We start from the raw sequence: 234,190 nt of genomic DNA, 5'->3' as shown, positions 1-234,190 counted from the left end.
TAACAATAAAGAGGGATTTCAACCAATTAAAATGCTAACGCAAATAATTATGTCAAAGTCTTGTCAAAGTTGGAAATGTATCGGACAAATGAGGCCATTCTTCTGGAATGACCTTCCCAAGACCGGACCTCAAACTCACTGAAGATTTGTGATCTCTGTCTAGAATAAGCGTTGATGCAAGGAAATCAACCAGATTAAGTCAACTCTACCAATTCTGCCACAATGAAAATTATGACAGAAGCTTTGATGAGGTGTAACTCGGGACATTTAATACAAGTGTGGGTGCATGTACACATTACGACCAGTGGGTATAATCCTGATCCTGTGTGTAAAGTTGTTTTTTTATTATTATTTGAATTTGTGTCCTTGAGCACAAGTAAAACTAAAAATATTTGAATTTCACATCAGTAAAACTGCATTATGTGTAATCTTTTACAATTTATAAATAATCTGTGTATAAGGGTGGAAACTTACTTACTAGCAGTGCTGCAAAGTCATTTATTTTAATAAATCATACAGATTTTTGATTGCAATTAAAATTGTGTCAAGCTGCATAAGATTCAAACAACACAGCTACTTTGCTCAATGACCTACGCATTCACATGAAGTAGCACCAGAAAAAGAATGCAACCGACTCAAACTTGAGCAGGACGTCTGAGAAATTAGCTTCAGGTAGTAGTTTTAATGATAATGTGAGCACACAGACCTGCATGATTTAAATTCACACAAGGGGGCTTCAAATGCAATCAGTTGCACAAGTTCATGCGTGCACAAAGGCTGTGCTAATGAAAGCATCAAACATTACGCCGTGTCCTAGACAGATTCATAAATGCAGTCGTCCACACCCCCGTGAAAGTGCTTAAGCATAGAATTTGAAAAATGAGAATATTTCCCTTTACATGGCAATAGAAATATTGAGCCCACCCATTCCTGGCAGTGCACAATTAAAGTGGAAGTGATGGATAATATGTACGATCACATGCTGAGTTGCACATGCGCACAATGTAACAGCTACACCATCGCATGAATATATAATGAGGTCTACGGTGAAATTAGGAGGAAGGAGTTTTATATCATTCTACCCAGTCCTTCTTCATCATTCTCACTTTTACCCCTCCTCCACATCTTGTCATTTTCCTCCCCCCATATTGCTCAGAGGGCTCATGCTCCTAAATATTTAACATTTCACAATAAGCCACATTTGTCTCATTTTTCTTTACAGCAAAACAGACAGCTTTCATAAACCCGTGCCATCCATATGGAGCAATAAGTCATCTCGGCGGGTTATCTACATTCCATCTAGGATTCAGAGACGTGTCTTTCCAAGCATCTGTTGAGTGGGGATAACACATGACCACATGTGTGTCGGGATAGTAGGGTGAAACATTCTGTTTGTCTGTGTTTTCCTTAGTCAGACGCTGTCTGTTTGGATTGCTGCTGAATAAGTAAAAAGGTGATTGTGGCAGGAATGTGAGACGGGGCGGGGGGGGAGTGACCGAGCAGAAAATATCCTCTTCAGAATATGGATGATTCAAGTGAGACAGACATCAGCTGTTTAGTATGTGATGCACTAAGAAGTACAATCACAAGCAGAGAAATCTTGCTTTATCATCATGCCAGTACCAACATCACAAACTGAAATGTTTGGTTTAAAAAAGGCAACTGAAGCTTATCTGACCAAACATGTTTGATCAGATAAGAACAAGAATTAACTTCTTTATTAACTAGCACTTCAGGTGGGGGTTGGTGTGAAAAGAGGAATAAAAAAGTGCCTCACAACCACAGTTGAGTATGGTGGAGGATATGTGATGATGTGGACTGTATGCATCTACTACAAAGAACTCACGAACTATTAGAAATAAGAGGATGTTTGAAGAGTATTGTAGACAATCAAATGGATCATCTATGAGTGTTTCAACAGGGAGTAGATCTCAACCCAAATCAGCACAGAAATGGTTCACAAGACAGAGAAACAAGACTTTTCTGAAGCCCATTTCAAGACCTAGACCTGAAACACCAAAAAACTCTCTGGCCTGAGCTGAAGAGAAGAGCATAGAAGAGTGTCCAGGACAATCTAGAGCAGGCGGTCTGCAACCCGTGGCTCTTTCTACCTTCTACAAAGGCTCTAAATGGTTAAACGTAATAAAGAGCCAACTAATGTTTTTAAATATAGATATAACAACAAATGGTAGTTTTCAGCTGTTTCCTGCAATACTTGCATTGAATTTCTACAAAGAGTGGCACTAAAAGTACCTGTGATATGTCTTAAGATTTATTTTTCTTGTTTCTTGTGCCTTTTTTTGTTTTACATAATTAGTCATCCCACTTAAAATATGATCCGTCCTCTTTTTGTAAAATGTTATGTTCATTTTTATTTTAAATCATAAAAATATAAATAGAATTTTGGTTCTTTAAAAATGACACAGAATTCCCTAGAGTAGATATTTATTTAAAATACTAAGTTTTAATTTTTCAAAAGGCATGTGACAGTTGCGGCTCTAATCAAGTTTTGTTTGGCTCGGCTAAAAATAAAATGACTCTTTAGACTGTAAAGGTTGCAGATCTAGAAACATCCCTCAAAGAGGAAAGATCAACTCCAACCCTCTGACATGCTAACGGAAAACACTATTGTCCTATTGGTACAATCAGTGGCACAACTACACATTATTCAGGTGGACGCGAGGGGTAAAATTTGCCACATTTACCTCGTTATGTGCGTGAGGTGAAGGAGCGTAAGGCGCGCTGAAGTGTATGGGAGAACATAATCGGCGCGCCGCCCCCTCCAGACGGGGTTTTGACGCCCCCTCTGGTGCTGCGCCCCTATGCGTTACATGTGCTGCATACCCACTTTTTGCGCCACTGGGTACAATGTGTTATAATCAATCAATCAATCCATCAATCCATCAATCAATCAATCAATCAATCAATCCATCAATCCATCCATCCATCCATCCATCCATCCATCCATCCATCCATCCATCCATCCATCTTCTTCCGCTTATCTGGGGTCGGGTAGTGGGGGTACCAGCCTAAGTTTTGTAGACCGGTTGGGAACATTCCCACACACCCTCCAGGACCCTGCTGAAGGTGCAGAGCCACACACCCTCTGATCCCCATTTTTGAACAGGGGGACCACCACCCCAGTCTGCAAATCCGGGGGAAATTCCCCAGATGTTCATTCAATATTCCATAATGGCGTCAACCAACACAACCCTAACATCCAGAGACTTAAGGAACTCGGGGCGGATCTCATCTATCCTCTGAGGCCTCCACCACCTCGGTGACCTCATCCCATGAGATTGGGGAGCCTGACCCAGAGTCCTCAGCTCCACTTCTTCAATGCATTATAGTGAGGTGTGTCATTGAAAAAACAAGAATTTCCCAATGTGCCTCCCCACCAACTTGTGATTTCATACAAATTAATGTTTGGAGTTTTCTCTCAATTTTTTACTGCAGGATGACAACACTTTGATTTAAGACATTATTTAAGACATTATTTTAAGAATTTTTACACATCTTTATAGTGAGTTGAAAATAAATGTAAAGTTTACAGCAGGTGTTTTTCTTTTTTTTTTTACAGCACATGACCTAGAATAGATGGCAATTCATTAGATTAGATTAAAAATCCAGGTGTTCAGGGAACTGAACACCGTTTCATGGTGTGACAGATATAAATGTCACTTGATCAATCTTCCTTCCACAGAATACATCAAATCAAAGTTATATGAATCTTAAGATCTAAATTTGGAAACCTTGGGGATTTGAGAATCACGTTAAATTTGTAGAAAGACACCTACACTGACACCGACTCTGCAAAGAGTTTCTATATGCAATAAACTGAGTGGTAGACAATCTACGTTTCGATGGGGGGCTCAAACAGAAAGATTTTCTACTACCGTCAGTGGTTTCACTTGTCTTCATCAGCAGTAATGCACTTTCTTCAGTTATACATTGTCACCCTATAATAAATACAGGCCAGGAGCAGCACTGACTTGTCACAGTTAATCATCACATATTGCATGTGCAGAAAATCATAAACCAAGGCTCTACTGTTTAGATCTTCTAATTAACGTGAAATAATCAGATCTATCTCTGCCACGTCTATGTAATGATGCTAAGCCTTTCCTATATAATTTATTCAAAGGAACATTATATGCTGAACATTAATATGGTGATAAAAAAAAAGCATCCAGATGGAAATAATTGTGTGTGAGAGACAAACTAATAAACTGATGCGAAAGAAAGCTCAAGGTAAACACAGTTCAGGTTATTTTTCTACATCCTACTTACAACTGGTGTGACGATGATTAACACCAGTCGTAAATATCCTGACCTGGGGTCTTTCTGCATGAAGTTTGGATGTTGCTTCCATGCAGGAATTGATTATCTCTTGTTTTCTCCAAAAGTCCAAAAGCACAACTTTTCATTTCAATTCTCTCTCTGAACTGATCTTTGCATGGTTGTCCTTTCAGGGTGTTCCTTGCCCGCTGGCTGCCACTAGGCAGTATTTGGTGATTAAGTTCTCATTTTCAAACTATTTGTATTTTTGTGAGACTTCTGACTGGACGCAGTTTATGACAGGTATGAGGAGAGAGGGTTTGATAAGTAGCAGATTATAGTCTGGGGCTAGTTTACAGGAGTTGAACTCAACAACTTTACTTCCAGTGAAAGGATATCTTTATGCTTTTGCTTTTAAAATATTTTTGGACATTTTCATGCTCCCATCGTTGTGGGAACAGTAGGGTGGCCTACTCTTGGTTCAACGTGAAGCAGTAGATCATTAATGAGCGTGTTTGGTTTGGAACAACTGGCCTGGCCTGAGTATAGCACTAACGTCAACCCAATACATTTGGGATGAACTCCATTTAGCCAAGGTTGCTCATCCAAATCAGTGACTGATTTAGCAAATATCCTTCAGGATGAATCGCAGACAGACAAATGTTTTTCTTGCACTAAATGCTCAAAAATGAATAGACTTTGGGAAAATTTTGCTTATGGTTTGAATGTAAATCAAAACCAGGAATAAACATCTTGTTACCACCATGTTTGTTAAAATCAGTCAGTCTACTGGAAAGCTGCATGCTTCCACGCTGAAAGGCCAAAGGTGTCCAGTATTTCTCTTGGGTCCTGTATTTTCTCTCGCTAATGAAGATGGAAAAGACAACATTTGAAAGGCCATGAACACGCCTTGCGTTCAGAAAAAGAAAATAACGAATAAAAGCTCTCTTCCTTCCATCCTTCTGTGGCCACAGGGCTGCTGTATGTGATTGCGTGTTTAATCTGAGGTCTCTTGAGATGTTGAAGGACAGCCACACTTCTGTAATACTGTTGAGCCAGCATGTGTCGCCATGGTGTAAGCACATTTTCTGACGTGCTCAGACCACTGTTGAAAAACAACCATCTCCCATGAGGCCTCCCCCCCCACCCCCCCCACACACACACCACACCCCCCACTACAGCCGCGTGACATCAATTGTGTCTGTGTGTACGTGTTGCATGCGTTTTCTGTTGATGCAGGTGCTACCTTGGCCTTCACAAAGGCTAATGGAAAGGCCCATTAAGAGCACAACAATCCTAATTGTACTGTAAATACTTGGTCTGGTGGTGCAATGATAGCTTTGGTCAATAATTCAGCAGCTGCCGAGAAAACAACAATCCAGCTAGCAGAAAAGAGCAAACAGCATTGTGAACAATGTCATCAGATAGCCAGGGGACACAACATGTGTGGAGGACAAAACACATTAAAATTCCCTCACATAGCTCCACATGAATGTTAGGAGATGTTTAACAGAAAAGAAGAATAAAAAAAAAATCAAAACAATTGAAATAAAATGAAACGGCGTAGTCCGAGAATGTACATTATGTAATAAGTTTCTGTGGATCATTCAAACCCGATCTTTGCACGGGTTTGAATGAAGACATAAAGTTGTTTTTCATACAACCACTGCAGTCTTAAGCCAAGAGGAATAAAACACAAATCAAGAGTCTGTCATAATGTGCTGATATTCCCAACATGCAGTTTATTCAAATAATGTGGCACATCACATAAACCGATGCAAATTCTGTTTGTTTTTTTGGTAACACTTTATTTGAAGGGGGGTGAATAAGACTGACATGACACTTTCATAAACATGACATAACACCTGTCATGAACATGAATAAGCCTTCATGAATATTTATGACTGTTGTCATAAAGTGTCATTCGATAAATTATGACACTTTTAATACCAAGTTGACATTATTCAAAATGTCTTTATTATGACAACTTGACATTAACCAAGAAATCATTACTGATATAAATTTGTTATAAAAGTAGTAATACTTTTGATTGCACTTTAAAACTAGGTAACTTTATGTTATTAAAGCTAAAGTTTAATTAGTAATGATTTCTTGGTTAATGTCAAGTTGTCATAACAAAGACATTTTGAATAATGTCAACTTGGTATTAAAAGTGTCATAATTTATCGAATGACGCTTTATGACAACAGTCATAAATATTCATGAAGGCTTATTCATGTTCATGACAGGTGTTATGTCATGTTTATGAAAGTGTCATGACAGTCTTATTCACCCCCCTTCAAATAAAGTGTTACCGTTTTTTTATATGTTTGTCTTCTAAAACTGCTCTTACAAACTCATATTGTTTTAACATTTGTACGTTACCAAGAAAAGTTCTGCATATTTTTGAAACTTATGTCGAAACACAGGTCAGGTGTTTGCAACCTTTACAGTCCAAAGAGACATTTCTGCATCAAATATGACTTGACTTTAAAAAAAAAAATAGCTTTAGCTTTTGGTTTTAGGATAAAGAAAACCATGAAAGAGAATAGATACATTTTCTTCTGTTATACTGATATTTGTGGAAAATTAAAGACAGCATATAGTTTCCAACCTAATGATAAGAAGAATTATATAGTCATTTTGTTTTAAAAACAATGCTAAAACCTGAATTTGTAATTATATCTACACTTTACAAAATTTGCTGGTTTTTTAAATCATTTTTAGCCAAAGTTATTAAAGACCACAGTGGAAGGTCCAAAAAGTTACTTGAAGCTGCAGATTTCAGATCTTACCTCAATCAAATGAATGATTTATTACCAGCTCTCTGCAGAACTTGGCAAGATGCTGGGGAGGTAATTCAGTCATTTTAATCAGTTGCAGGAGTACATGACCATCAGTGACATGTGTTGGACTCTCCTAATTAGGATCAGAACACACTGGCCAAGTTAAGGACCACACCTAAACCCAATTGAGAACCTGTGGTAAAATTTGAAAGGTCTAAAAGCTTGAGCTATTTCACAGTATTTCACACAATTTAAATAATCATATGTAAAGCAGCTTTGAAAACATTTTATCCTTTACTTTCCAATTATGCACAAATTTATGTTGATCTATCACTTTAAAAAATCTCAGTAAAATATTGTTCTTTTTGATCAATCACAGGCAACAACGTGCTTGGAGAATCTGTGTGCTTGCTCGCATTAGTTTACTAAACCAATAACATCATTTTAATGCGTCTGTTCTCAGGATCGAAAGCAGATCATTTGTACGTCTAATTTGTGGCTTAATCCTCAGCTTCTTCGGTCCACATGGAGAAATAACTGATGTCACGAGCATCATCAAGGTCTGACCAGACTGTGTGCCGCCCAACTCTTGTGTGCATTGAGCGAATGTGGTTCGTACTATAAAGTCCTCCGAGTGGCCAATAAGACTCTGAGAAAAGAAGTGCTACATAAATACTGCCCATTTATCTTCACACTCCTAGCAGCCAGTCCTCACACTTCTCCCACAATCCTCTTCTCACACACATAAAGAACAGATCCTAATCACTATTCCTCCTTGGACTGAAGTCTCGTCTGTACAGAGTGTACCTTTGTTCTCCTTGTTTAGCACCAAAAACCTGAACCGCATATGTAACCAAAGCACAAAGGCGTGTGCGCAAACAGCAGCACTGCTCTTTCCGCTTCAAACGCCGCCTGTCGAAAAGGCCAAGACTCTGTGCTGATATGCTCACCCCTCATCTCATTAAACATTTGACATCCAAAATAGTTCCTCCTCTCCATATAAATTGTTTGACTTTGTATGTTCATCTATGACATCCATAGCATTTGGCTGCCCATCCACACTTTTAGTCCCCCCGATGTCTCTCTGTTTTTGGACGTCTCCGTAGTTTCCTTTGGTCTGACATCCACCTACACAACGTCCCATTCTGTGTTCTCAATACTAGACACGGGTCTACCAATGCCAACCATCTGATTCTGCAGACGGACCAGAAGGACCAGACCAGCCTGTGGAGACTGCCAGTCATTTTACAGAAATAGTTTTCTTAAATGTTACTCTTCCTTCTGTTCTTCAAATTATCAAATCCCTACGACACCAGGGTTTAACTTTTTAAGTTTTATGTTAAACAATTAATTGGAAGGTGTAATGCTGGATTGTTGCATGGCAGCGACAATCCAGCTACCATGCAGCCCAAACGGACATGCATGCACAAGCAACTTGAAGAGACCAGAGGCTAAAACATCTACATTTTGGACTGAAAGAACCTAGAGAGAAATTACGCATGCATGAAAAGACGCAAAGCCCATGCAGAAAATCACCAAATTTTGGATTTAAACCCAAAACCTTTTCATGCAAGACAACAGGGCTCAATAAACCATTCACCCTGTGAGCAAAAGTGAAAAGTTTCAACACTCTGGCATGACAGCAGACCGGATTTTGCCATTTTGTTGCTAAAGGACAGACATGGCATGTGTGCTAATCTTCTAAATCCAACTACAAGAAATGATTTATTTGTTTTGAATCATAGTTTAAAGAATCGGTGCTAATACTTTAGTTTGAGCTTCTCGTATTGTGTGTGTGTGTTTTTGGTTGGGTGTGTTTCAGCGTGGAAGAAGACTTATTAATGAAAGACTCATTGGTTTCGAGAAAGGCTACCATCACTGAGAGTAAAAGATAATTCAGGGTGATTAGTCACCAGGAAATCAGGAAGGTAGCACACAGAAGAGAGGAAAAAAAGAGCTGCTGAGGAGAAGAAATTTACCAGAGTACGAAAAAAGACAGATTGTGAGTTGTACTGGAATGCCTCCCACAACATCACTCCCACTCTTCCTCTCGTGCCCACGCACTCTCTGTTACAGTGACGTCCACTCTTCTTTTTAACTCCCACGCCCGGCTACGGAGGCGTTCTGTTCTCCTCTCATTCATGCAGCGGCACACTATCTCCATATTTCTGAGTGGACGCTGGTGCACCGAGTGAAAACAAGTGTGGAGGGAAGAGAAGGCAGAGGAAGAGGAAGGAGGAGGAAGAGCCATGTTTGGCTGCATCCAGACACATCAGATTTCCGTTCATGCTGAGATCGTGATCAGACCTTACACAAGTGCCAAGCTCTGCAGATGGAATCAAATTTCCGATGCTTGTGCTGTGTAATGCAATGTAGCTGATTTTACACTCACGGTTATGTCAGCACATGCCGGTGCTGATGAGCCGAACTAATAATATCCCTGAAGTCTCTGTCAAAACAAGTTAGTCATTTAATAAATACTTTGTGTAATTTGTGATAAATAATCTGCAACTAAGTTAGGAAACACAAACTGATTCTGCAGATCATTATCGCTATTCAAGACACGTCAAGTTAAAGTTGTTTCACTGAAATAACATAAAGCTGTAGATTTAAAGTCTAACGAATAACATTAAATCTTAGGGTTTCCTTTGTTTTGTTTTGTTGTTTTTTTAACTTAGACATCAGTGAAGAAATACCAAACAAAGCATGACCATAAAAGGATATTTATCATAAACTATCAGAATTTCTTTAAAGTAGCTAAAACCAGTTTGCCAAAGATTACCCCAAGATACATTACATCTGACTTTATACAAAGAAAAAAAATTAGTAGTAATACAATCCTTAGGTAGAGCCAGATATACAGGAATGACTCATTTCTTTCTGGATTTTATTATATGATATTGAAATGAATTTGTATTTGTATTTATTTTAAAGGTATAATTTTTTCTATTTATGATGGAACATTTTTAATATTCTGCCATCCTAAAACAATTCAATTCTCAAAACCTTCACAGCATTTTATTTTGAGGACAAATTTATTGTTTACATCATTGGAACATTATCTTTTTTATATTTAATTTATATTTTTATCCATACCACATTTTATTTTGTGTCATCCTTTTACCAAAAATTCATTTGAAGGCAAGCAATTGAGATTTGTACCTCACCCTACAAACTAATCACTAATACCAGAGTTTCAGCTTGAACCTAAAAGTTTAGAATATTGGACAAAAATGTTTGACTTTCCGTCCAATTGAGAGAAAATTGAGGTTGATTAGCTGTAAGGGGAGACAAAATGTTAAACAAAAATGATGTCCTGAGTAATATTTTCAGTTCATAGTGTCACTTTGCCAGTCAGTTTTATGTCTTCTTATCTTATTTTGTAAGTCGTAATTTGCATCCAAAATTACTTTATTAATTATTGCTTTACTTATCCTTGTGTTTGTATTCAAGTCATCATTTTCTGTCTAATCCCCTCAGTTACCTCTAGACTTCTGTTTTCCACACATCTCATATTTAGCAATAAACCTTATTATTTTTGAACTATTATTTAATTTTAAAATGGTAGAACCGGCATAAACACAAATCTAACTCCGCCTGAATGCGGTTTTCCAAGGAAAAAAATAATTCCACCCAACTTCAGTTACAACCCTTTGTTAACAGAGATATAGAAAAATCTGTTTTCAAATTTCTTTTTCTTTTTCCTTTTTTTTTCATAGCCAGTGAGTATGTATGCAGTCTGCTGACATCTGAGTGCTCTGTGTTGCGAGCCATCTAGTCAGGTATTCTGAGTTTGATCAGGTCAAGAGGGTCAGCAGGGTGTGGTGACCTCGGTACGTGAGCCACTCAGAACAAAACGCACAGAAAGGAGCACATCTTGACCCTTTTCCAGTAAGTATTGCAAACGGATCTTGGAAAACAAGGTACCTCCTGAGTTTGACATGCACTCCTGACGTTTCTGTAATATTTCAACAATAATTGAAATATTATTGTAACTTGTATCTACACAGATTGTCGCTGTATTGTAACGTCATGGACAGATTACTGGTAGCCTACAGTATGAGCACAAAGCTCTTTTAAAGGTGACTGTAATTCTTACCTTGGGTCTCAAATTAGCTGTGTTAGAAAACAACCTATAGGATTAAGTTACTTAAAGATGTTAAATCTTTGAAAGCCCCTGCAGGCCTTATACCTACAGGCCCTGATGTTGTCTGTGGATTTCGACCTAAATACCTCTGGTGCTTCATTGTAATGTACATAAAGACTCTTATCCCATGCCTGTAAGGAATATAGTTAATGAAATGTCTTATTTTGTGAACATTTTATCAAGTGCATTATTAAATCACTTGACAAAAACTAAAATTTAAAGAAACCATTTTTTGTGTCCACAGCTCATTACAAGGTAACTACCAGATCTGTTACATAATCTTGTTTTTATTCTATATATTCATTGCTCATAGCAAAACATCTTCTCTTTAACAAACACATTGAAAACTCAATTGACTAATAATGTAATATTATTAGAACTAGTTAATTAGTTAATTACTTAATTATTTGATCTAATTTATTGTGGAACTTAAGTTGAGGTTAAGTGGATTAAGATTCTCTTCTGCTTGATTAGATTAGGTTATTTAGAAACATTGTTCTGAGAAAGCTTTGGAAGGAAGCAAAACTAGGATGATAAACAGATAAGGCTATTGTGACACCAACAATATGCCAGAGCTTATTGTGCTGTCTGGCTGCATGACAGCAAGTAAACACATGAGACCGCTGGTGTCTTTCAAATAGTTTCAAATTCTTCCCCTCTCTGCTTTTATAAAGGAAACAGATAAAATACTGTATTGAACCGCATCGACCACTGCTGTACGGCTCAGTGGAAACGAGGCATTAGTCTGATGCCTCAGATCTTTTTGTATTTAGGCTAAAACGTTCATTCATAGTTTCATCTGACCAGATCACCATCTTCTACCCATTTGCTGAAACACAAACTGAGTCTGCAGATCATTATCACTATTCAAGACACATCAAGTTAAACTTCTTTAACTTTAAAGACATCAGTTTATTGTTATTATTATTAGTGTTAAAGTATTGTTTAACTTTAACAATGCAAGAAAACTTGCATGTGGTGACTTGCATTGTATGTGGCACACAAGTGACCGAACTTGTATGACTTGAATGCCACAAGCCATACAAGTCTGCATGGCTTGTGGCAAGCATTTGAAGTTGACGTCTTAATGGCGCTCTTTTGCAATGTCTTTGTTTCTGCTGCTCTTCCAAAAAAGTCAGATTCATGGAATTGCTAATAATTTGGTCAACAAGTTCCTCGACTTGAGCTGTGCAGCTCCTTTAGTGTTACTATGGTTTTCTTGGCTGCTTTTTGAATTAATGTTCTCCTTGCTCAGCCTGTCAAGTGATGATACATGCATGTCTTGATAGGCTATCAGTTGAGCCATCCCTTTGATTTTTAGATGGTGAATTAAGCAGTACTCTTTAAGACGTTCAGAGCTTGAGATGTTGTTTTCTGATCAAATCCTGCTGTGAACATCTCAACAGCTTTCTTGTCAACACAAATCAACACATCCATCTTCCCATTAAATCATGATGTTGATTCTTCACTAATGTTTTCTACCTAACCTCTGAGGTTTTCACAGAAAAACTGGGTTTGTACTAAGATTAAGTTGCACACAGGTGGAGTCTGTTAAACAGTTGTATGCAATTAGTTGCTCCAAGGTGCTAAATACGAATACAATCAGCACTAAATGTAAAAAGCAAAAATCTTAGAATCTAAAAAACTTATTTTACACTCATAATAATGTGTATTTTTCTTTCCATTTCACAATTATGATCTTTCTTGTGTGATAAAATACAATGTTTATTGTTTTCAAAATGATTTGAAGTAAGGAAAGGAAAGCATTGTAATTATTTTAATTATTTTATTTTTTTAGTTCGTTTTTAAAATAATAGTTTGTCTTTTTTAGAGTCATTAGAGTTTATTTTTCTCTGACGGTAACCTTTGCTCAGACTGCAGGTATTTGCTCTGTGACATGTCAGACATTTGTCCCTCTGACTTGTCGATGTCGTGCATCCAAACTCACTCCTTTCATGTGACCTTAAGCTCACCGGTCAGAGGTTAAGGCCTCATCAAATGTGTTTATGAAGACAGCCCGGGGGGGTCAAGGGCTCTGTTTGCCTCTGCGGTGGTGAAAGCGGAAACAAGGGATAGTATTCCGGCAATAAATGAAAGACGAGATCAGACTTGAAAGGCAGGGTTATCTGGTCCTCTGCGGAACAAATCGATCCATTTGTGCATTTGTTGGGGTGAAAGGGTTCATTGGCCACACTCCCGGCAGATGTGCTGAGGATGCGGCTGCATCACGTTTTAAGCAAGTGATGTTACAAGGTGGCACCTAAAGCAGAATTTTTCCTCAGACTTACACGCTGACGAAAGATAATGTTTGAATTAATATGTCGTATTTAAAGGAGAACACAAACGCACAGCTGAATCATCCAGCTGGAGAAACTGGAGCAACTTCCAAACAAAATGAGTTGGTGGCGCCCTCATGTGGCTTTAGCCTGTAGCGTTTCAGCTTTTGCACATTAAAACAGTTCAAAGAGGATACAAAAAAAACACACATATACTTAGAAACTGTTAATTATACTGTTCATATAATTTTACTACAGTAGTGACACAACGTAAGATGGGCTAAAAATGTTTACTGAATGCTTGCAAGTGCTGCAAGTCCTGTGTGTACTTTATTGGGGGTTTTTTTCTCATGCAGTAACTAATATTTTGACATTTAGCTTGTGTCAAAGTTTTCACCAAGCTGATATATAAAGAAAATAATCTGTTTCTATGCTTGAAATGTAACACGTGCCAAAGGTGTGCGTACTGAATAATACAGGGAATAGGCTCACCTCTATGTTTTGTTTATAGTTTTTATGTAAGGTTAAAAGTTTCTATGGAACAAACTTTGTTTTTTTAGCTGTAAACCAAAATAATTAAAATTAACATAAAAATTACCTTTAAATATATATGCAATGAAACAATGTAATAAACGTTTCCTTTTTTGCATTTAATAACCATATTATTTTTGATATACGTATTTGTTTATGACCAACAACAGGAAAAACGTGGCCACCTGCTGCCACACACAGTCTCCTTTAAAGCCCAAAAACTGAGGAAAACCCTCCTCTTTGTAGTTTGTTTTTTGTTCATTTATTTTAGATAAAGCAACAAGAAGGGTGTGCAACAATAGTATATGCAAAAAGAAAAAACCCATTAAAACACACACGTAATTTCTAATCCATTCAGATTCACTCACATAACGTATGTACACTCATGCATTCCCACACACGCAAACATTCAACCTTTCAATGCAACTTCAGTGCTGTTTTTTTCTATGTTAATATGGCTGTTAAACAAAGAAACATTAATCTTGAATACACTGAATTTCAGATAAACAACCAACATAACTTTATAAATCTTATAAATAAAAAAAAATGGGCTTAAATGACACACAAACTGGTAGAGAAATAACCTGAGGAGAGTATGTTCGACGGTGGTATACAGGAATGCATTGTATTTACAACAGAGAAATTGGTGTCTGCAACATTTGAGGTGGTTTGGAGAAGTGACAGTCGTGTAAGCAGTGGCAAGTCCCATAATTTTCAACATTAGTAGATTTAAACAATTTATAACGTGTGAAAAGATATATTATTGTGTGGTTACATGCTTGAATTGTGTGGCACTTTAAGAGAAGGAAAATTAAAAGAGGGGGGGGGAGTGAAAGGCAGACAATCACAACTCAATAGCACCTGTCTTACACAAACAGCCCTTTGAAAGATGAACACCAGTTAACCTTTATAAGGGGGTTTCAACTCAGTGCAGTGGTAAACCGGGCGCCATTCTTTAGAAACACGCTGTGTGTTGCTTCTAGGAGCAAAAAAAAAAAAAAAAAAGATTTCAAAAAGCCCCAAGGTCTCTGTTTGCTTTATAAAGTTCAGTCGCTGGATGTTTTGCGACTCGCGTCTCTTGTTCCTCTCCATTCACACACGATACACAGGGAAATAGCACCATCAGAACAGGAAGTAAAGCTAAGTTGAGGATGTCGATGCATCTTTTTATTTTATTTTATTTTTTTGCTGTCCATGTCTTAAGATGAAGGAAGGCCTCTGGTTTTAAGTGAATGTCCTCTTCATGCACACTTGACAGCGGCTTATGTGAGTTCGGAGGTTGCCTGCTTTGAGCGTCGTCGGGACGGGTTTCCTGGAAAGAGGTCAGGTGAAAAGATTACCACTGGTCATGACCATTTGTATCATAAATGAGCATAAAAAGGTGAACATTTCTGTAAAAATAAAGTTGACACTGACACCACGGGAAAAAAAATATTATTAAAAGCGCACGATCAATCTGACAAAGCTAATATTTAAAAGGTGCTAAGAATATCAACCACTAGAGGCCAACAAAAGCAAACTTTTAGGGGTGTTTTTATTATTCTGACAAGAAAAAAATATCGGCCTTACGTAAACATGTCCTCTGTCTCGATGGTGGCGAGCCAGAAGCTGTAGGAGTTGGCGTAGTAGTTGCAGGTTCCTCGACCGTGACATTCGATGAACGGGGCGCTGCGAAACTCCTCCAGACAGGAACCAGGAGAGGCCAAAGCCTGACCCGAACCCTCAGCACCTGCGCTGGTGTGCTACATAAAAACGCACAATGCAGTGCAGATGAGATTAAACTGCATTTCTTGTTGCTTTTTTTGTGAAATACTTCATGACACAATCAATGGATGCTGTGTAGCTAAAGAAAACAACAAAATAATAATTAAATGTTTTCCCTTTCTTGATGTGTAAATAAAATCTAATTGTATTTTTAGAATAATCCAAATCTATTCATTGAGATACCAGTCTAGAGCAAATCATTTATCTGTAACAGTTTGTAGTGCCTTTTCTTCATGTTTTAGATAAGTACACCACCACATTAATTTTCTTTAGATTTTTAAAATAAATTCCACAATGTTTGGATTGTGATAATCCAATCTAAACATGATGTCGTAAAACCCCCCAAAAAGGTCTGTATCGAAATCCTTGATGAAACTTCTGATACCTGCTGTTGTCTGTGATATGATGTCAGTTGTAGGTAGTGTTGCATTGTACATTTTTAGCAAAGCTTCTGAAGATGTATTATGGGCTGTAATACCCTCTGTGTCCTGTAGCAATTTAAATAATTTTCTATCTTAAAAATTAAATTCACAGTGACAGAGAGACTGCATTGCCAGCTCCAGCTTTCTTTCTATTCATAGCAAAATTGAATGTTTACGAAGCATAAGGTTTGTTCAATGTGTTGCTAATAAACATGTTATCTTTGTTTCTTTTACTCATTGGCTTTAGCTTATTTAATTCCCTTCTATATTACTATATATAACTATATTTCAAAATAAAGTGATAACTAAACTAAACTAAACGTGAGCAGAATTGTGAAATATGTTGAGACACAAACAGCATGAAATCATTGTGATGACAGGACTGAGTCAAAAAAGTCTGAAATTTTGAAAAACCTCCATTTTGTGCCGACTTCAAACCGCTTAGTTTGAAGTGTGTTTATTATTCTTCATCCTGATCCATTTTATTCGTTGTTGATTCTGCTGATTAATTTAATACCTCCCGATGGGGTTTTGTGGGGGATTTCTTTCTGCTTGCCTTCACTACGAGCATCACTGCTAGCTTTTGCTTTCTTACATTAAATAACAGAAACTTCCCTACATAGTGTTATGCTTATCACACAATTAAAGCCAAGCTTTTAAGCTCTTGAACAAGATTAATTTACCATGACAAAGGAGTAGCCGATCCACAGAGAGTTCCAGCCTTGAGGGCAAGGCGGGATCCTGATTGTCTGGCTGTGGACTGCGATCACCATGGCCGGAGCTTCACATACGACACACCTGCAGTCACGTGAGAACAGCGACACATGTTGTAGGTGGGTCACATGACAACATGAAAGCGGCTGGAGTCGTAAAACACACCTGCTGATGAAGGGTTTGATGCTGTCCCCGGTGATGGGGGCCATGCTCATGGGCATCGGCTCCGGTGAGGTGAGCCAGTAGGAGTAATCGTTACGAGACGCGAAGTTGCAAACGTTGTTGATGTTGCAGAACAAGAACGGCATGGGGCTGAACTTTCGGAGGCAACTGCCTGCCGTACCTATGAAAATAAAAGAGAGACAACCAAAAGTTTGGATAGACTCCTCTTGCATGTCTCCACGTGTCTCTTCCTTATTTCCTGCTGCCTACCTAAGTCTTGTCCGTGGGAGCGCTCGTTGCCTTGCACATAGAGCAACGAGTAGCCGTCATATATTTGAGTGGTTCCTCCCGGGCACAGTGGCACCTCCACACTTTGGCTGTGGCGTGTTACTAAGAAACCATGGTCCATGGACGACGGGCCAGGCGGACCCACTTGACCTTGAACGCCATCCGGTCCCGGTGGACCTGGATATCCTCTGGGTCCTGGATACACAGAACCATTGATAAATTGGAGAGTAACATCACAACAGTGAAGATCTCCATTTTCCTTCGCTGTGCCTTTCTCACCTTGTGGCCCCGGCACACCGGGTTCTCCTTTGGCGCCTGACTGACCATTGTATCCATGGATACCGGTTTCACCTTTCGGACCCTGAATACCTGTCACGCCTGAAGGTAAAAAAAAAAAAAAAAAAAACAATCGCAAAAGTTGAAAACGAGGGAAAACTATAACAAGCGGACCCCGGAACATGACGATGCTGCAGTAGGACAGAGAAGAGCTCACCTTGCTCTCCTTTCTGCCCAGGAAACCCCGGTGGCCCCTGAGGTCCAGGGAAACCCTGATCTCCTGGGAATCCAGTGTCTCCTTTGATGAAGATCTTGGGGCCGGGTGGACCAGGGGGGCCTTCATTACCTGAAAAAAAAAAGTTATGAATGAAAAGACATCCCAAATCTCATCAAGAACATTTTAACATCAAAACATTTAAGGTGCTTGTAGTTACCTTTATCTCCAGGGAATCCTCTGCCACCCGCTTCTCCTTTAAATCCAATGTCACCCAGAGTGCCTTTAGTGCCTAGATATAGTGAAAATTATTACAATATGACTGATTAAAATTGTTGTAATTATTATCATTATTATTTTTTGCATTTTTAGCCAAAGTTATTTTATTAGACATTGTGGAAGGACCAAAGAGGATTTACAAGCTAACTGTTAGCTAAGCTGTAGAGGATGAATTACAGCTCGGCTCTTTCAGGTATCGCTGTGGGAATTTATTTACCTGGGAAGCCTGCGACTCCCGGTAATCCTCGCTCGCCCTTCTGGCCGTTGATACCCGGGAGGCCGGGTGGCCCCTGGAACCAGCACATGCAAACACATCAAGCAGCTCTTATTGTCGTCTAGGCAGGTAAAGTGTTTGGCAAAAAGAAGAAGCAGGAAAAGAGTCTGATAACGTACAGGATATCCAGGAGATCCAGAGTCGCCCTTTTGTCCCGACTCTCCCTGATAACCAGATCGACCTGCATCACCTTTCTCGCCCTTTTGGCCCTCTGTGCCTGGCACTCCGGCAGGTCCTGGTGCACCTGGTGTTCCTGTTTTTTGGGGGTTTTTTTACACAACACAATATATTGTCTCTTATCTGAACACTGTGCAGTGTTTTAGGACGGCTAACACAAAGAACGCTTCAGTCAGTGTCATAAATCTCACGTTACCTGTTACTCCGACGGGTCCTGTGGCTCCCTGATCTCCTTTGGGGCCTTCCAGCGAGATGCCGGGAAGACCTCGCTCTCCTGGCTCCCCCTGTGATCCCTGAGATCCTGGAAGTCCCTTTTCTCCTTTAATACCAGGAACACCTGATTGACCAGGCATGCCGGGAAGACCCGGATCACCTTTTTCACCTGGAGACGGAGAGAACAGGCTGCACTTGTGGAACTGTTACGGTGGGATCACGGGAATCAGTCGGCGACAGATTGTTACCTCTTTCACCGAGAGCTCCAGGGGGTCCAGGCACACCAAGACCTGGTAAACCTGCAGTAAGGAAATTTTATAATTTGGTCAATGCAATGTTCTTTGGGTTGAAAAACGGCAATATTCAGTTAAAGAAAAGATAAACAAAGTAGTAATAGCTATATTTGCAGATGTTCAATTGCTTATCAGAAGAAAAACAAATTAAATGATTTTAAAATGCATTAAAATGAGAAAATGTCTTTATTGTGGCATTTTTGTAATGGGTAGGATGTCAAATATGTCTTAAAAAATATAAAATGTGCTTTGCTCAACAAGAGCAGGACGATGTTATAGAGAAGCAAAGCAAAAGCAGCCAAAAGCTTTGCAGTGCGGCCCCTAGTGGTCAGATCGTAGATTACAGCTTCATGTTGCTGTGCTCATCAAAACAAAACGCCACATTTTACTGCTTGTAAAGTATCTATGACTGTATGAACCATCTATTGTGCAAGTACCATCATGTGATGAGAGGTGTTTAAAAATACTTTAAAGTTGGAACTTGCTTTGATAGGCATAGCAGCCTAATTCATAAATGTGAAGTCAAAGGAAAATGACTCAAGATTTTCAACGTTTCTCACAGATAAGTTGTAAGAAATATTTCTGCGCTAGTGAAACCAGTCACTTTCACGTTGTCTGTAATGAAGGACTAACCTGGGTCTCCTCTCTCCCCAGAGGATCCAGGGATGCCATCCTGTCCAGGCTCGCCCTTGTCTCCGCGAGAACCCGGAAGTCCCTGCCGGCCACCTTCGCCTGAAGAAAAACAGAACATGTAAATTAACAGTACCTGTTTTACTGTTGTTCAGAATGACATTGTCTCTTTCTTCAGATCTGCTTTGACATTGTGCTTTCTTAAAACATCTAATTTACCCCTACAAATGCCTTTTTTTTATTTGAAAAGTATGAAAAAGTGGGAAATGCAGGCCAAATATTTTAATTATTTAGGCTAGCTTAGGAGATCCATGCCAACTATTTTCAACAAACAATGAAAGTAAATGCTTGGATTCGTATAACTTATTGTATTTTAAATAACCGCTGCTCTCTCTGGCTGAGAAAACAGGAAGCCTACATACCAGGGCGACCTTCACGACCGGGCTCTCCGGCAGATCCGGGAAGTCCAGGATTGCCCTTCTCGCCGGGCCTGCCTGACTGACCTGTAGAATGCAAAGACACAAACAAGGGAAAGAACAACTCTTTAAAAAATGTTTCAGAGGTCCCGGTGGATAAAAATGGTGAAAAGGTGAGTCTAAAATCTAACCTGGGTACCCAGCCCCTCCTTTGTCACCCTTTGGTCCCTCCAGGCCGGGTTTGCCAGGCATTCCCTCCTGACCCTTCTCACCCTTATCTCCACGGGATCCTGGGAATCCTGGCTCACCTGCCCTGCCCTGGGAGGGTGAAATCATTAGGAGAGTCGGTGAGAGACAGGCAGTAAAACCGAAAGCAAGCTGTAGTCAAAGGTGTGCAACAGCTACGACAATCATCTGATCGACCAAAGACGTCTTCCGTAATTATTTTAAATTTACTTTGTGACTAATTTATTACACATATCAGTGAGGTTATGTGACTAATATAGTTCACTAAATGTATTTTGATTATGCTTTTGAAACTGTTGGAGAATAAGCATGCTCTGAGCTTTGTTTACCGCCACGCAGCCTTTTGGAGCCTAAGCAGTTCAGTTTTTCTTTCACCTGACCAGATTACCTTCGTCCGCATTGTGGCAAAAATGCTAAAGCAAATTCTGGCGCTGTCTTCTCACTAAAGTTTTCAATTCTTATGCCATAATCCAAATTTAACCATATTCCAATCCTGGCATATTGCTTATATGACCTTGCCCTGCGCTACTTCTCCATAGCTTTATGCCTGATATCTCGGTTCTGTTTATTGATGTCCAAGAAGCTGCTTGTCCTCTACTGATCTTTAAAAACGGCCGCAGAGGCCTTCACAGAACAGCTGCACACAGTTGGAATCTAGTCAATATAACAGGCAACATTTTTTCGTCAAATAGTCACATTGGAATTTATTTTTGGGTGCGAAAGTAAGAGAGGGTATAAATTAAAAGGTGCTAGACTTTTCAGAAAATTTTCTGTGAGAAATGGTAAAAATCTTGCAACCTGTTTTTCTCCACTTAAGAATTACAATACCACTTTTTTGTCTAACACATAAAATCTCAATACAATAGATGGACATTTGCTTGTAGCCTGACATGGTGTGAAAGATTTCAGGTGATATTAGCAAGTTTTCCTAAAATCTCCACAATCTCTGGTGCTGATAAGTTTGGGCTTGTTCAGATCAACTCTTGTCACGTCAAAGAACTCGTTGTATGATGGGAAGCTTTGCCAGTTTCATCTGGTGGGTTACCTTCTCTCCTGGAAATCCAGGGACACCAATACCTGGCTCGCCAGGTAGTCCCGAGTCTCCTTTTTCACCATCTGTGCCTCTGAACCCAGGATGACCCGGTGTACCGAGATCTCCTTTGGAACCTTTAGGACCAAGTGGACCTGCACAACCACACATAAAAGTAAAACAAATGACTTATGAAGCATTAATTTGTGTAGCTCACTGTGCTGCAGCCGACTCTTGCTTGCAACGTGTTGTTATAATTTAATGATATCAGTTGATTTTAGACGTGTCAAACTTTTTATAAAATTTACATTTTTCACAAATGAGTGTTAATGTGGTTATCAATGTAAACATATGTTTAGCATCTTCTGGACAGTTGCCTCGGTGAACTCAAATTCCAAGGTCCTACAACATCATGGAGTCTCTTTAAAACATTTCTAGAAACTGCTGTACCTGTGCACAAGTAAACATGATGAATTTTAGGTGTTTCATCAATGCACTTACCTGGTATTCCCATCTCCCCCACGCCGCCTTTAGGCCCCGGAGGTCCCATGGTACCGGGATCTCCCGGAAAGCCGGGATCTCCTTTCTGACCTGAGAAACAGACGCGAAACACAAACAGCCACATGTAGACACCCGCATCTCAAAACTATTGCAATTAAAATGAACTGAAGTTGAGTGGTTTAAGTTACCTGGCTGGCCAGGCGATCCAGGTACACCGTCTTTGCCAGCCATTCCCTGTTCTCCTTGAACGCCAGCGTGGCCCTTCTCTCCGGAAAAACCACGTTCACCTTACCGGTGGAGAATTTACGTTAAAATAGGAAAAGGAAAAAAAAAAAAAACATCAAAAGATCAACGCCTCCATTGCTGAGTGTATACCGGGGTCTCCAATGTCTCCCTTTTCCCCTTTCATGTGCTCCATGTCAGTTTGAGTGAGGTTTCCTGGAGGACCTGGCGGACCCTCGTCTCCCCGTTCACCTTTCTCTCCTTCTTTTCCGGACTCTCCTCTCGGTCCAGTGACACCAGGATCCCCTAAGATGAAATGTCACACAGGATTACTGCTGAGGAAACCAAAGCAGGGACCGGTAACTCAGTTAGAGTCATTATTTCGTACACCTCACCTCTCAGACCAGGCGACCCAGGTTGCCCGGGCGGTCCTGGGAATCCCGGCGTTCCTGGAATTCCCATAACCCCCATTTCACCTTTGGGACCTACAGCAGTCACAGACAAACACACGCTTGAAAAACCACAACTATTTCTGAAATGAGTTGAAGATGCTTTTCACATACATAAAAGGATCATAGCTGGTGTTTTTAATCATAACAGTCATTTTATGTAACTAGTTGTTACTAGTTGAAAGAAAAACTAATATTTCGAAGAAGCTTAACGGCTACATTTAGGCTAAACCAGGAAATCCACAAGGCCAGTTGAAGGGGGCAGCAGAGGGAAGAGTTTAGGAGATGAAATATCAAAATCCAAACAGTCTTAGCATTTAATAACTGAAGCGTAAATAAATCTGCTAGAGTTCCTTCCTGCTGGTCACTGCTGGTACTGCAATTAAAGCCACATAAAAACCAGCCAAAAATCTGACGAGAGACGACTCAGTCTGCTCGTTGTACACTGAAACATGTTTCCAGATTTAAGTTTGAAGCTAATGTTTACATGAGACTAGACGTGGCTGTCCCAAATACACATTTGAGAACGAAGTCATAGCGAAGCCGTTAGAGTAAAGAAATTGGTAAAATAACATTTTCAAGATATGTATTTATTAGCTCTGAGTGCACCACGGTTGATTCTCTCACCATTGTACCCGATTGGCCCGTCTTGGCCGGGTAAGCCCGGCAGACCCGGCAGTCCTTTGGTACCGGGGTCTCCTGGGAAGCCAGCGGCTCCTTTGTCTCCCTGAGGTCCCGGCATGTCGAGGCCTTGAGGGCCAGGGTAGCCCTTTTCTCCTTTTACACCTTCACTCCCTGTAGAAAGCATATGCAATTTTTTTTTCTTTGCGTTTTTCAAGATCAGAAATATGCATCCAAAACTGAAGATACCTATTCCAAGCTAACATTTAGTATGTACTTACCAGCATCATAAAAGATTCTCACTCTGACAGAGTTAAAAATTCAAACAAAATGTTTGTTTTTTCAACTGTAAAATGACAAAATACCTTCCATGAACAAAAACTATGTGCTAAACTTGTGCTTACCACGAGGTCCTGATTCTCCACTTGGTCCTTGAGGTCCTTGTGGTCCAGGCAAGCCTTTCCCTGGAGCACCCGGTTGGCCGGCCAGACCGGGTGGACCCGGAGGTCCGACGTCACCTTTTTTTATCAGATGTAATAGTTTAATCATAGTTGGTTCACGACATTGACAAAATCTAATGAAATTTAACTGGAGAATTTCCACATCTTGTTACCTTTAACTCCCTGAGGTCCCGGAGGTCCTGTCTGTCCTTCTGAGCCGGGAATACCTGGGAATCCCATGCCACCCTTATCTCCAGGAAAACCTGTGACTCCTTGGAAGCCCTGTGCACCTTTCGGTCCTGGAAGACCCCGTCCAGGCTCACCCTGAAATGTTTGGAAAATTGTCAGATATCTAAAAGTAATTTTATATCACAACAAGAAAAAACCTCCAAGATTATTGTTTCATATAAAAAAAAAAATATGGGCAATGTAGTTGTGAATTGTTTCACAGCACAATTTTTGTAGGATGATTGATTTTATTTTTAGGTTTAGTGCACAATTCTTTCACCTTTTCACATGTTTTACCATATAACCTTAGTGTCTAATGTATCTCTTACAGCACCTTTCTATTTTTACTACTACTTTACTTTCATTTAATTAGATTAATTCAATTCCAAAATAATATTCAAATCTGACCAGAATGGTACATATTGCGTTTTATTTAGTTTTTTTTGAATAATCACTTCCATTATTATTCATAATCGTTGGCTTCCTAAAGGCTCCATTAAAATAAATGTAAATGAAGCATATTTGTAATTGATGCTTCACTTTTTTTAAAAAATTGATCAGTGTGTGGCAAGGAACTTGTAGTTTTCAATCCATCACTTTTACCCCTGCAGTAAAACACACGACATGAAGAAGAGGATCATTTCCATTCGTCACCCTTCAAAATGCGGAAAACAAGAAAACAAGCCGTTCAATTAAGGCAGATGTTACATCCTGACAGGCTGACTAAAAACTTCTAACTACTATTCTACAGCTAACTTTTTCTCCTAGGGTTTAACTATAACACTTCACCAAAACTTAGGTCTCATTGATATTCTTTAATAGAGGAAAGACAGGAGAACATGTAATTGTTGGAAGCAGGATGTGGGTTGAGTTTCAAAAATCTGATTATACCGGCAATAAAACTATGCCGGTATGGCATATGCAGCTGCTCACTTAAATGTCTTTTTAGCTACAGTCAAAAACAAACACAAACACATGTCGACAAATACACACTTTTTGTCCAGGCGGACCATCTTTTCCAGTTGAGCCATCCTGTCCTGATCTGCCTGGCTCTCCAGGTAGTCCTGGGGCTCCAGGGACTCCACTGATACCTATAAACATATACAACACATTTTCTCTGGGCTCCTTTTTAAAGTCTCAAAGTGGACATAATCAGTATAAATACTTTTAGTGTGCTGTTAGGTTTTTGTTTTTTTTTTTATTTCAGGTCATGAGACTCACCTTTGGCACCCGCTGGGCCAGGAAAGCCGATTCCAGGCGGTCCTCGTCCCCCCTTTTCTCCAGGAAAGCCTGGCAGACCTTGTAAACCTGGTTCACCTCTGTCACCTGCAAGAAAAACATTTTTCACGATAAATTTAACAGAGATCTGGGACTGGATTAGAATCCGAAGTTCAAATATGAAGAAAGCACATTGACATCGACACAGAATGACTTCAGATGAATGATGATGATGATGATAGTGATGATGATGGCGATGCTGTCACTGACCTTGAAGTCCCGGCATGCCACTAGCTCCCCTCGGTCCAGGCTGCCCCGGGGGTCCCGGAGTGCTAATACCTTTACCTGGCTCTCCTTTCAGACCTGTTATAAAGCAAGACATTCAGTACAACGCTGCAGAAATTGGACAGTTGGGGCTGCATTGGTTGTTTCTATGGTTACCAGGTCGTCCTGGAGCTCCTGGACGGCCCGGCTGTCCCTGACTGCCTTTCTCTCCTGGATCACCCGGCCGGCCAAACCCTGCAATACCAGGGGGACCCCTTTCTCCAGGAGGCCCCATGTGGCCGGGGTCACCGTCTGGGCCACGTTCACCTTTAATGCCTTCTTTGGCCTGGAAGACATAAAAGACAAGAAATAAAACGTTTTTTTAAGAAATACTTTGACATTAAAAAAATTATAATTCTTTGAAGTAATTCCAAATTAAACTTTATCAGATTCTATTTTCATGACGTGCGTGATCTATCTTTTTGCTTGTCTTGTAAATCTTCACAGATTTCTTCTCTTTGTGATGATTTCTCTAGTCATGTTCTATAATTTTACTTTAATAACATTGCTGTCAGTAACCTAAGGTATTGTGAAATTAATTGTTAATGTTTAAACTTTAAAAAAGTATGAGGATATTTTGTATTGTGCTCCTTGAATACCATGAATGGTGAAATAATCACCATTAATGCATAATGAATTCATGAAACTATTTAACGGCGCGTATTTGCTGTTTTAATGCACTCACAGGTTCTCCTTTGAGGCCCGGTTGACCCGGGAGTCCGTCTCGCCCTGGCAGTCCATCCCTGCCAGGTTGTCCCTGTAATCCAGGACGTCCAGGAAAACCTTTCTCCCCTTTGTAACCAGGTGCTATGAAAATGTCTCCGGGTTCCCCTACAGCACCAGGAGCCCCCATCAGTCCAGGAGATCCTGCAGAACCCTGCACAAAAAAAGTATACATGCTATCAGTTTAGATACATCACTTAAATATTCATTCTGAACCGTCTTCTCTCTTTGGTTTTGCTGTAACGTTGTCGACATGCAGACGCCATTTTATACTCACAGGTGTTCCAGGTTCTCCAGCTGGACCAGAGCGACCCTTTTCTCCTTTGCCTCCCACTGCACCTGGTGGTCCTGCCAAATAAAATGCGATGTTGAGTTCAAAACTCGCGCAGCATGTGCTTCATCACACGAAAAACTCAAAACAAAGTTTAGAGCTGAGTTAAAGTCAGACACTAGTTCGCAAACATCCTGTTAGACAGAAGCTAAGTGCAGTTATATATGAAAACAGTCTTTGTATTTATACTATTTTTATTTAGATGGGCCACATATTGCTGTAAGTAACCAAAATAACTGTATAACTGCTCCTTTTTTTTCTAAATCGACAACCGTTGTGTGTATACAGTATAAACATATTCATGAAATAAGAATAGGTGTTCTGAGGAGGACCATTTGTCAGATTAAAAGTACCTTTAAGCAGGAATAAAACATATTTCCCATTACGTCCATATTTATGTTTTTAGAAACAACTTTTTATTAGTCTACAAATCAGCTGTAAGCAAAAACATTTATAATTAACAGAAATAAAGACTTTAAATACAATCTGTGTAATTCAGATACTGAAATAATTTTTTTTTTTTTTTCAAGATCGTTCATATTTACTAAGTGTGATTAAATTTACATGCTCACCAACAGTTAACAAATTTTCAATGGTAAACAGAAGTTTTATACTGAAATATGGACATTTTTGTGGAATTACTTTCTTCCCGTAGATACGGCTCCAAACTACACCTACCTTGCTCTCCTTTGACGCCTGCAGGGCCAGGTAATCCACGTTGACCGGTGCCGTCACATCTAACACAAGCGTCTCCTTTATCGCCTGGAATTGGGCAAAGCAGCATAATGTAATAATATGTGGTATGATTAAATGAGGTCATGAAGTCAAGCAGCAGGAGTGCTGAATGTCACCAAGCACATAAATACTGTTGTTTTATAGAGATAAATGAATGTATTTCTTGACTTTAACAGATGTGGAGTAACTTTGCTGCTATTCTTACCTTTTTGTCCATCCTCCCCTGATAATCCAGGAGGTCCAGGTGGACCAGGGTCTCCTCTCTCCATATCACACTCTTCAGGGTTAGCTAGGAAAGCAACATACGCCGTTTGATGATCAAAACATTTTGTGGAGGCGCAATCAAGTAAATTGAAGCATTACTTAGACCTACGTGCTAATCCTGGTGGCCCCGGCGGTCCGACGGGCCCTGGTCTTCCCGGTGGTCCAGAAAGAGATTCTCCATCTCTGCCTCTGTCCCCTTTCTCGCCCCTTTCTCCTTGTATCCCAGGTTCTCCACGACGACCCTCAATGGGGCGGCCTGCGATGCACAAAAGTAAAATTAGAGAACAAAAGGCTTTTCACACATTTCACAAACTCCTAAGTTTGTTTTTACTCCCTTCAAGGTTTTGAGTAGATGCAAATTAAGCCTTATAGGTAAAGATTTCAGTTATTGTCTCCAAAACGCCCTCTCAATATGATCTAAAGGTGACCTGTTATGCTTCCTTGAACAGGTTAATGAGATTTTAGCTAAGAAGGCTCAGTTATGCCAATTTTGAGCTCCTATCAAAACAAGATGCTTAGAGCCTCTTATCACTTTAAATCCAAATAAACTGGCCACACCCCCATCTCAATTTTTACACTCACACATGAAAAGGGATGCAAATTATACAGTTGTACATGTTTGAGAAAGAGCCCCCTGTTAAAAAAAAACAAGAATGCAGCGAGTTATTTATTATGGATGGGAGTCAATAAAAAAACACTTTTTCTTTTCCAGCAGCTCTGTTTGTGCTGCTAGGTGACGAGTTGGGTTTTGCCAGGGTTGCTAGGTAACGGGCTGGGCTTCACTTCGCTCTTGTTGCTGGGTGACAGGTAGAGCCTGCTGATTTGTGACTTCAAATTCTGAAGATTATTACCAAAAAACGCCTAGGTGTTTTGGGCTGTTTTAACTTTACATAAAACGTCCACTATAACATAAACAGGGTGACATGTATGCTAATAACTCCAAAGCAACAACTTTCTAATCCCAGGATTTCCTTAAAGTGTCTGAAATCCTGCATTATCTAATAGGCTCCTTTTATGAACTGCCTCTGTTTGCTTAAAGCTAATTTCACAGAGTCAATCCAAGATACACAAAATATTACAGAAAATTCAGAAAAGTAAAATGAAGTGTTGCATCACTGCTCTCACAACAACTGTCTACCCATCATATTTTACCTGGTGGGCCGGCCTCTCCCCGAGGACCAGTAAAACCTGAAGATTAGAAATGAGAAATAAATGAGAACCGTAGACGATGTTAGGAGTGATCACATGTCTGAAAGCTTGTGGAACAAGATGCTAAAACTAAAAACACAAGTAGTTTTCAGAAAATAACAACATATCTTTACCTTTTTCTCCCGTTATCCCTGGGAGACCAGGTAGGCCAGGAGGGCCAGGTGGACCTTCAGCCTGCAGTGGAGAGATTAAATCAGACTTTCACAGTTTCATACTAAATTTCTACAAGAGCACTGATCACTCAGCAGCCATGTTGGCATCTGCTCCGGCCTTCATTGATCAGTGTCAGATGTCTAAAGCTCAAAGTAGTCCTGGTTACTGTGTGTAATTGACGTTGAATCTGTCTAAATGATTGAATTATTATTATTATTATTATTATTATTATTATTATTATTATTATTATTATTATTATTAAACTTAATGTAAAAAAAACAAATGAGAGGAATCACTTACATAACCCGGTGGTCCTCTTTCTCCTTTTTCGCCCTAAAACCAGATGAAAAAACTTAGCCTGTATTTTGTCAGTCTGTTTAACATACATGAAACATCATTTTAATTAGGAATAGAATATGAAAGCCTATAAGCTTCGAGTTGTTACCAAGGAGCCAGGGGATCCAGAAACTCCTGTGGAACCTTTTTCTCCCTGCAGGAGAATAGGTTGCACATTAATTCTAGATAAAAACTATTAAAGAAAGCTCCTGTTGGAGAGCTTTGCAGATAGATATGAAAAAAAAGGTCAGTGTTACCTTTATTCCAAACTCTCCATCTTTACCAGGTTTACCCTAAACAGAGACATAAATTTGTTGTTTAATTTGACTATAAAATAATAAATAAATCATCTGGGAGGACAAAACATAAATTAATGTCTTGTTTAGTTATTAGCTATTTTGTAGATAAGATTGACAGAAACTCACTCTTGGTCCAGGTGGGCCTTGTTCACCTTTGATTCCTTTCTGATGAGGGAGACAGAAGCCCTAAAAAAAGAAAGAAATCAAGAGTTTTATTAAAGATAATGAGAGAAAACACTTTATTACAAATCTTACACCATGTCACCTGATGATAAAATACTAACTTTCTCGCCTCTGTCACCCTTCAATCCTTTCTCCCCCTGTGGGAGCATAAAGCGAACAGAAGATAATTAATAACACAGATTGTAAACTGTTTTTTAAATTTCATATTTGAAGCAGTGAATGAGCACCTGTGGTCCTGGTACAAGAATTGTGGTCTGTCCTGTCGCTTCTTCAGATGGTCCAGGGGGCCCAGGTGGGCCTCTGAGTCCTCGTTCACCCTGCAAAAACATACTAAGTCACTAAAACTGGCAAGGGTAAAAGCAATTTTAAGCAAAAAAAAATTTTAAAAAAAAGCTACATTGATTCCATATAAAACACATAATACTTAATATGCTTTATTAGACATAGGGGAAAATGAATATGATTTAGATTAAGAAAGTCATTGCGGACAGTAAAGCGAGACGCACCTATAAATGGACCAGATTCAGATGTGGGGGTTTTTTTAATCTTATTTGTGGCCCAATCTGTGATCCTTTTCTGTTCAGTGAACCCACCATGCAACATTCCTGACAACAACAGTCTGTGGTGAGGATGAGACTGTGTGACTCAGACTGTGACAGATAATAAGTTGTACCATATAAAAAAAATACTGCAGATGTATAGTGACACTTTTATGGTGATAGTGGCCGTCATTCACAGTAATCGGACAGGAAACAAGCAAATGTCCAAAGATTGGGACTCGACTGAGCCCCAGTTAAAACTGGCCTCCACGTGTGTGATCTTTGCTCTGACATTGGGCCACACTCTGCCCTAAACCCTAGACCCTCAGTGGGGTCGGGAGGGTTGCTGGTGCCTATCTCCAGCTAGCGTACCGGGCGAGAGGCAGGGTTCACCCTGGACAGGTCGCCAGTCTGTCGCAGGGCAACACAGAAACACACAGGACAAACAATCATGCACACACACACACTCATACCTAGGGGCAATTTAGACAGACTAATTAACCTGACAGTCATGTTTTTGGACTGTGGGTGGAAACTGGAGTACCCGGAGAAAACCCACACATGCACAGGGAGAACATGCAAACTCCATGCAGAAAGACTGGGGCCGGGAATTGAACCCAGAACCTTCTTGCTGCAAGGCAACAGCTCTACCAACTGCGCCACTGTGCGGCCCACAAATAATGCATAATAATACAAATAAATAAATAAATAATACAAATAATGCATTGCACAACTGTCATGCGTCTCAATCGTCAAACATATTTTGCTGTTGAGGATAAACACTGTAACAATGGAATACAAAGAAGAAAAATGTGCTTTTAATGTTTATTCAGGTAGGTCTAAAGTGACTTGTTTGTACTCAAGATATTCTTACTATGTTTGCAGAATGGATGTAGGAAAACTTCACAAGAACATAAATACATCTTAAAATCGTGTCAGTAAACTCTTGCAAAGCTCTCACCTTATCTCCTTTTTCACTCACAAAGGCCAACCTGTCACCCTGGAAACAAATAAAAACAAAGTTATTGATAAAATGTAGTCAAACAACCAAGTTGAAGAAAGATAGAGACTGATCTTACTTTCTCTCCTGGAGGGCCTGGAGGTCCAGAATCACCCTGCGAATCGGTTAAAGGTTAAAAATGAGTCTGTCAGGAGGTCTTGAGTTTTTATTGATGCTTTGACTTGTTTTGGACTCACTTTAAATCCTGGGTATCCTCTGGGTCCTGGAGGTCCAATTGGTCCAAATATTCCAGGTGGTCCCTGGGAGAGAAAGAGACAAATGGAGGACGGACGTTATTACATTGCTTAATAATGTTATTACATTGCAAATCCGCAAGGAAACGCTGTGAAGTACTAACAGGTCGTCCAGATGAGCCAGGTGCCCCTTTGTCTCCTTTAAGGGGGATAATCCCAACCACACCACCAGGATCTCCCTGTAAAACACACCAGCATGTTATTACAGTGGAAGATGTAGGAAACTATCTACGGCAAAAATATGAAAGCTCTATGAACTTACTTTCATTCCTTCCATACCTGGGAGGCCCTGAAAGACAGAAGAAGAAATAAAGGAGACTTATTAGCATAGACAGCGATAAAACCTAAGTCTGTCTGATTAAAGCGATTGTTCTCTGGTGAGTAGAGCTCCGGCTGCTTACGGGCGGCCCTTGAAGTCCTGGAAAACCATTAAGGCCGTCCATTCCTCTTTCGCCCTGAAACACAGACGTCAGACCATCAGCAATTAAAAATAACAGTTATGAGAACAACATAAACATGCAAAGAGTGTAGGAGAAAAAAGATATAGCTTACTTTGGTCCCATTGCATCCTGGGATTCCAGGCGCGCCTGGCGGACCGTCGTTTCCATTGAGGCCCTGTGTAGTTAGTTGATAGTTAATAATCAAGTAAAAAAAGGTAGTCCACATGAATACCATCTAACATTCAAAGTGGACTACACCACATGTGTATAACATTTAGTTGATAAAATCCACTGATAGAAGCATTCTTCCATGAATTCCCTGAATTATTTCAGCATGTGGGTCAGGTTGGCAGACAAAATGAACTTACTGGTAGTCCTGGGTTCCCTGGAAACCCTGGCAGACCAGGGGGACCCTGTAAAATACCGAGCATGTCCGGTTAACACAAAACTAGAGCTGGAGTATTTTTGGAAAACATTATTTTTATAACGGACGGTTAATTACTCACTCGCACTCCTTTTAGTCCCGTAGCTCCAGGTGCTCCTAGATCTCCCTGTGGAATAAATTATAGAATGATTAGTATTAAAATATTTATTTATTTCAGAGCTAAAAATGCCCATAAAAAATAAAAAAATGTGTATGTAAAGAAAATGTGCCATATGAGCAATTAGTTTTATTACAGCAGCAACAAGGAAAATATATATAAAAGCAGCATAAATAATTTAGTGTAAAATGCTGCGTATATTCACATCTGTGCATCCCACTTACAAATAGGTATGAATGAGAACACACATATAGGCAAATAAATATATAATAATAATTTGAGCAGTTTGAACACAGATCTTTGATTTATAAAAACATTCGATGTTTATTTTAAAACAAGATTGGCAAAAGTTTGGCTTCTTTCATAAATTAATTTTTAGCACAGGTCTTGGAGGTTTGGTGAACTTTATCATTTTTTCTTTTCCAACAATTTAAGAAAAACACTCAAACAAGCAGTTTACTTTTAAATGGGTGTTACTGAACGTGTTCATCTACCTTGGGGCCCATTGGCCCAGGAGGGCCCTCATGCCCCTGCATTCCTGGGAATCCCATGTTACCCTGGAGGCCAGGAAATCCACGCTCACCCTGTGAGCATGGCAAGAGAGCAGAAAATGCATGTTGTCATCACTAAACACTGTTTACAATAAAAGGAGACAAAACACAGAACACATGATTGAATGAGATCAGACATTTCAGTCAGAGCAACAGCACAGTTTTTGTTGAAGTTGTGAGAACAAGTCAGTCTCTATTCAATGGTGGTCAGAACCTGAGTTTGCACATTTTCCTTATTCTAAAACAAGATGCAGAGGATGGCTCTGCACCAGTCTAAGTAGTCTTATTTCCCTTTTTAAATACAGTTAACAGAATGTAACAAACACATAGCGATAGTCAGTAGAGCTTAATTTTAGAGACTACTTGTAAAACCTTTAGAAACAAAAAAACATTTTATCACAATTAATGCTTCGTATCCCTAAATTAAGCATTTAAATGAATGGATTATGCAACTGTCTACAAAAATGTGCAACATCACTGATGAGAAAATGTCCAACCTAATTCTTCCAGACAGATATGTTTAAGGGTTTGAAAAAAAAGCTTAATCTGGTATATCAAAATGTAAATATTGAAGAAAATGAACGTTTTCCCTATTTAATGAACCTGATTGCAAATTGTTCCAATCAGCTGAAAGTAATGGACGTGATTTCATGCATTTAATGGAATCTGATTCATGAAATAAAGCGCATAGTGGAAACAAAGCAGCTGGAAATAATGGAGGCTATAGCTTTGCTTTATGAACTCCCTCCATCTTATAATGTAAGCACAATTCTTCTATTAAAAGAGTTTTCTTTTATGTATGTTTTTACTTATTTATTTAGCCCTGTGAAGTCATGTTCAAGATGTGCCTTGGATCTCGCTCATTGATCCATGTAAGGATAAATGGGTATTAAAAATTGATGGATGGATTTATCCAGATGGTGACCTCCTGAACTGACTTAGAGCTATTCCACTGTGAGACACTAGATGGCAGCATCAAGGCAAGACTATTTAAAAAAAAAGCAAGAGAAAACTTCTGTGAAAGCTATTATTTTAGGGCTGATTCCCAAAACACCAGGCTTGCATCAGTCAAGAGAAACATTGCATGTACACCTATGTGGATTACCTCTGTGTTACCACGGCAACTACAGTTGCACAACAAAAGGAAGTAATGACATCACTGTTAAAAAACAATCGCACGTCAACGCCTTTTGGTGGATTTAAAAACAGAGAGGAGCTTTGAGATTACAGCGACTGGCTGAGCTCCACAAAAAACAAAGCCATGTGAGGATTTTTTGTACAGGATTGTTTGGCTTTTGCTGTTGTTTGAATCTGAAAAGCCAAGAGACTAAAACACTACTGGGATCTGATAAAACAACAATAGTGTGCAGCTCCTCAAAAGCAGAAAGAGCTCAGTAAAGCAGCTGAACTTGTACAACGTTGAATCAGTAGACTTTTCTAACTTCTGGCAAATACCCTGACAGCATAAAAACATAAACATAACATAATAACACAATTAGGAACATATCAACAGATCATTAAGCACACCCTTACTGTGGTTATGGATCTGTTTCTATATTCATCGTTCACAAAAGGAACTAAATACTCTCATTAAAGGTAATTAAAGGAAAATCCGTAGCCGTCTTAACAGTGTCTAGAGGGAAAATGTATTTCAAACAAACTTCCTCTGACCTACTGAGCTGATATCCTTCTCTTATGTTCCTGTTTAATGATTATCACTAATCTCAGCGTGCTGACAGAAGAACGGCTCACTGGTGTGTTGTGGCCTCTTGTGTCTGTAACTGTAAGCTTCCCTCCATCTGATGGGATTAAGACCTGTAACCCAGCTGTGTGCGCCGACATGCTCTAATTGAAACTGATCTCTGTTCGCGTCTGGCTCTCTGTTCCGAGTCCAAACCAACTGCATGTTTACCTATATGTTCAACTTTGGTCTGAAACTCTCACAAAGTTTTTTTCTTTCTTCATCTGAACAGAGCAGCTTGTTTTGTGCGTCTCCTCCGCGGCTTGTGGGAAACTGCAAACAGGACTTAAGATGTTTCTTATTTCTCAAAATATTTAAGACCATATATAGTTGGGTTTTTTTTTTGCACTTGAAAGTTATACACTGCAGTAAAACGCATTGAAGTTTGTGGTTGTGACAAAATGTGAAAAAGCAGAAGGATAATAATAAATTTGCAAGAAGCATGCAGGTGAAATCCCACAATAATAAACAGGTAAACATGAAAGTCTCACCTTGGCTCCCTTCACTCCACTGCAGTCACATTTTCCACATGAAGCTCCACAACCCTGGAAATAAAAGGAAACAGAAATAAAAATTCTACGCTGGAGGAAAAAGCGCATTTTGGCCACACGAGGGCAGTAGAGGCATGTAATGAATCCCTTCTACCTTTTATTCTCTGCTGTTGATTGGAATATGTTTTTTCAGCCAGATATTTAATTAACCATATTAATTATGTTAAATACAGATTTTCTATCACAGAATACGGAGATCACTAGAGGAAAGGAAATGAACCAAACTTTTATTGTTGAGCTTTTCAGCTAAAAAGTGAGAAATGTATCATTAAATTTACAGGTTGATTCATTTAATCTCTTGTGGCTTTCATTTCTCACCTTGTCACCACTAAAGCCACATGCAAGGAATCACCTACGTGCAGCCAGAAAGGCTTGAATGCAGCTGGTTTGAACCCTCCACCGCCCGCCAACACCCACCCTGCTTCCTTCCCTCTGTGGTCTCCGGAGACCAGAGCCTGGGAACTGGCCTGTGCTGTCTTGGCTCGGTCTTTCCACATTGCTTTTTCTCTCCCTCTTCCAGCTGTTGCTAGACTCACGTGTAAGGCTTCCAGCCAAGATGCTGTCAGAGCGAGGGGAGACTCTGCACGATTGGGAAGAAAAGTACACAGCTCCTCTCACCACACGTATTTCTGCCTCTCTCCGGTTCTCACAGACACAGAACAGACAAATAAACAACTCTTCTAATAATAACGATTACTCATCGACTTTCCAACCTGGGGAAACATGCAGAATTTCACCCGATGGTTTGTCACACCTTAACCTCCAACTCAGTTACTTATAATTGATGCTGCAGTCCAGCATACCTGCTAATTGAATCAATATGCAGGCCTGGAAAGCATGCAGAACCGCAGCAATCCCAGTGCACTTGTTCTCCTTGTTTTACTGCACGCATGTGCCTTACAACATTTGTGTTCTCTCACATACAGCTCTTTAAAACACTTCTCACTCATTCGAATCTCACCTCCCCGCTTCCGGTTACCTAATTGCTTAGTTTTTTCCAGTCATCCAGCAGGACAACCTAGAAAACACCTGCTTCAGAGCAAACTAACGCCACAATGGAGAGACAGAGAGAGAGAGAGAGAGAGAGAGAGAGAGAGAGAGAGAGAGAGAGAGGAAACAAATACTGACTGTGTGAAAGCAGAACATGTGGGCTTTATTATGGAAAACTCTGTCACAGCAGTAAAAAAAAAGTCCTGCTGTTTGATCAGACTCAGTCAAACTAAGCAGACATGCCTGCATGTTGGACTGTGTGGCAAGGGGCTCTTCATCCTCACCCCTCTCTGTGATGTCTGCTGGATCTCTAAGCAGAGCTCGGTAATCTGCAGGTAGATAAGAACAATGGCTTTCTTTGATATCCCCCCCATCTTCGCCCTTTACACATCTTCACAAACCCAAACAGCAGCTGGATCTTGATGGCTCAAAGGCTCATAGGACATCTTCACAAAACGCATGTCATGTTCATCACTCTTGGAATTGTAGATTAGATCCGTGTGATTTGGGATCTGAGTCATATTTTTAAGGAGATTTAAAGTGGATCTTATCACACAATTCCTCAGGTAAATAAAGAGGCTGCAATGCTGAAAGGCAGGAATGGCTTAAATGTGAGAACTAGTTCATACGGAGATTAAAAGCTGGGGCACAGAAATGTTTTTAAATGCATGTTCAACTCTGTAGACTTTTCTGATATGTGTGCATCAGAAACTTTGTATTGTTCAACTTTCCTCCACGGGTTCTGGAGGACCCGTGTCTGTCAGATTAAGCCAATTGACTGTCAGGAAACTAATTTATTACATCTTTGTGTGTCCTATACAAGCAAAAATAATTAACAGTATAAATTACATAATGTATATTTAAATTTATTCTTGATAAACTTACACATACAGTGCTATGAAAAAGTGTTTACCAATTATTTCTTCTGTTTTTCAGTCTTTAATATTTGAACTCAAACAGATTTTAAAATTAGGTAAATATAGAAAATAAGTATAGTAAATAAAATAAGCTGTTTGTGGGTGTTTTCATTTATAAATGTGATTTTGTTTTAAATCACATTAAGAACAAAATGTCACAGATTATCTTTTTACAAACTGAACTTACTGTAGATTTATTTGGCTAAAATCTGAAGTTATGGTGTATTTTTAAAGGGCTTCTACGTTTAGATCTTCATGTTGGTCAAAGAGTTTTTAGCTGCAGTTCATGAAGAGAGTCACCAGAAACATGCGACTTCCACCTCATCTCTGACATCCAACCACTTAAGAATAATTTCCAGCTTACCTGACCTTTCTAAATGACTACAAATAAATCTGATTGAATTTCCTCTCCCTCCAGCATTTTTTGTCTAATTTCTATTCATTAATGATGTCAGCCATCTCAACATTTCAACCTCTAGGTCATACTGCTCTCTCATCAAGAATAATTAACTGATTAGGACATTAAGCTGCACACAGTTCCAATCCCAGCAACATTTAACTTTTGTAGAACAGAATAGCGAGAAACTATAAGTACATTTAATTTAAAAGTCCTGAAAGCTTTTTCTGAAATATATATATTTTTAATATGCCGTCGTTTGTGCAGGAACGTCGGAACTGGAGGTGGCGAGAAAGTAGGAAAATGAAGATGATGTGACTCTGCCCAGGCAGCTTGATCTTCCCCAGAGCAAACAGACCCAAAGCTCAGGCCCAGCGGTAATGAGTATTAATGTCCACAGTGAGTATTCAGTGGCTGGTGAGACAGTGAGCTCTGTATCAGATCCAGTAAACCTCTGCAGCAGACAGCCTCACGTGTTCCCAGACAAGTGTTTGTTCCATAGCCGAGTCAGGATGGCAGGTCGTCTGGATGTCTCCAAACTGTGAAAATCACCATGGCGAGTGCTGGCAGGTTGCTTACATTTGCTGGACGCTGCACAAAACAGTGCCTTATCATGACTGCGTGTATATGACAGTGTTTGTGATTGTTTACCGTGGCTCGAGCTGGCAGGGAAACACCGAGCTGAAGGTTTGTTTTAAAAGACAATGTTATAGATACAAAGAGGGCAGACGGCGAGGAGGTAGAGGAGTGGGTGTAGCTGCCGGGATCTGTGGCACGTTCACAGGCTAAAACGCCGCAGAAAGAAGTCTCTGGTTGCAGATGTGTGTCAGAGGCACTGCAGGTCACATGTGATGAAGAATCTTCCCAAAGGATGTTTGATCAACAGTCTGTTGATACGTCTGACATCATGGGACAGAAAGCAACAGCTCTGAGACAATCCCTGGAGAGGAAGTGATGAGTAATGTTTGCTCTGGAGATAAGAGGTGTCAGTCTGCAGGGAGTGCTGGTCGAAAGATGCTGACACGAAGTCAGGAAACGTGTCAGTCCAAATGAAAATCAGGACTGACTGACTGGGCTTTTTAAAATCAGACGCCGATTAGAAATGTGGTAAATGCAGTAAATTTAAGACAGAAGATGAGAAGGTCAAAGCACGTATTCAACTTTAATCAGGTTTTGCTACATACAGCATCTTCCTTTAAACTCCACTTTATGTCATGATGTGTGGTTGTGGCAGTGAGGAAAGACGCAGGTGAGCCCAGGTGATGAAATGATGTTTAATGATGAAAATCCAAAACAGGTGTAGAACATGGAAACACGAGGAGTCAAGACGTCTGTATTTAAGTCTGCAACAGGTGGACTTAAATACACAGGGAGGGTAATCAGGGAACGAGACACACCTGGGAAGCAATCAAGGGGAAGGAGACAGGACACCACATGGACTCACAGGGGTACAGAACTAAATAAACACAGAAAAACCTAGAAATAAATACACAGAAAACACAGACCCCAACACTTTAAGCTCAACAGATGGACTTCAGCTGCTAGTGTTCAAGTTTTAAAAGCTTGATAATCAAAAGAGCCGCTGACAACTTCAATTTTTTCGTCTAATCAAACAATCTTGCATTGCAGTTAAAGTAGAACTGACATTCTCTAAGAAAGGTTTACACCAGGAGAATTTTGGCAAGGAAATATCTTACTTCTGGTTTTTATCTGTATTAAATAGCTTGCTTTACACTGAAATAAAAGCTCATGATCCAGTGGATTAGTTCCACATGTTTTAATGTAAAAAAAAAAAAGCATATGTGCATTTTCATTGTGCTTTCATTTTCCACTTGCTTGAAATACTCTGTTTTAGGTTTTTACGGAGCCCCTAAGCGAACATGGAGAAATAGGGGCTCTGTAGGTTTTGTACATGCATGGGGTCAGGCTTTTTTGAAGTGGGGGTCTGTTAAAGGTTTATAACAGAATTTGGGGAGTTTTTTATGCTGTCATGATTTACAGGAGCGTGGAAAGATTGTGTATTTCATGGTAGAAGAGCCTTAAAGATAAACAAAATGACATCCGAATAAATCAATACACATCAAGCAGTTAATCTGACCCAAAATGCTTCACTTTTCCCAGTACGAGACATTAATTAATGTTAGTATTAAGACAATAGAAGGTCACTTTTCTCATGGGCTCTCTTGATCTATCTAGCTATCAAATTATCTGGATTTTTATAAAATAAAGACACATGCTGTCGATTACAGGTAAGATACTAACTACCTATATACTTTTGACAGGACCCCAGTTCAGCCATTATGATAATCCCTTTAAAGCATCATATCAGAAAGGATAAACTCTGTTTTAAAAGGTGTAAAAACACCCCAACATTCACAACTTAGCTCATACACAGTTATTATACCAGAATACTACCCTATAATGACAACATTGGAGCGTATTCTTTGGGGGGAAAAACACTCTCTGTGGTGTTTAGTTTGTATTTTAAAACTTTCCAGACCGCAAACGGTACTACGCAAAAAAGTGTTGCATAATTTAAACAGTAAACTGTTTAACCTAGAAAGCACGTGTGACAGTACTTTTAAAGCTACAAAACACTCCACAATAGAGGAGAAAGAAACAATATTCTCACACTAATTAACATAGTTTGCTGATTTAGTTACCCACAGGCCAGATTTCCTGTTCATAAGTTACTAACAATGACATTCAGGTGTAAAATATCTGGCTCTAATTCTTTCTCAGGAGAATAAGCCATTAAATTTGCTCTGTGGTGGGGTTTTTTCATTAGTTGTATGACTCAGATCTTCTGTTCTTTCCAGAGTGGCTAAAACTACTCATCAGGAGCAACAGCCAACCTCAAATAACGGTACAAATAAGTTCCCTTCATTTTCCCCGAGTGCAATTGTTAGTTTCCCTAACATGTTTCCACTCTTGTTTTTTTTTGTTTTTTTTCCCAGAGGAGGGCAGAACCATTCCCATCCAAGCAGCTGCTCCAAACGGACTGTACATGAGACGCAACAGCTGGAGCTGTTTGCCTGCATCTCTTGCACCATGTTAAAGGAAGCAGAAGATCACACAAACATCTGGCCAGTGTCTTCAGCAGGTTTTGCGTTAAATCAACACCACATTCCCGGCACATTCCTCATGCTGCAACCTCCTACCACTGTTGAAGTCTTTCACAAAGATCAGCAATGTGCATCTCCAAACCAAACATATGAAGGCAAAGATCTTAGGATCTGTCTGAAACAGTGAAAAAGAAAAAGCAAAAGAATTAAACTTGCTTAATTGTTACTTAAACAGAACCCTGGCATTCAGGAATGGAGGTTGTTGGGGTTTTTTTGCCATTTTCTCTGTTATCTCCACTGCTTGGAGCGCCGAGGAGCCTTCCTTCCACACTGATACGGATTTCACTGATAAATAAGGCAAATAAATCAGATGCACATTTTAACTGCTGCTGCTGAGCATGCCAGAGATTCCTCACGCAACTCCACTGTAGCATCCACACAATAGGTTTCCTTGTGTCACGCAGTCAAAGGGTAAGCCAGAAATTTCCAGATCAGTCCTAACAGAATAGCTGCATGCCTTTTTATTAGCAGTCCCTATGATTTTTATGGAGTAGGCTGTACTTACAGTGCAGTTTGATGCATTGTTACTGCAAACTTTAATGAATTTCATTGGATTATTTTAATCATTGGTGTAATCTGGATAATTGTATATGGTTTTCAAATTGTCTGTACTCAACTCCCATTTACAGAGATGCCTAAAGGAAACCGTGTGGAAAATACCAAAAGCCAATAAATTACATGGAATCGAGTGTGTGTAAAACACACTTAGCATAAATATAGACGTCCAGCGAAAGACGCAGAGGTTTGTTAGAGATCAATAGTAAATAATCACCTCCATGAAGGCCAAAAAGAACACCAGGCAGGTCAGCGATAGAGTTGTGGAAACATGTAAAGGAGAACTATCTTATAAAACAATATTTAATCATCAAATATGGTACTGATCAATCCATAATCTGAAACTGGAAAGCGTACAGGACAGCTCTAAATTTACCCAGACATGCTTTCTAGCTACGCTGACAAACTGGAGAAGGAGAAAGTCAACCAGTGAAGACGCAGAGAGGCCCAACTCTGGAGGAGCTGCAGAGATCCTTAGCTTAGGTGGAGGAATCTGTCAGTGGTAAAAGTGTTTGATGGAAGACCAGCAAGATGGAAACCACTATCAATCAAAAGAAAGGCATATGAAGTTTATCTCAAGTCAAAGAAACTGTGCAAAGGTGATAATACTCTATTGGTATAGGTCACAACATGTTCATGTGTTACAGTGGAACAATTAAAGTCTACATCTAAGTCCAATTGTGACTTTGGCAAAATGTTAAAAAATGATCTTCATGAGTGATGATCAGGGTGAAACTCATTTTCTTTACCTCCATTAACCAATCAAAATGAAGGAAGTCTCTGGGTGGTTCTATAAACATTGATAACAAATAATTGTCCTTCCACTTTATAGATATATGATTGAAATTAAAATAAAACACTGACATTCAGTGTTTGTAACTTGATGTAGTTTGAAAAGGTTCAGGTTCACGTTTAAATGAATCTAAAATGTTAGCTAAAATGAGTCTGTTTCTCTAAGCTTTACATGGAAGCTGCATTTGACAGGCGTGGATCCGTGCCATAGGAGGGGGGACAAAACTACAATTTCAAACATTCCTGCAATCTAGACTGTCACAATCCCTCTAAATACAGATTTGCCCTGCGAGGTTAGCCATATTATTGCTTCACACAGTTTTTGTGTTTATATTTTGCGCTGTGTTTTGGGCGTTTGGCTGTTTGGGTTCTCAAGTTGGCTCATCTAATTACATTTGATGACATCCGATGAGATTTTAGTTCTGTGTCCCAACAGTAAACATTGTGCAACCTTGCTAAGTTGTTAGCATATCTGAACTTTTACAGAAACATCTGGGCCTTCTTGCAGACTGACTGCAGTAACAAGTCCAGTTACACAGCACTTTTTCTTCTTCTTGCATGTGCCAAAGTGGAGCCAACAGGCTCCCGTCTTCGCTCAGGCGCAGATAAAATTCCTAAAAGACAATTACAAGGCGATCAACTGAATCACCGTTATGAGCCACAAAATGGGATCCTGCTCTGTCACAGCCAATTTACAGCACTGACATACATGTTTGGCTTGCTGAAGTCATCCATATAAATGTACTGACTGCATTAGGCCACAGATTATAGCTTCCATATGGAGACTATTAGGATAGCTTTACCATATAAATGTCTGCAGGTCCCAACATGGCAGCTGGACTCGTTAGGGAAAGACAAATGGGACATTTATAGGGGATTAAGCCGTATTATGACTGCAATCATCATGATGTGTAGATAAGAGGACCCAAATGTAGAGCGGCAGGGACATAGAGAAGATAATGAATGGAAAATGAAGAAGAAAACTTACAAAAATCACAGAAACACAGGGAAAAAAAACAGAGCAAAAACATGAATTCAGGACAAGACAACAGGGGAACCAGCAAGGAGGAACTGACAATGAGTTCTGTATATATATATATATATATATATATATATATATATATATATATATATATATATATATATATATATATATATATATATATATATATATACTGGGAAGGTCAATTATTGAACAGGAAAAGATGGCTGATTACAAACAAGCTGCAGGTGTGAGGGGAGAGAGAGAGGACGTAGGAAATTAATCTAACGTGAAAGAATAGCTAGACCTAAGAAACATAACCAGAGTAACAAAGAATAACTAGACAGAAGAAATAAACATAACCAGAATCACTAAGGAAGGGCTGAACTAAAGTAAAACAGAAACAAGACCGATCTAATCAAAGAAAGGGACTAATAAACAAACCCCAAAATCCTGACAGCAATACCAAAAGTACAACTATATAACATACAACCTGGTTTTTGCTCATGATAAGTAAAACTAATTGCGTATTTTCTTAACATATATAAACACTAAAATGGAGGAAAACAGAAACAGTAAAAGCATAGAAGAGGGTGATTGATCTTTTTATTTTTTGTTGGTCAGTGCTGGGTTGAACTGTGCCACCCTAACATTCCTGGCCTTCTCTGGGTCTGAGGCCAGGGGAGAGAGAATAGCAGCGGAGGAGGGGATTTTTCTGTCTGACTGCCATACTTGGAAGACAAGGGTTCTGGTCCAAGTGGCTCTGTAAACAAACATGCATATGTGTGTGTGTGTGTGTGTGTGTGTGTGTGTGTGTGTGTGTGTGTGTGTGTGTGTGTGTGTGTGTGTGTGTGTGTGTGTGTGTGTGTGTGTGGGGTGTGTGTGTGTGTGTGTGTGTGTGTGTGTGTGTGTGTGTGTGTGTGTGTGTGTGTGTGTGTGTGTGTGTGTGTGTGCGTGTGTGTGCGCGTGTGTGTGTGTGTCTATGTGTGGGTAGCTGCATCCAGCAAAGGAGATCAAACAACAAATCTGGCTTTGTTTTATGATACAAGAAATGAACCTGATTTTTTATAACCAAAGTATTTAAGAAGGTTTTTTTTTCATGGCGCTGACTTACAGATAGATCAGAAATCAGTAATATGTGATCTATTTAAACCAGCTGCTAATGTGTTCCTACTTATCTATAAAGCTTCTGTGGTTAAACCAAATCACATGCAAGCCAAACCAAACAGTGAATGAAATACGAAACTTATAGAGGAACTGGTGAGGACGGCTTTAACCTATAGCAACAATCATGCTTAACAAGAGATGAAGGTTTGTGTAATTCTGCAGCCACCTTAAAAGCTTCCTATTACACAGTCTGCACAATCTGTACAAGCAACCACGTGTAATGAGAAACACTCATAAGGTCATGCTAGGTCCCCAGTTAACCTAACCTGCATGTTTTTGACTAAATAACCAAAGTACTAAAGAAAACAAAACGTGCAGAAAACACTGAGCTACCGTAGTCCACAACAACAGCCACTCTGTTTACACAAGTGTTGACACAGTCTGAACAAATGTGGAGAAGTATTACATTTTCTAGCTCTGAAGTAGAAAACAAATACATGCAGAGTGTAATATTTGTACTTTCTGTCTTTTATAACTCCTATATACCAGTTGCTCCAACTAAAGTCCTTTTACACCGACGCTATAGAAAAGATTCACGCACAACAATTACCTTCATGTCAGTTTTTTATCATTTCCACCCGGACATGTTGCGTTTTGCTCATTTCTAAACTCCTCTAGAGGGTTAATGGATAGACGATTGGAGCCATGCAATCTTTTCCTCTAGAAATGTGTTAATAAGTAGTCATTTCTTCCCATCCATTGATCCATTTGTCCAAAATGTCTGTCTGTCCTCTCTCACAGCTGTAACCACTGCTGCTTGGTCCCTGCAGGGTCTTGGTGTGAATCTCCAGTGGTCAGTATTGTTCACTGTGGATGGATCAACAGCGTCCAAATAAAGGCAAAAAACAAGCTCTTAAATTAAAAAAATAGCCCTCCTTTAATCTCATTACAAATTATGTCCAAAAAGGCAATATTATGTTTTTATAGGCAACATAAATTAAAATGTTCTGTAGGCTACAATGTTTCTCCTAAGCTAACAAACTCTAGAGATGGTTTTCAAATATGTCTAATTCCATTTTTATTGTATTTTATATTAAATTAGTAGATACTTGTATGCATAATTTTAACTTCTCCATTGCTGCACAGAGTGCCCATGCCTCGGGCTGACCCTGCGTTAGATTCGGTAGTTATCCAGAGAGATTCCAGCGGGACCGAGATGACGGTATTGGACCTGAAAGCTGGACCTGAAAGCTAATATATTTTCATCCTGCAATAAAACAAATGTGTTGAACAGCACTTTAAAATCTCCGATTGGTTTAATGTAAAACATGTTCAGCTGTGCTGCTGGCAGCAGGTAATTATCCACAGCACAGTAATGCAGCCAAAGGCTCCTGCAACCAATAGCCGATTATTGTACACAGAGATGTTCTCACAAACATACCTGCTCTAATTAAAACCACATACATGCAATGGATGCAAACAAGATTAAATCCAGGCGCAGTGAAAGTTTGCAGATTCTTTTTGGTTTTGCGAGATTCGTGGTGTTTGTTTTATTGTGGAAAAACAAGAGTTGACAACTTATAGGCGCAGGGGAAGAAGTTAACAAAGAAATAGGTTAAAGATAATAATGAATAAATAATTGGATGTTATGTTAACAAACACAGCTATTCTTTTTAAGCAAGTGTTAATTATCTAACCATAGCTAAAGAAAAAAATAACAACTAAATAAACGCTATTAATGGTGTGGACAATGTTGCCTCCGGGCTACAAGAATGACTGAGTAAATAAACAAATGTGAAAACCAGTGGATAGATGGTGTCAGCAACACAGACTCAACCACAGCCAGCCCACCTAGTTTTTCTCTCATAAAATTCACAAATGATTTCCCCGTCTCTCATTATTGTTTTCCCCTCTTTCATTTTCTTGACAGCTAGTGTTTATTACTAGCCTGGTAAAGATCGGACCCTTCCCTTACGCTTTACTTCGTACAGAGGGTCTGGGCTAACAGCTATTGAGAAACGATTGTTTCCTCTGTTGAAGATTTAAACTTTATCCAATCAATAAAGGTTTGGCCATGAGGTTTGTAATGCACCATTTCGACCGTCCCCATTGTAAAGAGAGAAGCGCCGAGCTGAAGGAGATGCTCAGCTGTTAAATATTTCAATATTTGGAAATGTGGCCAACACAGACTGAATGGCTTCGTTCACTTCCTCTGCTGCCACTGCTAAAACTACAGGCGGACTACATTTCTAAAACAGTGCAGAAAATTAACGTCATCATTCACAACTTCTTCTTCTGTCCACTGATTGGCCCGGTTGAAATCCAACGTGAGAAATCAAAGACAATGGGAGAAAACCCAGGCCGAGCACTGAGAGATGAGAATCAAGTGGAATTGCATCTGAAGGCAAACTCTACAGGCAGACATGTTCATTTAGGTGTTTTAATGTGTAAAAGCAGAGATTCAAAAACCCAAACCTGCTCTAATATGTCTCACCTGGCACTAACATATAATCCTCTGCCACACCCATCTGATATCCGTCTGTCTATCTCCATCTGAACCGAATCCAGCAAACTATTTTGCATGGCGTGAGAAAATCCTTTTATAAATTTTCCCAGGTGTTGTTGCTTAGTACTGTGTTTGGGTGTATGTGTGTTTGTGAATGCAAAAAATCTGAAAGGAAGCTATAATTATCCCCCCCGGATAGATGGATGGATGCATGGATAGGGCAGATAGATTTATACTCCACCTGTGTATTAATATATATGCTTTTATTTGACTTTCACTGTCCTGCTGGGACACCTGAGCCCCCCACCCACCCCACCCACTGTGGGGCAATTAAAAGATATTTGTATTCTATTCAATTTCTGTTCTGAACAGAAATTTTGTTACAGAACACTAAACCCAAAGAGTCAGAATGTCTGCTATGGTTCAAACAAAATCAACAACACACATGTATAATTCATTACCATGCGATGCTTGAAAGGACCCCGTTCTGAGTGCAGATGGTTTTCTTTAAGCTCTGGCACATTGTGAAGTTCACCAACATGTTATTGTTTCAGACAACTTCTCTATAAACTCTCTTCATTGCATAACAAAGAGAAATGACCTTCCTTACATCAGATTGTCCGATGGCATCCCATCATGGCCAGTTAAATGACCCTCACCGGATCATCTTGTTGACCTGCGACCTCTGTCCAGACAATTAGACAGGGATTTCACTTAAAGGTCATTGATAACTTCCTTTTAGAGTCTAAGTGTGCATATTAAGATGTGTCTGTGGATGAAATGTTGCCCTGTTAGCAAATTAAAGCAGACTTCTGCAACTCATTTGGTCTCTGTGGGGATTTCCCAGCTCCATCCACTGCGCAAACAAACTCCACCCATGTCCCAAACCTAGCTTCCTGCCTAGGGAAGAAATTATATATTTTGTCAACTCATAAAATTTACAATTCAAATATATTTGAAATGTAGCAATCTAACTCTGAGGTACAACCAGTATTGGCTTTGTAAAGTTTGTTAAGAGGCCATTCTGTTCCTTTGCGGAGGTCTGTTTATGCATCCGCACACCGCAGATCTGGCTACTAATTATTCCGCATGAATACAAAGATAAAGTCCTCTGCAGTTCCACTGAAGCACAATTGCTAAGTTGCTCAAAACGTAGCTTTACTTCTGCACTTCTTTCTCTACAGTTACACATAAGATTAGCTGTATGAATGTATACGTTGGAGGCAATTTGTAAAACACAACAGTTAAAAGCTCAAGCTGGATATTGAGGGCAACGATTAATTCTTACTGTCCTGAAGAATTTGACTGTATGAGCCACAAGCTTCCCTGTGAATGTGCCGGACTCCGGCACCGGAAACGGGATTGAGGAAGTCGTTCTTTCTCCAAGGAGGAAGGCCTTTTCCACACCCTTTTATGCTAACAAAGACAAGAAGGGCCTGGACTCGAGTGAGTCTCAAGGGTGAAGCATTATCTGGAAGTAATGTCAGCACGTGAAGACAAGGAATGACCTATGTGACTTTCTGACTCAATGCTTCCACCCTGGACATTTCTCACATAAAATTAACACATTCAAGGAATGTAAAAAGTCTTGGAAAGTGTTGAGAGGTTCTGTGTAAAGTTTTCACAAGGGCTGCATTATGACCCTGAACAAACGTTTACTATAATGACATATGGGGATCATGCTGTGGGAATGCTTTTTCTTGCAAAAACCTCAAATGGAGGTTATCCTTCAGCAGAATAATAATCCTAAACTACAGAGCTACAATAGAATGACTTAGATCAAGAACATGTATTTGTTCAATTTGTCAGAAATGCAATTCTTTCCTATGCATGCCCCTCTTTTTAGATCTGTAATTGTACAGTCATTTTTAAAACTATGCACCTTTTACTTTCCTGTCCTTGGTGCATTAGAAAAAAAATCTGAGAAAAGGGCACCAGAAGAGAGGAAATAAAACTGGAAGGAGAGAATAAAGGTTTTCATGAGTGAATTTCACATTCTGTCAATGACAAAGGCTCCAAAGGTATACACTGCGTTTCATTGTAGAACATTTCATTGCAAAGCTGCCCCTTTTGGATCACCAGTTTCATACATTTGCTTTGTCTAACTTCCAGATTTGACTTCCACAAGTTCCTACAAGACTTCTGGCAAAAGCTCTACATCGCATCAGCTTAATTTTTCCTCATTTAACTCCTCAATCCAGATGAAGAGATTAGAAGGTATCTTCTTCCTCTGAGGTAAAAACCCACCATGTGACCAGCTTAACTTGTTTCCTCTATAGAGTTATCTGATTAAGCCTTTCAGAAAACAGCTATTAAACAGTGTTGTGCAGAGGCAGAAGAAAGACGAGGATGAATAAAGCGTCTGTTCTACCAGGAAGGCGCTTCAAGGCTGTTGCGACGGATACACAAGTCATCTCAGGTTATCTGAATTACAGATGGATTGGAATCACTTTCTGCTACTGCGATCAATTCTCATTTTATTTGTACCAGTTCCAGTAAAAATACAGTGTGAGTTTGGACAGTTATGATATGGAGACTCCAAAGGACGAATTTAACCTACGTTCAGGCGAAGGATCTGTGCTGACTTGTTGAGAGGTTTAAAAAAACACACACACAAAAAATCAGAAACCAAATTAACCATAAATAATTTAATTTATGGGACAAATAGCATGTGCCTCTCAAATCTGTACAGTTATGATCTATTAGTCATTTTAACCCATCACACAGCTGACCATTATTGTTCTTTCCAATTTATTCCCACTTCTTTGCCAACTTTGAATCTTGTTGAGTGTCTGTGGAGGAGGAAGGAAGCAAACTTCCTCCTCCACAGGAAGCGCGCTTCCTGTGGAGGAAGTTGGACAAGTGGTCCAACAAACTGGACCACTTGTGACATTTGTCAGACCATTTTACAGAACGTCCTGACACGACAACCTGCTTTCCACTTCAAGCTAGCCTATTTTAATCGGGCATTGGCAAGACGAAAGTCACATCTGCCACAGGCACCTGCTACAGGCAATAATGTGTGATTAATAACAGGAGAAAGCAACATCATTTTGCACGTCTGTGTCATGTTTAGCCAAAACTGTGGAATCCAATATTTAATATGCAAAATTTAATATTCAATATTATCTTTAATTTGTACTTTAAATTGACATTTAGCCAGCTTTGCAGCTGAAACTATATATTTACACAGTGTTTATAAAATACATCTTTGATAAATATTTTATGTTGTGAGTCAGCTAGATTACTAAAACTATTTGCTAAATGCCAGAAGACTAGGAGTGAGATTTAAAAAAGAAAAAACATAACCTTGAACAAGGCTTAACTGGAATGCTGCAGCAGGATTTTGTGGTTTGTCAGACTCTTGATGTTAAGTGATCGTCTCATCGGAAGTTAAGGAACGTTCAGTTCTCACTGAATAAACTAGTCAAGTCATGCAAGTTTGATTAAATCTTTGTTTGGCTAATTGTTCCTTTTTATTAGAACAAACGGCTTTGTAGCTGCAGTATAACCTTTTTGTCTTCAACTTTTTCATTTTAAACAAAGCTGTAGATCTACGCTTACACAAAAACTCACTTAATTTCCTTCTCCTTACAGAAGCTGCAGTTTTCTGTGTGCTTAGCTGCAATGGTGAGGTTCTGGAAACTGATCATTTAGAAGATTTAACACAATCTCTGACTCACACCAGAGTCAAAGCTTCAACCTCTCTGGGTAAAGTAAGAAGAAAACTAGATCATCAGTTCAACTGAGGCAGAACAAAGAAAGAGTTTAAGCTCTAACTCTTTCATTCAAGATTAAAAATCCAAAATGTCCCATGCACTATTTAAATACAGTTTTAAAAGTTCGCTTTTGGTTTAGAGAAACCTTCACAGAGCAGCAACGAGATAAACCCTGTTAGATTAAAATGAAACCTCTTATATGAACTGATGTGAAACACTTTATAGTCTTATCTTCCTGACACATAACATGCTTTTAACAACAGGTTGTTGATTTAATACTCTGAATTAATCTGTGGTGAAAGAGGCCTAAAAGGATGAGGGGAGAAATCAAACTTAAACACTGACAAAATAGATGCAAAACAAAAAGTCCACTGGGGATGAGCAGAAGGTGTAGCACCAACATTTGGTTAGAATATTTAATCACAGCCTTAAACAGCTGTGTAGGTCTGCTTATCGGGTTGGTCACCATTAAGTACTAATAATTTCAATCTCTCCAGTTAATTTGTGTGTTAAATTGTTTTAATTTGCAATGATTTTATGGTTGAAGAAACTTCCAAATGCAGGAGAATGAGCATTTATTCTGTGGTAAACATTAACACTGCAAGAAAGCTGAACCTTACACTGGGCACGGCTAACACGGTGCTTGGCTACAGATTTTTTGACACAGTTTACCTTCTTCTGACCAAAACTTATTCACCTTAAATCTCAAGTTTAAGAAAAGAAGGCAACATAACCTGAGACAAACATAGAACAAAAGCATAAAGATCATTTCACTCTTGTGGTTTTTAGCATAGAAAGTGATAGAGGGAATGTAAATGGGATTCTTTGCTGTAGTTTCTAATGATCTCTATACATAAACTAAGGTACACATGTATAAACAAAAAGCAGAGTCTTTAAAAGTCAGTTGCAAAACATCCATGTTAGTGTGCACAGGGCCTCAATTGTGATATTTTATGTGAATGACTCGAATTCAAACTTTCAGTAACAAACTGCATGGCTTTACGTTATGCATGCCTCACCTATTCTGATTAGGTTAAGCTGCAGCCTAAAGGACGAAGTGTGATGCTGGATGCTGATAGAAAAGAAAAACCAGAGTTCATCTAAGAGCAAGATTAAAGCCTGCATGTGTGGAATTATCCTTCAGTTCATCTTCAACATCATAGACGAGGTCAGCATCTGGAAATAATGAGCAGTAAAAACCTCATCAGCCAGCTGATAGCAGAGCACCTATACCACAAAGGAAAAACTCAAACTATTTCTGCTTGAAAAGACCAGAAAATTGTATCAAGCACTGATTCGAAACACTGAACGAAACCTCAAACAACTGCTATTTAAATTGTATAGACATCTGAGATTTCCATTAGATTTTACTTGGTAAAGGTTGCTATGACACTGAACGACTGAATATTGCTGTCAGGTTTATGTCTGTTCGCTCCAGTCCATGTAGACCAGGAGAGCTTACAACCGTCCCCCAAGGGCCTTTTAAGGGGGATGACTTTAAGGTTTATCTGGTTCTTTGATAAGCAAAGCAAGAGCTATGCCCACATTTTCAGCACAAAATTAAACTTGTTCCCATTGCAGGTTTGATGATGAAGGCTATTCATCATCATCATCATCATCATCCTGTCTGTTTGGCTAATGGACAGGGTCCTAAGTTTCAGTCATGGAGAGAAAGACTTCTGGTTCAGGAAACTCTGGGTTCCATCTTTGCTTTTGCACATGATGTAGTTCTCCTGGCATCTACATGCCATGGCTATCAGCAAGCACTGGAGCAGTTGTGAAGCTGTCAGGATAAGACTCAGTTCATCTACGTCTGAGGCAGTGATTCATAAACTAAATAGGGTAGACTACTTTGTTTGGGGTGACAGTCAGTCTTTCAATCAACTGGAGAAGAATCTTGGGGTCCTTTTTAAGACGGATGGCATGATGGAGCAGGAGATTGATACATTAATTGGGGACAAATTGGTCAAAATGCAGATGTCGCATTTGTTGTTGTGGCAAAGAAAAAGTTGACCAAAAGGTTCTTTAAATACCCCCATCTGTGAGACTCTAAAACAACAAAATGAAGGCTGCACCCAGCTGAAACGAGCTTCCTCTGCATCAGAAGGACTCGGTCGTCGTTCCTCAGGCAACTGATAAGGAAGCCTTTGTACCTCCCTTTAGAGGTTTTCCAGGCCCATCCCACAGGAGGGAGACCTACAACCTGCTGGAGGGGTATAGATGTCCCTCCAGGTCTGTGAATGCCTTGGATTCACCAGAATAAGCAGAAGATTGTCAGAGGAATGTATGGATATGTGAAAATGTTACCCCGGCGGTCTGATCTCTAATAGAAAAAAATCGATGGATAATTGGATGAATGAATACCAAATGTTTTTTTGACATGAGAAAGAAGACTGGTTCCAAATGCAGAATTTGTTCATCTCCTAAACTGCATCGATTTGACACAAATGACATAAACATTGACAAAAAGATAAGTCATTCCTGATATTCTGCCTGCATTCTTCTGGAAAAGCCATTAAAACACAATCAAGGCATTTCTGTTTACCAGAAACCTTGTCTAAACATCTTATCAACAGCAAATCAACGCAAAAATCACCCCTATTCAAAAATGAACAACTGGAAGACAAACCAAGCGAGATTTGAACAGCGTACAAAAGGAAAAGACCCTCATAAATCTAAAGATACTGTCGGCACTGTCTTATATTCCATCATTTGGACAATTTGGCATCAAAAGATGGAAGTCCAGGTCAAGGACCACAAAGTGAGACTAAAAGATTTGTCACGGCATATCATCACTGGCTCCGACACACATTCTTTCACTTTGGGGGCTCAAAAGCGTCTCTCCTTCTCCTCCTCCTCCTCATGTTCTTCCAGCAGCCTTCCTCCCCATCACTCTTCACTTCCCACCTCCATGTCAGATGGATGCATCCATTCCAAAATCTCTGTCCAAACCACAAAGGTCATTTATGACTCACTAATTACACACTGGAGTAGCTAAAATGAATTTTCAGCACTGTAACGCGCCTCGGGATATTAACCAATCCCAAGGATCAAGTCTGTCTTAAAAAGTGGAAATATTATTGTGCAGAACAGAACAGGTGTTTTGGAGAAAACAAGCAGCTAAGACAGATTCGAATGAAATGCATCCCCCATGTTGCATGAGATGGAACTGAGAGGGGATTTACTACTTTTAGGCTACTTGTTTAATCTTCTCTGTGACAGAACAGACTCTCAGGCTGCTCTGAAAATAGGACATACCTGCCACAGTCCCTTGAGTAACAAGGTCAGGGGAGAGTTATCTTCGCTCTCCAGAGGCGCCTGTTAAAATAAGGAGACTAAAAGATGGGCACAATTCTTCCAAATGTAGACATTTTTACAACAGGCAGGTTGTGGATTCCCAGGGTTGCATTGCTTGGTTGGTGGTCAGTCACAGGGACAGATTCAGCTGTTGCCCGTGTGGGGGGGCTGTCTACAGGATCAGGCCTGTCGACGCATACGGACAGCAAGAACAACAAATCAGCTCTTAGATTTCAACAAGCTGTTTGAGGAGCAGGATAGATGCTGCCTCTGTCAGTCACATTAGGGTTGTGTTGAACATCAGAGGCGAGTTTTGAACTAGCTAGCGGAAAGAAACTTGACTTTCCCAATAGCTGCACTGATCCATCCGTCTAACATCCCACACACAAACATTTATTCCTGGAATTTGTTGATTTGCCCTCTGCTTCCTTTAGGAAGCACTCATGCTTCTTTCTGACCAGATTAAATGCCTGACTCCATGTTTTGAGTAGCAAACAAATTCTTCAGAAATTTCCTTAGGATATGGCCTCTTATGTTAGCCTTTTCCGATGTCAGCCTGACCTGCTACGGGTCAAAGGTTATCATATATTTGGGTACATCTTTGCTTGACCCTGATCCATTTCATCAGAAAGTTCTGATCGTCCATCGGTGTCACGTGCCTCTACATCTTGATGTTGAAGTCAAACAAACTGAAGCCCTTTATGGAAATTACAAGAATCATATTAGATGTTCTGCTAAATTTAACATCAGCTTGTGAGCTTAGTTAGGTCTGAGACAACCGTCCCACTGTGCAGGAGAGCAGCTCGGGATTGATGAGAGGGCTGAGTGGATCACAAGCCTCCTGCTGTGGACCTCCCATGGGTGGACGGGAACACATTCAGCTCACAATAAATCCAGAATGTTAAAATACTCCAGTTTCACTACTGTCGTCTGATTAGCAACAAGTTGTTTGGCCGGATGCTAACGTCTGTCCAGATGTTCTGTCTGTTGCATGTTTGTGGATCTAAAAATAAGCTTGTAGTGGATAAAAACAAGAGAACTGCTCTTTGCCACTTGATGTTATTACTTTAGTCTGTCAGGAATTCGATTTGATTATCATAATTGATGTCAACAGTGACTGAAAGGTCAGTATTCAGTCTTTTTGAGTCTATAAATTATAGTGAAATGTGATTAACTTGAATTAAAAGTTCAGCTGTCCTAGTTGGATTTTCCTGACTTTTCATCCGTAAGCTAAAGCTGCAGTTTGCAGAGAGTTTACAAAGGATTACAACAATCAGTCCACTATTTCCAAGGGTTACAGACCACAACCAGCTGCAAGGAGCTGAAATCTGTGAATATTTGAGACCCTCTTAAGGAGTGATTGTCACTGCCTATTGTAGTTGGTCAAACACCAAATATATTTTAACATACAGTAATAGACAAAAGGAAATCCTTTTAGCATTAAAATAATGTACAAGTCTTCCTTCTCTCTGATCCTGGGGTGTACAGCCAATCAGCAGCAAGAAATACGAATGCCACTTGGGATTGGCTGGTTTGCAAACATCAGTCAATGGTTTGTCAAGACATTTTCGATATCCTCTACTTAGAAAATCTGCAAATAGGTCAATTTTCCATGGATAATTTTGAATTAAGTTCCACATAAAAATACTGAACTGTGAAAGCAGGGGGATCCACGCAACAAACTTTTACAACCAGGTATATTGACCTTTTTATTCTTTAGATTATGCCTTCTTGTAGGTTTATTTGTTTTTCAGATGAGCTGTGCAGAACAAATGTTGTATTATATGTGGCAATTGAAATGATTATTATGGTCTTATTTTTTTACATTATAGAATTCCTTCAAAATCTTCCAGTCAGTATTCACTCTTAATGAAACACTAATTAGATGACCATGTAAAAAAAAAACAAAAAAAACCAATTAATTCACTGCAAGTAATAAGGGAAAAAATGCATCATGTGGTAAGAACTAAATATGGCATCCAGTGTTATATTTGCTGTGTTAGTCATGTTTCAGGGGGAATGGGTTGAATTTTTCCCCTTCTCTTCCCATTCCTTCATTTACTCAGTACTCTATTTTCTTCCCAGAGCAGAGACCAATTCTTCTCCTTCCAGGAAAACGTTTGGATAAGGAAGACTTGTGAGATAGCTCTTGGCATCGTGACCAACTTATTCAGAGTTGTGTTCAAAGGTTGAAGTTTGAGAAACGGGCTTTCTACCTTCTCCTATGAGGCCAAAGAGGACGCCATGAAGAGAGATAAAATGCTACCTTTTGTGTTGCTTATTCACATGTCTACTAAATAGAAATGTGTGTATACTGGCTCAAAAATAAAGAAATATTTTAATATTTTCTTAATGAGTCTGGACATATTTTTAACATCTGTAGTTCAACGTGCCGCATACTTGGATTGGTTAGACAATTCAAGATTAAGACTAACTTTATTCTGGTTTTTTTCACATTACAGCTAAGACTGAAGCATTTTTTTCCGATACATTGTTACACACGGGCACAGGATGGGCATTGTTGAGGAGGAGGGTGACGTATTGTTATGTGCAGAAGGTGGGGCTCAGCAGGGCACCGGTCAAGGGCAGTTCCTGTATGAATGGGGCCTGGTTGAACCTCTGTATCCTACCATTAAAAAAAGATATTTGTTTTATCACAATTTTAAATGGATTTCATGATTCCCAAACTGTATTAAGTAAACTATTGGACATGCCGTAGGATTTCTTGTGTTAGCTTAAAAAGGCCCAATTGTGAATTAAACAAATGTCCCATTTATTTTACATGGGAAGTTGAATATCATCAATGCTAACCTGTCTTAAAAAAATCTGCTGTGTGTAGTATATAAGGACTAAAGCTTATATTTTTAACTAACGATGATCAAAATAAGTAAAAAACTGAGATTTGGGGTACAGCTGACTCAGAACCAAGCTACAAACGAGCGCTCCTGGCACCCTGAGTGGCGAGTCATGTCTCCCACAACAAGAAACACTGCTGGTACTGTTCGTGAAAGAACTACCACTCAATGTAAGCACTGGATCTAAATTGTGAACTATGAAAGCTACACAGAACATTGTTTCACAGAACATTCATATTGTTTCTATAGCACCGATTCACAACAAATCAACATGATGTAAAAAATACATTTACACAGACTTAATCATCCCTTGCCAGCTAATAAGAAAGAAGGATAACTTTCATTAAATAAGTTATTTGAACATTGTAGCACAGAGTAACAGGGTTTTTTTTTTTTACAGTGTATCCAAGATCAAAACATCAAAAAAAAAAGAATTGAACTATCCCTAAAACAACAACAGTCAGATCTGCACACAATTTTCTGCGTCTCTTATTGCTTTGCCAGACCTTTCTACAGAACAATCTAGTCCCACACAGAAACTTCAGCTACTGGAGGCTTTTGCCCCACCCTCTGCCCTCCTCCTCCTTTTTCTCTCTGGTTCCCTCCAACAGAGGTGGAGGAGCCAGAACTCAGTAGATCTCACAAAGTTTCACAACAGTAAAACGAAGCACGTTGCGAACAAAATAACTCTGTTGTATTTTGAATAAAATGGCCATGCACTTCTGCACACAAGTATGTTTTTAGTATCGAGGTGAAACAACTGAATGCCCCTTTAAAAAATGGAGCTGTGAAGTGATGGGAGGATATGGCTTGATCTAAAAGCTTTAATGTAAACTTAACTGATGCCAGTTAATATATATATATTTTAGCACAGGTTTCCATCTGAGTTCAACACAAACTTGCATGCACTCACCTCAGCCCGCGTCAGGTCTAAGCTGCAGTAGAGAGCCGCCAGCAGCAGCAGCAGCTGCAGCGGCGGCGGCAGCGCGCCGGACGGTGACAGCATCGTGTGAAACTGCGGCGCGCTCAGTCAGCCCCTGTAGCCCGCTCCTCTGCCTCTGTCCTCGGTTAACTCGCGGCTTATCTGCGGAGCACGAACGGTGCGTTCAGCTGCATCTTTGTCCGAGACGATGTGAACTTCTGATCAATGCTACTTGCTCCTTGTTCCCGCTGCACCACACCTCCCACCTTCCTCCAAAACGACCACCCTCTCGTCCGGACAGACAGAGTCTAAACCTTGTTGTTACAAACACTTTGACTTTTCTCTGTACCGAGAGGAACTGCTCCGGGACACTTTGGGGGCTTCTTTTGCGGGATTTTCTGGGGCAGTTTTTGTCACTTTGGTGACGGGGCCGGTGACTTCTCTGGCTCTGGAACCGGAGCATCTCTCCAGCCCGTGATACCTCTACTCCATTACGCGCGTATCAGAGGCAGCCGTAAGTTGTGCAAGTTTATAAAACTGTTTATTTATACCACTGGATTAAATAAAACATGCGTATCTTTTGCGTTACTGCAAACTAGAGTGCTTGTTTTTGCACCGGGGAGCATTTGAGAGATGATTGGACTAAGAGATAAATGTTTCTGACTGCTTAGATGTGTGGATATTATGCATTTTTAAACAATTTATAAACACTAGTTGCTTCTGCCTGCAACAGGTTGCGTAAACATGCTTTAAGTGAGCGTTCGAAAGTGAAGAAGCGGCGCGGGACTTGAGTTTGCGCACCGCATGAGTGCGACCATGCAAAGGCAGCAGGATAGAAAGCATATAAATCTGAGGTAAGCGCATCATTAACAACTCCCAGAGCTTGAAATAAGCGCAATATTTTCCATTGGGTTTCATAAGAGTGTGTTTTAATCAACAGGGTGCTGCTTCTCTGCCTCTTCCTCGCCGCCCTCGCCTCATCAGTGCAGGCTGTAAGTTTTATTTCCCACATATTCATGATTTTTTTTTCACTACTAAAATGCTGCCTGCTTGCAGTTACGACAGAAAATCAATACCATCCCTCTGGGTTGGGTTTGTCCTGGCTGGAACTGTTCAGATTTTTCAGCGTGTGTTGCCAGTGGGAGTGTCTGGTGTGGTCTGGGTTGGGGAGTTCCTTCTGTAGGAGGGCTCTTCTGTTTCTTCTTGGCATGACTGGTTCAGAAAACATCAACAAAAGATAAAAGTTGTTGCAAAAGTGAGTCACTTTGCCGTTGAGCGGCAGAATATTGTAATTTGGAGGTTCTTAACAAGGAAAAGAGAAAGAAAAAAAACCTAAAATGAGATCCTGCAGGGTGGTTATGTTGTGCCATTCCTGACCTTTTGACCTGGCACAGAGGGGGGCGAAGGGGAGGTCATGACCTCTGCCTCCTGCATGGTAACTTGCTGAGTTTTTTTATTGTATGCATTCTAGGAGGTAAATGAAGACTTTTAAATAAAATTTATTTCCGTTCTCTTTTCTTTTAGGTCCTTTCTAACACTTTTGGAATAACCTTGTAAAAGTTTGGCCTTAAATTTAGTCAAGAGGCTGATGTATGACTTTAAACTGCAAAATGTTGCTAAAATTAAACAATTGTGTTTAATTACCTCTTCAGCAATTAACCTCTACAAGGTTCTGCAAGACAATAGCCTTCAGAGACTGGAGTTTGAGATGCCTGATCTACATTATGGACATTACGTTGTGTCTTCAGTTGATACCATCACTAGCTTCATAAGAGTAAAATGACCATAACACAGGTCAGAAACACAACCAATAAAAACAAGAGCTAACATAAAATGGTACAACTTGGGGAAAATAAGCCTCAATCAAACCATGTATTGTATTGAGGGGAAATGTTTTGCACACGCCAGTAAAATGTGTTGGGAAAAATGGTAGACTTGTGAATTATTTCCAAACCTGGGAGTAAAATGCCAACTGCTGTCATTTTGAGTTTATATAAATCATCTGAGTCATTATCCATCATCTAACTTTATCTTGTTAGATAATGAATGTCTATCATCTGAGCAGACATCTTCCAATATGAAAGCTGTCGGTTTCATTTTAACCTCTTCCGGTCACATGCTGATATGTTTCTGGACAAGGCATGTCAGGTTCCCTACCAATCTGTGTATCAGTTTATCAATATGAATGTGTGTTTGTGAGTGTGATTGGGCAGATCTGGCTGGAGTGTGAAGCGTTTTGAGTGTTTGGTGTGACTAAAAAAGCTTTATATATTCAGGTAAATGACCTGAATATGCATTTTTAAATGCAAAACTTATTCAGGCATAAAAAAACAGAGCGCTTACATCCCATATTTTAGGTGAATACCTCAAAACTATGTGTGCAAACAAGATCTTGCAATATGAAAACGGCGTGTCATTTTTAGTCAAAACGAAGTCTGTCGTATAAAGTACTAATCATTCACCGTCAGGAGAGAAATAGTCCCTGAGTTGCTGTGTTAGGTTGACAAAGATTGACCGGATGACACTCAGTTATAACAGGATGAAAAAAATACGACTAAGCAAACAATCCTTTATTAATAATTTAGAAGTACTTTGAGAATAATGCAGCTGGATAGTTTTATACTAAGTCTGCTGAAACATGGACTCCATTCTGCTCAGATCCTGTAAAACACAATTTGTAAAAAATAAAAAAATATATTTCTACTGTTCCCAGGAATGTGGTTAAAGTAAACCTCATTCTAATAAACCTAATAAACTGGCTGTATTGTATCGCCCCTCACTATAAAAATAGATTGTAAAATGGAGACATACTCAAAAATTTACATTTTCCAGATTGCTTCTATTTGACTTCCTATTTCACTGTAATAAAATAAGAGTTGGTTTGACTCCCTTTTGTCCTGCAGCTTTTATTAACTTTCCTCATCATCAAGATCAACGTGACGCAGAAATCCACGTGTGCTTTGTGTACTGACTAGCACCATGTGAATGTATTTGCTGTTTATTTGTGTCGGGTGTCAGCTGTCTGGTTGCTCTCCAAGTTATTTAATATCATACCCAAGGCTCTCAGATGAAAACTTATTTTCTTGAGTCTGATGAAAAGACCTGTTGTCCCCGGCTCTTATCAAATTTGCCTAGCTCTTGATTAGAAGCGTGTGACACAGCGCAGCTCCTCTGTGCGTTGTGTAGCTTCTCTTTAGCACACCGGGGGTCAACTGGATAAATTTACTTTCGTACAACTCGTGCTCTTTCCTGTCAAATGGATGACTATGAAAAGAACACGGCTTCGTTTTCTTGGTGTGAACTGATTGTACGTTACAAGTTACGTGATGCAGTTAGACAAACGGTCAGGAGAAACGATGCGTCTTCTCTGATGATTCCTGTCTGGCTCCGAATGTCTCACTTTGAAAGCTCCCCTTTTGAAATATGTTCCCGTTTAATATCAGACTTTAAATCTGACTCATGGGACAGCTTCGCTTCTTTGAACCAAGCCAGTGTACAACCATTTCCCACCGTCCGTTTCTGTGTGACGATTTAGATCTGGAATTCCTGCCCTCACACTGAAGCTGCAGTTCTCCAGATATCTTTCTCATGGCTGTTCCAGTCGTGATTCTCACATTTTTCACGATCATTAGAATCCCTGAGTTAGCAGGTGAGCGTCTAGACGGATGTTTTAGTTGATTGATAAGATCAAAATATTAGGTCTGTTGGTCTTCATAGAGGCTTATAAACTTAACATTTAAGTAAGATGCCATAGAGACTGCTATTTATGCTGTCGCAGTTGGTTTTTGACACAAAAAAATGAAACAGTAGTTGTTAAAAGATCAAAAATCAGTTTTCAGTTTTTCTGTTGCAGATAAATTATCAGTGCAGGAGGATATTCAATATAATATCGACATCCACTGACAGACCAAAGAGAATGCTGATGAAATCTGAACTTCTTTGGCAAGCTTTAACAGAAATGTTGTTTAACTTAAATAATTATTACTGTAGTTGTATACTTTGATGCCTGGATACAAACCCCTGATAACTTTACTTTGAAAAAAAATCTCTACATCAAAGTTTTCCTTATCGTAGTTTTTTTTTAGGTCAGGCGTAATTTTGTTATCTGACAATCTTCATTTATCCCATAAGCAGTTTTTATTTTTGCAAGAAGAGAAATAAATACTGACCTATTTTTTATTTTCTTATTACAAGACAAACCAAAAGTTATTGCCTTTGGTTTTTACAGATCAGAATTGACATTTTTTGACAATTTTTGGAGCTGATTAAGTTTTTCTAATCCAACAGTGGGGATGTAAGGTCTGATCTAAACTAGACGTTGTCAGCCACCAGTTTCATTTCAGGGTTTGTGCGATAATAACTCCAACAAAAATGGCAAGCAGAAGTTTTCATCAGGTTTTATTTCCAGTTATTTTACCAGTTGCTTTTTTTTATGACAGCAGTCTTATAAACCGAAATTTGTATTTAACAATCAAAACTTTATAAGATATAACTTTGATACTTTCAGGTGAAAATATATGTTTACATTGTAAAAATAGGTATAGAAAAAGGGAAAAGGGGAAAAATCTGGTTTGTAAGAAAATCACTTTTATGGATATTTGTGTCATTCGCATCATCCGGGTTGATCAGGTGAAATCACAGATTATTTGAGGATTCAGTTGGAACTGCGTAGCCAAAAGAGTCTACGACTCTGCTGCCTTCGCCTGAAGGTCATGCAGAAGATGTGTGCTGAGGATTTCCACTATATTTGGCTGAACTCTTTTGTTATCTTTCTTATGCAAATGAACAAAATACATTTAAATACTGTTTTCTTTTACTCAGATAAGGTAGAAACCGGAGGATCAGCATCTAGAGAAACGTTTAGCAACCAGCCATCCAAAGCACACCAGGAGGGCTACCAATGAATGGCAGCCTTCCTGCTCAGAGCAGAGGGTTAGAGTTTGCACAAACACTTGATTGCAGTTGTTGCCAGGCGCAACCAGTTTTCAGGTTGCACCAACATGAGCCTTTTCACACAGGCTCAGGTTGGTTTAGAAAACTTTTCCTGTTGACAAATGAAACATGACAACTACTACTTTTTGTATTTCAATCTGGAAAGACTCAGAGAAATAGGAACAATTAAAAGATTTAATGACAGGAATGAATAACAGTTCTTTGGCGCTCGGGCCCCGGCAGCTGATTTGAGCTGAGATTTGATGTGAACTCGATGAACATCCCGATAACTGATTAGGGATGCTCTCCCCCGGGGCCCGACACTGGTGGTGGAGGTCAGGAAAGAGTGCTATCCTGGAGAGCCGAAGGATGTGGTGGGTTGAACGCAGCTGGGAACCGGCTGACGGCTTGGGTGTGGATCCTTTTATGCAGAGCTTGATTGATGATTGGACGCGCCGGGTGAGGTCCAGCGCTGAGGTCGGAGATGAGCATGACGCCGATGGGCGAACGGAGGGGGCGGAGTCTTCCAGCCTGAACTTTCGCTATTAGCTCCATTTGTTGCATTTACCAGTAAATAAAACTGATTTGACTAAATGAAACCCTTTAAAGAATGCCAAAAAAAATAGATGGTGGAAACACAGAAACAGATATCTGTAAAGAGGCAAACAGTTCTTCACTGCAGCAATGATTAACATGTTATTTTCTTACCTTTAATACTTTTAAACCTATGAAACCGCACATTAAATTGGAGCTGAAACAGAAAAAGATTTGCCATGTCACTCTAAAATGTATCCAAATACAGATGAACACGTTTCATTTTACACCTTAAACAACTTAATTTACACATTCTTGATTAAGGCCACAACGGGAGCGCATAAACAGCAGCCATGTTTTAAAAAAAATGTTAATAGTAAGTTGCAATTAAGAAAAACTAAAACAGCTTATATGAAAATATTTTGTGCAATGATTTCCTCAAACAGAAGAGGGAGACAAGACTTCCACGTCGACTGATTAATCGATGAATAAAAACTTTTAAGGTTTCCGAAAATGTATATTCAGCATTTCTCCAGCCGCCCAAATAAAATGAGAAATATAAAAATACTCAAATACAAGGTTCCATCTTTGCTGGTTTATTTAAAAAAAACTGTTGTGTGTTTTGTCCAGAAAGCATCAGACTCATTTCAGGATCTGATCTGAATTGGACAGAACAATCCGATTTCTGCAAGAGAATTGAATAATTCACTGGATCACCTCATTTCATTTTATAAGACTGCTGTCATAAAAAAATTTATAAAATATTGGTAAAATAAGTGGAAATAAAACCTGATGAAAACTTCTGCTTGCCATTCTTGGAGTTATTATCGCACAAACCCTGAAATGAAACTGGTGGCTGACATCTGGTTTAGATCAGACCTTACATCCCCACTGTTGGATTATAAAAAAGTTAATCAGCTCCAAAAATTGTCAAAAAAAATATCAATTCCGATCTGTAATAACCAAAGGCAATAACTTTTTGAACTCAAATTTGATGGACAAAATAAAAACACACTTTTGACTTTTAGTATTTTTGTATTTAGCTCCTAGGTTTGTCACATCCATCCAAGCAGATTACTTCAAATAAACGGATCAAGCTGAAGTGGCTCATTCAATCTTCATTTTCTCACTTCTAGGTAAACTAGTTCATGGAAGCCAACATTTGTTGTTAGCACAAACATTGTAAAAACTGCTGTGTTGTGTTTTTCAGTGATTTTTTTTATTTTGTTTGCCCTTGGCTGGGGAAGCTGAAAACCGATGCCTCAAGTTTATCTTTAGTTATTAAAGCATCCAGTTTTGTTCTAATTCAATGCAATTCATTCCAGTGGAATCCATTAATGTAGTTACAGATCAAATTACAGTCTAAATCACTGGACGATGATTCAGTCAAAGTCAGTCGATCATCAAATGCCAAAGTTTGAGTTGATTTCTTTGATTGTTTTTGCAGCAATCCCTCCCCTGAGGAAGTACAGGATCCTTTTTTTTTTTCACTAATGTTTTTCTCACACTTTTCTGAACCTGCTGTTTGAAGTATGCTGCCCCTTTGAGCCTGATTCAATTTGCACTGCTTTCTGTATCTACACTGTGGTGGGAAAACTGAATTATCAGACTCACAATCCTAAAAATTGATTGCATGTATGCATTTAACTCCCACCCGCAACTCACACACAAACAACATGCAGAAACATCGTTTATCAGCGTCTGTTGGCAGAGGAAGGAAGGCTCTCGAGGCAGAAATGCTAACAGGATGCTTCATAAAGTTTTGAGAGGCTTTGATGTGATTTCATGTGTTTGTGAATAGATTTCAAAATGTGCGTGAGAGTGTGTGTGGTGGAATTTGGGAGGCGATGCTGGCAGGGGACGTGTGACTGTGGAAATTCAGTCTGAGGAAGAGACATTTTTTGGCTGCAGTTTTCTACCTGGAAGCCTTGCAGCGACGTCTGCTTAAACAATTAACCTCCTCCCTCGTCTCTAAGTGGATGATTGTGATGGATGTTGTTCCTACATGTGCAGTTTTTTGCTGCCATATGGTGAAAATAAATGCAGATCCGAGGTGGGGGGGGGGTTTGAACGTTCATGCAATGTCAATTGCTCGCAGGCCTTTGATGGTGAAGGTTTAAATCTCTCTCGGTGTGTGAAAGAGAGATGTTCATGCGATAGTCTCACCCAGTGGAAAGCAGACACGTGACCGACCTGTTGAGTGTGACTGTTTTATCGGGGAGGAAGGGTCACCTCCGGGGCGAGGGGGCGATGTCTGCCTACGATAAGAAAATGGAAACATGGCTAGAGCAGTGGCTGTCACAATCAAGGGAAGAACCCATTGTGCTGCTATGCAGGAAGCTACAGCCTGGGATGAGAACAGTAGGGCTTCCCTGACATTGATGTGTGTGTGCGTGTGTGTGTGTGCTAAACGCATCAATCCGTGTGTTGCACTGCAAGAGGCTGAAGCCTGGCAATTTGTTTCCACTCATGTATTTGGCCACACGTCAGAGATTAACCCTGTGACCTCTCTGCATTTTTGCCTTTTTGATAAGCAGGCATGTGCTTGGATGTGTGTACGACTGCACACAATGTGTGTGTTTTGTTTGCATGTATCGTTAGATCAGAGGTAACCTTTATTGTTTGGTAAAACGTGACTTTCTGGTGCTGATTGTTTGATTAGTCTCTGCTGCAATACTGCATTGTCAATGAGAGGAAAGGCTTGTTGCACTTGGCCGCCGGCCCCACCGGTGTACAAATATCCTTCTTAAACAAGAATGCATGTGCAACGATGAACACCAAGTGCCACAGCGTAGATTGAGAAGGGCAAATAATGTGCGTTTGTATTGTTGGCTACTAAGAGAACAGATTTAGAAGTGGCTCTTCCTCATTAGCAGGATGCATGAACCTCATTTTCCGCCTTGCGCGTGCAGAAGCTGTGGTATGTGTGTTTAAGTGTTTGGGCTCAGTGATGTTCCGCTTTATGGGAAACATCTTGAGTGCATGCAGAAATGTGCTAAAAGAAAATTGATCATTCAGAGGGGGCTACTAAACAGGAAAAGGAAGAGGGGTGCTGTTACAGTCAGGCACGACCCCTGGTCAGTATTTACTACGCCGTACATATATAGTGTAAACTCTGTCCAACAAGTTCTTTAGAACATGTTTCAGATGTTACAGTGCAAAAGAAATCTCACTATTTTAACTTTTTCTCATCTCCTCACATTAGGAACATTAGTGAACAAACAGCATCACTGTGCCTCAAGACATAACCTTATCATTGTAGCGGCTAAAATCCTGTATTTTAGGCTATTGGTTGCCATTCCTGGTAGGTGCTGGTTTTTACATGCACTCAATCTTCACTTTGACTTATATTAAAGTAATTTATTTTCCGTACAATATCCATTGTCTTACTATTTCCATTTAGATCCACATTAATCCGACATAAATCCAAATCAAGCACAGTAGAAAACTGTTCCCATCACCAACACCTGAACAGAATCACGCTTGACCTTAAATAATCCAACCCCCCTTCAGACAAATACACCCCCTGGTGGCCATAAACACAAGAAAAGACAAATGGTTCCTACAACCATGGATGAAGTTATGTAGAAGTTTAAAGTAGGTTTAGGACTACAACAATTTAACATCTCATGCCCCAGTGTTCAATCAATCATCACGCAGCAGTCCATCTAAACCAGGAGTCTGCAACACATTTCTCAGTTCAAAAATATGATGGCCCATGAAAACCTGATCAAAATGTTGATTACAGGTACTCTTAGAGTCATTCTGTTTTGAAAATTGAGCACAAACTCGCATTTGTTGTTATATCTACAATTAAAACATCAATTAGTTCTTTATCAATTTAAGCGAATGTTATTAGGAGACTCAGAAGATTCACTTTCGTCACTGCAGACCTCTGACCTAAACTGACAGGCGACAAGAGGAGCATTAATCAGATCAATCACTAATCTGAAGCCAATGTGGGAAGAAAAACATAAGAAGTCCCATTTGTAGTTTTACATCAACCATGTTGGGCAAATATAATTTTTCCATTTGAGTCTCGAGGCCCATGAAAAATCTTGCTTGCTTGAAACTCCATAATGTCCTTTTTTTGTAGAGGCTAACGAGACAATGTCATCTAAAGAAGGAAACTCATAAGCCTGAAGTTGCTAAACGGACAGCACCAAACCACAAAATCAGCAACAAATTGGAGCCCTTGACTGAAATAGTTCATATTCTTAAAACATGTAATGTTGCAAAGGTTTATTAAGATCTCTAGATATTGTTGTACTGTCTTGTTAGGCAACAAATTGGCTTTTTATTATGCATGTCCACTTCTAGGTAAGCAACTTATGACACCCATGATAATCAACCTCTGCTATAAACCTTTTAGAGTGACAACAACAACAATTCTTTGAAGATATGTATGTTTGTTATTTCTATATCTCTCAGTGTTAAAGAAGCAACACAGTTATATTTTGGAGCTTTATGTTTGTTTGTTTTTTTTGTCCACATTTATTTCCAGTAATGCGTGAGAAGGACCAGCTCCAGAAGTCTTTATTTGACTTGGAGTGACGTTTGGATGTAAAGTTAGTGGTTCTCAGTGGAAAATCCCTCTATGCTCCCTACACTGTATATTTGCTGCTGTCTTTTCCTCTTCTTCGCTGCCGCAGTGATTCATGAAGGGACACAGGGGTCCCATCATCAGACGGCGTTGAAAGAATTCCAAAGTCTCCGTCCTCCCAAGCTTCAAGTCTTTCAGTGCCGCACTGTCCCTCACTTCCTTTTATAGCCTCGTTCCTCCGCTGGTTTGTATCCGTGTCGTATTGTGTCCCCTCGCGTTCTCCGTGTATCCCTGAAGAGGAGACTTGGCAGACACTCTGTCCTCCCTCTTCCTCTCCCAGCTTGTCCTCCTCACATTTCAGCGGCCTCCTGTTCCCCGTGCCCTCCTTGAACACGTGCGTTTCTGTCTGCCTTTCGGTCTGTCCTCAGTGGAGGTGAGACTCTTGGGTGAGCTCAGATGGAAAGATCGCTTAAGCTGTGTTTACAGAGAGCGAATCCATACTCTGTTCTCACAAAACGCCTGGATTTTCTCACCCGGCTTCAACAGGTGCTCACACATTGATTTCATTCCTGTAATTTGTTTGAGACTGACTCATGGTGATTCTGCACTAAAACTAAAACGGGGGCTTATACTTCGGCTTATGAGACATGAGAACTTTAATCAGGACAAAGCAATAATGTCTCGTCAGGACAGGGCACTCACTGCTCCCTTTGTGCTTTTCACAATGTTCTGTCCCCTGGAAGAATGACAAAAACCATTACTTTCCATCCCAGCTGTGGTCTAATTGATGGGAATGAATTATTTCTTGTCATGGGAGGAATGTTAACAAAATATAATGCACACTTTGTGATAACATTACCATGTCCGATTTCTCTCTCTCTCTCTTGTCTCTGTTACCACTTCAGCCCAGACAGTTATATCTCTGAAGCTATTTAATGATCTGTCATGATACTTGGGGCCAGACATTCACGTTGCCAAGAAAATAAACTCTTCTCCTTCATACAAATAGCTGAATCTTACACACAGAGACGGCTTTCAGTTTAGCTCATATGGGCAGTTGCCCAGGGTACCATTAGAAAGGGGCAGACAAACACCATTAAATATATAGTATTTTAAATCTTTTTTTTCTGCAACTTTCTTGGTGCAACCTTCGACTATTCTCAACCAGGATGATTTAGAAATTACATCCTCATGAACTGGGATCGATTCTACAGATGTTTTTATTGTGAACGTGACAACAAAAATTAAGAAAATAATAGGAAACCCCCAGTGGATACACAACTGCAGGCAACTTGATACATGATATACAAGAACAACAAAAGATATTTAAAGATTTTTGAGAAAGCTATATTTTGTTTTTACAGATTAAAAGTACCCATAATCACCATTTTTTTAATCTGTAATCAGTGTAGAGTCATGCAGATTATCTTTAACCAGACCACATGTTTCAGTTTCAATGCTTAACTCAATTAGAAAATATCCAAGTCCTGAAAATGCATTAAAAATGCTGTTTTTGCTTCAAATCAAGGTTTTATACATATTAAAGAAATTTTCTTCTGTCTTGGTGTAAAGGCTTGTCTAGTTAAGATATTGTACATTTTAAACTATGTGTTCAAGTGCAATTATTAGACTAATGTGAACTAGCCCTTTTGTATGGAGTAATTATATATATTTTTTTGTTTTACGACGCTACACAACGCACAGATTCTCTTTGATAAAAAAAATGTTGTGATGTTTAGTAATTTCTAAAATGCTCTTTCTTGCCAATCACAATCTCTAAGTCTATCCTAGTTCTGCCAGATCATCTTTTAGACTTTTATTGTTTTAGAACAACGAGCACATGCTCTCAGACCTCTCATGTTTTCACATAACACAAATAAATCCCATCTGTCGTGGATCATCTTATTAGCATTGTGAGCAGAGGGACTATCAAAATGAAAATGTCTCAAACTGGTCGAGTCCAGAGCACAAACGTGACTAATCCCAGGTTGAATTAGTTCAGTTTGTAGCAGGAAGTCCTGATTAAAAGAGTGGCCCGCAGGGATCTTGAGTGAAGTCTCTGTTCGACCTGAGGCCAGTTATGGAGGAGGAAGGTCGAGCCTTGTCGGCCCGGGGCAGAAACCAGAGCCGTGTTTATGCTGGAGCTCAGCCACTGGAGCACTTTGGGAGTTTCTGCTTTGCCCTGTCTTTTGCTCCGGTTCCTGTTCTACTTTAGAGTCCTGTACCCTGCAGAGTGACCTGACCCACTGACCCTGCTCTTCCCTTTCCCTTACTGCTCTGCTTAGATTTCAGAACATATACTATGTTTCTGTGGTTTACCTCGTTCTAGGGTCGCAAACAATATTGCCTAGAATTTCGTGAAAGTATTTCAACTTCTTGAACACAGGCGCAGCATCCTGAACCCACCATCTCCACAGCGAAATGATGTTGTTGCAACACCAGGCTGTGAATATGCTTTTGTTCAGTGGGAACAGCCAACCTGATCAGGGATTATGGGAAAATGCCTTAAGCTGAATGTAGGACAATCCTGGAATAAATCCAGTTGAAACTGGGGAAAAGACAATGACTCTAAACATAGAGCCAGAGCAACAATACACCAAAGCGTGGTGACATTAGGGTGGAATATTCACCAACCAGACCTTAATTGAGAATCAGTGGCTATTGATGGAAATTAACAACTATAGATATTTTCCCTTCCAATCTCAATAAGCTTGAGGTAGTATGCAAAAAAGACATGGCCAAGACATATGAAAACCTTGCAGTAACTATTTCATATTTGAAACACTTTCCACAAACTTTTCATTTCAAGCTTGTGCTTGTAACTTGACAAAATGTGAACAAGTGTGAGTATATATACTTTATTTATCGAACAGCTTTTCGATTACCTTCTTCCTCCTATGTCCTTCTTGGTCCAAGTCTCAGCAAGGGTAACTGCTCTTGTCTTCTGTAGGTAGATTGGGACACAAAGAGAAAGCAGCTCTTAAACTTTCCAAGAACAGAAGAGAGAGAGGCTTTAGTAGCCACCGGAAGGAGGCTACTAAAAAAACGTGAAAGCTTATTATGGGTTCCACAAGATTTCCACCTTAAGAAGAGACAGCTCCCATGTGTTTATCAAGATTTGCTCAAGTTTAAGTAGGCCAACACAAACATGCTGATGCTTGATGTTTCGGTTTGTGTGTATGCGTGTGTGCGTGTGTGCGCGCGCTAAAGTTAAAATCTGATTATTTGCTAAAGCCCACTGTAGATCAATTACCAGAAGGAAAACACGAGCAGAAAGAATAAACTCACCCTTCTGACTTGCTGCCCCATTTTTCAACCAGTTTTCAAATTTAGTTGTTTTTTTGTTCTATTTCCCCTTTTGTTTTTTTTTAGAACAATGATTCATAATAAAACAAAGCTGAAAGCATCTTCCAACCTCCCTGTGAAGAATATATTCACTGGAAAAACCCCCACATAATTTCAGTCGTTATTTTATATAGTTGAGACCAAGCATCTGCACAAGACTTGTACTGTGATGGAAACAATTACCCCCACCCACATACGAAGAACTTGCCCAGAAAACAACAGCAACCAGCATTATTTTCTCAGAATGCTTCTCATGTGGTTCTGAATTTACTCTGAACACAAGGAATCTATGAACCGCCTCAAGAACTTTGAGTACGATTGCTTATTTGGACATCATGAATTAAGCGCTTTTTACAGGTGAAGAAATGGCAAGAAGATACAAAATGCTCAAAGTGTTAAAAATAGATCTGTGGGTAAGAGATGTTGCATGAGTAAAAAATGTTCCATCTAATAATTTCCACTATTTATGTAACATAATTCTTGAGATAAACACTCTCTCCCATTTCTACCCTGCAAGAACAAACATGTTCAGATAAAGGATGGATGGACGGAGATAAAATAATTTTACAGAGATGGTTTTCAGCTGGTAAAGGGAGTATCAGCCAGCGGATGATATAGTGCAGAAGCCCGTCTGGTCAAATGTAACACCATGCCTCCATCACAGATGTGTTACAAACACTGTGACACCTCTCAGAGCTTTATGTAGCCCAGGTGTTTCCAATCCTGAGCTGTCCTGCTTGTTCTCTTTGACGTCTGTCTCATTAGTGTGACGGAGGGCAGCTGCGACCCTGGCACGTCAAAGCTCTGACAAACGGGTTGATACTTTTCTGTACAAAAGCGTAAGAACCTCTACAGACACATTGAGGTGGAAGTAACAAATGCTTAGTCTCAGCATCACATGCATTCTCCTCACAAACTAAAAAGGCACTCCATGCAGTTCTGTCTTTTTAAGCCGATGTCTTGTCATGTATGTTGAAGTATCAGAAAATGCAGGTTACATTGGTCTGAAAGTGGGACAATGAGGAACAGTTTTTGGGACTTGATGTCTTGTGTGTTTGAAGTATTTATATATTTGTTCGTACTTTTTGTTTTTTTATAGTGGGTGTTTGCAATACAGAGTTCAATGTTTGCTGTGCTTAACTGCATCAAGACAAGGTATATACACTGCTCAAAAAAATAAAGAGAACACTTTAACATTTAAGTGAACACTGAAGTGTTCCCTTTATTTTTTTGAGCAGTATATTACTTTTTCTCTGACATCACCGCCGTATTTTCCTCCCTCACATTTAAAAATCTACTTACCATCTGGGGATGAATGTGTCCAGTTGGCCGAGTGATCATTAGCTGATTTAGTCAGAAAGTAGGTGAAACTGCCTTGAGTTTGAGCATTTTTACATTTCTCTAAGCCTCAGTAAGCATTCAGCATGCTGAGGTGGGTGAGTCTTCCTCAGCACACGCAGAGTGTCTGTCTGCATAACAAGATTTAAGCTGTTCTCACACTGTTTCTAGTGGGATGAAATTCTGTGTTCATCTGATTGTACAACTGCCATGACATCATCATGTTTGATTAATTTTCGGGGAATTAGGGAAAAAAGCTGTATGAATGCCCCTTTGTGGTTAGTTGTTTATTAACCAAATTATTAAAATAGGTCACGTGGTTTCAGTTCCAAGGCGAGGTGAGTGAATTTTCATCCTCACAACAGAGCAAATGAGACAGAAATATTTTGTTTCAGCTAAGGTTTTGGACAAAAAGACAGACCGATTAAATGCACAAGAGCCATTGTCTTGTATAAATATGAAATATTTCTTTAAACTATGACCTTCACAGGCTGCTTGAGTACTTTGAGATAGTTGTTAGTAGTTTGTGTCTTGTTCAGAAGTGATTGCTGGATGGATTTAAAAACACATACTTGGATTGGGATCTCATCTGTTGTATTATAGACACAAAAAGCAAATCTCTTGATTTATTGCCTTCACCTATCGATGTCAAAATGTCTGCCTTTGATATTGGTGTCAAATTCGTCTTAATGTGAACTGGTGCTGTCTTCCCCTCATTTCAGCTCCTCTTGTAAATAAATTGCTCATGTCATTTTTTTTCAGTTTTATAATCACACATTCCTCAGAGTCAAAGTTGAAGTTTAAAGTTTAAAGGTTAAAAGTCGGAAGTGCGGTTAATGGCAGACAAATAAAGGGAGAAACAACTTATGGACCTTTTCATGTGATTTAGTGTCTTTTGTGGCCTTGACTCATCAGTGCAGATATATTTTACACTTTTCTCGTGTCTCATTCATCATCGTGTGTGTTGTGGAAGTTCAGAAAGTCATCCTCACAGAGAGCAGTCTGTGATCTCCGTCCATCTGATAACCTGCACTCAAACAGTGATTATGCTTCCCTCTCTCGTTTTCCATTTGTGAAAACTGAGGAACCAGCTCATCGTTCTCATCATTTCAGACTCGCATATGCTAACAAGGCTGATCTGTGACAGTTTAGACTGTGAAATGTGGCGTTATCTGTGTAACAAACAGGAATCCCGAACATTTCAGTCACTAGATCTGCTGGTGGAGATTGTACTTTGTGAAAAGTTAATCTGTCTTCATCGGGATCCTCACAGTCAGGAACCGCTTCGAGTGCGTTCATGTCTCTAGGATGTGTTTTCGAGTTCGACGGCTATATCTTCTGTAGGATGTTTTGACAATTTTCAAGGGTAGCTGAGAAATGTGCAACTTTGTGTCAGCTTGATGGATTCACATCTGTCTATCTTTGTCTGGTTTATGACATCTCTTGACTCCCATGGTTTTATGCACCACACTAATCAAACGCTGTTTATTTTTGCAAATTGTTTCAGCTATGCAGAGATTACAAATTTGTTATCTAATCATGTCAGGGATGCTTGTATTGCATTCTGGCTTCACTGATCTACAATAAATATTGTTGTTTTGGGGATCTTTGAGACAAATTTGAAGTCATGGGAGTCATAGGAAATTCTCTAAATTTAGGTCATAGACAGTAATGACCCTGCTTTTTACATCTTTCGAGTTTGTTTTGTCTGTAATTGTTCTGTTTGTGTGTTGCTTGTATTTGTCATCATCCTGTCCGTCCACCTGAGTTTCGTTGTCGTTTTTGGCTGCATTTTGACTCTTAAAGGAAGTGGTGGGAAGTGTTTTTGTCTGTGGTCAACCTAATCTACACAGTACGCAGTGATTCATGTACCCACAGTGACTGAAACTCACCACAGACAATCCACACAAACCAGCTGTCATTATGACTGTTTGTGTTGTTCAGCACCAAGAAAAAAGATAAAGGTACAACTAAAAACCAGCGATCAGCCCGAAACCTGGGAGTAGTGATGGACTCTGACCTGAACCTTCAGAGCCACATTAAGACAGTCACAAAGTCGGCCTTTTATCACCTGAAGAACATCTCCAGGATTAGAGGACTTATGTCTCAGCGCGATCTAGAGAAGCTCATCCATGCGTTTATCTTTAGCCGCATTGATTACTGCAACAGTGTCTTCACAGGTCTGACTAATAAATCAATCAAACAGCTGCAGCTGATCCAGAACGCTGCTGCTCGGGTTCTCACTAAAACCAGGAAGATAGAGCACATAACACCAGTTTTAAAGTCCCTACACTGGCTCCCTGTAGCTCAGAGAATAGACTTTAAAATACTGATGTTAGTTTATAAATCACTGAACGGTTTGGCACCACAATACATAAAGATCTGTTATTGTTGTACCAACCGTCTAGACCCCTCAGATCTTCTGGTTCTGCTCTGCTCTGCATCCCCAGAACCATAACCAGACGAGGAGAAGCAGCATTCAGTTTCTATGCACCACAGATTTGGAACAAACTTCCAGAAAACTGTAAAACAGCTGAAACACTGGGTGCTTTTAAATCTCAACTTAAAACCCACCTGTTTAGAGTTGCTTATGGCTAAATTAGGGTTAGAGTGCGGGTTTTGATGTCTTCCATGTTTTTATGTCTTTAATGTTTTTAATTTTTTTTTCTTTCTTTTCGACATTTTAATGATGTAAAGACCCCCGGAAAACGTCCCAGTTAAACAACGTTTAACTAAAGTTCTACGGGGTTTAGAGTCCCAGTTGATGGAGTTTCAACTAAAAACCTAGAGGTTGGAGTCCTTGTCAAACGGTGTTTTTGACTAAAGTCCCTGAGGGTTAGAATCCCAGTTAAACAGCGTTTAACTGAAGTCCTAAAGGGGTGCGGGTTTTAATGTTTTTTTTTTTATCTCTTTCTCACTGTTTATTTCTGTTTTTATTTTAATTATGTAAAGCACTTTGAAATGTCTTGCTGCTGAAATGTGCAATACAAATAAAATTTGATAGATTGATTGATTGAAGAATGATATGTTAAAGTGAAGATTAGTCATTTTCGTCTTTCTTCTCACAAGTGCAATATTAGCTGTGTTTTTTGGGGGGGGGGGTTGTCTTTTATGGTCCTGTTTATGCACTACAACCCAAAGAGAGTATATTTTGGAGAATTGGAAATATTGACATTGACTCAGCTGGTTTTATTCTTGTAGCTGTGCAGCAGTGCAGCCATAAAGAGCAATAAAAACAAAAATGAATCCAAACACCATGAGCACTTCCAAAAAGCACAAAAAATGTAGGCCATCTTCACAAAGCAAGTTGTTACAACTTAAGGAGCCAAAGCTTGGGAACTATGTGTGAAATGGCGGGCAGATTAATTTACACTTAAACACAAGTACAAGGCAGCAGTAATTTAATTTAATCATAGCCTACTTTTAAACCATAAATCCTAGTTGCTTAATTTTTTCAAATCATTATTTAAGACAGTATATTCTGTGTAGTTGTCGTAAGACTGTAATCAGCTATATCTACCAAATTCTGTTGTGTTTCTTCAGAGGAAATGGTTGATTTCCTCTGAATATGTGACTTTCTGTACTAACACTCACTTTCCTTTTAATGAGTCTGATGTTTTGTAGTTTTGTAGACGCATGTTAGCACTTGTTATCTGTTCTGATATCAGACTTAATGTATTTATGTCATTATTGTCCTGTAAAACATTGAACTTTGTCCCACTTTGGAATAATCAAATCCCCCCAGCATAACACTAGCACCACCATGCTTCACATTTGATGGTGTTCTTGTGTTTGAAAGCTCGTCATTCTTGTCATTGTGGTGAAAATCTCAGTCTTTGTTCTCGCTTGAGCATAAAACGTTTCATCGGAAAACATTTGAATCTCAACAGATATTTATTGAGCTTAATAGCACCAATTTGCACCGGGGCCTTATTTCTTCCTTGTCGAGATTGTCCAAGTTGAAGTTCAAGTTTGTGGAGAGTGACACTGGTGTCCAAATCTGCATGTCTGCTGATGGGAAGCAGAGTATGCTTCATGGGAAGAAGCATACTCTGTGATTATACAGCAGGATCCCATTGTAAACCAGATGATGTAGACCAGGGGTTCCCAAACTTTTTCCTAAGGGCCACATAACTTTTCCCTTCTCTGGTGGCGGGCTGGAGTCAGTTTGTAACAGAAAAAGTGTGACGATTGTAGGAGTGTCTAAATGTAAAAAATTTTTGTTTTCCAGAAAGCACAATCAAATAACCCTCTCTGGGTTCTTCACAGAAAAAAAGTCAGGAAATAAATAATAACACTATTAATAAAATAAATAATAACCAAATAACCCTCTATGGGTTGTTCACAGAAAAAAATCCAGGAAAGATTATAGTCCGTCTTCCCAACTATGAGCCGCACTGGACTATAAGCCACAAACCCAAACTTTTTGTTTTTTTAAACCGGTAAACATGAACATCTAAGCCGCAGATATCTCTGCCGCTCCAGGTTTTCCACAATGATGCAGCAGCAGAGGGGGACGGACACCCAACATTTGAGTTATAACAGGTCAATTGAATATCACATTTATTACGGTTAAAAATGAAAAAGTTGCCAAGATTAGATTTAACTGAACTGATTACGGTAGTTTCCGAACAGTAACTGTAACAGTAAAAGTGCTGATCCTTCGTGTTGCTACTAGCATGTGCTAAACCAGTGGTCCCAACCTGTTTATTACCGCGGACCGGTCAAGACTTGGAAATTTTGTTGCGGCCCGGGGGGATGAACAGTCAGATAAGGCTTCTGCATGTTGGTGTTCCCACTAAATACTGAATATGCCCAATTGGGTTGTTTTTTCTCGCAGCCTGTGGATGTTTCCCTGACTGGGAACAAGAACACAACCGGTTGAATGTGACAGGTAGCCAATCAAAAAGCGCGGCGACGTAAGAACAGAGGGGAATCCCAAACAGCTGACATATGAGCAACTGAGAGTCCGGTGGATATCGGAGATGATATGTGGAAATGTTTATTATTAAATCTAAAGGTCATTATTATGTTTATTCAGTTAAAATGTTAACTATGAAAAAATATATTTACCTCCAAATCATAGTGCAGCAAATAGAGCGGCTGCTCCCGTCGTCTTTCATCCACCGCCTTTTCTTTTTGTTAGGTCTTTTACCTTTTAAAATGAGTCCACAAACTATCACTATTGCTTCTACATCATCATCCGTGTTTGGTTATTCTAAATTCCCATATGCTATATTGGAGCATGTGGAGGCGGGCCGGATCTGGCCCACGGGCCGTAGTTTTGGGACCCCGGTTGTAGACGAAAAGTTAAACTAAATGTGATCACAACCGTTGCTTATGGTCATTGTTGCTTTCTGACCGCCAGGAACACATTTTCTCTTATCGTCTCAAAATCTGTCTGACGATAAAAAGAATGTTATTTATATTTAATAAAAGAATACAGTCTCATCTGGTAGATTTGTCGGGTTTCCTTTGTTTAGACTGTGATTTGGTCCTTTGTTATTACAGTTTGACATGCAGGACTGTTGGTGCCAGATTTATGACGTCGTTCTGAAACACCCGTGGCTTGGTGGCCTAAATCTACTGGTCCAGTTCCTCTGGAGCAGTAGTTTGTTAAACTTTGCAAATAAATAAAATAGAGATGAAATAAGATCAACTGCAAAAAAAAAGACAAATTATTGAGCTATTTGCAAAAGAGTTAAAAATCAGTCCATGTTTAAAAGTCACAGAACTGATCCTCTTAAAGAAGCACAAGAGCTTAAAAAGCCTCAGGCCAGAGTTTGAGAACTCTAAGTGCTGCAGAATAGCTCCCCAATGATTTAATAGTTTCCAGAAATCCTGCAGAGCATCAAGACACAAATGTTTGCACGCCTTGTTGTAATCTCACATTTTTTATGGGGGCAATTTGTTAAAGTTTTGGTATGTCGGTGCCATTGCGTCACACCTAAAACACTTTTGACATGACTTTGTCAAAAGTCAGGTTGTTGTGCCTCTGGATGGGGAAACAGGATGCTGTTGCCCAGTCCCATTGTCTTCTGGTGAGACTTTCATGAGCTATTCTGAGCTCGTAAACTGCAAAGCCGAATAGATGTTGCATTTTTTTTGATGAAGCATAATTGCTTCTATGGGAGCTGGTCCTTTGTGTGTCCGTCTGGGAGTGACTCAGTCTATTGTCTGTGTTTTGGATTTCCACCTCAGTATGGAGAAAGGTCATGACGTGACTGCCTTACATCCTTACTGTGATGAGGTGACCGTTATTCTTTTTTTTAATCTCCCTGAACAGATGATTGTTTTTTAGCTTTTTCACTAAATGCCCAATCAAAAATCCATTTTGAGAAGATAAAATGACTCCTTTTTGTTGACATCAGTGACGCAGGCTAAATTTGAACCATATAACTCTTAGTTTTATCTAACAGCATCATGAAAAGAAGTCTTCAGATGCAATCGGAGTGGAAAAAACTAAATGGCATCTTGTGCATTCCATAAGAAGAGGAAGAGGGTCTTTTGTTGGGGGATCTGGGATCATTAAGGACGATTTCTGTGCAGCAAAAAGAGGTTTTTGTGCTCTTCAATGTGGTCTTTGTACGTGGCAGACCGAGGAGGGAGAATTATTCTGATTCTTTATCTTCCACTTTGTTGCCGCTGTGGGCATAAAGTGACCATTTAGATTTTATAAACGAGGAAGAGGAGAAGGTATTTGCGCATTTTTTGCCTTAGGAGGCTCCGGTATGGGTGTGTAGGTGGAGGACATGGGAGGGACAGAACTTTTCTGTGACGTCTGCAGTAAACGCTTTACACTCACATCGCGTTCAAAACACAGAACGGTCTTGTCTTTTCTCCTTAAACAAAGATGTGAAGGAGTTATTTTCATGAATATTCTCTGTTTGGCATCACGAATGAAAAATGTAAGAGAACAATTTAAAAGTATGCAGAGCATTTTTTGCACCTGTGTCACAAATGGAAATAGTTCTGCACTCGCAAAGTAATACAGGTTTAATTTGGTGGATTGATTTAAACATCTTACTGAGACAACATTGATAGATCCAATTTACTAAGTTAGTGTGAAAACTGGTTAAATCAAACATTTTAATGTAGCTCTACATAAAGGCATTTAAACTGTCCGTAATGTCTGGAACTAAATATCTTTAAAGAAAATTTCAAAGAGTTCCCTAGTAACTAAAAAAAATCTGATTGAAAATCTTTAGCCTAATTTGACTTTAATCAATATGCCGATTATGTTTGTGTTCTCTGATTGGTTCGGCTTGTTGATTATTGATTATTGGTTATGTTGCTCGTTTTGTCCTGGAAACTTTTGAAATAAAGATTTTTAATCTCATTCGGCATGTTCCTGGTTAAATAAAGTTTTCATAACAAAGCCTAAAGCAGCACAGGCTGTTCATCACTTGTGCATTATTACCTCATTATCAAACACACAACTGGGTGTAATCAGATTTCTGAGTCAGTATTCAGAATGGAAGTAAAGGAGCACTAGACTCATTTCCATCTGGGTTTTCGTGATCTCAGCTGCATTAGGGTCTCGACTCCCTTGACCTTTAGGATCCTGTGACTGATTTCTTTGATCATGTCATGTCTACACAGACCCCAGGCTCTGTTTGCATGTGTGCGTGCGTGTGTGTGTGTGTGTGTGTGTGTGTGTGTGTGTGTGTGTGAGACGTCTCACACAGATCAGCCTGTGATGGTGGGCGGTTTGGTTGGAATGCAGACATCTGAGGAGGAATTGTCCGCGTCTGTCACCATGCTAGTCGTGTCTCTTAGCGCTACAACAAACCAAAATTTCTACGACATCGTCATGACTCATTTGAGCCACACCAAAACATCCCACTTCAAACTAACGAGTGTGCAGACGGCGGTGTGGCAATCAGCCGTTCTGATGCAACAGAGCGACATTTGTGAACCGCAGCGCTCGCAAACACAGCTGTGCACACCAACAGCTCACCCCCCTCACTGCGTCCCGTTGCACATAGAGACGAATCGCTGCAGATGTGATAAACAGGAACATGCGGCGGTGATGGGAATATGTGAAATTTCTGCTCTGAACTGTAAAAAGCCCTAATGTTGTCTGCTTTGTGTCTGACAGGGTGGGAAGAAGCACAGTGGCCCATGTGGGGGAAGAGACTGCAGCGGTGGTTGTAAATGCTTTCCAGAGAAGGGTGCCAGGGTAAGTCCTGTTCTGTACAGCTCTGCAAACGTCCCTCTGCTTCTCTTTCTTCCCTTTGCTTACTTCAGAGGAGAGTTAACCGTCACCAGCTTTTGGTTTTCAGTCTGGAGAACCAAATAAGGTTCACACACACACCACACACACGCGCACACACACACACACACAACTCTTGGTTGATTTGAAAATAATGCTTTCTTCTTCAAATACAAGCCAGGTTTCTACAAAGCCCTGGAAACAGATTAATAGTCCATGAAGTGTTTCTCACTTTGTCACTATACAAATTAAACCTTCGACAGACCGACACAAATTGGTGTATGTTTGGGAAATTGAAAAAAAAAGGTTTAACGGTTTACAAAAATGGAAAGAAGGTGATACAATTCTGAATGGTTTGCATTTTTAAGCCCCTCTGAAACAATACTGTCTGGAACCAATTTTATACCTGACATTTTATGTGATGTTTCTATTTCGGCTCTTCACATCTGAAATTTTAGCACATTCATTCACAAAATTGCTCAGGCTCGGCCACAGGTTCAAGTCCGTAGTTGGATTCAAGTCTGGTCTTTGACTGGGCCATTTTAACACAACCAATATAAACTCATCCAAACCATTCCACTGTAGCTCTGATGGATGTCCTTTTGGACCTCTGCCTCATTATCAACTATTTTTCAGCCTCTAATAGATTATTATTATAGATAATCCATTGGACTTGGTATGATTTTTTTTAATTGCCTTCTTTTTGAACTTTTTCCATAAAAAACAAGATTTGTGGAAGTCCTGACTGACAGCTTTTCAAAGTTTTATTTTATCAGAGTGTAGGGGGCTTAATACAACTGTGCACCACAATCTTCAGGTTTCAAGTTCTACATTTTTTTTTTTTTTTAAGTTTAATTTTCCACTCACTTTGCAATTATGCACTACTTTTACACCGGTCCAAAACATAAAATCTAAAAAATTATAATAAAATTGCTGATTGTGGTTTTAATGTGACAAACTGTAAAAGATCATGAGTTCATGACAACACATTTCACTTTAATCTCCTTTAAATGCGCATGACAGTTTCAATAACTATATTTAATCAATGAAACCATCACAATAACCTATTGTAAACGTGTTGAGCAGCGAGAATCTATCCAGCTGCTTTCGATGTCCTGGGAGATTGAAAGGTTTTTGAGTAAAGTTGATAATGCAACACTGTGAAAAGTGTTTAAATTCACATCATTAAACCCTATGAAATAAAATAAGGATCCCAGCAGAGACCATCTGGAGTTTGGGAGACTGATTATGGGGGGAAAATGTAAGAGCAAAAAAAGAAAGTAGGTTTTAAATCAGACAGACAGACGTAGACTAAACATATTCAGATAACAAGCTTAGAGTGAGTAATGGAGGTTCTGCATGACTAAAGGCTGTGTTTTGATTCAGACACGTGCTTCATCAGATTATTGGACTGAGTTTCCCGTCCTTAAAGACTTTTCAACACCATGATCTACTTTCTGCACCAATTCACCTCATGTATAACGAGTTTGAAAAAAGAAATGCTTCTATATCCAATGCAGACGTTTTCCTTTAAAGAATAAAAGATTGAAATTATTGACCTTTACAATGGATAGCATTTCTCAGAAGTGCTTCTTCCTGTTATTCTCAGAGTGATTCAATGTATCTGGCTCATGCATATATGAGTAGATGGCTTCCTGATTTAGAAATCCCATCCCAAATCAGGATTTTTTTTTTTATTGATGCATCGACATGAGTTGTGGTGTAGCTTTGTACTCTTTTGAACTTGATGAGAGAAAACAAGTTTTTTCTTATTTTACATGTTGCTTTTGGCAGATCCAATTTGATTTGATCCAAAAAGGTTTCCAAACTTGACTGTATATGTGCTTTTATATCACTAAAAAGCACAGATACACCTCACAGAACAATTCTTTCTCATTGTTTTGTGAATGAGGAGCTTTGAAAAGAGGGAAGAGATTGATGCACAAGAAAGGACATTTTGTAGATACTGTGTTTATACTGCGCTGATTCAGGAGTATAAATCATGTCGAGTCGTTGTCTTGCACTCCTTCTGGACGAAAACAGGAGACAGTCGCTTGCGTTGTGCCCTTGACGTCACAGTAAGTCCTAAACCTGCATGCACGCAGCGACAGTGGAGAGGAAAGACTCCCCTTTAACAGGAAGAAACCTCAAACAGAACCTGAATCAGCGTCTTTGCCCATCTGCAGAGAAAACAGAGGAGAATGCTGAAAAAGGAAACGGGTGAACTGATGTAGGAGTACTTTCTATAATAATAAAAAGTGAAAAGATAACAGCAGAAGAGGGACATTAATAGTTGGCAGCAGACCAACAGGGCATAAAGCAAACTTAATGTGATTTTTAAACATATTTCCATCTATCGGCTGATGAGATTTGTTTGATAAATAAATCACAACAATGTCTATGCATTTATATGTACACCATGCCTTGTGGAAATTGTGAGGTTGTTGTATAAATTCTCACGTAAAGGTGTCAAACAGTAAAGAGGTAACAGTGACAAGCCAGGGTAATAGGCCTACCGAAGCACAACTGAGCCATAAGTTTAAGAGAAGTAAAGCTTTAATAAACATAAACATGTAGAAAAAATCTTTGTTTTCTGTCCTCTCTCCTCCAAAACAAAGCACTTAAACATGTTGTTTTATTCACCTTTAATTTAAGCTTCAACGCTTTAACTGGAATCTAGAACTGAGTTAAATGTTTACCCATCCTACGTTTAAAACAGGCAAAAGACAAGCTGTCCCGGTGACAAATTTGTCCCATTTCCTTTGTTTCTCCTATCCCGTGAACAATGCTCCTGGAAACTGTAAATGTCTCAGTTCAGACGTAAGATGCTGTAAAACTGGAGTCTGAAATCACCATGCCTTAGAACAGCTCCTGTGAGAGATTCCCTCTGGAACGACAGCAGTGACGGCAGGAATGCCTTTCAGATACACCTTGTCATCCACTGAGAGTTTACTGGACGAGCTTGACAGCGAGTCTGACCTTTGAAGTGGGCTCTGGCCATGTGTACAGGAAGCTCCTGCTCAGAGAGAGACACAGAGACAGGAGTGAGGAAGTTTTACATTCCACATCTGAAAGGCACAAAAGTCTTGTAATGAGGTCATCAGTCCACCTATCTCTTCCTTCCTCCGTATTCCTGACAATTGCCCAGAATTGGCCAGAAACAAAGGGAAATATTTTCTCAGTCACTCAGTAACAATGGGCGAGAGTGAGGTTTTATTGTTAGCAAGAATTTGTGTTTCATGTATGAAAACAAAAATCGGTTCCTGCATCCTGCTACATTCAAGATTAGCCAGAGGTTTTCATTTTTCTTCAACTTTACGCAACTTGTGTCCTCTTTATAAGTTTTTATTTTGCTCTACATGATCTCTTTGTTCAGATTGGCAAACGAAATAGGTTCTACATTTTTCTCACTGTTTTTTCTCAACCGTGTCTTGTTGAAAATATCTCCATCGGGGGAGAGATATGGAGATGTGCGCTTCACTGGACGTTTAATACTGATCAGCTGCAGATGTCTGGATTGGCTGAGATTTTCTACAGCTGTTGCAAAAAGTGGTTGCTTGTTAATAGGCCCACTATGTGGTTTTGATCACTACATGGAAACATTTAGATTCAAATGTTGCCCGTCTTACCAGATAACCTAAAAAGAGAGTAAATTCAGATTTAAATAAATATATACAGAGAATCAAGTATCATATTATTTTACTGTTATTAATAAACTCCCATCTTGGGATTTCGGAGACATGTTGTCAGCAGTTCATAGAATAAAAGAACAACGTTCGTTTTGCTCAAACATAAACCTTCTCATATAATTTTCCAGTGGTCTCTTAACTATTTCCAAAGCTGTACATAAAACTCACATGGTTATACTCCAAACTTTAAATATTTGTTTACATTTCCTTTGTTTAGATTTTATTTATGCAGTAAAAATATGAAATTTTTATTTAAAACATAACAAACAAGTAACATAAAAATAGAAAAAAAACATAAAATGAATGTTGTTAATTAATAATTAATCATTTAAATCTTATTGCATTGAAAAATGAAAAATTTGACAGATTAATTTTGAAAAACAATTATTTCAAATGTGGCAGCAACATTTTGGCTGGAAATATAAAACTCATTATAACGTTCTCAAATATCCACCATTTTTGTGAAAAAACATCAAAAGCCTAAACAGTGGCAGAAAAACAAAAATAGAGCATCAGGGAGACTTAAACAATGAAGCCGATTCATTGCAGAGGAACAAATGTGTTATTTTGACAAAGTTTTCTGCTTTAGGCCTGAAAACAGAGAATTTGTCCGCCTGACTCTTCTCTCTCTTTCTGCCAGCCTGCAGAAAAACATCAGCTTCCCTCTGTCCTCTCCCAAAGCCGCCATTGTTTCCCTTCGTCATTAGTGGGTTGAATTCATGATCGACGGTAAAAAAGAAGAAGGAACCGCGCACTGAGATGGACACAATGATTAAAGCAGTTTAGAGGTTTGTTTTATAGCTGAGAAACACGGGTTTAACAGAGCCTGGCATCCTTACAGACAAAGTAAAGTGAAAGATTCACGAGCTCTGCATGGTGGGCGGCTCAGTGAAACTGAGCTTTTTGTGGTTTCTGAAGCCTCGAAAATGGAAAGGAAAGAACATGAACAGCAGATCAGCATGAATCGTCAATAATAACCTGAACTGCAGCTTGTTCCTTTTCAGGCCTTTATGGGAGAGCACTGTTACCGGCGTTATGCTGAAAACAATAAGCTTCACTCGCGTCCTGTGGATGAGCTCAGTGAACTCTAAAAAAGAAACAGAGGAAAAAACATGGCACCTATTATAGACGCTGTCCAGAAAGGGGGGATGCTGCCTCTTTTCCACCATGGGAAATGCTTCCTCGGGTGATGCAGGACAGGGAAAGACAGGAAGTCATGCACAATGACGGTCTACTGATCTGCTTTTCATATAGTCTCCCTCTGTTTTGTGGGAACAGGAATGTCTGTAAGCTTGACCTTTGCTATAAACGGCCCATTTCCTTGTTCCATTAAAAGCAAATCTGTACAATCTGAGTGGCACACTGAAGGCTGATAATAGCCGTATATACATACATAGATCTTGGAAACCATAAGGACAGCGAATACACAAAATAGTGAAATAATATCACAGCAGCTGCAGCTTTGAACGCACTGATTTTGCAGTGATGATTGCGGTTCAATAGTTGTGCAGCTTTAATGCGAGATCCCGTTCATTCCTGCAGATGTCCCATCAGGCTAAATATGCCAGGGAAGACCAACCTGATTAAGAAAAATAAAAAAAAGAAAGATTCATGCATGTGAGGCTGTGGGAGGGCAGCAGAGCAACAACCTGCTGCTATCATTAAAACATTTGGAAAGGAGGATTTTCTCTTCCCGAGACGTTGGAAAGAGGAATTCAGTGGGGATCTCGGGGCTGGCAGAGTCCTGTGTGAAAATAAGTCTGTGGATTTGGAGGGAATGTGACAGAGGATGCTCAAACTGATGGACAGAAAGCAGCTGTTGGCTGCGAGATGGAAAGATTTGTGAAAGGACAAAGCGGTAAAACATATAAAAACCTCACAATAATGATTCAATTACGTGAGGTGTAGCAGAAATGGTCCTAATTACACCCACAGTGTGTGAGTCAAAGGTTGACATTTTGTTCAGAAGTCTGAACATTAAGTCATGTAACTCAGCTAATTAACACAAACTGTTTGGTCTTTTTAAGTGGAAGTTTCATATTGTGTTTGGGAAAAAGGAAATACAAAAAAAAGATGAATTAAGATTTGTTTCTATTCAAAGTTTTGTCCCTTACACCGGGTCACATTCATGAATCAGAATTGGAAAAGAAAAAAAAGCAGTTCTGACCTCTCATGTACATCAGCAGATCTAATTTTTTAAACTTTTAGCATTTTAGTATCTTATTCAGAAGGAGCCACTTTGTTATTGTACTTCTCTAAATTGCATCAACATGAACGTGGGGATAGCTGAAACACGATTCTTTTTCCATCTCTATGACTTCTTTCCCATTTAGACAGGAAACACCCACTAATGTATGTTGCAGATCCCTCCTTGTTTTGTGGTATTCAGTGGGAGTGAGGAGAACATTTTTATGTATTATTTTTTTTAAAGTAACAGGAGCAGCCATTTCATTTCAAGTTCTCAATACACTGTGTTTTAGTGGGAATAAAACCCCAACAGTTTTTAAACAGTTGAAACGTGTGTGTGTGTCCCTTTGGGGCCTTTATTGCACAGCAACAACAGCACCTTATGCTTCTCATATTTGATATAACAAACATCAAAAGAGGACATTATCCTGCTCCAGATCGAGCTCAGGCCAACCCAGAAATCAGTGGTTCTGCTTCACGTTTCTCTTGTTGCAGTCTGGTTCGACCAGCCAAAGTCCATCTGTAGGGGCCTTTAAAACTGTCGGACCTTCATAGTTTAGAAGATGGATGTTGCCTAGGAACAAGATGACTATTGTTTGCATAGAAAAAGGAGGACCTGTTTTCACTGCACTGACTCAATAAACAAAACGAGACTAAGAGCAGCAGATGACAGGCTGAGGGAGTGGAGTACTGATGATCTACAGATTACACAATCGGCCAGATGCAGGATCTAAAAGTCTCAACAAGTTTCATTATTTTCCAGAAAAAGTGGAAGAAGATCACATGTATAATTTAAAATTGAAGCATTTGCTCAGAGAAGACACTGCGTTTAGTTTGAATGTTATATGGTGAATAACAATATAGATTTTACCCTTTGGCCACACTTTTTTCTTCCACACAACTTTCTTGTGGCTGTTTGTGAATGCCCAGCTTCTTTAAGAATGACCTTGTCTGCTGGAAAGTAATTGTGTTAAGTCTCAAGTCTGTACTGCAATGTAGTGTCATTACTAATTGTATAAATTTTATAATTTTCTGAGAAATTATATTGAGTGTTTTTTACCCATTAGTCATAATCACCAACATTAGTAGAAAATCAATCATTTTTGAAGATGTAACTTTAATTTATATAAATTTATTGAGCTGTACCTTCGAGGATAAGATAGTTATCTACTGCAGGTAAGACAACATTTTTAAACCTTCTTAAAAGCATTTTAACAGAACCTCCCTTCAAAGGCCTTGAACTATCCCTTTAATGTCTTCACATGCCGATGCAAAGCCTTTCGGCAGGCATGTAGCTGATAAGAAACATTTCTGCAATCCGCTGAACGGCCTTGCCGTTCTGAAAGAGGCTGAAACAAACATTAAGGAGCTGATAAATTTTGGTTGCAACATTTATTCTGCGCAAAGTTCAGAAATCCTGTTTGTGTCTTCCTCAGTCTAAACACAACAATGGAGAGCGGTAAATCTAAAGCTGTTGTTTTCCAACTGTGTCTGTGTCATTTCAGAGCAGAAGGCATGACAGGCGTACAGTAACAATATTTTCCAAAGGAAGGAAGGTGAATTGTTTGAACAGATGTGTGTTCGTTCGTGTGTGTGCGTGTGGGGGTGTTCGTGTGTGTGTGTGTGTGTGTGTGTGTGTGTGTGTGTGTGTGTGTGTGTGTGTGTGTGTGTGAGTAACAGGAGTAGAGCGCACATGAAAAGTGGCGATTTTGTGTTTCTGTATCCTGAAGTCGTTCAATGACCCTGGCTGTGACCTTGTCTCCATTACAGTAGGGAAAAGGTTTAGCGGTTCAGTATTTAGAGACCCTGACCTTCTTACCACCTGTAGTCTGCTTGTGTTATCGTCGTCTCAGAGCACAGGGCGTAAGTAGTGTGCAAGCAAGGACAGGTGAAATGATGATGACCAGAGTAGGAGCTTAAATATTTCATTTGATGTTGTGGCTGCAGCTCTGACCGTCAGCATTCCTTTATGATAATCACCTCAAAAATAACAAATTAAGGTCAGTTTTATTTTATTCCTCATAACCTGCATTGCAGTTTTCTGAAGGTTTCTTTACTGTTTTCTGGAGGACACCTCCTGGTACCATCTGTCTTCCCCCATGTTTCATTTAAAAACACGGAGACACACACGCATACACACACACACACACACACCGCGTGCTTTATCACCGTCTAATCTGTCTGGTCTGTAAAACATGGGAGCTTTGGTGAAAACGGCGTTATCTCTGCTTATCTCCATTCACATCATCGGTGCTTTTTATTTGCAGTCAGAAAGAAGTTTAACGTTTGAAGGCAAACTGCGAGCTCTATTTTCACCATCAGGGATTATGATGGAGGCCCACATCAGGGCGAAGAAAACAATCAGACTCTCATGTTGGACAAGCTCCTCGCATGATGTGAGATTTGAGTTTATCCCACATGCCGACACGCTATAGGAGCTCAGGTTTTACGCGAATGTTTCATAGGGCTGTTTAGCTGTGGAATAATTAGTATTTTAATAGTTATTTAAAATGATTACTTGTTGGCTTTGGGGGGAAAAAAAACACTAAAGTGACAAAGTCTTCATATTCAGGTTCCTACAGTGTGTACAAATTTAAAATAAAAATAAAAAAATCAGCAATATTCTGTGTTTCAATTGTCTTTGGAAAATAAAATACGTAATAAATCAATTACAAAGCGTATATAAAAGCAGCAAATCAAAACAGGAATAAAATTAATGAAATATAAATAAAATTATAAATGATAAACAAAATAAGAAAAATAATATGTTAATAAGGGTAATGTTAAATAACAAAGCTTTTTTTGCCAAACAAATGAGCTCACTTTTTCATGAACAAACAAAACTGCTGAAAAATCCTCTATTCATATTTTCATAATAGTTAGTTACTAACAGGTCATTCACCGTTTAAATTTCAGGCGGTTTCACAGATTTGCCGTGTTGTTGGTCGTAAACGTAAATTACTTTTTTTCATTTTAACATGTTGTGTTGATCCACATCTCTGTCTTTAAATCCATGGTGTTCCCTCAGAAATGAGCTGACATTTCCTTATTTGGTTACTAAAAACGCGCAGCTCTTCCTCTCCTCTTTTTGGCAGCTTTGCTTGTGCTGACTTTTCATAATTCAACTCAACATAATTCAATAATTCAAAAGCGCCATCAATCTGCCCACCAAACGTAACGAAAACATACTGGGTGTATTTGGATATGCCAAAACCATTGCATATTTTTGATGATTAGGATCTTTTATGTGGTTGATTGGAAGAAAAAACTAAATTTAAGGAGTAATTTAATGAATCGGGCACTGAGTTGGTATGCAGCATGTCAGAGGCTTTAGTCTCCAACATTGTTGTCCTGAGTTTGATTCTCCTGGGTCATTTGCTGGATGATTGTTCAGCGAAGACCATCATATACTGAATTGTACATCTCTAGACTAATATGAGGAAGAACTGTTTATTTTTTTTAAACTTTATAAGTGACCTGATTGTAAATGTTCTAGAACTGTTCCCTCGTGAGAAAACTTTTCCTCGTCCAGTCCAGCCAGCGGGTCAGCTGGATGGTTTCAGACGAAGATCCTGAGGATTACAAGGACAATCCCTGTTGCTCAAGTTATTGGATTTTATCAATGTAAATTGGGTCCAACGTAACAGCTGGACGTTCACAAACTTCTCAAGCCGCGCCCCACTTCTGAGGAACAAAAAACGTCAAATTTCCTATCCAAGAAAAACTGTGGGTTCGGTTTTCATTTACGTTAAGGAAAAAAAGAAAGTTTAAAAATGTTTCCCTCAAATTGCTGACATTTCAATACCCTGTTGATAATAAATGAGAGAAGCAGCACAGACCATTTCTACATGCAGTGAGCAACAATTACAACCTTGATGTCCTTCATTCCTCAAAAAACTAGGTTTTCCTCTCCACTCTTCTTCCCTTCTCACCCTGAAATACCTGTAAGGAAACTACTGTATTTACGCTATGTTTCCCTCAACCTTGCACGATTACTCAACAAAATCCAAAAACAAAGTCAGTGGTGACATAAAGCATTTTAATTTGAGTGATAAATGTCACAGAGGGACTACAGAGGCAACCCACCTATGATGGACCTCATTATCCACTCAGACATGCAGACACACCTTTCAGACATGCAGGTGGTTGATCTCCAAGGAGAACCCAGCACCTCATTTCTTGCTTTATTTCTTTCTCTCTCACACACACAGACTGCAGCTGCAACCTCATAACGTAGGCTCAAGGAGTCTCATTCCTCTGATGTGAGGCAATACTGCAGGTGTCGGGCCCCAGAGAGCCCTGGGATAGTTGGACAACCAGGCCGTTCTGTTCTCGGGCCGGGATCTCCCCCTCGAGTTTTGATCACTACAACAGAGACAGACACACGCTTCATTCAAACGGGTCATTAGCAGCTCTCCGTTCGGTCTGAACTATGTCACATTTCTGGCTCGCCTGTGTTCACGTGCAGAAATCAGAGCTTAAACACATGAGTTCGAATGTAAACTAATGTCTTTGTGCTGAATGATTAAACAAAGATCTGCATGGGAAGCAACACTAGCGGCAACAAACGACTGATGCTGCTCTGCACGTCGTCGGCTCTCGCCCCCTGACTCCATCCCTGTGTTACGGAACAAGAAATGTTTCCGAAACATGACTCACAAGTACCGGTTGCAGTGTGTGAAAGTGTCAAGTTTAGGTTTTGCTTGTTGCCATGGCAAAAATAAAGGAGAAAAAAAAGATCAACTTTCTCACGAAAAAGATACTATTTTTCCGTCTTTATCTCATGTGACCAACTTGACTCCTCTTCACTTCCAGAGTATCATTTTTTTTATTATTATTATTATCTGATTCATGACGGCCATCCGGGATTTCCAGAACATTCTCAGAGCTCTCAGAAAGCTGACCTTCCTGGCTGCAGACGGGGGATCTAAACACACACTAATAGATATCTAAACATCATCTGCAGATGTTTATTTACCCTCCTTAGAGGATCCAGTTGACTGCCCCGTTTGCCCTCCGAGCAGAACCCTTCTGGCCTGCCTCTAAACCCAATCTCCCTCCGACCAGTCATCCGGGAAAGGGGGAGCAGAGCCCTGTTTTCTTCTCCGAGCATCAAGCATGCGGGACGCGGCTCTTCAGGAAATGAGTCCGGCAAAAATGCGTCCAAGAAAAACAGATGAGATAGGTCGCAAAGCGGCAGTACTAAGTGGACCAAAGTGTCTGGGTCCAACTGGGGGAGTCAAGGAAGAGGCAGACGTTCAGTGTTTGCGTTCCCCTTCGTGGTGGTCACTTCTTATCGTTCCTTTTGGGTCTTTTTCTCCACTTTCAACCCAGAGAAAATTGTCACAGTTTTTCAGTGGAGGAAGCAGACACTTCTAAGGATAAGATGAGAGCATTAAACTTTGCTTGAACTTCCAAAAAATATTTCTCACTTTAGATGTAATGCAAGCGTCAGAGATATAGCATCAAAATGCTTCTTTTTTTTTATTTCTCAAAAAAAAAGAAAAAGTTGATTATTGAAAGCATCTGAAAATGGGTTAATTAGGTTTTATAAAGCTGCTGTAGTATTTAAATCTCACATGGATTTCATTACATGTTAATCTCACTCTGAGGGCCTTTGTGAAGGGAGATGCTAACTGATGTGCTAGGCTAAAACTAGCTCCTGACCTCTCAGTTTTGATAAGACTTGTTGATTTTTAGATGCAGTTCCAATTAATCTTGTGAGGAGAGACAAAGTGCTTTTGCTTGTGTTAAAACAGTGCTTTACTTTATCCCCACTGTGATGGAGAGTATAAAGGGTGGTGCTGAGATTTAAAGAAATGTGAGACCAAATTAGCAAATTTCTAAATTCATTGATTTTCTTTTTTTTTTTGTTCCTCTATTTTCCATGTCATGGACATTTTATTGTGCCTGGATTTCATTGTGCATTCTTTTCGTGGTTGTGTCCTTTCATTCTGACTCCGTTCATCTTGATTGATCGTGTTTTAATAAATCACCCTGCGCTTTTCTAAATAGTTACAACATGTCTTATGCAGTCCACAGCATCTGCAGTCACAGACTCATGAAATAACAGAGCGGGTTTCCGGTCAGTTGTTTATTAATTTATATTATTCCTCTCGCAGGTCAGAGGTTTGCCCTTTGGGCTTTGAGTTCCCATCTTGCTCTTTGTGGACTTTCCCAAACTGGCCACCCCACGGGACAGTCTGGACATGGGTTAAATTTATGATGTCAAGCAGTGGGAACTTTAAATAGTTTTGTGTTTTCTGGATGACTAAAAAACCCACATGCTCACGATGAGAGCACCCAGATTACATTTTGTAGTTCATGTTGTACAGAAGGAGGGGAGAAAGGATGGGGAATGACAAAAATTAATAAGGGACTGACAATTAAATTATAGCAATTGATCAGGATACTTAATTCTGTTTATGTATTAAAATATCATTATTTCTAAAATCTTTGTCTCTACTGAATCATTCAGTAAAGTTTAATACTTTAGATAGAGGAAGAAGATAAACAAAAAGAGTATGAATGACATTTCAGGTGGATATGGTGGAACCATTCACCTTCAGCATCAGGGATTGGTAATCATAGTAATATCACTTAATGATTAAATAATTGAAGAAACAAAAACATAACACATGAAATTTGACAAAAAGAGAAATCATAGAAATATTGAATGTTCTTGGATGTGTCAAAGTTTGAAAGAGGGAAGGAAAATGAATAAACTTAAAGTGAGTTACAGCGGATCCATTGGCTCTGATCACTTCCAAAACAAATTAGACTAGGCATCACAAGGAACAGCAACATGTGGACCAAATTTACTGTGATATAATCTGACAGGTCACAGATTAAGTTTAACCCACTCTGTCAAAATATACGATGGGCTCCAGCATACGGTGGAAAATTATTCTGAAGAAGCTTGCTAGGCTCGTTTGAGTGAGATTTGTCTCACAGGAATTCTGCAGAAAAGGTTTAAGTTGGTTTGTTTGGGTAAGAAAACTGAGCTGCAACCAGCTACACTGGTGACATAAGAGAAGACTTAAAGAGGTCACATAGTTACAGCCGACACAAACTACAGCTTGGTTGCAGCAATTGCCTCCAGGGCATAATCTGCCAAAATTATGACCAGCCTTGAAAGACAGAGGAATTCAGAGCAAACAGGAAAGCCTGTGTTCATTGACCTGTGGGGAATCCAAGATATCTGTTTAACGAGGACCCAGCTCCTCTGATCTCAGGTTCCCTCGTCAGAACTCTCATATAATAGATTGCTATTAGCGTTGATTTTTTACTCCCATAGCTTCACTTTGCTAGCCAATGCTAACGTAGCAACTGCCTGGCTAGTTTGACTTCACTGTTCACCTAGTGGAGGCTTTAGAAACGAAGACAAAAAGATTTGAGAGCCCTTGAGAACTTGGTGAGGAGAGGAGGAAGTGCTTGATGGAAGTAGAGAGTAGGTAACAACCGGAGAAGCAGCGCTGTGAAGCAGGGAAGAACTGCAGGGGGATTTCTGCTCAGGAACAATGAGTTTTACTGAAACAGATCCCTTCAGTTTCCATCTACCAGTTACGATTAAGGGGATCTAGACAAAATTCAGTTTTTGTCAACTCAGTGTACAGTGATAATACAAAAGCATTTATACGTTTTGTTAAATTAGAGCTTCAAACTTGAAGACTCATTGTTGGGATTTTATAACTGTGAAGTGGAAGGACAGTTATGAATGGTTATCTAAATCTAAAAGGTCTGCCATTCAATCTATGCAGCCTCTTGACTCAATACTTTGCTTATTATGTGTTGCTGAAGTTGTAGCTGCAAGTCATTTGGAACAAGCTTTATATAACTAGAAACTACATTTATTTTTGCTAAATTAAAAAAAACAATCCTTCTCCCATCGTATTTTGCCAGAGGAATTAATTTGACCAGAACAAGACAAGAAACTTGTCTATTTGTTTGTAAAGTTACAAACAAATGAACTCTGTCCGCTAAGTGATTAATTAGTTATGTGGTCTGGATTTTATTTAGGGGTATTAAAGTAAATGGGACTGAATAAAAATCTACTCCACATTTCATGTTTTCTCCCTGCAAAATAATTACAAATCATGTAGCATTTTTCTTCCATTACACAGTTAAACGCATGACTTGTGTTGGTCTGTCACATGAAATCCCGATGGACCAGTTTTTTAGTGGAGAAAAATATCAGTTATGCATCTTATCACTACAAGGATGTAGCGGCCGTTTATCAGTTTTAGACATCCATGTTTAGTCTGGCTTGTTTTGACATAACCTCTGTCTGTTGTTCATTATTGATACTGAGCACAAATAAACAGCTCCAGGTTCATATGCTGCGTGAGCAAGTTAACTTCCACTTAGCAGTCACCTACCTAACTTTAACCATCTCACTGTGTGTTTGGAGAATGATTAGATTGTAGTTCAACATGGCTCTCAAATCCTTGGCTTTAGTATCTACAATATAGTCCAAAGCATTTCTGGCAGGAAACTAACAAAACAGTGGTTGTTGTTGGTTCTCACAGGAACCAACTCATCTAGAGTCATCACTGCCTGACCTTAAACGTCCTCCAGCTACATGAATTTATCCTCATTCCTCTGTGTTTCCTGACTCTATAAAATTATTCTCATGTGATTTTGGTTTTCCTCTCATCCTCAGGATTTGTCTTGGCTGTTTTAGTTACAGTGTTTACAAAGTGCTGTGCTTTTTTATTTTTGTTTGTTTAGCTGTAAAGAATGTTTGTTTCATTTTAAAATAAAATCCACCTACAGGAGGTCCTTTATGACCTGGAGTAGGTCAGTCTGCATTTCCACACTTCTTTAAAGAAGATGGGACGTGGCATTTAATCACCTAATCTTGCGTCTTGTCTTCTTTCATTTCTTTCATCAATTTTGTCATAATCATATTGTTATATTTAATTTACAGATTCAATCTAAACTCCATTGCCTTATTTACAACTAAACAACATTAATTTCAATTCATTTTATTTATTGATTCTCTCTTTTAATTTATTATTGGAAAAAGGTAAAGATATTTTTATTTCACATTTAAAAGCATTTTAACCATTTTATTAGTATTATTTATGTGTTGAAATTAACAAATTGATCAAAAATTAGAAAAGTGCAATATACTGTTTGACCACTAGATGGGAATAGAGAACGAGGAGAGCTGAGTACCATATAAAAAGAAAGTTTCTTGTCTCCCTCTGGCGGATTAAACAAGAAGTGCAGGCAAAATGTAATCCTTCCATGCATTTGTTTCAGAACCTCACTCAGGATTTTAATTCTTGTTGAAATAATAATAATAATAATAATAATAATAATAATAATAATAATAATAATAATAATAATAATAATAATAATAAAAAAATTAAGGTGCATTTAATGAAAGGTTTTTCACATGTTGACGTTCCAAATTTGACATATGTAACTAAAACAATAAAAAAACGCAACACACATTTGTTGATAAACACTTGACAAAAAAGTGAGTCATCAACTATCTCATTGATACAGAAGCCTAATAACCACAATCTGTCAGTGCAGTTAAACATCACAAAATCAAACCTACCACACTAAAGCTGGTTCCTTTTCAGCTTTCAGTACCTGATGTGTCATTTTTATTTACAATTAAATTCTAATATCTTTACCTTTCTCATCATCTTCAACTATTTCTGATAGAAGATTGTCATTTGCATCTTTTCTGACTTAGACATTGCTTTGACTACCCAACCAGTGGGTTCTTAATGCCATGTATATTCTGCCTTTTATATTTAAAATACACCAACCTTACCTCACACTCCTTAGCAAGTCTGCAGAAATGTGTAAAAACAATTTATGAGCCTAAATTTCAGCCTAATATTTTTAACTACCGCTATCGAAGTATTCTCAAGTACTATTTCATATAGTTTGCACTAACAATGATCGTCCACTAGATGTCAGTGTATTTGAGTCACACACTCGAATGCACCAACATCTACAAATATACAAGAAAGCTGCTTTAAAATAGCTGTCACAAAAAGTGTCACTTATTTTGCTATCCCAGACGTGACTACTTATGTCATTATTGAACAATTTGATTATAAAATTGCATAAATAGCAATGCAGCACTTTGAATTTATTTGTTTATTTGTTATTTATATTGTTTTCTTCTTTTTCATAACCTTCCCACTCACAGGGTCTTCCAGGGCCTCTTGGTCCTCAGGGCCCACAGGGGCCCCCAGGGCGACCAGGGGATCCTGGTATTCAAGGACACAAGGGACAGAAAGGTGACCAAGGAACTGGTGGCTTCATAGGGCCAAAAGGCAGCACGGTAAAAAAAAAAACAACTTTTTTAAAAAAAAACAAGAGAGTAGCAGATTAACCTGCTTTGTTAAATACATGAAACCGTTTCACCCTGAAGGGAATGACTGGTGTACCTGGGTACTCTGGAAACGACGGCATCCCTGTGAGTAAACGGCACATCGTTTGTAAATCTACAGCTCAGCCTCTGTGTGTGCTGACAGGATGTTTGATCCTGGCGTGTTATTCCCTCTGCAGGGCCACCCAGGACAAGCTGGGTCCAGAGGGAAGCCAGGGGCAGACGGCTGTAACGGGACCAAAGGAGAACCTGGATTCCCAGGATTACCTGGTTTTCTCGGGGGCCCTGGAAATCCCGTGTGTAACTCTTAATCTACCCAGAGGTCTCTGATTACCTCTACGTTCATGCAAATTGTAATTTTTTTACTGCTGCTGTTTCAATTCCAGGGTCTAAAAGGCAGGAAGGGAGCGAAAGGGGACACTCTGGACGTCAGAATTTACATGGAGCGCTTTAGGGTGAGAATCAAACATGCATCACGATTACAAATGCAAATATCTCTTTATTCACTACATAGAGTAGATTTTACAGAATTGCTTTGAACATCTTTCCTTAGGGAGATCCAGGAAGACAAGAAGAGGACGGATTTTCGGTAAGACACATTTAATTAAACTGAATCCGTTTAAATATGTAAGGGTGTACACTCACACCTGGCTGACACATTTGGTCTGCTTTAAACAGAGCAGAGTTCATTTCCCCCTTTGGTCCGGACCAAATCTGTTAGGTGTGAATACACTCAAACGAATCCTCATGTGAGCCAAATAACCGGACCAAGACCCACTTTTCGAGGTGGGCTCAGTCTGCTTCCAAACAAACTCTGGTTGGCTTCTGTTGTAAAGCACCGATCCGAAGCAACTATAGGAATTATGTCTTTATGACTTAATGGTAAAGTTAAGCTAACACTGTATGTGCTGAGATCATGCTTGATCCGCCGTTTTCTGCTTAGCGATGCTGCTGGCAGTGTGTTGTGCATGGGGGGGCCCAGAGCATTTCTACTCATTCAGTCAATATCACATCACAAAACCTGTGTTGTATTTCTGTAAAGTAGAAATACAGTAAACAGGTCTTTTAAAGTTTGTTTTTGGGTCTGTGGTCAGTCCCGTCCCCCCATCATTTCTGTCGAATGAGAGCGATGATCGTGGCTTTGGTTATATTTTTGGTTATATTCTGCTGGCCAAAGATGTATACAATTTGAGTACAAACTGCACCAAACGAGTAAAAAAAAAAACTGCTTTCAGATTAAAATACTTTCCTTTTACAGTTCCTTACATGTCAACTTTAATTTGCTTTTTCTTCAGGGGCCTCCAGGACCACAAGGACAAGAAGGTAGCAGAGGCCCTATAGGACCCAAGGTAAGGGTCTCTGAGTCTGACCCTGAGTCTCTTATCAAGCTGACTGTTTCTTGAGGAATATGCTGTACTTGTCTTCTGACAGGGTCCTCCAGGTCCTCCAGGGCCGCGTGGACCAAAGGTAAAGCATCACCAAAAAATGTTATGCATTTCATTATACCTGTGTGTTAATTCCTCTCTGTGCGTCCAGAGATAACAGCCGTACTCTGACTGCAGAGCTAACAGCAGGAAGATGTGTGAAAGCTGCTTGAAGTGTTTCCTTCTTTGCAGGGCACCATGACCAAAGTGTTGAAGGGAGTCAAAGGAGAAATGGTGAGTACCCACGCTGGTGTTGTTTGTCTAAAGCTTTGCAAAACAAATCATCAAGCTGACTTTTATTCACATAGAGAAGGTGTATTTTAGATTCTTTTTAATCCTCCCACGGACTGGAGACAGGGTCATTCAGGCCCCATCAGTTTTTTAATCTGTGCGCAGTCCGGCGGGGTCGCACTGACTCTGTGTGCACTTTTACAAAGTTTTTTTTTTTTCTTTTTTTGTATGTGTGTGTGGTTTCGGAAATTAGTGGTCTGACGGGACAATCCCCCGCTTCCCGCACTAAGATTGCGTGGGGGTCAATACAGCAATATGAAGATTACAGTGAAATAAATCAGCATTTGATCTCCAAAGGAAAAATAGCAATGTCTAGTATTTATGTTAGATACAATTTAGGGCCGAAAGACAGTTCTAACCAATAATCTTGAAACTTAATTTGCCCCTTGAAGATTTAACTCAGGGCTTTCCAAGTCAAATCCTTGATCGCTACCGTCCTGCAGCTTTTCGATGCATCCACTCTCCAACCCACCAGAATCTAATCATCTGAATTCCCTCAGCGGCATTTCATTCAGCTCTGTAGAGGTCTGGTAACGAGCTGCTCAATTGATTCAGGTGTGTTGGAAAATGAAATGCATCTAAAAGTTGCAGACTAATGGAAACCCCTGAGTTAAATGAATGACGGATCCACGACGATGCACAAGAGTGGCTGTGTTGACTTGTTGCAAACAGATCAACCAGTCAGTCGCTTACAGATACTTCTGATCTCAGTTTGTGAATCTCAATACATTATAATATTGATTATATAGATCCATCACATGAAGAGTAATAAATAACTAGCATTTATTGTTGTTAACTTTCACTCTTATGCTTTAAAACTAATAAAACTCAAAATTCAGTATCTCACAAAAATATAAGAATGACATGAGACCAATAAATAGGAATTATAATCCCTGATCATATAGAAAATACTGAGTGGATCGTTGTCACTGAGCTGTAAAAGGCAATTACTGAAAAAGTTTGCTGTTCATAGATTGCTGTATCAAAGCATATGGGCTGGAAAGTTAAGAGGAAGGAAAATGTTTTGCAGGAAAAGGCCTGCAAGCATGGATAACTAAAGCCCAGGGATGTAGAGCAAAGCCCATTCAAGAGTTTGTGTAAGATTCACAAAGTAAGGGTTGCAGCTGGAGTCAGCACTTCCACCGCACACAGATGTTTCCAGGACATGAGCTGCACATGCTCTGTTCCTTTTGTTAAGCTGAACTAGACACAATGTCATGCTCTCACAAAGGAGAAACAGGACTGGACTGTTCCTCAGTGTTTTCTAGTGAGGAACAGAATCTCAACCGCTTGAGGTCCGGCGGGAAGTTTCCACAGTCATTAATGAAGTGGGTCTGCATGGATTCTGCTGGTCTGCTGTGGTTTAGTCCAGAGCAAGTCCAGTCATTAGAGCGTTTCATAGTTGCTAAATGTGTCCTTAATAATGATGCTGTCGAGTCTAAGTTGCACTCTCTGCTTTGACCACAGGGGGACATCGGACCACAGGGCCCACCAGGAAACTACACCACTCAGCAGCGTCAGCCTATCACTGTAATCAATAATAATGCTTTTTTTTGTTTGTTTGTTTCTTTTTATCCACATACCTGCTCTGATAACATTTTAAACAAAACTTTACCAGATAATATGTTTAATCATTTTAGGGACCTCCTGGATTACAAGGTGACAAAGGAGAAAGAGGAGATCTGGTATGTGATTAGCCTTCATCACATAATAATTATTTCTGTTTTCATATTTGAAAGACGGGGCTCCTATGCTAATCGGGTGATCGGTTTATTTCAGGCAGACAACTTAGACGGCAAAGGAGAAACTGGTATAATGGGAATGCCTGGCCCTCGGGTAAGCATGGTCGCATTTTCACCAATCACCTTTTAATGCTCCTATTTTTACATGTCTTACATATATTCTGTTTGGATTCTTGTTTCAGGGCGAAAGTGGTGCAGATGGACCTCCGGGTCGAAAGGTTCGATGATGTTACTCTGTTTAACCTCGCATTAAAATTAAAACAGAATTTTCTGACTTGTCACTGTCACTTGTCGCACTGTTTCAGGGCGAGCCCGGTTATCCGGGGCTGAACGGCAGAGACGGACCTAAGGTGAGACAGCAGCATCGATGAAGGCATGGATGCTGTTTTTAAGTGAACAGCCAATGACTAATCAAGCTAGCGACTGATATTATCAAGGGCTAACTTCCTCTTTCTCTCATTTATAGCAGAGTTTGAGAACACAGTGGCTGTACAGTTTATATTCACACTGAGATTTTGTTGTCTGGACACTAAATTTGCCTACTCAAATAATGTAAACATTTAAAAAGAAATATGTAAGAAGCTGTTTTAGAACTACTTGAATTTAATTTATTGCGTCCAGTGAAATATACAGTCCAACCATTTAGAATCACTGTGAACCACATCTGGATTTTTGTTCGATTAAAATGAGTAAAAAATATCATTTTCTCTGTTTCAGGGAGGCAGAGGTGATCCAGGGGAGCTGATTTCATCAGGATTTCCCTGGTCTGTGGGTAAGGTGATTAATGACTGAACAAGCAGTTCAATTTGAGCGCCACAGGTCTAACATGTACTGAAGATGTTCCGGGTCGTCTTGTTAAAAGGCACTAAAATATCCTGAAGATAAGATAGTAAATGTGAATAAGCAGCAATTCTTCCAGAGGTCATGCTGTTTCATTATCTTCTGTGCTGAGCTGTGCGTTTCCCTTTTTATTCATCCATTGAGAATGATGTAATATCAAGACAAAAACAGCAATCAGATGCAGCAACATCCTTATTTCTTGACGTGTTTTGAAGAGTCATTTCTATACTAGAGAAAAAAAATCACATGACACGACATAGTGGATAATATTTTCCTTTTTGTCACATCTTTGGCAAAATATAATTAAAGCATGTGATCATCATGAGGTAGAAGATGACCTCAAATTTCTGCTCTTTCACACATAACACTTTTCTGTTCCACATTTGAAAACAGCTGAATGATGATGGTGAAAGGTTACAAGAATCACAACTGACTTATTGTGAAACTGTGTGTGGAAATTAGGGACATTACTCAAAGTGAATAATGAACGTTAGTGAAACAAATGAACTTCCTTCTGAAATTCCAAAGTGAGACGTTTAACAACTAATTAAGATCCTGATTAGCGGGAAAATTTACTTACCGTGGTCATTTTTTCTCTCCTTTCTCTCTTTTCTCTCCTGTTGCTTGTTTCAGAATCATCTTTCTTATATAATTTGCTATTCATATAATGGGACAGAAGGGGGACCTGTGCTTGTGAAGAAACACCACTAAAGCACCAGTTCGTCACTGGAGATTTTATGCATTGAACTCGAGTTAATTTGGGGGAAGGATTAAAAGAAACTGAATATACTCCAAGTATAGCTAGAAGAGAAGAATAAAAGAGACAGATCCAGTTGTCTGAAACATAAAATCTGTGCATGAATTCAGAATAAACAATAATTTGTTGAGTTTTCCCAACTTAAATTATGTCAGGGTTCCTGTATTTATATGAGAATACAGTGCTCCAGTTTAATTTATACCTTAATAATGGTCTGATATTAATATAAATTATGTGAATCGCTTTACATGCTGGTGGTGCATCGACACCAATCAATCAATCAATCAAATTTTATTTGTATAGCACATTTCAGCAGCAAGGCATTTCAAAGTGCTTTACATAATTAAAATAAAAACAGCAGGTGACATTGAATAAACAGTGAGAAAGAGATTTAAAAAAAAGATATAAACATTAAAACCCGCACCCCTTTTAGGACTTCAGTTAAACGTCGTTTAACTGGGACTCTTCTGGGACTTTAGCCAAAAACACAGTTTGACAAGGACTCCAACCTCTAGGTTTTTAGTTGAACGCCGTCAACTGGGACTTTACTAGACAAACACTCACATTATTTGTCAAAGGTGCCACGTTGAATAATCTGTAAAGTTGTCAGGAACAGAAGAAAAGCTGCTTCTTGTGTCTCTTTTTGGACTCTGAATGGAAAAAGACAAATGAGCTCAAGCAAGTGTCACACCGTTCCTTCAACCCAACTCAAACTGTTGCACATCTACCTTGGTCTGTGTGTGCCTTTATTGATCATAACAATTTATCAATTTACACATCTGATCCTAAAGCATTTGCATTGTAGTCTCTTCACATTAAGATCAAGATTACATTAGACCAATAAAAATAAAACAAAACATTTTAATACAGAAATGGTGGCTTAATGAAAAGCATGCACAACTATTGTTTTGCTGGAATGTTGACAGTTCGTTTGTTATTGGTTGAGAGACTGTGATGCGTCAACTAAAAAGCACCTCGCTAAAGTTTTCTCTACCTGTCTGAACTTTTTTAAGGTGGTCTTCCTGGGCCCCGTGGTGAGACGGGTCCAAATGGAGAGAGGGGTCCGATCGGAGACCAAGGCTTGCCCGGACCACCTGGACGTCCTGCCTCTGACACACAGCAACAAAGTTTGTAAACTGAATACATAAATCGAGAGTAATTTGCAAATTGAGAGAATTGTCATCAGTTATTTGAGGTCTGATGTGTTACTGCACAGTCCTTTTGGCTCTCTGGCAATGAATTGACTTTTACAATATTCGGATACAGGTTTAGTTTCAACACTTTTTTATATCACTGAACCCTCAAAGATAAAACAAAGTGGTTACATATTTATAAGGTTTTACTATAAATAACTATATAACTTCGAACTTTATATGCTTTACCTCAACATTGAAAAGGCTTGTGTCTTCCATAAGGTTTTGTGTTCAATTAATTGACTGATAGATTCCAACAAACTTGTTTCTCGTCTGTTCTTGTATTTCATAAGATCCGGATGTGACGTGTGAATTTTTAGACCTTTTTGTCTCCTTCATGTTGTCAGAGAAATGTTATTAAAATGATTTCTTGCTTCAGCTGGTTGGACAATAATCAGGTCTGGGCCAATTGTGGTTAATCCTGATAATTTGTGATTTTACAATGGAGGGATAATAATATTGTCACATAGTAACAAGTTGGTTTGGATAGCTTTTTATCCTCAATGAAAAAAATTATGACTTGATTTTTTTTTCTTTATCTATTCAAGTTATCTTTTTCTGGTATTAAAATTTTAATTTGACAAAATATGTAAAAGGGTAAACACTTTTTCATAGTATGATTCCTTTCCTCTACTCCACAATACAATCTCCAAACACATTTCTACAACATCATTCAGCTTCGAACTGAATATATGTCTGAAATTTTCAGCTGGAGTATGAGCGCAACAAGGAGGCTTTAGATAAAGAAAGGAAATAATCACAAAGAAAAGCTTTCAGAATGGACAGTAACTTGTTTTACTACTGTATTTCTTTGTGTTAGTTTGGGATTTCCTCGGCCCTTTTGGTGTAAAGGGGGAACAAGGAGACAAAGGTCTACCAGGAGACCAAGGAAGACCTGCCGTCTTTCCGGGACCCAAAGGATCTGATGGAAGTCCGGGGAGCAGAGGCCCACCGGGACCCAGAGGATCGTGTGAGTGTTTGTGTGTGTGAAGAGAGAGATTCCAGTTTCATCTCCGCCTTTCTTTTCTTTAACTTGTGTTTGCCTGTAGGGAAAGAGTTCTTTAAAGGAGAGGAAGGGCCAAGGGGAAGACCTGGCAATGCAGGGGCTAAAGGATTTAAAGGTGCTCTTCTCACTTGCAGAGAATCTTATTCTTAGCCTGATTCTGCGAAATCCCGCCTGACTGTGTTTTGTGAAAACAGGGCATCATGGAGAATGTCAGTGCAGTAGTGAAAATTTCCCCCGCGGCTTACCTGGTCCTGCCGGTGAGCTCGGAGATCCTGGGATGACCGGAGAGTTCGGATACGAAGGGGACATGGGAGACGAGGGTCCCCGAGGCGCCGACGGGTTTCCTGTAAGGAAATAATGACTTTAGTCTTTTTTATTTAAAATCCTCGATAATGTCTGTTCCCTCACACTTGACCATATTGCTTTGCTCTGAAGGGATCTGCTGGCCTCAATGGTTTTCCAGGGCCCAAAGGACGAAAAGGAGAAACAACTGTTGCGAGAGAAAAAGGTGCTTAGTTTGTTATTCCATTATTATTTCTAATCATTGACAGAATTACAAGTCGGTTTGTTTTCAGGGTTGTGTGTTTTAGAAGTTTACCCATGTACTTTCCTCGATACTCTCAGGATCCCCTGGAGAGCCTGGAGACCCGGGAATTGGTGGAGTGGTAGGATTACACGGTTCTCCAGGCCCAAATGGTCTCCATGGTCTCCCTGGTAACCCCGGTCCTCTAGTGAGTCCATCATTGCAGTCTTTACTGTTTCTTTTTTAAATTTGGTTAGCTTGCTAATTTGGATTATATTTCTTTGGAATATAATTAGATTTTCATGGTACTTCATAAATACAAGCCAAGTATTTATAGTTTTGTGATTCATGAATAAACACTAGCAGAACTCAAAGGTTTGGGGCCTTTATCATATTGCTTAACTTTCTGTATTTGGAATGCTAATATTGACATTTATAAAACACATTATTTTACTTCATGATATCTTTTAAATGCACAGGGATTGTCAGGCAGCAGACACTCTGAGATACTCTTATTAAAGCACGTTTTGATTCAGTTTGAGCATTCAATCTGCTTGAGTTTCTATCTGCTGTCAATTACAATGGATCTTATAAATCTGGAAAAGCTACAATTGTACCAGCACGAGTTTGCTGTTCTTATCCACCAATATTTAAGCACAATGGGTCAGTGAAGGAGCTCACTAATAATTGGAGAAACATGGGAAAACAAAGAAATTACAAAAAGTGGGGATATTGTCCAAACTGCAGAAAGACAAGACAGACACTGGTCAGAGAGGCTGCCAAAAGGCAGATATTTCGGACTAAAGAAAGACTGTTTTCTCCTACAGAAACTTACATTTACCCAAAACCTTGTGAGAAGACTTTTTATGGCTTGATGAAATAGAATGTGAATTTTTAGATCAACGTTTCTATAGGTGTTTCGCACAAAAACAACTGTCCCAACGTGGAAGAAGTTATAAAACCTAAAACCAAGAAGATGAAGAAGAATATTATTTTTCAGCATCACAGTAAGCTCAAGTCCAAATATTTTTTTTTTTTTAAAGTCTTCATGAAAGAAAAACTAAAAGATCTTTAGAATAATCTCAACAGAGTCCAGAATCAAATTTGACAGAAAATCTGTGGGCTTGTGTGAACTGGGATGTGGACAAGAGACGTTCCCTTAAATTGATAGATTTGGAGAACGATTTGCTAAGTCAAGATGCTGACCGAGTCCTTCTTGATAAGAGATTTGCAGATTTTCCACTTGAATAGCACAGAATCTGTCACATTATATGTGGAAAAGATGTCGAAGGGATTTATCATGGTCTCGTTTTTAAAAAATCACATAAATGGCATTTTTCCCTGGCAGGGCGAAGGACCCTGGGGAAAGCATGGAGACAAAGGGTTCCCCGGATGGCCCGGTACACCCGGTTCTCGTGGGGCGGCAGGAACGCCAGGTGAAAGCTTTGTAGGTATCAGAGGACAGCATGGCCCACCCGGTGATGACGGCCTCGCAGGCTATGACGGAGTTCAGGGAACGCCTGGAAGTCCGGGTAAGGAGCAGTTGACTGCCTGGTTTCCTTGATTATATTCATTCCTATTTTTGAGTTGCTTATTTTTTATTTGAACTTTTTTTTTTTCTGTTTTTGCTCTATATAATTTTTACCTCTCTTTCAAAGGGCTCTCTTTCGTAATCCATTACAAAAGCAGTGAATTTGGAATGAACGATAATGGCTTTTTGTTAAAAAAAAAGAAGGAAGCATGACCAGCTGTTTGCTTCTCTTCCTTCTGCTGTCTACTTAAAGCAAACGCTGCATCCCTCAAACCAGCTGAGCTTGTTTGGGACCAAGCTTATGCTTTTCAATAACTCTTGTTCCGAATGCATTTCTCTTTCATTCTCCTTCCTTTTCAACTGAAAGGCGGCTGTATTCCACATGGAGCTGGAGGACAGGTGGATGTGACAGGTAGCTGGTATAATAACCTTTTTTATTTGTTGCTCTTCTTTGCAACTCCTCTGTTGTGCTTTGCCTCTGACTTATTTAACTTGTCTGCATGAGAACTGAAGTGTTTACACTTTAAGATGTACTTTATTGAAACAGCAGCTAATGTAATGTCTGATTGTAGAAAACCTTCACGCTGGGCAGAAGTCAAACATCACTTGCACCCAAACAGTTATTCATAAACAGCCACGTTATCAAAAAGCTTTGACATTGTCCTGAAGGTTGCGTGTCCTATCATTTTCTCTCAGGTGATTGTGAACCTATCCCAGGTCCTCCTGGTCAGCCTGGACCTCAAGGAATCAGTGGAATATCAGGTTCTCCAGGTAAACTTACCGGCTGACTTGCGTTAAATCCTGTATGTCGGATGGTTTCCTAACGCTTTGCTCTGCTTTTGATCCAACAGGAGTTCCTGGCCCAAAAGGTTTCTCCGGTGCGCAAGGAGTCAATGGAGAGAAAGGAGAAGAAGGAGAGCGCGGCAGAGGCGGCATTCCTGGACCACGAGGTCAGAAGTGATGATAAGACATTATGCAAAGCTCTAATACACAGAAAAGGGGTGGCTTGGGCAAGAACCAGAGTCGGAGACAATGTCCGGACTCAGATGAACAAAGAGTCGTAAAACTTGACTGTGTGCTCTGGCCTAACCTTATGTCAGACAAGTGATCATGGCTTTGGGGGCTCGGTACAACAACGGAGTGAATGCGAGAAACGAGAAGAGTGAAAATCAATGGCAAGGAGTGAGAGAGAGAAAAAGCCAATGAGTGCTAGCAGCATCGGATTCAAATTCGTCTGGATCCAGACAGTCTCTGACATGTGGCAACTTTAAACCAGAACAGCAGTAAAATATGGTAGCATCATAGCATACAATCATCAGTGGCGGCTGTGGCTCAGGAAGTACGAGTTCGTCCTGTAGCCAATTGGAATCCCTTCTCAATTTTTTGGCCTGTGGGCCCAAATTCAACTGGGACTTACCTTTTATTGGTCATTTATGCGAGAAAACCATCCACTGTGGTTGAGTTAAAACAATTCTGCAAGGAAGAGTGGGTCAACACTCCTCCACAGAGATTTAAAAGACTCATTGGCTTTTATTGAATATACTTAGATATGTTGCCACCACAAAGAGTGCCACAACCAGTATTTAGGACAAAGAGGCATTATTTGTCACCTTGGGTCAGGTAGGTTTGAAAAGTTTTGGATTTAGTTTGAATTCAAACACATCACAGGTTTTAGGCCTGAACACTGAAGGTCTATAGTGTTTCAAGGAGTTGCCACAGTTATTCTTTTGAGTTGCTACTATAATAAAATTGTCTTTAACGTCCTTTTTTCTCATTGCAGGTTTTCCTGGTCCCCGTGGAGACTTGGGGACTCCTGGCACTAAAGGCTCTTCAGGGAATCCTGGTGTTCCGGGCATGCCTGGCCGATACGGATCTCAAGGGGGAAAAGGTGCTCACGGAGAAGTAATGGGAGCATCGTCTGGCCCTCCAGGCGACCCAGGACTACCTGGCCTGCGAGGGCAAAAGGGCCTACTTGGAGATCAAGGGCAGCCAGGGTTTTCAGGTCAGCTGATCTTTTCAACCTGGTCAAAGTGTGGAGTAAAGAGCGTTTGATATTTGCTGGAATGTTCTTGTTCAACCGATGTTTTCAGGAATCCCAGGGATGCCTGGCATGATCGGCTTCAGGGGACTGAAAGGCGCCCCAGGCCTGCCAGGGGAAGAGGGAAGATCCGGGCCAGCTGGGACGTACGGCTTCCCCGGGGATCCTGGCAGGTCGGGCCCACCTGGTCCGGCAGGGACAACTGGAGAGCCAGGTTAGAGAAGCAGACACACAGGCATATTCTTTAAAAGACAAAATAGATTTTTCACTGTTCCTACTGGCAAACTTGCTTTACCTCATCAGGAAGAACTGGAGAGAGAGGAACAGGAGGTGACCCAGGTCCTCCAGGTCCAACAGGATTAAAAGGAATGCCAGGTGTTTATGGAGATGATGGTGGGATCGGAGAGCGCGGCCCGCCAGGTGACCCTGGAGAACCAGGTGCAACTGGACGACCAGGCCTTCAAGGACTCAAAGGTCAGTTCCTTAAAAGGTCAACTGTTTGGGGGTGACATGAAAAACTTGACTATTTGTCAAACTGTCTAAGCTAAAATCTTGTTTTTCTGTCATTTTTTCTTCTCAGGAACAAAAGGTAGTCATGGAACGTATGGTTTTGAGGGAGTCACAGGAAATCCTGGTCTGAAGGGCTTTGAGGGACTAAAAGGGGGGTCTGGAACGCCTGGAGAAGTTGGCCTGAAAGGACTGTCAGGCGCAAAGGGAGAGAGAGGTAGGATCCAAGTCACTGACTGGTGTCACTGCTGTGATGGAACTGGTACCTATTATAGCCCTGGTCATTAACCTCTCCCCCTGCTTGCAGGCGAACAAGGTCTGCAAGGTAAACCGGGGGTTATGTCACCTAAAATGCTTATCCACATAAAGGGAACCAAAGGAGAGCACGGACACCAGGGCAATCCGGGTTTTACCGGACCAAGAGGTCTGCATCTTTAATCTCATATCAGAGTGTTAATTTGTTCTAAGGTCTCTGTTCCCTCCTCTCTCATTTCATATAAATCCAATTTCTTTCCCCCGTCAGGTACCAAAGGTCACCAAGGTGTGCCGGGCTATGATGGAGCTCATGGTCTTCCAGGGGACCCCAGCGATGAAAAAGGAGTTCATGGGGATCCAGGTGCACAGGGCCTGCCAGGCATTAAGGGAATGCCAGGGACACCTGGAAGCAGAGGCATTCAAGGCTTTGACGGAATGCATGGCAACAAGGTGAGCAAAGTTACCATGGCAACGTGCCTGCTTAGGAAGTGCAGCAGCATAGGAAGTGATGCTTTGCATCCAAATAATTCAACTTGACTGTCCAATGGGATTCATTATTTCCTTAGAGAATCAGGGTGTTTTTCCACTGATGTGTGAATATTTGAGAGCCACCGTATTATAATAGGTATATTACACAGAGGTAAAATATAAACCTCAGATTAATTCAAAATATTTTTAAAGTAACCACATTTGCCACCTTACTTAAATAAGTCGTTCCCTGTGAATGTAATGTGTTGACCCAATTTTGCATGATTTTCTTTTCTTTTTTTCTTTTTTTTTGTTGCAGTAGCCTGTCAAATCCCTAAATAAATGTTAAATTATTTGACCAAACGTTTAAAATGAGTTATGTTTCAGGGGGGCAAAGGAAGCCCGGGTGCCTACGGTCATACAGGAGTACAAGGAAAGAAAGGAGGAAAAGGTGAAAAAATCTAATTGAACCAATGAACTGCCACTTAGCCCCGGCTTGATGTAAATATGTGGAAGTTGCACTCTGTTATTAAGTACAGTAAAATATGACAGGTGACAAGGGCATTCAAGTGGACCTTCCAGGATCTCCAGGATTGAGAGGAGAGGATGGATTTACAGGAGAACCAGGTACAAACTGACCTCATACTGGTGTGGCTTCTTCTTCACTGGAGCCAATCGACACTGGTAAACTGGGAGTGGCTGACTTGAAAGGTTTGGTATTTCTCCCATAGGTCTGAAAGGTCTACTTGGACCAATCGGGGACCTTGGCATAACCGGATTTGATGGTATTGAAGGGGTAAAGGGAGAAGCCGGGAATCTGGGAATAGAAGGATTCCCAGGTAAAAATAATACCTTTACCCAGTTCATTACACATTCTCACGGATTTATACTCAATTGACGGGATTCTGATTATTTTTCCAGGGTTGGATGGGCAGAGAGGAACTCCGGGGAACCAAGGTCAAAAGGGTTTTCCTGGAATTCCCGGGGAAGATGGAATACCAGGCGTTCCTGGCTTCTCCGGAAGTAAAGGTAAAGCAAAAGGGCCAATACACTTTTGTCATTTATCTGAAATACGGTCTGCATTTAAAACTTTTTTTTTGACCAAATGTATTTTAAATGTGTGCAGGTTATTCCGGCCTACAGGGTCTTTATGGATTAGATGGACTGAAAGGACAGAAGGGTGTCTCAGGAACACCAGGTAACAAACCTAACAATCGCAAAGAAATAGTTAAACACAGATGGACGGAAATTACTTTTAAAGGGGCTGGATGTAAATGTAAAGCACATATTTTAGATTTTCACCTGCAAACGTTCTAAAAGCTTGTATTATTTTTCTTTCATGTCACAGTTGTGCACCACTTTGTGTTGGTCTATTGTGTAGAAGCCCAATAAAATACATTGAAGTTTGTGATTGTAAGGTGACAAAATGTGACAAAGTACAGATGTCTATTTTGCAGATGCAGAGTTCATGGAAATTGTGTAACAACTCGGTGACTTGAGCTTTGTAAACATTTTAAGTTTTTGTAACCCCCCCCCCCAAGTAATCTCTTTGTCTTTTAAAGAGTGCTCTTTTTGGTCACATCAGGTCTGGACATTGTTGGACCTGCTGGAGAAACTGGAGTTAAAGGAAGGAAAGGAGAAAGCGGTATTCCCAACAGCCAGCCAGGTTCTCCAGGTCCATCAGGACTGAAAGGCTTCCAGGGAAATCTGGGTGAGCCAAAGACCTTTACCTGCTGCACATGCTACGTGGGCACGTTTCTGTGGGACTTCACTTGCATAAAGCTTGACACCATGTTTCATTTATTCAGGTGACTATGGCCAACCTGGACTGCCAGGATTACGTGGCCTTCAGGGACCAAGCGGGATCCCAGACATAGCGGGAAAGAGGGGGAATCCTGGCTTCCCAGGACCTCGAGGATCCCAAGGTTTGTCAGAAAGCAACATTTCTGAATTTCTTTTCTTTCTTAAGCACTTTATTAATTGGGCTTTGTTGATAGTTGTTAACAAAATCCCCAATGTAACTGGCAGTGGAATAATTTTGCGTGTACCCTCATGATTAGTTGTAGTATTGTATTTTCCATTTTTTTATTACTATTTTATTGAAGTATTTTTCAGTTTTTTATTTCCATATTGAGGTAAAGGCCTGCTACAGGTTTTACTGAACAGAATCAGTAGCTCCAATTATTTGGGTTAAATATCTCACTCTCTTCACTTGAAAACAACAGTTTTTGATGTTTGGAGAATTAAGTGGTTAACTAGAAATAACCTTTATATTAGAAAACTGTGTTTTTTTTCTGTATGCTAAAACATAATACTCCTCCCATCCTTCTGCTTTTTTCTATTCTAACATTAGAAGTCACCAAGAGTTATTTGTTTATACTTTCATTCATTTGAATTGCTGTTTCTCAGGTTATCCTGGAGCAAGCGGACCACCTGGACTGGATGCTTTCCCAGGAGAGAAAGGTGTACCAGGCGAAAATGGGTTCCCCGGCCCCACTGGCACGAGAGGATCTCGAGGAGATTCAGGTCCAGCAGGCTACAGGGGCCCTGATGGAATCTCTGGGAAGAAAGGTAAGTGAGATGTCAAGAAAACATCTTTGACCAGACCTTGTGATTCCAGTAGGTCTCTATGTTGTTTCTTCTTATTTACATATGTACATGTGTGTATTTTTTTAACAGGACCAAAGGGAGACCAAGGTCACATGGGAATTCCTGGACAGACTGGCTTACAGGGAGAGAGAGGACCAGTGGGCCCGAAAGGAGACACTGGATTGCCAGGTCAGATATGGGCTCCTAATAAACTGGCAACCATTGGACTAGTAAAGATGGATGTTTGTCACAAGGCTCTTTACAGTTTGCTTGTGTTTTTGTATATTCAATCAAACGCTCTACAATTATTTGTCTTATGTATACCTAAAAAAACGATTTCTCGTACCACTGCTTTAGTCTATGACAGGTTTTGATATGGATGATAAGGCTAACCACCCAGGACACTATTCTGTCTTGATGCTCAAAAAGATATTCAAAACAGATTCTTATTGCTGATTTGCATGTCTCGCTAATGGTAGGGCAGACTCTGTGATGTTTTGTGCACAATCTAGGCAAGATAAAGGCAGTACAGCTAACTACTAAATCTGAAGTTAATATCTGATTAGCAGTTTTCTGTTTAGTGCTAGGCTTTTTCCCTTTTCTGAGGGATACAGAACTGCTTTTTACCTTCTGTAGTTTAAAAATTAAAATGCTTAGTTTAACACAATAATGAAAGTCACAAAATGTCAAACTGGTCGAACTGGACTTCGTTAAAATCACAAGAATATGTGAAGTGCAGCGACTTCACCCTGAGACACTGAACAAGCAATCGACCCCACAGGTTTTCCTGGAGCGCCTGGGAGCCAGGGCGGTCTTCCACCTTCCATTACAGTCCCAGGAGAAAGAGGCCTTCCAGGACCGCGAGGTATCCAAGGCCCGAAAGGGATTTCAGGGGGGCCAGGACCTCGAGGCCCACCTGGAGATCCAGGTTAGTTTACAATTTTTCATACTAACCCATTTTTACCAAATGAGTATAAAACGATTTCATTGATAATGTATCCAAAGTACAAGAAAAGCACTGCGACGGACTTATTCTGTTTCTGAACAGGGTTCATGGGACCTGTTGGAGTTAAAGGCATGCCTGGGATTGGTGGTACTCCAGGAGTGCCAGGTTACCGTGGCGAGGTGGGCAATGTGGGGCACCCTGGTCTCCAAGGCATGGAAGGTACATCTCACACTGCAGGGCAGCCTGGGATTAGGGATATAATCCTGGATTAAAAGATTTAAAGTAAATGGGGGTTAAGACAAAAAAAAAAACATTTTTAAAAAATGTTGAAGGTTCAAATATTGTTTTTGTTGAAAAAGCGTCTTAGTAATATAGATATAAATCAAACCCAATGACAACAACAGATGGCTAACTGAATCCATGATTCCCCAAAAGGTCAAAGAGGCAGGTCCGGCGGCCCAGGATTACCTGGCATGGCGGGCCGCAGTATCAGCGTGGGCTACCTGCTGGTGAAACACAGTCAGTCAGACCAGACGCCAATGTGTCCGGTGGGAATGTCTAAACTGTGGGACGGTTACAGTCTACTGTACCTGGAGGGCCAAGAGAAGGCCCACAACCAGGACCTCGGTGAGTCAGTGTGAATAAGTTGACTCTTTTCTTAGCGTTAGATGATGTTGCTGGTTTTACTAACATTAATCGTACTATCTTGTCATAAAAGGTCTTGTAAAAGCAGAAAATGAAACCCACAAAGTCTCAGAAACCTCCTGCTTTGTCTGTTATTTGTGTCCTTTGCCGGGACTGAATCCTTCCCAGCACTTGTCCTCTGATCTTCCCAGTCGGATTCAGTTGCTTTGAGGATTTTTAATAAAGTTATCTAATCTTGTTCCTGGGAGAAATCGGGTTTTCAAAGAAGCAGAATTAATTTTGCATTTCATGTTTTGCCAAAAAAAACCCCGATAAAAATCAGAGAACCTCTGAGAAAATTCTCGTAAATTCTATTCTACTTAATTTTCCACCAGATCTTGCTTCTTTGAAAACTCAAAATACTTGAGAGGTGAAGCAGGAGACATGGCAGGGGGGAAAAAAAACAAACAACTTTAAGCCATTTAATCTTTAAACTCACTTTTTCGATGTTTGTTCCCAACAGGTTTGGCTGGTTCCTGCCTCCCACGGTTCAGCACCATGCCCTTTCTGTACTGCAACCCTGGGGACATTTGCTACTACGCCAGCAGAAATGATAAGTCCTACTGGCTGTCAACCACTGCTCCCCTCCCCATGATGCCTGTGGAAGAAAAAGAAATCCAGCCGTACATCAGCCGTTGCTCGGTTTGCGAGGCTCCATCAGTCGCTATTGCAGTTCACAGTCAGGACATCACCATCCCACAGTGTCCCGTGGGCTGGAGGAGCCTGTGGATTGGCTACTCATTCCTCATGGTGAGTTCCTGTTTTGGGCGGAAAAATAAAAGCTCCTGACTTCAGTTGATTTACATTGTGTTGCAAAATCATCTTCACATCTTCTTTGGTGTGTTTTGCAACAGTTTTATGTGAGATAGCATCATGACGTAGCACATAATTGTTAGGTGAAAGACAAATAGTTTTCATGTAGACGCTGATATTTTTGCAAAATAACACAACCTCTGAGTGAACTAACGGAGAAAGTCATCAACATCAGTTTACAAGACTCTGCTTTGGATCTACACCAGAGCGTTGACTCAGGCTTATGTTTAGCATTTCTAAGCCTCTGAAGGGTGAACCTCTGCAGCAGTCTCAAGTCTTTCGCAACCTCTAATAGATTTTCTGGTATTTAGCTCCATCCATTGTCTAAAACCGTAAATAAGCGCCGTTGTAATTGCTGAAGAAAAGTATTCCAGTAGGAATAACATGTTCAGGATTATGTGCAGTGGTAGTTTTTGTGGATTACAAAATGACACCCCATGTAGCAACACTAGATTACCCTTTCATTTCCACCTCTGTCTCACTGGAAGGCACTCTCACCTTTCTTTCCCACAGCATACGGCAGCAGGAAACGAAGGCGGCGGTCAGTCCCTGTCATCGCCCGGCTCCTGCCTGGAGGACTTCCGCACAACGCCTTTCATTGAGTGTAACGGAGCCAAGGGCACATGCCACTACTTTGCTAACAAGCACAGCTTCTGGCTGACATCCATAGACCAGTCGTTCCATACTCAGCCATCATCGGAGACGCTAAAGGCGGGCCAGCTCCTCTCACGCATCAGCCGCTGTCAGGTCTGCATGAAGAACCTGTGAGGAACTCTGCCGCAGCGCCGACAGACGGACCTGAAGTTCTTACCTGAGTCGACGCCAACGAGTAACTTTCTCACAAGCCACAGAGCTCAGATGTGCAATGACTGTGCAATTCTTTGAGCTTTAATGTGCACTGTAGATACAGCAAGGAAAGCCATAAAATAAGAACTGCATCATGGAACAACTGTATGTTTGTTATCTGTAATTTTGTGTGTTAAACTTGACTTGGTGCTTTACTTTTTAACTTATTACCTCAGTTATTATGACACATTGTTAACCATCAAAGACCACAAAGTACAGCTGAACCAAAGATGCTTCTGTTTAACTGCGTATTCCTGTGGCTGAGCTGCAGCAGCCCCACCTTGAAGCCACTAACACTGCCTCCCAGCCAGCTGAGGGTCCTTTTTTTTTTACATATCCTGCATCATTTTATTTGCTTGTACAAAGCCTATTTTTCTATATTTACAGCAAACTGTGCTCTTTTTTTTAAATGCATGTATCAACTACTGTTAGCTCAACTGTTTTTCATATGTTCACAAAATGCACTGACTGTGTTTAGACATTTAAATAAAATAAATTTGACCCTCTCTCTAGGCGTTTCAATGCATAGTATTGTTAGAAAATATTTTACAGCACTCATATTTTGCTTCTAATAAACCAGACCTAACTAAAACATGTCAGGACAGGACAAACTCCGTCATTCAAGACGTAGCAATTATAGCTAACTGATTTTGCTAGTATTTGTATCTGAGTAGTGAACATTTGTATTTTTTTTCTGTAAGCTACTGATATTTCTCCTAGATTTAAATTGAGATATTATCGTTTTGAGTAACTAATTGCAGAAAATGAGTGTCACAATAGAATACCTACTTCCATTTCCTACTTGCAAAACCACCTTGTAATTATTTTTTCTTAAATTATGGGGGATTTGCTTTTAATTTGTTGCTGTGTTTTGTAAGAACAAATTATGTTTCGGCTTTTTTTGTTAAACAAGACAAAGATTATCTTTGTCCTGTTTTCATCTGAAAACATGAAAACAGTTTTCAAAAGATGATTTGATGCATTGGGGAAAAACTGCTATTCAAATCAACCTGAACTTATGTAAAAAAGCCTCAGCCCTGTAAACCTTTGTGCTACAATTTTAACTGCAGTGGCAAAATGTTCTGCATGATAGTTTTAATTTCGCCATGCTGAAGGACTTTTGCATAGGAGTGGCCTGTCACGAAATGGTCACACTCCATCACTTCAGTCGAATTGAAGTCCAGATTTTCTGTAAATCGTCTCCAACTTGTTTTCTTTTGCTTTCTACCCATTCAAAGGCGGGTTCACTGGCGTGCATTGGATCAGTGTCCAACTGCATAACACAACTGTGCTGAATCTAAGGTTATGAATTGACAGCTGGACATTACACTTCCAGATTGTCTGACAGAAAGCAGGATTTATGGTTGCATAAAATGCTTCTTCACAGCATTTTATTTTCTTATGAATTTGCTAAGTGCTCAACTCTCAACTAATTTAATTCAGTTGCATATTATTTAAGAACATTTTATTCCATTTCATTTCATTTTGGTTCCGATCCCCGTTTGGGTCAGATTATAATCCATCCACCTAAAATGATGGGAGTGAATTCCTGCTGGCAGATACTATTTACTGGAGTCAAACTACTACTGACGGTATGAGGAGAGCATAGAAAGCCGTTTTAAATGGAATCAGATATGAACCAACACATGGTCTGAGGGGAACATTACACTTTAGATGGTATTTCCACATAACAGCTGAGCCAGTATCTTAGGTCAAGACTTAAGTTTGTTAACCGCTCCAGGAGGAGTGTCTTAACGCTGTCAATCACACTCATGTATGAGCTGCTTATTGTGCTAGTGGCAGATAAACGAAGTACAATTACAGGAAAACTGTTCATCCACTGTCATTTAAAAAAAAGGAAGCATGTCTGGCTAGTTGGACAAAGAGAATAGAGAAATGAGAGACAGTTTGAGACTCCTGGGCACCACTGAAGATCAAATCTGATGGTTTCCATGATGCGGTCATTCACCTCTTCACGTCTAATATAACTGCGCCAAGTAAAACAAACATGACAGACTATAAAAAAGGGTCAAAGGTCAGAGAGCTAAAGCAGAGTCTCTAAAGTGGGTCAAATGGTCTACTTCAGCTCTAAAACTAAAATAAAAAGGTAAAATTCACATCAATACAATGTCATTTGATTCAATATTTTCATTTGTCTAATAAAGTTGCATATCCAAGAATGCAGGCAAACCTGAAAATAAATTCTTTTATTACATTTTATATAAAATTATATTTTAAAAATTAAACACTGATATTTTCATCATTCAAATATAAAGACAAACATCAATATTTGTAAAAACAAAATTAAAAATGGTTTAATTAAAGTGAAATGTGATCAAGATTGTACAATAAAAAGCGAAATGAATGATTAGTGCAGTTCATTTAGTGGCAGTACGTAGTAAAACATTTACAGCAGTAATTTGCTTTCTTTTCTTGATGTGTTTTTTTGGGCCACAGGCACATCTTTGGAATATTTAAGCATAGTTTGAGTTATTAAAGTAGGAGATCTATTGCATAAAGTGATATTTCCCTTCCTATTAAAATGTCTCTACACAACCTGGATCTATACTCATATACATCTTCACATCATTGGGAAATGTGTTTGCTATCGAGTCACAAGTCAAGGCAAACGCAAAACGGTACCGTCACAGTGTGGATTTAATGCTCAGTCAAACACGGCGACTGATTAAAAACGTGTCTGCAGCTGGGAGCCTCGTTGATGCTTCAGATCTCTAACAGCAGCTGGATTTGCCCCGCTTCCCGCTGACCTGCCTCCAGTCCTCCAGATCTACGGTTGGAGACGCCTGGTTCTCTCGTCTCTTCCTCAGGATGGCGGGCACCGCCAGGTCGAACAGCGTCTCAAACAGGACGTCCACGTTGTACCCGGTCTTGGCGCTCGTCTCGAAGCACATCTTGTCTGCCGGGAGGCTGCTCTTCTCGTCCAGGCCTTTGTATCGCAGTATTCTCCCGTAAAGGGCCACCGCGTCCTCCCGCGCCACCTGCTTGTGAAGCAGCATATCGGAGAGGGACACGGGGGACACGGGAGGAGTGGGAGAGGCGGACAACACGTGCGGTTCTGTCCTCTCCTCCTCGCACTCGGTTCGGTCCTCGGGGAGTCCGTCCGAGTCCTGGCAAAGGTGGGCTTTGGAGTCAGTCAGGTCGGCCTTGTTTCCCACCAAGGCGTAGATGCAGTCGTGGTTGGCGGTATCAGTGAGAGACAGGAAGCGCTCCTCCAGCTCAGCGAGGCTCTGCCAGTTAGAGACGTCGTAGGTCAGGATGATGGCGGCTGCTCCTCGGCAGTACATGGAGCCCAGACCGTGGAACTGCTCCCGACCTGGAAAGACGGGAAAAGTTACCGCTTTACCAACGTTACCTCAGTCAGACTGGATCAAGAGCATCTGAACAGAGAATAGCAAATTCAGTTACCGATTCTCAATCACATTTAGGTTTGGACTTTGGCTGGACCACTTTAATATGAATATCCTGTCATAGAAAACACCCCATTCAATCGTAGCGAGTCCTTTGAGGTTTCTATCAGGTTTTCTTCTAGTATTGTCCTGTATTTAGCTCCATTCATCAACCCAACTAGCACTGAAAACCAATCCTACTACAAAGTGTTCATAGACTTTCTTTAGCAGTCAAAATTTAAATATCCAAGAATATTAAGGCATTTTGAACAACTGTTGGATTAGTTTGGATATAATACTGCAAACAGATTTCTCTTTAAGTAACGTATTTTGCTAGACAATCGAGTCCTTGTTCCTCATTGCGGATCAATTTGTTTGGTGTAAACAGTCTGGGAAAAAACCATCTGTAACACTTTATTTGAAGAAAAAGCTGTGAAGTCTTTGTCAGGCCACGCAGACCTGGCAATTTGTCTTTTTTCCTGAGGGAAACTGAAGAATCTTAGCAATAAAAGGAAAAGGGATTGACCAAAAGCCTTTCAAACAGAAGAAGCTTGAGCTGCTTCCGCAGAAATCTAGCTTTCTTTCAATGTTAAACCCTCAAACCTGTAAGGGATAAAAAAACTTGAGTCAGGTAAGGAGTCTTTACAACCATTTTTCGTTGTTTTTTTTTTTACAAGCAGTGTAGTAGAAAGAAAAACCAGAGTGTTTTATGCAAGACAGTCAGCAGCTTAAAAAAAAAAAAGCTTTGAAGTCGGGACGTGATGGGGAACATTGTGTGTAGGAACACATTTCACTGGGAACGTTTCATTTAGTGGTTTAGTAATTCAATATGCCCAGCTACAACAAATGGGGTTTAAACAATAGAGTAGTGATCAGTCACATATTTTTGGACAAAAATAACTCTGTACAGTGAACCCCAGGTATTTGCAGGAGTTAGAGAACCTCAGCTGCCTGCGAATAGCTAAAATCATCAAATACTTATAACTGTCAATTTTAATAGTTCAAACACCAAATATACCTCATTATGAATTAATGCACACAGTGGAAACAGTCTTAGCACAGTAGCAAAAGCTAACAACTGCAGTTTTCCTTATTTTCGCTCTTGGCATTACAGCCATTCAGCAGAAAGGAAAATAAATGGTGCTCATGAATAAAGACCAGCCAACAAGAAGTGCAGCATCTAGGTATTTCAGCTTGCCAAGCAGGATTTCCTTTCCAGTATCATAGATATGGCTTACAAAAACTATCCAAAGAGAAGGGAGTTTCCAGAAACAATTTGGAGTTCTGTTTCATCAATAAAGAGTACGAATACTGAACTCCAAATAGACGAGTGTCCACTGCAGTTGAATAAACACGGATTGTTTCTTAGTTTGGCTTCATTTGAACTGAAATCCAAGCAAATAAAAGTTAAAAACTATGCATCATACTTGACCCCCGAAAAACAAGAAAAAAAAAAAAAAAGCATGTTGCTCTGGCATCATGGAAAGTTTATGATGGTAAATGTTAGTGGCCTTGGTTTATCTTCATACTGCTAACCAGTCAATATTTCATCTGGACTGATGTGAAGTTGTGCCAGAGACACCGCATTCACTAAAATCTGAAATGAAGCCAATTTTCTACCTACAAATTCAACATAACACTTTTGTTTATTTTATTTTTTTTAAACTGTCAGCTTTATGACCAAGAGAAGTGTGTCGCATTTGTGGAAATGCTGCTGTTTGTGTGAAACTTTGGAAAAGACAGGATGAAGCAGGGAGAGCCGCGACTCATCATGTGACTAAAGAGGAACTGGGTCGAGTTTCTTTTTAAAAACCAGGCCTGAACATCACACTTGAACTGAAAAAAAAAAATGGGGTAAATGTCGCCGGGCGCAACGTGACTGACGGCCATCCAAAAACTACCATGACCCCTCTGACTGCTGCTTCTGCTTCCACAGCTCTGCGGTCGGTGCTGATAGATATGCAACAATAGCTTTACTAAACTGTGATTCAATAGCGCTGATCTGGCATTTCCCGGCCATGTTGCGTGAACAGATGCACCGTGAGACCACAGAGGTCACGGACTGAAGGGACACAGGCAGGAAATGGCTCACTGGTGACAAGGCCAGTTTTTCCCTTATCTCTGTGGCTCACTAGCTCAACTGAAGCTTAGTTTGTGTTTGGTTAAAATGGTTCTCTATTAATCATATTTACACAACACTGGAATGCCATTCTGAGATTATCACGAAGTAGCAATATCCAGGTCAACGTGAATAAAAGCAGTTAAAACCTTAAAAAAAGAAAGAAAAAGCTGGCATGGTCTCTTCATAAATCACAAATGTTTTAGGTCCTATATAAATATGAACAGTAGTTGAAGACCTGGTCGTAGTCTTCATCAACCCTCTCACTTTCTTACTGTAAAGGAAAGTCATGCGGGTGTTTAATAGCATAGCAGTTTGGTTGATTTTCACACCATTGCGATAGATAAAAACAGTTTCACATGCAAGTATCAGCCGATCTAATATCACAAAAAAAAAAAAAAAAAAAAAAAGGAAATCAAGGCTGATTTATCGGTGCAGCCCTACTTTTCTTCACCAAAATATGATGCTCAGCTGACTGTGACGGTGAAATAGCAAACATAAGATCAGTGGTCCTTTGCTAACAATGTGAACTCTGTATTTCTGAATGTTTTTGTCCGACTTTCCACAAAATGTTAACTGAAAATACACCAACTATCAAAGACCACATATGGTTGCACTCTACCACCAGAGCTGTAGAGTCAAAACACAACACACCATAACCAGATTTCAATGAAATCCGTCAGTCTGGAAGCAGACGGACAGACTGGTTTGGTTTTCAATCAAACCACTGATGTAATCAACCTTCGCTTTGATCATACCCAAACTGATAAAAAACATCTTAGACCAACTGAAAAGTGTTCAGATTTTTCATGCATTAAAAGCAGCTAGAGTTCATCAATTTCTGAAGGCTCTCCTTCAAAAGGCACCAAACAACTGTTGAAATAAAAGCAGATGGGGGAGTATGTGAACAGATGCGAACCCACACAGTGATGGAAAATGCTTTGATTGGATCACATTACTACAACACTGAGCATCACAGCACATGACGGGCAAAACAGTGATTCTAGTACAAATCAAGCAGGAAGAACTGAAATTACTTCACGAGTAGTATGACTAATTAGCATTCTGACCAATAAAAGCAACAAAAAAAAAAAAGAGAAACAATTGTGCTACATCATGATAACATATTTGACTTTGGATGAAGCAGGATGTAAAGAGTTCAAAAAAATAAAACATTTATCAGTAACTTTTGACTCCAAGTATCATACCAAAAGGCGAAGTTGTGACAAAGCAGAAACTAAAAAAAAAAAAAAAAAAAAAAAAACTATTTATATCAGCATATCTAAGGGAGTACAAATGACTGTAAACTCTTTTTTCTAACGCAACAGACAACCTAAACTTGCATTTGTGTTAAGTGATGATCTGGAAAACACCTTTACTACAAACTCAAACTGAATTAGTTCAGACACTTACCAGCACATCAAACTCTGTGGTGTGACAAACCGATAAAACGTTTTGTCACACCACATCTATGTTTTAAAGTCTTTACCAGAGAAAGTGCATTTAGATAAAAAGTTTCCCCACTCCCACCTGTTGCGCACAATACCCGTCATATGGGTAAAATACAGATATTACACTTTCCCTGTAAAATGTGGCTATTTGGAAAGGTTTTCGGTTGAAAAACATGGACAGAAATGGTGTGGAAACTAATAAAACTCTTTACATGGCAGTGCTGTTTGGGTTAGAAATAGTTGGGGATGTTTAAAAAAAAACAGATAAAGTGTTAAAAGTAAATATAGTGATGGTTTAAAATTAAATTTTCTTTACTCAAAGTTACAGCTTGAGAATCTATCACGGTGCAACTTTGATAGATACAAATGCCCATCTATCTACTCAAACATGCAATAACACCTCATCTTTATTCTTGTGTGTGAGAGAAAGCTGGTATCTGGCTGGCTGGACCTCATTGTGTTGGATTATCGGATTGTTTTCCTCCTGTCTGACCTGAAAAGATTGGATTGTGCAAGGCTTTGCATGAGCAGCTCTGGTTGTTCCTAACAGGCCAGGGGGGAAAGCTTCCAGGCCACGGTTCCCATGAAGCAGGCCGCCTGGCTGTGATCACTGAGCGGTCACATGCCGCTGATTGCCTCGGGTGGCGACACAGCATGTCTCCTCAGGTAAACACTGATAATGAAGCACACACAAACTAGCCACGTCAAAAAAAAAAAAACAAGCGGATGTATTACCAGCTGTGTCCCAGATTGATATGTTGTACGGTCCCCACTGTTTGAGGAAAAAAGCCCCTCCGACGGTGCTAATGGTGTCTTTGAACTTCCTCTCCATGTATCTGTGGAGCAGCGACGTCTTCCCCACGTTCATGTCGCCCAGGAAAACAAGCTTCACGTCGGGTTTCTTCATCTTCGACAGGTCGGGCATGGTGATGGTCTTCAGTCTACTAGTGTTATTTATCTATTTATTTTCAAACTCAGTCGAGGAGACGCGACCTAACACAGGAAAATGACCCCACGAAAGTACCGAATTTCTGCAACGAAAAGCATTTTATGAACAAAAATAAAAGAAGATATTTCTTCTTCACTGTGTGACAGTTACACTTCAGCACATTCCTGCTTAGTGAGTCTGAACTTCAAAAAAGTAACTGAGGTGAAACAGGAAGGAGGTGGGGAACCAAAGAGCGAGGAGGAGTTTTTTCTCCCGCGGTACTGTCTTACAGGCTCATTTAACGGAATCTAACGTCTTTTAAAGACGGAATCCGGCTTTTAAAAACTTTTAAAAACTAAAAGTGGTGATTTTCTTTTTGTTTTTAATGCCCTTGTACACTAATATATATATATATATATATATATATATATATATATATATATATATATATATATATATATATATATATATATATATATATATCGCTGCTCCACAGATACATGGAGAGGAAGTTCAAAGACACCATTAGCACCGTCGGAGGGGCTTTAGTTATATATATATATATATATATATATATATATATTTAACTAAAATTCACTAAAAAAATTTAAGTAACTAAAAATCTTTCTTTAAAGATTCTAAATATTATTTTCTCAACATAATAACTTTTGATTAATTATCTTTCATCAACACCATAGATCAGTATGTTTTTCCACTTTGGGTATTTTTGACAATAATAATAACAATAACTGCAATAACATTTAAAAAAATTTAAACGCTACAACGATCATTCTGATTGTATTAGCTTTTGGCAGTTCTGAGTGCGATGTATTTTTACCTACAAGACAAAACTCAGGGCAAAAATGACACCTCACCCGGCCATTAACACGTCCTCTTTACAGGCAGTTGCACTTTTTAATCTAAACTGATCTGACTCACCAAAATTTCCACAATGAAGAAGTATTACAAATATGAAATTCAAAGTATGTCGTAATGCTCGCACTTTGTATTTGCATAATAAATAAATGTTAAAAATAACTGTTTACCAAGATTTATGAATACATATATAAATGATAAAAATAGTAGTAGTAAGATAAATTAATTCTGTACTTAGCCTACTATGTAACTCCAGTCATAATTGTCTTCCATATTTATCATAAGTCACACGTCTACGAAAATCTATACTTTGGACGTAACACAAAAAAATACAGATAATCATGCTAATTTATTCTCCCTCACCCTGGTCTTAAAACAGCACTATTTTGTGAATTCAGAGAATATTTTGTTACGAAAATGTATTTTTGCCCAAAAGTTTACACATGAAAGACAGTGTCTGTGACTTTTAATAATTGTTGGAACCATAAATTCTGCATTCTGATTGAGAATAGTCTGCTTCAGAATTCTGCGAAAGCAAACTTTAGTTCTTCGGGACCAAAATCATTAGAAGCATGTAAACAAAAACATACTTAAGTTGCTTAGAGAAAAACTAAAGATTTGTGTGAGTTCTAGTCAAAGTTTTGATGTTTTACAGGCTGCTCCTCTGTGAAACATCTCTAAACAATTCTCTAACGGGACACATTTTCTCCACAACAATGAAAAAGACCCATTTTCAGACTCCTCAAACACATTTCTAAAAATGGCTTGTCATTAAAATGACAAAATATTTGTCATTTTAATGATAATAAAATAAAAAAAAAAACAGGAAAAAAATGTTTTGTGTTTGGTTGCTCCCTGATGACACATCACAGCCTTATCTATTAACAGAAATCATTAACAGGCACACCACTAATAAATATGTTTATTTGCCAAATGATAAAGGGAAAGCTTTCTGAAATTTGTACTAGCTTAAATTTCTGATTATATTTTTGTGAACTACTACCTAACTACTACCCCACATTACCCCGTTACCTCCAGCACAGCCACCAATGACAGCGATGGAACGTCAAGGGTACTCCATATACTTGTGGCGCTTTGATACTGGAGTGTCCGAGCAGTCTTTAAATGCATCACTGCAGTTTCTTTCCTGTGCTGTTCTCCTGGGTCAGACCGCCTCATGATTCGGAGGTCTTGTGCGCACTTCCCAGCGTCCACGCGCATTTTCCGTTTAGGTAAGAAGGACTGCAAACAACTCGAGGGGTCTTCCACGCGTGGGGAAGCTCCGTGGTTCAATGGCTGACATTTTGCAAAACAATGGTTCCTCAACAGATTCAGACACAGCTCTGCTTGTGGTTGGTCACAGTTGCTCTGTCGGTTGTCGCCACGTTCGTCTGTTTTAACCAAAAAGGTAACGTGAAGGGGATTTTCTTCCGAGGTGCTATTGTATTTTAACACAGACTGTAGCATGTCCGTAGCTGCATTTGACTGCAGCCTTTGTAACCACGGTGTTTAGGACCCCGCGGACACCTAGCAGGGCGGAGGACCAAGCGGAGATAGGTAACATTAACCTCAGAGGACTGATCAGAGGTCGGTTTGGAAAGCTGCCCGCTAACGCTAATGGTTCCGCAAAGTCCTGCGGAAGCTGACCCGTATTCAGTTGACCCAAAAACAATTCGCTACGCACTTTTACGGCGACGAGAGCGGATAAACAGAGGCGGCTAGCAAACAACTAGTTGACCCTATCCGTCGTTTTGTTATGAAGCTAAAGTTTTGGACTTTATCCTTAAGCCCTTCCGAGCTATCAAAATGGCCACTGATCAGTGTTTGGGCTAGCTGCGCCGCGCCGCTTCGATGCGGCCAGACCCGACATTCCTCGCAGTCTGCGGCGTAAACGTCTCCATTCAACTCCGATTGGTAGGGGTCACGCTATAAACCGGAGCAGCTATGCAGTCCAACACGACGCGGGGCTTCTTGTGGTCGGACATAGAGACCAGGACCCTGCTGAACATCTGGGGGGAGCAGGACATCCAGACGGCGCTGGACGGAAACTTCCGAAACAGCTTCGTCTACCGAGACGTTTCCCGCAGGCTGGGGGCCATGGGCTTCGAGCGGACCCCGGAGCAATGCAGGGTCCGCATCAAGAGCCTCAAGAGGCAGTACCTGCTAGCAAAGGAGGGCAACCTGCGAAACAACGGGCAGTACCACAAGATCTGCAAGTTTTATGACATCATGGAGGGTATTTTGAGCAACCGGACGGTTCTGGACCCGCAGGAGCTGATGGACAGCGGGGTCGGAGGGGAGGAGGCCGGAGATGGGCTGGAGGAGGATGGAGAGGATGCTCAGGATAGATACTCTGAGAGCACAGGAGAGTGTCCCTATCCTGCTGAGACTGAAGTCAAGCTGGAATACCCTGCTGTCCCCATCCCCATCCCAGTTAAAGTCACAGTTGGCAATAACAGTAAGTAAATCTCTTCATCTACCCCTCTGGGTCACGTTTTCAGCACCCATCCTTCTGATCAACCCAGACATTTAATTTCATTGCACTAATGAATATAGTTTGTATCGCAATCCCCCCTCCCCCACAGTATCTCAATTCAAAAACTGTAACGCTCACTGCAAAAACACAAAATATTAAGTCATTTTGGTCTAGTTTTGAGCACAAATATATTTAGCACTCTTAAAATAAGATGGAATTCAAAAATACTTTATTGACCCCAAAGGGAAATTAAATAAAATCTAAGCTAAGTTGTAAGTAACTTCTCGGCATGATACAGGAGCTTGTTTTAAGTCAACAATTTCTTAATGATGGAAAAAATACTAGTTGCAAATGAAATAATGTGCTAGTGGAACAAGACAATTACAACTTCTAAATAAGAGAAAACAATCTTGTTCTACTGTCAGATCATTTCACTCATAACCATTACTTTATTATCAATATCAAGACTTAAAACGAGCTAATATATCATGCTGAAAAGTTACTTGTAAGTTGGTTTTGTCTTATATCAAGTGCACTAAGTGTACTAGAAAGTAGGCCAGCAATACTTCGGTAAGATTTTGATTTTGCAGTGGATATGTTGCAAAAATACTAACATTTTCCTGCTGTTTACTATTGATTTGAGTTTTTGATGCTATATTAATTTACTGAAATTCACCTGGCGCAACAAAAGAAAGGGGATCAAATGTGCAGCAGCTTCTTTGATCAAGCTAATGAGAGGAAAGTAGTAGCTTTGAATCAAATCAGACGGAAATTGCAAGATTATCCCTGTTTATGCATTTACAAATACAGTGGGAGTGCAAACTTTTGTTGCATGTAATAAATAACAAATGGAGAAAACGGATTTGTCAGTATTTGCCAATCAAGGGACAATTTGCCAATTCTAAGCCCTGGTAGACTGGCTGATGTGTCTGTTTAAAAAGAAAAATGTTACAGTCTTAAGATATATTTATGCTTGCTCACTTAAGTTTTTGAATTTCTCTTTCTAGGCACCTCTGCAAATCCGCCGAACAGTTGCAAAGTAGCTGGCAATTTGCCGGCCAGACCGCCTAAGCGGCCCAGAAAGCGGCGTTCCAACTTCCCCATGGAGAAGCTAATGGAGCAGTTCCTGGAGCAGAGCGCTCAGGCCGAGGAGAACTTCTACCGCGTGGAAGAGCAGCGCCTGCAGGCGGAGGACCGGCGCCGAGAAGCGGAGCACGCCCGAGAGCTGCACATGCTGCAGATGTTGGCGCAGGTGTTCTCCTCAGGCAGACCCTCGTCGTCCTCGTCCGCTCCCCCCAAGCCGTCCCCTCCGGCCCGACCTCCGGTCATCTCCAGCACTCCCCCGTCGCAGCACACCCGCGGCCCGCCGGGGCTCCTGAAGCGCCCCGCGTCCCAGACGGACTCTTTCAGCCAGCCTCCGGGCTCAGATCCTCAGGCTTTAGGTGTCAGGTGTGGCGGCGTGTGTGAAGAGAAACTAAAAGGCGGCGCAGGTGTGATGCAAACACTCGGCAGTGTTCGCCCTTGTTAATCCATTTTATAATAAATTTTCTCAGTGTGTTTCCTGGTTATTCACTAAACCTCAGTGCTGGTCCGAAGTTTTCATTCACTCTTTAGTCAGTAATTTGGGGCTTTTAATGGAGTTTTTCATGATGGACTCGTAATTCAAGAAACAAATTTAATGATTTTTAAACCCCATGTTTGGATGGATTATGGATTTTCTATAAGTCAGACACATTGGTATTTTCCAGCAGTGATATTTTCTACATTATTATTATTATTTCCAAGGACTCTGAAAATAGTCATTTCAGGAATACGGGCACTTTTGAGGGGAATTTGTTACAAAAACTATCAATCAAAAGTCTTATGATACATTTATCATGACAAATGCTCACCCCTAATGTCCACAAAGGGTGTATATTTTTAGTTGCTAAGATGCTAGCACTCGCAAAATAGTTTTGGGGACATCGCATCGCAGAAACCTGAATAACACTATTGCATTATTCAGCAGTGCTGTTACAATTACATGTTTTCCTGATGCCATGCAGCACTAGTGTAAATTACACATATCGCTTCAAATTTGCACATACAAATTCCAACTGTTTGTGTTGATTTGAAGTGGATTTGGAAGCCTTCTCCTTAATCCATATATTCAGATGGAACAGTCTGTGGTTTCTGGGTTGTTCCCGAACGTCTTAATCATTTTGTTTTCATCTGTGTCCAGCCGGATTCAGCTACTGCCTAAGAAAGCCCTGGCCAAATGTCGGAGTAGGCTGTATTTGAGCCTGTGTGGATTATAGAAAATCCTAAATAAATCCAAACTTGTTCACCCAATTCTTTATTTTTTTTAAAATTTATACATAATTTTTGTACATTCAATCACAAGTCTACTGTTGAAAAATAAAGAGTAAAAATGCTCCAATTAAAGACATAAAATAATTTTAATGCAAATGATGAATGAAATATTACACATACAACTGTTATAAATCCACTCTTAAAATGTCTTGGCTCCCCCCCCCCCTCCCCTCAGTGCTTGAGCGATACTACAGCTTGGGCTCCTCATCACTCGGAGGCATGGATGACGACATCGTCTCGCTAGTAAAGAGTATTGTTCCTCCACTCACCTCCAAGAAGCACAAAGGACAAGACGGCCGTATTGGGATCATCGGGGGATGCAAAGAGTAACGAAGACCACCTCCTCACTTTAACATTTTACAATAATCTACACAAAAACGTCCTAAATCTTCCCATCTTTTACTCTGTAGTTATACTGGAGCTCCATACTTTGCTGCTATCTCTGCACTGAAAGTGGTAAGCTGTAAATCTGATAACCAATGTTGCACATTCATAGTAAATTTGAGGTAGCTACTTAGTTTTGTTTTTTCTTCTTAAGGGGGGTGACCTGTCGCATGTGTTCTGCACCAAAGATGCTGCTACGGTGATAAAATCCTACAGCCCTGAGCTCATAGTGCACCCTGTTCTGTAAGTACATCAGCTGATCACTGCATTCACAAAGAACAGCTAACACGTGATTAAAGCTGCCATGCATTACCAGAGCAACACTGTAATAATGTGACAGGAATCAAATATTAGGATTGGAGCAGAAATAAGTAATCAGATTTATCGCGATGAAAGGATTATTGAAATAGTCAACTAATTTAGTAATTGATTAATCGTTAACTATGAAAACAGTAGTATTTAATCCAACACCGTTCAAAAAATGCATACAACGAGGGAAAATCAACAAAATTGTTGTAATTTAGTTTGGTTTTTTTAATGAATGTTATTTTCACATGGTCTTAATTTTATCTTTGGCTTGCTTGTCTTTGGGATTCTATATGTCCGTGTTAAATAACATTTCTCTCTTGTTTTGTGTGTGTTAAGGGACAGTCCCAATGCTGTGGAGGAAATAGAAAAGTGGCTCCCGAGACTCCATGGCCTTGTTGTGGGACCAGGTCTGGGCAGGGAAGACTTCTTACTGAAAACGGCCAAGGCATGTGGAATATATTCACTCACAAAAACATTCAACCGCGGCATTGAAATCTACCCTGAGTGGTCGAATCACTGCCTTACTAATAAACACACGGCCGTGATGTCATACAGTGGGCTAACAACACTAAGACGATATTTCTGTAAACAACATTCATACATTCAATTTATTCGTCTAGCATTTTCAGGGATTGATATCTGCTTGACAAGGTGAACTATGCTGTCTAATAAACCCAATATCAGAGCAACAAAGAACTCAAAATGTGATTATGGAGGTCAGCTCAGCACACAGATGCTAACGATTTTAATCCCGCTGCAATAAACACCTCAACCATCAGCTGGTCTGCATTGTCTTATAATTAAGGAAACAAGCGGCATATTGCTGTAGAATTTCCATTTTTATATCTGATTAAAATGGGAAATTTAACAAAACAGCTACAATCAGATTAAACTACAGAGAAACACTGAACACAATCCACCTCCTATAATCTAAGTTGTGTCTGAATGTCAATTTTTTTCCCCACTGAAGACAGCTCCAATAAATCCATAATAAAAAATCAATTCTCCAAAGTTTTCCCTCAGAATGCTGTTTGTCTCTGGTTTCTCTGTGTTTTCATTTTTCACTCTTTATTTTTCAAACAATATAAATTTACTTTAATTTTACTGTCTTACAGTAAAAATTATTAAATCTTTACAAAGACCTGCTGTACCTTGTTCTTTCTTTCAGGAAGTGATTGAGAGGTCTAAAGCCAGGGATATTCCAATAGTCATTGATGCAGTAAGTCTGGATAAAAAAAATCAAGTTCCAGCAGTTGTGGACTTTAAAAACTCATTCGGGCTTTGCTTTCCAACAGGACGGACTGTGGCTCGTCACACACCAGCCATCGGTCATTCAAGGCTACCAGAAGGGCATCCTAACTCCTAACTTCATGGAGTTCACCAGACTGTTTGAGGCACTTGTGAGTTTTGTTGGAATAAAATGCTCACCGTCGGGTTGCTCGCAAATTCTTCGCCGGTTGATTTTCGCCCGTGTTTCCGTCATGCTGTTGCAGCACCACGAGCCCATGAACAGCAGCGACCACCAGCGCAGCGTCATGCAGCTCAGCGCAGCTATGGGCAACCTCACCTTGGTGCTAAAGGGGGAGCAGGATCTCATCTCAGACGGCAGTAAAGGTTCGTATCCAGACGTCCGCCGTCATCCCAGACTCTGCATTTCTTTATTGTGGAAGTTTGTAACCTCTTGTTATGGGGTCGTTGTTTTCAGTCTACTCATGCAGTGTTGAGGGCAGCGGGAGAAGATGTGGAGGACAAGGAGATCTCCTGTCTGGATCGATGGGAGTCATGGCGCACTGGGCTCATGCTGCTTCAACAGCAGGACTGATCAGAGGGTGAAGAACTGCTACATTACTGCTGGTTATTTATTGGAAAGAATCACAGAGATAATGCCAAAAAAAATGCTGAGTTGATCCTCAGTAACCTTCTGCTGCTTCTTCTTCTTCTCTCAGTATTAACCCATCGGTGGTCGCAGCGTTCGGCGCCTGCTCGCTGACCAGACAGTGCAACAATCAGGCGTTTCAGCGGCACGGCAGGTCCACCACCACCTCAGACATGATCCAGGAGATTAGTCCGGCCTTCAGGAAGCTGTTTGAAAACTGAAACAATCAAACAACCAGGAAATATCACAAATACTTAGTCTTAAAATTAGCTTTCTTCAGCGATGCTTTAAGGGAGTGGGTGGGAGTTTGGTGGAGGAATATACTGTACATGATCACATTGTTTTAAATGTTTTGAATAAACCAGAAGTAAAATTCGACAAGCGCCTGATTTTGTTCTTGAAGCTGTGTAATTTATTTTTTTTCACACCAAATATGAAACCAAATTATTTGGTTTACACAGAAGCCTGAGTTGGCTACATCAAATCAGTAAAATGTATATATTTTTGTGTGTGTTTTCATTTATATATTTTAATAATAGCAAATTTTACTTTATATTTGGTAAAAGTTATGCTTTCAGTGTCAGAGTAAGTTTTTGAAATAGATATAAAGTGTTTAATTACAATTTGTTAATTTTGTTAAGCAAAAAAGATCAAGTTTAGGGTTGTTAAAGTACAATTACAAAAATAAGACCAATTGAACTTCATAGGGACTCTCAGCTTGTGGCACTGCTTATACTACAAAAATCCATAAATTCATCTTTACTTGTTGCAACTTGGTCACACATTGATGTCACTGAAAGACATTTTCTAATAAAATGGAAAAATCTAATCTTGAAATGGTATCAACCTGGTCCATAAAGGAGGGTCTTTACACTGCAACACAAAGCCTAATGTGATTCTGTAAAGGAGTGGGATCCACTTATACAAGTCAAAAGATTCTGAAATAGTGTACTACCCAATGCAAATTGTATTGCATTGAGGGGAAGGCGTTGCTGTCGTAATTTTAGGGTCTTTATTAATCTACAGACTGCAGCGGTCACATTCTCCTTCTCCCGTTCTGGCTACAGGAAGGGTTGCGCATGCGCACATCTGAAACTATTTGGGTTCGTTGTTGGTTTTTGAGGAGGGACGCTCCTCTGTTCTCCTCAGCTCTGTAGTTACACATAACCTGGTGTTAGTTAGTAACACGGTACCATCAAGGAGACGAGGCTACCAGCGGGAAACCAAGCATATCCAGAGGTAAGGTTTTCTGAGACGTGTTTATAAGGGAGATACGACTGAGCTGCGTGGTTTTTGTCCGTGTTTGTGCCACGCTTCGTTTAGTAACGGTTTAAGCTAGCAGGCTAACTTAGCTAACAGTTACACACAAAAAAAGAGTGGATACACAAATATTCATTTAACGGGGTTGTTTATGTAACAGGGGATAAAACATCATATAAATCTATCCATATTTAAGTTGCTATGCAGTTTAATACCGTGTAGGTTTTGCTGAACGTTGCGGTCTGTGATCATAATTACATGAGCTATAGCGCTTTAAGCTAGCCTTTTAAAGCTTTCTCTCGATTTAAATCGAATTTTTTTTTATGCCATGCTGAGTTAAATCCAGGTTTCATCTTACTAAGAGGGTGAAGACACTTTAACGTTACTTTACATTGAATAGGCGATGGGAGATCATATCATCGATTACCATTTAGTACCTTCGACCAAATATCAGATTAAAATACATTCATTTCATGTCTGTTTCTGGTTCGAAGTGAGACAACGTAAGAGTACAATTTTAGGTATATTTTACTTAATTCACGCAAATGTATTATTCCTAAATACATCTGAAGGCGGGGTTTTTGTTCGTAATACTGAATGATCGAATATTCCATTGATTAATTGTTAGATTATTGGCAGATTAGGGATAATTTCAGTCATGAGTGCAACTCTAAAGAAAAATTATTTTTCTATTATGCCATTCAAAACTATTATGACATCTCAATGTAATATTTTGTCTTGCTTAAATGTTATTCATTAAGATATTAATACATGAACAGTTTGATTTGTTTAAAAAGGGGGAAAGTAAAACTGATATGGTTGGTTTTATAAGGTCTGTACATTAACAGATCAAGGAAGTGTGGACCCAGATTCTTGAAGCATTTATTCAGGGGCAAATTAAAATGGAGTCCAAGCTTCTCTTTGCCATATTGACGTTGCACACAGTGATGTTGTGGCAACGCTAAACATTTGCAGTGAAGACGAGCATACTAATAATGATTTTGTGTTTTCAGGTGTAGGAGCGTCTTTGGGGTGAGAAGGAGTCGCGATGTTGAACCCGAGCAACGGCGACCCAGGCCACGTCGTGGTGAATTATGTCGAGGAGTACTTGGACCTGGTGGAGTCTCTGCCTTTCGACTTGCAGAGGAGCGTGTCCCTCATGAGGGAAATAGATGCAAAGTATCAAGGTGAAGAACCTCAACGAAATGAATTATTCAGGCTTGTTTTTGCACGTATATTTGTGAGCTGTACAAAAGACATCGTGACAAACATTCTAAGATATACTTTACTAAAAGTGTAAAGTCTATTAAGTAATTTATCAAACTATAAACAAAAAGATTTGTTTAAACTTTATGTCACAGTAACATTTTAGCATGAACTGAGTAAATCTACATGACAGTACTAAAATGTTGCCCCTTCATCAATGCCCCTCTATGATAATTAACATGCAGGAAGCATGTTGGTTTTGCGTGATTTCATTTTCTTACCTGTTCTTTTTTTTCTTCCCCCAGATGCGCTCAAGGAGCTTGATGATGCGTATGAACGCTACCGCCGAGAATTGGACTCACTTCAGAGGCGCAAGCTGCAGTTATCCATCCAGAGGGCGCTGATCCGCAGTCAGGAGCTTGGAGACGAAAAAATCCAGATTGCTGGTCAAATGGTATGTTTAAAGAAGAGCTTCAGTTGTTGGGAGGTGGCCGCTCAGTGGAAAATTCCCAAACCTGACCGTGTTCAGCTGATAAAGACAGAGCAGCGCCTGCATGTCAGTGTGGTGCTAATCTGCTTCAAGTGCATGTTGATGTCGTTTTTATAATCTAGAAACTATGAAAAAAGAGGAGAGCTCTGGAACTCCATTCTTCATCCTGACTCAGAAGAGAATTTCTAATAGCTTGTCAAAAACAACCAGTTTTTACAAATTGTCAATAAAAATGAGGCTACATTAATGTCACCTTTTACAGAATTTCTGCAGATACATGTGAAGTTATAAATATAAACATTGTAAGTGTTAAGTTTTTCTTTAAACATGCTTGCAAAATTTTGAGTACTGAGATTTTATGTTCCTTAAAGCACATAAATAATGCACACACACGCAGTAGGGAGAAAAAATTAGGTGGCTTATTTTAAGCATGTACATTTAATTATTAATTAGATATAAGAAATTAAATTCCTTTTACTGAAAAGTTTGAAATATTGAAATTGGAGTTAATTTGAAGTTTGTACAATTATCTAAGTTGCTTTTATCATTTTCCATGAGTGGATAAGTATCAAAAGATACGGTACTATGGGAAAATGTTTGGGTTTTCAGTACTTTATTCCTTATACTATTGTGTAAAATATTTAAACTTGTATAGATTTAAGAGCTTTGTACATCCATATGTATATATAGATATGTTTTGTTAGCCTTATATTTAGATTTTCGTCCTTAATTCTATGCTTTTGGATATTATCACATTTAATTTGCCGAGGGCGAAACCTCAGGAGCATTTCACTGCTTTTTTTGGCATCCAGACTTTCATAGATCAGAGATTTAGTCTGAACCTGTGGTTCTACAAACTGGGTCTGTTTAGAAACCAATAAAGCACTAGGCGACCTAATTTTTGAAAATCTACAAACAAAATAAATATCTTTAAAAACATGTACATCCGTATGTGGTGTGGGATGATTCAATCCACATTCGGTCAATTTAATTATTTCATACATGCTTATTTCATACAACTTAAAGATTTGCATTCTTCATTTAGTTAAACATTTTTAACATGCTCATCGTTTCAGGTGGAGTTGGTGGAGAACCGAACCCGACAAATGGAGTGGCATTCTGAGCTTCTCCTCTCCTCCCAAGAAGTGCAAGAGAGTCACATTACCACGACGACGCCTATGACGACCGCTTCTGTGTCCCTGATGTCGGCCTCTTCGGCGACGGTCACTCCGGGCAAATCCAGCCACCATGACAAGAAACGAGACGAAGTCACCCCGGGTTCGGTGGGTGGAGACAAACCGGGAGGGAAGCGGTCGAGGCGTCAGAAGAACGGAGAAAACCGCGAGTGCTACGGGGGTCTGGACCAGTCAGAAGAAGTGGGCGCGTCTCGGGAAAAGAGGCCCAAAACGTCTTCCAAGAAGAAGAAACGATCTAAAGGGAAGTCGGAGAGAGAAGTGTCGCCTCCTGACCTGCCCATAGACCCAGACGAGCCGACGTACTGCTTGTGTGAGCAGGTTTCCTACGGAGAGATGATTGGCTGCGACAACGACGAATGTCCAATAGAGTGGTTTCATTTCTCCTGCGTCGGGCTCCATCACAAGCCCAAGGGCAAGTGGTACTGCCCCAAGTGTCGGGGAGAGAACGAAAAAACCATGGACAAAGCCCTGGAGAGGGCCAAAAAGGAGAGAGCTTATAACAGGTAGCTCGCTTCGCTTGGCCCAGTGAACTCTGAATAAAAGCTACAGGTTTATGTCTTTGTTTTCATTTAACACTTATGAAGTATTGTACCGATGAAAAGGGTCATTTAAAAAGTTATTTTTGTAGCCGCTGCAGAGCTGAGGAACAAGCTGCACCTCCGACTCGCTTCTAGCATTTGTAAAAACATTAATAGTAAGAAAAGAACAGGTCCATGTGCATGTTTTAAGATCTGCTCTACACTTGCATCGCTTTTTGTTCCCATCATACATGAAACCCAAGTTCGAGCATATCTTCTCATTTAAGAAATAAAACATTTCTAAACTAATAACTTATGGTGTCTGGTATAACGGCTTACTAAAAGAGCTTGGTTTGTAGCTCAGCTAGGCGTGAGTTGTAGTTTATTAAAGTTAACGTGTTTGTGTATGTATGTGTCTATGTATCCTTTGTTTAACCAGGTATGTTTCATTGAGATTAAAAATCTCTTTCAAGAGAGACCAGTAAATGACTGGGAGCAACACAATGATGATTACGAATCCAAGCTACAAAACTACAGATATCAAAATCCAATATGAATAATAAAAGGAAGAAAAATAAAGAGGAAACACAGCCATAAAGTAAGGGATATGACTAGAATACAGTGTTATATTAGTCAAAGCAGTTATCATTCCGTCATGGCTGATGGCTAAATTAATACCAAGGCCCTTCCAGTCTTTCACAGCTTGTAAAATAGGAACTTAAATGTTCGGGATGTTATTTTGAAAGAACTATTATAATGGTTGAGTGAGGGTAGTTTTTTGCCAGAAAAATAAATTGATAAGTGCAGCATGCTTTTAGAATCATTCTATACTTGGTATGGCCCATTTAGGTGTAATCACAGCTGGTCTTTTGTGTTGTATCTGCACCACTTTTGCACAAGAGACTGAATTTTTTCATTTTTTTCTAAAGTAGCTCAAGCTCAGCGTTTTGTATGGATGGCATATGTGATCAGTTTAGAATAGTGGATTTAAGTCTGGACTTTGACTGGGCCATTCAGACATGAATGTGCTTTAATCTGAACCACTGGAGCTCTGGTTAAGAATTACCTTTATTCTGCCCTAGTCAGAGTTCACCTGTTTTTAGTTGAATCCATCAACCTTTAACACCATCCTCCACCATCAGGATAGTGTATACAGTGATGTGCAGTATTTGTGTTTTGCATGTAGGTCAATAAATCATTTTTGTGTTATGACTGATTTGCCTTTACCCGTTTGTTGCACCTCCCTCATTAGCTTGTGAAAAATATTAAATGGTACTTTATACAGCTTAATGTAATGATCATATTTAATGTAAAACTATACATTTCACTGGGTAGTGTGCAGTTTGGACAGCTTATGATGAATTTAAACAACTATAATTGTGAAAAGGCTTTGCGAAAGTTGGGCAAAACAATATTTCACATGTAAAGAAAGGTTAGCATGAATTTTAAATACATGGCCTTGTTATCAAAGGCATAACAGGCATCTGAAATTTTCAATACTTAATTCTGTTCTACCTCTACTTAAAATTAATTACAAAAACCATAATGCCTCCATCTCTTAGAATAATAGCATTGAGTAAAGAAAAAAACAGTCAAACATTCCCTGTTAAGGATGACTTTGTTTATTTACAAGAACTGGAAAAAGTGACATGAGGGACAACCAGTGCAAAATCTGTACATAATTTCAGTTGCAGGTTTCTTTATATACACGAGAACGCAACAGGATTGTGAATACACTATGTCATGCATTTAACAGTTCACAACACAGCAAAGAACATGGTGTAGAGATGTTTGGTTTAGCTGTAGCAGGTGATGCTCATTATTCCACTGCATTGTGAAAACTGACTAAATCAATCAGGTGCACAACAGAAGAACCCATGACCTAAATGATGCACCCTTGTAGACTTTTACCACAACAAGTCATGGGAAGTTATTAAAGCAAGTAAGAACACACCAGATTTTTTTGTCTTGTTTAGCTTCATGGCCCGTTTCCCCTGGTTGACGAGAAAAGGAGGGAACCAAATAAAAAGAAACTCTTGCTGGGCCGAAAGAAAAAGAAAACACTTGTTGGGGAAGTTGAGGGTAAAGTGCATAAAAGCGTAAAAGTAAAAGATGGGAGCAAAACGGTTTAAAAATTCAGTTACTCCACTACAACTTGCAGCACACACAGCTTAACGATGGAGCGAGCAGCTGTCGGGATTGTCAGGTCAACTGTCCCTCCAGCTTTGTTCAACAATAGCCGACACGCGCTTCTCGTACTCCCGCTTGTTCTCCTGGTACAGCTGGGCTGCTTGGCTGTTGGCAGGACTGTTGGGGTTTGGTTCGTCAAGCAGAGACTGGAGGGCAAAAACAATAACATGCTACAAATTTCTTTTTTATGCAGCTGTTCATTTAAGAACTCACATTTTTATGTTTCCAGTAATATTTAATCGAGCAAGCATAAAGAAAGTGACTTTTGGGCAAAAAATAATAATTAAACAGAAACTGAATGTCACATTCACAGCTTTCAAGTTTGCGAGTATCTGCAAGTTTCAGTCTGGTTGCAGTAACTGTTGGCCAATACATTCAAAGTGTCATGAGTTCACACCATTTTAAGGCTATAAATGGCCTCAAAATGGTGTGAACTTTTTTTTTTTAATCAATTTTTTCAATATACAGTAAGCTTCCAATCAGCTATTGAGAACAAGATTAGAGGTTTAGTCTTTCCTATGATGAAAGACTAAACCTCATCATAGGAAGCTTATTTTTCTTTTTTTAATTGCTTTAACATACAATAAGCCAGTTCAGAAACCGAGTTAGTTTGAAGGTTTCCAGAGATGGCCAATCATCCTCAAAACAAGGCAAAATGTTGATGGTGGAACCAAGCATCCAACATCACATCGATTCAAGATTCAACTAAAAACAGAATAAAGAAAATCTGGTTTTACTCCAGAACTTTCAGAAATGTTGCCTCAAGAGCAACCAGATTATTGTTGTTGATTTTGACATTTTAAAACAGTTTACACACTCGGGTTGTAGTCCGGTTGTTTGTTCTTTCTTTGAACAGTCAGGGTAAGAAGACTAAATCTACATCTGCGCTTTGTTATGTTGACATTTCTTACCTGGATGGAAGTAAGTATAGAGGACACATCGTAAGTAGGACTCCATCGGTTCTGTAGAATGTCTAAACATATACTTCCATCTGCGTAGACTGTGGACAAAAACACGTTGAGAAACGGCCCACAACAATCACTAATGAAGTAATGTGACCACCGGTTACAATCCTCCTACCGTTTGGATGAAACATCTTTGAGACAAATCGTACTGTGGGTGGTTTGTTGGGATATTCTTCTGTGAATTCTACAATTAGTTTAAATGTACCTGAGGGGGGGAAACGGAAAGTATAAAGGTGGAAGGATGAAGGAAACAGAACAAGCTGTGACCCGACATATTAATTATAAAGAATAAAAGTTACAAATGACAATAACCTACTAGAGGTAGAAAAGAACAAATACAACTAAGAATAACATGGTTTTACTGAAATGCCTTTTAAGTTAAAAATAATATTTAACTATCACTTTTCAAGCGATCAATCTACATCTGTGAAAAATGAAAGATAAAATTTGTATCAGGAACTGCATTTCAAGTTTGCACCCATTAAACCTTGAAATTCATTCTAGACAGAAAACAAAACCAGATACTTACCATCCTCAAAGGGAGTTCCCTCAGGGCTGTACAAATAAAACAAATACACGTTTTTTCCTTCTTTTTTTTTTTTACATTTTATACTGAAATGTTCTAGCTAAGTACATTTTACATTCTTACCCAAAGATGACTGCATTCCACACCATAATGTTGTTTTCAGAAGGGGCACCACTGACACCAGCTGGAGGATCTTCTTGTAGCCTTTCAATCAATAAAAGAAATATATGGTTGGACCAAAGTGTTTTAAGGCAAACATCAAGAATCAAGATTTGTCCAGTCATGCAGTAAAACTGTATTTTAAACATGCCTTACTTGCTGTTTAAATCATATTTAATCCAGATCTATATATTATCTCTGCAAAATAGGAATGCGCCTTTTCATTTCAACAAATTCAAACATAAATTCATGGTAACTATGGCTGAATCAGTTCCCCAATTATAGCTCAAGTAATTTACCTACTTGACAAATGTGGAAAATTACAAAAGATCGTCACCTTTACTGAACTGCTATTAGCATTCCAAGTAGCAAGACTCCTTCCATCAGATAAAGGCTGCTGACCGGTTTTAGCCGTTTTAGCTTTGGACGCATGAGGATCGCATTGGTTTCCCTCATCATCAAAAAATTGGCCTGCTACCGTTTCGGTTTAGAATTACTCTTGGTAGTTATTGCTTAAAATTATTTTGGGGGTTTTGTTTTTGTTAAGAGAAGGGGGACTCTTATGGTTCAGCCCTCTTTCTGTCTTCTAGAAAAAAAAATTCCTCCAAAGTCACAAGATTTAGAGCAACCATGCAATTCTTGCAAAATTGAAACAAAAAAAAACATGTGTTCAGGATTATCTTTGTCAGCCGGCATCTATATCTCATCTCCTCTTTAGCTTCACCTTCCAGGTGATCATACACAAAATACGCTTGATCTTTTAGAGATGGATGTCTAGCTCGTACACAGGGTCGGACCTCCTCTATCCAATCCATAACCACGATATCAATATTACCTCTGAAAACAGAACATTTGTGTTCCCTTGGGATGTAAAAGAGCCGCTCCATGACTGGCTCCTCTGCTGAGGAGACTGGTTGGGGATTCTTTCCTGTCACACTAACTTTTACTGTTTTAAATACCAAATATGTCATTTTACTGTAACAAACTTGACTTTTTGCATGAGTAAACAAAACATTGAAAGTAAACTACCTACCAAAACAATAAATAGGTAGACGTTATGTCAAAACCTAATTAATACACTCTTGAAATTTAGCTTTTTTGTGTGTGTGTGATTTTGGGTTGAAACTTTATACAGGTTGCAATACAATGTTGAGGCTATTTCAAACAAAACCCTCAACTCCTCAAATGATTCTCCAATATTAACGTTCTGCCAAAGAACCCTTAAATGAACAGACTATCTAGATATGTGTTCTTGGACGCAGTGAAGCTTGCTGTAAATACAGAAACAACTCTTTTCGTGGACAAAATGTTCCTGTACAGCCAGGACAAAAACTCTCTTAGCTACTCCTTTCACAGAACGCAGTCACAGCTTGTTCGTGACTTCCTTCGTCACTAAAGTCAATCTTCAGAGAATTGTGGGATTGTATGGTCACCTCACATTGCAAAACGTATTCAGTTCGGCGTAAAAACGGCAATGAAAATATTACTTAAATGAACTTTAATAAACTGTCATTACACGGCTATTAAACAAACGAATTTATCAACAACTACGCTATTTGAGTTTATTGTTATGAAGAGGGAAGATTTAATCGAACGTTAGTTTTCAAAAAGTCCAAAAGTGTCCATCTGGTTATTTCTGTCGGACATTTAAATGGTGGCTAGTTAAGGGTTAGCCAGCAGTTACAAACTGTAACAGTAAACCAAGTCGGCTAACCTGCTAGCACTGTTCGCTTTTCCGGCGTTTCTCGCTTTTTATTATTTAACAATACTTACCTGCATCACCCAGGCTTTTAAATACAAAATGTAACCAAAAGCTATCTGTGTTAAAGACGTAATAACAAAAGAAGCTCAAATTGGGCGTTTATTGTAAAATATCATCGCTAACGCTAACAAGCTGACGTAAGCTAGGCTAACGTTAGCTATTTTGACCAAACGGCTAACCCAGCGGTATTTCAGACCGTGAACTCACCGTTTAAAATCTCTCATAAGTCTTCGTCTGGCCGGAGTAGACATGTTTTAGCCTATGAAATTCTTACTGGTTGCTGAACTATACTAACGGGTACCTCTTCCCTTTTAAACTAAATTAATATATTATACTTATGGTTATTTTGACAAGAACGGCCCGTAGACTTGACACTGCGGCCGACGTTTTACGTCGTTCTCCAGAAACCCCTGACTCCCGGCTTAGCCCAGATAGATTTAAAGGGCCATACCACCCTTGTAGGAGGGCAAGTGAACAATGTAAACTAGTTGCAAGCAGTATGTAGCCTTTGAATGTAAATTTATATTAAATAAAACAAATAAAACATATATCTAAGCACTGTTAATACGGATTTCACACAGAATATTTGAATCTTATGGGATGATATTTTAAATAACTTCCATCCACACCCCCGCCATTATGGTTGATACCATCTGCTGTCAGGAGGCGTCACCACAGAAACGTGACGTTAGTGCAGCGCAGTGATGATGACGTTCGCTCCCACTGGCAGGTATGGTGTGTCCTTACACGTGAACCTATTGATTATCTGCTCTTTCACATGTGAATCAGAATTTCAGTCCATGAGCTGGCCAGGACCAGAACATTAATTCATTTATTTAACCATTTAAATATGCATTATTGTGCTCTGGGTAAAAACTGTAAAGATTATAACGAAAAATCAATCAATGAAATACTCTGTTGGTATTTGAATGGTATTTACCATTGGTATTTGAATGGTAAATACCATTCAAATATCAACATGAAACTTTTTTTTGGTATATTATGACCTCAGTATATTGTAACATAGTCTGGGCTAGTATTTTGCCCAAAAACCTTTATAAAGGACCAAAATTCTGTAAAATGTTATGTATTTATATTATTTTCCAGAAGTGGAAAATAAAACAAAACACAAATATACAAAGTATTCCCAGTTTTTTCAAACAATAATCCATACCAATCTTACTTGAACAACCATTTACTAAAAACATTTTTAGGACAAGAAAACTTAACTGGTACCACTAGGTGAAATAAACCTGTACCAACAGAAAAACATGCTGAAAAAATTCAAATAGTCGAGCAAATTTTATATAAAAGGTTAACGATTGCAAGTCATGCTTGTGCTGTAAATTTACATTTGGGGTATTTCTTAGGCTTCACCCATTTCAGTTTGTCATTTCCTCTACTCTAAACATTGGCACTTTACTGCACCAAACTAAACCTAATTAATCTTAAAAATCGTTCATCTTTAAACAATCTAAAAAATAAATCGGGGAAGAAAACATGAACGTTTGCAAAACTCTTTAATTCTGTATCGATATACAATTAATGTATTTAAACTGGTTTAGGTAACATCAACTTGAAACAAATCTATCTGTAGTGTTGGCAGTGCTTCGTCACGGATCCTTTAATTTTTTTGAACACCATAGGCAACATAACCAAACACACAGGCTTAGGTGTTTGACAAAAAAATTATGATTCATTCATGTGTCCATATACGTTCTGCTTACAATAATACATTTTTTTTTTAAAAAAAAGCACAAAAAGCAAAAACATGACCACTCAGTGGCTTCAAGGCAGATGAATGCTTAAAATTGATCTACATTCTTGTCACTTTAGCATCCGTGGTAAAGAAGCATGGTGCTGTAGAGGGTATGGTCATACATCTGCTCTGCTTTGACAGACTTCTGGTGCTCCACCTGGCTGCCAACACTGCTACTGAGCTCACTGCAGATGTGCTGACCAAGGATCATTCCTGCTGTTGGGCTACTTGAGGAAATATCCCCGCAGTGTCTCTCACCCGCCACTGTAAACAAAAACAGTAATCAAAAAAAAAAAAAAAAAAAAGCAAAAAAAAGCAAATACACATTGATTAAACCTGCTTATTATATATGATGCAGGTAAAATCTGGACTGATTTTGTTTTGCACAACTTTAAAATATAGTAGTATTCAGGTACCAGCAGTCAGTTATAAAATTAGACTAGTAAGCGACCCAGTTTCGAAGCACTAAAAAAAAAAACTGTTCTGTAACTTTCTGGATTCCACACAAAATATGATCAATAAGTTGCGAAATACACCCAAGATCCTGACGCCACTCGACAAGCTTTGACCAGACACTTTGGTAAAAGTGGGTCATGTTCACATGAAAAGCCAGTCCTTGCTTTACATGACTGGATTTATTGATATTTCCCAAAAAAGTTTATTTAAAATCCTGGCAATTCACAAAGTATCGGAAGCAAAGCTGATTAGCATTAGAGAAAATGCATAATATCTCATTTGTTCTTATATTTAAAAGCCATTAAAAAAAAAAAAGATTAAAAAAATACAATGAATGATTTGAAGCATGAAAAAACAAAGGCAAACACCATCATGTTTATAAAAACCATCCACATTTAATGCTTTCACACAGTCAAGTACAAAGCTAAACCTGCTAAGTACAAAGAGCTGCATTTTCAAAATACACTCACCTCTTTCATATAAAAGTATAAACAGAAAACACCACCGACATGGAGAACAGCAACCAATAGTGAAAAAAAAAGCTTTTCATCTATAAAAAGGAGAGAAATAATGGATAGGGTTTTTTTAAAACTGTTGAACAAAAGCTCAGGATGTAAGGCTTTCTGAAAACCAAGCAATCTTCCTGGAGCTGCTTTAACACAACTGTAAAACAGATGACTAAATTTGATAATTACATAAGATATTCTGTGACATAATGACACAAATAAGCCCTGCTTACTGAATAAAAACACTCAACATACAGAATATACAGTATGTAGTATTTAAGCCAGATCAGAAACAACTAGAGGGATCAAGCCCAAATAGCATTTTAAAAGCTACCAACTACAAAAGGCAGGAGGATTATTTATCTTTTAAAGCTACATTCATGTTGGGATATGCTTTGGCTGAAATTATAAAATAGTTTAGGTTACTGTATAATGTCATGAGGGATTGCTTTACCAATAATACATATGTCTAGCAGTGGCCGAGCAATACATTTATTTAAAACTTGTACTTACAGATTTTGTAAATGGAAATAAATAAAATGTAAATCTGCATTTCCCCCCCAAGCTGTTATGTGAGTAAACACAAGATTTATCCATCTCTTTAAAAGTTAAATTTAAAAGTCAAATTTGTAAATCCAGGAAATTCCCAAAAGTTGACTTGAGAGAAATAAACAAACTCTGAAGGTATCATTTATCTCTTCTTGAGGGGCACAAGTACTTCCATAAAATTGTGCAAAACAAAATCAGACTTTAAATATAAATCTAATGGATTACATGTGGGTAAACTGGAAAGAAATATAAATTTATAAGATGTACAACTAGAAAAAAAAAAGTTATATTCATCCAAATATCAGTTACATAGGTAATTATGAAACATACCACACACACACTTCTACACATCTTTCAAATTTAAGTCATTCCCTTGTGTGCGAATCACAGAACAGGTAGATCTGATAATACAAACAATTTATATTAGTGGACCAGTACACACACACACACGCACGCACAGCTCCCTCTACAGGTAGGCATAAGAGTTAGTGCAACGACATGGAGTCTGCATTGACGCCACAGTGATGACCTCCAGCTCTTTAGCAGCAGGGCTCGACTCATCCTGCGGCCCCTGGTTCACACACTGATCCACCGGCCACGGCCCCTGAGGTGGGGCAAACCCATTCAGCCCAAATGCAAAGCTTCCAGGCCCACCTGAGGTTACAGCTGGCGCCATCTCCATGTTCATGCTCTCCATCTGGGGTTCGCCGGGGCCACCTAGTGGCCCACTCCCGTTCTGCGGTCCAGCTGCCATAGACAGTCCTGAGAACAGACGGAATAGCTTTTTAGAAATTAAATCTTAACTTGTATTTTTCTGATACCAATTTTAAGAGCTGTTCTTAAGAACTTATGCTTATTGACTTTCTCCCTCTTTTTAGGGACGATTCATTTTTGTGCAGTGCAAAAATTCTGAGCTAATAAAATTCATAAAATAAAATATCACTGCATAATAAAAAAAGTCTCAGCTGGTTTTGATTAAAAACATCAGTTATCTGGTTTTGCAATGTTGTTCACACCATATTTTTGTGATTGTTTATCCAACTGATTTTGGATCTGTGGCACTACATTGAGTTTATAATGCAGCAGTGTCCAAACTTTATCATAATCATTAAATAAAAGCGCTTTTTTGTTCTGATTAAAAAGACAGCTAAATTTAGGGGGGGGTTTCCTGCTAAACTAAAAAAAAATGCTTTTGAGTACAAGTCAAAATGAAAATCATCTTCCATTTTAATGTTTCAGTTTCTGGAAAAAAGAATTCTTCAGTCATCAAAAAATATCATCTACCTGTACTGCAAGACAGATTTGTACCGTTCTTGAATTGTTATCTGGAGCCACACAAAGTTAATTGGGTCCTGTCGGGCACCGGGCCATACTCTGAACACCATGGTTAATAGAAAACACTTACGCAACGCTTACAAGCCTTTTCATCATATTTATCAAAGAAGAAAACTTAAGAATCTGTCAAATGTTTTTGCAGTAGTGAAAACTTGCTTCCCAAATTATTAGAAATAATTTTTGGGAGAACTGAATTGTAAATTGTTTGGGAATTTCTGCAGATTACATTTTTACCACATCTGCATATAGCCCATAATGCACAGTGGCCTTGGTAATAATACACATTTATATTTATACATTTCTCAAAAGGTAGCCCAAAGCAACAGAAACATTAGTTGAGTGATCTCACCATTGGGTCTGGACTTTTTCAGTGGGTTTGCCTCGATTCCTTCGAAGGACCTCTTCCTGTTGGGCACACCATTCAAGAAGCTGCGTCCCTGGATGGTGGCGTGAGCGTGGCCCCCGTTTTGGGTCACGCCGTTCAAAAAAGCCCCGTTAAGGAACTGCGCCATGTTTTGCTGTAGGTTCTGGGCATTGGCGAGCATTTGAGCGCACTCCTGGAATCCCTGTGCGTGGGCCAGGTCAGCAGCCGTCAGCCCATTGGCATTCCTCATGCTGCACAACGGGAAGAAGGAGTGTCAGAAGCACTCACTGCACGTTTGAGTTACACAAATAAAAACAAAAACACATAAGACAACATGAGACAAGCCCAAGCGCACGCATACATCCCCCGCACGCACACACCGACAGACAGCATTTCAGCAAATACCCACACAGACATTCATAGATGTGGAAAATTAGCCTGTTCTGCTCTTCCCTGTCTCATACTGTTCGTCATCTTCGTGAGAGATGACGACTGATCCTCTTCGGATCAACTGCACTTTACATAGAAGTTCGTTCATTTCCCAGTTTCCACAGAACTAGGGAAACGCATCTGCTGCCAAAGGACATGATTAGGACAACTGGAGACATTTTTTATGCTCAGTTTGTGTCTCCAAAGCGAACGAGGGAACTGAAGACGATGAATACACATCGCGTTCAAAAGGAGAACATTTCTGGAGAAAGGCTTCTTTGCAAGAGATTAAAAAAGTTATCAAGGAACTGAATGAAACTCCATTTTCTTGTTTCCGACGATGATTACGATGATGCTCAAGAGGCTTGGCATCCAAATTCCTTTGAAGCGTTCCCAACAAGAAAAGCTGTGAAAGCGAAGGATTCTTCAAAGACGATCAAGACTGGGAAATGTCTACACGTCATTCATAAGGATCATTTCCTTCGACAAATCTCTCCACCGGAGGGAGGAAGGGAATAAAACAAGATAAAAGTTCAATCGTCAAGCATGAAGGATTCTGACATCTTCTCTCCGGCTGAGGAAGTCTAATTTAAAACCTCTCTTAAGACAAGAGAACAAGGGAACAGCAAGAGTCATACCTGTACATTCATAATTTAAATTACAGTCTGTAAGCAGTTGTGTTAATCATGTCCAGCTGCAGCAGAAATAAAGGAATTTTCTGAGTGCAATAATGAATGGACAAACAGTGCTGTGCCAGAAATTTCCTCCAATTTTTAGACGAAAGGTTTGTGCCTCTGAAGTATGGAAGCAATGTAAAAACTAAAACTAAAATCTAAGGCATAATTTGTGTCCTTTTGTAGGGAGCACTTTAGAAAAACAATTATTTTATTCACCTGTTAGGATGGACAGCTATAAAAATTGTAAACAACTCATGTGCATCTATTCTAAATAAAGTTACTGTTAGTTTACTTTCAGCTTAATAATTGGGATTTCTTTGCTCTGTTTGAGAAAATAAAACTATAGCGCACCTGTTCTGTGCCTACACATCATAAAGCCGGTTCTCTGAGCAAATAAATGGCTCAGAGTTAAAAAAATCTGAACTATATCTACCTCTATTCCATTATTATTATTTAAAATGTAAATGCACTACAGGAAAACATTACAAACAACGCTAGTGACGTGTAACCTGTGTAAGTTAACAATATTTACATTGGCTTCCACACGTAGCAGAATTTAAAGCACAGTTACTGTTTCGTCATTCATTTCTGATTAGAAATAACTCATTCTCTGCATTCTTATCTAAACAGTAGTGCAAAATGAAACAGTTCAAAAGCTAGTGCACATGATAAAACATTTTGTAATGAATTCAAGATTTAACAAAAGAAAAAGAAGAAAGAAAAAAAAAATCACAAAAACTTGCTGCACATTACCCGTCCCCATTTAAAATTAACGCTTCCGAGACAAGATGGGATTTATCCAAGAAATACTCGTGTAGATGGACCGGTCTCACACCAGGAATACAAACGCTCCACTGACATCCACTACTGCTTGAAGCCATGTGCAGTTAAATTTAACTATAAACATAAGTGGCATTGTCTTTTAAAATGGCCACTCCTTTCTTTGAAAAATGTATTTGTCAGTACAAGTGAAACATCTCAGTAGGGATTTCTGTTCTGGTAAATTAGGGAACCAGCTTTTAAGCTTGTAGCGCTCATTATAAATTCAGTCTAAAATCAGGTTGTCATCAGCATATGAAGAATTCCTATTTAATACACTGTAATAAATACAAAATAATTGCTACAATGTTTTAAAATATGCAACCCAAAGAGTATCTGAAAAGCTTTAAGTATTTACATTTTACAGAAATGAGAAAAATGTACGTCAGGAATTTCTAGTATAAGGAATTTCATATTCTTTTCCATATTAGCCGCTGCAGTTTTATGCCCAACATTACTTTGTTGTTAAGTTTTATGTCAAGCATTAACTTGATCTTGTACATCTTTAAAACTAAATTTAAGTTCAACCTTTTGGTTTAAATTGGTATTCCTTTAGTGAGACCTCACATCTACAGAAAACACTGATAGAACAAGGTGGATATCAATAATCATCCAGATTTGAGTTAGATTATATAAAAAAAAAGAAAAAAGGAAGCGTTAATTCTTTGTAAATGCCTGGTATGCTTTGCTTTTCAGTCCTAAGCACACAGTATGCATCTTCGCTAACTATTGTCTAACCTCCCAGAGGTAGCCTACGGTCATGCTACATCTTGACATGGGACTCACGTGATTTAAACCTGTCCATATAAAGGACTCTTATGGTTAGTTCAAAAACAAATTATAAAAATCAAAAACAAAAACAAAAACTGTCTAAGTACAGGAACAATCATGGATAAATAAGCAAAGCATGCAGGTCTAAAAAAACAAAAACAAAAAAAACAACTTTAGTTTTGATTCATTAAAAAAACCTAGCATTAAAACCAATCACCGCAAGAAATACCTCAACAGTTTGCCAGTGTGTAGATAGGAAGCGATAGTGAGAACACTCAATGCCACAACAGTGCGGCTATCCCAGGGAACGGGGCAGACTCAGCAGTGTCTATTCTCCCCCTTTCAAGGATTACTTGAAAAAACCAAGTCATTTCCAATTCAATGGCTGCAAAACATTAAGATGTATGGTTCCGTTTTTGTTAACATTATAGCAAACGTTTTTCTTCTGTAACTTATTGTCACTTTCATAAAGGAAAAGGTGACAAAGATTAGATGTCAAAACAGACTATGATATTATATAGGGTTAATACTGTGACAGACAAAAGAAAACATTTCTGTGTATAAAGGAAGACATCTGGTACAGTGAAATGACAGTGAATAACCATAGCAACAGGATGATGTTAGCATTAAACAGGTCAGTACATGATGCTCATCTCGCTCAGCTGCTCTAAACTCGGCACTGGCAGCCTCTCAGCACTGTCCTGCCTGCAGCTAGCTCACTACTGAACCAACCCTAATACTCTGAGGCTCATGACAAATGCAAACTATGACTGATCACTTTCTAAACCGTTTTTAATCCAATCCGAGTCACGAGTTCTGGCAGTGACACAAATGTGGTTTTGCAATCTAAATTTTTCTGACGAGATTGCACGTTGTTTCCAACATAACAAGTGGAGTGATCCAACAAATATAGTCATTTTCAAGAGCTTTATTGAATTTTAGCAAAATCTTTAGCTGGAAAGCTGAGAAAGAGTCCAGCTGAAATCACTTCAAGTTTTATAACAAAAAACAGCAACAAGTTTTGCATCGTCTTGCTTAAGTTGTGGTTCCCTCCAACGAAAACGATGCCGCTGTCATGCCACCATTTTCTAAAACTTGAAAAACTTTGAGGTAAGAGGTTCAGCTTGAACACCACCAGATGGGAATGAATGGATCCACACACAAAGGGAAGGGCTTCAGGTGGAAGTTTTTTTTTGACAAAGAGAACAAAGACATCCATGACAATCAGGAGGTACAAGGGTGGACATAAGAAGATTGGTGAAAAGCCATTTCTTATGATGAATTGTTAATGTAGCCTTAATTTATAGAGGCAAAATCTGCCTGATGTGCCTGGAAACTAACATGGTATCCTTCTTGTGGTTTGGAAGAGCTTGAAACTATTTGACCCAAGAAGAAAAGGTGAAGGGCTGCCAGGAGTTCTGTCTCTGTCATGACAACACTGAAGTATCTTGGTACGATCTAAATCTGGGGCTGGCTCAGTCACGTTTCTGCCCAGCAACACAGCAGAATAAAGTGTGGGATCAAGTGTAACTTCTTTCATCGGTTCGGGAACAAAGTTAGTCATGGTCGTTTCGTTTGTCAGCATGATGGTAATGATTAAAGTGGTTCAAAGATCATGAGGCTGAATTGTTGGACCTAAGGCTAGAAAACCTCAAAGCGTCTCAACTATGTTGAGAACCTCTGGGTAACTCAAGGTGAGCAGAGAAGCAAGAGTGAAAAACTCTGATGTTCTTCAAGCTCTTAGGAGTAGATCTGTCCAAGGGAAGTCCAGGAATTATGAAAACAACTCTGATTTACCAACATATGGCATGATTATTGGTATTCTAATAGTCAAGATGCAAAACAACATTTGTTTCACTGCCAAAATTGTGCAAGACTGTAGGGATTTTACTGATATTACAATAGTTAACAAAGTTGTTCTTGTCTTATGGATTCCTATTTTTAATTATTTATTGTGCTATAATACAAGTTATGTGATATAAATTTACAAAATAAGTCTACAGATTTTTTAAGCATCACAAAGCTTCTAAAGTACTTAAAATAAAAGCAGATTATGTAGTAAGAACATACTTCCCGTTTAATTTCTTTGTAAAGGCTTTATCTTCGCAGCAGTGCCTCCTACAGTTCAATGTTGAGATGAATGACTTATCTGCTTTTCAGTGTGCAAACTACTTAAATTATAGCATAATTAAGTATCTTTTTTATTATTATTACATTTCAAAAACAAAAGGATTTGGTGAAGTTAAAGATGCTTGCGTAGAACTTTGTCCAATAAATGCAGAATGTGTGAAGATAAAATCTTAATTATATACAACTCTTACTTCTTCTAAGAAGCTTATTATAAAGCTTGCTAAGTCCAAAGTCAAATCTCTGTCAAGAAAATATTGCAGGAAACTAAATTTGTAGATATTTTAACAATAAAGATATGTTAGGTTTATTAAAGGATTCTTTAGAAATCATACTGATCATATTTTTGTTGTGGGTCTTTCAGTTTTACTATAGGAAAGGTTTTATTAAAATATATTACATTTATATTCTTAACCATAAAATCAGAGCCCTTAGAGCAGCTCCGCATCACCCATTAGGTGCCATTTGAAAAAAAATCCTCACTACTCAATTTATATTGGAGGAATCTTACAAATTTTAACAATAAAAATAAAATAAAAATCTAATCAATTTAATTCTTTTTTTATTTTATTTTCTTTTTCCTCCAACATCAAAAGGCTGAGTTTGTGAACACTCTTTACCAAGTATTCAAGGCATACACTGAATCTTTTATTGATAAAAAGGTGAATTATTTCTTTTTGTGAATTCACAAGTCAGATGGTTGGTTGCAGGCTTTGAAGATTAATAAGTGCATGAAGAAAAAAATCTTGAGACCAAAGGTTGTTTACTCAGGAATCCAGAACAATATCAAGTGCTGCAATAAAACTGAGTCAAGAAGTCCTGCACAAGGACAACGATGAAAACAACAGCCTGCGTTTCAGTGGTTTTGAACTCCTCTGACGGGAGCCTCAGAATGGTGCATGTAAGATATGTATTTGTGTGATGCAATAAATTGATTATTTTAATAAATTGCTGTTGTGGGTCCAACTAATTGACGGTTTTCTGGTGTTAAACCAAAACAAAAGCTATGGACGAGTTCCTTGAATAAAGTGGAAAGTATTTGCTGACTGATAAATATTTAAATACGTTTTATCATAGAAGTTTATGCAGAGAATCAATAAAAGACTTGAAATAAAGAATTTCTCAAAATGTTCATCTTGGCATAAAAATGTATTGGTTTACAAAAAACTGTTCTAACTAAATAATGTTTAATAATATTCTGAGATCTTTCTAGCTCTCAAACAGAAATTGTTTTTTGAGGATATTACCTAAACAGACCCATCTTAGACATTTAATGTCTGATTTTTGACAGAATTACATTAAATAAAGTTACTGAGTGTCTCCAATATTTAAATCTACTTAAATCTCATTTAAGAAAAATTATTTGTCATGAGCCTCAATCCCACCTTGTGTGCTGTAATGTTCCTCCCAGTTTTCCCTCCACTATAATCTTCAATCATAAATAAAAATAAAAATAAAAACAGAAGACAGACTTCATAAAAGACTGAACTAAATATCTGTGATCTGCAGGGGAAAAAAGAATAACATTTTAATCATAAATAAAACTCATCAACTGATGACCAAATGCACACAACACTAGACTGAAAACATTTGAACGAATGCACATTTACCGACTAAAATAATCTAAGCAACCAGGCGGGTTTAGAGTAAATTAAGCATTGGAGAAAAAGGTAAATGTCAATTAATTTGGACATATTTTAATGTAAATACATGTATTATATTGTAGGTTTCAAAAGCTTTAAAATAAAAATAAAAAAATCTGTATGTCTACAACCTTTTAACAAGAAATGTTGTCATAACTTATGTCTTATCTGTACTCGAGAAAAGAAGGAACAAAAGACTCAACATGATCAAATTATATTGATGTTAAATATTATTTTTGGCCTCTTTGCAGTACATCTCCAACAACAGCCAATTCTCTTCTCTACAGTGTTTTCCTATATTTGACACATTATTAAAAGAAGCTCAGCAATATTAGACCTCTAAAGGTGCATAAGCAGAAACGTTCCCTCTGTAAACCCCCTGGTAGCTTCAAGTTTTTATACTGTAATGTCTCTTCAAAGCAAAAAAGCAGAACATTTGTTGCAGAAGATGAAAGTGCAGGTAAAAAAAACACACTTCAGATTAGATGAGGAAATAAATAGGATGCATCCACCAAAAGAACAGAGCATAGATGAAAATATTATTTAATGTTACCCATTATGTTCTTAAAGGAATGCAGACAGACTTGCTACTAAAGCTAAAACGTTTATTAAAACCTGGCTGAGTGACAAGAAACATTTTCTTTGCAGCATTTCAAGAAATTAAAATACTGTAAACCTGTTTTTTTTTAAACCACCTTTACGTAAAGAGAAAAAAACTTTTATTGTAAAATTATTTAATTGCTTGCCTGCAGGTAGAAATAAATAAAAAAACTAGGTGTACCTTTTTCTTCATTCTTCGGCTACATCAATCACTAAATGTTTCCAGTGAATGGAACCGTCTTGGCACGAGGTGTGGTTTTGATGACGACAATCAGCGTTATCTATATTTTCTTTTTCCTTTCAACACATAACAATGACAGTCTTTGTGTTTCTAAGCACTTGAAGGAATTTAACCGGCGGCTCAATTAGTTTCATCTCTCTGCAATTTCATCTTGTGCAACAAAAAGCCTGCAACGTTTTTAGAAATTAGGAGTAAAGCTGCTTAAAAGAAAAGAATGTGCATTTGGTCATCCAGTCAAAGTTGTGTATGTAAGACACTAGAAAAACAATGTTAAATAAAACCACACTCTAATTTAACAAATGTCATGCAACATAATCTAAGAGATAATCAACAGTTTATCAACCTTTACATTAAGTTGTCCTTTTCTTTGTGCAATGGCTGCGCTGAAATTATAAATCCTTCGTTAAGATCAAAGGTGCAGGTGAAACTTAATATTCTACTTTTACTTGGATTTATTTCTCAGAATTCAGAAGATGCTTTTTTCTTCCTTTAAGCATACTAAAAATGCAACTTTTAAACTTTACTGATTATCTTAATCTATGTTAGTTAGTATTAATATTACACAAAGGACAACTTAATGCTAATTGTTATAAACAACAATTTTAAGGAATAACAAAATACATCACATTTCCAAGGGAGCAACATCAGCTCTGTGTTAATGAGCAACAAATCTCGTGATCAATCTAGAGATGATAAAGATTAAATATCTCAGACTGAAGCAACATTTCAACTCTTCATCAAATGTAAAGATGTGCCGTTTACTACTGTGTAATAAATCTTCAGCACACTTTAGGAAGACCTTCTCTTCAGTCCAATTTCAGTATCTGCTACTGAACTGAACTCACTGTAGCAGATCAAAGTGGTATTTTAGATCTTACAAAATGTATTTCTTTTTACAAAAAAAAAAAAAAGATATTACTCAGTGTGTTACACATTCAATGTCAAATAGATTTAACATCAAAAGTTTAAATGGAGATTCTCACTTTCAGCCAAGTGCTGCATTTCACTAACAAATGCAATTTGTTGGCAAAACCTTTATTCAAATCTGTAGATTCTTTCATTTATCCAGCTGCGCTCATATCTTAAGAACTAATGCAAAAATGTAAGCTTCCAAATGTTGCCGTCTTGAATTTAAATGTAATGGTGGTCCCTTGTAAAGGTGCAACTGAAATGTTGGATATTAAAAGAGGAAAAGAAATGTGGACGAGACTGATGTCAGGACTTACTCAGCTTTCGCTCCCTGAATCAAGAGAGCATTGATGCAATCCAGACTGCCCGCTCGAGCAGCCTTGTGGATGGGCGTCTCGCCCACATAGTCCTAAAAAATGACAAGAGAAGCTCCATTAGAAGAGATCAGATCCTGGACAATTCAGAAGGTTTAAAAAGTGACTTTAAATGTATTTTTAAAGGCTAAAAAAGTGGATTTTGGACTCAATATTAGATGATTACTCGTTTTGAAAGCTACAGAGGCTAGAATGATAAGTATATTGAGCAACAAACTGAAGCTTCACTACCTGAGCATAAGGTAGTGAAAATTACCCAGATAACGCCAGCAGGTTATGGTTCCAGTATTACAGATTATTTGGGTCTGATGTGGCAGTTCCAATCTATTTGTTTACTCCTAAATACTGCGACACATTTAAAGTCACTTTTATTATATCAATTTAATCATTAAAATCTGACCATGAAAGAAAAATTTGTGGAAGGTTTCTTGACAGAGGTAGTAGTTTGATTTCAAAATTGAACAACCTAAAAGATTAAGCCCTTCTTCAGCACATGTCCCTTCCTTTAATTTTTTTATTTAATTAAAAAAAGTAGATCAACAACATTAGTGGTGGGAATCTCTAGGCACATTGATTATGATTCAGAAGGCTAGCACGTGACTATGAATTGATTATGTAGCAATCAAAAGATTTTCTTTCAGTGTTACACATCGTGAACATGGCATGGATCTTGTCCCGACGGTTTACTTTTTTCTTTGCATGTAATATTCACCACAACGTGTCTGGTAGCCATAATGACACACTTCGGCGGGATTTTCCCGCCTTCTGCATTTCTCAAATTAGGACATCAAAAAAAAAAAAAAAAAACATGATAGTGATTTTTAGAACATGTATTTCTTACCGACTCCAACGACGTACTGAGGAAAGTTTGACTAATTGGTAGGTGGATCTCTACCTGTACATGCTTTCTGGAATCCTCTTTCTACACATCTGAGACCATGCTCCAAAAATTATAACGGTGCGTGACTCGACAGAGCTGCGTCTGAACTTTTCACCCAGACATCAACACCGCCCACACACATTTACAGTTACATTTGTCAGCCTGCGAATGGAGGAAGGGAAACAGACTCTTTCAGAGGGTTTGCCACTAACCACAAAGCAATGTAGGCCACACTCTTGATACTTTTCCATTCTGCTTCCCAGCAGCAGTCAGCTGAAACAAACACCTTAAATCCAAACCTCAAACTCTCAGAAGGTCGATTCGACAAAAATGCAGAGGACTTTCAAGGGCTAAAGAGATCAGCGGGCTTCACGATGACGACAATATGTTATGTCATTGTGACCTACTAATCCAATCTCTTCTCGGCAGAGCGGCAGAGCATAAAATGTAGCCTGAGTGCATAAAAATCCCACAGAGAGCAGAGGAACAAAGCAAAACGCAAAAGTGCCTGACGGGAATTTGTGTTGCAGAAAATGTGACAAACACTCATTCATGTCAATATAGGTCAAGTCTGGAGTAAGTAGAAATACGTCCAAGGCAATGATCCCCGAGATGGGATTATCCTCTCTGATGGGATCATCTAAGATCTGCTCTGCTCTTTTCATTCACTCCATTTCTCCTATTGGCCATTCTCTGCAGTTACTTTGCAGCACAAATGTTCAGGAAATGAGAGCTGGAAATTTGCACTGAACAAACCGCAAATGTATTTATTCATGTTGTGTGATGTGTGCGCATCTGGCGTCATACCTGTCTGTTAATATCTGCACCAGCTTGAAGTAGCCATAGCAAACACTCAGGGTGGCCCCCGAAGGCAGCGATGTGAGTGGGCGTCTGTGCAAACCTGGAGGTGACGGAGTTCACGCCGCAGCCCACTTGAACCAGACGCATCACGCACTCCAGCTGTGCATTGAAAAGAAGGTTAGATTGCAAGGAGAAACCTATGCACTGCTTTGTAAGACACTGGGCAGGTGTGGACAAGTGTGATACAGTCTGTAGAGCCTAGATGGATTTGGGCATGCAGCCTGGCCCCGGTATTTCTTTAGTACGACTCTTGTAAATGCAAATCTGAGCACAGATTCATGACTAAATGTACAGGAATTAGCGACATGTAGCCTTAAAAGATGCTTTCATGTGTTGTGTATGTTCAAATTAATCCTTTCTTCTACATAAATAAGATGGAAAGTGCTTCAAAATGCGGATAATGTTAAGTAAAAGTTAGTCATTGTCGGTCATGTTAGCTAACTGTAACGTTTTCCCACAATTTTACAATACGTCGTTTAACGAGCAGCTGTTTAGTTTTTCCCGCTCAGTCTCCGTTTATTTACCATTACTAAGCACAAAACGGAGACAAAATGTAAAACATTTCAGAAAAAAAATCAGCTGGAAAAACATTAGCTAATGAGCACTATTGGTTTTTCTTGCTCCGATTAACGATGGCTTCGTTCAATTCAACCAGGAAATGGCCGAGAAATGTGAGCTTCAAGTCACGGAGCTCAAACAACCAGTCAGATTTTCCATTTATAGACAACTACTCAATTAAATCGGGGTTTTTTGTCTTTTTTTTTTGCTAGTTCTACCTTTCCGAAGTGAGCGGCCCAGTGTATGGGCGTCCAGCCATAGAAAGTGTCCTCAACCGTAAGGTCAGCTGGGTTTGAGGTGCACTGAAGGAGCGAGCACAAGGCACCGACGTCTCCATCTCTGCAAGCCCGGTGGAGAGGGAAGCGGCTGTTCAGCACCTCCTCGCTCGAGAATCCAGACTCCACTCCCAGAGACATGGTAACAAAACGGGGATAAAAAAAAATAGTGACTGACAGTAGCCAGCTACTTCAGAGAAAACGGGGAAATTTCTAGTTATTGTCTAATTGTGTGAGCTGCCGGGGTGCCTGTCTGAGCACACGCGCCACCCTGACTACTGAGTGTTTCTGCCTGACAACACAAAGAGCGCAGCACCCGCCGGAGTGAAACTTGAGAAGCCCTGAGAGAGCTGCGAACTCTGGACTGGATTTCTGGACTGGATTTCTCCTCACAGGCTTCCTCTTCCACTGGAACGGCTTAGATCTTGTGTGCTTGGCGCTCTGGGCTTCCTTCCTTGAGTATAAATGTAAATTTTAATATTTCCACCACTCCAGGGCGCGGCATTAAAGCAACTGGGAAAATAAAATCCACTTATCGTAAGTGGATGTCTTTTTATTGTGTGTAATTGTTGTTCGTGTTTTCCATCTTGAGATTGTCTTTTTATATGGAATATTTATATCTTCTGGAATACATTTCAGGAAGTTGTTTACAAATTCATTACACAGAGTGAAAGATTAATTTCATGTCTTGGCGATGTTGACTATTATGGCCTAAATATAATAAAAAGCCATAATTGAATATTTCAGAAAATAGTTAAACATTAGAATCTTATGTCCTTATCAGCTGATTAAATCAAAGCATGTGCAAAGGTTTCCAGAGCCTCTAAGATGTTCTCAGTGTATCAGAAGTCACAGTCACTTAAAAGAATTTTTGGCTCAGTTTCTAGTGTAAATATCTTAATACATTTGAAATAAGACAAAATTTAACTTAAAAGTACTTTTCAGCCAGACATGTGAACTTTTTTTTATGGAAGTAACTCATAAAACTCATGATTTAATTTGTAAGTGCTAGTTTCACTAGCAGATTATTTTACTTATATTTTTCTCAATTTACAAGTGAAATAATCTACCAGTGGAACTAATATTTTTTTCATCAGTATTAATGCATTATTGACTTAAAACAAGTTCCAATATATTTATAAAAAATCCCTTGCAAGTTAGTTTGATCTTATTTCAAGTGTACTAAGATATTTGCACAAGCAACTAGATGCAATGCTTGGTAAGATTTTGTGTTGTTGCAGTACAATCACGGGAAGAACTGTTGATTTGATAGTTGTCCAGCAGGCCCTTTCCACAAGGCCACAGAAGATAATTGCTAAAGGACCTGGTTGCTCAGAGTGATGTTTTTTTTAAATCAACGATTCAAATAAATTTTGTTATTAGTAGGTATTTCTTTGCAAGTCTTATGCATTCAGGCTGATCTATGATGATTTTGAAAAAAAAGTTTGTATAATCTATACTTTCAATCCTTTCTTAGCTGTTTTTAGGTTAGCAGCTTGAAAGGATCAACTCAAGATTCCCTTTCTGTCCTGTATTAACTACATTAAGTATGTTTTGTTTCTCTCTTCATCCTTAACTTTTATGATGATGGTTTTCTTTTGAACCTGTTAGTTTATGTCTTGCTGCCATCTTCACCTTGACTTTTTCAATGAAGAGATGCTGTATCTCAATGTTTCCATTGTCTGTAAATTAGTAGTCCCGAAGGATTTTCTTCTCATTTCTATTTCCGCAGTTGCTTCATCCTGATTGGTCCTCTTTGCTCCCCTGACCAAATGGGTGTCTGCGCATGTGTGTTTAACTGACCACATAGCTATGACAGCGCATGTCTGTTTCCCTGGCAACACTCGCTGCCTGTCCATTTGTTTTCTCACCCCTAGAGGGCAGGCAGATCCTCTCAGTCCTAACCAACAATGCCAAACTCATTGCATTGCGTATAATGGAAACTTTACTTCCATTATACAGTTTGACTGTACGCCTGTTATTTCCAAACATGAAGAAAAAAAACAACTCTAAATCTAAATTTATACCATTTAATTGTTAAATAATTATTTTTGATACTTTGACACTACAAATATCATCAAATCCTTGGACTGACGTGGAGAGTAATCAAGACAGGAAGGAAAACAAAATAACAAAAAAATTGAGATATAAGATTTTTGCCCAACAACATGTGTAATTTAGAATGGCTAAATTACACATGTTGTTGTTGTTGGTGTAAAATCAGCCTCTCTCTCTCTCTCTCTCTCTCTCTCTCTCTCTCTTTTTTTTAAAGTTTGCTCGAAAACATTCTTTGTCAACTCAACTCGTCAGCTCAGATCTTGTAACACCCCATTGCTTAAATTCACTTAAGTTTCTTCTAGAAGTCAGATTTTTTGATGGGTTGTCTCTCTTCCTATGATCCCCATCATGTTTATCAAGTTGATTTAGAGATTTTTATTATTTCTCTGAATCTAGATAGAAATGTTTTGATAAGTATAGCTCTAGTCATTTCTTTACTGAGAATGATATAAACACATCTAGTTTAGTCTTCAATTACTATTTAAAACTTCCAAAATACATTGATTAACTTAAACAAATTAAGGATAAATAAAAAATAATTTCAGGCACATTTTACTTTTTGGAAACAAATTAGAGGTGGCAATCAGTGTGGCACTGATAGTACTGTAAAGAAAGGAAGGCAAATAATTCCTTAGTTTTTTCTCCACCGAATAATTATACTTAAATGATTAACAATTAATTGTATTTTGTGAATTTATTTAAAATCTTTTTACACATCTTTACCAGGGGGAGCAAAAATGATTTTAAAAATATAACAGCGATAAAATTGTGTTAAACCAAGATGGGTCTCAATAAGCATTTTATTTAAAAGTTGCCATAGATAAATAGAAGGATAATGCATATGACGGACAAAAAATGAGTGAAAAAGCGGCTAAATCTACCTCCCAACTCCCTGTATGTATCTGGAACGCTGTCTTGACTCTCCCTGCTGGCAGTAATGAATATTCCCCAATATGGCGGAATGAAAGGGGAAATGTGTTATGTTTTCTTTCTACCACCAGATGGCAGCATACACCAAGAACTGGAATCAGATAATCAACCAGCAACAACCGAGGAAATCAAACCAAAGTAACTGCTCTTTAAAAAGCTTTTCAATAATTACAAGATTTAAAATGTAATTGTCATATTGCCTTATTGACAATGAACTTAAAGTCGAGCGTTTGTATTTGAGCGATTTGCTTGCGTCAGTTTACTTTTGTACACTAGATGGAGTTACAGACCGCAGCAGATCACCATTGAACATGACGTAATGTGAAGGACCCACCTGAGATGACGGTCAAGGATTGTTATCAGGTTTGTTCATATCAGATTCAGCAAATTCTGGAGCATCCTTCTAGAGCCAACCTTTTCATTAAGTTGAGTTTAATGAGCTGAACCTTTTTCTACAAACAATTATTTTGATGGTATCATGTTGGAGAAAATAATTTAGACGTGGACATTGGGCAAATTAAATCTTCCTGCAATTCACTTTTCAAATAGTCTATAAATCATTGTCAGAATATGTTCCTACACAAGTCATGTGGGGTTATTTGGATTTTTTTTAGTGAACAACAACACTATTCTAATTTAAGGCTATTCAAACTGTGCTCCTCACCAATTTTGTATAATCAAATGCAATGCGTAAAAATTTGTTGATTTATTTTTTATTTTTCATTGCTTTTCAATTTTTGCATGTTATGAGCGCAGAGCAGCATCCTCCTGATGCTCTGATCAGAGATATAAAGTTAAAGCTACAAGACGAATAGGAATGCTCCAGAAAAAAAAAAGACTAAGTGAAGCTAGTGTGAACAGTTTGTTTTCTTACTCTCGACATGAACAGTTATATTCTCAGAGGGTAGCTTGTAAATCTGCTTCTGAATGTAAACTAAATTTGAGCTCTAAGCTGTCTCTTGGCATGCAGCACAAAGATCTGGAGCTGTTTTCTCTCATGAGCAGAGCTGTGAATGCAGAGAATGTTAATGAACCTTGATGAGGTGCGTCATCCTCAAACCGCTCCGATGATGTCATGCTCCACTCCAGCCATCCAGCATCCTCTGAGCAGGGTCCTCGTAACCCAGTTTCCCAAAGTCACCCCCGGAGGCTGTGGCATTAGGATTTATGTATGTGGACATTATTCATCATGGGACAAAGTGACTATATGGGGAGACTTTTAAAGCTGATCGAGGTTGATTTAGAGGCAAAAACAACACACGCCTGCCATTTTTTCCAGTGTCCCCGGTCCTTTTCATGTGAAAAAAGGTGTCTAGCACACACACACAGAGACAAACACACACACACACACTATATTGAATATGAATGAAGAAGACAATCCACTGATGTTCCAAATATAGGACACAGCTAGTCCTTCATCAAACGTACAAGAATTGGATTTTAATTGTAATCAACACTGTCATAAAACATATTTCAGATATTCCTTATAAACATTTAAGAACATTGATTTTTAATGTATCATAAAATCTCAGAAAGCAAATGTTTACACTTACACAAAAAAACTATTAGATGACGCCTTGTATGTATTCACTTTTGTCTTATTACAACCACAAACATATATGTATTTTATTAGGATTTTGTGTGACAGATGAATATATTCTGTATAATTTTTATAAGTAAAATTTTTTAAAAGTTTTCTGTGCAATTTCATTCAGCACCTCAAGTCACCATTTTTATAAATCCACCTTTTATTGCAATACAGAAGCAGATTTTCTGTGGGATAACTCTGCCAGTTCTTTAGACATGTAGGGGCTGATTCTTTTGCCCCTTCTTGTTTGATACATGTCAAACTCAGACATATTGGATGGAGAGTGTGTGTGAAAATCAGTTTTCTAGTTTTGTCACGAATTATCAAGGATTTAGGTCTGAACTTTGACTGGACCATAGGAATGGGCCATTGTAGCTCTGACTCTGGTTCAGGGTTGTCCTGCTGAAAGGGAGACGACCCAACAGTCACAAATCTGTTGTGCTTCTTAGGTCTTTTTGACAGAGTTTGTTCGTTGATATTCTCTACATCCCCACAACTGGATTTGTACTGAGATTTTAAAAAGTGATCTCTGCTAATGAGGCAAACTTCAGAAAAACATTTGTTGCACTTAAAATAAATTTTGCATTTAGGGTTTTTTGGAGTAAAAGAGGGTTGGAACAAACTTCCAGAAAACTGTAAAATAGCTGAAACACTGAGTGCCTTTAAATCTCGACTAAAAACCCACCTGTTTAGAGTTGTATTTGAAACGTAATCAATTACAAATTTAACGATGGCACTTGACACTTAATGTAATGTTTTGATTGTTGATTCAATGTAGCATGACTCTGTTTTTGTGTTTGTTATAATGTAAAGCACTTTGAAATGCCTTGCTGCTGAAATGTGTGATACAAATGAAATATGATTGATTGAAAAAAAAAAAAGCTAAATGTCAGTCCTCCCATAACAAATTTGAAATAATTTCAAACGCTGGGTTTGAATTCTGGACTGGGGATGTAACATGGGTTCTCTTTGAGTTCTCTTGCTTCTGCTCACAGTTCAAAAAATATGACTACTAAGTTAATTAGTTCATCTAAATTGCAATTATGTATCAATGAACGTGTGTTTGTCCTGCATGTTCCTGTGTTGCCTTGGGATGAACTGACGACCTGTCCAGGTTATGCCCTGCCTCTTGCCCGTTGATTGGTGGAGATCGGCACCAGCCTCACCACATCCCTGCATGTTTGAGCAGGGATAAGGTTTGGTATCAATTAGCTTCTACTTCAGTTATATGCGCTGCTTTGTGTTGGTCAGTCACATAAAATTTAACACAGAAGAGACTTCACAAATCTCATAAGGATTCTAAAAACCTTAAATTGGACGCTCCAGGCTAGTTTTCACCTTTAGTCAACAAAGTATTTATCATCATTCATTTTGGTTTTAAAGGACATAGAATCAATTAGTTCACTTTGTTGTTCGGTCGTCTCACGCAAAGGTTCAAAAAGCTGCGCTGCTCTTCACCGTGAATCTGTAAGTAGGGGAAATACTGGTTGGATGGATAACAACCTCACTATTCAGTCGGTGATTTAAAACATCCCATGTCCTGAGATGGCTTTGCGGTTTTCTTCAGATCAAAGAGCCTTTTGAACGTCACTTGCATTCCTATCGCTCAATGTGATTATGTGAGAATACCAGAGGAGTAAAAAAAAAAAAAAAAGGTTGCCTACATTTAAACCTAATTTAAAAAATGTACAAATTATTTGTCGTCTGATGAAATGCTACTCAACAGGAAAGCAACAATTAGACTAACTTTTCCAGATCATACACTATGTGTTTGTGTGAGCAAGTACTGTAGTGGATGTTAGTGTAATATTTATTTTTTTATTTTTGCTTTATGTGTGTGACGCTGATCAACACACAATTAGCATGTTTTTTTAGCATCGATTTTTAGAAGCTTAACAGAAAGGCATACAAAAGACTAGACAAAGTAAAAGTGTTCATTTTTTCACTTTAACCTCTATAAGTAAGGATAAACTGCACCTTAAGCTCGACCAGTCCGTTAGTTTAACACTGTATGCTGTGTTATTTACAGATTAAAGGTGAATCACTGACTTGCGTCCTCCATTTGTTGGTGAATCACATCCAGAAGTGTTGAATGTCAGTCTCTAATGAGTAATCTGTCTCTTCATGCGTCACTCCAATGTGAATTTATGGACCTGTTGTCAGTTCCTGTGTCTTGATCCCTCCTGACCTTCCCTACACACATACAGGAATGTCTGCTGATAACGTATCAGTCCGGGTCAATAGCCCACCTAACTGCTGGGAGAAGGCCAGCTCCATCTTTAAGCTCTCTTTTGTCTTCCATTAGATCTGCTCGGCGCCTCGCAGGACTAGAACATGGTTAGACTGTGTGAGCGTTTCGCTGTGTTAAGTGTTTTCTTTTTGCATTTCATAAGGTTTGGCGAATCTTTTTATGCGTACATGTAGTTTAGATCTATACAGTCCTGACACTACATATTCCTTCATGTTCTTTCAGGTCCGGGTTGCAGAAGCACAAAAGATTATTTGCTGATGTCTGATAACTAACCTCTGAGCCAGTTCCACACTGACAAAAGAGGAATGACGCAAAGGTGTTGGGTATCACTTAGATAAACAGCAAGCAGGGTGGAAGGAGGGAGCGGGAGGCATGGAAGTGGAACTAACTTGGAGATGAATAAGTCTTGCAGGCAAACACTGACTTCCTCTTCTTCATGTTCCTGGGAATGTCCTGTTCTTCCTTCGGTAAACACACTCTTAAGACTCACGATCCAAGTATGCTGTTTTCACAACCACTGTCAGTCAGTCCGTCCATTGTTGCTGAATTAAATTAGTCTTTGACATTTAATTAGATACACCGAGTCCTTGGTTTTAAACAAAAGAATCTGTTTTCTGATTTACAAGCTAGGAGTTACATTCCAACATTGAGATTACGAGGTAAGATGGAAGATGTTTTAAATAACTTTTTAAAAGTTACATTTTAGAAGCACTGAACAGTTATGTCAGTTTTAATTTTAGACGTAATCATCAGAAACGTACTAAATTCTGAGTTCCAGATCGAGACCCCCCTAGTGGTGGGCCATCACAATAGCGACCGTACAATTCACTGTGGTCACAGGGCAGCGGTGCTGAACTACGTTCAAGGGCAAATGTTCTGCAACTCCTGGTTCAACACACCTGAATCAAATGGCTGAATTGCCTCCTCAGTATGCTGCCAAGTTCTCCATAGTCCTGCTATGGACCTGATTATTTGACTGGTGTGTCGAAGCATGAAACATTTAAAAGTTGCAAGAGATTGGCCCCTCGAGGACTGGGGCTGCAATCACTCATGTCCACAGGTGTGTAAAATCCAGCACCAAGTTACCCCAATGCTACAAGAGTTTTCCAAGATAAAAGTACATTCCAGTGCAATGCTGTTAAGATGCCACTACTGCAGTGAGTCCAGTCATGAAATACTCCACATACTAACCATTAGCGGAGTTATAAAAAGTGGAAGTGGAAATTCAAAATGAGTGTAATTCAGCCGTCAAGAGTAGAGCAACACAAATTCACAGAGCAGAGCAGAACAGTGTTTCTAACTTTCTGCTGAGTCAATAACTACAGACCTCCAGACTGGTTTTAGCCTTCAGGTTAGCTCAAGAATAGAGCCCAGACAGCTTCATAGATCGGGTTTCCATGGCTGAGCAGCTGCATCCCAGCATGTCATAAACAACTGCAGAGAAAAGCATGCCACCAGTTGGCTATGCTGCAGAAGAGACACTCTATCTTGGGTGATTCCTCTCTTCCTGGCAACCCAATTGATGCATCCATGTCAGTTGTCGGTATGTACCTGACTGCACTGTGTCTAGAGTAAAATTTTATGCAGAGGGGCTGTCTTTCAGGAGTTGGTCTCTTCCAGTAATATTTCATCACAAGATATTTTCGACAATGTGGTACCCAAGACGTTGTTGTAACAGTTTGCGAATGGCCCCGTCCTGCTCTAACTTGACTTTTCACCACTTAGCAGCATCTAAACACACGGTGTGGAAAAACTTGACTGACCTGCCTTGTGGTCCAGCATCAGCATCCAATAACCTCCCTAAAGTGCATTGAGAAAATTGGTCAAAAATTCCCATAAACACACCCCTGAACATTGCCTTCCCAGAAAAGATGAAACTGCAAAGAGTGCAGAGACCTCATCTTGTGTTAAACCCAGTGGAAAAAGAACGAGCCGTCACTCAGGCTCAGATGAGTATGAAAGTAAACAAATTGATACTGTTAAGATAATGTTTGTAACAAAGGGAAAAGTAGCTGTGTTATGTGCTTCATACCATCCTACGGACATATTTCGAGATTTGTTGTAAGGTACAATAACGTAAGTCGAGCTTTTCCTAGTTTGTTCAGTCAGTACAATTTATCCTGTTTGTGTGACAATGTTTATAGAAAATTATATTTCATTATTTCCACATTGATAAAATAATTCATGGAAATGTAGTTCTTTTTTATGCATACGTAGTGACGACACTGTTCAAGTTGATTTCAAGTAAACATTTGTGGTGCAGTCAGACATTTTGCTTGCAATCACGCATGTTGACGTGTATTGCAAGCGCTAATAAGCACTCAAACACGGATCAAACGTTCTGTAATAATCCGGGACATGAGTTGCAACATGTCCTCCTAGTATTTCCTGCAGTATTTCAGTCTTCCTGCCTTTCTTTATATAGGCCAAAGGTAAAAATACGTCCGCGAAGGCCCCAGCATTATCCAGCTATAAATCCACTCCTAGCTTCAGAGTGTACTGGGCTGTAAGCGCCAGCGTCACACATAGTTAAACTCCAGACTCCTGAACAGACTGACAGATTAAAGTCCTCATGCGTCAGGTTACGGCTAAGAGGGAAGATCTGGCTCCACGCCCCTCAGCTTGTAAACATAAACATGTTATTAATACATATATGGAATTATAGATTTACATTTCTACATCACATCCACAGCAGACTTTGTTTTTACGCACACAAATTAAAATAAGGCAAAAAAACATTTTCACTTTCCTCACTTTGATGCCATCAGAGTGAGATTCCAGCACGTCAGCTGCCTCTGTTTGGGTCACTTGTGCTGACCTCTACCCTCAAGATTTGCAAGGGGAATTTTCTGCTTAAGGTTTATCTTCACTCAGAGTATTTGCACAGTTCATGCTGAAGTTAAAAACAGATTAACATTAGCCGAATTCTGCAGCAGGGCCTTAATAAAGAACATTTCAGGGATAAGGCTGGAATCATGACACGAGTTTGAGACTGGAGAAAAATTCATGATGAAAGGTTTGATCATAAAAGCTGCAGCATAAAACAAAGAAATAGGGGGCAGCAGTTTCAAAATGCAGATTATTTGTGTTCTGACAAAGAGATGAACCATATCTGTCAGGATGAAGATTTAACACCTTGTATTTGCAATTCAAAGAAGCATCTCTCCCTAATGATTCATTCATCTTGGTGCTGTATGTGCTTTGACCCTTTACGCAATATCTGCATGTGAACTCCGAAACAAGCCGGCTCCTAACGTGATAATCAAGATCTAAATTACACTGAAATGACAACAGTGAGAGCATTAATCAATTGAAATACCTGATATTTGAGCAAATAAAAAACTTCAAGTACAGATGTATTGTACTGTTGTTGAATTTAAAGAAAAACGGACCTCCACATCATGTCATGTTTAAGCCTCAGCAAAGAGGAAATCACAGATTATTCACTAAAAGACTAACAATCTGATAAATTATTACAAAAGCATAATTTACAAAAAAATGGTTCTGTTGCAATTGTTTTACAGAAATTGTTACGAGTGTAGAAATTATTTGCTCCCCCTGCCTCGCTGTACCGAACATTCATGGAAAATGTTGAAATTTTATAGTGGGATTATGCAACTGCAGTAACAGTTTTACATGTCTGAAAAGAACAATATCTTTATGCACAATTGAAATGTCTTTATTAACCACGTCCATTTTAGCAGCAGTAGCTCTGCTGAAGATTGAAATGCTCATATCTGCCAGGCAAAGGCAAACAAAGAAAGATGACGTCCCTTATTTGCATAATGAGGCACAAATGTATTCAGTGATGGGAAAAGGAGCAGGAGGACTGAAAGCACCGAAATAATAGAGCTTCAGTTTATATGGAATATATTTATGAGAAGGTGCACAAATATGGCAAATTTTACAATTTAGATTTGAGTTTCTTTCTTTCTCTGGGTGACAAAATTTTGATTTAATGTGTTGAATCTCCATTTATTTTTAATTTTGTTTTATCATAAATTGAATGTACTTTAATGCCTTAGGCTGCAATTAGGCATTATAAACTGTATTCAGTCCTCTGCTCTTCAAAGAAGAGGGAGATCTGGTTTCTTAGGTTTTAACAAATCTTCTCTGCTCTTACATGTTTTTCTCCCCCCATGCAAAGAGCTCATACAAAAAAAAAAAAAAAAAAAAAGCACCATTTCTGTGCGCAAGTAAAAGATCCCAGTCTGATAATGTAAATATCACTGAATTATTTTGGTGCAAAACAAATTCAATTTGAGTTTGACTGAATGAGTAATGTGACGTTAACATCGTTAGCTCACGATAACCCCAAACAAGCTAATAAGATTGGGAAAACGCTGCGACCGATTCAGTTGTCGTACAATTTGCAAGCAATAATTCAGGACACAAACATTCTGAAACCAAGTTACGTAATATGTGATATTCTGTTGCCGTTTAAAATGTCTAAATTGTACATTACATTTAACATGGTGGTGTCCACACTGTGTGTGATGTAGGACAGAAATCGACAAGATGAAAAGTATTTGAGGAGCATTTGATTTGTTTTCTTTTCCCCCTGAAAATCTCAGACTGAAGGGTAAAGACTGAAACAAATCACAGATGTAGGGAGGGGCCTGCCCATGCTGCACTTTGAATATCAAAACCAGGATTTTGTCATTTTTACCATATGCTACGGGGAGTGAGTTAAAGAGATCTCATGACGGGGGAAATGTGAGCTTTTCTGTTAGTGTGCGTCAGGATCCTCCCAGCAGAGTTTTATATCAGTTGTAGACAGACCGGGTCCTTCTGGTTTAGACAAGTGAACAAGCTATTGCAGTAGTGTAAACGTGACGAAACAAAGGCATAAATCAAGCCAAGTCCATCTGTCACACACAGGCATTGAAAGGATGTATATATATATGGTAATGTGCTGGTTCACTATTGGTAATAAAAAGCCTTTGTTGGATGTTGGCAATTTGTAGATTCTGATTTTTTTTTTTTATGTCTTCTTGCATTAGAGATAGTCCCTCCTGCATAAAACTTCCTGGATTTGGTTCCAGAACAGATTAGTTTGATGTTACTAGGCAGAATGTCATGCTGGAGGAGGACGTAATAAATTTTTTTATTGTCATTTCTATTGCCATATGGGTTCTTTTGTGATTCATTGGATCATACGCGTTTTTTTGTGATTCATTGCGCCACTGCAGAGAGGAAGGATGCTACGCTGCTACACACAGTCGAACCATCTGTTGTTTGGCCATGAATTGTTCGTGGCTTCTTTACCTCATTGTCAATTTGTCTGCATGAAGCAATCCTTGTCAACAATAGACTGCAGCGCATTCGGGAGCGCAGCGTGTGTTCACTGGATTACCGCAGATATGATTCTGCATCTGCCTTTGATTATCTCTAACGTACAGGACAGCCGAGATAAAGCAGAAGGAGGAGGCCATTAGTCACTCGTGTAGTCAGTGTGGTGCCCTTCAGGGAGAAGCAGGGCAGTCATTAAGACCCTGCAGCGACGCAGCCTTTCTAGAAACGAGCGAAGATGGGGTGGGGACGGCTTCGCAGGTGACATCAGCTGCTTGTGACGGCAGCACTGAAACAGCTCTTCCCTCTGTTTGCCAAAAGTTTATTTTCCGGTTGTGGTTTTTCTCTAGTATAGAATGTCACAAACTCAAAAACATTTTCCCTTTTTTTTTTTTCCCCTAAAAGGATGAAAAGGAAAATCTTTTGGAAACAAAACTTATGAACAACACCAGTTTGGTAAAAGCAAATGACGGTGCTGTTTGGTAAAGAAGCAGCTTAGCACCGAATGAGGAAGGGGTTATTTAAAATACTTACTCAGTGCACATGATTAGTGATGGTTGAAGTTGGACCCAGATGCGGACACTGTTTGAGACGTGATCAGTGCCTTTTTAATGAAGATAAACGCATAAGGCAAGGAGTCTGTTTACTATTGGCGCTTGATTACTGGATGAGAAACAGGTGGCTGATTGGGAACAAGGAGCAGCTGAGCGGGGAGACCAAGCAGGAGGTAAATGAACACAGAGCTGAGGAAGAAACACTCAATAATCAAGGGAAAACACTGGGCCAAAGGAAAAGCAAGGGCTACAAAGAAATGCACAAGAAATAAATAAACAAGAAAAAACTAAGCAGGTACAAAAGAGTGAAGCAATGAGCATAAATGAAAACATCCAAAGCAACAAAAACGCACCCAGGATAAGGCAAATGCAATTTAACTGTATTACATTTTTAAAGTTATGAGGTCAACTTTAGTGTTGACTAATTCATATAAAGCCTTGAAATTGGCCAATCAGAAACTCCTGCTGTTTCTGACACCCCACCCTCAGGAAGTCATTACAACAGCGCTCCGTTATTAAAACCCTTTAACAACGTTTTTACCAGAGTTGGTCTGAGAAGTCTGTTCTTTGTCTATGTGTGGAAATAATGGTATTTGAAGAGGTATTTAGACTTTTTCATTCATTTATTATGTTGTTTTTCTTCCTTTCCTCCAGAAACCTAACATGGCCATTTTTACTTTCAAAATTTATGGGAATAATTTTGATAATGAACCAGGATTATTACAGATTTGGGTTTTTCATTATAGTTTAGTTTTATTTCATTGAAACTTTATGTTTGTCTAAACACATTTAAATTAGTTTTTAGTGCGAGTTTGCTAAAACACACACTAGTCTTTTTGTTTAGTTATTAGTTTGTTGTTTAGTTTTTATTAGTTCTAGCAGCATTTTGAGTTTTTTCATACATTTTTAGGTTCAGAATTCAAAAGATCAAAGTATTACAGACTGGATAACAAAAACTCAAAAGAAGACAGAATTTTCAAAATATGCATTCTATTATCATTGAACGACTAGCCGACGTTTCCTCCAAAACGTTGCCGTCGCCATTTTGCAGTCTAGCCTTAGTGTCGCTAAGGAGGTATATGGAGTGCCGTACTTTGCAAATAGATGACGGGGGAATCAGTTTCACATCAGTTCAAAAAACTACTAATTAGAGTCTTAAATACAAAAACAAAGGATATTTCAGAATGTTTAGTTTTGTAAACAAAAAATACAGTTCAGTTAGTTAAAGCTTTTCCCTATTAATTACTGGTTTTATTTATTTCAGTTGACAAAAATGTTTTCTCAATTTCAGTTTTTGTTATTTCGTTAGTTTTAGTCAACTATAATAACCTCATAAAGAATGATATTAACACATCAGTGGGTGCATAAGCATCAAGCCTACAGTTGTGCAGAACCCTACGCGGAATTGGACTTGAGCCAGTAGGAAAACTGCTTTTCCATTGCCTTTAATGGACACACATGTACGCTTGCACACATCAGTGATTCTGACAGCAGAGACAATAGACCCCAGGCTCTGAGCTCCCACACGATTCTGGTTTTGCATCAGAGAGGAACGTAAACCAACACTAAGGAGAGAAACGTTAGAACTGATGATGCAGATAACTTTCTCTGAAACGGAAAATGTTCCTGGTAATTCCTGTCCTATAAAAACTCCTGACCTTTAGCAGCACGTTTTGTTTTACTGTCAAACTTTTCCACAAATTAAAAGTAGGAAAGGAAAAAAAACAAGTAGAAAGTCTGAAAACGTCACTTTGCGCTCTGCCCAATTAAAGCAATAAACATCATTTATGACTCTGCAGCCGAATAATTTCCCGCCCTCATGCATTCTTGCATTAGCTACCAGACGCACGCGGGCTAAAGTCGGTCCAACTCAGTTTTAAACATGGCATGACACCTGTTATAATCACTCTGCTGTGTGCGCTAAATGCCAAGCAGGATTATAGCAGATGTCATGGATTATAGACGGTTTACGTATACGTGTGCTTGTGTGGATTTTTTTTTTTTATGGGCACCTCCACGGAAATGCCACGAGCAACCACTTAAGGCACTGTGTGTTGAGTGCATGCATTGTGGCGCCTATCAGCAGGTCTGCAAATGCAAACATTTCCTTGTTTTTCTGTCCCTGTCTTAAGGCTGAGCTGGCCGGCTCCCATGCTATTGTAAAAGGGTTGGGGGAAGGAGAGGAGGATGAACCGCAGCTGCTGTCTGACGTAAATGCAGCACAAACGCTCTGTGTGTGCGGTCACAGCCGCTTTGACAGCTCTAACTAGCTAATGTGTTACCTCACAGTCCCTCCCCTCCCGGCCCCCCGACTCGCTGCTGCTGCTGCTGGGCTGCAGGCTTACAGTCGAGCCTCAGCAGACGCTGGGAGCCCAGTGACGATCGGCGTGGAAAATGGCGACTGTCATCTGTCTGGAAGTTTGCCGTTTAAGGTCACGGAGTGCATCACAGTTTTGAGAATGTGCGTTCAAGATTCCAACGCAGAAGTTCATGCAGCAGAAGCAGCTTTTACAAAGAAGGTTTAGCCTCATTTTAAGGAGGATTGTTAAGCCTATTAAAATAGCAGCTCTGATGTCATCAGATCTTAAGTTGCAGGATGAGTAAGATGATCATTACTCTATATCTCAAGCAGATCTTTTGCATATCGAACTACATTAAGTGAGGAAAAAGCATCGAAACTAAAACAACCTGGATCATTCTGCACAAGTTAAAGATTTTCTAAGATATAGATTGTAAATAGTGAAACATTTACCCTATTTGTGGAAAAAAAAAGGATGATGGTGACTTTTCCCCAAAATAGCACTAAAATCTTGACTCATTTTCATAAACCTTGTATTATATTTCAAGAGATGGATGTATTATTTCTTTAAAACTCTTAAGCAGAAAGACCTACTTACCTTGTGGACTGTGCAACCAAACTTTGAATCATGTTAACTAAAAACAAAGGAAAGTCACACACAAATTCTGTTTTGAGAAATGAGTCAATTTTTGACTGAACTAGTTTATTTTGACAAGATAAGCAAAAAGAAATCCTGCTGACCAGACAATGTGGTTGCAGAATAATAAAGAATCTGGAGGTAAAAGGCCAAACTAAAGTTAAAACTAAGTAAATATTTCTGTTTGCTGCTTGGGGAGCAAAGAATTCCAAAACAAAGGATTTGGGATTTAGATCAATACAGACATATATTTGTAAACTGGAGCAGGTTCCTTGGATTAAGAATAAAAAGTTGATCTCACAGTTTATGCTGTTGCTACTATTAGGCAATAGCAGCAACAGCATAACATTACAGGCATTGAAGAACGTCTGAACTTTTAGTTTTGACTCAATTGATCGGTCAGTTTTGTAATAATTGCGTTTCAGTTGTTCTGGGAATGAACCCGCAGCATCTAAAACGAAATTGAACACCATCAGCTCGTTCAAACGGCTTCCATGCTTTGAACAAACAAATCTAATTACTGGCCTCATTGACGTCTTTCTCCCCGCCCTAACAGCTTCGAAACAAAACTTGTGTTGTTACACTGAGGTCAGTGTTTATGCCACGCTGTGATGCAGGCAAATATAAATGCAAACCGCACACCAGTTGAGTCATTTCACTGAAACACCCAACAACCAGAGACACGCTAAACCGTTTCTGTCTTGCACCAGAGTGCATATTCAAAGAGGAAATGTGCACCGTGAGGCATAAAATCGCTTCTGCCCGACTCTTTTCCTCCTCTCCTAGAAGCCATGACCTGTGGGAGGGCGGCGGGGGGGGGGACAAGTAGTGGATTTGTGCAATCTGACGAAAGCAAAAGAGGATTCAGTCACCTCAACAGGCAAAACCAACAGCTAACCCCAGTAATGATCAATTTTAAGGATGCAAACTGTTTTTCCTGACAGCTGCGTGTTTGTTTGTTTGTGTGTGTGAGGCCACGCATTGTTTGCACAAACACACACGTCTGCATATGTTTAACTCATGGTCCATACATCAATGTTCTCTCAAAATCAAGCAGGAGAGAGAGATTGACGTGCACGCACAGAAATGTACCGCCGGCAGTGCAGATTTGATTACTGTGCAACGATGTCGATCGCAGGCTCCGTTTGGTTAAGGGGATTGTAAACGCTCCCCCGAGGTTCTGACGCAGGCTGCTGACATCATTGCCTATACCTCCCTTTGACCAAGCAGCCTGCTTGCCGGTCACTTTCAGAGAGATAAAGAGAGGGAGCGAGAGAATAATTATAGAGGCACGTCTAATGCAGGTGTGTGGAGCTCAATTTGCACCTTTGAAAAATAAAACACAAAAATGTCAGAAAAGTAGGCACCTCCACTCCTGCTACCAGGATATTTAAATGTTCCACTTGTGCAAAAATATACCCCCCACACCCACTTTCTTCTTCAAACCTGCTCCAGCATCATTAACCATCCAGGAATGCCATCGTATGCTTGACACTAATTACACACAAGGAATATCAAGCTGGGATAATGATACTGGTCTCGCACTGTGGGAGGTAGGCATCATGAACAATAGGAGTGCTCTGCTGCAGAGACCTGCATAGGTACGACGTCGTTAATCTGACGTCACATCACTCCAGGTGGTAAGGACTGGAAGACCACAAAGAACACAAAGCTAATGTTGACCAGCACTGTGGTATTTAATGGTAATTGTGTGGTGAAGTGCTCTCTAAATGCGCTCGCCGCCGGACAAAGCATAGGTTTGACTGCGGCTCCTCGAGCTAAATGAACAGGTTATAAATTTTGCTGCTGTGACATTTACTGACTGAAAAGAAGACAGAGGAAACCTGGGAAGAGGGGGAAAAAAAGGGCTCGTGGGAGGGCAGGGAAAACAACAGGGGGTCTTTGTGCTGCAGTTTATCTTGGGTTAATCATTAAAGTGGGTGGTCGGGTGTCGGGTGAAGAGAGCAGGTCAAGTTGGACGAGGAACAGAGAGGGAGTGGTGTCAAATTATCTTTTGGTTGCTTTTATCTCACGAGAGCCATGGCAACATAACGAAACACGGAGCAAAACATCCATACAACAGCGCCCACTGTGTTCTCTCAGACTTCGTGTCATTCAGCAGTCAGGCAACAAGTCGAAGCAAAGAGTTGGCTCAAAAATTTTTTTGATTAATGGCAAATAGGGATGTCCAAATCCAGATTCAAACAACTTGAATCACTTATGAATCTCTTTCCCGTTCGTTACTGAAATCAAAATTTGTTTTAAAAATCAGTGGCTTCCGGGGAGAAGTGTTGCTCATTTTCTATAAGATCTCGGTGATAGTGATAAGTTTCTACTACAAGTAAGACCCTCAGTTCCAGTCATTTGAACAAACTGTAACATTCATGATTCAACCATGAAGAAAGGAACTGGACAAAAAATAGCTACCTTGGGGGAAAACCACTACTTAACACTTCCCAGGAAGAACATTTTCATCATGATCCCTTTGGACATTTGGGAAAATATTATGAGAACTGATGAGACAAAAGAAAAATATTTCCAAAAGTGCGTGTTATTAGAAAAAAGTTAAAGTCAAACGTGGTGGTGGTTGTGTGATTTTGCTGCTTTCGAACCTGCACAACTTACCGCAAGTCTGGCAGAAAATCTTAAATGAGAAGGTCCAGCCATGTGTTTATTACCTGGGATTCAAAGTTAACTTTGGTTATGCAGCAGGACGATAAGCCAAAGTATATTTTATTTTTGTGTCGCTTTTATGAGTCGTTTTGGGCCTGAAAGGTTTTATTACTCCAAAAGCAATAACAAAAAAATAATAATTTGTCCTCAATGTTTTTCCAAGTCAAGCACTAAGACAGTATTTGTTTTGTCATTGTATTTCAGTTTAATTGATTTTCAATTAATGTCTAGGTAGTTATCCAGATATTGGGACCACAAATCTGCTACAATTTCATTCTGTGGGTCTGACTGGGTTAACCTAATCATTTGGAGATAAATTAAGCTTGAAACCTCCTGTCTCAAGATGAGCTTCCAGGATTTCAGACGTCAACAACCATTTATTTTTTTTTCTTTTAAATCCCACAATCTACCACCAAATGTTGCAGAGTAATACCCACAATCAAACAGAAAGAACTTCACATGCATGCCGGCCAAAACTTGGGCCGCATACGTTCAGTGTGATCCCCTAAATCGTAGCAATCCCACTGAGCTCTTGCAACAAAATTGAATTTGACAAAAAACCAACGCATGCAGGACTAAGTGGTCCCACATTCTTGCGGCTCCACAGGAAATTTCTGGATTTATTGTTCTGGCACATACGAAACACTGGCGTGCAAGGAAAAAGCAGCAAACAATGTGCACAACCAGTCACTGTGGTTGTGTGTGTGTGTGCGCGTGTGCGTGTGTGCATGTTTGCAATGATTACAAAGTGGCAGAAGTGGACGACGAATGATTTGTGTTAAGGCCAAGACAATGAGTTTCTGTTTAGCTGCTCCAGTTATCTGAAACAATGTCTGTAATTAACCGAACGATTATGCTGGCTTTAAACAACGAACAATAGACAATGCAGCTGATTTAGGGGAAAATAAGTTTGTAATTTAATTGGCCTGGCAGTATGCTGTTAGGAAACGATCCCAAGGCAAAAATAATGAATTCAACAGTACTTCTAGCTGCTTTTTGATTGTCAAGAGAGTAATTATAGCAGCTGTGAAACACAAACTTCTTCATCCAACAGAGAAATCCACTTCAATTATTTCTCTGACTGTTTGACAAGTTCTTTACCTAAACAAACTTTCACTTTATCCCAACTAGGACCGTGCTTCTGATGCTAGCCGTTGTGTGGAAACAGAGAACTCGGAACAATTTATCATCCTGGAAAACAGACCACAGCACTTCTTATCCTACGAACTGTTACGGTTGACCTTTTGACATCCACTCTGGCTTTCCTTTTTTGGCTTCGTTGCAGAAGATCAACAGCCACTGCCCTCCCCTCCCTGTCTGGAAGCTCCTGAACTCACATGGCTGGATCAGGCTACGCGCACAGATGTCCTCAGCGCTGTTTTATGACGCCTTCTTTCACCCAGCTTAGTTCCTTTAATCCGTGTTTAGCTGTTCTTTTCTCCGACAGACTTCGCTCAAAACTGCCCTGCGCTGAATCACAAACGCGTCATGTTTCTGTTCAACCTGTTGCCCCGTCTGCGCTGAGCAAATGGTGCAAGGAATGTCTAAAAAAAAAAAAAGGGGGTGGAAAGATATAGTTAACGTAGAGTAAGTATAATGGAGCATCTAATAATAGGCAGAGGGTTCAAAACAGTCCGTGGAAGATGGATTATTTGGAGATGCATTCATGGCTACCGTCTTCTTTTTTCACCCAATTTCTAAACATGTGCTTGTATTTTTTCTTGTTTCTTGGCTTCCACTGGAGAGTTGAGGACTGTTATCCGGCTTTAGGGTTCAGCTGCGAGGCCATATGGACATTTAGTGAAAAGATTAGGAGCACAAGATGCACAGCCACCTGCAGGGATAAAACTCGCAACTTTCTTTCCATCTGGACTCTTGCGGTGACACTTCAGCGCCTGCTACATAAATGAAGCATGTGTGGAGCAATACGCTTTATATGACAACTGTTGTCTGAGGAAAGACTTTCCAAGATGATTGTTGTTGTCAGAAGGACAAATCCTTTTCTGATTAAGTCAGCGTCTTAGAAAAAAAGTCTTCACACCCCTTGAACTTTTTCACATTTTGTCGGATTACAACCACGGACTTCAAAGTGTTTTTAGATGATGCAGCAATCTGAAGTAGTGTAATTATAAGGCAGAAGAAAACTGATACATGCGCATGTATTCAGCCCCTGGAGTCTGACACCCCTAGATAAAATTTGGTGCAACCAATCAGTGGCGCAACTACATATTATTCAGGTGGATGCGAAAACATAAATCGCCCCCCTTTGCCCCCAACACTTTTTGCGCCACTGCAACCAATTGTCTTTAGAAGTCACACAATTATCAAACTGGTGTGAGTGTAAATTAACCTCAGCATGAATCCAGCTGTTGGCAGAAGGCCTTAGAGATTTGTTAGAGAACACCAGAGATCAAATGACATAATGAAAACCAAGAGATGCAAGTATAAATAACCCAAGCTTTGAACATTTCAGATCTGAAAATGGAAATGGTATAGCAAAAATACAAACCTGCAAAATAAAAATAAGATATTTTATATTTCATTGGACCAATAAAACAACATATAAAATACAGAAATGTGGGCTTGATCAAAAGTAAAGATTGCTTCCAGAAGGTACTTTTGATCTGACAAACGAGTGCATATTCAGATTTAATGAATACAACTGTGTGCGTACAGAATTTTTTGTAGACAAAAAAAGTAACCATGACTCTTCCAATTCCCATTTATGCAACACTTTGTGTTGATCTATTTCATTAAAACACAATGAAATACTGCATGAAGATTATGGCGGTAAGTAGCTGTGTGAAACCTCGAGGAGTGTAAATAGTTTGGTGAGGCGCTGTTACTGCCCTGACGTATTTAGTGATGAAAATATTAAATGGACTGACATTTTTGGGTGGAGATTTGATGACTTCATTTGCTTTAAACATGATTTTAATCAGGTCTTTCTGCTGACTCCTCTCTGCCTTTTAATCCATTTAATCACGAGCGATTCAGTATATCCGATATTACTGTTGTGACTGTGCTGAACCAGACATGTTTTATCTATTTGTTGTGTTTTTGAGTCATCAACTAAAACACTATCTGACCCACTCAGTCCTTTCCTTTCCATTTCTTTTCCGTTCTCCGTCCAATGCTCCATTTCCCTGACAGCTTTTTATTCCCCCCAGCTTCATCTAATCATTGACTGCAGCTGCTGTCATCGTGCTGCATCTGCTCTCCCTGTTAAGCGCTGTATCGCCTTTCTGGGTACCCCAGCGCTCCCTTCTCCTGCCGCCCTCAGCTCTGGATAATAGGCTGATCTGTGGAATGACGCACATGGCTCCGTCTCCTGAGGGGCTTTTGCGCACACAAGCATTCATAAAGGCTCTGCGAGTGGTCTGGTGTTCAGACACAAGCCCCAGCCAGGTATTTACATCTCCAGATAGCCGACACTGCAGGATTACTGTATCAGCCGCCCTGTTGTTTGCACAATAGGTGGCATTCTTAAGAATTTGAGGCTTTTGTTGCGAATGGAGATCACAAAAACTGATTAACGTGTGGCTGCCAGATTCTGGGAGGAAAGAATGTTGTTGAAGATCAGCTTACTTTTATCTTAAGTCTCAGATTTGAACTATTGCTCTGGAACCTGTGGGCACAAAAAAGGACAAAGAAAATATAATCCTCAGCTTTCATATCACATTATTCAGGTCACAGGAGGTTCAACTGTGAATGAAAGACCACATGAAAGCTTGACTCAACATGATATTCCCAATCCTGTGTTCGAATGAAATGAAATCCAAGCTGACTTTTATGCAATCGTTTCTCCTGAAAGTGGTAAAGTGAGTTATGTTCCAATGACAAAAAAGGAGACTTAGTGGAAATGGCCACTCACTCATGCCTTTCTGCACTACTCACTGGCCACTTTACCAGACGCACCTCGCTGGAAATGGATTGGATCTCTTTTGGCTGTATAGTTGAGATCTGGAGACTGCAGAGGCTATTAGAGTACAGTAAACTCGTTGTTGTGCTTGAGAAACCAGTTTGAGATGATTTAAGCTTTGTAATATTTTCCTGACTGAAGCGGCCATCAGAAGACGGGTGGCGTCTTTTATGAATCTGTCTCTTCAGCTGAAAAATGTTACATTTTGAACCAAGTAGAGTTAGGAAGTTGAGTTTTCCTTGTACAATGACATTAAATCAAATTGTGGGTCCTAAGCTTAGTGTGATAAACTCGTTCTCAACTTAGCTTCACAAAGCAGAGTCTTGGTTGGGACCCTCCAGCTCACCCTAATAAAAGTCAGGTTAAAGGCTTGATCAACCAATCACGTTTTGATTTGTAGTCAGTGGGCGTTTCCTGGACCATATCATGGTATTCTAGCTGGCCTAATGACTAACAAGGTAAGAGATGCAGCTGTCGCTTATCATAGATGTTCATTAACACTGAAAAGGCCTTCAGGGGCTTCTTTGTGTTATGTTGGGTTAGGGATTGGAAAAGATGAACTCAGCTCAAATACATACTTTATAGTTTGGTTCAGAAGAATCTGGTTCTGGAAATAAAATCTGTGGACTAAATAGACCTGGAAAGACTGAGAAACATAGATTTTTAATTAAATTTGCTGTGTCCTAAGATAATTATCTTAATACAGTGACATATTTGGTTTCAGTTAAGCAGCTCTGGAACTAAAAAAGAAACATTATTTAGTTTTATCAGCTGTTTCTACTAATTTTACTAAGATGTCTAGCCTATCTTGTTAAACCTGTTTAGCTTGTCTTCAAATTGTTTTCCTGCTGATTTGATAGTCCACATCTATAGATGAGACATTTGTCAAAATTAGATAAACTCCAGGTGCTCTGTATGGATGTAACTCTATTGTGATTATTCATATAGAAACATCAGTAGGCTGGCTGTGTGGTTGTGCTGTCAGTTTACCACAGATCTGCTGCAGATCTGCTTTTTTTCTGTGTTATGTGCATGTGTGGTTTAGGTCAAGGATAACTGGGTTTCAGGTACTGGGTTGGTAGAGAAAGCCCAACTGTTGGAGGCACAACTTGCCACTGGTCGAAACTAACCTCAGTGTAAGCTAATCTAGTATGCTAATGCTAAAGTCGCCATGCTAATTATAACATCCACGGTCGTTTAATGTGATTTCCAGGCTTGCTGAAAATGTAAAAAGCCAGACAGACGTTGTACCAGGAATCTCCGTATTTGCCTAAGACAGGGAATTTGATGAAATATTTAGACAATGTGGAAAAGAAACTACCCTTGAAACTTTGTGGCGATATCTAAGCAATAAAGATGCAAGCGACGTAAAAAAAGTAAACTGCTTTTATTGCAATTGCTCCCAAATGAATTATTTGTAAAACAAGCTAAGAAATACCCAGAGCCTCTCATGGATAATGAAGGAAATCTTTAAATTGTGAAGGTAACAACTTAAGTCTATGGTTGTGACTCGATGCAGTAGCTGGTAAAAGTTTCTCATGATCATGTAGATTGTATTTAAACCGATGCACTTTAAGCCAAAACTAAAACAATCTTGTTATCTATCTGTATATCTATCTGTATGTTGTTATCTATACACAGAAGTGCAGTCCAATGCATTCTTCTGATCTTTCAAGAGTGGAAAGAGCTACTGAGCATTGGCTGTGAAAATAAGAAAGAAAGAAAAAATATGACTATGTCATTCAACTACGTAGCTTTCTGTATGGCGACCATGACGTACTGAGTGCCTGAAAGGGATTTTGAACAGAGTTGCAGTTTGCTTTTGTGCCAGGAGTAACACTGTTATGAATCATTATGTGTCGACTGCTGCTGTAATCCTGCCAATTAGCTCCTCATTTTAATGTCAGAGTCATTCTGTTTTCAAAGTCCTGTCTCTCTCTGCTCTGTCGTCAATAAAATTGAAGTTTTTATTTTCATCACACGTTAACCTAAAGCATTTTGAACATGACTCTTTTACTGATTTATGGTTAAAATCTGCAAAGAATGCATTCGTCCCTCCCAATCTCAGACGTTGTGTTAGATATTTGTTTTCACTGCAGTCACAGAGTTATTCTAAATATGTTCAGTGATAAATTTATTGCCACTCAAGTCAGGAAGCAGGCCTGCGTGGTTCCAACAAATTGCCTGACATCTGAACAAAACCTGATTACACTTGCGTCATCCCGACCCCACGCTGGACTTTATCACACTCTCAGGCAGGTTTTCTCGCACCAATAGATGCAGCTTTTGCACTGCTGCTACATTCTGGGCTCGCATGTAAAGCCTGTTGGTGTGTAGAGGATTTAAAAATCAAGCAACAGTTACGCAAAAGTAGTTGTGGCAGCGCGACCAGGGCAGAATGCTCCTCTGTTCTGCTGCAGAGATCAGGTTGTGTGAGTCTTACGGACTGTATGGGGAGAAAAAGGGGAAATGTTACAGAATAGAGACACCTTGAAAAAGAAACCTTGATTCTAACAGTGACCTTGGTTTTAGTCTTAATAAAATAAAAGGTCTGAAAAAATTGAATTTCTTTACACGAAGCAATGAAAATCACTTACCCAGGTAACTTTAAAATGCCCTTGCTGGACCTTAATACAAGTTATCATGAAACAAGGAATAAAAGCTTAATATTCTGCAATGTTTATACTGCCTCTATCTGTAAAAGATTTTTTAAAAATCACTCAATGTCTAGAATATTTTTCTTCAGATGGTTTTAAGGTGATTTAAATCATTTAAATTTCCAAATGCAAACATCAGAAATGACAAAATGTCAATATGAGTCAGACAATATGGTTTAAATATTGACAAACAACCACATAAACTAGGTCGTTGGGTAAGTAGAGGGGAAAGAAGAGCAGCCTCAAATGAGTCTGCTCCTCGCATCTGTAAACCATAAACCATATCATAACAGAAACTACCACAGGCAAACATTGCCAGGTCAAGCCGTCACTGCAGTAAAATGAAAAACCCAACTGTTTCCCCTCAGTAAGCATGTGGTGACATGGGAAGGAAAAACTACTTAATCGGCAGAGAGTGCCAGCAGATTTCTGCTTGGCTCGAAGCCTGAAGCGAGACGAAGCTGCTTCAAAAACATATCATGATGAGATAAATGTGAAAAACAGAGGAACTTAAGGAACGGTCCGTCTCAGAACTACATTTCTTTTTAAGCTTTTAAACTCTAAAACAGCAGCTTAATCTTATCCGTTTGAGTTATTGTGGCACACAGGCCCTGTTGAGGGAACAGTCGAGGTAAAGTAATGCTGTTTTGTGTGTGTTATTTACCGGTTGTGTCGCAGTTTGACGTGGCTGCGGAGGGGGGGGTCGGTATCACTCCGCCGTTGCTAGGAGACGACGATTGCGGAACGGATGTTTTCTTTTTCTAACGGCTGTGTAGCGATATTGTTAACGGAGTTACTTTGTAACAATTATTAAATTAAAATGTTGCGGACTCAATCACAACATTATACCTCTTTTTTTAAGTTAACAAAACCATCTATCCTCATATTTATTTTCTAATAGCTTAAAAACCTCTCCCTTTTTCTGCATTAAAAATGCGAAGAAAACGGGAAATGGAAAACTCATAACAAAGGGTTTCAATCTGTGTTGCAGTCATTATATTTTATGATATAGCCTACTTTTCTTGTCTCCAGCTGCAGAACAAAGCACAGATTAATCTCACATACAGGAAACAAGAAAGGTAGACTCAGAGAAACCAAGAATGATGAGGTCCATATTGAGCTAATGTACCAGCAGCTGAACCTAAGCAGCTCCTCCTTGAGTTATTGCAGCAACTGGTCAATGGTGACATACATTCAATAGAGCAATATTGATCTTGGTAAGTTACTGTATATAGTTTTTTTTTCCCATTCCAAATGTGTAATTCTTTGCGTATGGAGCTCTGACTGTGAAGATTATAAATATTCACCCTTTGGGAATCAGGATGGCAGGATATTTAATATTTCCAACCTAGAAGCCATTTCACTCTCAAAGCTACCTTTCTGTATCTTTACTGTAGCTTGATCATCATTACAGTTTTGTATTATTCAGCTTTTCCTGTCTTACTTTTCTTATTTTTCATGTCGATTCCAAACTGGAGCATCTCCATCCTGTCAGAAAGTGTTTAACAAGTAAAATTAAACCGCCTTGTTTGATGACATCTAGAGGTAAAATGCACAGACGGCAAAGTACTTAGCTACTCTTGATCAAATCCTCCAAGGGCCAAAAGCCTGGGAGATGTTCCCAATATAGCAAAAATATGCAGGATGTTTGATCTTTCTCCATCTCATTTCTGTCCGTATCCATTTATTTTCACTTTCAGCACAATAACTACAGAGATTTATGTCTACCACCATTGTTTCATGACAGTCTCATGCATGCCGCACTGATTTCAGGTATCTGAGCAAAATACAAATGCTCTAGTAGCAGTAACAACCTAGCATCATGCATAACCCATTACCTGATGTGAAAATTGTTGGTGTTGAAGTCTCCTTGAGGCTGTAACACTAACTGCAGCAGCAGATAACCACCCAGCTGATCTTTCAATGTGTTTCCTGTCGAGAGAAATAATATACTGCCATGAAATTACCTCCACCATTCTCTAACAGGATTCCCTTCTGAAACTGAAGTGTGTAACTTCTGGCTTTAATAAATCTTCTCTGATGATTCACACGGTTGTAATACCTGTGGGAATTGTTTGTTGTGGTGCGGAGAGGGCCTGCGAGGCCAGCGGTCTCTCAGACAGTTTGAGGAGAGTTTTCCCGCCGAGCATCTTGGATGATAGGTTGACGCACAAGCTCACGAGGACAGTCCCTGCCTGCCAAAGTCAACAAGCATAGACAGATCACCCTTAATTACCAAAGAAGAATGGTACCAGTGTCCTGTGCAGGACACAATGACACCAAATGATCACACAAAGGAGCTTTTCATTGACTGCTGGGGTTTGCAAAAGCACGAAGCAAAACAAGAGGACAAGCAGGTTGAGGTCAGTGACTAGAACACGGACTGTGTGTTCTGTTCGTTATCTGGGTCTCTACATACAGTTATGCTTTAAAATGAGTGTGTCACGATGCCAAATGATCCAGAGGTAAAGTACAAACAAGGACAAAGTTGCGATATTGCCAGAATACGCTTTCTATAAAAGGTTGGGACTTTTTTTTTTTTTACAAACAAGAAATTTTACTTTGGTTCCTCTTTCCTCTCTCTTTGGTTCCCTTTTTTAAAATTTATATATCTACTTATATGGAAAACATTAAGAGGCCACTTAAAATGATGAGTTTCTCTGATTTTACTTTTTATACGTATGTTTGAGTAAAATGAACATTGTTCTTTTATTCTATGAACTACATGTCTCCGAACTTCCAAGCAAAAATTTAGTATTCACTTGCAGAAAATGAGAAACGGTCAAAAATAATGAAAAAGATGCAATGCTTTCAGATGTGAACTAATACAAAGAAAACAAGTTGATATTCTTTTAGAAATAACAATGAATTAACTCAGAAATAGTTCAGAAATCAATATTTGGTGGAATAACCATGAGGAAATAAAAAATGCAACCACATTCACATAACATATCAATTACCTGTCTTATCTATTGAATTTATTTTCTAATTGTCATATTTTTCCATTTGGTTGGTTTCAGCATTTGGAGTCCCCAGAATATTGTGGTTTGTGAAATAATCAGATATATGTTCTTTAACTAGTCTTAAACTTTAATTTTCTTTTTTGTTGTTCAATCCTCAGTCTAGTTATGCAGGAAGGTTGTTGCACAAAGCCTGGAGCATTTCCTACAGAAAAGAAAAAAGGCAAGATGACCTTTAGTTTCTTACTTAATGCTTGCCAGAAAGAGCATTTTTTTAAGGTCAGTTAATTTTACTATTCAGTTTAATGTTTTATTTTGCTTTGCAAAAGTTTTCTGTTTAAAAACATATTACTTAAGTCAAAAATGCAACATGCGAGATTAAGATCGTAGCGTTGTGGTTAACCAGGTTACGACATTATTGTTCGAGGATTTGAGTTGGTAGTTGGTGGTTCAACACGGTTGATGTGTAGGCAGTCAGAGTTTAAATGATTCATCGTAATATAAGCTGCATAGAGATTGACCCAAAGTTTCATTGTTGTCCTTCCTCTACGATCCACGGAGTTGAGGAGAGTCTCCAGCAAGGCCGTGTGCCAGACTTTAATAAAGATAATCTGATGCTGCTTGGAGCAGTGATTTCTGGAAAGATTACTGTATTCAACACTAATTAACTTTCCATCAATGTTTTTATTCTCATTTGCTTTGGAAAACCTGAAGGAGATAACGATTAACAAAGCCACTGCGTAAATAAGTCAATTGAATTGTACAGTTTTGCCTAAGGATGTTTTATATATATATATATATATATATATATATATATATATATATATATATATATATATATATATTGTGGTGGATGTAGCAATACCAAGTGATTACAACATCAGGAAAAAGGAGCATGAGAAATTGGAGAAGTACCAGGGCCTCAGGGAGGAACTGGAAAAGACCTGGAAGGTGAAGACCACAGTGGTGCCTGTGGTAATCGGGGCCCTCGGGGCAGTCACCCCCAAACTGGAGCAGTGGCTACAACAGATCCCAGGAACAACATCAGACATCTCAGTCCAGAAATGTGCAGTTCTAGGCACAGCCAAGATACTGCGCAGAACCCTCAAGCTCCCAGGCCTCTGGTAGAGGACCCGAGCTCAGAGGATGAAACAGACCACCCGAGGAGGGTGAGAAGGGAATTTTTATTTTTTATATATATATATAGTTGTTAGTATATATTGTTAGTTTTTTTTTTTTTACATATATATGTAAACAAACGCCAAGAAAACAAAAGTGAAACTTCAGTAAAATCACCAAATTTGTGATGCAACGTCTTGGTCGAAGAAAATCATGTGGCATCATAAATTAAACCATGTTCAGTTCCCACGATCAAAACTGAAATATTTTAATTTAATATTCATTCATCAGTGTTTTAGGAGACAAAAATAATCATCTAAGGCTGAGAATTTATAGCAAATTTTGGCATCATAATACAATATAGTCAGTTTACTGTTATCCTGTTGCAAACTCATTTATTTCTCTTCCTTCCTTTCCTCGTGCTGTAGTTTAGTTTGGGAAAAGTCCCACATAAAGTGTTTTACTGACATAGTTTTTTTTTCCATTCCCACTTGATAGAAAGCAATAAAAGGCCTAAAATTAAATCACACAAAAACATTTTTACACAAAAAAGCTCCCGGAGATGAAACCTCAACAAGTCCTGATTTTATTTAAGCTAAATAAAATAAACACTTAAAAACTGAAGACAGCCTATGTGACATAATGAGATGTGCAGTGTTTAATAAGTATTTGTTAAATAAATTAGTGCATTTACTACACTAATAAACAGTGGAAGTAGTAATTTGTACCACTGTGTTAGTAAGGTAATCAACACATCGCTGTCAAATATGCAGTCTTCAGATTTGACGTGCATGTGTTGGGGAGGCTTCTGCTCGGTCCACCTCTATTATAAGCCCAGAAAGTTTAAATTATTATTTCAATAATCCAAAAATGTTTTTTTGCAAATATTTTTTTATGAGTTTTAAACCTTCAAGTAGAGACGAAAGCTAAAGTGTCATAAAGGAAGATAAAATAGCACATATATGTAACAGACTGTGTGGGTAAAAAAAACACACTAAACAAACATTTTTACTGAAAGTACAAATATTAATATTGCCACTATAATTTAAAAGTGTTCATGCACAAATATCTGCTGGAGAGGTCCAATCCTCTCTGTAGTAAAGACAGCAAAACTGGATTAATTATTTGCTTTTGTCTCAAACAATCTTTACACAATACAAAAAAAAGGCAAGCTCAAACATTTTCCACAACATCCCTTTTATACATGTCACAGCACATTGCAAATGCCACTGCTGTTCTTTCACCTACTTCTTTCAAATCAAGTTTTAATGATCTGACATTTTTGCAGTTCTATTTTGTTCACACCCTGTTCCTGAAATTGGCTTTAAACAATTAAGTGTCATGACATTAACAATGACTAATCAGAAGAAACTTTGGAGAACTTGCCCCTTAATTTCTTTCCAGTTTTACAAGTTTTTCTTTTTTTTTTCCTGGTACGGAAACAATAGTCTGAAGCTGAAAGCAGAAACTGAAAAAGAAGCAGTCCAACATTTTACAGGAAGCTGTTGTGTTTTACTTCCCCCTGTGATTGGGGCATGCTCTAAACTCTACAATACCGCACTGAGCTGCACCTTGTAAAGTATTCACACTCCTCCTTATTGCATTTTGCCACCTTGCAAGTGCAAACTTTAGTGCAGCTTCCTCATGGGGATTTTATACAGACCAACACAAAGTAGCACATAATTGTAAGGAGAGGGAGGAAAAAGTGTCTTTTTTTTTCCTTTTTGACAAAAATCTGAGAAGTGTGGCATGGCTGTATTCAGCCCCCAAATTTAAGTAACCTACACGCAAGACAAGTTGTGTGGTGGAAAACTAGCACTGCACACACAATCCTGGGCATGCATTTATGAAGCAGCTACAGCGATGCTAATCAGCGCTGATGGGAAGACGGACGACACAAATACAGTTCGGGAAGTGAAAATGTTACCGGCAGCAAAAGACTTGAAACTGGTTCTTTTGCCGGTCTCAAGATCTAGAAATAGATTCTCAAATCCAGTTGAGGCAAGACTTACGGATCTTGAACAATTCCCATCTAGTCCAACAAAACTTGAGCAGATTTGGGAAGAAAAATGTTCAGAAATTTCTGTCTCGCACAAGAATACCCCAAGATCTTAAAACTGTAATGCCAGTGAAAGATGGTTCTACAAAATTTACTGAAAATGAATACATGACACATTCTTCAGATTTTATATATAGAAAGAAAAGCAAAACATTTAGTATTTTTGTTTCAGCACCACAATTCTGTTCAGCTTTGTTGTTGCTCTATGACATGTTGAAGTTTGCTGCTGTATAATGAGACATAATGGGAAAAAGCTTAAGGAGCACAACTCTTTTTCCACTATAAGATGGATGTAAATGATAAATCCCAGCTGATAAATATTGAGCTCTGCTGGCACCCACAGCCAGAGTTAATCCACATATTGCACCAAGAACTCGGGGGTTAAATTTCTGTTTCAAGACGAGGCCTGGTTTTTGGAGCATACATCACACCTCGTGCTGTGAGGTGCGAGACTGAAGTCAGTTCAGTCTTTGGAGAGAGGTCTTTGAAAGGACAGTTTGTTTGATCCCAGTGGGAAAACTCAAACTTTTTATAACACAGAACAAGACAAACAGAAATAGATGTTTGAGCTCCACGTTCAAGCTTCGGTTTCTGCTCGCGCTCACGTTGTCACACATCTGGGCAGCACATACAGTAGAGAAAAAAAAAAACAACCTGTAACCTGAATTGAGCAAACCGAAACTTCTCAGGTCACATTTGTGACTCATCACGTCCTATCAGACGCCCTCTGCTAACTGTCAGGCTGCACAATTTAAGGAAGGGGTTGAAATACCCTTCTGGGGTGACCTTTTTTCACCCATGCTAGTCTAAAGGTCATAAGGAGTGGGAGTGGGGGGGTAGAAACACGTGTCGCTCTTTGTATTCACTCACCACACAGTGCAACATGGAGCTATAGTCACTTCTTCTTCTAGCTGCTGTTCAAGACGAACTCTGAGACGTTCAGCAGTTTGTGACAATTTTCTGAAGATATCCTGCTGCGTTCAGAGCAGGAAATCCAACTTGATTGTTTTTTGATATTCAGAGGAAGAAGAACAAACATTTCAACATCGATTTCAACTTAGAGCTGAATATTAGCAGCTGCTTTTACGTATATGTGCAATCAGACAGAGCAGTGGGCCGGGAGGCGGTGACTGAACAGCGAGTGTTATAAGAGGTCATGGAGGCCTCCATGTTTGTCTGACAGTGTGAGAAAGAGAGGAAGGGTGAGAATGAGAGAGAGAGAGGGAATGAGAGAACTTCTTCTCGTAAGGCTGACTTGGGTTGAATTATTCAGCACATTTATTCACTCTGGTATTAATAGTAGTTCATCCGTTTCGGTATTACTGATCACTTTCGGAAATGTAGCTTCCTACAGACTTGGCATCATTTCCACAATACATCATATTACATAACATTTGTATAACATGTTTTAGTTTGTTTCCAGGTTCAACACACCTGTTCATTAGCAGGCCTCTGCAGGAGTTGGACCAGCTGTGTTGCAGCAGAGACACTTTTAAAAAATGGTATAAATGGTGGATAGATTTTCTTTAATTCACACTCATTCAAAATGAATCAAACTCAGACAAACATTGCATTCACAAACTTGCATCTCAACCATGTCATTATCTCACAGAAGACTGTCTATAGCTGTCGATGCTGCAGACAGCGTCACAAATTGTAGATTTGTGGATAGCGTGCATTGGATAATCATGACATGAACAAGTTACAGGCTGAAATATTTTAACTGTGGAAGGTACTGGGATAAAAATCCACAATATATATGTTATAAAAGTTAAACAGCAGGAGCCAAAACGCAGAGAGGCGGCCGTCACAGTAACACCACACAAGCCACACAAGGGAAACATAGGAATAGAGGCTGGTAATGTAACAAGAGTGAGAGACTGAGAAAGACTGATGCAGGAGAGTTGACAACTGAACCAGGAGGAGGTGGTTGATTAGAAACTAGGTGCAGGAAAGGTAGAAGACGTTCATCAGAGAAAACTGTAGAAATGTATGTTAGAAGAAAGGAGATCATCATCTAAATACACACAGAGCTGCATCCCAAAGCTCAAAACACCCTAGAATCACACCGGCATCCTGAATGACTCAAATAAGGATCGGATTTAGTAGAATTCATTTTTATTACTTTTTTTCTCCTGACGTTTCAGTGCAAATATGATCGAAATAGAGATTTTATTCATTCATTCAGGTGTGATAATCTGGCTGGATGTTGACCGTTTTCTGTTTTCAAAAATTTTAACTTGAATAAAAACAGCCTTTGTCCAGTTGAGGAGTTTTGTAGGTTTGATCTGTCAACACCAAATGTCGAGAGCTTATTGCATCACCAGGAACATAAATGGCGCATGTGCTGGCGTAAACAGGAAATATAGGATTTGCTGCTTTGTTGTGTAAACATTTGATAGGGGCGTAAAGGGAAAAGGGTTGGAAGTGGCTGATAAGAGCTGACCGAGCAGCAAACCCAGGAGTTTGCGTCAATGTTTCTAAACTCTTGTGTTCCTTGTTTGCAAGTTTCTGTATGTCTCAAATGTGGAAGGAGACTTCTTACAAAAAATATGCTAAACAACACAATTTGAAAAAAGTTAAAGAATGCAGTTTTCCCAGCAAATGTTTTTGTTTTTTTGTTTTTTTTGTTTTTTTGTTTTTAGAAATGTGATAAATTACATTTAGACTCAAACCCAAATGAGTGAATTCCCAAAATATATCACTGGATTTTTTTTTTTTTTTTTTGTGCTAGAGACGTAGCTGCTTTCAGAAGAAGCTGACTAAGGCAACTTTGTGTTCTTTGCCCACACAGGAAATACAACAACTGCAGCATGCAAGCAAGGGATGCTCACATTCAAATGGCAGCAGACATTTGATTATGAAAAAAAGCGTGACAAGGTACTCTGTGGGCTGCGCGGTTTTGTTGCAAGTGTGCATCAAAACACTGCGTGACCTTTGAGTTGTGACATTTTGCATGTGATTTGCATTCCTTTAACATTTCAGACTGTGGCAGGACACAATTAGGAGTTTGCTGTTTGCTATTTACAGTGACTTTTCTCTCCTGCGGACGTCACGCAGTGTTACAGCAACACGCTGTCCCCTTGTCCGTGATTTGTGCCACTCGGCAGCTCTGACATATTTTGCTGACTTTTGTCTTTGGACATTTTGTATTTGTTTCCAAACTGATAACCAGAGACAGAACTGAACATAACCAGGCCTTTTGAGGTGAATTTAACATGTTGTGGCTGTGTGGCATTTAAAAAAGTCAAGTGAAAGCAAATGGAGTCGTTCTGCCAATACAGATAAGATCGAGCATTTGTAAAATGCCAATGTCCTTGTTGATGTGTAATCTGCAACAATCTAAAGGAAAAGTTGCAAACAATACAAACAAAACAAGAAGTACAGAAAAGTCTTCTTCCACTATCCTGAGAACAAATAACCAATATAACTGTATTTACTGAATTATCAAATTCGATTTATGTGATTATTAAATTGTCTTAATACAACTCAAGATGAACATTCACTTCCACAAACCCGAAACCAGACATGCAGAAGCAGTGAGTAAAACAGCAACTGTTTCACTTTCTCTGCGTGTGATTAACTCAAAACTGGAAAATAAGCAAAAAAAGAGAGCTGTCTCCAGTTTTACTGTTTTGCAAAGTTGTTTTGCAACTTTAGTACGTGTTCAGAGTCTATGCCAAGAACTGTTATGTTTACCACTGTGTAAAGCGATCAAATGGCTGGCCAGCTTGGTTTAAAATGGGTCAGCAACAGGATATTGATTCTAAACACAGCAGCAAATCTATATCCTAATGGCTGAGAATTAAAAATATTGAGGTGCTGCAATGAGCCAGTGGAATGATCAGTTCGATTTGTCCTTGGGAGTTGAAATTCCCCATTTCCAAATCGAGAAAATGAATAAAATGGCTTCTAGAATAAGAATCCTGCTCTGGAAAGCCAGGAATAAATTCAACATGGCTGAAAATGATCAACATGTAGGTTATAAACGTTTGTTTGTGCTTTTGATAGACTGTCAATCAAATCCAAGAAGCAAATTGCTTTGTTTGTGCTTTTATGCATAAAGTTGAGATTTTTTGCAGCTCTTTTTGATAAAAGTAGTGATTGAATACAAAAACTGAAAATGACTCTGCTTGATTTGGGTGTGAGATCATCACTAAGCTTTGACATCCAGAAACACGAAGCGGACTTCAAACCAAATGAAAAGCTGTCACAGGAAGACATAAAGTGAAATATGCAAAGCAAAGACCTTAAACATTAAGCAACAAAAGAACAATAACAAGAAATATGCAAAGAAGAGCAACCTCTCACCACAACCTTGCAGGAGAGATAAGATCTTACAAAAGATAATTGCTACATGTCTTAGTTGCTAGTTGTGCTCATAAAAGTGTCGCATAAAGAAACACACAAACTTTGAAGACACTAATTAATTCACAGACGTAAACATTTCACCATTCTGACCAAGATTATTTTTTAAAAAGTTACTTTTAGCTGAAAAGAATCTCTTGACATTGTCAAGACAAAATGCTAATTATAAAGTGCATTACATTATAATAAAGTGCTATTTGGATGCACTTTATAATAGTCTTTGAAGTTAATACTAAACTACAAAGCTGTGTGTTTTCAAAGTGTTTGTCGTTCCCACCACACAGCAAATCAAGTAGCGAGGCTGAGTAGAAACAGGTTTGATCCACTTTGTTAAAATTTGATTGTGTCATTTTTATTTTCATTCTTTGATCTTTCAGGAAGATAATTTTTTTCTTAACTGATAGGAATCAGGTTTGGTTTGGTTTTGCTTAAGGCCGTCCGACGGCCTTCCAGCCTCAGAGTAAACTCCTCAGTCTGACGAAAACTTGCTGTCAATCGTTTTGAAGCCAAAGAAAGTTCAGAGGAAGTAAAAAAAAAAGAGCATCTGTGATCAGTTTGAGCTGATTCAAGGTTGAGCTGAAATAGGTTTTTAGATCTATGAAATCCTTGAAATTGAGAGAGAATTCATTTAGCTTCATAACAGGATTGTAGTAGTTTCCCAGCATTTACAAAGTCACTACGTACACGTCTTGGTGTGGCAAAGCTTGTTTCTTTGGATGTTCCACCACATCAGTCATGTCATGGTCCCTGAACTATTTCATGCTGTTCCTTCATGGGAGGTGTGTGACCCCTGCGGATTGAACCTCTTTTTTTTTAAACTGAGCAACACGTAAGCTGCTTAAAAAGCATGCCAAGGAAGTTTGACATGCAGCAGATAGGGTTTAATGCAACTAATGTGATGCATATGACTGAAAATGAACCAGGATATTGATTAATTATTCAGTTCATCACCAGAAAATTTGCTTAACATGAATTCATCTACTATTTGCTGTAGTGTTTTTCTTTAACAGTGAACATTTTATGTTTTTCATTCAGAGCAACAAATCCATTTCATAAATTGTTTTAGACCAAAAGACAGAAATTAATTGCTGAATTAAAAAAAAAACATAGCTGATCTACTTATATTTTAAAAATGGTGTTATTACATATAATACTTTCTGGATTAAGAGTCATTTTTATTCCAATATTTATACATTTTAAACAAGATATTGAAATTGACTGCCATTAAATCATCGTTTCCTATTTTAGATAAATTAATATGATCAAAATTCATACACATTTTTAAAAAACATTAAAAATAACACACATTCCTAACATACACTAGGATTATTCTGCCTCTAAACAATGCAGGAAACCCCAGATGTTGTCATGGTTTGTTCTAACAGGTTAGTTCACACCATTTGAGTTACCACAGATTCTCCACATGCCTGAAGATGTCACGTTCACACCGGCTCAAACTACAGCATTATGCAAACAACACACACATCTAGACATCACACTATTTACGAAGGAGAAATGTTCTGGGTCACAGAGTTGAAAGCTCTTCGATGTGAATTGTGCAAAACAAATGCAAAAGATCTTGTGAAAATACTGACATGGGCCAAAAGGTCACTCAGAGAATGACCCTTTAATCCAGAAGTTTCATGAAAATGCAAGATTGCAGTTTGGAAACCAAACTTTACATTTTTGGCCACAATGACCATTGTTATATTTAGAGCAGGAGGGGGGGAAGCAAAGTGGAAAATGTCACTACAAATGTGAAATACGGGGGTAGATTCACCTTAGTTTGTGGGCGTTATGTTGCAGGAGGAACTGATGTGCTTCGCAAACCTGTGGCAATGTGACGACAGAACATTGTGTCAAAATAAAATCTATATTTGTGTCAAAGTAGGAAGTTAAACCTTGGATTCAAAGAGGTCTGTAAAACTGGAAAATGCCCTAATTATTCTGCCAAATAGTTAACATAGGAAATTATTAAGGAAAACAATGTTTTGGAGAAACCATCAAAAACTCTGGATCTCAGACCCACAGTGTTCATAAGAGGTCTGTGTGAGAAAGGTGCCCTGCAAACCTGACAACATCAGTTCTGACCAGAAATGTGTATTTACACATCTGGGTTTTAAATGCTTTATACGCGTAATAAACTTTCCATTTCCATAAATGTTTGAAAATATTGCAAAATTACTTCATAGGAATGTTTTGATGCTATCTCCATATGTATCTGGGTTAACTCGCTAACTTTGCTAGCATGCATTGCTATCCTTTGCCTATACAAATCCTAAAGTATAGTGTAGTTGATGCAAGAACTCATACATCTCTGTGAACTTGGTATTTGTTTTGTAATACTGATTATTTTCCTTGTGCACTAACTGCCTGCTGCATAATTGAAACATCCATCAATCCATCCATTATTTATACAGGCTTCTTTTTGCAGGTTTGCCGGAGGCCGGTGCACATCTCCAGCTGTCACTGGACAAAAGGACAAGTGATAGACTGGACAAGTCACCAGTCCATCACAGGACAACCGAGACAAGCAGCACAAACAAAGCATGCACATATATGTCCACCCAATTCAGCAATTTAGCGAAAAGCAACCTAAAAGTCATGTTTTGGACTGTGGGTGGAAGCTGTAGAGAACCATCACATGCCCAGGGAGAAGTTGCAGACTTCATACAGAAACACTCAGGCTGGGATCCGAACCCAGTACTTCCTTGCTGCACGGTTAAAGTTTTATAATTGCAACATGCACTCTGTAATTATCTTCGAAAAAGCAATATATATTAAAAATAAAAATACGTTTACTTGTATCCTAAGGGTGTTTAAATGTCCCTGCATGTGGAGGAATACTTCAGAATAAAAGTTTCAGATTTAAATGTATTTAATTTGACAATAATTTAGAGTTGGGCAACTGAGAGCAGCGAAACCAGCCTGCTTTCTGTTTCTGTTCCTGCTGAGGATGCGCGCGCTCCCTCTCCGGCGAAGCGCGAGACAGAAAGCCCGTGAGCAGCCAGCCCGGCGGACGGAAACATCACGTGGTGACACATCTTTACGACTGACGTCACCGTTCCCATCTCCAGGCAACCTCTTCATCAGCATTCGCGTCACCGAGCGCCCTAGCCGAGCGGTTGCCCAGCAACCCGTGCGTCGCGCTCGGGTCCGGCCTTGCCTCGTACCCAGCTCGGAGCTCTGACGCGGGTGTGACGTTAATGAGGTGGGTATCAATTTGTTATGGTGGCTGGGGGAGCGAGCGGGGGGAGGGAAGGAAGGAAGGGAGGAGGAGGAGGAGTTCCCTCTGCGAGTGCCGAAGCCCTCAGCTCTGCATTCCGGCGGAGCTTTCAGGCACACACCGACCGCAGCGCAGTCCCGGGCCGAAAGCCTTCCTGTGAGCTCAGAGAGAAGAGCTGAAGGGAAAAGTTGCACCGCGCGTGGTTCCCGCAGTTTTTCCTTCTTTGATGCGTTTGTATTTCGGAGCTGTGGTGGAATGGTTCACTTTTCGTCACACAGCAGTCTGAACTGTGAGAGAAGGCGCTTTATGTCTTTCTAAGGTAAGACTTTATCACTTTTCATGGCTTAATATTTGGTTTATAGTCCGTCGTCGCAAGGAACAAACAAACAATAAAAGTACACAAAATGAGTAAATAAAGAATTTGGCTACTTTAGTCATGTGCGGTAATTTCTCATTTGACTTTTTAGCCACTTTTAGTTGATTAAAGATTGTTCGGTGTTTATAATAAAATATCAGACTTCTTTAACAAAATATGTATATCTATTCTGAATAATAACATTTCCAATAATAAATTGAATTTAATTTATTAAATGTAATAATTTTATAAATTATTACATTTATTATTTAATAATAATAAATTATTATTATTTAATTATTAGTATTTAATAATAACAAATTATAATAATTTATTTTTGACATCTTTTTCGTTGATTTCCTAGGTCTGTATAGGTTTAATAGAGATTACGGTATATTAAATGAGTAATTGTTTTGCTCGTTTTTACAGGTACAAGCCTGCCTTTATCTAAGCATTGCTACTACTACAGTTGGTGCACCATGGTGATCATGACAGACACCAGCAGGGCTGCTCAGCCCAGCCCTGCGCAGGGGAGGCCACTTCAGGTCGGCTTCTATGAGATCATCCGCACCCTGGGGAAAGGAAACTTTGCAGTGGTGAAACTGGCCAAGCACAAAGTCACCAAAACACAGGTCAGCAGCCTTTTTCCTAACATATAGTTATTTTAAAATGCATGCCTTTTTTGTTTATTTATATACTTTTTATTTATTGCATGCTAATTCTTTTTCATGCATTTCATTTCCCAGGTGGCAATAAAGATCATTGATAAGACCAGACTGAGCCCCTCTAACCTGGAGAAAATTTACAGAGAGGTGCAGATAATGAAGCTGCTGAACCATCCCCATATCATCAAGCTCTACCAGGTGTGTGTCGTATCTTGTCTCTGCTGCGGTTTTTGCATGGGGTGCATCAGTACGTGTGCAGATTACTGGAAGGCGTGCAGTTTCTGAGTTTCCCTCTCTATGTTTGGGAGTTTGTCTAAGTTTTTGTGGAAAACTTTGCACATTTAACAGTGCTGGACTGCAGAGGCACTGTGCGTCATTATTGCACACATCAGGAAATAGCAGTGGCAATAAGTAAGAAGGAAATGAGGGGCACTTGGCGTGTAAGTAGTTTTCACCAGCTGGTGGTGCGCTGCTGATTCTCAGAGTACTCTAAATCATAAGTACAGCACAACAGCATTAGTACAATCCTATTTGACCTCGCTCACTATCTCTCTTGCTCTGCGCAAGGACATTTATGGGCACCAGTCGATTGTGGAAACAATACATTTGTAGCATGTATTTTTTTATTATATAATATGTTGGCTGAAGAAATGTGGGCTTAGGAGCAGTCGGGTGAGTGCTGGTGAAAGAAGTGTGCAGGATCAGAACATTAAGTCCAATTAGCACTTGTTAAAGCCAAGTGCAATGTGTCTGCGTGTCACGTGAAAGCCTCCTCACAAAGCGCTGCTTTACTCCTAATCAAATTGAAGACTTAGTGAGAAGAATCCGCTTTTACCGTCTCAGCTGACCTTGCAGGCACTTTGGCACACGTCTGGCAACAAACACACAAACAAATACCCCTGGGAACAAGCAAAACAAGCGCTGTTTTATTATTATTCACTCTCTTCTCGTTTTGCTGCCTTTGTGGATTACTTTACGTCGGATTGTAAGGTTTGAGAAAGACATTATTTCTGGGAATACCCCCTCCAAACATTACATCTCCCCATATGCGGAGGTACACATCAAATCAATATTAATCTATAATCATAATTAGTGGAATGACAGCAATCTAATGTACTTCTTTAGTGTGTTTTTACAACTGAATTAAAAAGTAATTCTCTAATTGTCTTATTTTCTTCGCCTTGACGTTTCTTCATCAGCCGTTTTATGTGCAGCTCAGAATAATTTTTGCTTACATCCTCGATAGAAAATGCAGAAAATCAGTTAACCATTGTGCATTTCAAAACTGTGATGAAACGATGATGAGATGTCTGAGCTGACATGTTGGGATTAATTTTGCACGAGCTGCATCTTAGTTGGGTTTATCTGACTGAATAGTTAAAATAACTAACTCTAGTAAAACACACCATGGTTTACCTGTATTCACCCAGACATTCACAGCTAACATGAATATGATGTTCATAATTAAGCAGAAATGCAATATTTTTTCATTTTGATACATAAAATACAGAAACAACACCCACTAATATTCACAACATAATTTTTTAAGTAAATCTGCCTGTATCCCAAAAAAAAAAAATCTATTTTCTTCTTCTCTTCTCTTTGTAGAGTAGCACAACTCAAATGCCCAGTCTTGACTAGCAAACACTAAGCCCTCTCTGTAAATGGATTGACATGATTCAACCTGTGAGGAATGTGAAGATGATTAATGTCTGAACGCTGAGGCTCTAGCGGGCCGACAAACCGATTGACGTTCTGTGCGCTTTGTTTCGGAGCCGCTGAAGTAATTTAATTTGGTTAATTAGTCATGAATCTAGTAACTGATGATAAAGGGTGGTGTTACATCACTCCGATGGGTCTTGTGTTTGTCTCTAGCCTCTTTGTGACCTAGCCTCTGGCTGTTGGCTTGATGGAGATGATGCTAGTCACATAATCCTCTCCTTCCTGAACAAAGGAATGAATCTGGCATAAGGCAGTCTTATGATCTTTGTGTCTGTGCTGTTTTGTTTTTTTGTTATTTTATTTTTTTTCTCTGCTGCTGCTTTCACTCTCCTACCATCATCATGGGAACAAGATGCATTTTCCCCCCTGCATCATCAACAATAGCTGACCTTTCTTTGTAATTTCATCCAATCCCCTTGGGTTCAGAAATACCCCAAATGGTGGGGCACTGAGCATAAACTTAGCTGATCTCCTGTAATGTAAGCAAAAATGGAGGTGAAGGTTTTTCTATGAGGCTTTTCAAATGTAGAATATGGCTGAATGGGGGCCTTTAAAGCAGCAGGCAAGGTGACTGAGCTCCAGAGAATGGCTCTATCTAACAGATAAACACTGTTTTCCTCTTGGTGGACTGAGTATTCACTCACCCCCCCTTTGGTTTTCTAAAGAGTCTGGACAAAATAAAACTCCTCCATTCAGTGGAATTTGGTGACATTCAGTTGAAAACCGGCCGGCGGCATTATCCACACGGGCTCTTTGTCATCTGACGGAAAATTGCTTTGTTGTGCAACCGTTCAGCTGAAAGTACTCCGTCCCCGGGGACCTCAGAGGAAACGGAGGCCCTCTGTGAGCTCCAGGAAAGGACTGGGACTTTTACCACACGTACGCTGCTTTTAATACAAAAGACAGGCCCCGTGTGAGCAAGCCTGTGTGAAACTGTTGCACTTTCTTCGCCAAAAGGAGGCTGGGGAATTGTGAAATGAAACACTAGCATCTGTTGCCAACTGGTACTAGCCACTGGGTAACACTCCCAGTCGTTTAAGTAGCTGGTCTACAAGTGAATGTTAAGAATTTTAGTTAGGGTTTGTGTTGACGTGTGTAAACTGGTGTTTAAAACATGATAAAAATGCGTTCAGGAAATTGGTCGGCTTATGTAACGCGATGGAAAGGCTTTTGGTATTTTTGCAACGAGTGGAACAAGTTTATGGAGAAGTATGTGAAGGAGGTTTTGGTGGTTAGAAAACGTCTCGCGGCTGCACAGGAATTCTTAGAACAAGTTTTACACTTGACTCAGTCATTTAAAACTCGCCTTTCTCTCTCCTAGGTCATGGAGACCAAAGACATGCTGTACATTGTCACAGAGTATGCAAAGAACGGAGAGATGTTCGGTAAGTTCTCATCTGATCCGGATAGTTTGACACAAAACCCTTTGACTTTTATATGCAAATGTGTGGAATTTGCTTTTAAAATTTCCCAGCTCTGGATAAATATGGAAAAAAGGAAAGTAATTAGTTTTTGAGTTTTTTTTTTATTTTAAAGAACAAAATCCTAGCAATGCTAATAATAATAATAAAGTCGTCTGTTTAATTTGTCGTCATGCTTCATCTCAGATTAGCCACTAAAACATCCGTTCTCCTTCTCCCTCCCCCCTTGCAGACCACCTGACCTCAAATGGCCGCATGAGTGAAGACGAGGCACGGAAGAAGTTCTGGCAGATCCTCACAGCCGTGGACTACTGCCACCGGCATCACATCGTCCACCGCGACCTCAAAACCGAGAACCTGCTGCTGGATGCCAACATGAACATCAAACTGGCCGGTAGGTCTGCAACATAAACCGCTCGCTGCTCTCAGATTTACTGGGAAGCAAAGCGCGAGACAGAGTTAATTGGTTTAAGAGTATCTGCAGCCGCTCTGGGATTTCTAAACGGCTATCATTAAATCAGTGCTGATTGAGCGTGAACGATTGAGTCGGTTCACTAGGACTGATATTAAGCAGTGAGCACGTTTCTCGGGATGTTCCTCTGATGGATGCGTTTGTTTGTGCCTTGTAGACTTTGGATTTGGGAACTTCTACAACGCAGGGGAGCCTCTGTCTACGTGGTGTGGCAGCCCGCCTTACGCCGCTCCCGAAGTGTTTGAGGGGAAAGAGTATGAGGGGCCACAGCTTGACATTTGGGTAAGCACACAATGGATAAAAGCCAAACAGCTAACTGGAAGTTTAAAGCATAAATTAATCCTTCCTGCTTTCTGCTCACAGAGCCTCGGCGTAGTACTTTACGTTCTGGTCTGCGGCTCTCTTCCGTTCGACGCGCCCAGCCTTCCCACTCTCAGACAGAGAGTCACCGAGGGACGATTCAGGATTCCCTTCTTCATGTCCCAAGGTACAAACCTCCTTTTTTTTTTTTTTGACAAAATTTGAAAGTGAACTACCCAGAAACAGTCGGGCTCATTGCATTTTTCTTTTTACCCTCGACAGACTGTGAAAATCTGATCCGTAAGATGCTAGTGGTGGACCCGGCCAAAAGGATCAGCGTAGCCCAGATCAAGCAGCACCGCTGGATGCTGGCCGACCCGTCGGCCGCCCACCAGACCCTCAGCCATTCCCTCACAGAGTACAACTCCAACCTGGGCGATTACAGCGAACCGGTGCTGGGCATCATGAACACGCTGGGCATCGATCGCCAGCGGACAATCGAGGTGAGAAAAAGAGCTTCTCGTAAATATATTTGCGCTCTTGCTATTATTACTTGAGCTTCGAGTCCCTCCTTGGAAAAAGTGGCACCACAACATGACGCCGCAGATCAACCAGTCGACTGAAGTGTTTCATTTCTGACACTAATCTGCTGTTCCTTTTCCCTCAGTCTCTGCAGAGCAGCAGCTATAATCACTTCTCCGCCATCTACTACCTGCTGCTGGAGCGAGTGCGAGAGCATCGTGCTCAGCAGCTGAGTCGTCAGTGTGGGACCTGGAGCCAGAGGCCCCGCAGCACGTCCGACTCCACCGGCCCAGAGGTCAGCGCTCCACCAGGATGTACAAAACTCAGACCTGTTTTCATCTAAAGCTTAAGTCAAAAGCTGATTTTTTTTTTATTGTTGGTCTTTTCTCTAGGTCATCATGGAGTCCAGCGAGAGTTTTAGAGCTACTCCTTTCTCACTCCCATCCAAAAACACTCCTCCTGTGTACTCCGAGGTGGAGTGCGACCAAAGTGGACTATTCCAGGTAAATTGAAAACCTGACGTCATTCATCAGCTTGCTGTCATAGGTAGAGGCCATTTATGTTTAGGTTTCGTGAATCAAAAGTCCCATTTAAGTTAGAAGATACTGTGTGGACGTGTTTTTTGTTTGTCAAAATGTCCGGCGGGACGACGGGAAGTTTTTAAAAACGACCACTTAGCTATTATTTTGTCTATATTTTTGCTAGAAATAAACGACATATACTTTTCAAACAATCAAGTCGGAAGTGCGTTCAATAAACAAACGACCCGTCACCGCCTACAACCTTTTCTTGGAATAAATTCGCTTTTGGAGCTTAGAGAGTCGTGACAACTTGGAAATTCAGCACCCGGTCTCCATCAACAACCGCCTTGCTCCTTCTGCTTTTCAGCGGGTGGTGTTCCCAGTGGAGGCCAGCCTGAACAGACTCCTCTGGAACCGCTCCATCTCACCCAACAGCCTGCTGGAGACCAGCATCAGTGAGGAGGTGCGTCCAAGGGACCTGGAGGAGGAGGAGGCCACGCAGAGCCTCGGGCCCTTGCTTCCGCCCACAACGTCCCGCAGACACACTCTGGCCGAGGTCTCCGCCCGTTTCCACCAGTGCAACCCTCCATGTCAGTATTCATTGTAAGCATGACTACACGTTTCACCCTGCCAGGTCAGGATGTTAAGACCTCCTCTGCTCCGTCTCTGCAGGTATTGTGGTGAGTCCCTCAGACGGAGCGTCGTCAGACAGCTGTCTGAAGTCCTCATGCAGTCCGGCTCCCACACTGCAGTGTGCTGTGGGGGAGATGTCAACACTTCTGGCCTCCAGGGCTGAAGGTGGAGCGGGGCTTCCTGCCGGAGCTCCTCTGGCTCTCTCCTCCCACCTGGTTCCCCAAGCTCAGAGCAGCCTGCCCGCTGTCAGCTTCCAGGAAGGCCGCAGGGCCTCCGACACCTCCCTCACACAAGGTACGCACTCACACCACCGCCTCCAGAACGACCCGACCTGCCGTGTGTTTGCACCGTGTCACCTTAAGGTTTCTGTGTTCCTGTAGGCCTCAAAGCTTTCCGCCAGCAGCTGAGGAAAAACACACGCACCAAAGGCCTTCTGGGGCTGAATAAGATCAAAGGTCTGACCAGGCAGGTCGTTCCCCCGTCCACCTCCAACCGCGGCAGCCGAGGCTCCCTCGGCCCGGCCTTCTCTGAGCATCGCAGCATGCTGGAGGAGGTGCTGCACCAACAAAGGTGAGACTCAAAACTTTTATTTTCTTGAAGTTTCTAAGAGGAAAGAAGTGCTGCAGAGAAATTTACTGCAAAAAATACAAAATTTTGCCAAGTATTTTTGGTCTAGTTTCTAGTGCACTTAAAATAAGACAAAACTATCTAACTAGAAACTTTTCAGCTTGACATAGTACTAGTACTAGTACTTTTTCCATCAGTGTTAAGGAATTATTGACTTAAAGCAAGCTCCTATATCTTGCTGCAAAGTTACTTGTAAGTTACTTTTGTCTTATTTTAAGTTTACCACGATATTTACATGATAAACTAGACCAGAAATACTTGAGTAATTCCAAAAAGTCAATTAAAGTTCTCATTTAAAGAGAAGAAATTGTTCTTAGTTGTGATGTCTGGAAATGTGATCAGTAGAAATTTTAAGGGTAGATTTGTATCCTGACTTTAGAGCAGCATCTAATTCTTTGCGTCTGTTTCCAGGATGCTGCAGATTCAGCACCAACCTCAGGTTCAGGCCCCTCAGACTGGACCTACCCAGAACCCCCTGCTCTTCCTGGCCCAGCAGCAGTCGCCCTCTCCTCCACCCACATCCACGTTCTCCCCTTCCTCCATCTTTGATGCTCCCTCCGTCCAGCCCGCCCTGCCTCCTCCTCCTGCTCAGCAGCCGGCTCCGACGGGCCTCTGGCATCAAACCCTGGAGACCTCCTCCTTCTCCGGCTGCTCCTCGCCTACGTCCAGCTGCTACTCCTCCTCCCTGTCCCCCGTGGCCTCCGCCGCCTACCTGCTCGAGGCGCGCCTGCACATCAGCCAGCAGCCTCAGCCTCTCCCCTTCGCCGTCCTGCAGCAGCCTCAGTCCGCCACGCAGGCCCCCTTCCCCGTCCCGTCCAAGCTGGCCATGTGGAACGTGGGCCCGGCCTCCGGCGCCGACGTCGGCATGCAGGAGCTGGGCCTGGCCGGACAGCAGCAGCTCGGCAGCTGCGTGATGGTGAAATAAAACGGAGGACTGTCCCCAGGAAACAACAGAGCACAACAGAGCACAACTGAGCGAAAGAAACAAAAAGTTGATGCAAGCGACAAACTGGCACGTGAGAATGTGTCCACCTGCGTGTGTTTTGTTTTGAGACCATATAAGCTAAAGACTAAGCAATAACCAAACTCTGGATGAGGCAGTGAATTCAGCAGCCAGAGAAGCAATAAGAGCGAACGGCTCTCTTCCAGCTCTCCGACGGACTCACTTGAATGAGATCAGCTGAAATATTTGACTCTCGAATTCTGATGCTGTCTAAGTGAACAAGAAGATGCCCTCCTCTGCTCTTTGTTCGACTTCTTTGGTTAATTAAGACCAAAATTCTTCCCCACTTTGTTCGCCTTTCTAGAGACTTTTCTCTGTAGCAGTGCAATGAACATGCAGTACAGCGCGCTGGGCTCGAAAGCGTTCACTGAAGAAAGACTATGTATCAAAACTGTGACGAATTTTTTTTTGTTTGTTTCAATGCGGGATTGTTTATGCTGCGCAAAATGCTGCTTTTTACCTCAAGCTGCAGGAAGACTGCGATGTAGTAATCAGCCAAAACTGCCGAATGAAGAGGTGGTTTCGCTGATTTAGCTGAAGCACAAACAGGTACATCGGGGTGAAGATCCACAATGTCTTCGTTTGCTGGGCGCCTCCATGTTAGATGCTTTTACTACCTCCTCAGGCAACAGGGTGAAATCACACCAGAGCACACGTTTTCACGTTAGGCATGGGAGAGCAGACGCGTTGCTGCCCCGTAGAAATGATAGGTCGTCTCAACCGCCATATTGTGAGAGGCAAATTGGCCTTGGAGAGCAAACTGAGCGAAAATAAAAGAAATACTAAAAGCTTACGTTCAACTAAATTGTTTTTATATGCAATATTTGTTCACTTAATACCAACAGTGACAAAAAAAGAAATTAGATTAGATGTAAAAATTGTGAACAACATTAGTGAGCAATAAGAATTGACATTGCTTTTTCTATTATAATTCACCTAAATCCATCAGGACAGAACTACCTTCCATACGCTTTTGCCCTCACACTATTGCGACGTTGACCTGCGACCCGGACGCATATGAGGTGTCTCCACTTCAGTGTCCTTGTTTTTCACTCCCAGTGTATCAGAGGAAATCTGGACAGAACAAAGACTGTGGGAACAGTGCAATATTTCACACAGAAACTCGACGGAAAGACAAGGTTAAAAATGACGTGTTTTGCCTGAGGTTTTTCTTTGTTTTTTTTTTATCTTTAAATGTGTTTGATCTCGCTTTGCTAGCTGGCCGACCAGAAAAGGTACTCGTTATTATGCGATCCAATAAACATGATACTGTAGTGATTTAGAGGAAGGCATTTAAAACAACAAACAAACAGCTGCTGCTTCATCCTGCAGTGCGCTTGTAGTTAACAGAAAGGAAGAACATTTTGGGTTTTACCAAAGAGTGAACAGCACAGGTGATCTGTCACAGACACTGACTTTTTCCTTTTTTTTCAAATGCTGTCTCAAGATGTAGCCGGGTGGTTAGCAACCATTTTTATGTGATCTGAAACTCCTGCTGGCCACCAAATCCAAAAGCTACACCTTTTCTTTGTATCTCTAGCTGTTACTGTCAGGACCATGGTTGTGTTCTCTCTTTTTTGTACTTTTTTAGAAAAGAAGAAGAAAACGGAAATGAAACAAAAAAAAAAAACAAAAAAACAACTAAACCTAAATATAGCAATACCATATTGTGAAGGAAGCTGAACTTTATTCAGTGGCTACAACCTTAGTTCAGATGAAGCGATGTGTGTTATTGTGTGTTCAGTTCTTCGTGTCATATCTGTGAAACATCTCATAGGAGAGCAGTGTTCCTCCAGGCTCCTGGACCTGGAAACGTGCAGTGTTGATATTCCAGTTTTTGGTTGATTGCACTCACCACCGACACTTGTGCCTTTTACCCGGACAAACTCCCAATCAGAACCCTCCGTCTCAGATTGTGACTGAAAAAAGGATGATGCATGCTTTCATTCATTCATTCATTCATTGGTCCCTCTGAAATTTTTTTTAAGCTTACTGTTTTAACAGAAGCAAAATTAGCACTTTATTTCATGTTCAGGATTTTATTTGTTGGATTCTCATGATGCAAGAAAAAAAAACTGTCAAACACTAAGAATTGTGATGCAAATCAATAAGATAATCCTTTGGATAAAACTTCAGATAATAAGTATTTCCTGTTTGTTTTTTAAATTGTTACTTGACTGTTTGAGTATGATTACGTCTTTGTGTGTGCGTGTGAATGTGTGTGTGTGCGTGTGCGCGCGCATGTGTGTGTATATGTGAAGAGGAGGACCAGAAGGACGAAGGAGAGATAATGTTTGTTTAAGAAAGATTGTTTATTTATGTGGCTATTTATTTAAATAAAGTTCACTTCCTGAAGTATGAGCCGTGTCTGCATTTTTCTATATCAGATGTTTAAAATGATCTTCTGTTTTTTATTTGCTTTGGGATGGAGTGACTAAATGAAACCAATCTCTGTCAGGCGTAAACAGGAAGCAATGGATTTATAATTAAACTTAAAAAGAAACTGCATACAGCGGATGTAAAAAGAAAAAAAGAATAGCAGTAGTTACAAAATGTTGCAAGTTATTTCAAAACTTTTCCAAAGTATTAAGTGACCTGTACCCTGTACAGTTCAACTTAAGAAATGAAAAAAGGAAGAATGTAGTGAATCAGTGATTCTTGAGAGTAGGGACAAAATGGGTTTTAATTTTCCCCATAATTTTTTTTTTTGTTATTTCTCAACATTATGTATGCAAATATGACAAATAATGTTTTGGAAATGTATAGATGCTGAGGTGCAGGCTCCCAGTTGCAAAATTTTTTTATTTATTTAATTTTTAATCGACCTGACCTAGAACGTTGTCATCACCATCTGACAAAAATAAATAAAAAATAATTTTTAATGACCCTATTAGTGATATTTTTACTCATTTTACAGATAAATGCTTCTCAAGAAACAAAATAAATATTATTTAAAACAAAAAACAAAAAGTCCATCTGACAGAGTTGACACTGCATGACGGAGTTGACACAGAACTGAAGGTGGTGACAAACTAGTGAGTGAAATGAAAAACTTGATACATGTGAAGTAATGCAATTTATGTAAAATACATTAAAATGAATTCATTGCAAATTTAAGTGAGATTTGACAACAATTTCACTGAAAGAGTCAGAAAAACTCTGATGGAGTTGACATCTGACGGAGTTGACAAAAAGCCAAACTACCTCAATTTATATGATGTTATTCTGAAGGAGGGCATATTGTAACTCATCAGGTCCATGAAATCTTTACATTTTACCAAAATTAAGCTTTTATTTCACAAAATTTCATCAAAGTTTTGTAAATTGTCAGTTATGGTGTTGACACATCATGGTTGTGACAAACAACTTAGGAATAAAAAGAAGAAAAAACTAAAGAATAACATAAGCTAACCAGAGTTAACTAGCCCTCTGAGCAAAGGAAGACAAGGGAAGTGGTCCTGTGGTCCTCAGAAGTTCTGGTGCCCCCCAATAATGCCTGATTTTTTTTACACTCTTTTCATTTCTGACGGTGTTGACAAAAACTAGGGACAAATTTCAATGGAGTTGGAAAATATCTAAAAATTATTTTTAATTCAATTTATTGATACCTTTATAATTATTTATATGTCTACTTATACTTAATTGTCATCATATATAATATATAATTTTAGTATTTCTTTAATTGTTTTAATGTATTGAGTTCTGCTCCTGAACAAGGGCTTTTACAGGCATCATCCACCGACTACAATGTTTAAAATAAAAAAATATTCAGCAAATACGAGGAAAATATACATTGTTGTGCTCACGTGACCCAGGTTAATTTATTCAGATATTTGAAAAAAATTATATTTTGTGTATATTTTATTCAAATTTTGTGCTTTATCCATCGGACCTGTTTTGTCCCTATTCTCAAGAATCACTGAAATACATGATTTTAGGCATGTTTCTATTTAACTTCAGCCACTGAATTTCTGCCAGATTTTATGTCTATTCTAAAACTTTACAAAGAACCACCACTTCTGCAAACTATGGCAAATGATGAAAAATGAGCAAATGTCAGAAAAACTAGCTGACCTTTATTCAAGGTTCTTCAGGTTCACCCAAAACCATTGAATTTTGAATTGAATCCAATTAAACACATTTCTCATTTCCCCCCGTAGAAGATTAATACCAAAGGGTTTGGGTTACATTAAAGTTCTAAACCAGCATTTTAATAGAGGTATGCAAACCTTTTACATACACAGAATTAAGTAGGATTCAATAGTTTATATTAGAGGGGATTGTCAGGAGTACCAAAACAATGCAGCACTGGTAATTTTGTGAAAAATAATTCTTAATGGATGGTTTTTTTAGCCCCCGCCATATAAACGTTCTCAAATTAAAGACAGGAAATGTGTCAATTTTTAATAATAAAAAAAATATATTCTACTGCAATACAAGATTAATTTACTGTGTTTTTGACAAGTCACATCTTATTAATACACAAAAAATGAAACAAGTGGTGCAGCAGGATCACAAGTTCCTGGCATTAGCTCTCGGTGTTTCCTGTAAATGAATCTCTCCCAATCCTCTTCCAACGAGGCTCGCTGATGACAATGACCCCGGCGACCGTCCCGTTGATCCAGGACAGGTGTCTGGCGTCTGACAGGAAGAGATATGCGCTATGCGGGAGTCAAATGACGCAACGTGAGGAACTGAACGACCCGCCGCAAACCAAGTCAACTCTGCTGCGATGCCCCGTCGCTCGCTACTATCCCCTCATTGATGAGGGTAAGAGATGCATGTTTGAAGTTTGCAGATTTCCCTCATGTACACATTTAAATTGTTGCAAGCCAATATATGAGCCAACCGCGCATTAAACGTCTCGACATTTGGCTCATGGGTGCCGGGCAGAAACCTCGGCCTGACAGGAACGTTAATGACCAGCTGGCACAGACATATCAGCCCTCAGCTGCTGCCCGCTGCTGATCTGGTATCAGCCGGCCGACGTGCTCCACATAACACAGAGCTATAGTTCAATGCAAGTAGAACATCTCTGCAAAGTATCTGCAATGCAAATCTCCCGAGGAATTCTGTTGAATCTTTCTGACGTCAGTTTCGCTGTGACAAGAACTCATCCCAAATGTTTGCTTCCCGAATGCTAATGCTAATGCTCAGCCCAGGCACGTGCAAAGGGGGTGTGTGTGTGTGGGCGGGGGGGGGGGGGGGTAAGTGCCCTTTTGGTAAATTTTTTTTTTTTTTGGTATTATTTCCTAAGCCCTCTTCTGACACATAATAACATGTACCAAAATTATTTGGGGTTTTTTTGTTGTTTTGTTTTTGTACAACATAATAACATAATATTTTTTCCCCCCCAATTATTCAATGAAAAAAAAAAAACCTCCGTTAAGTAAAATAAAATTGTAATCAAAATTTTTGGAATTGTAATGATTTTTTTTAAAAAACAAAATGTTTTGTTTAAAAATAAAAAGTCCAACCACCTGTACTAGAAGAACCAAATTTGTCTGAATCTTGAACCGCAGTAGAAGAAGAGCGTCTTCTTCTACGGCTCCTGCGTTCCCTGTGTGGATGTTTTGAAACTGCAAGTAGGACGTCTTCCTGCTTTCATTCATTTTCAGTAACTCTCTCAGTAGGTTTGCTGTGGTTAGATGGGCTTCTTGCTTTCAGCTGATGGATTGAACAATGCTCCAGGAATGTGGTTGTATGATCTAATCAGCCTTAAACTTCTCCACAACTGCATCCCTCACCTGTCTGCTGCGCTACTTGATTTTCATGATGCTGTTGGCTCTTAAATGTTCTCTGGTAAACCTCTGAACTGCTGTATTTATACACCCAGGTGGACTTTTGTAGTGTTTAGGAATGACGCGTGACAAGGAAATGTTCTGGGTCAGCACTCAGGCAGCTCAGATTTTGTTTGCGTCATGGATATTTGTTTTGATACACAAAGATACAGTGCAAATACAGTGTAAAACAATGAAATATGAACATAATTGCTGTTCTAAATCAACTTCAGGTCAGGGCTGCATTAAAGGACGCTACCTCTGACCTATTGCTTGGGGTATGTCTCTGAAAACTCCCACGAAACCTTCCTGGGTGTGTCATGCGTGCTCGCTGCTATTTTTATATTTTCTTTGACAACATTCATTAACAAGGCCAAACCCCTCCCGAAACATTTATTCACCTCTGATAGGTGCTCTCAAGTAGCCTGATCATTTTGTGGCGATTTGAGCTTCAGGAAAAGCCTCTCATTGGACGCAGCGTAAGCATCTGCAGCTGACGGCGCAAACCAAACAAAACCATTCGTAATCACTGCACCAGAGACTACTTTGTAGGTCACATACGCTGCAGGTCATGGAAAATGTGCTACAATTATCTAATCTGGACTTGAAACTAATGTCAATCTAGTATTCAACAAAAGAAAACATCAAATATATAAAAAAGAATTTCACTGGGTTTTAACAAGAACCTTGGAGTTTTATTGGAGAAATGGTAAAGCCCAGCTAATAGTTTTTGAGAAAAACTTTATCAGATCCACCGAGGTGATAATTTAACTTACCAGGAAACTGGGCATCTATGAAAGCAGATAATCGTATCTCACAAGATAAAGCCCGTACTGTTCATCCGAGCTGCTCTATTTAGCCGCAGGATTGCAGCTTTGAACAGGTTTTACGAGCCCTGTGTGCACGCTTTCGCAGGTTTCTGTGTTTGGGGAAAAGGCATTTCACCGACCTGACTTGTTTTGTTGTTATGGCTAATTGCTGGATATCTAATGATTTAGCAATGGTCACAAACTTTCCCTTGTTTGAATCTCTTCCAAGTATTTTGGGTGATAATAAAACTTGTGTTTTCCTAAAGCTCACTGGGAGCGCCTGGAAATAACAGAGTGGCAGGACTATAAAGCAATAAACAGTAAGAAAACCCAGGAGATTAAAGAATCAGTTTCAGAAAACACCATGTAATACTAAAGAATATAACATTCAAGTTACAGCAAGTATTGTGTAAGTCTGTCTCCTGGTCCATAAGTACCCTGCAGGTTTTGTGTCGATCTGTATCCTGTAAAATCTAAAAAGTATCTCAAGTCCAAAAACAACCACTTATAAATTCTGATTACTATGAGAAAAGTAACCAGGCCATACTGAAATGTAAACTGTAAGTAACTATCAGTAATTATAAGTAACTAAAGTTTTCAATAAGCTTTGGCCGGTACTTAACAAGTTCCACACAAAATCAACCTGTTACTGATGGCGTGAAATGTATGGAAATATCTAGGAATCAATCAGGTTTTTTATCCAGACATGAATAAAATCTGTTAATGAACTTTAGAAGACAAAAGTTCTTCATGGGCTGAACCGCCGTTCTGAGAGGAAGAAGCCATTTCTAGAACCAGCGAAAAAGACCGAATTACAGTTTGTAAAACTACTTTTATTTTTCTTTTGTTTGAAGGGTTAGCCCTAAACACTACCACAGAAAAAAGGGGGAAGCCTGAGAACATCGTCCCAGCTGTGGAGCACGGGGGTGGCAGCATCATGTTGTGTGGGTGTTTCACAGCAACGACGGCATAATGAGGAGAGAAGATTGTGTGGAAATATTCTTACCACATCAACCAGGATGTTAAAGTTTTTGGCACAAACAGGTCTTCCAAAGCGACAGTGGCCTTTTTGCAAACCACCAAATTATTTACAAAGAGGCTTAAGAACAATGAAGTTAAAGCTGAGGAGAGATCGTCACAAATAAGACCCCGATTTCAATCCTGTAGAAAATCTGTGGGCAAAGCTGGAAAAGTGTGAGAGCAGGACAACCTCAAACCTGACTGTTACACCAGTTCTGTCAGAAGAAATGGGCCAAAATTGCAGCAAACTATTAAAAAAAAAAGTGAATGTGAAAACGTTCTCTCATCATTCTGGTATTTAGCAAGTAGAAATAACTTGGTTATGCCACTCGACCTAATGTAGGACAGAGAGAAAAGTAAGGTCGTGTGCGTAAATATTTGATTTCTACTGAAATACTTGACAAAAAATGCCAACAAGCAGAAGCCTTCAGGAGAGAGAAATGTGAACAATCTGCAGGAACAACAAATCTGTCATGCAGAGTCTTGACGTGCTCCGCTGAACGCTGTTTATTTACTCGGCTCTGCGGCTCCGCGAGTTCCACAGATCCTCTGGTATTCGTACTCGCCCCGCCAGAAAGGCCGATTATTGGCAGTGACGCATGTACACAGTTTCTCACTCACGTACGCACAATTAGGAGGGTGCTAATCTCACCGGGAGGCGGGAAGATGTGAAAGCCTCCACGGCGGTGGCACAGGAGAGCCTTTGAGAGCGTTTATCAGCCTCCGTCACATTCAGAGGATTTGTTTACAGCAAGCGTTTGCCTTACAGAAAAAGCCAAGCGATGCAACTGTTCCTGTGTCACTGACCTCATGAGTCTGAGTTCCCCTTCTGTCATCAGACATTAACTTCCTCTGTCATCTGTGCCTCATTACTGTGAGGGGAAGGTTGTTGTTTTTTTTTTTAATCTTCTGTCTCTTCTGTTTTTTGTGTCATAAAGATTTTTAGTTTTTTTTTTTTTTTTTTTTTTACACCTAACTGGTTCCATAACTAAACTGGAGCCAGGGTTTGCTCGACTCCTCCTCTTTCTGTTTACGTGACCAACTCCAGAACTGAAAAAAAAACAGTGTTATTGCGGTCAAAATCTTGGCTTTAAAAAAAGAAAAAACTGTTTTGTTAAAGACAAATAACCAAATGAAATCTTGTCAGCTCTTGATTTTATTGATTCTGACAAAAACAATAAAATCCACAGTTAGATTTGCCTAATTTTCCCTAAAGTTAATGCCCGTATACGTCTTTCCTGTTTCCATTCTGAAACTCGGGTCTAATTAAAATAAATTTTAATTGCTTGCTGAAAGTCTTCATAAGCCGTTTTCCGTTTGTTGCGGTTCTGATCTCTGTGACTGAAATATGACATACAAAGACACCTGTACAAACAAAAATCATTGCAAATTCCCTCACAGTAAACCAGGCGTGTCAAACTCAAATCCACAGTTGCAAAAAGTAAAAACCAATTTTAAAAAGTTATAGGAAAGCTTTGATATTTATTGGTAAAATGTTGATAAATCTTTTCATACTGTAAAAAAAAAAAAAAATCAAAGTATTGTTTTGATATTGAATCTGATAGAAACAAAGCTTAGTACTACAAGGATATGTGAAATTCAGTGTCACATAAGCAGGGCTTGGCGATATGGCCGAAAAACCTGTCACAATATAGGCATTTTATCAGTTGATATCAATAATTATTGATTAGTTTTTTTTGTTGTAAATATCTGAAATGCTGCCAAACTGGTGACCTTTCCTGTTTTATTTCCTGTCACGCTTCACTCCATGTTGGTGTTTCTTATTTTTATGTCGTCGTGAGGCGCGGTGGCAAAACCTGAAACTGCTGCTGTGCCAATTACTCAACAGGTTGTTGCTAGGTAACCAGAGAGGGAGAGCGAGAGAGAGTCGATGCTACCAACCTAGTTTAACAAACTGTGAAAGGTTGAGCAGCTAAAGTTTTTCCTCTGCCTACATCCCCCAGAATGCTGCGTGGTTCTGGATCGGAATTCAGCTAAATTATTTATTGAACGTATTTTTTATTGGTAATTATCATGTATTTATCACAATATATATTGTCATTGATTTATTGACCAGCCCAATCTGTAAGACACTCTTTGGCACCAGCATTCTGGGATCTGTAGTACTTGGAGGCCTTGTGCTGTCTATCAGTAAGCCAAGTTTAGACGTTTGTTATAATCCTGAAGCCGGCTATAATTACACACTCCAAGAGTTTGGCAAAAGTACAACAGACTAAGAGTGAAGCAGAAACTTACTTGAAATCATCAGCTGTCAAAATTGGTATGAGACGATCCTGCTGCAGGTCGATTTGATCCAGCGTGAATATCAAACTTCCTGCCTAAAATGTTGGGTACAAAATTATTTAACTGCAAAGATATGAAATACTTACGAAGCAAAATAACCAAACACTCTCATAAACATCAACCAGCTTTTCAAAATGCTGGTCATAATTTTAGGTAGTCACTAAAAAAATTCTTGATTGCTGTAAAAAAAAAAAAAAAAAAAAACAGGCTTCATTAGGCTGGTTATTTTAAAAAAATCTGTAGTTTGTCTTTTGCTCTTTGGTTTTGTTTTTCTTTTGTTTTTGGGGAGTTTTTTTTTTTTTAACCAAACATTTTTTGTAGGTGTTTTTGTAGAATCGGGCATGAACACTTTGTTTAGCAACCTGAAGAACGTTGCTAAACGCTTAAAACACCCATCCGGGACAAATACAAATGAGTTGAAAACACTTTCAGAACAACTTGGCATGTGGAGCAGCTAAGCAAACAACCGCTGCAACCTTGCGTAACTTGATGATCGATCTCCACTTGGTGAAGTACGAACTCTATTCCTGCAAAACCGTCTTCTGAGTTAACGGTTAAGGACGAGAGGTGCTTCCGCCTCCAAAATGCGTCAGCATGGTCAACAAATCCAAAGCAGACACTCTGGCGACAGGGGGCTGTGTTTTATTATCCAGCCAATGAGGTTAAAAGAGTCCTTAATCTCTCAACAGGGACAGCTTTTACAGATGTGGAATTTCATCCCATTTTGCTCTTTTTAACTGCAACAAAGACACACTATGTACAAATATAATAATTTCACCTTTTAAAAGAAATATTTTGATGAAATAACTTAAGCATTCTGCATCTAGCCATACATTGAATATGCACTGATCAACTTAATCAAAAGGGAATAATGTATTTTACCCTTTGACTTCCTGCTAATCTCATGTGAGGAAATCCGCAGCATTTAGTGGCCTGATGGTTCGAAATGACAGAAAATCTTAATTTGTTCAAAAGTTACTATGAGTTTCACAGATTATGTTATGTTCTCTTTTTCCCATATATTGTATATGCGGTGGAATCAAACTAAATAAGCATTTGCTTCTTTCTACCTACTCGCTTTCAGATGTGTTAATTTTTTTTCTTTAATCACAACTTAACTTTTCTTTCACTTAAGCATGTGTCCTGCTTTTTGGCTGGCATTCATGGCCAAAATCAAACCAGTAAATGAAATCAAATCAAATCGAGTTCAGCCTAATGTTTTAAGAGACAAAATGAAGCCCAGAGGACATCCTGTTCCGTTTTCTGACGTATACGGTACAAAGTGTTTGCTACCGTTTCTAGTCGTAGTCAAAGAGGCACACCCGGAATGAATCTGCGGATCACCACCAGATGTCTGGACAAAGGTTGTTGACCTGCTCCCGAGGTAATCCAATGCTTTGAATCGAGTGTGTTTGGGACATGCAGAGCACCTTAAGAACTGGGAATCATAAACACTGATCCATGTTATAGTGGAAACATTAATAAAGCTGCACCGGTGTTTTCATCGCTGGTCATTTGATCCCGCAGCGTCAGAGGAATTTGCTGCACTTCCTGTTTGAAGCATGTGGACGGTCATGTAGCACCGGGAGCTCAGGGACAGCTTGTCCGGATCGTCTGCGTTTCTCTGCACTAGATGACCGAGGCTGAACTGTAATAACCTGCATGCTTAGTTCACATGCACAGATACACACAGGGTCCATATCTGCCACCACAGCCTCATACATTGAACCCTCTCACACTTACAGCCGCACTAAAAACACAGCCTGGCTAAAGCAAACTTAAATTACAGAGACCATTAAAAGGCTAGTCACTGGTTTCTTTCCACTTTGTCGGGCAGATAAAGAAGATTAGTGAACATTCACTAGAAAAAAAAAAAATTATCATGGATTGTACAAAATGAGTTTGGCTTCCCTGAAGCCTGAAGATGTTTAGAGGAAGGAGACACAGGTTGAGGCTGACCTTTAAGTCCACCCCCACACGGGCAGCTGCAGCTAATCAGCACCCTGCCGTTACAGAAACTGGGGTTGAGACACACGAAACGCAATCACATGTCATCATGTGAACAAAACCACTACAGAAGGTTTTTTCCCCTCGCTGTGGCCAAACAGAAAACGGCCTATTTTAATTATATTACTAAAATAGGATGCTGGTTACAGTTTTGTAATTTGACCCCTATTAACAATTTTTAAAAGTGACTTACTTTACGATTAAAAACAATACAACACAGAAATGTATGGTGTTTTCTTTCTGGAGGATCTCAATGAATTAAGCTTCCATTAAGCATCGCTTGGGAGGGAGCATGCTTCTTGATGCTTAAGCAGCAGAAAGACTTACAGTAAATAATAAATAAGTAGGATGTTTTAGTCGTGCAGAAAGTCTACCTATTTATGACTGTCCTACTTCCCACAGGGTAGCAGGAGTCACCACCGCTTCCTTTGCTGCTTTGGGTTTGAGCTCAGACATGAGGCCCAGCATCAGGACATTCACTCTGCAAAGTGTCCACCTCTAGGACTGGACAGAAGGAAGCCTAGCTGCCAGTGTCTCCCGCTTGGTCAAAAACAAAACCCCAACAGGGTGGACACATAATCAAGGATTATCATTAACATGAAAACGCAGAGGAGGATGAGATTAATGCAAGTCGAGAATGAGCCATACAATAACTCAGTCCTTTTCTCCTTTTAATGAACATATAAGCATTATAGCAGAAAGTATTTCAGGTCTGTTCGTTGTAAGAGGTGCAGAACTATCTACTGAAAAAGTTCAAACTCCTTTAGCCTGCGGCAGGAATATTTACTCACCTTTCACCTAGTCAAGTGTTTGTTTTCCTGCTGGACATCCAAAAGGTCATCCTGTAAATCAGTGGTGAGTGGGCCGGATCCGGCCCGCCTCCACATTTGGTCCGGCCCCCTGAACAATACCAGAGAGCATTCAGATTTTTTTTCATATACCGTATTTTCCAGACTATGAGCCGTTAATATGTGGATTTTTCTTCAACCACCAGGGGGCTCTTTAGCAGGAAGTGAATCATTGGAAGTCAAAATTGGAAATAAAAGAAAGCGCCCATTAAAACGGAATTAGGTTTTAATAGGGAATTGAAATTTGAGTATGTTGTTAATCAGTTAAATAGCATTGAGGGGAAAAAGAAGATTTTTCGTTTTTTTAAATAATACTGGGATCATTATGAGAATTTGAGGTATAGATATTAGGATCCAGTAGATGACAGTAGTGCAACGATAATGGATGCAAGCTGCCGTTGAAATCTAAAGAAGAAGCAGCAGCAGCAGAAGAAGAAAGCGCCCATTTTCATTTAGCACATGCTAGTAGCAACACGAAGTATCAGCACTTTTACTGTTACAGTTACCATTCGGAAACTACCGTAATCAGTTCAGTTAAATCTAAACTTGGCAATTTTTTCATTTTCAACCGTAATAAATGTGATATTCAATTGACCTGTTATGACTCAAATTTTGGGTGTCCGCCCCCCTCTGCTGCTGCTGCATCGTTGTGGAAAACCTGGAGCGGCAGAGATATCTGCGGTTTAGATGTGTATGTTTACTGGTTTATATATATATAAAAAAAAAAACTTTGGGGTTGTGGTTTATAGTCCGGTGCGGCTCATAGTTCGGAAAATACGGACTATAATCCTTCCTGAATTTTTTCTGTGAAGAACCCAGAGAGGGTTATTTGATTGTGCTTTTTGGAAAACAATAAATTTTTACATTTAGACACTCCTACAATCGTCACCTCCTACAATCGTCACTTTTTCTGTTACAAACTTGACTCCGGCCCGCCACCAGAGAAGGGAAAAGTTATGTGGCCCTCACAGGAAAAAGTTTGGGGACCCCTGATGTAAATGATCTACAGGTGGTGGGAGCTTTTTCATGTTCTGTCAGACAGACGTCCTTTCTATAAATAGCTGTATGGGTTTTATTTTTATTTTTAGTTATTTTTTTATGTATATAGCAAATATCCCAGAAAAAACTGGGCCTGATAACAGCAGCATCCTTGACATTTTTCCGCATCCGTGACAATCACATGTAAGTTTCAGTCTTGTGCTAGCAATCACTCAGGACGCTCGCAACGAGGTGGCAAGAGATGAGCCACCTCATCTTTTCTCTTCTAGTGGATATTGTTCTCTTTTTGCCCTTTTAATTTGTAGTTTTGTTACAATTTCTACTTGTTGCCTGGGCAGTAGTATGTGTACTACTGTTTACAATCACAGTGGGCCGCGCAAGTTGCTACAATCGATAGTAGCCACTAGCCACACAGGCACACCCACTGGAAGGAAACAAACGCATCCAGTGTAACACTTTCATTCTATTGGCTGAGAGGTTTAGAGTCCTTGTCAAATGGCGTTTTGACTAAAAATCTGGAGGCTTAAAGTCCTTGTCAAACGGTGTTTTGACTACAAGTTCTTAGGAAAGAAGTCCAGAGGGTTTAGAGTTCCAGTTGACGGCGTTTCAACTAAAAACCTATTGGTGTCCTTGTCAAATGGCGTTTTTGACTAAAGTCCCAGAGGGTTAGAATCCCAGTTAAACGACTGAAGTCCTAAAAGGGGTGCGGGTTTTAATGTTTTTATCTTTTTTTTTTTTTCAAAATCTCTTTCTCTTTCTTATTGTTTATTCAATGTCACATGCTGGGTTTTTTATTATGTAAAGCACTTTGAAATGCCTTGCTGCTGAAATGTACTATACAAATAAAATTTTATTGATTAATTGAGAGGTTGCCAGGCGACGGTACTTTTCTCTTCCAAGCGCAGCAGAAAATGATTCGCAAGCGAGCAGAGAGGTTTGCAAGCGGAGATTTTGTGTTTTGAGTGTCAGGAGAAAGGTTTGAGAAAGCACAGCGAATATTTGAAAGAGAACAGAAGTTTTGAGTAGAAAGGCAGGAAGTCCTGCTTTCAAAATGAATATGTGTGCTCTCGAATTATGGCAGAAAAATTCTCTCACAGATTTATGATTGCAAATGTTTTTTTGCATGTGTTATGTTAAGGAAAATAAGTGTGTTTAACTTTATCTGAATGGAAACTTATGGTTTGTCTTCTGAATGACTGAGGGCCCTATTGTAATAAAATCGTCTTGCGCTGTGGTTGAGTGGAAGGTAACAGCATCTACATTTGTATGTGAGGATGTAACTTAACTGGTTGTAAGTCTGATTGTGTCAGACAGAGACCAGGATGACGATCTGTCTCTATTGTCACATGCAAGAAAAAAAATGGAAGAACTGTCTCAAAGTTAAGTCGTTCTCACAGCTCAGGTATAAATCAAAGCTGTATTTGTTTGGTATATGTACTGACTACATTCAGTGTGAGCGTGATTCCCGTTACACTGCTAACAGAAACATGTTCAAATGAAACTATTATGTTGAGGGAACAACATATCATCAGGGTCACCAGGGAAAATTTCATGTGTTCCCTTCAAGCAACAGCAAACCGTAATAGTATCAGCATTGCAGCAAAGTATTTTGGTTTTCTGAGCTTGTAATAATCAAAGATATACCCTGTATGATAATTTTGTTTTAATCTTCATACATAACATAAAGTTTAAAGAAAAAGCCAATTCAATTAAATTTGTGTTTTTGGACTGTGGACCTTCTTGTCCCACTGAGCAGCCCAGAAACTCTGACCATTTAAAAATGATCCAGAACGTAAAGTCTTTATTCCTGTAACCTGCAAGGTAAATCTACTTGATGCATATTTTAAGTTGTTGTATATCCAGATTAATGCAACATTAAAATGTTAATAACGGCACACCCTATTTTCTCTTTGGAACATTGTGATCTAGTTTTCTGCACGTCCTTTTCTCTACATGTATATTTAAAAAATGACTCAACCCTAAGACTGATTAAGTATCTGACAGTTCTGGATAAACTAGTTTAAACAAATGTCAGATGATAACTAGCTGCCCTGCAGCTTAAGAGCATATTCACAAATTTTAATATTCCTTCATCTATAACACAATGTGGTTCAGGAGCAGGGAATAGTTTTACAAAGCAGTATAGATTACTGATGGCACAGGAGGTTGATGCGAGTCTCATGAAAGATTTATGTCGTCAATAATATTTTCCAATTAGCATTTTGGCATTTGCTTGCGTTTGTGAATGACATTTGAAGAATCCAACCTTCTGTGTTAACTCCAGTGGGGTCCTGGCCACAAATCTGGGAACTACTCAGCTTCAAGATCAAGTGTTAGCAGTGGACTGCCATCCAAAACAATAACAATAGTTTTGTCTAAGACTATTACCATAATAATAATGCTTCCTACACAGCATTATTTCTCTTGGAGGTCTTTTGTCTTCAATAGTTTTGGGTAACGTTGCCAGCTCTATTTCAGACTCCTTTCACGCCGCTCTCTCTGTGCGCATTGCATTAACGTGCAGCTCTGTCATTGTTCTCGTCATGATGTTGACGTTACACAGGACTTGGATTTGGCTCATGCATCAGTACCAGACTGATGTGGCACTACAGTAAAGAGATTAAAGAGGAGCGCAGAACACAAAGGCACACACTGACTCCCTCTCTTTCTCTCTCTCACACACACATACACACGGTAAGGGAAACCGTGTCAGCTGTGAGGGCTATGACGCACGTTGGGCTGTGTTAATATTGTGCACTAGACTTTGCCGTCTGTGTGAGCATTCCACTACAGGCAATAAATTCCAGTTCTCTCTCTTACCAAGTAACTGCATGTCGAGTTAGCCTATGTCTCAGTAACACACATGCTGTCTTTCGCTCCTAATATTTTTCATATTTAATTCCTCCTTGTATTACAGGTTATTCTAGGTATTTTAATTCTTTTTTACTGATGCTAAAGTGTAGATAAAAACAAACAACAACCGCAGTTATTACCAATGAAGCCAAACTCTGCACATCAAATTTGCCCTGTTTGAGTGTTGTCATTGTCTTATAGAGCAAAAGCAATTAATACATTTGACATTAAACTTAATGCAAGGTGAAAGTATTGACAATTGGCAAAGAAAATGCAGTATTTTAAATCCACAGTAGAGAAAGCCGTATGGTTTCAGTAAGTAGGTATAGGAAAAAGAAATAGCGGTATTGGTATCGGTTATTGGCCAAATGAGTTTTAGTATATTGGCATATCAGATATCAACCAAAAATCCAATATCGTGAATCTCTAGCAAATATGTTACGCACGTCTTGACATTATGTGGGATTTGATCATTTTTAGAGTGTAAATGCTGAACTGCCAAGAGAAATCAACAGCCATGACAAACTATTTGTCAATGAACCAATTGCAACATTTGAATCTAAATGTTGAAATAAGTTTAATGCAGAAGCAGTACTTTCGATACACTTTATTCTAATTTGTTTAAAGTAAAATGCTCTGCTACCCAGATGAATTCCTGAGCGTTTCATTTTTCTCCGGAGGGCCCGTGATGTGCAACAGAGAAAGAACAGAGAAACAGTGATCACAGAGAGTCACAGGGCCTCGTTGCACCTCGTGGTGATATTATGACACGGGAGTGTCAGAAGTTGTGTCTCGGTGGAAACTTCGAGGAGTAGAAGTCATGCAGCAGCTGCGTCATTGAGCCTGACTCCTGGGCTTCTGTCTCTTGTTACAGCTGGCTTGTAATCACCAGAGTTAGCACACCTGCTTTCTGCTGCGCGATCACATTTCTCCCCTCTGCCGCTGTCACTATGAGAAGTCTACAAGTGGAGGTCCAAACAGATCGTATTTGCACTAATAAACGCCCCTATTGCATCAGTTATTGCTCTGAAAATATTTGAATGTGCAGTAATAAAGTAATCATGCAGCAATACTTCTCTTTTAGCAACGGTAGCCGGGCTTTTGCATAAACCGCTAATGCAGTAGCGCTAGCTACACTTTTAATAAAGCACCTTATATGGATGGAACCTACATCCATTTAATGTCTGCAAACTTATTGTTGTCAGTGGAAATTAGATTAAATTGTAGTAATAAGGAAAGTAAAAAGGCATTTTTGACAACTGTGTCCATAGGAAGTATTTGGCACTAAATATACCACAATTAAATCAGTTTGTTACTAATCTTTGTTCCAAATCCATCCTATTCTGTTTATTTTATGGACATTAATTAACTATTGGAGGCATTCTTATGTAAAACTGAGCTTGTTTAAAGAGTAACTAAAACCCAAATAATATTTTTTGGTCTTTAGGGGTGCAATGTTTAGTTTCCGTACAAATTGTGATATTTTTGTGCAAAATTATTTAATTTTGCAATATTTAGCCTGCAACCGACTTTGGGATGGAAGGAGGCAACTGCAGTCAAATTTTTCTATTTGTTACAAGGGACCATTGTTGCTTTACTTGACGTGTTTTTATTCATATGCATATTATTGGCTGCCTGTGGCTTCATGTTGTGCAGTTTTTGCATTGTCCTGCACAACGTGTGTGTGGTTCAGGTATAGTTGATGGGTATTGACTGAAACCCCATGGCACGCCACTGACAATGGCACAACTTAGTTGATGTTTACATCACCGCCCTGTGTTCGTGTATAAAACCATCTACCTCAGTCAGCTTCAAGTGTTGTTGCAAAGGTATCCAATAGCACTGAAAAAAGATTTGGTACCAGTCGCTTTTTTGAAAAAACAAACAGCTACAGTCTGAAAAGTCACTAAAGCTGGCAACAGTGTTTTTCTTCGTCTTGACCACAGCTGCTCATCCCCGCAGTAGGCCACGCCCCTCAGTGTATCTTGACTCTACCCACTTTGGTGGAATTCTTCAAAAAATTGTTTGGGGGCGGAGTTATGCTTCCACATGGGATTTAGTTGTACTTTCACGAATATTTGAAAGAAAAAGCCTAAAAACAGCAGATTTTGGTTTATGTTCATTTAGGGTGCAAAATTCAGCACCTGAGTATAAAGGGCATGTAAGCGAAAAAGACACTGAAATCTCAAAATTGTTGCTAAACAGAAGAGTGTATTCAAATTCTCATTCCACTTTCTATCACACACCCAAAACGAACACCAAAAAAAACCCAAAAAGAAGCGTACAGGGAAAACGATTACGGAAAAACAGAGCTGAACGCCCACCCGTACCCTATGTTTTGATGTCTGATGCTGAGGGAAACCGTCTGTCACTGTGATGTGGTGCTAATTCGTCTACCAGCGCCACGGTAGTAGCGGTTTAATAACGTACCAATAAGCATTTGGTTTCAACCAGCGTTGCCTCGTCAGAGCGTCTCCCCCTCTCACCTCTTTGTTTCTGACTTGCGCAGCTCGTTTATTCGGTGTCACCTTCCTCCGCCAAACTGTCTGTCACCTCCTCGGGCGGCAGCGGACACATGAAGTCATCAGGCCTGGCTGACGTCAGCTGCACCGGCTCCACAATGCAGCCAACAGTCATCGGTCTGTTTACAAGTCGGCCTTTCATTTCTCTGAACTGTGGGTTATACAAGATTGCAGAAACCACGCGCGCGCTTGTGTGTGTGTGTGTGTGTGCGTGCGTGTTTGCGTGTGTGAAAGCTTTTCCATGTAGGTTGTGTGTGTTTGCACAAGCTGTACGGAGGGCAGAGACATAGGTTGGGGATGAAGGGTATAGGCCAGTGTTTCTCAACCTTTTTTGGGCCAGCGCCCCCCTAGCCTTTATCCAGGTCCCTCACCGCCCCCCACCAAAAAATTTGCAGGCTACTTTGCACTGACCATTATTTTATCATTAATATTACTATCACTATTTTAGATGTTTTGATTTTTATGCTTGTTTCTGTATTTATCATCAAAAATAATTTCCCAGAGAACAAAAAAGTCATGGGAATAGAAATTATTTTCACAGGCGTCTATGAAAAATGCAACAAACATTCAAGTTAAACTTGGTAGGCCTAACAGCAGCCAGTCAGAGTGAAAAAAATATTCTCATTTTGTCATTTTCTAGTTGTTAAATATTACACAAAATGACCAGATAAAAGATGTACAACACGCCAGTTTAAACTTTGAACTATTTGCAAAACGACTGAGCTCTGCAACATTAAAACATGGGTAGAACTGTAACTACATTAATCATAGCTCTTCTTCTCTTCAGTGTTTGTCTGGTGGTGCAGCTCTGTGCTGCCTTCAGGAAAATGGGACATCAGAGTATCATCCATAAAACTTCACCCAGATGGCATTTATTGTTCAAACCAGAGCTTTCAGTGGAAAAACAAAAGTTCCAGATCATTTTAATGCCATACAAATATGAGACAGAAACATGGATCATATCTTTATATAGACCTGTCTATTGATTTATAGATTAATAGTTTTACTGGACAGAAATTACAAAGAACAAATCTGGTTCTTAATCAAATCCTAATGAGTCAAATTGAAAGTGTCATGGAGTCATCAGCCTCATGACATTAACACTGATATGAAAAATAATATTGAAGAAATAAATATATCAAATCTAATTAAAAACATAAATAAGTGATCAGTTCTTTACTGTTATGGTCTGTAAGATATATTTATTCTCAGTTTTAGATATGGTCTCAACAAACCCATGGCACTTCAATAATATTATTTTACCTTTTATCTGGAAATAGTGTCTGTTTATTTTTGCCATACAGTCTCTGTATTAATTATTGCTCGAAAGGTCTTGCCATACCAGTTTATTCCTCTGTATTTACTTTAGCTTCTTAGTTTATTCTTGCATTTTGTTCTTCATTCATTTCCATTTAGTTTCATTTGATTAGTTTTATCCTCTCTTGGTTTATTGCTATGTCCACTTTAGTTTCTTTCCTGTTGCTAGATTTATTTGATCATTTATCCATTATAAGACGAATAATATTCACTCATCACCTGCTGCGCCGCCTAATCGTCATGTTTTTCACATCATGTGTTGATTTTTTCACTGTTCAGCGTCGGATTCTCTGTTTTTATGCCATAATTCACATCTAGTCCGTCGCTCCGTTTTATGTCTCGCTTCTCCTGTCTCAGAGTTTTGCGCAATGTGCTCGTCTTGTTTTTTTTTTAAAGCCCCTAAGGTGCAGGGCGGTCGGGAAACGTATCGATGGGAAAAAGGCAGACTGACATAAACCTTTTAAAACAACGGAAACAATTTCTGCATTCTGATAATTGAAATTTAAAAGTGCTGTGTTCAATCACCCCGGTTTCATACCGGACCACTTACAGCTCCGGTGTTAACGCTATAAAATGAACGCTCTCTATCGTGGTATCACCCATGGAGGGATTTCTTTATTTCTTTATTTAAATGGATTCATTTTTCAGAGGGATACACAGTGAGGGTATCGTGATTTTAGCTACCAGTAGCAGGAGAACGGAGCTGCGCCAAGAAGCTAACAGAAGCTAACAAACGCTGAACAGAAGAAGAGCTGCTATCGACACAGTTGCAGCCAAGCATGATTTAATGTTACACAATACAGTTTTACCAAGTTGCTCAAAGTCTAAACTGGCATTGTTGTGCATTTAAGGTGTAAAGTTTACCTTCGACCAAACGCCCCCCAAAGGCATCCCAGCGCCCCCCTTTTGTAAAAATGTCCGCCAGCGCCCCCTGCCGTCCTCTGAACGTCCCCTGGGGGGCCGGTACCGCCCACGTTGAGAACCGCTGGTATAGGCAGTCGTGCAGCAGCCTTGCAGTCATACAGATGATGTGGTAATTAACACTCAGGACTGAAAGCTTAGTCCTTTTGTTTGTCTTACATTTCCTCCCTTTTTGTTTCTTTCATCAATCCTCCTCCGTGTCACGTATTCAGATCCCTTCAGGCTGATTGTCTAATAGATTTCAAATCTTCCCGAAGGCTTTCACGCTACTAACGCCGTCTCTCACCTCCAAGCTGCTCATTTGTTTCCAAAGTTATTGTATGGCCTCGAGTCAAATGACAGGAACAAGCTTTTTGTTCAAAGGAAGTGAGCGCATATCCTGCTGACGCCATCGGTTCGTGTGCACTCTGCCATTTCGCCGGGCTGGAAAAAAAAAAAGACAAATTAGTTCACAAAGCACTAGAGAAACACCTGTGTGGAAAAAAAAAGTAGACCTAACAAAGGAGACGGGGAAGCTGGCAAGTCAGTCAGGAAGCCGATTCGCAATTTCTACACAAGTGACCTGTGAAAAAGCGGGGCAGCTCTCAGGAGGCACTAAGCGGGAAAACCCTTTCACTCTGAAGCGGGCTGGAAGCATTGACGTCAGAGATGAAAAGAGAAAAAAAAAAAACTGATGGAGGCAAGGGGGGCTCCCAAAATGGAAAAGCTCTCGAGTCGCTGTAACAATAAGCAACATCTGGCGCAAAGGCACGCAAACAAACAAAATCAAATCCCTGAACATTTATCTGTGTGCGTGCGCAGATTTCAAATGTGTGTAGCTGCTACTAATGAGATAGAAATAAATGTCGTGTGAGAGCTGACACCCCACAGTGCTATGAAGTGTACGCCTTCTTGCATAGTTTTGCTTTTTTTTGCCCTACTTAAATGTTTGAGATAGTTTAATCATCCCTCTAGTCGATTCGCTAGTTAACAGCATTCATTTGGAAAGCTGAGTGAAAATTCAGAAACACAATCCGGACCTGGTTACCTGACCTGTAGCATCACTTAGAAAGGACCCGTCTGACAACATGAAGCAGGCTAAACTGTCTCAAAAAGCATCAAGTTGTGCCCCGATCTTCATGAATTCAAGAGTAGAGAATCAAAATCATGAGCTACAAACTCAAGGGTTATGCAGATTCACATAAGGGTAAAACGTAATGGCAAAAAAAAAATGAATAAGTTAATGTACAGTAAGAGCAAATTGACAACATCAGAAAAATATAGTTATTACACAGAGGTATAGTTAATCCAGGTATTAAAAATGCCATATTCAGGAAGAAACGGGCATCAGATTAGGACTATCTTATAAAATATGCATTAAAAAATACAAAACAACTCTGCAAAAAAAGAACACAGAGCTCCATCTACTATGTCTGTAAAAAAAAGAGATATTCTGTGGACTGATGGGACAAAAATGAAACTTTTATGGAGGGTGTATGTCCTGTTACATGTCTTGTTAGCTTTGTACAACTAACAAATGCTTTGTTAGTTGTACATTTGAAGACTGTCCAGTCATCAACTTTCAGTTGAAGCAGTTTAAAGTTGCTTGACTTATGTGGTAGGACAATAATCCAAAATACACCAGCAAATCTACCTCTGAACGACTGAAAAAGACAACATGGAGGCTCTAGAGTGGCCTAGTCAAAGTCTTCACTTAAACCTGAGAGGCTCTGGCCTGATCTTATCACTTTTCATGCTTGTTGCCAATTGTTGGCAACAATTGGCAACAATTGTTGCCAATTGTTGGCAACAGATTTCAAGGAGAAGAAATCTGTAAGTAAGTGAATATTTTTCGCAGCTCTTTCTGTGTCTGAGTCAAGACAGAAACCATTACAGTTGCATAAGTGTGTGGTTTGCAGGGACATTGATGGTGACTGATAGAGAATGAGGCTGAAGTGTAAAATCCACCAGAGTCTTTCAGGGGGGAAGAAACACTTCGACTAATGTCAGCAGACACATGTAGGAACAATCTCCAGATAAGGCTGATATCTTGCCTCCTACGTTAGACATATTTTAGTCTCCAGACCTCAAAGTTATCAGTTCAGTATGATAAAACCATGAATTTGACTAAAACAAGCTTTAAACATCATTTTTGAATGATGTAATGAAGGATTTATAGCAAAAACCTTAAATTAATCTGCTAATGGCCATGTGATGTAAAGCTATTTCATTCGGCAGCACAGTGACCCCCTCAGACGAAGGGCTTCGCTGCATCACCGGACAGGTCGGGCTCGGCTTAGAAAGCTGTTGTTAATTCGGTGCTTTGCGTGTCATAAAGAATTGAAAGGCTGCGGCGGCAGCAGCAGCAGCCGGCCTCAACTCCGGGTTTCATAACAGAAAAGCCCGCCTGTCCCCCTGAGAGACACCTACACACAGCCTGGAGAGCAGCGTCTGTCTGGACGAGCTGACACGGCAACGCAGTCTGACTCACAGTTGCTCTACACTCCATCTCATGCACCACCTCTGCCTTTCACTGCACATCAGCATCAAGCTCCTCTCTGAGGCATGACTGGCTCGGTGCGCTTGTGTTTGCGTGGCTCTTTGTGCCAGTGATCTTTTGCTCTTGTGCCTCTGTGCCCTAGTAATCTTCTTCTGTCCTCTTCCTTTATTATCATGTCATATAAAACGCACCCTCCCATCATTTTCAAATCTGCAGAGTGCAATCTTGCAGGTAGCTTCCCTTCTTAGAGGACACATCAAATTTTTGTAACGCTTCAGATGATCAAGCATAGACAGTAAACATCTGTAAATGCAAAACTCAGTTTTCAAAGGACAGCTTCACTTATTAAAGGTGACCTATTATGTTTCCTCGAACAGGTGTCTAAAACATGTTCATAACAGGTTTCTTGCACAAAATCATTCTTAGGTGATGAGGTTTTATTCTGCTCAGTTCTCCCTAGTTTGAGAATGAGAGGTTTCAGGGCTTCTTGTCACTTTAAATAGAAAATAAGCTGCTGCTGGCCGTGACCCCAACTCAACTCAAAGTTTACATTCACACGTGAAAGTGACTGCAAATAGGTGCACAATTACCTGTACATTCTTGAAAAGCAGGAGAAGAGCCTCCTGCACAATCAACAAGAATGCAGAAAGTGGTTTCTGAATATTAAGTCAACAACAAAACTCTTGTCTTTTCCAGCAGCTTTGCATAGTGGTAAAACCAGATGACCAAACATGCTGGAGCTCAGTTCAGGTTGCTAGGTGACAGTGCAGTGCCCATCAATTGTGACTCAACAATCTCATTTTCCAGACATCAAAAAATGCTCTTAGGTCGTTTTTAGAAGCAGTCAAGACCCAAATGGAAGCACAAAAGTGTGCAAACTGTAATTCTTTTTCATAATAGGTCCACTTTAAATTAAAGTAAGTCATCTAAACTAACATTACTCTTTGAAAAAATAATTGTCCCTTGAATCTATTAACCTATTAACATCCTTGGCAGCAATTACTGCCGTAAAATGTATAACAAGTGACAATTACTTCATTGTGGAGGAGTTCTGGCCCACTCTTGATTGCAGAACTGTTTGAATTCAGCCTCATTGGAGGGCTGAAAAGCATCTCAATCTTACAGTATTTAGGGCTGAACTTTGACTAGGCTTCTCCTAAGCTATTTTTAGCCATTCAGAGGTGGTTTGCTCCATCAACAAAGAGCACCAAAAGTCTCGGGGATCCTCCAGAAATGTGAGATGGGTCTCTGCGTTACCTCTGATTTAGCCTACTTTGTGTTGCCAGGCAGGTCTATATACAGCATTCCTTGATTCTACATTTCTTTCAGATTTGAGTGTAGTTAGTAAAACTGATCAAAGAATTGTGATTCATTGGATAATTACTTTTCCAAACATGGATTGTTTTTCCCTCAATAAATGAAATGGCAACTGTTCAAAAATGATTATGTAATTTTGATTATCTTCGGTAAGGATTAACCTTCACGATCTGAAACGACACAAAAACAGAAATCTGTCTGCAAATCGGTTTACTGACGGGTATAAAACGGGGTTTGGAAAAGGGAGCGAGATGAATCCACCTGCAGCTGCAGAGGACGTTGCTTCACTAATTGACATAATTAAAGTTCCTGCGACACCGGGTGATATCCCGCCTGCAGGATTAGTGACCAGTAAAGTGGGTCAGTTAACGTTGCTTTCACAACAAACAGATAGATGCTGTGGAATGCGTCCCACAGATGCTGTCGGACCAACTTTCCATTTGTGTTTGGGGGGGAGTTTGGTGCTCAAATTAACCTTTCGCCTCGTGATTGTTGAGCCTCTCTTAAACAGTTTTGAGGCCCTCTGCCATCCCGCTGAGCGTCAGCAGCAGCTGTGGAGGAGTTATGTCGGTATTGTGGGGGATGTGTGACTATTCTGTAGGAGAGTTTAGGTGAGCTACAAGCCAGTCCTGCTAAAAATACGTTTAAAACTTCAAGACTCTTCTGTCGTAGATGTGACTTTTTGACTACCAGTTCCCACCAGAAATGAAGAAGAAATACTATTTGTTCAACCAACACAACTGTAGTTCAGCTGATTAAAGTACATGGGGTAGTTTCAAGGCGCTGCGTTCCTCCCCGAGGGGCCGGAGAGTGACGCACACGAGAAAATCAGAGCAAACAGCCACTCTGCCCTCCATTCGCTTCAACTTTTCTCTCACTCTCCACTACTTGTCTGTCTGTTTGTCCACATACATTCCTGCCATATCTGCCTCTGCTGAAATTAAATTTCTTTATCTGCTTCCACGTGGTACAGCAGGGAACCAGAGCGAAGGAAGTGCAAAGAAGAAACTCGATGAGAGACAGCAGAAGCAGATCCTCCTTCGTTTCATCAGATGACACTGTTGTGATTTATATGTTGATGACGCAAAATGAGAAAGTTAAAACCAGAACATGTGCTTTTCTCCCCCCTCTGTGTCCTGCTTCACAGCAGGAAGAAGAATCCAGCTTCACAGCAGGACACAGAGGGGTGTTTATGTGAGTGTTTAATGAAAACCCACATTGTTCTCCTTTGTGCTCCTGAGGGGGGAAGGAGGCTATAGCGTTTCAGGGATCAACCACAGGTTTACTTCTGGGCTACTTTTAAATGTCAGAGGTCAAATTTTATGGAGAAAGAGGAGCCAAAGCTGTACTTAAGCAGGTACGACACGACACGATACGACACGATACGATACGACACGACACGACACGACACAATACGACACGACACAACACGATACGATACAATACGATACGATACAACATGGTATGACACAATACAAAATTATTTTTTTTTTATTTAGTCTCTTTTTTACCAGGTAAGTTAATTGAGAACAAATTCACATTTTCAACAACAAATTCTTCTGAAAATGTCAAAGCAAAGAATAAAAATTAAAATATAACCATACTCATACAAACTAAACGTACAAGTCAGAATAATTTAAAAGCATGCTATGATTTTTACAGATGCGGTTCAACTTACGAATCAATTGATATGACAATATTAGATATAATTTGATTTATTAAGATGAAACCATTACCTTTGAACTAATACAATATGATGTCATATGCTGCATGTGGTTCATCTGATGATCCAGTGTGATCATGTGATGAAATGTAATAGATCATGTGTCAAACTCAAGGACTGACTTCTGTTTTATGTATTGGTTGATTGGTTGATAATCTAATCATATAGACCAACTGTTTGGCCAATTAACATGAGGAAAAAAGTTAGCATGCTTTTTTTCAATGTGAGAGCATTGCTGCAAAACTGCATTGTGTATTTACTCATTCTGTCTTTGTTAAAATGCATCTGATGACCTGAAAACCCCCAAATATAAAAGAAACAAATTAGGATTCCAACGTTTTGCCTCAAAGTTTAAAATCACACAACGTTGCAGCTCTAAAAAATAAAATCTAGATGAATGAAAAATTAGAAGAAAAAACAACAGTAGATATACTGAATATTTTTTTGCCGGGATCATGTGAGACGTGTGGTGCAAATTTTGAAATCCAATTGTTACTCAAGATCTAATAAAAGCTCTCTTTGTCTTGTTTGTTGATTCTGTTGGGGCACTTTCAGAACCAGAACACTTTGTGAAACAAACGGTAGGTTTATTGTCCACAATGAGTGAAGGGGAAACGCCAGCACACAGTGTGCAGATTTGAGATTTAATGGCTTATTGAACTTTCCTCGCAGCATTTCAAACTTTCGTTTGTCCAAACGAAATGTAGAAACTTCAGACCTGAAGTGCGTTGTGCAAGCAATTACTGGATAGATCGTACTCTCCAGCGCTAAACATGAGCCTGTTTTCAGCATTATTGATTTCCCACAGTGGATTAACAGTGATAATAGATCAGAGGCCGAACCTTTTTCACTGCTGACGTAAGTGCAACTTTCTGGGAAAGGGGTCATCACTGCAGCTGCTGTGACCCAGTGACTTGACTCCAGTGGGTTAGATAATGACGGCCTGGGGATGTGATGGGCTGCACCAGCAAAGTTGTTACTGACACTGACAGGGTGACAGTGGAGACGGCAGGCTTGGGTGACATAACCAAAATCAGCAGCGCAGTGATTTTGCTCGAGCCCGGAGCCGCTGAGCGTCGGCTCAGAACTGACAGGGCTCAGTCTACAGAGCTTCGACTGAGAGGTATCGGTCACACCGCGGGGTCTGTGCTCTGCACGCGCCCGTCGCTGCACACACAAACATGCACGTCAATTACACCGAGTTTGATGAAGTCAAACTCAAGTCAGCAGCAAGTCTGATTTCAACACGCGTATTGTGATTCCGTCAGGTTTTAGATGTCATGAGAAAGAAATCTGGCAAAAAAAAAAAAAAAAAGCTTCCCCCAGTCTGACTTCCTCCCGTTCTTCCAGAAATTATTTATTTTTGCTAAATAATTTTTCATGTTTGTCCTGACAGAACTGGTGGAAAAAAAAATGTTTTGTTGACGCATTGTTCATACACATTTACACTCTTTCTGGAATCAGCATTTTGTAGTTGTCACCCCAAAACATTAACTTTATTGTTACGGACACATTTGTGATTCATTTGGCTAAGTTCTTACTGTCATAGCAGGAAAACCCTTTTGTTCCTAAGCTTTATTTTTCTGGCTGAGGTTTAGCGATGATACTTCAATATTTCTGCATATTTGTCCTGGTTCTGGGTTGCTTTGAGTTTCTTTGTATAAATTTTGATTATTTCGATTGTGTTGCCCTTTTTTGGTAATTGGCTCCAGCTGTTTGTCATTTCCTTAGTTGCCCGTGTGTCACCTGTGTCATTGTTTCCCAGCTGGATTCTTGTATCATATTTGTTTACTCCTGTTCTGACCCTGTGAACAATGTTTTAGGATTATTAAAGTATTTTCATCTATGTCTGCCTCATCCCATTGCACTTTCGGTCTTCTGCACTACTCACCAAATCATGACGATATTGTTCTTTCCCCTTGATTCCATCTATATTTGTGAAGTGCGCCAGAAAATCCACAGTAATGTCAAGCTGCCAAGCTAGTAGTTCTCAGGCCTCAGGCTTCACAGTTTCTCCATTTTCCCTCTTAAATTTAACACGTCATTTTGGCTAAACTCTTCTTTTTTTATCAGAAAGTTAAGGTCTTTGTTCCCAAGAGTGTTTATAAATGTCAGTCTCTCCTTTTATGATAATTTTGTGTCAATGCATGTCTTTAACAGCTAACTCCGGTTCTTTGGAGTTCCATGAAAAAAAAACCTGCTGGTAATTTGTCAGTGCCAGACACCATCATGCCTTCAAGGCTCTGCTGCAGTCGGCCTATCACGTCCGAGCTTTTCTACACTCATCAGGGGGTCATAATGTTATGCCTTATTGGTGAATTTTATATTTACATTTTTTATCCTTTTTTCAATTCTTACTTTACATTGTCAAAGGCAGCTGAGACTGATGGTGCATTCAATGACATAAACATAAAATTGCAATTACTCTGTTCAAATTGGGTGAAAAGCATTAAATGATTTTATCTTTAGCATAGTTAAGAACAACAGCAGATTTTATTTTTGTTAAAGTTTTGATTTCACGTTTCAGTGATTACAGCAGGGATTGGAGGTTAAAATAAATTAGAAAATTCTCTTCTGATCACAGAAATCCTTTGCAAATCTCACAAAAACTTTGACGTTTTTGTAAATATGAGGCCCAAAACAGAGTGCTGCGGTTGCTCTCTAAATCTCAGCTCAGGAGAAACAAGTCTTGCCTAAGTTTTCATTGATTTATTTATTTGTTAGGAACTAAAACAAATGTGTGTGACATTACCAAATCTCATTTGTGAGTGCATGTTTGCAGTATGAGATTTCTCCAGGCAGGTTTACATTCGCTGCTGCACGAAGCCAAACTGTGAAGTGGTT

At 39.5% G+C, this 234,190-nt stretch overlaps 8 protein-coding genes and 1 long non-coding RNA gene across 13 annotated transcripts; 4 read left to right on the top strand and 5 right to left on the bottom strand.

Annotated features, from left to right (window-relative positions):
* Positions 1-14,257: 14,257 nt before the first annotated feature.
* Positions 14,258-57,660, bottom strand: col4a1 (collagen, type IV, alpha 1). The gene is made up of 52 exons (XM_008401564.3): positions 57,426-57,660; positions 35,211-35,264; positions 32,922-33,011; positions 32,392-32,436; positions 32,254-32,298; positions 31,998-32,060; positions 31,847-31,900; positions 31,708-31,734; positions 31,550-31,624; positions 31,389-31,451; positions 31,271-31,306; positions 31,153-31,191; positions 29,880-29,969; positions 29,754-29,789; positions 29,596-29,655; positions 29,428-29,463; positions 29,280-29,324; positions 29,135-29,167; positions 28,795-28,855; positions 28,625-28,660; positions 27,582-27,728; positions 27,414-27,497; positions 27,152-27,235; positions 26,420-26,490; positions 26,105-26,296; positions 25,537-25,705; positions 25,366-25,458; positions 25,099-25,203; positions 24,871-24,968; positions 23,823-23,973; positions 23,614-23,727; positions 23,216-23,383; positions 22,535-22,624; positions 22,293-22,445; positions 22,106-22,204; positions 21,918-22,007; positions 21,432-21,571; positions 20,332-20,458; positions 20,147-20,227; positions 19,728-19,826; positions 19,050-19,100; positions 18,785-18,970; positions 18,531-18,664; positions 18,355-18,427; positions 18,079-18,150; positions 17,862-17,990; positions 17,648-17,746; positions 17,351-17,563; positions 17,084-17,261; positions 16,888-17,002; positions 15,588-15,760; positions 14,258-15,330 (listed from the first exon to the last, which is right to left on the bottom strand). The coding sequence occupies exons 1-52, from the start codon at positions 57,516-57,518 to the stop codon at positions 15,243-15,245; spliced, it is 4,947 nt and encodes a 1,648-aa protein (XP_008399786.2). The 5' UTR covers positions 57,519-57,660; the 3' UTR covers positions 14,258-15,242.
* A 114-nt stretch (positions 57,661-57,774) lies between these two features.
* On the top strand, positions 57,775-115,536 carry col4a2 (collagen, type IV, alpha 2). 3 transcript variants are annotated; one of them, XM_081602282.1, is made up of 48 exons: positions 57,775-57,948; positions 58,168-58,288; positions 58,375-58,426; positions 80,228-80,308; positions 96,395-96,529; positions 96,620-96,664; positions 96,757-96,873; positions 96,964-97,032; positions 97,131-97,166; positions 97,873-97,926; positions 98,009-98,044; positions 98,194-98,235; positions 99,760-99,822; positions 99,933-99,977; positions 100,072-100,128; positions 100,217-100,252; positions 100,340-100,384; positions 100,752-100,806; positions 102,645-102,758; positions 103,645-103,794; positions 103,874-103,945; positions 104,025-104,176; positions 104,266-104,338; positions 104,455-104,561; positions 105,702-105,885; positions 106,252-106,296; positions 106,581-106,655; positions 106,736-106,834; positions 107,665-107,886; positions 107,975-108,136; positions 108,226-108,396; positions 108,503-108,646; positions 108,737-108,853; positions 108,953-109,134; positions 109,540-109,603; positions 109,705-109,779; positions 109,884-109,991; positions 110,074-110,181; positions 110,279-110,350; positions 110,738-110,863; positions 110,961-111,077; positions 111,562-111,723; positions 111,832-111,930; positions 112,523-112,669; positions 112,790-112,906; positions 113,123-113,314; positions 113,835-114,121; positions 114,698-115,536. In XM_081602282.1, the coding sequence occupies exons 2-48, from the start codon at positions 58,239-58,241 to the stop codon at positions 114,950-114,952; spliced, it is 5,016 nt and encodes a 1,671-aa protein (XP_081458408.1). In that variant the 5' UTR covers positions 57,775-57,948; positions 58,168-58,238; the 3' UTR covers positions 114,953-115,536. The 3 variants fall into 3 exon arrangements, with proteins under 3 accessions (XP_081458408.1, XP_081458402.1, XP_081458410.1); XM_081602276.1 differs by having other exon boundaries at positions 106,252-106,299; XM_081602284.1 differs by lacking the exon at positions 106,252-106,296.
* Positions 115,537-117,670: 2,134 nt separating this feature from the next.
* rab20 (RAB20, member RAS oncogene family) lies at positions 117,671-123,210 on the bottom strand. The gene is made up of 2 exons (XM_008401610.3): positions 122,743-123,210; positions 117,671-118,364 (listed from the first exon to the last, which is right to left on the bottom strand). The coding sequence occupies exons 1-2, from the start codon at positions 122,930-122,932 to the stop codon at positions 117,763-117,765; spliced, it is 792 nt and encodes a 263-aa protein (XP_008399832.2). The 5' UTR covers positions 122,933-123,210; the 3' UTR covers positions 117,671-117,762.
* A 1,683-nt stretch (positions 123,211-124,893) lies between these two features.
* On the top strand, positions 124,894-131,589 carry naxd (NAD(P)HX dehydratase). Of its 3 annotated transcripts, XM_008401581.3 has the most exons (12): positions 124,922-125,043; positions 125,141-126,269; positions 127,295-127,777; positions 128,815-128,965; positions 129,050-129,095; positions 129,178-129,266; positions 129,669-129,777; positions 130,501-130,551; positions 130,628-130,732; positions 130,826-130,946; positions 131,038-131,161; positions 131,279-131,589. In XM_008401581.3, exons 2-12 carry the CDS (start codon positions 125,756-125,758, stop codon positions 131,427-131,429), a joined length of 1,944 nt encoding a protein of 647 aa, XP_008399803.1. In that variant the 5' UTR covers positions 124,922-125,043; positions 125,141-125,755; the 3' UTR covers positions 131,430-131,589. The 3 variants fall into 3 exon arrangements, with proteins under 3 accessions (XP_008399816.2, XP_008399809.1, XP_008399803.1); XM_008401594.3 differs by lacking the exons at positions 125,141-126,269; positions 127,295-127,777 and having other exon boundaries at positions 124,894-125,043; XM_008401587.3 differs by lacking the exon at positions 127,295-127,777 and having other exon boundaries at positions 124,911-125,219.
* A 698-nt stretch (positions 131,590-132,287) lies between these two features.
* On the top strand, positions 132,288-137,090 carry ing1 (inhibitor of growth family, member 1). Its single transcript, XM_008401622.3, has 4 exons — positions 132,288-132,447; positions 133,482-133,655; positions 133,980-134,128; positions 135,241-137,090. Exons 2-4 carry the CDS (start codon positions 133,517-133,519, stop codon positions 135,865-135,867), a joined length of 915 nt encoding a protein of 304 aa, XP_008399844.1. The 5' UTR covers positions 132,288-132,447; positions 133,482-133,516; the 3' UTR covers positions 135,868-137,090.
* A 394-nt stretch (positions 137,091-137,484) lies between these two features.
* ube2al (ubiquitin conjugating enzyme E2 A, like) lies at positions 137,485-141,901 on the bottom strand. The gene is made up of 6 exons (XM_008401632.3): positions 141,688-141,901; positions 139,683-139,763; positions 139,563-139,588; positions 139,149-139,238; positions 138,980-139,068; positions 137,485-138,214 (listed from the first exon to the last, which is right to left on the bottom strand). The coding sequence occupies exons 1-6, from the start codon at positions 141,729-141,731 to the stop codon at positions 138,086-138,088; spliced, it is 459 nt and encodes a 152-aa protein (XP_008399854.1). The 5' UTR covers positions 141,732-141,901; the 3' UTR covers positions 137,485-138,085.
* Positions 141,902-142,983: 1,082 nt separating this feature from the next.
* On the bottom strand, positions 142,984-157,929 carry ankrd10b (ankyrin repeat domain 10b). Its single transcript, XM_008401647.3, has 6 exons — positions 157,557-157,929; positions 156,727-156,879; positions 154,983-155,074; positions 146,435-146,700; positions 145,405-145,512; positions 142,984-143,503 (listed from the first exon to the last, which is right to left on the bottom strand). The coding sequence occupies exons 1-6, from the start codon at positions 157,752-157,754 to the stop codon at positions 143,313-143,315; spliced, it is 1,008 nt and encodes a 335-aa protein (XP_008399869.1). The 5' UTR covers positions 157,755-157,929; the 3' UTR covers positions 142,984-143,312.
* Positions 157,930-196,240: 38,311 nt separating this feature from the next.
* Positions 196,241-206,808, top strand: sik1 (salt-inducible kinase 1). The gene is made up of 14 exons (XM_008401659.3): positions 196,241-196,525; positions 196,991-197,193; positions 197,308-197,424; positions 200,270-200,333; positions 200,602-200,763; positions 200,999-201,123; positions 201,205-201,328; positions 201,424-201,644; positions 201,809-201,958; positions 202,056-202,166; positions 202,552-202,774; positions 202,857-203,111; positions 203,198-203,387; positions 203,856-206,808. Exons 2-14 carry the CDS (start codon positions 197,041-197,043, stop codon positions 204,367-204,369), a joined length of 2,409 nt encoding a protein of 802 aa, XP_008399881.2. The 5' UTR covers positions 196,241-196,525; positions 196,991-197,040; the 3' UTR covers positions 204,370-206,808.
* A 16,450-nt stretch (positions 206,809-223,258) lies between these two features.
* On the bottom strand, positions 223,259-226,933 carry LOC145549682 (uncharacterized). Its single transcript, XR_014085531.1, has 2 exons — positions 226,327-226,933; positions 223,259-226,250 (listed from the first exon to the last, which is right to left on the bottom strand). It is a non-coding gene; the product is annotated as an uncharacterized LOC145549682 (long non-coding RNA).
* Between the last annotated feature and the right edge of the window lie 7,257 nt (positions 226,934-234,190).

This window comes from Poecilia reticulata, chromosome 2 (genome assembly GCF_904066995.2).
Source record: "Poecilia reticulata chromosome 2, P_reticulata-male-v2, whole genome shotgun sequence".
NCBI lineage: Eukaryota > Metazoa > Chordata > Actinopteri > Cyprinodontiformes > Poeciliidae > Poecilia > Poecilia reticulata.
This window is presented reverse-complemented; position numbering and strand designations above follow the sequence as displayed.

Coding starts and splice junctions, on each gene's coding strand:
- col4a1 (XM_008401564.3), bottom strand. CDS start 57,518: ATGCTGTCACCGTCCGGCGCGCTGCCGCCGCCGCTGCAGCTGCTGCTG. Junction 31,452..31,549: donor CTGGCTCATCTGGACGACCT/GTTAGTACTTCA, acceptor TTTCTCTCCCAG/GGACCACCTGGAATATTTGG. Junction 26,491..27,151: donor AGGCGTCAAAGGAGAGCAAG/GTAGGTGTAGTT, acceptor TTTATTTGGCAG/GACCACCAGGTGCAGTGGGA.
- col4a2 (XM_081602276.1), top strand. CDS start 58,239: ATGAGTGCGACCATGCAAAGGCAGCAGGATAGAAAGCATATAAATCTG. Junction 98,045..98,193: donor CAGGGCCGCGTGGACCAAAG/GTAAAGCATCAC, acceptor CCTTCTTTGCAG/GGCACCATGACCAAAGTGTT. Junction 108,647..108,736: donor AGGCGCAAAGGGAGAGAGAG/GTAGGATCCAAG, acceptor CCCTGCTTGCAG/GCGAACAAGGTCTGCAAGGT.
- rab20 (XM_008401610.3), bottom strand. CDS start 122,932: ATGCCCGACCTGTCGAAGATGAAGAAACCCGACGTGAAGCTTGTTTTC. Junction 118,365..122,742: donor ATCAATCTGGGACACAGCTG/GTAATACATCCG, acceptor CCGTCTTTCCAG/GTCGGGAGCAGTTCCACGGT.
- naxd (XM_008401581.3), top strand. CDS start 125,756: ATGCAGTCCAACACGACGCGGGGCTTCTTGTGGTCGGACATAGAGACC. Junction 130,552..130,627: donor TTCCAATAGTCATTGATGCA/GTAAGTCTGGAT, acceptor GCTTTCCAACAG/GACGGACTGTGGCTCGTCAC. Junction 131,162..131,278: donor ACAGCAGGACTGATCAGAGG/GTGAAGAACTGC, acceptor TTCTTCTCTCAG/TATTAACCCATCGGTGGTCG.
- ing1 (XM_008401622.3), top strand. CDS start 133,517: ATGTTGAACCCGAGCAACGGCGACCCAGGCCACGTCGTGGTGAATTAT. Junction 133,656..133,979: donor AATAGATGCAAAGTATCAAG/GTGAAGAACCTC, acceptor TTCTTCCCCCAG/ATGCGCTCAAGGAGCTTGAT. Junction 134,129..135,240: donor TCCAGATTGCTGGTCAAATG/GTATGTTTAAAG, acceptor TCATCGTTTCAG/GTGGAGTTGGTGGAGAACCG.
- ube2al (XM_008401632.3), bottom strand. CDS start 141,731: ATGTCTACTCCGGCCAGACGAAGACTTATGAGAGATTTTAAACG. Junction 139,589..139,682: donor TGGAATGCAGTCATCTTTGG/GTAAGAATGTAA, acceptor TTATTTGTACAG/CCCTGAGGGAACTCCCTTTG. Junction 139,239..139,562: donor GGGAACTCCCTTTGAGGATG/GTAAGTATCTGG, acceptor TCCCCCCCTCAG/GTACATTTAAACTAATTGTA.
- ankrd10b (XM_008401647.3), bottom strand. CDS start 157,754: ATGTCTCTGGGAGTGGAGTCTGGATTCTCGAGCGAGGAGGTGCTGAAC. Junction 146,701..154,982: donor ATTCAGGGAGCGAAAGCTGA/GTAAGTCCTGAC, acceptor CCCGTTGTGCAG/CATGAGGAATGCCAATGGGC. Junction 145,513..146,434: donor GAAAAAGTCCAGACCCAATG/GTGAGATCACTC, acceptor GTCTGTTCTCAG/GACTGTCTATGGCAGCTGGA.
- sik1 (XM_008401659.3), top strand. CDS start 197,041: ATGGTGATCATGACAGACACCAGCAGGGCTGCTCAGCCCAGCCCTGCG. Junction 197,425..200,269: donor ATATCATCAAGCTCTACCAG/GTGTGTGTCGTA, acceptor TCTCTCTCCTAG/GTCATGGAGACCAAAGACAT. Junction 201,959..202,055: donor CCGACTCCACCGGCCCAGAG/GTCAGCGCTCCA, acceptor TCTTTTCTCTAG/GTCATCATGGAGTCCAGCGA.